The sequence below is a fragment of the Anolis sagrei genome, chromosome 5, assembly GCF_037176765.1.
Source record: "Anolis sagrei isolate rAnoSag1 chromosome 5, rAnoSag1.mat, whole genome shotgun sequence".
In the NCBI taxonomy this organism is placed as follows: domain Eukaryota; kingdom Metazoa; phylum Chordata; class Lepidosauria; order Squamata; family Dactyloidae; genus Anolis; species Anolis sagrei.
In genome coordinates this window covers 82299798-82536766 of record NC_090025.1, presented here as the reverse complement: position 1 = coordinate 82536766, position 236969 = coordinate 82299798, and the positions used below count along the sequence as shown (strand labels likewise).

The 236969-nt window shown below is 41.9% G+C and overlaps 2 protein-coding genes across 2 annotated transcripts; one reads left to right on the top strand and one right to left on the bottom strand.

Moving 5' to 3' along the window:
- Window positions 1-21467: 21467 nt before the first annotated feature.
- On the bottom strand, window positions 21468-125525 carry LAMB4 (laminin subunit beta 4). Its single transcript, XM_067468481.1, has 34 exons — window positions 125462-125525; window positions 119576-119736; window positions 110604-110727; window positions 103201-103274; window positions 99692-99880; window positions 98664-98727; window positions 96183-96397; window positions 93068-93188; window positions 92654-92842; window positions 90517-90696; window positions 87173-87282; window positions 86087-86166; window positions 85603-85753; window positions 84373-84504; window positions 81336-81521; window positions 80420-80541; window positions 77461-77581; window positions 74480-74657; window positions 71746-71889; window positions 70305-70536; window positions 69860-70017; window positions 63769-63990; window positions 56594-56814; window positions 52967-53063; window positions 51377-51752; window positions 47329-47489; window positions 44453-44658; window positions 40240-40443; window positions 37091-37235; window positions 35861-36068; window positions 33566-33704; window positions 32543-32710; window positions 30486-30639; window positions 21468-21683 (listed from the first exon to the last, which is right to left on the bottom strand). Exons 1-34 carry the CDS (start codon window positions 125523-125525, stop codon window positions 21544-21546), a joined length of 5436 nt encoding a protein of 1811 aa, XP_067324582.1. The 3' UTR covers window positions 21468-21543.
- Window positions 125526-149298: 23773 nt separating this feature from the next.
- Window positions 149299-201261, top strand: ERGIC2 (ERGIC and golgi 2). The gene is made up of 15 exons (XM_060778393.2): window positions 149299-149396; window positions 160853-160923; window positions 164043-164188; window positions 166424-166532; window positions 172355-172401; window positions 174571-174641; window positions 182850-182890; window positions 183382-183483; window positions 185693-185788; window positions 188668-188723; window positions 190328-190426; window positions 192353-192450; window positions 194142-194304; window positions 198304-198383; window positions 200749-201261. Exons 3-15 carry the CDS (start codon window positions 164083-164085, stop codon window positions 200812-200814), a joined length of 1134 nt encoding a protein of 377 aa, XP_060634376.1. The 5' UTR covers window positions 149299-149396; window positions 160853-160923; window positions 164043-164082; the 3' UTR covers window positions 200815-201261.
- The last annotated feature ends 35708 nt before the right edge of the window (window positions 201262-236969 follow it).

The window sequence follows — 236969 nt, the reverse complement described above, 5'->3', positions numbered from 1 at the left end:
CTGGAATGAGCATCCCCCTTGGCTCAGAGCCGGAGCCTCAGAAGGCACAGTGGTTCTCAACCTTCAATACAGCTTAATGGTGTAACATTGGAAAATGTTGACAATTTCCGCTACCTTGGCAGCCACCTCTCCACAAAAGTCAACATTGACACTGAAATGCAACACCGCCTGAGCTCTGCGAGTGCAGCATTTTTCCGAATGAAGCACGAGTGTTTGAGGACCAGGATATCCGTAGGAGCCCCCAGTGGTGCAGTGGGTTAAAGCACTGAGCTGCTGAACTTGTTGATCGAAAGGTCGCAGGTTCGATTCCGGGGAGCGGCGTGAGCTTCCGCTGTCAGCCCTAGCTTCTGCCAACCTAGCAGTTCGAAAACATGCAAATGTGAGTAGATCAATAGGTACCGCTCCAGCAGGAAGGTAACGGCGCTCCATGCAGTCATGCCGGCCACATGACCTTGGAGGTGTCTACGGACAACGCTGGCTCTTCGGCTTAGAAATGGAGATGAGCACCACACCCCAGAGTCAGACATGACTGGACTTAATGTCAGGGGACTACCTTTACCTTACCTACCAAGGTGCTTGTTTATAAAGCTATTGTCCTCCCAACCCTGCTAAACACCTGCAAGACGTGGACTGTCTACAGATGTCACATGCAACTCCCTGAACGATTCCATTAGCGGTGCCTCTGGAAAATCCTGCAAATCTCTTGGGAAGACAAGCGGACAAATGTCAGGGTGCTGGAAGAAGCAAAGACCACCAGCATTGAAGCGATGGTCCTCCGCCATCAGCTCCGCTGGATCGGCCATGTTGCCCAGATGCCCGAACACTGTCTCCCAAAGCAGTTGCTCTATTCCAGTGTTTTTCAGCCTTCTTAATGCCATGACCCCTTAATACAGTTCCTGATGTTGTAGTGACCCCCAACCATAAAATTATTTTTGTTAGGTTCTTGTAGGTTTTTTCGGGCTATAGGGCCATGTTCTAGAGGCATTTCTCCTGACGTTTCGCCTGCATCTATGGCAAGCATCCTCAGAGGTAGTCCTCACTCCCCCCCTCACTACCTCTGAGGATGCTTGCCATAGATGCAGGCGAAACGTCAGGAGAAATGCCTCTAGAACATGGCCCTATAGACCGAAAAAACCTACAAGAACCTAGTGATTCCAGCCATGAAAGCCTTCGACAATACATTATTTTTGTTGCTGCTGCATAACTGTAATTTGTCTACTGTTATGAACTGTCACATAAATATCTGATATGGGGGATGTATTTTCATACACTGGACCAAATCTGACACAAATACTCGATACACCCAAATTTGAATACTGATGGCTTTGCGGGGAGGATTGATTTCGTCATTTGGGCATTGTAGTTGCTGGAATTCATAGTTTACCTACAATCAAAGAGCATCTGAACTCCACCAACAATGGAATTGAACCAATCTTGGCACACATAACTCCCATGATCAACAGAAAATACCGGAAGGGTTTGGTGGGCATTGACCTAGAGTTTGGGAGTTGTAGTTCACCTACATCCACAGAGCACTGTGAACTCAAATAATGATGGATCTGGACCACATTTGGCATGAATCCTCAATATGTCCAAATGTAAACACTGGTGGTGTTTGGAGGAAATAGATCTTGACATTTGGGAACTGTAGTTCACATACAATCAAAGAGTACACTGAACCTCACCAATGATAGAATTGGGCCAGATTTCCCACATAGGACCCCCATAATCAATAGAAAATACTGTGTTTTCTGATTGTCTTTGGTGACTCCTCTGACACCCCCTCGTGACCCCTCCAGGGGTCCCGACCCCGAGGTTGAGAAACACTATTTTGAACTCAAGAATGGAAAAAGGAATGTTGGAGGACAGGAAAAGATGGGCTCAAAGCCAACCTTAAAAACTCTGGAATAGACACAGAGAACTGGGAAGCTCTGGCCTTTGAGCGCTCCAGTTGGCGGTCAGCTGTGACCAGCAGTGCTGTAGAATTTGAAGAGGTATGAATGGAGGGCAAAAGAGAGATCCGTGCCAAGAGGAAGGCGCGTCAAGCCAACCCCGACCAGGACCACCTTCCACCTGGAAACCGATGCTCCCACTGTGGGAGAACATGCAGATCAGGAATAGGGCTCCACAGCCCACCCCCAGGATACCACTCTTGCAGGACCATCATCCTCGGACTACGAGGGATTACCTAAGTAAGTAAAGGTGACCCCCAACCATAACATTATTTTCATTGCTACTTCATAATTTTAATTTTGCTACTGTTGTGAATCGTAATGTAAATATTTGATGTTGTTGTCGTTCATTCATTCAGTGACTTCCGACTCTTCGTGACCTCATGGACCAGCGCACGCCAGAGCTCCCTGTCGGCCATCACTACTTGCAGCTCCTTCAGAGTCAAGCCAGTCACTTCAAGGATGCCACCCATCCATCTTGCCCTTGGTTGGCCCCTCTTCCTTTTTCCTTCCATTTCCCCCAGCATCATTGTCTTCTCCAAGCTTTCCTGTCTCCTCACTATGTGGCCAAAATACTTTATCTTTCATCTTATTTGATATGCAGGATGTATTTTCATTCACTGGACCAAATTTGGCACAAATGCCCAATACGCCCAAATTTGATTACTGGTGGGGTGGGGAATTGATTTAGTCTTTTGGGAGTTGTAGTTGCTGGGATTTATAGTTCACCTACAATCAAAGAGCATTTTGAACGTCACCAATAATGTAATTGAACGAAACTTGGAACACAGAACCCCCATGACCAAGAGAAAATACTGGGAGGGTCTGGTGGACATTGACCTGAAGTTTTTGGAGTTGTAGTTCATCTACATCCAGAGAGTACCGTGGACTCAAACAATGATGGTTCTGGATCAAACTTGGCACAAATACTCAATATATCCAAATGTGAACACTGGTAGAGTTTGGAGAAAATAGACTTTGTCATTTCGGAGTTGTAGTGGCTGGGATTTATAGTTCACCAACAATCAAAGAGCATTCTGAACCCCACCAATGATAGAATTGGGCCAAACCTCCCACACAGAACGCCCACGACCAACAGAATATACTGTATTTTATGGTGGTCTTTGACAACCCATCTGACAACCCCTCGTGACCCCCCCAGGGGTCCCAACCCCTAGGTCGGGAAATGCTGCCTTAAGGCCATCCAGTCCACCTCCCTTCACCAGGGCAAGAAAACAGGATCAAAGCCCTCCTGACAAAGAGCCATCCAGCTATAGATATAGATAAATATATACGATTCACACACATACATGTATATGACAGATTTGAAAGGGACCCCTAAAGAAGGACAATAATATGTTCCATGTTCCAGAGTAGGCAAATCAGACAATCTCTACTTCAACACTGACAAAGAAATAACAAAAAGTGCTGTTTACCCACAAGCACAAAGGAATTACATATATTAGAAACCAACACTTTGTCATTACGTAATTTTCCAGATCACCAGACTGGGCCATAGCAACACGTGGCAGGGGACGGCTAGTATATAAATAAAAATGTAATGTTCATGTGTGGGATTAACATAACTCAAAAACCACTGGATGAATTGACACCAAATTTGGACACAATATACCTATCAGGCCAACAAGTGACCATCACTCATAAAAGCATGGAAAAACACAGCAGAAGAGACTTAAAAAACCAAAAACCAACAATTGCATTACACTGCATGCGCAAAACCACATATACACATATACACAAATATATACACATACATATACACACACAAAACACATATACATAGACCGGGCCACAGCAACACATGGCAGGGGACAGCTAGTAGAAAATAAGGGGTTTCATAGGGTGAGGTTTATAATGGCGTTAGATAGTGAGATACAGAAAGTTATGCAATTCAGTTGACGCTTACATTTTTGCAAAGTCAGTGTATTGACAACAGTAATGGGTGCTGGCTAATGCAATCATCAGTGTGTGGTTGAGTCATAAGACAGGAGTTAATTGAGTTAGTCGTGCTATGCCCAGCATGTTAGCAGAAATTTCTCCAATTGTGAATGATCACTGTGCTTAGTTTGCATATATTTAAACAAGTCGTCACAGGCTTTTGCATTTTATTGCTTAATTATTCTAACCCAACTTCTGACAAGCAATTGATCTTATGCTCCAGTGGTGGGAATTGTGGAAACAGAAATTGTGATGCCCACTGTCAACAGACCGGGACCAAACTTGATACACAGAACCCCCATGACCAACTTGTTAAAGTAAGTCATAGCAGGATCAAGTGTGTGTTAAAGAAAAACCTTATGATGTTAATTGTTATGTGCAGCTGGTAATGTAGGTCAGCTAGCATGCTTGGGCCACACTCGGTGGGGTATAACTGTATGGATTTTAGACTACAGTTTGCAGAAGCAATATGCTACTCTGAGGAGGAAAAGCAATATGCTGTAATGCTACTATGCTCTAACAGCAATGCTCTTTGCTATTTATTTATCGTGTCATCAGCAACCATTGTATTACAATTCTAACAGAGCAAAACAAACACACAGATTAAAAAGAAAAGGAAAAAAACACAGAGATTTTGCAAACTTGGTAGTTAGTTAAATGTCCTTTGACCAGTATCTGGCCACTTGGAGTGCCTCTGGGGTTGCCGCAAGAAGGTCCTCCATTGTGCATGTGGCAGGGCTCAGGGTGCATTGCAGCAGGTGGTCAGTGGTTTGTTCTTCTCCGCACTCGCATGCCGAGGATTCCACTTTGTAGCCCCATTTCTGAAGGTTGGCTCTGCATCCCGTGGTGCCAGAGCGCAGTCTGTTCAGCGCCTTCCAAGTCACCCAGTCTTCTGAATGCCCAGGGGGGAGTCTCTCATCTGGTATCACCCATGAATTGAGGTGCTGGGTTTGGGCCTGCCACTTTTGGACTCTCGCTTGCTGGGGTGTTCCAGCGAGTGTCTCTGTAGATCTAAGAAAACTATGTCTTGATTTAAGTCGTTGACATGCTGGCTGATACCCAAACAGGGGATGAGCTGGAGATGTCTCTGCCTTGGTCCTTTCACTATTGGCTGCTACTTCCCGGCGGATGTCAGGTGGTGCAATACCGGCTAAGCAGTGTAATTTCTCCAGTGGTCTGGGGCGCAGACACCCTGTGATAATGCGGCATGTCTCATTAAGAGCCACATCTACTGTTTTAGTGTGGTGAGGTGTGTTCCACACTGGGCATGCATACTCAGCAGCAGAGTAGCATAGCGCAAGGGCAGATGTCTTCACTGTGTCTGTTTATGATCCCCAGGTTGTGCCAGTCAGCTTTCGTATGATGTTGTTTCTAGCGCCCACTTTTTGTTTGATGTTCAGGCAGTGCTTCTTGTAGGTCAGAGCACGGTCCAAAGTGACTCCCAGGTATTTGGGTGTGTTGCAATGCTCCAGTGGGATTCCTTCCCAGGTAATACTCAGAGCTTGGGATGCTTGTCTGTTCTTAAGGTGAAAGGCACATGTCTGTGTTTTAGATGGATTAGGGATCAGTTGGTTTTCCCTGCAATAGGGAAATGAGAGAAGCCTCCTCGCACGATTGCAAGACATCCGGGCGTCCCCTGGGCAACATCTTCGTAGACGGCCGATTCTCTCGATCCAGAAGCAACCAGAGACGACTCTTTGCTATGGTGGAATAGCTATTTACTCAAGGCTTATGTTTTGCTCTCTCATTTGAATGAAGATGAAGAAGCCTTATTCTGTGTTACTTACAAGGACTATGCAAGTTTATTGCACTGTTTGATTTTGTATGCAACACTGCAAGTTTATGCCTTTATGCTGATAATAGTAAAGTTTTTCTTTTCCTTTTTTCCTCTTGCCTGTGTGTCTTTTCCATGGGACTTGGCTAAAACACACTCTGCGCAACACAACTGAACCTATTGGAGAGGTTTGAGGGGACTGATCCACCATGGTGGGAGTTGTAGTTCATCCTGCTGCCAGAGAGCATATTGAACCTCACCGATGATGCATCTGGAGCAAACTTGCCATACATGCCCAACATCACCAACTTTTAGTACTGATGCAGTTTGAGGGGATTAACCTGGCACGATGTGAGTTATAGTTCACCCACATTCTTAAGCATGTTCTTAATGGGACCATTCATTAAAAAATTAAAAATGACTTGTTCAATTAACCTGTGTATTGCCTTGTACCCAAGTTACACTGCATATAAACTTCAATTCCATACATAGCTGTACTAAGGAGTACCAGTACATAGAGCATTACTGTTTCCCAAACATGAATCCTCCAGTTGTTTTGGACTCCAACTCCCAGAAGCCTCCGCTGCCTTGAATAAATAGAATAATAAATAATAGAATCATAGAGTTGGAAGAGACCTGATGGGCCATCCTGTTCAAGAAGCAGGAAAATTGCATTCAAAGCACTCCAACAGATGGCCATCCAGCCTCTGTTTAAAAGCTTCCAAAGAAGGAGCCTCCACCACACTCCCGGGCAGAGAGTTCCACTGCTGAACTGCTCTCACAGTCAGGAAGTTCTTCCTAATGTTCAGATGGAATCTCATTTCTTGTAGTTTGAAGCCATTATTCTGCGTCTTAGTCTCCAGGGCAGCAGAAAACAAGCTTGCTCCCTCGTCCCTATGACTTCCTCTCACATATTTATACATGGCTTTCATGTCTCCTCTCCTCTCTCTGAGAGTGCAGCATTTTTCCGAATGAAGCAGAGAGTGTTTGAGGACCAGGACATCCGTAGGGATACCAAGGTGCTTGTTTATAAAGCTATTGTCCTCCCAACCCTGCTATATGCCTGCAGAACATGGATGTCATTGTCTACAGATGTCACATGCAACTCCTGGAACGATTCCATCAGCGCTGCCTCCGGAAAATCCTGCAAATCTCTTCAGAAGACAGGTGTACAAATGTCAGTGTGCTGGAAGAAGCAAAGACCACCAGCACTGAAGTGATGGTCCTCCGCCATCAACTCCGCTGGACTGGCCACATTGTCAGGATGCCCGATCACCGTCTCCCACTCCAAACTCAAGAACGGAAAATGGAATGTTGGTAGAAAGGAAAAGAGATTAAAAGATGGGCTCAAAGCCAACCTTAAAAACTCTGGCATAGACACCGAGAACTGGGAAGCCCTGGCCCTTGAGAGCTCCAGCTGGAGGTCAGCTGTGACCAGCAGTGCTGCAGAATTTGAAGAGGCACGAATGGAGGGCGAAAGAGGGAAACGTGCCAAGAGGAAGGTGCATCAAGCCAACCCTAACCAAGACCGCCTCCCACCTGGAAACCAATGCCCTCACTGCGGGAGAAGATGCAGATCAAGAATAGGGCTCCACAGTCACCTACGGACCCACCAGAATACTGAGACTGGAAGACTATTCTACTCGGCCAACGAGGGATTGCCTAAGTAAGTAAGTAAGTAAGTAAGTAAGTAAGTAAATCTCCTCTCAGCCTTCTCTTTTTCTGGCTAAACATGCCCAGCTCTTTAATCTGCTCCTCATAGGGTTTGTTCTCCAGACCCTTGATCATTTTAGTCGCCCTTCTCTGGACACATTCGAGCTTGTCAATATCTCTTTTCAATTGTGGTGCCCAGAATTGGACACAATATTCCAGGTGTGGTCTGACCAAGGCAGAATAGAGGGCTAGCATAACTTCCCTGGATCTAGACCAGTGATTCTCAACCTGGGGTCCCCAGATGTTTTTGGCCTACAACTCCCAGAAATCCCGGCCAATTTACCAGCTGTTAGTATTTCTGGGAATTGAAGGCCAAAAACATCTGGGGACCCCAGGTTGAGAACCACTGCTCTAGACATTATACTCCTATTAGCAGTGATTTTGGGAGCTGTAGTCCCAAACATCTGGAAGATCAGAGTTTGGGAAACACTGCCTACAGTATATTTTAATGTATATTCCCTCCTCTTTCCCATCGTTTTGGATGTTAGTGAGAAGCAGGAAACTATTGTTGCAATATATATATATTTAAAAATATCTGTTTTGCTTTCTCATCAATCAATGTGGGAACGGAGCTGCAGGATGAGAGAATGGCCATGTAGGTCTAGTAGCCACTTTTCAGCAGTTCCTCCTACTCATTGGACTTAATTACTAAACTTCCCAGGCTCCAGTAAGAGCCATATGGGTTTAATCATTAGGCCAAGAGATTTGGACATTTACAGAAGGGAAAGAAGTCCATGGGTAAATAAATGTTGGTAAGTAAAGGGTTGCGTCAGATGAAAGCCTTTCCCTCCTGCTGTGACTACTGATGCTTCCTGGGAATTAACAGGGAGAGGCAAGATTTCTAATTGGGGAAAAATATGTGTGGGTCCTCCGTTTCATGGTGTGTGAAAGAACCTTTGGATAGCTAACACCAGGTGTTCAGAAATCCTGACCCAGGAGGTCTCCAAAGCACCGGGTCATTTGAAAGGTCATGAGAAGGGCTTATGCAACAATGTCCCCCTCTCTTTCTTTTAAGCACCTTGGCTTTTTATCTATTTAAGGGGCGGGAGTTGTTCCGCCTTCCAGCTGTGGAACTGCAACTTCCAACAGCATTAGTCAGTCTACCAAAGGTTGGGAATGCTGGGACATGTTCTTCAAGAACCTCTGGGGAGGCACACAGTTGAATTTGGGGTGCATATGGAAAAGCAGTTCATAGTATGCATTCAGAGGCAGCCCTAGGTAATTTTCAACAGTAAGCAAACAGTATTTTGGCACCCACCCCACAACCAATCACTGATATACATTTTCTGTTCGTCGTGGCAGTTCTGCGTGCCATATTTGGTTCAATTCCATCATTGGTGGAGTTCAGAATGCTCTTTGATTGTAGGTGAACTATACATCCCCCAGTAACTACAATTCACACATGTCAAGGTCTATTTTCCCCCAGGAGCGCTTCAAGAGCGCCCCTGGGCAAAATCAACAATACTGCAAATGCTTACTTTGCGTAATGCGTTGAGCCATCCCTGTATGCATTCAACAATATCTTAATTTTGTAGGCTAATCCAGAATTTTTATTTTATTTTTTCATAGAATCATAGAGTTGGAAGAGACCTCATGGGCCATCCAGTCCAACCCCTTGCCAAGAAGCAGGAAAATTGCATTCAAAGCACCCCCAACAGATGGTCATCCAGCCTCTGTTTAAAAGCCTCCAAAGAAGGAGCCTCCACCACACTCCACACCCCATTAAATATATTAAATATATTTAATAGTAGGATATCAGAAATAAACTATATTGGATAGCAAGGGATGAAAGGGGAAAGGCAAGGGATATAGCATGTTTAGAATAAACTAGATTGGATACATTCTGTTGAAGAAGTTGTCATATTGCTTATTGTTAACCACTGCACACGTGCGCATTTCTGAATCGGCAAATATGCTGGTGATTAAATAGAATTAAGGGAAATACATTTCATATACAGTGGATATGCTTGATACAGGGAGGAAATATTGGAAGTATTGGTAGCCCAAAACAGGGCATATTGGCACAACCATGCAAATGGCAGAGGAGATGGGCTTGGAAAAACACAATCAGGTTTCCTTCCATGGTGAGAAGTCCACACACAAAGGAGCATTGTGAGGAGTAGCTACTTCTCCCGAGGCGGGCAGGAAAAGGCAATGGGGCCATCTTGTCCTGTCCATTGGGCTATTGTGTTCCATATGTCCAGATAATGTCCATAATATGGGTGAGGCCGGGAATGGATTGAGGAAATCCCCAAGCCAGGCTCCCTTGTATGTAGGTCGAGGCATGAGGAAGGGAAAATACATAGAAACTCTGTCACTCCTTCCCACCTGCTACTAAGGAGGCTGTTCAGGTCCTGAACTGGTGCTTGGCCGCTGTGACCGAGAAGGCCCTCTCTCTTGTCCCCACCAACCGTGCTTGTGACGGAGGTGGGACTGCGAGGAGGGCCTCCTCGAAAGACCTTAGAGTTTGTGCTGGTTCATAGAAGGAGATGCGATTGTGGAGATAGGCAGGGCCCGAATCATTCATGACCTGGACCTTGAATTTGGTTTGGCACCTTATTGGCCGCCAATGAAGCTGTTTTAATAGGGGTGTTGTATGCTACCTATAGTTTGCTCCAGTGAGGAGCCTGGCTGCCGCCCATTGTACCAGTTGAAACTTCCAGGCTGTCTTCAAGGGCAGCCCCATGTAGAGTGCATTGCAATAGTCCAGTTTGGATGTAACCAAGGCGTGGACCACCCTGGCCAAATCAGACTTCACGAGGTATGGTCGCAGCTGGCACACAAGTTTGAGTTGTGCAAAAGCCCTCCCAGCCATCGCTGGCACCTGAGCATCAAGTTGAGTCCAGGAGGACCCCCAAGCTACGGGCCTGCGCCTTCAGGGGGAGTGTAACCCCGTCGAGCACAGGTTGCCACCCAATACTCCGGTCAGCCCCGTGACTGACCAGGGGGACCTCTGTCTTGTCTGGATTAAGCTTCAACCTGTTGGCCCTCATCCAGTCCATCACAGCTGTCAGACACTGGTTCAGGGTCTGAGAGGCTTCCTTGGAGTTTGGTGGAAATGAGTAGTACAGTTGGGTGTCATCTGTGTACAGATGGCACCCAACTCCAAAACTCCAAAACTCCAGATAACCTCACCCAGTGGTGTCATGTAGATATTAAAAAGCATGGGGGATAGAATGGAACTTTCCGGGACCCCACAGGTCAAAGGCCATGGGTCCAAGCAGGCATCCCCCAGCTTCACCAACTGGGAGCAACCCTCCAGGAAGGTACATTACAGCAAGGAATGGGAAAGAGAAGCACAGAGTTCGGGGTAACCAACTTATTAAGGGTTTCCTGATTGTCTGAACATGTGCAGAGCCAAAGAGGTACACTTTAAGTGTCTGCAGCCTTTGGAACTCTCTGCTGCAGGTGGTGTAGTGGGTTAAACCCCTGTGCCGGCAGGACTGAAGACCGACAGGTCGCAGGTTCAAATCCGGGGAGAGGCGGATGAGCTCCCTCTATCAGCTCCAGCTCCTCATGCGGGGACATGAGAGAAGCCTCCCACAAGGATGATAAAAAAAAAAACATCAATTCATCCAGGTGTCCCCTGGGCAATGTCCTTGCAGACGGCCAATTCTCTCAACACCAGAAGTGACTTGCAGTTTCTCAAGTCGCTCCTGACACGACAAAAAAACAACAACAAATAATTTGTCCAGGGGGGTTTCATGCAACAGTTACATGTGGTTGTACTTGATGTACTATAAATCTCGGGGAAAGGGGTTGCTGTGTTTGACAACACCACGACTCTATGGAATTTTACTGTGGGTAGTAGTAGTAGGGGGAAGTCCCGTTTCACTTGTGTCGTAAATTCCTATGTTCTTCCATAATTTCTTCCATCTTTTTCCTTTAAAAAATCAATTGTGGAATACCGTAGAGTAGAGCATATAATCTGAACCAGACCCAGTCTTTACTATCAGAAGAGAAAAGTGGTGGTGTGGGGAATGGTATCAGACTCAGTTTCAAAATTTTCCCTTAAAGAACACTGCATTTTTGTGTCAGGGTCTTGTTTGTAACACTAAGATTCCAGAATAACTTGCAAAATAAATAGCTTTGCCACAATTCACACCCTTACAGTGTGTCACTACTGTTTTAGTAGTTACCGTTTTAGTGGGCTAGTTTCCTGACAAAAGCTTGTACGACTGTGTGTGTGTTTAGAAAACATGCACGCCTCAGGCTGGAAGTATTTCGAAATGGTAATTTGGAAGGGAGTCTTGTATACTGATGTTTGAAAAGGAAAAATGCCGTAAAACTGTAAAGCACACATATCTTGCATTCCTGTGCTGATAATGCTTTAATTAAATACAACCCAAGTGGTGTTCCGTAGCTTTTGCAACAAAAGTACATTGTCTCTCACCCTGAGGGGACGTATAATTAGAATACTTTTCAACTACATTTAATGTATGCCCATGCCTGCTGTAAATTCCCTTGTCACTCACTACAGATGAGACTACATATTACTATTGCTATCTTAACTCATAAAATCACCAGGGCTGCATTATGAATGTTTTTATCTTTCCCGGAGCAAACTTTTAGCTTACTGGCTGTTTAGGGATTTCTCAAACAACGTTTCCAACATTATGGCTGGGAGGAGGAAGGAAACGTTTCTAACTCTCTCGGTTTTACATCTGGTAGCCTGATAATCTTAGGACAAAATCTCTTTGCTGGAAAGGATCACCATCAATGGGATAACTCATTTCTTAACAAGTCTAGAGCTTTGGTAATGATTTCAAATTAAAAGCCAAGTCAGAACAAGAGCCGGGACAGCATGCCGCTTTCCCATCCTACAGGAAATTCCAACTTTTCAGTGGCATAAATTGCTTTGTGCTGAGATGAAACAGAAAGCCTACACATCCTGGGCTGATGTTAATATAATGTTCATTTCGGATATCTGTAGTTTCAGTGGCATTCCGGAAATTGTCGTTTCAAACGCAACACTGCAAGAGCTGCTTCAATGGATGCCCCCTTATCTTATTAAACTTTAAATGAGACCTATTGCAAACTGTGGCAAACCAGGCTTTTAGGCACCTTCTACACTACCTTATATTCAGAGGCAGCACTAGGTAATTTTCAAAGATAAGCAAACAGTATTTTGCCCCCCCCCCCCCAACCAATCATTGATATATATTTTCTGTTCGTTGTGGGAGTTCTGTGTGCCATATTTGGTTCAATTCCATCATTGGTGGAGTTCAGAATGCTCTTTGATTGTAGGTGAACTATACATCCCAGTAACTACACTTGCCGCACTTGCTCCCTTGACTGGCCCGCTTTGGGTCTGGAGGCGTGCCTGAAGACCCCGGCGTGTGCACCAAAAGTCACCTCTTCTCCTGACTTTCTCCTCAGCCATTGGGACCAAGAGAGAGAGTGAGAGAGAGAGAGAGAGAGAGAGAGAGAGAGACAGAGGTGGAGATGCCTACCTTTCCTGAAGGTAGGCGCAAAAACAAAGGAGGGAGCGGAGGTGGGAGATACCTCCAGCCGGAGGGGTTCTCTCTCTCTCTCTCTCTCTCTCTCTCTCTCTCTCTTTGTCCCAATGGCTGAAGAGAAATTCAGGAGAAGAGGCGACTTTTGGTGCGCACACTGGGGTCTTCAGACATGCCTCCGGACTCAAAGCGGGCCAGACGTGGCGGCTCTGCCCCTTGGCCCACCCGTGGATTGGGGAGAGGAGAGGAGGCGGGTGGAGCGCCGGGGTATCGGGAAAGGGAGCTGGTCATAGGGAAGGGATCGAACGCGGAGAACAATTGAGCTCCGGCTCTGCTCGTGCACCCGGTGGCTGGGTGGAGCACGAACGAGAGAGGCTAGGCGAGGCTCAAGGACCCGGCCCCTTTGGGAAGAGGATCGCCTGGCAGCGAGGCAAGAAAGCCGAGGCTTCCCCCCGGACTGCTAGGGCTGTTGTGAGCTGAGGGGGCGCTCCTCAAGTGGTGGTCGAGGGGCATTTACAGAGGCGCCTCTGTGCCCCTGGCAAAAAAAAGTGTTCTGCGACCGCTTACTTCGCGTAATGGACGAGCCGCCCCTGCTTATATTATTTAAGTATTATTTATTTATTATAAATATTATTTAAATAATAAATTATAAATATGTTATAATAAATTTATTTATTATAAATAAATAAATTTATTATATTAATGATATTAATTAATATTAATATTAATATTTATTAATATTATTAATTTAATTTAATATGATAATATTATATTATTATAATATTAATAATAAAATATTAAAATTTATATAATAAATTTATTATATAAATAAATTTATTATATGAATATAAATTATAATAAATTTATTTATTATAAATGTTATTTATAAATAAATAAATAAATAAACTGCCCTGAATCACCTGAGGGCTGAGAAGGGCAGGATACAAATATAGTAAATAAATAAATACATTTATGATATTTCTATCCTGCCTTTCTCAAACCTAGAATATCAAGACAGATAATCCATAATACTAGGTTGAACTGGGTTAGCTGAGTCTACCCTGCCATATAACTCAGTTCAACCAGATAATGTAGGATTTTAACAGGTGTGTGGAAGGGGCCCCATATAATCCAGTTCAAAGCAGATAATTTGGGATCAGATCCTGGGATATATCTATTTATTAGGAGTGTTTCTATCCCGTCATTCTCGCCTCCGAAGAGGGACTAAGGATGGCTACCAACAGGCACCATTCGGTGCAAACAATAAAACAAACATAATATACAATCAACCTACATTAAAAACAATTATACATTAAAACAGGTCACCGTTTCACGTCATCTTCCAAATCAATCAATTGCCGTCAGCTAAAAAGTCCATTAAAACCATCTATTCTGCGAATGCTTGATCCCATAACCAGGGTTTGAGCTTCTTCCGGAAGGTCATAAGGGAGGGGGCAGCTGATCTCATTAGGGATGGAATTCCACAGCTGAGGGGCCACCTCCGAGAAGGCCCTGTCTCTCGTTCCCACTAAACATGTCTGTGATGGCGGTGGGACCGAGAGCAGGGCCTCTCCAGATTATCTTAAGGTCCTTGTGGGTTTGTAGAGGGAGATATGTTTAGACAGGGCCACAACCGTTTATAGGTCAAGACCAGCACTTTGAAATGTGATTGGAAGCTAATAGACAGCCAGTGGAGCTGGCGTAACAAGGGGGTTGTATGCAAACCCACAAGGACCTTAAAATAATCTGGAGAGGCCCTGCTCTCGGTCCCACCGCCATCACAGACATGCTCCAGTGAGCAACCTGGCTGCCAAGTGTTGGACAAGCTGGAGCTTCCGAACAGTCTTCAGAAGCAACCCCACATAGAGTGTGTTGCAGTAATCTATGCGGGATGTAACCAGAGCGTGGACCACTGTGGCCAAGTCAGACCTCCCAAGATATGGGCGCAGCTGGCACACAAGTTTTAACTGTACGAAAGCTCCCCTGGCTACCACCACAACCTGGGGCAGTGTAGATCCAGCTTCAGACTCCCCTTTCCAGGCCCGTAGCCAGGATTTCATTTTTTTTTTGGGGGGGGGGGGCTGAATTTTTTTCAGGGGGGCTTTCGGGGGGGGGGGGGCTGAGTCTGAGTGAAAGAGGGTCTAGCCTAGCAAACCTTTTGTATCATTACCCCAATACCCCCATGCATATGGGATATATTGAGTATGGTGATCAGATCATGATATGAATAAACATAACAGCCTAAATAATGCACCAGTAAGGCCTTTTCGCGAACCACCATGAGAATTTGGGGGGGGGGGGGGTGAAGCCCCCCGAGCCGCCCCCCCCCCCCCTGGCTACATGCCTGCCCCTTTCTAATAGCCACTAACCTATGGTTTCAAATATGATAATTAACAGAATCAAAGAGAAGTGTGTGGGAAAGGGAGCAAAACAGGGAAAATTAGTGATAGAGACAGAGCAGAAACATCACTATCTGCATGCAAAAACTGGTGAATCATGGCAAAAAAATGACTTTTTGGTTTTAAGTTCCCAGCATTGGTTAATAACATATAGGAGAGTCTGTCTATCTATCTATCTATCTATCTATCTATCTATCTATCTATCTATCTTTCCGTCCGTCCGTCCGTCCGTCCGTCCATCCGTCCATCCATCCATCCACCTATCTGTCAGTGGAAGAGACAACTTGGTTTGTATGATAAAAATTCCAGGGTTAATCCCTGATATCAATAGTTAAAAGGATTAGGCAACAAGTGATTGACTTTTGCCAGAAAACAAAGAAAGCCACCACTATTCACCATGGAAAAAACTGGGTCTGATGTTCAAACAGTTAAGGGTTATTTTCTCTGTTCCTAACCCAACCAACAGCTAGGGTGCAATTCTAGGTCTGGTTTAGACACAGGAAACAAAATTAGTTTCTGATCGCATATAAAAACAAGCAAAACATGAAATTTTAGAAGGGTGGGATCTTATGAGCAAGATTCTATTGGCCAACACTACGGCATCCTGGTGGAGAAGGTGCTGCCAAGAGGGAATGGCAGCAAAAGCCATCATGATATAAAGTTGTTTTGCCAACTCCCAAAATGCTCTGCTCAGCAGCCAGCAGGCAGATTTCTTTCCTTGTGGAGAGGTTTCCTCCTCTCTCGACAATACCTTTGCCAGAAAAGGACTTTTGCCAATCGGACGCTATCTGTTGTTATCTGCGCTTGTGTTGTGTAAAGACAGTTTTTTTCACAGAACCGGATGAAGCTCTGACACTTGATAGTTTGTGCATGCTGTCGTGATGAGCATAGTGGTTTGAGTGCCGGACTACAATTCTGGAGACTTGGGTTTGAATTCCTGCTTAACCATGGGTAAATGACCTTCAACCCCAGAGGAAAGTAAAGGCAAATCTTGTCAAAAACAACACCCAAGCCTCAGGGTCACTAAAAGTTGGAAGCAACTTGAAAGCATACAACAAACTAAGTGCAACATGACTACAATCAAAGCAGGTTCAAGGTAGAAACTAGAGCATTGCTTCTAAGGGCCCTTCCAGACAGCCCCTATACCCCAGGATCCGATCCCAGGTTTTCTGCATTAAACCGGATTATATGAGTCCCCACTGCCAGATAATCTGGGATAAATAGAATACCTGGGATCAGATCCTGGGATATTACTTACTTACTTAAGCGATCCCTTGTTGGCTGAGTAGGATAGTCTTCCATGATCAGTATTCTTGTGAGTCTGTAGGTGGCTGTGGAGCCCTATTCTTGATCTGCATCTTCTCCCGCAGTGAGGACATTGGTTTCCAGGTGGAAGGTGGTCCCGGTCGGGGTTGGCTTGACACGCCTTCCTCTTGGCACGTTTCTCTCTTTCGCCCTCCATTCGTGCCTCTTCAAATTCTACAGCACTGCTGGTCACAGCTGACCTCCAGCTGGAGCACTCAAGGGCCAGGGCTTCCCAGTTCTCAGCGTCTATGCCAGAGTTTTTAAGGTTGGCTTTGAGCCCATTTTAATTTCTTTTCCTGCCCGCCAACATTACGTTTTCCGTTCTTGAGTTCGGAGTAGAGCAACTGCTTTGGGAGACGGTGGTCAGGCATCAGGACAACGTGGTGGGTTCAGCGGAGTTGATGGCGGAGGACCATCACTTCAATGCTGGTGGTCTTTGCTTCTTCCAGCACGTCAACATTTGTCCACCTGTCTTCTCAAGAGATTTGCAGGATTTTCTGGAGGCAGCAGTGATGGAATCGTTCCAGGAGTTGCATGTGACGTCTGTAGAGAGTCCATGTTTCGCAGGCATATAGCAGGGATGGGAGAACAATAGCTTTATAAACAAGCACCTTGGTATCCTTACGGATGTCCCGGTCCTCAAACACTCTCTGCTTCATTTGGAAAAATGTTGCACTCGCAGAGCTCAGGCGGTGTTGTATTTCGGTGTCAATGTTGACCTTGGTGGAGTGGTGGCTGCCACGGTAGCGGAAATGTTCAACATTTTCTAATGTTACACCATTAAGCTATATCTCTGGCATTGGAAAGGGATTAGCCGGTGACTGCTGGGATATAGGGCCTGTCTGGAAGGGCCTAAAACTGTGGGTCCCAACCTCAACCGGGGTCCCCTTAGTTCAATCTTTGTTCCTCCAGGTGTTTTGGACTTCAACTCCCAGAAATCCCAACCAGTTTACCAACTATTAGGAATTTTGGGAGCTCAGTGTTAGGGTCATGAAAAACATGGCAATAATAAAAAGATTTCTGAATACCACCCTTTTACACAAATATATTAGCAACAATGTGCAGTGTTTACAATGGACCCTGCAGAAAATGCTTCAGCTATGCTCCATAAAAAAAGAATATTAGCTTGTTTAGCAAGCACTGAAAATGCTTATTTATTTTCAGGAAATGTTTGATACCTCTTTTATATAACTATTTACAGAGTGGAAAAAGTTTAAGAAGCCCTGGACTATGAAACAAAACTTTGTCTGTACATGTGCGTGGAATACATGCCAATAGATATGCAAAGCAAAGATGGTTAGATTACATTAGGTAAAGGTAAAGGTTTTCCCCTGACATGAAGTCCAGTCGTGTCTGATTCTGGGGTGGTACTCATCTTCATTTCTAAGCTGAAGAGCTGGCGTTGTCCATAGACATCTCCAAGGTCATGTGGCCAGCATGACTGCATGGAGGGCCGTTACCTTCCCGCCGGAGCAGTACCTATTGATCTACTCACATTTGCATGTTTTCGAACTGCTAGGTTGACGGAAGCTGGGGCTGACAGTGGAAGCTCACGCCGCTCCCCGGATTCGAACCTGCAACCTTTCGGTCAACAAGCTCAGCAGCTCAGTGCTTTAACCCACTGCGCCACCGGGGGCTCCGAGATTGCATTATGTAACACAATTTGAAAAATGTTCTCTTCCAGGTTTGAAAGTGTTATTCCTGTTTAATTGCATGGCACTTACTTTGAAAGTAGTTGTTATACTCCAGAAAATTCGTTTTTGTGGCTGCCACAAACTATGTTGAATTGTTTGAGCGTCTATGAGATATTCAGTGACAAACTATAGCAAAATGTGCAGAAGGAGATGCCACAAAAACAAAGTTTTTGTGGTTTAATAAACATTTACCACGTTTTTATGATAGAACCAATTAGGAAATGAGATTTATAATCCAAAACAAAGGCAAACCAATTTTGCCAATAAAATCCCAGGATAGGATCGCCTTGGAGTGAATTTTGAAATAGCAACATGCTGCCCTCTAGTGTATGTGAAGAAATCCCAAATTGTAGTTTACAACTAATGTCATCAACTACGCCAACATAGCAGTTTGAAAACATGCAAATCTGGGTAGATCAATAGGTGCCGTTTCTGCAGGAAGGTAACAGCACTCCATGCAGTCATGCTGGCCACATGACCTTGGAGGCATCTATGGACAACGCTGGCTCTTCGGCTTAGAAATGGAGATGTCCACCGCCACCGAGAGTCGGACATGACTAGACTTAATGTCAGGGAAAACCTTTTTACCTTTACTTAGTATGTCACCATATTATTCTATTCCCTGCAAAGCATATTGAAGAGCAGCAGTGAAGTGAAACATCATGTAAGAATTAATTCCTGGAATACAGGAATGCCAACATCACTGAGCGTTGCATATGGTTCCCTTTTACCATGGAAATGGAATAAATACCAAGAAACACAGTTTATCCCAAGCTTCTGCTCCTTGCAACAACAAAAGAACCATATTTGTAAGATGAAAGTGTGCAGACTGTAAGAAACATATGTCTTTTATGAGGACAGGTAATTTGTGACTTGTTTTAAGATGGCATTATGAAAAAAGATTGAGCTATAGTTGGTATGTTTTTCTAATTGTATTTTCCCCCTTAGCCAACTCATCCGATCACCTAAATCCACTTCAAGCTTTAATTAAAAGCAGGCTGCATCTACGGTGCTCTATATCCCAGGATCTGATCCCAGATTATCTGCTTTGAACTGGATTATATGAGTCTCCACTGCCAGATAATCTGGCATAAGAAGATAATCTGAGATCAGATCCTGGGATATAGGGCAGTATAGATCCAGCCTAAATGTTTTATGCACATCAGCATAATCAAATGCTTTCATAAGCAAAAAACAAAACAAAAACAAACAAACAAACAAAAAATACACACCCCCAAGTGTAAAACACTACTTGGGTCCCCAGATGTTTTTGGCCTGCAATTCCCAGAAATCCCAGCCAGTTTACTAGCTGTTAGGATTTCTGGGAGTTGAAGGCCAAAAACATCTGGGGACCCCAAGTTGAGAACCACAGGATTAGAGAAATGGCAGGGAAATGCATTAAATTTTTTTACCACTTGCAGCTCTCTACTCCAAGATTTCAGGTGGGTGTTTATAACAACATACTTGGAACAAAAATTGAAAGATCTTTCACTCCTTCACTCAAATCCAGGTTTTCCCTTCACGCAATGAGTGAAGATGTATGCAAAATATGATACAAGATGTATACAAGATGCTATATAGTTATATATGGAGCCTATCCTGGTAGTTCAACGCTGGCATTGAGATGAGTTCTTCCATGATAGGGTTGTTGTGTGCTTTCGGGGATGTGTGGCTATGTTCCAGAAGCATTCTCTCCTGACGTTTCGCCTGGTAGCATCCTCAGAGGTTGTGAAGTCTGTTGGGAACTAGGGAAATGAGGTTTATATATCTGTGGAACATTCTGGGTGGAAGAAAGAACTCTTGTTCTGTTTGAGTTAAGTGTGAATTAATTGGTAGGTGTGAATTGATTAGCTGCTGCTGTTTATTCGTTCAGTCACTTCTGACTCTTTGTGACCCCGTGAACCATCCCACACCAGAGCTTCCTGTCGGCCGTCAGCACTGCCAGCTCCTTCAGCGTCAAGCCAGTTACTTCAAGGAGCTCCTTCAGGGTCAAGCCAGTTACTTCCATTCATCTTGCCCTTGGGCTCCGATTCCTTTTTCCTTCCATTTTCCTAAGCATCATCTTCTCTAAGCTTTCCTGTCTTCTCATGATGTGGCCAAAGTACTTCATCTTTGTCTCTAATATCCTTCCCTCCAATGAGCAGTCGGGCTTTATTTCCTGAAGTATGGACTGGTTGGATCTTCTCGCAGTCCAAGGCACTCTCAGAACTTTCCTCTAGCACCACAGTTCAAAAGCATCTATCTTCCTTCACTCAGCCTTTCCTATGGTCCAGCTCTCGCATCCGTAGTTACTACGGGGAATACCATTGTATTAACTATGCGGATCTTCGTTGCCACTGTGATGTCTCTACTCTTCACTATTTTATCAAGATTGGTCATTGGAATTGATTAGCATTAACTGCTACATTCACACAAGAGTTCTTTCTCCCACCCTGGACATTCCACAGATAGATAAACCCCAATTCCTAGTTTCCAACACACCTCACAACCTCTGAGGATGCCTGACATAGTTGTGGGTGGAGCATCAGGAGAGAATGCTTCTGGAACATGGCCATACAGCCCCGAAAACTCCCAAGAAACCTAGTGATTCCAGCTATGAAAGTCTTCAACAATATATCTTCCATGATACCTGATTGTGGCAGACTGATTTGGTGAGCATTTGGTGGGATGTGTTGAATACAGTAAAGGATAGCTCATCAAGTGCTAGAATGAGAGGCTAGATGGATCCCTAGATATGACCCAGCTAATTCCTGTGCTGCCTGGCTCCTGCTAACGTGTGTTGCAAAACGTATGCATATCTCCTTGGAAGAAAGGCAATTCTCCATCTTCTTTGCAGTAAGTATGCAACACTAGTCAGTGATATGACAATGACAAAAACTGTTAAATGCACATGGTTACAGCATAACTAGGAGCCCCCGGTGGTGCAGTGGGTTAAATCACTGAGTTGCTAAACTTGTTGACCCAAACATCGCAGGTTTGAATCCGGAAAGCAGGGTGAGCTTCTGCTGTCAGCCCCAGCTTCTGCCATCCTAGAAGTTCGAAAACATGCAAATATGAGTAGATCAATAGGTACTGCTGTGGCAGGAAGGTAACGGCACTCCATGCAGTCATGCTGACCACATAACCTTGGAGGTGTCTATGGACAACGCCGGCTCTTCAGCTTAGAAATGGAGATGAGTACCAACCCCCAGAGTCGGACACAACTGGACTTAATGTCAGGAGAAAACCTTTACTTTTACCTACAGCATAACTACAGAAGGTTCATTCTTTCTCTTCAATCATTTCAGATTCTTAACTTTTGCAAGTAGCATATTTGTTTGACTGCTCGGTGATCTCATTTTTAATGGCTATGACTTGATCTTCCAGTTGTTTCAGCTGGCTAGCCTTCATTCGTTCAATCTGGTTCAGATCGTGTATCTTCTTTTCTAAATCTGAAATAAAAAGGTTGGATGGTAAGCCTCATAAGTGAAATAAAATCCTAGGACTGACTAAGCTATAGGGAAAATTAGTCATTTTCCCACCTTCCACCATAAGAGGACTCTTCTCACCCAGTATCTGGAAAGTTATTTGTTAAAAAATTAAATAATTGAGTGAAATTACATCCTTTAAATATAACTTCTAAAAAGTTTAAACATACAATATAAGGAAAAATGTAAATCTTGGGTTGTTGTAGGTTTTTCGGGTTGTATGGTCATGTTCTAGAAGCATTCTCTCCTGACGTTTCACCTGCATCTGTGGCAAGCATCCTCAGAGGTTGTGAAGCAAGCAGTTAAAGTGTTGTCAAACTGTATTAATTCTAAAATGCAGATACATCCACTGATTACATTTTTTTTGGAGTGACTTATTATACTAGGAGGAGGAAAACAGTTTCCTCTTTTGGGAAAAACCCAATGTGTTTCTTCATGAGCTGCAATTTTTTTTCTCTTTTTCTCCACTTTATTCTTTTGCAGCATGATCTGGACAATGTCATATCTCATTAGAAGACGCACTAGAAGTGTTCCCCCCTTCAAGGTGCTGTGTGATGGCACGGCAGTGCTAGGAGATTTGAATTTCTTGCACTGCTAGTTTGTATGAATCTATTTAAGCCATGCATTTGGCAACCAGGTAGCTTCCCCAGGTTGCAGTCATAGGTCCAGTAACCTGTCAATCATCAACAGAGCCTTTAGGCCCACCTCTTTCCCCAGGATTTTGGAGGGAAAGGAGGATTTTTGTTCAGTCTCACTGTTTGAAGCCTAACAGCAGGACATGTGGGATTCTCTTTCCCACCTGCACAAAAGCTTCATTTCTCACAGCTTTGGTGGGGGGAAAAGGAAAGGTTCCACAGCTTTTGCTGGGGGTTAAAGAAATAGATCCACAACTCTGCTGGGGAGTAAAGAAATAATTGGAAAATCTGTGGTTGCCGCATATGGTGGGGGAGCTCAAAATGGGAGTGGCCGCGTCCCTGTCATATGCAGCAACTGTATGAAAGCATTAAGGGTGACACTGTACAAGTATGGTAGAAGAAAATCCATTCATCAGAATTCGTGGACTTAAAGCGGTCCTGATGGTGAGATGAAGGGGCGCCTCACCGGGAAGGTGTTAGTGAAGGGCGGAGCACGCTGTGGCCATCTGGGGGCGCCCAGGGTATGGAAAAAAGATATAGGGTGGCTCTGGGCCCAGAAAAACACAACTCTTTTACCTGTCTGGCCTGCCCTTATATCCTATTATCGTACCTCCTCCTCTGCCTCTCAGATCTCACTACTGAAGACTGAAGTGAAGTGATGCAGGTGCACATGTGCGAGATCTGAGAGGCAGAGAAGGAGGTACAGTAATAGGAAAATTACCATATTGAAATCAAATCTGATATTTTTAAAAATTTTATTTGGTGTGCGTTGGAAGAGGGGTAGTCTTATACAGCAAATTTATCTCAAACTCTATATTTTAACTGGAAAAGTTGGGGGTCGTCTTATATGTCTAATAATAATAATAAACCTTCATTTATACCCCGCTAACATCTCCCGAAGGACTCGGTGCGGCTTACAAGAGGCCGAGGCCAAATACAACAGTAAAACAACAGCATAACAAATACAACAATAAACAAACTCATAAAACAAAGCAATAAACATTAAACAATATCAATAAACGTTAAACAATAACACCACAATACAGTTAAAATCTAAGGCCGGGCCAAATGTAATGATTAAAATTTAAAAAAATGCTGGACATGATCAAGTGAAATGGATGGGTTTTTGGAGATAAGTGCGGTATGCAATTAATCTTAAATCTCTAGTAAAGTGCATTTGGGACATGATGCTTGGAGTTTCCTAATCTGGGAAGGCACACTGGAACAACCACGTCTTCAAGCTCTTCCTAAAGACTGCCAACGTTGGGGCTTGTCTGATGTCCTTGGGGAGAGAGTTCCAGAGTCGGGGGGCCACCACAGAGAAGGCCCTGTCCCTCGTCCCCACCGATCGCGCTTGTGACACAGGTGGGATCGTGAGCAGGGCCTCTCTGGTTGATCGAAGAGATCGTGTGGTTTCATATACAGAGATGTGGTCACGCAGGTAGGCGGGTCCCAACCCATTTAGGGCTTTGTAGGTAAGTACCTGCACCTTGAATTGGGACCGGAAAATGAACAGCAGCCAATGGAGCTCCTTAAACAGGAGGGTTGACCTGTAAGGAGAACCAGTTAACAACCTGGCCACTGCCCGTTGGACCTATTGGAATTTCCGGGCTGTTTTCAAGGGCAGCCCCACATAGAGCGCATTACAGTAGTCCAATCTGGAGGTGACTAAGGCATGAATCACCCTGGTCAGATCCGCCTTCACGAGGTACAGTCGCAGTGTTATATGCCAGAATATACGGTACTTATGTTTATTGTAGATTTTTGCTTATTGTATCTTGTACAAGCTCTGAAATATATGCTTGGTATTGTTCTACTTTGGACCTGTGTGTCTTGTTAGAGTAGCAGGGGCTTCAGGGTTACAAACTGGCAGCCTTCCGCAGTATTAAGCAGGTTCTGGCAAGATGAAAAAACCGGAGGCACTTATGGCTACAAAGATGTCTCCCAACATTTTAATAACACATGCCCTGATTATGTTTTTAATACTTGTCACAGCCAACCTTTGTGCTATAGTTCTGTGAAGCAATTCTTGTGGAATAAGGTTGAACATTAGAAAGTTTCTTTCTTGGTTACTCCAGAATCTTTCAGCCACCCAGGTGAACATTTTTGGAACATGGATTTGTTGTACTCTGTATTTGCCAGGTAAAGGATGTTCAGGCTGTATTGTGTGGGCAAGGATTCACAAGACACATGTTTGTATGCATTGAGGGACTATTTTTTGCCCTTCTGTGTTGCGGAATGGCTGGCGGAAGGATCCGGCCCATTCCAGTAAGTGAGGCTGTCCCATTGGTTCTAAACTGTTTTTTTCTCCCACTCCCTATATTTCCAAAGCTTTGGGCAGGACAAAGGAGAGAGATTGGGGAACAGGGAGATGAAAGAACCTTACATATAACCCCCCAAAAGTGAAGAGATGAACAATTGGGTAATCTGGCAGAATTACAGTAAACCGTAGCTCAGATTTTTCAAAGCAAACCAAGGATCTTTGGTGAAATCTTCACTTAGAAAACAAGCCCCCTGGTTAGAGAACAATTAGTTAAATCGTGGGATTTTTTTTGGTCATGTCAGGACCGACTTGAGAAACTGCAAGTTGCTTCTGGTGTGAGAGAATTGGCCGTCTGCAAGGATGTTGCCCAGGGGACACCTGGATGTTTTTGATGTTTTATCATCCTTGTGGGAGGCTTCTCTCGTGTCCCTGAATGAGGAGCTGGAGCTGATAGAGGGAGCTCATCCATGCTCTTCCCAGATTTGAACCTGCGACCTGTCGGTCTTCAGTCCTGCCGGCACAGGGGTTTAACCCACTGCGCCACCACCAGGGGCTCTGAATTGTGCGAATGAGAAGCAGTTATTGTAAAGCAGATGGAAAGAAGGGAAATAAACTAATGACAAAGGTAAGGATGGTAAGAAATGACATGATTTAAATCCAATTATTATTGAATTCTTAAAATCCAAGGGTGTTTGCTGTAGTATTGACTATATATTATAACTAGCCGTCCCCTGCCACGCTTGCTGTAGCCCAGCCTGGTTATGTGGAAAATAAAGTAATGAGAAAGTTGGTTTCTAATATAGGTAATGTCTTTCTGCTTTTGGGTAAAATAGTATTTCTTGCTGTTTCTTTGTCAGTGTTGATATGGAGATTGTCTGGTTTGCCCACTCTGGAACATAGAATTGTCCATTTTTAGGGGTCCCTTTCAGCTCTATGATACTATATCTCTCTCTGTGTGTGAATCATATCTCTCTATATATATCTATGGCTGGATGGCTCTGTGTCAGGGGGGCTTTGTTGACGTTTTCTTGCCCTGGTGAAGGGAGTTGGACTGGATGGCCTTAAGTATTTTCTGTTGGTCATGGGGGTTCTGTGTGGGAAGTTTGCCCCAATTCTGACGTTGGTGGGGTTCAGAATGCTCTTTGACTGTAGGTGAACTATAAATCCCAGTAACTACAACTCCCAAATGTCAAGGTCTACTTCCCCCAAACACCATCTGTGTTCATATTTGGGCATATTGAATATTCGTGCCAAGTATGATCCAGATCCATCATTGCTTGAGTCCACAGCACTCTCTGGATGTAGGTGAACTACAACTCCCAAACACAAGGTCAATGCCCATCAATGCCCATGTTGGTCATGGGAGTCCTGTGTGCCACGTTTGGTTCAATTCCATCGCTGGTGGAATTCAGAATGCTCTTTGATTGTAGGTGAACTATAAATTCCAGCAACTACAACTCCCAAATGACAAAATCAATTTTTGAGTGATGGTCACTCCTTGGGTTAGTAGGTGTGTTATGTCCAAATTTAGTGTCAATTCGCCCAGTGGTTTTTGAGTTATGTTAATCCCACAAACAAACATTACATTTTTATTTATATAGATGCACATCTATAGGTACAAGGAGAAGAGTTGTTCTTGCGGATTTATCTGCAAAAGTGTGAAGCTCTCCTGAATCTGCTCTCCTTTGGCCACCTTCGACAGACCCATCTTTGAAGACCTGTGAGTTGGCACAGTAATGGCTAATTTGGATCTACAGTAGAGTCTCGCTTATCCAACCTTTGCTCATCCAACATTTTGTATTATCCAACTCAGTCTGCCTTCTGCCTGGATTCACAGCTGTTTCAATACATTGTGATATTTTGGTGCTAAATTCATAAATGCAGTAATTACTACATAACGTTACTGGGTATTGAACTGCTTTTTCTGTCAATTTGTTGCAAAACATGATGTTTTACTGCTTAATTTGTAAAATCATAACGTAATTTGACCCTCAATCCCTCCTTATTATCCAACGTTTTGGCTTATCCAACGTTCTGTCGGCCTGTTTATGTTGGATAAGCGAGTCTTTACTGTATTTGAATATATTACATTTCCAGTTTTCCCTTTGTTTTGTTTCGTTCTTCCTTTTGAAATATTGCATGGATAACTCTGTTCGGTGGAAGCGTCTTGAGAGCAAATGACCCTAGAGCTGCCTTAAGAAAGATGCCTGAACTCTGCATCTGTGGAAGGGTCTTGAGGGCCTATGATCCCAGAGAGAGTGATCACTTCAGAAAGGTGTCTTAACTCTGCACCAGAGGAAGGTTCTTGAGGACAAACTGCCCCAGAGAGAGTAGTTCCTTAAGCAAGGTGCCTTAACTCTGCATCAGTGGAAAAGCCTTGAGGGCAAAAAAAGGTGCCTTAACTCTGCTCTAGTGGAAGCTCCTTGGGAGTAAATGATGCCAAAGAGATTGGTGCCTTAAGAAAGGTGCCTTAACTCAGCTTTGGTGGAAGGGTCTTGAGGGCAAATATTCCCAGAGAGAGTGGGACATTAAGAAAGGTGCTGTAACCTTGGGAAGACTGACTTAACCACAGTAGTCCACACTCTGGTTACATCCCGTATAGACTACTGCAACGCTCTCTACGTGGGGTTGCCTTTGAAGACTGCTCGGAAGCTTCAAATGGTCCAACGCTCGGCAGCCAGGATGCTAACAGGGGCGGCACTCAGGGAGCATACAACTCCTCTGTTGCGCCAGCTCCACTGGCTGCCAGTTTGCTACCGGGCACAATTCAAAGTGCTGGCTTTAGCCTATAAAGCTCTAAATGGTTCTGGCCCTACTTACCTGTCCAAATGCATCTTCTCCTATGAACCAGTTAGGACATTAAGATCATCTGGGGAGGCCCTGCTCTCAGTCCCGCCTGCATCACAGGCACGCCTGGCAGGGAGGAGAGACAGGGCCTTCTCAGTGGTGGCCCCTCAGCTGTGGAACGCCCTTCCTACAGATATAAGATCGGCCCCCTCCTTATTGGCATTTCGGAGGAAAGTGAAGACCTGGTTGTTCAAACAGGCATTCGATTAAGCAGTGTAATTGAACATAGGAATGCAGAATAACGGATGATGAGATTGGATTCTGATTCTATTGATAAGACGCGAATGATTTCTTATATTGATGTTTAATTGTTATTATGCTATCGTTTTAATTGCCCCAATTGTTTTGTAATGTTTAGCATTGAATTTTGCTGTTGTTAACCGCTTTGAGTCGCCTAAGAGCTGAGAAAAGCGGTATATAAATGAAGTAAATAAATAAATAAATAAATAAATAAATAAACTCTGCATCAGTGGAAGGGTCTCGGGGCAAACCAACATCCGAGGGAGTGGCACCTTACGAAATCCTTAAGGAATCCAAGACATTGAAATTTTAGTAGAGAAAAATACAGAAAAATACCGTTTTACTCTTTACCTATAAAATGAGAATGTTTTGTGGGAGGATTTCCTTTCCATTGTTTTAAACAGTTGCGCTCTAATAACCCGATATTTACCCTCAGCCACAGAAGTCATGTCAGTAAGTACATTCATTCCTCTTGCTCTACATAGAAATGTATTCTTCTGTTTATTCCTATGGGACTCCTTTCCTATATTTTAAACTATTATGCTCTAATAACCTGATATTTACCCTCAGCCATAGAAGTCAAGTCGGTAAGTCCATTTCATGCTCTACATAGATATGTATTCTTCTTTTTATTTCTATGGGATTCCTTTCCTATATTTTAAACTATTGTGCCCTAATAACCTGACATTTACTCTCAGCCACGGAAGTTGTGTTGGTAAGTCCATTTCATTCCTCTTGCTCTACATAGAAATGCATTCTTCTGTTTATTTCTATAGGATTTGTTTCCTATATTTTAAACTATTATGCTCTAATAACCTGATATTTACCCTCAGCCACAGAAGTCAAGTCGGTAAGTCCATTCCATTCTGCTTTCTCTACATAGGAATGTATTCTTCTGTTTAATTCTATGGGATTCCTTTCCAATATTTTAAACTATTGTGCCCTAATAACCTGACATTTACCCTCAGCCACAGAAGTCGTGTCGGTAAGTCAATATATTCTTCTGTTTATTTCTATGGGATTCCTTTCCTATATTTTAAACTATTATGATCTAATAACCTGATATTTACCCTTGGCCACAGAAGTCATGTCAGTAGGTACATTTCATTCTGCTTCCTCTACATAGAAATGTCTTATTTTGTTTATTTCTATAGGATTCCTTTCCTATATTCTAAACTATTGTGCTCTAATAACGTGATATTTACCCTTGGCCACAGAAGTCATGTCAGTAGGTACATTTTATTCCTCTACATAGAAATGTATTTTCCTATTTGTTTCTATGGGGTGCATTTCCTATGTCTCAAACAGTTGTATTCTAATAACCTGATATTTATTCTCAGCCACAGAAGTCATGTGAGTAAGTACATTTCATTCCTCTTGTTCTACATAGAAATATATTCTTCTGTTTATTTCTATGGGATTTCTTTTCTATGTTTTAAACAGCTGTGCTGTAATAACCTGATATTTGCCCTCAGCCACGGAAGTCATGCTTTGATGGAAGGGTCTTGAGGGCCTTAAACTTGCTCTAGTAGGAAGTTCTTCAAGGTAAAGGACCCCAGAGAGAGTGGTTCCTTAAGAAAGATGCCTTAACTGTGCTCTAGTGGAAAGTTCTTGAGTGCCAACGACATAAGAGAGAGTGGTGCCTTAAGAAAGGTGTCTTAACTATGTTCGGTGGAAGGGTTTTGAGAGCAAATCGCCTTAGAGAGAGAACCACCTTAAGAAAGGTTTTCTTTTCCTGGGAGAACACATTTGTGTTCTCTCAGGTTTTGCTTTTCCCCTTGTCGCATTGCCAGAAAAAAAGCAAAAGACGCTGGCGGTTGGCGCTCCTGGTTTCCAGGATGGGGTTCAAGTCCCTGCGGCGTCCTTGCTGACTTCCCAATGCGACTAGGATGTCTTTTTCCAGGGGATCCAATATCAAGGTGGTGTATGAACCTGATCCAGCATTTAGTTCGAACTGCCATATAATCCAGACTGAATGGTATTGAGCTAGATGGCCTTTGGGGGTCTCTTTGAGCCCTAGTAACGTATGGACTTTGGCACGGATTTCTGTCCTCACTTCCACCCAAAAACCTGGGCTTTCCTGGAGGACGTGGCTACATGCCATCCCAATTGTAATGCAGCCATTCTGAAGCCCCCCAAATTTTCCCCTAAAAAGTAAAAAAGTAAAAAAAATCCACACCTGGCTGCCATAACATTCCTCCTCTGGGGAGGGGGAAAATTTCTCCTCCTCCCATCCCCATCTTCTGGTGGGTCATTTCCTCACACCAGGAGGGCATGAGGAGGAATATTATGGCAGCCAGGTAAGTTTTTTTTTTTACTTTTTAGGGGAAAATTTGGGCTGAGGAGGAGGAAGTAGGTGCTCTCTCAGTTTTTCTTGCTCCTGGAGCCCAAAAAACTGATATGACTGTATGGATTGGACCCGGGGATCCACATAGGGCCACACCGAATAAAACTTGGATCTTACCATAAGATCTGGATCTTACCAGGTATTTGATTAATTCTGAACAAACCAGGGAACCTCCAGTAAAACCAAGACAGGTCCCACTTTTTTGGGCCTGTCTGGATAGGCTCTATAGAATACTGTTAAAGGGAAAACAGTGGGCAAGGGATGGGATAGGAAAGAAATAAACCTTTGTCAGAAGCAGCAGATTCCTTTTTCTCCTGCATTACAATTCCAACACACACCACCAATATCTGTCCTGAGACAGTGTAACGTTCCCACTGAAACAAATATTAATATGATACAAGGAATTATCTTATTGTTGGGGAAGAAATGTTTACCTGCTATTCTTTTAATCTTCTCTTCCGTTTCTTTAGCCAGATCCTCTGCCTCCCTTCTCAACTGGTTCATTTTCTCTAAAGTTGTCAAAGGAAGGCCTTTCGTTTTGAGTTTTTCTTGCAAATTGACATATTCTTTTTTAAGATCAGCAAAATCCTGCAACATCAAAAAAATATATGAAAATATTTCCCAATGAATTATCTCAGCATTTCTTAACCTGGGGGTCGGGAACCCTGGGGGGTCGTGAGGGAGTGTCAGAGGGGTCATCAAAGACCATCAGAAAACTCAACATTTTCTGTTGGTCATAGGGGTTCGGTGTGGGAAGTTTGGTCCAATTCTATCACTGGTGGGTTCAGAATGCTCTTTGATTGTAGGTGAACTATAAATCCCAACAACTACAACCCCTAAATGTCAATGTCTATTTTCCCCAAACTCCACCAGTTTGGTCCAGATCTATCATTGTTTGAGTCCATAGTACTCACTGGATGCAGGTGAACTATAATTCCAAAACCCAAGGTCAATGTCCACCTAACCCTTCCAGGCTTTTCTGTTGGTCATGGGAGTTCTGTGTGCCAAGTTTGGTTCAATTCCATCTTTGGTGGAGTTCAGAATGCTCTTTGATTGCTGTTGTTCATTCGTTCAGTTGTTTCTGACTCTTCGTGAGCTCATGGACCAGCCTACGCTGTTAGAGACCCTAAATTGGGTCTTCTTAGGTCCACGTCACGGGAGCACGAAAGGAAGGAGACAGTCCCAATGAAAGATAAAAAAAACCCCCAAGGTTTTATTTTTAATTTCTTCATGAAGAAGATGGACAGCCAGGCAACATACACAGATGTTACCCTTCAAGTGACTGCCGTGCCCCCTTGGCTTTTGACTACCAAATATATAACCTCAAGTAAACAAGAACATTTTTTGTCATGGAAAGTACTCCCTTTCCAGCCCCCTCTCTTGACCTTTTGATGGAAAGTATCTTCTTGTACATGCGGCCTCTGTGCTTAAAAAAAACAACCTTTGAAGTTAACCACAAGCATCCTGTGTAAGAAAGTACCTTCTTGTACTTAAAAACATTTTCTTCCATATTGCTCTTTTTAAGTCAGAGAAAGGGTATGTCTCTCTTTTGCTGTTAATTTCATTCAAAGCCCCTTCCTTAATTTCACTCAGAGACCCTTGAAGCCTCCTTCAACGCCAGAGCTCCCTCTTGGTCGTCACCTCCCCCAGGTCCTACAAGGTCAATCCAGTCACTTCAAGGATCCCATCCATCCATCTTGCTCTTGGTCGGCCCCTCTTCCTTTTTCCTTCCATTTTCTCCAGCATAATTGTCTTCTCCAAGCTTTCCTTTCTTCTCATGATGTGGCCAAAGTACTTCGTCTTTGTCTCTAATATCCTACCCTCCAATGAGCAGTCGGGCTTTATTTCCTGAAGTATTGATTGTAGGTTAACTATAACTCCCAGCAACTACAACTCCCAAATAACAAAATCAACCCCCCCCCCAACCCCACCAGTATTCAAATTCAGGCATATGGGGTATTTGTGCCAAATTTGGTCCAGTGAATGAAAATACATCCTGCATATCAGATATTTACATTACAATTCCCGACAATAGCAAAATTACAGTTATACAGTAGGAACAAAAATAATTTTAGTGCAACATGAGGAACTGTTTTAAGGGATCTTGGCATTAGGAAGGTTGAGAACCACTGAGTTATCTGATAATAGAACTTGAGTCTCTTACTTTGTTTAATTATCCTGTTTGGTCATCACATTCCTAGCAAAAAAAAATGCATTTACTAAGACCCCCGGGGTACTAGATCAAACTAATCGGATTATATAAATAGGTCTTTCACACAGCTAATTTATATTCTGGTTTGGTTTAAGTGTATCTACACAGAAATGCATTAGAAGCCCACAGAAGCATGGAATCCATGCCATCCTTTCCAACAGCAAAATAATCTTAGTCTCTGTAATAATCAATGGAAACAACTTGAAGGCACATGACAACAACACATTTCCATATTTTTAATTAGAAGTACTCGTTTTCTTCTTTTCAAAGATGTTTCACCTTATTAGTTTCTGTAGCCTGATTCATTGCTTCTGATCCTGCATTTGTTATGTTTTTCCCATTTATCTGCAGTTTAGTCTTTAAAGAGATAATTTCATCTTCTAGCTCTGATTGTTTTTCTGAAAAGTTTTGTAATTCAGCATCAGTCCTTTTTGTTTGGTTCCCAACCTGCAGAAGAAAATCACCATCAGATTTGTAAATATTACTAAAATATTGATGAAACAAAGACAGTACAGGGTAGATTCAGACTTCAGTAGGCTCTTGCCTTTCCCAGCAGGTTCAGGCAAAAGCAAATTGTTCCAGGTTCTCATTGCTTGTATGGTTTTCTGAGACAAAAAAATATGGGTCTGATGCAAAATAAGCCAATGGGATTTTGGCCTGTATCAAGAGGAGCATAGTGTCTAGATCTAGGGAAGTCATGCTACCCCTCTATTCCGCTTTGGTTAGACCACACCTGGAATATTTTGACCAATTCTGGGCACCACAATTCAAGAGAGATATTGACAGGCTGGAATGTGTCCAGAGGAGGGCGACTAAAATGATCAAGGGTCTGGAGAACAAACCCTATGAGGAGCGGCTTAAGGAGCTGGGCATGTTTAGCCTGAAGAAGAGAAGGCTGAGAGGAGATATGATAGTCATGTATAAATATGTGAGAGGAAGCCACAGGGAGGAGGGAGCAAACTTGTTTTCTGCTTCCTTGGAGACTAGGATGCAGAACAATGGCTTCAAACTACAAGAGAGGAGATTCCATCTGAACATGAGGAAGAACTTCCTGACTGTGAGAACCATTCAGCAGTGGAACTCTCTGCCCCGGAGTGTGGTGGAGGCTCCTTCTTTGGAAGCTTTTAAACAGAGGCTGGATGGCCATCTGTCGGGGGTTATTTGAATGCAATATTATTGCTTCTTGGCAGGGGGTTGGACTTCCAACTCTTTAATTCTATGATTCTATGATTCTGTGTTATTGTTTGCACAAATGCAGGCTTTCAAAATGTCTCGGATTAATTGCAAAACATGTAAAAATACCTCTGAGATGATTGCTTTAGTTTCTTCTATTTTTCCATTTAACTTTGCAAGGTCATTTTTCGTTTGCTCTTGAATATTTTCCATTTCTTCTAAGTTTCTTATCAATTCATCAGGTGTTAAAAGAGTCTTTGTTACATTCCTAAGTGTAAAAAAATTCCATATATTCAGAAACATACAAGAAACCAAAACAAGATAATTATAATGATGACTATAATGAGTTCTGTTATAGAACTCCAGTATGTTGATGACAATGTCATCTGTGCGCATTCAGAAGAAGATCTACAAGCCACTCTAAACCTTTCTCAGAAGCATATGAGAAGCTCAACCTGTCATTGAACATCGAGAAAACCAAAGTACAGTTCCAGCAGTCACCAGCCAATTTCTCTCCAATGCCAGAGAAACAGCTTAATGGTGTAACATTAGAAAATGTTAGACTACCTTGGCAGTCACCTCTCCACAAAAGTCAACATCAACACCGAAATACAACACCGTCTGAGCTCTGCTAGTGGAGCAATTTTCCAAATGAAGCAGAGAGTGTTTGAGGACCAGGACCTTCGTAGGGATACCAAGGTGCTTGTTTATAAAGCTATTGTCCTCCTAACCCTGCTATATGCCTGCGAGACATGGACTCTCTATACAGACATCACATTCAACTCCAGGAACGATTCCATCAGCGCTGCCTCCGGAAAATTCTGCAAATCTCTTGGGAAGACAGGCTGGAAGAAGCAAAGACCACCAGCATTGAAGCGATGGTCCTCTGCCATCAACTCCGCTGGACCGACCATGTTGTCCGGATGCCCGAACACCGTCTCCCAAAACAGTTTCTCTACTCCGAACCCAAGAACAGAAAACGGAATGTTGGTGGACAGAAAAAGAGATTTAAAGATGGGCTCAAAGCCAACCTTAAAAACTCTGGCATAGACACTGAAAACTGAAAAGCCCTGGCCCTTGATCGCTCCAGCTGGAGGTCAGCTGTGACCAGCAGTGCTGCAGAATTTGAAGAGGCATGAATGGAGGCTGAAAGAGAGAAACGTGCCAAGAGGAAGGCACGTCAAGCCAACCCCTACTGAGACCGCCTTCCACCTGGAAACCAATGCCCTCACTGTGGGAGAAGATGCAGGTCAAGAATAGGGCTCCACAGCCACCTACGGATCCACAAGAATACTGATCATGGAAGACTATCCTACTCGTCCAATGAGGGATCGCCTAAGTATGACTGAAAATCCACCCTTGTGACAAAGGTAGGAGAAAATATCAAGGCATGTGAGTCAGTGCGGTGTAATGGTTTGAGCATTGGTCTAGGACTCAGTTGGGCAAGTCTCAGGCCCCATCTACTCTGTTATATAAAATCCAGATTATCTGCTTTGAAATGGATTATATGGCAGTGTAGAGTAGACTCATATAATCCCTCTGAAAGCAGATAGTATGAATTGCTAATCTGAATTATATGGCTGTGTAGATCCAGCCTTAGGACCCTTCCAGATAGACCTTTCATCCACAACATGTTTCACTTTAATCAGAGGTGTCCAAAGCAAATGAACATGGAGTAAACCAGATTTTACCAGTTTAGGTAAAGGTAAAGGTTGTCTCCTAACATTAAGTCCAGTCATGTCTGACTCTGGGGTGTGGTGCTCATCTCCATTTCTAAGCCGAAGAGCCGGCATTGTCAATAGATACCTCCAAGGTCATGTGGCCGGCATGACTGCATGGAGCGCCGTTACATTCCCGACGGAGCGGTACCTATTGATCTACTCACATTTGCATGTTTTTGAAATTAAACGCCTTAACAAATCTGGGCACTACTGAAAGTCTTGGGTTTGTTGAGGTGGTGGGCCTGTGGGGACTGACTATTGGGACTGCTTCCGCAGTTTCGGGGTCAGTCCCCACAGCCATACTGCTTCTTTGGGCTCCAAAAAGTCCCCCACTTGTGCCCCAAAACTTACCTGAGAGGCCTTGCTGGCAACAAAGGTCTCTCCCTACAATCTTCTTTGCTTGAGAAAATGGCACGTCAGGAGGTGGGGGTGGAGAAGGGATTATTTTAACCCATTTCCACCCATGTTTTAGCTATGTCTGAAAGGGCCCTTAGTCTCAAGAGAAGGTAATGGCAAACTCCCTCTGAATAAATCTCACCCAGAAAACCTCATGATAGGGTCACTAAATGACTCGAAGGCACAAAAACAACAATGATCAACAATAATTTCCATTGTACTCCATAGCATAAATGAAAACATAAATTTCCATGATTTAAGGATTATTTGCATATTACAGACAGAACTGAGAAATGATGGCACTTACTCAGCTTTTTGTGCTTTTACCAGAAGATTCTCCACCTCTTCCACATGCTTATTTAACTCATCCATATATGTTGTAGAGTCATCACATTGTGTCATCAGGCTCTTGAATGTATTAAGCGTATTTGTTAACTCATGGGATGTCACTGGCAAGCTGATGCCCAGAACATAATTGGCTACCTTCTCTATGTCTTCTGGAGGGGCACTTCCCTCTTGGAAAAGTGAGGAAAAAGATGTGTGAGTTGCCCGCCATCTCTGATAACCATGCAGGGTTATTAACTTTACAGAACAACTGGATTTCTCATGAGATAGCTAATGTTATCACAGTTTTGGTTATTTTTCTCATTGCAATCCACAATTGGAGTACATATGGTTGGCAAAAATTTCTGTTTTGTATTCTGTTTACAATAAAAAATACTACAAACCCCATTTATTTATTTATTTATTTATTTATTTATTTACTTACTGTATTTGTATACCGCCTTTCTCAGCCTTGTAGGTGACTCAAGGCGGTTAACAGGGCAAAATTCAATTCTTACAATGTCATAGTAAAAGGTAAAGATTTTCCCCTGACATGAAGTCCAATCACAATGTCATAAATACAAGTAAAAACATAACATATAATAAATCAATAACTAAACAAATCAATAGAATATATATATTGTCATAGTGTCTCCTTGCTAAAAACGTTGTCCGGACTCATTGTCTAGTCGTTCCATTTTCCTGTATCCGTTACTCTGCATTTGCAAACGCTTGTTCAAAAAGCAATGTATTGACTTTTTTCCAGAATGTTAAAAGGGAGGTGGCCAATCTAATATCTATAGGAAGGGCATTCCACAGCCGAGGGGCCACCACCAAGAAGGCCCTGTCTCTCGTCTCCACCAAACATACTTGTGACGAAGGTGATAACGAGAGCAGGGCCTCCCTAGATGATCTTAAGGTCCTAGATGGTTCATAAGGGGAGATGCGTTCGGACATGTAAGTTGGGCCAGAACCATTTAGGGCTTTATAGACTAAAGCCAGCACTTTGAAATGTGCCCAGAAGCCAACTGTGTGTGTGTGTGTGTGTGTATATATATATATTGGTTTGAAATGATATATCTGCAATTTTAATATTCAAAATTGCTAAGGATTTTCCTAAATATGTATTAAAAAAGATTCCTCCAACTCGTTCTATAAACATCCACTTGTGTAAGGATGGAAGAATCAAAGAAGAGTCTTAAAGTGAATTTACCTAAAAGAAAATTCTTCAGTCTTTTAATGAGCAATTTGGTGTTTTCTCCTTCCATTTCTATTTGATTTTTACTTTCTTCCAGATCGCCGTTTAGCTGTAAGGTTTTCTTCTTGGTATCCTCAGTCATTCTTCTGATACTTTCAATCTATAGGCATAAAATGATCTGAGTTTTAATAATAATAATAATAATAATAATAATAATAATAATACTTTATTTATACTCCGCTACAATCTCCCCAAAGGGACTCGGGGCGACTTACATGAGGCCAAGCCTGTCAAATACAAATACAACAGTACATCAACAAAGCAAGCAAGCAAATAAAACAATATAAATAATATAGCTAAACATAAAATCAATAGTACACAAAAGATTTAAAACACTATGGCAGGGTCAGATGTAATAGATTAAAAGTTTAAAACCCTGGGCATGTACAGAGTAGGGTATGTCTAGGCATGGGGGTTTTAGAGAGTGATGTAGGGAGATCAATCCAAAGGATAGATAAAGTGCTTCAGAGAACATATAGAAGGAAATCGGTCAGATTGGGCATTATTTCCTTTATTCAGGGAAGGCACACTGGAACAGCCACATTTTCAAGCTCCTCCTAAAGACTGCCAAAGTGGAGGCTTGCCTGATGTCCTTGGGGAGTGAGTTCCAGAGTTGGGGGCCACCATAGAGAAGGCCCTCTCCCTCGTCCCCACCAATCACGCCTGCAAAGAGGGTGGGAGTGAGAGCAGGGCCTCTCCAGATGATCGAAGAGATTGCGTGGGTTGGTAAACAGAAATGCGGTCACGCAGGTAGACGGGTCCCAAACCATTCAGGGCTTTGTAGGTAAGAACCTGCACCTTGAATTGGGACTGGAAGATGAACGACAGCCAATGGAGCTCCTTAAACAGGGGGGTAGACCGCTCCCTGTAAGTTGCTCCAGTTAGTAACTAGTGGCGCAGTGGGTTAAACCCATGTGCTGGCAGGACTGAAGACCGACAGGTCACAGGTTCGAATCCGGGGAGAGGTGGATGAGCTCTCTCTATCAGCTCCAGCTTCTCATGTGAGGACATGAGAGAAGTCTCCCACAAGGATGATAAAAACATCCAATCATCCGGGCGTCCCCTGGGCAACGTCCTTGCAGACGGCCAATTCTCTCATACCAGAAGCGACTTGCAGTTTCTCAAGTCGCTCCTGACATGATTTAAAAAAAAAAACCCTGGCTGCCTCCCGTTGGACCAATTGAAATTTCCGAGCTGTCTTCAAGGGCAGCCCCACGCAGAGTGCATTGCAGTAATCCAATCTGGAGGTGACTAAGGCGTGGACCAACATGGCCAGATCCGACTTCACGAGGTACAGTCGCAGCTGGCGCATGAGTTTTAATTGTGCGAAGGCCCTCCCAGCCACCGCCGACGCCTGTTGATAGTAATTATTTCATCATCTCCCCATTACCACAAAACCTCTATTGATTTCCAAATTCAGGTGGAGCCTAAATTCTAGCCATAAACCAGATTTGGAAAAACAAGATGGACAAATTTAAATCTAGGGCGGATCTAGACAGCCCCTTTATTGAGGAAACTTCTGCAATAAAAAGGGGGCTGTCCAGATGACGTTCTGGACAATCCCCAATTAATTTGTCACAAACCAGGAAAACCCTGGTTTGTGGTGTATTAATTAGGGTGCTTCCAGACAGGCAGTTATCCCAGGACCATCCATGTTTTAAAAATGCGGGTGTTCCTGGGGGCCTATCCACACCAACCTCAGAAAGTCTTTCCCTAGACTTAGGAAATGATAATAAAGTACGTGGATTCATTCTTAGGCAATAGTAATAGTAGTAGTAGTAGTAGTAGTAGTAGTAATAATAATAATAATACTTTATTTATACCCCGCTACCATCTCCCCAAGGGACTTGGTGCGGCTTACATGAGGCCGAGCCCATAATACAACAATACAAACAATTAAAATCAATAAACAAAACCAGTAAAACAATAACATAAGCATTAACAGTAGGACAACACACTTTAAAATCTGTAGGTAGGCTGAAGGTAATTAAAATTTTTAAAAATAATGCTGGACATGGGCAAAAAGTGATGGGGCGTTTGTGGAAACATACAAGCAGACCTAAAACAATATAAAGTGCTTTGGAGGAGAAAGTGCTATGGGATCATTATTCTGGGAAGGCACACTTGAACAACCACATCTTCAAGCTCCTCCTAAAGACTGCCAGAGTTGGGGTAAGCCTGATGTCCTTAGGAAGTGAGTTCCAGAGTCGAGGGGCCACCACCGAAAAGGCTCTCTCTCTCGTCCCCACCAATCACACTTGCGATACAGGTGGGAGCATGAGCAGGGCCTCTCCAGATGATCGAAGAGATTGTGTGGGTTCGTATACTGAGATGCGGTCACGCAGGTAGGCGGGTCCCAAATCATTCAGGGCTTTGTAGGTGAGAACCTGCACCTTGAATTGGGTCTGAAAAATGAATGGCAGCCAGTGGAGCTCCTTAAACAGGAGGGTTGACTGCTCCCTGTAAGGAGCCCCGGTTAAAGTTTCCTAATGTCCTAAATAGAACCAGAATTCCAATCTACCTCGTATGTTTTAATATTCAAAATAATTACAAATGAACAGCTCTCGTAACTCTAAATTGAGTCTAAGGTAAGAGTTGAATTTGGTAAACCTTGATCTCGCTAGCAGTGGTTCCCAACCATTTTTTGACTAGGGACCACTTTGACCAGGGACCACTCTCCAACATTAGTTCCAAAAGAGATACAAACCAGTTTTTATTCAACTTTAGATTTGGTTTGGGATGCTGATTCAGAAAATTCCATTGGATAGACCACATCAGCTCTAGTTTCTGATACAGAACATCTGCCATGGTCAGCAACAGGGAAGGAGTAGCAGGCGTGCAAAAGGAGTGGACATAAAATAAAATAAAATACATAAAGAGGAAGGAGGCTTGCAGGCCAGATTTTCATCCTTGCAGCTCACTGGTGGTTTGTGGCCCACAGGTTAAGAACCACTGCTTACTGGGTGCTCACTACTAAGTCTCCATTTTGGCATTCCTTTTGTGAAATAGGGTTATACAGATTTATCCTGAAAATAAGATACTTCCCGGAGAGCAAGGATGTTATATATGCAACAAAACTATATTGAAGCACGCAATTACAATACCTTATTGTCAAATCCTTGCCTCTGATTGGTCAAGTTATGTAATAATATTGCTGCTTGGCTGGCTTTTCCAATGGCATTTGTTGAAAGAGGGAGGGCTCCATTACAGCCTGGACCACCACAGTGTTTTTGCCCTTGCTGATCTCGGCATAAGGCTCCCCCACAACCTTCCACAACACAGGGCAAGTTTTCTGATACGCCACATATCTGCATAAAAATTTTTATAGAGTAAAGGAATCAATCACATCAATTCACTCTCAACAAGAGATTCCCCCCAGGCACTTCCAGGCCATTGAATGCAAATCAAGGTGATCAGTTGAAACATTACCCTGGTCATTCCACAGATATATAAACCCATTTTTCCTACTTCCAACAGACCTCACTACCTCTGAGGATGCTTGCCATAGATGCAGGCGAAACGTCAGGAGAAAAATTGCCTCCAGAACATGGCCATATAGCCCGGAAAAACCTACAACAACCCAGTAAAGGAATTGTCTGTGTTGCCCCACTCATATAAACCAGGGAAGAGAAAGAATAGGACCTGGCATGGATCAAAAGTATTGAGATATAGCCGGAATTAAAAAGCAAAGTAACCTCTGAGTGGAAATAAAATGTTGCTGCCATTGCCAGCACAGGAAACTGATATTGAGTACTCTGGGGCAACATAAATGTTGTCCAGGTATTATCTTTCAAACCATGCAAACTCTGGCAAAAAAACAGCACACATCAGCAACATTTACACGGGAGGAGCTGTCGGTCTGACTCCAACTTCTAGTTGTTAGCAGGGATGTGAATTGTGTAATCCTCCAGAAGTTGTTTGGCGGACTCCCAGCATCTACTGCCATTGGTTCTACTGGTTAAGGCTGCTGAAATTGCAATTCAGCAGCATTTGGCAAACACCCGTGGTGAATGGACAATAATTTCATTTTGGTACATTCTTAATTGGAATTTGCAAAATATACAAAATTCTAACATAAAAGAAAAGGAAACTGACTGATTGCCCTTGTATAATTGCTTTCAATGGGACTTGCTTTCACGACATTGTGTACTGTCAATTTTGTTTGTGATCATGCAATCCAGGAAATTGCCATGTTGCATTGTTATCAAGAAATCATACCTCTTCACAATATGAATTATATAAAATATATGAATTATCTGTGGATATACAGACAGCACATTGGATTTTTCTCTTTGCCTGCAAAGTAACCTTTCATGAATCTCACTGAAATGTTGCATCACCACACCTTGTACTCCAAGGAACAATGCCCCAAACTGAATTAAGTGATTAACATTGTTAATCACTTAACAATGTTCACACACCCCTGACAACAGAGCAAACCAGAGGCCACAGAAGATGCCTTTTTTGTCCTCTTCCTGGGAACTTGCCTCTGGGAATTATCCATTGTATGTAACTGCACCTTTTGGGCATCGGCCAGCACCTCCTTTGTCAAGCTGGCACTGGACCATCAGGACACATTGTCAGGTATCATGTTCTGCAGTGTTGTTGGTGGTAGGCCTAGCAGTTGGTGATGGAAGGGTTAATATAAGTCTTAGTACTAAAGGGTTGAGTAATAAGTAAGAGTTCATGGGTGAAAGCAATTAAAGGTGGAGGTATGAAAGAGGTAGGTTGCAGCTGGGTGTTTCTGGATATAAGGAGCTAGCCTTGGGACTGATCTTCGGGAGAAAGTATTTGTCTTATTTTGGTGGTAGACGCTGCTGGTTTCCCCCCAGGTTTGTGCATTTTCGGTATCTTGACCTGTCTCCTGTACTCTTGGAACATTGAATCTCTGGACTGACTTTTGACTACGGTATAGACTTTTGATTCCTGGACTTTGCTCATTGAACTCTCGGTGTTTTACCGCTGGACTGGACCTTTTGACTACAGTTTTATCTTGGACCTGCAACAGTGTTTGCTGTCAGTTTTTGTTTTGTATTCTGTGGCTGAGTGCTATCTTTATGTTTTATGTTTTGGACTACAATACAATACAATACAATAAGCCTTTATTGGCATAACATGGCAGAGAGTATAAAAAATAGTACACATAATAAAAAAGGGCTTCTCGTTTGCTACACATTCAGTTTGCAGACTTCATTCAGGAATCTTGCCACTGAAAGGCAGCAGCTAAAGTCCTGGCAATTTAAAAGCAAAATCACTTTGTCAGAATCGCTGCGGTTCTTCAGTGAGTCTAAAACTTGTGTTAGCAGACTGGATCTTAGCTCCTGGTAGAGTGGACAGTGCAGGAGAATATGCGGTATGGAGTCTAGCTGTCCTGTGCTGCAGAGGCAGACCCTCTTGTCGCTCGGGAGGCCATTGAGTCTTCCTCTATGGAGCGGCGATGGCATGATGTTAAATCTAGCCAGCATGTAGGCTCTTCTGTAAGAGGGGTTGGTGAGCTCTGTGATGTAAAAGGCTGGATTTCCCTGTGTGTATGGAATTGCCAAGTTAATAGGTGAGCAGGATTTGTTTGCCAAGCTCAAATGTTTTGGACTATTAAAGCAACCAGACAGTAAGTGCTGATTTAATTAAATTGTTTGGTTCACCTCTGCCGGAATAATGGCAGAGCCCTGGCATTGTGACCCACATTAACTTTTCCTCAAACTGCATTCGAGCCAGATGCACCAAGTTTCTGAGAAGGACTCACAATAGACACAAAACTGAGACAATTTATTAAATTTCCCACTGTGCAGAAGTTATTGATACTGTGTATATGTTTAACTGTTATAATATATTTGTTTGGTAACAGTAGCTGAAGCTAGAGCTAACTGGTTGTATCCACAGTGGTGTTGCCATGGAGACCAGGCAGGAGAGAGAGAAGTGGGCAGAGCCTAGCAAGAAAATGTTATCTGCGTTTTTGAAAAGAAGCAGTTCAGTTTAGGAGTTGGGAGTTAGGAGTTCGGAGTTAGCAGTTGAGAGAGGATAGTGGAGAGTGAAGAAGCAGTGTATGTGAATAGCCAGAGGTTTCTTCAGTCTAGGAAGGCTGAAGGGGGAAACCTAGTTAGTTCCATTAGTCAGAGAGGACTAAGGGAAGCTAGTTTAGATCACTAGTTAGGATAGAACTAGAGATCTAGGATTTGATCAAGAAGGATCAAATTAGAAGGCTATTCACCTCAGGAAACATTGTTATTAAAGTGTTTCACTACAGTAAAAGACAATTGCAAGTTGTGTCATCGAGAAGAGTGAACTGTATTGCAAACCAAGTTACATTCCAAGTTCTATAAGTTATTCAAAGCAATTCCAAGTTATTTAACAGCCTGCAACCATATGCTTTGTACAAAATAAACTTATTAACTTTTGTTGAAGACCGTGTCATCTCCATTTATCTGCGTCTGGGGAGCCAGTTCTCATCGGCAATACCTCACGTTGGTGGCAGTTACCTTAATTACATCCATAACCATTCACACCTGTATAATTGGTGGCAGAATTATAGAACAGTCTATATAATTGGTGACAGTGGGTGGGTTCTTTAAAGTTAAAAACCCTATACCCTGTCTGTTGTTGGAATTGCAGCACCTTAGCAATTGGCACAATTGTACAACTGGTGCGTGCAGACTTCGCAAATTGGTGGCAGTAATTTTACACACCTTCCCAAATCTTACACCCACTTCATCTCTGGTTGGCCCAGAAGCAGACCCACACCTCCCCTAATGAGGCTGTGGATCCTAGCCAGCACCTTCCAAGACCAATGGGAAGTCAGCACGGCAATTTTAAATTTTTCTGTACTACTATAAATAACTCCCCCCTTCCCCTCCCGTTTACTACTATAAATAACTCATGTGTTCACAGTTGGGGAATGGCAGTACTTTGAGCACTCGCTCTGCTGGTATCATCTTTAGCCACTGAGAATTAAAGACTTCTGCTTTTGCCTTCTACTTATCTGTGACCTGATTTGGCATTTTGAAAGTAGCTGGGGCACTCCGGGTTTCTGAACCCACAATTTAGTGGAACTGAAATCACTTAACAGCATGAGAATGGTTACAATGAAGCATATCTGAATGGACATATATGAAAGTTTACCAGGCTTTCCAAAGGAGTCAGCATCCTATTTCTCAGGGCAATTTGAACCATGAAAAAAATAAAATGCACATACCCGTATATGAATCCTGCCGGAATTGCTACTATTGTATCACACATTACTATTCGTGAATTAGATGGTGGCAATGTTTCTTTACATTGGCCCATAAAGATATAATATATTGAACTAATTAATAATCTTACCTTCTCATTTAGATTCTCAATATCTGAAGTTGTGAACATCTTCACTTGATTCAACGCAATACTTCCTTTTGTGGCCAAATCTTCCATCATTGTAAGTATACTGCTCTGGGTTTTCGCTCCATCTGTTAAGGCAGACTTTGCTCTGTTGATTCTCTCTCCAGCAGACAACATTATTCGATAATAATTCCTTATTTTCTTGAGCAAATCTGAATTAAATAGCACAGTCATTTAAAGGAAACAGTGGGTAACATACATCAAATAAAGGAACTGTGAATGGGATAGAGATCTCTAAGTAGCACTTTCTTATGTGCGACATTTCAGGATTGCTTGAAAGTGGTCTTGAAGCTGGTTTGTCTATGCAGTACAGTTACATACCTTGGATGCTATAGTTTTATAAGATATTTTGCCTTTTCTGCCAAAGAGTTGGTAGTACCCAGCGAACTACAACTCCAATGATTCCACATCACTGAGCTATGCCAGTTAAAATGGTGTCAAACTGCACTAATTCTACAATGTAGGCACACCCTTAGTGAAGGATTACACCTCAATTTTCAGTTTGCTTCTTGTATTGAACAGCTTTTGGTTGTTTTGATATCTATATTGTAATTTCTCTATGGTCTGTAAGCTTACTGATCTGAATTGTACTGTCTTCACTGCTTTGTGAATTCCTGACGAACAAATCTTTCACTATGGGTAATGGAAGCTGTTCAATATGGCTTGGAATCAAGTTCCTAGTGGAAAGACATTCCCCATGCCGCCTTTAAAAGTTAAATAGTAAACCCCCTCTTTGAACAACAACAACAACAACAACATGATACTAGGATTTAAAGATCAAACTGCTCACGCTCCTGCCTCCCCCACAGGTGTGATTGGTGGGGACGAGGGAGAGGGCCTACTCGGTGGTGGCCCCCTGACTCTGGAACACACTTCCAAAGGATATCAGGCATGCCCCAACATTGGTAGTCTTTAAGAGGAGCCTGAAAATGTGGCTATTCCAGTGTGCCTTCCTGGAATAAAGGAACAACTCCCAGCAAAATGTCCTTACAAATGCACTTTATCCATTTGGTTGCGTTGGACTGTACCCCTCACTTTTTAAAACCCTCACTTTTTAAAAACCTTCCTACAAGATATATCCTATCTTGTCATAAAGGTAAAGGTAAAGGTCGTCCCCTGACATTAAGTCCAGTCATGTCTGACTCTGGGGTGTGGTGCTCATCTCCATTTCTAAGCCGAAGAGCCAGCGTTGTCCATAGACACCTCCAAGGTCATGTGGCCGGCATGACTGCATGGAGCGCCGTTATCTTGTCATACCCAGCGTTATTTTTTAAATTTTAAATCATTACATCTGGCTTGGCCATAAGATTTTAAATTCTCTGTGCTATTGTTTATGTGATTTATATTATTTTGTATTGCTTTGTATTGTTGTTATTGCTTTTCTGTTGTGATGTGTTGTTGGGCTAGGCCTCATGTACGCCGCTCCAAGTCCCTTGGGGAGATGGTGGCGGGGTATAAATAAAGTTATTATTATTATTATTATTATTATTATTATTATTATTAAACTGCAAAGACTCTGGCCCAAGCCAATAAAGGTGGACCCAGTGGTGATGCCTAAAGACTTTGGCCAGCACTTAAAAATAATCAGTGCTGACAAAATCACTATCAGTCAGCTGCAAAAGGCCATCGATTCGCAGATACATCACATAATCCTAGACCAGTGATGGGCAACCTTTTGAGCTTGGTGTGTCAAAATTTGCCAAAAACCTGAGCATAACTTGGGTGGGGTGTCAACTTCGAGAATCCCCCCCCCCCATAATTTTGCAATATTTATAGTTTCAATAAGAAAAATATATATTCCATGCTGAGTTATGGAGTGAACAATGCTCAAACGTGCAGATGTTAAATTTGTAGAGCCTTTTACAAGTTTAAGGATGGAATTAGATTGACTCTTATAAGGTGTACTTCTTTGTATGTGGCCGTGTGTCATCAAAAATAGCCATGCGTGTCAGTGCTGACACACGTGTCATAGGTTCACCATCACGGTCCTAGACACTTTGGAAGTGTCTGATGTGTGACCCAACACAAAAGTCAGCATAGTTATCTTGTATGCTGTGTACTAATCTTGTTGTGTATCTAATAATAATAATAATAATAATAATAATAATAATAATAATTTCATCAGCTGATGAAACCATGGATCATATCCTCAGCTGTTGCAAGAAAATCGCACAAATGGACTACAAACAAAGGCACAACTCTGTGGCCCAAATGATTCACTGGAACTTCTGTCACAAGTACCACCTACCAGCAGTAAAGAATTGGTGGGATCATAAATTTGCAAAGGTAGTGGAAAATGAACATGCAAAAATATAGTGGGACTTTCGAATCCAGACTGACAAAGTTTTGGAACATAATACACCAGACATCACGATTGTGGAAAAGAAAAAAAATGGATTATTGAGATCGCCATACCAAGTGACAGTCGCATTGAGGAAAAACAACAGGAAAAACTCAGCCATTATCAGGACCCCAAAATAGAACTGTAAAGGCTCTGGTGTAAACCAGTACAGGTGGTCCCAGTGGTCATCGGCACACTAGGTGCCATGCCAAAAGATCTCAGCTGGCATTTGGAAACCATAAACATTGACAAAATCTTGATCTGTCAACTGCAAAAGGCCACCTTACTTGGATCTGCGCGCATCATTCGAAAATACATCACACAGTCCTAGACGCTTGGGAAGTGTTCGACTTGTGATTTTGTGATACGAAATCCAGCATATAGATCTCATTTGCTATGACATACTGTGTTTTTGTGTCAGTAAAATAGTCGTAGTAGTAGTAGTAGTAGTAATGTTATGATACTTAATTCTTGGCCTTACCTTGGAGGTGCAGGTCATTCATTCTGTGATGCAAATCACTTCTCTTTTTCAATGTTTCCGACAGGTTATCAGCATCTCTCCTTATGTCTTCTATCATCCCACTTAGGTCAGGAAAGTGATCCAGAAAATCAGGTGGCAGATACATTTGTGAAACCTTTTGTCTAAAAAGAATATCAGATCAGTAGCCATCTAAGAGGTAATGTTCAGAGTAAAGACATTTTACCTAGAATTAGCATGTGAGCTATGCATTCGATCCAGATACAAATAATCTCAGCCTAAAGGAGAAACTTTTAAAAATCGAGTTGGGGATGTTGTGTAGTGTTTTTATGTATCTTAAGTTGTTTTAATGGTTCTAACTGTTGAATTTTAATTCTTCCAATGTTTGATACCATTTCCATGTTTGTGCGTGTTAGATTTTAATTCACACATTATGATGGTTTTTATTGCTAGCCACTTTGAGGATCCTTTGGCAGAGAAAAGGAGGGGTATTAATCCATAATAATAATAATAACAATAATAATAATCCTATTAGTTTGCATTAGTCATTGCACATTTATCTATTTAAAACCAGAATACTGTCTATATCTATATCTATAGGTAAAGGTAAAGATTTTCCCCCTGACATTAAGTCCAGTCGTGTCCGACTCTGGGGTGTGGTGCTCATCTCCATTTCTAAGCCGAAGAGCCGGCGTTGTCCGTAGACACCTCCAAGGTCATATGGCTGGCATGACTGCAAGGAGCGCCGTTCCTTCCCCGCTGGAGTGGTACCTATTGATCTGCTCACATTTGCATGTTTTCAAACTGCTAGGTTGGCAGAAGCTGGGGCTAACAGCGGGTGCTCACGCCACCCCCAGGATTTGAACCTGCGACCTTTTGGTCAACAAGTTCAGCAGCTCAGTGCTTTAACCCCTACGCCACCAGGGGCTCCATCTATATCTATATCATATCTGTAAGGTAAAGGTAAAGATAGTCCCCTGACATTAAGTCCAGTCATGTCTGACTCTGGGGTGTGGTGCTCATCTCCATTTCTAAGCCGAAGAGCCGGCATTGTCCGTAGACATCTCCAAGGTCATGTGGCTGGCATGACTGCAAGGAGCGCCGTTACCTCCCCGCTGGAGTGGTATCTATTGATCTACTCACATGTTTTCGAACTACTAGATTGGTAGAAGCTGGGGCTAACAGTGGGTGCTCATGCTGCTCCCAGGATTTGAACCTGCGACCTTTCGGTCAACAAGTTCAGCAGCTCAGTGCTTTAACCCACTGCGCCACCAGGGGCTCCATCTATATCTATATCATATCTGTATCTATACACATATCTATACCTATACCTATATCTCTATCTCTATCCATATCTATCTATACATATATATAATTTAAGAACTTTTTAAATAGCCACTATCAGGCAAGCTACTAGTTCTTTATGCCTGTTCTAAGACCTGACCTTGCCAAGAGCTAACAAGAGCTCACCCAAGTTTTTAATCAGTTTTAATTAGTTCTTCTTTTAACCATTACATGTAGCCCACCCATTGTTTGTGTTTACTGTAATTTTATATTGTTGTATATTCATATGTTTTATGTAATTATGATGTTGTTTATTGTTTGCGTTTTCGGTTTGCATTCAATTGTTCTTAACTGTACTTGTTGTTTGGGCTTGGCCTCATGTAAGCCGCTCCGAGTCCCCATTGGGGAGATGGTGGCGGGGTACAAATAAAGATTATTATTATTATTATTATTATTATTATTATTATTAATTTATTTGTAAATATGGACCCCAGCATTTTCCCCCACTAAGGTTGCTGTTTATGCTCAGCCTGATAGGAACCAAGCCTTTTGCAAAGCCTTTCCTTTAGGCACCTCACTTGTTTATGCTATTCCTTCATAAGTTGATTTGTGCAATAAATGAGCAACTGGGGTACAAAATAAGCAAAACACTCTGTAAAAGGCCCCTTTGCTGTTCATGCCGCTGAACAAGTGAGCCCTTTGTGCTACAGACCAGGTGAAAGTAGCTAAAGGGCATAATATTGTATTTATTAGAGCTGGGAAATAACACACTTCACATAACACCGTTAACCTCTAAGGAGTTATTCCCTCTTGGCAATGAGGTTGCAATGACATGACAACAGGTAACACGATTTTTGTCCCCGGGTTATAAATGTTATTGCTAATTGGTTCTATCATAAAGAGATGGAAAAAGTTTATTAAACTGCAAAAACTTTGTTTTTGTGGGACATTCTGCAGCACATTTTGTTATAGTTTTTCAATGAATAGTCTCAAGCAATTCAACATAGTTTGTGGCAACCACAAAAATAAAGTTTCTGGACTTTAACAACTACTTTCAAAGTAAGAGTAAGTACTGAACAATGAAAGAGGAAATAACCTGGGTCGAAGCAGACTTTGCCACTGTCTGGAACCGCCCCTAGACACTGTGATAAATCTCTCAGTTCTTGTGGGTTTTTTCGGGCTATATGGCCATGTTCTAGAGGCATTTCTCCTGACGTTTCGCCTGCATCTATGGCAAGCTTCCTCAGAGGTGAGGTCTGCTGGAGCTATGAAAAAAGGGGTTTATATATCTGTGGAATGACCAGGGTGAGACAAAAGGCTTTTGTAAGTTGGGCTAGGTGTGAATCTTTCAATTGACCACCTTGATTAGCATACAATGGGCTGACTGTGCCTGGAGCAAACTCTTCTTGAAGGGTGATTAGATGTCCCTGCCTGTTTTTCTCCCTGCTGTTTTTGCTGTTGCAATGTGGATTTCCACATGTTTGTGGACACAGCATTTTATTTGAGAACACAAAAATGCTGGACCACTCTCACAACCACCATGTCAGACTACACAGAGAAGCCATTGAAATCCACAAACATGTGGACAATTTCAACAGAAAGGAAGAAACCATGAAAATGAAGAAAATCTGGCTACCAGTATTAAAAAATTCTAAAATTGCAACAGCAAAAACAGCAGGGAGAAAAACAGGCAGGGACATCTAATCACCCTTCAAGAAGAGTTTGCTCCAGGCACAGTCAGCCCATTGTATGCTAATCAAGGTGGTCAGTTGAAAGATTCACACCCAGCCCAACTTACAAAAGCCTTTTGTCTCACCCTGGTCATTCCACAGATATATAAACCCCTTTTTTCCCAGCTCCAGCAGACCTCACCTCTGAGGAAGCTTGCCATAGATGCAGGCGAAACGTCAGGAGAAATGCCTCTAGAACATGGCCATATAGCCCGAAAAAACCCACAAGAACTGAGTGATTCTGGCCATGAAAGCCTTCGACAATACACTGTGATAAATATCTGCAACAAACTGTTTCTCAAGGTTAATAATCAATAACAAGGAGAAATTAATTTAAAAAGTAACTTCCCAAGTGTCAGGATCTTTGTTGGAGGGGTTAACTGTGAAACGTTTGGAGGTGAAACATAGGCCCCTTCTACACTGCCATATAAAATCTAGATTATCTGCTTTGAACTGGATTATATGGCAGTGTAGACTCATATAATCCAGTTCAAAGCAGATAATATGGATGATCTACTTTATAATATGGATGATCACGGGAGCCCCCGGTGGCGCAGTGGGTTAAAGCACTGAGCTGCTGAGCTTGTTGATCGAAAGGTCGCAGGTTCAATTCCGGGGAGCGGCGTGAGCTTCCGCTGTCAGCCCTAGCTTCTGCCAACCTAGTAGTTCGAAAGCATGCAAATGAGAGTAGATCAATAGGTACCATTCCGCCGGGAAGGTAACGGCGCTCCATGCAGTCATGCCGGCCACATGACCTTGGAGGTGTCTACGGACAACGCTGGCTCTTCGGCTTAGAAATGTAGATGAGCACCACACCCCAGAGTCAGACATGACTGGTCTTAATGTCAGGGGACTACCTTTACCTTTACCTACTTTGATAATCTGGATTATATGGAAATGTAGAAGGAGCCATAGACTGCAGGTAGGCTTCCAGTTGCTTAAGTCTATGACCAGACTAGTACGAGAGATAATATTTGTAACTATAATAGTCTTACATGACAACTGAGCTACATCCTGTTACAAGGAACCAATTTTACCGAATGTGTTCGTGATCCTTTTTAATGTCTGAGAGCACCTCTGATGACACGATAGGGCTTCTTAATATCCTTTCTATCTCAGAAATTGTATTTTCGTGGCCCCTGAGGTCCATATCACAGCCCGGCATTGTGTTCTTCTTGTCTCCTAGTGTTGCAGCAAATCTCATTAAGGTTTGGATTTTCTGAGATAGAGAAGTCATTACATTATCCCACTGATTGAAGCAGATGTGACAGCGGGTGCAGGATGGAAAGTCCTGGTCATAACCCCGGGCACACTGGTCGCAGAACTGCCCAGTGATCCCAACACGGCAGTAGCATGCTCCAGTGTCTTTATCACACTCGGGCTTCAGGGTTCCCTCTTTGTGACACTTGCAAGCTGGTGGGGACAAAAGCAATGGGAGATCATCTTTGTATCAAACAACAGAGGTTGATATGCTGGTCAACATGCAAGAAGCAAAGCAATTTTTGGCTCACTAAAGCAATAATTTAACTCTGTATTAAAGTAAAAGCCATATTCTATTTAAAACAATAATTTGGGGGTTTTATTATTTATTATTACTATTACGTAATAATCTATATAAATAAAAAATGTAATGTTTGTTTGTGGTATTCACATAACTCAAAAACCACTTGGGGAATTGACACCAAATTTGGACACAAGACACCTAACAACCCAATGTATGTCCGTCACTCATAAAAACACTGAAAAACACAGCAGAAGGGACTTAAAAAGCCCCCAAAAGCTAAATGACAATAGAGAAAAAAGGAAGAAAGTGGGAGGGAAGGGGAGAAAAGAAAGAAAGAAAGAAAGAGAGAGAGAGAGAGAGGGAGGGGAACAAAGAATGAAAGGGAGAAGGGAGCATGGAAGCAAAGAACGAAGGAAGGAAAGAGGTAGAGAAGGAAGAAAGGAGAGAAAGCAGAAGGAAAAGAAAAGGAGAGGAAGGAAGGAAAGAGAGAAGGAAGGAAGAACAGAAGAAAAGAAAAAAGAAAAGGAAGGAAAGAGAGAGCAAAGGAAAGAGGGAAAGAAGAGAAAGAGGGAGGGAAGAAAAGAGAAGGGAGGATGGAAGCAAAAAGTGAAGGAAGGAAGGAAAGAGGTAGAGAATGAAGAAAGGAGAGAAAGCAGAAGGAAAAGAAAAGGGGAGGAAGGAAGGAAGGAAAGAGAGAAGGAAGGAAGAACAGAAAAGAAAAGAAAAAAGAAAAGGAAGGAAAGAGAGAGCAAAGGAAAGAGGGAAAGAAGAGAAAGAGGGAGGGAAGGAGAGAAGGGAGGATGGAAGCAAAAAGCGAAGGAAGGAAGGAAAGAGGTAGAGAATGAAGAAAGAGAAAGGAGAGAAGGAAGGATGGAAGCAAAAAGCGAAGGAAGGAGGTAGAGAATGAAGAAAAGAGGGAAAATAGAAGGAAAAGGAAAAGGGGGGAAGGAAGGAAAGAGTAGAGAAGGAAGGAAAGGAGAGAAGGAAAGAAGAAAAGGGAAGAAAGGAGGGAAAGAAGGAGAGAAAGAGGGAGAGAAGGTTGGCTACAGCAATGTGTGGCGGGCACAGCTAATAATAATAATAATAATAATAATAAGATTAAAACTTGCAAAAGTCTACTTACAAATACACTGGATCTGAGGATCACCAAAAGAGTTTCCATCACATACATCACAATGTCTGCCAGTATAGCCCAGTTTACATGAACACTGACCTGTAACCTGTAAAGAGTTTACAGTTAAGAAGATGGATGAATTGTCTTTCTATCTGTTCTCCAAATACATTTTGCTTAAACTGCTGACTTATTTATTTGCAGACACTTATTTTCCCTTATTGATCTGTTATCTCAAAATCTGGAATACTTGTGTTAGTTTTTCTGCTGTCACTCACAAGTCAGTACAATTAATTATATCCTCTTTGGCTCAAAACGTAGGAATACTCCACACACAACCTCATCACATTGGTGAAGTTCCCTGTGCTGATTTGCCATCATCCGTGGCAAATCGGTGGGGCATTCCTGATGCCCATCAGTGACAATGCTTCCCTATCACACGCACTAACATCATTGTTCCTAAAGGAACATGGGAAGGCACCTGTGTTGCTGGCACAGTGGCGTAGGTGCTTGTGCCCCAGTTGAGCCACGGAGCCCTGCCAGAAGTGAACCTGTGCCATCTGATGGGCGGAGTTGAGCTCCATGGCTCAACTGGGACAAAAGCATCATAGGATGGTTAAAACTGATCCTGTGATGAAGTCATAGATTCAGCCCCTGGCCTCCACACCAGTGAGTACCAAACTATAGCTTGTTACTTCCACAAAACTGTATGATCAACACAAACACAGTCTTGTCATTTTTCATTTCATTTTGCTCCTTCTTATCTTGATACAGATTTTCTTATACACATCTGCCATCCCCTCTTGCTTTAAGAATGGGTTGGATTGAATTCTTTTAATCTATATAAATATAAATGTAATGTGTGCTGTCACGCGCTGGGCCTGTGAAAGAGTCTGTAGACAGGACGTGTTTTCTGAATGCTCAAAGGGATACCGGGGGTGCCTCGGCTGAGAGGCCTTTCGGATTTCCTCACACAAAGTTCTTTTAAAGACTTAGAAAGTTCAAAAAAGTTTTTATTGATGCTTAAATCTTCAATAAATCAAACAAATATTTCAAGGCTTTGAATCGACTGGTAGCCTGCTTAAATCTTGTCCACAAGGGACAGGCAACTTTCTTCATAAACTGTTTCTTCCTCCCACAAGGGAAATCCTTGACCCCTCCCTGGGCAATCTGATTTAAGCTCTTCTGGTGTGGGCCCCTACATCGGGTCCAAATTGCGTTATGTCTGCCATGAGTGGTCCTTACCAAACAGAGTCCTTTAGTAGATTTCCAAGAGGAAAGAAGGCTTTCAATTCCCAGCGAAGGCTGGTTGTAGAGTTGTGGAACTAAATTCCCCAACAAAGGCTATGTTGTAGTTCTCTGTAGAGCTGTGGGACTGGATCCCCCCAGCAAAGCTGTAAAAGACGAAGCTTTCTACAAGTGGAACTGATTCACGTCCTGTAGGAAAGGCTTCTCTGTGTGAACTGAACTAGAGGTCCCCTTTTCCCCTCCTTAACCCAGAAAAAGGGGCGGAACTAAAGAACATAATGATAATTGATGGGTCATTGGCCCTATTATTGCAAACCAAGGGAAGCTACCTTATTGCAAAATGCATTAATCTTTGGAATACATGCAAACACTCAATAGAAAGGAAAAGAAGTTGGAGCTCCTGGTACAGCCGTACCAGCACATAATGTTTATCGATTTCTGATATATATATTTCTTTGTTTTCTCTTCTTACAAATTCCAGAATTTTTTCCAGTCCGTTCTTTGAGGTTTTGTTGTGTTGTGTGAAATTTTTTGTGTCAGTATGTCAAAGGAAACATCAAAACGAACCGAAGACAAGGCGAGTAAGGATAAGGAAAAAAGAAAAATAATTGTGACATCCTGGTAGAACCTGGAAGCAAGTTAAATACCCCTAAGTTCTTTTCTGTTTTTTTCTTTTTCTCTTCCCCTTCTCTAAATTTACCGTATTCCTCTATTTTCCTACTTTCCTTCTCAAAGATTTATTGCTTTCACTCTTTTTATGTAAATAAGATGAAAATAATAAAAATATTATATAAAAATATAATGTTAGTTTGTGGGATTAACATAATATAGACCCACAGGGATCCTCGTCCATGTGTTAGTTTATAAGGCCACTAGCCATCCCCTGCCATGCGTTGCTGTGGCCCAGTCTGTTTATCTGGAAAATAAAGTAATGAGAAAGTGTAATTTCTAATATATGCAATTTCTTTATGCTTGTGGGTAAACAGTATTTCTTGCTGCTTCTTTGTCAGTGTTGTTGAGGAGAGTGTCTGGTTTGCCTACACTGGAACATGCAACATACAATCAGGAACAGCAAATCACCTCTCAACAAAAGATTGCTCCAGGCACTTCCAGGCTATCAAATGCTAATCAGGTGGTCAGTTGAAACATTCACACCTAGCTCCAGCAGACAAGAGGCCTTTGTCCCACCCTGGTCTTCCCACAGATATATAAACCCATTTTCCTAGTTCCAACAGACCTCACTACCTCTGAGGATGCAGGCGAAACGTCAGGAGAGAATGCCTCTAGAGCATGGCCATATAGCCTGAAAAAAACCTACAACAACCCTATAATTGTCCTTCTTCCGGGGTCCCTTTCAAATCTATGATACTATTGTGTGTCTGTGCATCATATCTATATCTGTGGCTGGATGGCTCTTTGTCAGGAGGGCTTTGATTATGTTTTCTTGCCCTGGTGAAGGGAGATGGACTGGATGACCTTAAGTATTTTCTGTTGGTCATGGGGGTTTTGTGTGGGGAGTTTGCCCCAATTCTGTCGTTGTTGGGGTTCAGAACGCTCTTTGATTGTAGGTGAACTATAAATCCCAGTAACTACAACTCCCAAATGTCAAGATCTATTTCCCCCAAACTCCACCTGTGTTCATATTTGGGCATATGGAATATTCATGCCAAGTTTGGTCCAGATCCATCATTGCTTGAGTCCACGGTAGTCTCTGGGTGTAGGTGAACTACAACTCCCAAACTCAAGGTCAGTGTCCACCAAACCCTTCCAGTATTTTCTGTTGGTCATGAGAGTTCTGTGTGCCAAGTTTGGTTCACTTCCGTTGTTGGTGGAGTTCGGAATGCTCTTTGATTGTAAGTAAACTATAAATCCCAGCAACTACAACTCCCAAATGACAAAATCATAATTTTTTGAGTGATGTCCACTCCTTGTGTTGTGAGACATTTTGTTGCCAAATTTGGTGTGATTTTGTTCATTGGTTCTTTTGTTTTTAAGGTACTCATTATGCACAGAGCATTTATATATATATAGAGGTGATTCTTCACTATTTATAGACATGTTCATTTGTGGGATTAACATAATTCAAAAACCACTGGATGAATTGACACCAAATTTGGACACAATACGCAATCAGGCCAACAAGTGACCATCACTCAAAAAAAAAAAAAACACTGAAAAACACAGCAGAAGAGACTTAAAAAGCAAAAAAAAAAACCCATTACAACGCATGCACAAAACCACATATATATACACAAACACACATATATACACATATATACACACACATAGACCGACACAAAACACATATACACAGACTGGGCCACAGCAACACGGTGACGGCTATGTATATGTATATAACGAATATACTAATAATTAATTGAATAACCTTGCCTGATCACAGAGGCTATTTTGGGAGTGCTTCAGAATGCAGCCACAGGAGTGACATCCAGTTCCCTGGGTCATGTTCCAGTATCCAGGAGCACATTGGTCACACTTGGTGCCTCTCACATGGGGCAAGCAAGAGCATGCTCCAGATAACTGGTCACACATGCAAAGGCCTTCACCGGATACACATTTTACTGGATCTATACCCAAAAGGTTACAGTCACATTCTGAAAAAGATATGAGAAACAGTTATGTAAATAACTGGTAACACAAGGTAGGAACCACATCACCTTCTAAACCAAGAATACTGAGAATTGGAGTCAATTGGAGGATTAAATATTCCTCCCCTGTACCAGCACTTTAAATTAACTTCAATATGGATATAAATTTAGTTGTGTTTTTGCCCTCAATGTGTTCTCTGCCTGTGTCTAATTGCTGTAGTGACTCAGGGTTAGAAAACCTATGGTTACAGGGCGATAATTCTACTTTAACTGACCTGGTGGTCACCATCCATGGAATGATGGGATTTGAAGTTTAGGGAAAGCTTTTTGGAATTCTCCACCAGAATGCTGTAATGACTCACCAAACTATGAACCCCAGAATTCAACAGGATGTTACTGTGTAATGACTTTATCACATGGGGTCATTGCACCCCATGTGTTGTGATGGAATCTTCGAGTAGTGATACAACTGAGAGTATTAGGAGGGGAAGAAAGACTACTCATGAGCAAGACTCCAATGAGGAGCAACAGCGAAAGCGGATCCGGGAAATACGTATGGAATCCAGTTATTTATTTGTCGTGTCAGGGCAACCAGTCAATTATATTACATTTCTAACAGACAAAGCAAGCAAACAGACAAAATACAAAATGTGTGAGTTTGGTAGTTGATTAAATGTCCTTTGACTAGTATCTGGCCACTTGGAGTGCTTCTGGTGTTGCTGCAAGAAGGTCCTCCATTGTGCATGTGGCAGAGCTCAGGTTGCATTGCAGCAGGTGGTCAGTGGTTTGCTCCTCTCCACATTCGCATGTCGAGGATTCCGCTTTGTAGCCCCATTTCTGAAGGTTGGCTCTGCATCTTGTGGTGCCAGAGCACAGTCTGTTCAGTGCCTTCCAAGTCGCCCAGTCCTCTGTGTGCCCAGGGGGGCGTCTCTCATTTGGTATCAGCCATTGGTTGAGGTTCTGGGTTTGAGCCTGCCACTTTTGGACTCTCGCTTGCTGAGGTATTCCAGCGAGTGTCTGTAGATCTTAGAAAACTAGATTTAAGTCGTTGACGTGCTGGCTGATACCCAAACAGGGGATGAGCTGGAGATGTCTCTGCCTTGGTCCTTTCACTATTGGCTGCTACTTCCCGGCGGATGTCAGGTGGTGCAATACCGGCTAAGCAGTGTAATTTCTCCAGTGGTGTAGGGTGCAGACACCCCGTGATAATGCGGCATGTCTCATTAAGAGCCACATCCACTGTTTTAGTGTGGTGAGATGTGTTCCACACTGGGCATGCATACTCAGCAGCAGAGTAGCACAGCACAAGGGCAGATGTCTTCACTGTATCTGGTTGTGATCCCCAGATTGTGCCAGTCAGCTTTCGTATGATATTGTTTCTAGCACCCACTTTTTGCTTGATGTTCAGGCAGTGCTTCTTGTAGGTAAGAGCACGGTCCAGAGTGACTCCCAGGTATTTGGGTGATATTTGGAATCCAGTGATGATGACTCATTTGTGGGCTTTGCAGGGAATAATGGGTCTGAGACTGAGGAGAGTGATATGGCAAGTTCAGAGGATGAAGAAATGGATTGGACTAAAGTACGGCAGGTTCAGGCCGTCTGTGAAGAGCCCACAAGTAGCGATACATTTGTGGGTTTCTCTGGAGGAGAGGATTGGTACACTGGGGATCCGGTTGAATCTTGGGGAGTTATGGGTTTGGATAGAAGATGGAGAGACTGGAGAGATCGGCAAGGGGCTTCAGGTGGAAGGAGAAATGGTGGGGCGTTGTCTGATTCCAGTTCAGAGGAGGAATTGGGGCAAGGGGCTTCAGCTGCTAGGGGAGTTGGCAGGGCATTGGCTAGTTCCAGCTCTGAGGAAGATTTGTAAATAAAAGTGGGGGTTGGGAAATGGGGACTCCTTGCAGTCAGCAAGGTGTTGATGGGTGTCTGTTCCTGGAAGCTGTGTTTAGGAAGACGTGTTTGGGAAGACTTCTGTGAATGTAAGTTTAAACCGGATTATTCACAGCTTTGGTGGGCTGGAACTGTGAGGGTTTTCTCTGGATTGCCCTGTGTTGATCTTTATGCATTAGATGCTGAGCTGCTGTTCTCCGTTTTGTATAAAACCTGGACTGGATTTTCGTGTATGCTGACTTCTCCCTCTACTACCTGGATTGGATTCACTACGCTTGCTTCTTTGGGACGCCGACTTCATTTTGGACTGACCTCATGGTGGATGACCTCGGTGTTTCTGACGACTCCTGTGTGCTGAGACGACCTTCGTTTGTTTTGAGTGCTTTTTCTTGCTGTTTGCATAACTTTACGTTTAAACTGGATTATATTCCGGTTTAATCTGGGTTATTTTCCAGGTCTTGTTTTTTGGCCCAATTGTGGGTAATTTTATGTTTAACACTGAAGAATAAGTGTTTTGAGCCTTTTTGAGTTATTTTTGGCTCCTTTTTGATTGTTAACTAATAAACTGTACTTTAATTAATATTGGTCTGGTGCTTTAATGGGTCTGTCTTGCAACAGATTGCTGACTGCCCCGTACCACAAAGGCCAAAACGATGGAGGAGTTGGCTGCTCAGAATGACCCGCTGAAAAATCAGGTGTTGCAGCTACAGGCTGGAGCTTTGCAGCAACCTAAAGGGCAGATTATACTCCCAGAACGTTTTGATGGCTCTCGAGTAGGGCTGGGCGGTTTTGTTTCGTAATTTCGTAATTCGTTAAAAATTCGTTTTTTTTTTTGATAACGAAGTGATATTGAACCATTCAGGAGCAAATAAAAAACGAAACCAATTTTTCCAATTCGTTTCGTAATTGTTTCGGAAATTGTTTCGTTATTGATTCATTATTATTTCCGCATGTCTGGTGCAAGTTTTAGGGTTGCTGTTTGTTTTCTCAGTGAAAAAAAATATAATTATCACACCAACAGTCAACAACAGAGGGAGAGGGAAGCTTCAGAAGTTTTTTTAGCGTATTGCACGATCGCGGCCGCCATTAACGAATCGATTCGTAGTCTATTCGTAATTGTTTCGTAATTGTTTTATGATTTCCGAAATTTCGTAAATATCGAACTTTTTAAAAGGAAAATTTCGGAATTCTTTTAATTAACGAAACACAAAACCCCCCTAAAAACGAATCGAGTTTAGAAACAAATTTTTCTGTGTTTGGACAGCCCTACTCTCGAGACCTTTTGCCTGTTTTTTTGGCTCAAGTGGAGTTATATTTTGCTCAAATATCTCCACTGGCTTTACCCAAAGACGCTAGCAAAGTTTCCTTTATGCTGAGTTTACTCTCTGGTGCTGCTGCCAAGTGGGCTGTTAGTGTCATTACAAGCAACAGTCCCATTAAGACCAATTTGAATGATTTCAAGGCTGCATTGCAAGATGCTTTTGGTGATCTACTCAGAGTGGAAAAAGCTGGGTGGGCACTGTACGTTTAAAACAGGGAAAAAGCACTCTTGTTGACTATTTAAGCGAATTTAAGTTATTAATGCATCAGTTAGACTGGGGAGACCATGCATTTATGGTAATGTTCACAGCTGGATTAAGTGACCAACTTCAAGATGAACTGGCTAGGCTTGAGCCTGCGAAGACTTGGGATGAATTGGTCACCAAGGTTCTTAGAATTAATGCGCGCTTAGAATTTAGAAAAAAGGGTCATATAAACCGTGATATGGGGTTGCTTCCAGTTACCAGCACTGGGGCGACTAAAGGGGAGGAGGAACCTATGCAATTGGGGGTGAATAGAAAACTGACTAATGCCGAGAAAGAACGAAGAAGGCAATTGAATTTGTGTTTGTACTGTGGTGGCGGGGGGCATTTTGTTCGGAATTGTACTGTGAAACCATCTAAGATGCAGGGAAAAGGTCAGCCCTAGTGTGCAGTGAGTCCAGCGCATTAGGGCCAATGATACAAATGCCCAAAAGTACGGAACATGTGTTTGTACAGATTAAACTATGTACTAAAAAACAAGAATGTATCTATACTTTGGCGTTAGTGGACTCAGGAACCACTGGCTCTTATATAGACGAGCAATTTGCGTTAGAAAACAACATTCCTGCGGTTAAAAGGAAAAATACTGTATGGGTGGAGGGAGCTGATGGAAGATTATTGGGATCTGGTCTTGTAACTTGGGAAACTACAGGAATATCTTGGGAATTACAGGGGGTTTCTGGCAAATTTACATGGGATATTACTAGGTTACCTCGGTACACTGTGATTTTGGGAATGAATTGGTTATCAAAGGTAAATCCACACATTGATTGGGTCAGTAAGACATTAAGCCTTTCCGCTCAACCTTGCCTTGCGATAAGTAATCTTAATAAGGATATGGAAGGGGTACCTGCATGTTACGAAAGTTTCTCTGATGTATTTTGCAAAAAAGTTATTTGAGTTATTTTTTGGCTCCTTTTTGATTGTTAACTAATAAACTGTACTTTAATTAATATTGGTCTGGTGCTTTAATGGGTCTGTCTGAATAAATCTCACCCAGAAAACACCATGATACGGTCACTAAATGACTCGAAGGCACACCTGAAGTATTTTATTGCTACTTTATATTGTTTGTTGTATTTTTATAGTTTGTTATTATGTTGTCGTTTATGTTTTGATTTCACTTATTGTATTGCGTTGTTGGGCTTGGCCTCATGTAAGCTGCCCGAGTCCCCATCGGGGAGATGGCGGCAGGGTACAAAGAAAGATTTATTATTATTATTATTATTATTATTATTATTATTATTTCCATTTGTCATTCGTTATTTTTATACCACAGTTAATATAGATGACAAAAACTTGGCAATTCTGTACTGTTTTTGGCAAATGTTCCTTGCAATCCCTGCTGTTTTGTGGCAAAACAACAGGGATGAGGGGCAATAATGCTTCCATCACATGGGGAAAGCATCGTCAAAGCGGCGCGGATCTGTGCTGGTTCTATTGCAGCCAGCACCAGGCAGGAAGGCTCCCATGTTGCATGGAAAGGCTCCCATGTTCACTCCAGTTGTGGGCAGGGCCTCTACCATAAGTTCAGTGATGTTGTGTGATGGGCAGTGTGCCCATCTATTGCTGGACTAGCAGGGAAGTGTCTTAGGATGCTAAAAAAGCCCAGTGTGTTGAGGTCATTGTGGAGTATAAATTGGCCCTTGCTGTTGATCTACAACCACCCTAATTTCTCAACAATGACTACATCCAACAGCAAGGGAAGAGATCACACATTCTCCCCACAACTGCAAGAAGAACAAGGTGGCGTCCCTTTTCTTGTACACCTTTCTGGATTGTAGTTTCTTGCTGTTTTCTTTACATGTCTCAGAACCCATCACTTTCAGTAGTTCATTACTATAGCCACACTTCATCAAATCTCTCTCTCTGTCTACCTAGTTCTCCATCTCTACATGATTTGATTATGTATTTATGTATTTATTTCGTGCATTTCTACCCCTCCCTTCTCAACCCCCAAGGGGGGACTCAAGGCGGCTTACAAAAGGCACAATTTGATGCCTACACAAACAATAAAATAAAACATATATAAACAGCAATTAAAAAGAATTAAAACAATCAATTATACATCACAATCAATAAAACCAATCTCATGCTCAACGCTCACCAGCTCAGAATCCGTAAATTCATTCCACATTGTCAAATCCTATCAATTCTAGTCATCATTGTCCTTTATCTATCTGCCAGGTTACCCAAAAGCCTGGTCCCATATCCATGTTTTTAGTTTCCTTCTAAAAGAGAGGAGGGATGTCGATGACCTAATTTCCCCAGGGAGTGAATTCCACAGGTGAGGGGCCACCACCGAGGAGGCCCTGCTCCTCCTCCCCATCAATCTCACTTGTGATAGAGGTGGGGCCGAGAGCAGGGCCTCCCCAGAAGATATTAAACTCTGAGGTGGGACATAGAGGGAGATGCGTTCGGACAGATACGCTGGGCCAGAGCCGTATAGAGTTTTGTAGGTCAAAACCAGCACTTTGAATTGTGCTCGGAACTGGATCGGCAGCCAGTGGAGCTGACATAACAGAGGAGTGGTATGCTCCCTGTATGACGCTCCGGTGAGTAATCTGGCTGCCGCCCGCTGGACTAATTGAAGTTTCCGAACAGTCTTCAAAGGCAACCCCATGTAGAGTGGGTTGCAGTAATCTATTCGGGATGTAACAAGAGCGTGGACCACTGTGGCCAGATCTGACTTCCCAAGGTATATACCCAGATATCTTGTCAACATTTCCGGTATAATATGTCCAGCAAGGCTGAACTTCAGATTTCTGCTTGAGTGATCTCTGTATTAATTGACACCCTCATCTAGTCAAACGGGCTAATCTTTGCTTGCCTCTTTTTCTCAGTATTTGGATTACACAATCATCGTACCATAAATGTGTAATGTGAATGTCCCCGATTCTTTACACACATTATTCTAATTCCAAACAAATAAGTTCAGGTTACACAAAAACACTAACAAGTCTGTGGCTACAATAAATTATACTGTACTAATGAGTAGAATCCATGCTAGTACCATTACTATGCAAAGTTTATTCTTCCTATTCAGTTCTATTTCCTTATGTTCAGCTTTAGGCCCATAAGCAATCACTTACTTTTACCAATGGCTGATACCAAATGAGAGACTCCCCCCTAGGCACACAGAAAACTGGGCGACTTGGAAGGTGCTGAACAGACTGCGCTCTGGTACCATGAGATGCAGAGCCAATCTCAAGAAATGGGGCTACAAAGTGGAATCCACGACATGCGAGTGTGGAGAAGAGCAAACCACAGACCACCTACTGCAATGCAACCTGAGCCCTGCCACATGCACAATGGAGGACCTTCTTGCAGCAACACCAGAGGCACTCCAAGTGGCCAGCTTTTGGTCAAAGGACATTTAATAGAATACCAAGTCTGCAAACTCTGTGTTCTGTTTGTTTGTTTGTTTTTAATGCAATACAGCTGTTTTGGTTTGCTCCTGACATGATAAATAAAAATAAATACTTACTTTTACAATTCTTGAGAAGGGCTGATCCAAAATAACCAGGTTTGCAGTACTGGCAGTTTGGTCCATGTGTGTTGTATAAACATTTTAGGCACTCTCCTGTGTCCTTGTTACAAGATAATGGATCGTCTTCATCAATGTTATTATTGCATGAACATGGGAGGCATTGGCCTGCTGCTTTTGGATTCCCATAGAAGCCGCTGAGGCAGTCATCACATTGATTACCTAACAAAGGTCACACACAGTCATAATTTTGTCATTACAGGCATGTATTACAGTTGGCTATCTGTATCCATGGGTTCTGCATTCATGGATTCAACCAGCCACAGCCTGAAAATATGGAGAACCCCCCTGCCCGCAAGAAAAGGAACCCAAGATTGTGTTACAGTAAGTTGCAAAAGGATAAACATCAAGTCTCAGTGTTAAAGAAAACCTTATACTGGGTTGTTGTAGGTTTTTCCGGGCTATATGGCCATGTTCTGGAGGCAATTTTTCTCCTGACGTTTCGCCTGCATCTATGGCAAGCATCCTCAGAGGTAGTGAGGTCTGTTGGAAGTAGGAAAAATCTACATAGGGACCACCAAACGCAGCGCCCAGACATGCATCAAGGAACATGAAAGGCACTGCAAACTACTCCAACCAGAGAAATCAGCCATAGCAGAGCACCTGATGAACCAACCTGGACACAGCATATTATTTGAGAACACAGAAGTGCTGGACCACTCTCACAACCACCATGGCAGACTACACAGAGAAGCCATTGAAATCCACAAGCATGTGGACAATTTCAACAGAAAGGAAGAAACCATGAAAATGAACAAAATCTGGCTACCAGTATTAAAAAACTCAAAAATTACAACAGCAAAACCACAGAGGGGAAACAAACAGGCACATAAAATCACTCACAACAGAAGATTCCCCCCAGGCACTTCCAAGCCATTGAATTCTAATCAAGGTGATCAGCTGAAACATTCACAGCTAGCCCCAGCAGACAAAAGTCCTTTGTCTCACCCTGGTCATTCCACAGATATATAAACCCATTTTTCCTACTTCCAACAGACCTCACTACCTCTGAGGATGCTTGCCATAGATGCAGGCGAAACGTCAGGAGAAAAAATTGCCTCCAGAACATGGCCATATAGCCCGGAAAAACCTACAACAACCCAGTGATTCCGGCCATGAAAGCCTTCGACAATAAACCTTATACTGTTAATCATTATGTGCAGCTGCTACTCTAGGTCAGCTAGTAAATTTGAGCCACACCCTGTGGGGTATAACTGTATGTGTTTTAGAATACAGTTTAGAGCTTTTACTCTGAGGAGTTTATGCTCACAGCATTTTGCTCAACCATTTGCGCTGCTCATTTGAAGGAAGATGAAGAAGCCATGCTCTTTGCATTCTGTAATTCTTACAAGGACTATGTAAGTTTGTTGCACTGTTTATTTTGTATACAACACTGCACGTTTATGTTTTGACTCTATTGACAAGAGTAAAGTTTTCTGTTCTTTTTCCTCTTGCCTTTTTGCAAAGTTATTGTGTCTTTTGCATTGGACCAGACTAAATTCTGCTTAAGTGTAACAGACTTTACTGTGTGCTAAGTACAGTACTATGTTGATGGGCAGACATTCACTATTTTTTTTTTTACAGCTTTTATATTCCGCCCTTCTCACCCTGCAGGGGACTCAGGGCGGATTACAGTGTACACATATGTGGCAAACACTCAATGCCAATTTTTGACATACAAACATATACAGACATACACAGAGGCTATTTAACTTTTTCTGGCCACCAGGGGAGCTGTCGCTTTCATCGTCCATCTGTGACACTGATGAAGCACTTCTGCATTCCCCGCATGCTTCCCCGCTGGAATGCTTTGCTGGAGTCTTCTTTATGGCCTCATAAATCAGTAAATTTAGCCTCCCCACACTTTAAGGTGGTACCTAATTTTCCTACTTGACAGATGCAACTGTCTTTCAGGTTGCAAAGGTTGACAACAGGCTACACACAACTGGTTGGAAACCCACTCCAACCCGGGCTGGCTTCGAACCTAATTTTCCTACTTGACAGATGCAACTGTCTTTCGGGCTGCAAAGGTCGACAACAGGCTACACACAATTGGTTGGAAACCCACTCCAACCCAGGCTGGCTTCGAACTCATGACCTTTTTGGTCAGAGTGATCTTAATGCAGCTGACACTCAGCCAGTTGTGCAACACTCCCGGTGGTAGCTTCCCATCATTTCACAGATCCTCCAGCTCTCTCCAACACTTAATTGTCCATTTAAATAAGGGATGCCATTTTACTATGTCACTATATACAATGGAATTTGAGCCTCTGTGGATTTTGGCATTTTTGGGGCATCCATCCTAGAACTAAACCCTCCTGGATACAGAGGGCTCACTGTATACCCGTGAGCAGTTCAGTGGTGTACAGCTCTGTTTTCCTGCTACTATTTGCAGAGAAGAAACAGATCCTCATTGGATTAAAGCCTTCAGTTCATCCATTCCAGCCTTCTTGGTCAGAACCACTCTCTGTTATATACACTTAAGGCAGGCACATTCATAGTCCGGCCTAGGGGCCAATTGCGGCCACTGTTCAAATTTCCACCAGCCCCCTCTCTCAAGGCCTTCCTCCTTCCCTTGCTTTTTCCCTCCCTCCCTCCGTTGATGTCCTCATTACTTTTCTTGACTTCCTTCCTCTATTGGTTCCTTCCTTCTTGGGGAAGTCACACAATATTGTGTGATGTCCAGTGTGGGATTCCATCCATTAGACAGGGTGAAAATGTCCTAGGACACTAAATTCCCCCTGTCTAATGAGGTCCAATAAGAAACTCAAACACTTTTGTTAATCTACATATGTTGAATGAAACATATGTAGGATTATGTTGTATTTTTCATGGATATACAACATAACAACCATCTATATAAATAAAAATGTAATATTCGTTTGTGGGATTAACATAACTCGAAAACCACTCTACGAATTGACACCAAATTTGGACACAAGACACCTATCAGGCCAACAAGTGACCATCACTCATAAAACCTCCCCCCCAAAAAAGCCAGCGGAAAGGACTCAAAAACCCCAAAAGCTAAATAACGAAAAGCTAAATGAGGATACAGAAAAAAGACAAGGAAGAGGGAGTGAAGGAAGGGGAGAAAGAAAGAAAGGAAGGAAGGAAGGACGGGAAGGGACGGGAAGGGACGGGAAGGGACGGGAAGAGAGGAAGGGACGGGAAGAGAGGAAGGGACGGGAAGAGAGGAAGGGACGGGAAGAGAGGAAGGGACGGGAAGAGAGGAAGGGACGGGAAGAGAGGAAGGGAAGGGAAGAGGGGAAAGGAAGGGAAGAGGGGAAGGGAAGGGAGGAAGGGAAGGGAAGGGAGGAGAGGAAGGGAAGGGAGGAGAGGAAGGGAAGGGAGGAGAGGAAGGGAAGAGAGGAGAGGAAGGGAAGAGAGGAGAGGAAGGGAGGAGAGGAAGGGAAGGGAGGAGAGGAAGGGAAGGGAGGAGAGGAAGGGAAGGGAGGACGGGAAGGGAAGGGAAGAGAGGAAGGGAAGAGAGGAGAGAAAGGGAAGAGAGGAAGTGAAGGGAAGAGAGGAAGTGAAGGGAAGAGAGGAAGGGAAGGGAAGGGAGGAAGGGAAGGGAAGGGAGGAAGGGAAGGGAAGGGAGGAAGGGAAGGGAGGACGGGAAGGGAAGGGAGGACGGGAAGGGAAGAGAGGAAGGGAAGGGAAGAGAGGAAGGGAAGGGAAGAGAGGAAGGGAAGGGAAGAGAGGAAGGGAAGGGAAGAGAGGAAGGGAAGGGAAGGGAGGAAGGGAAGGGAAGAGAGGAAGGGAAGAGAGGAAGGGAAGGGAGGAAGGGAAGGGAAGGGAGGAAGGGAAGGGAAGAGGGGAAGGGAAGGGAGGAAGGGAAGGGAAGAGGGGAAGGGAAGGGAAGAGAGGAAGGGAAGGGAGGAAGGGAAGGGAGGACGGGAAGGGAAGGGAAGAGAGGAAGGGAAGAGAGGAAGGGAAGGGAGGAAGGGAAGGGAAGAGGGGAAGGGAAGGGAAGAGGGGAAGGGAAGGGAAGAGAGGAAGGGAAGGGAGGAAGGGAAGGGAGGACGGGAAGGGAAGGGAAGAGAGGAAGGGAAGAGAGGAAGGGAAGGGAGGAAGGGAAGGGAAGAGGGGAAGGGAAGGGAAGAGAGGAAGGGAAGGGAGGACGGGAAGGGAGGAAGGGAAGGATACAGAAAAAAGACAAGAAAGAGGGAGTGAAGGAAGGGGAGAAAGAAAGAAAGAAAGAAAGAAAGGAAGAAAGAAAGGAAGGAAGGAAGGATGGGAAGGGACGGGAAGAGAGGAAGGGACGGGAAGAGAGGAAGGGAAGGGAAGAGAGGAAGGGAAGGGAAGGGAGGAAGGGAAGGGAAGGGAGGACGGGAAGGGAGGAAGGGAAGGGAAGAGAGGAAGGGAAGGGAAGAGAGGAAGGGAAGGGAAGAGAGGAAGGGAAGGGAAGAGAGGAAGGGAAGGGAAGAGAGGAAGGGAAGGGAAGAGAGGAGAGGAAGGGAAGAGAGGAGAGGAAGGGAAGAGAGGAAGGGAAGGGAAGAGAGGAGAGGAAGGGAAGAGAGGAGAGGAAGGGAAGAGAGGAAGGGAAGAGAGGAAGGGAAGGGAGGAAGGGAAGAGGGGAAGGGAAGGGAAGAAAGGAAGGGAAGGGAGGACGGGAAGGGAAGGGAAGAGAGGAAGGGAAGGGAAGAGAAGAGAGGAAGGGAAGAGAGGAGAGGAAGGGAAGAGAGGAAGGGAAGGGAAGAGAGGAAGGGAAGGGAAGGGAGGAAGGGAAGGGAAGAGAGGAAGGGAAGGGAAGGGAGGAAGGGAAGGGAGGACGGGAAGGGAGGACGGGAAGGGAAGAGAGGAAGGGAAGGGAAGAGAAGAGAGGAGGGGAAGGGAAGAGAGGAGAGGAAGGGAAGAGAGGAGAGGAAGGGAAGAGATGAAGGGAAGGGAGGAAGGGAAGGGAGGAAGGGAAGGGAAGAGAGGAAGGGAAGGGAGGAAGGGAAGGGAAGGGAAGGGAAGAGAGGAAGGGAAGGGAAGAGAGGAAGGGAAGGGAGGACGGGAAGGGAAGGGAAGAGAGGAAGGGAAGGGAAGAGAGGAGAGGAAGGGAAGAGAGGAGAGGAAGGGAAGAGAGGAAGGAAGCATGGAAGCAAAGAGTGAAGGAAGGAAGGAATGAGGTAGAGAAGGAAGAAAGAGAAAAGGAGGGAAGGAAAGAAGAAAAGTGAGAAAGAAGGATGGAAGGAAAAAGCGAAGGAATAAAGGAAAAAGATAGAGAAGGAAGAAAGGAGAGAAAAGAAAAAGAAAAAGGGAAGGAAGGAAAGAAAGAGGTAGAGAAGGAAGGAGAGAAGGAAAGAAGAAAAGGGAAGGAAGGAATGAAGGAAAGAGGGAGTGAAGGAAGGAGGGAAAGAAGGAGAGAAAGAGGGAGGAAAGGTTGACCACAGCAACGCATGGCAGATACAACTAGTCTAGAAGTAGAACACAAAGGCAAGCATAGGGAACTCAAAATAAAAAAGCAAGCTTATCTTGGAGGGTGAGATTGGGTGGTTCCTTTTGGTTGGCTGAGGGCATGAATGACCAATTTGCTATATGTTTACTTAGTTTTATGGGATTGTAGCCTTCAGCCCATTTGGAAACTTAATGAATTTTCCAGTGCCTCCAAACTTGGAAACTTTAATGAGTCTATCTGTTCTGCTCTGACCCGATCCATTTTTCATTGAGCCTCAATGGGAGTGTCATTCAAAGCTCTCCTCTTTCCTATTTACTACTACCGACATCACTTCTCAACTCTTATTCCTGTGTTCTCTCTATGTCAGTTTACAAATCATGAACATGGAGCACCATTCCTCACTTTCCACAGGCATTACCATAAATTGAGAGACACTTTGCCACTTTTAGGTCTTGTTGATGACCAAGAAGACTTGCAGATTGCATCATATAAAGCAAACAAAAACTAAGTTGGTGAAATATGTGAACTACATCCACCCTTAAAAATACAGATGAATAGACAGCATAAGAATGGATCAAAATCTTCTCAAAATGTTGACAATAAACTACTAAATGGAAACTTGTAAAAATGTAGAAAGTCTCCTACCTGAGTAGCCATCAAAACAGTTACAGACTAGTTGCATGGTCCAAGGATCTTGGTAACAGGAGTGTGCAAAATGCCTCCCGCTGGAAGGAGTATCTGGGCACATGCACGGGCGGCAGGGCTCCCTTTTGAGGGGGTTTCCATAGTAACCATCAATACATCTGGCAAAAGTATAGGGGAAATAGCATGCCCGCTATTAATAAAGTTTTCCCCTACTTTCCTCCACTTCCCTTTCCTTCCCTTCCCTCCTGCCTGTGGGATAAGGTCATATATGTGCAAGAATAAATTCAGCAACAAGTCCATTGCAGGGAATGAAAGGTTTTGAGGCACTTCCTAGATCGCCAGTGAAGTTTTCACATAACTTTATCCTCAGCAAAATCCCCCCCCCCCTTTTTTTTTTTGCAATGTTCCACCCCAGTATATATCCTACGGAGGTCTCTACCCATACCTTTCACAGTTGTCTCCAGTTGTAAAATCTCTGCAATCCAAGCATGCTCCAGTTTGGGAGTCACAAAGTTCTCCAAAGCCATTGCAAGGACAGGGCCGGCAATGGGGAAATCCGAAGTATCCAGCCAAGCAACGGCTGCATTGTCGGCCATCTACTTCTGGTCTGCACAAACACTGCCCTGTAACCTGGTCACACAGAGCACTGACTGATCCTTGAGGATGACAATCACATACTTGGTGGGAAAAAACAGAGATGATAGTTTAGATGACATATTATTGAGTTACCCTCAGTAACTTTGTAGCTGTCTCTTGCTCTTTTGCTTGACTGTTCAAGCCTATGTACAGTCTCATTTGCCTTTAAATCCACAACATATCATTTCCCCAAGATGCAATTTTAGGCTTATTTCCATTTTACAAATAAAGAATTAGACTGAAATATTTGCAATCATCTAGTACAGTGCTTCTCAACCTTCCTAATGCCGTGACCTCTCCAAACAGTTCCTCATGTTGTGGTGACCCCCAACCATAACATTATTTCCATAACTGTCATTTTGCTTCTGTTATGAATCTTAATGTATATATCTAGTATGCAGGATGTGTTTTCATTCACTGGGCCAAATTTGGCACAAATAACAGATACTCCCAAATTTGAATACTGCTGGGGTTGAGGGAGAGGATTGATTTTGTCATTTGCGAGTTGTAGTTGCTGGGATTTATAGCTTGCCTACATTCAAAGAGCATTCTGAACTCCACCAATGATGGAATTGAACCAGACTTGGCACAGAGAACTCCCATGACCAACAGAAAATACTGGAAGGGTCTGGTGGACGTTGACCTTGAGTTGGGAGTTGTAGTTCACCTGCACCCAGAGAACTGTGGATACAAACAATGATGGATCTAGACTAAACTGGGCATGAATACTCAATATGCCCAAATGTGAACACTGGTGAAGTTTGGGGAAAATAAACTTTGACATTTGCGAGTTGTAGTTGCTGGGATGTATAGTTCACCTTCAATCAAAGAGCATTCTGAACTCCGCCAACGATGGAATTGAACCAAACTTGGCACACAGAATACCCATGTCCAACAGAAAATACTACTTACTTACTTAGGCAATCCCTCGTTGTCCGCGTAGGATAGTCTTCCAGGATTAGTGTATTTGCAAATACACTAATCCAGGAACAGAAAATACTCTGTTTTTGATTGCCTTTGGCAACCCCTCTGACATCCCCTCGCGACCCCCCTAGGCGTCCCGACCCCCAGGTTGAGAAACACTGATCTAGTACATTCTTGTCTGATAAGAAATTTCTGTTCAAAGAAAGAAAATGGTAGGAAATATGTATTCATCATAATCATCACCACTATTATTATCACCATCATAATCTCCTAAACCTATAAAGAAAAAGAGCACCAGCTTAAAATGAGAAATAATTATTACTTACAGAGACAACCTGAAGATCCAAAACTATGGCTTCCAGCAGAGCATTTATCACAACAGCGGCCTATGACATTCGGTTTGCATTGACATTGACCTCCAAGTTTCTCACAGTTAGTGTTCACTGAACCTTGTGGATGACACCTACAGGCTTTGAAATGAAATTTAAATTCTGTAATTTCATAGAACGGTAAAAATAGATGACCCCATCACATTCTATGTATATATTGATATCAACTGTTCTCATACTCCGACCTCCTTCAGGATACAAATGACCAAAATAGATTAAAATATCACTACTTAAACCTGAACATAATTTAAAACAGCAATATAATAGGTCAAGCAAGAAAGTCAACTTTGGATCCTTGGAATTTAAGAACTACAGTGTCACATGTGGAGGAAAAAATAGCCTTGATAATAAATTAAGTTTGAGAACAATTTTGATTTGCAGGTAACAGGAGCGGCCATGGCATGCCCCAGAGTTGGCAGCTAAACAAGTTGTCAGAATTTAACACACAACTTAAGACCTATCCCTTCCAGCAGGCCTACCCAGTCAACTCTGAATCCTGAGTTTTGAATTTACATTCTATTACCACTATATGTTGCTTTTGGTGTATGCTTTTATAATGATGTGTTTTTATTGATGTATTTATTGTCTGCATTGTATGTTTTTATATGTTTAGACTCCGTTGTACTCCACCTCGACCTGTTAGAAGGCTGGTAACAAAATTATTATTATTATTATTATTATTATTATTATTATTATTATTAGAGACACCACAAGATGAGTCCACAGCAGACACTCTGCTGGCTGTTCTATTGGATCACACGTTGGACACTTCCCAAGTGTCTAGGACTGTGTGATGTATCGGCGAATAATGCATGCAGATCCTAGTAAGGTGGCCTTTTGCAGCTGGCAGATGGTAATCTTGTCAGCGCCGATTGTGTTTAAGTGCAGGCCAAGGTCTTTAGGCACTGCACCCAGTGTGCCGATCACCACTGGGACCACCTTGACTGGTTTGTGCCAGAGTCTTTAATCTTTAAATCCTCATATTGTGTCATCTTTTCCGGTTGTTTCTCTTCAATCGTGCTGTCACCTGGGATTGCAACATCGACGATCCACACTCTGTTTTTTAACACAATCGTGAGGTCAGGAGTATTGTTTATGTGTTGTTTTATTGATAATGTTGTGCATTTTATTGTCTATGTTTTTTAATTGCTTGTATTGTTGTTATTATTGCTTGTATTGTTGTGTTTGGGCTTGACCTCATGTAAGCAGCACCGAGTCCCTTGGGGAGATGGTAGCGGGGTACAAATAAAGTGCTGTTGTTATTATTATTATCATCATCATCATCATCATTATTATTGTGCTCCAAAACTCTGTCAGACTGAATTCGGAAGTCCCAGAATAGTTTGATGTGTTCATTTTCTGTAACTTTTTCTGGTTTGTGAACCCACCAGTTCTTTGTCGTAGGCAGATGGTATTTGTGGCACAAGTTCCAATGAATTACCTGAGCAATGGTGTTGTGCCTCTGCTTATAGTCTGTCTGCGCAATCTTCTTGCAGCAGTTGAGGATGTGATCTATTGTTTCATCTGCTTCCTTGCAGAGTCTACATTTGGGATCTATCATCGAGTTTTCAATTCTTGCTTTAATGGCATTGGTTTTAATGGCTTGTTCTTGGGCTGCCAGAATGAGGCCCTCCGTCTCCTTTTTCAGATTTCCATTTGTGAGCCACAGCCATGTTTTTCTTTGTCAATTTGATTCTCAGTTTTTCCCAGGAACTGTCCATGGAGAGCCTTCTTTTGCCAGTTTTTTCTTCTGCTCTGGATTGTTTTTTTTACAGTATTTACTCCTTGTCTTTTGCATTTTAAGCAGTTTACTACTATTAAGTTATTATTATGATTATTTGTATATTATTATTATTACTATTAACAGTAATAATATTTTATAAATTCATTTTCTATTTATTTTTAAAGGCAGTAGACATTTTAAAAAACCTGGTCTCTCAAAAAAAAAAAACAACTAGTGGTTTAAACTGGAGGTTTTAAAAATCACATGAAAGCCTTCAAGCATAGAAAAGAAGTGTTTTCACATTGAATGTCAGGTAAAGGTCAAAGTTTTCCTCTCACATTAAGTCCAGTCATGTCCAACTCTAGGGGTTGGTGCTCATCTCCATTTCTAAGCTGAAGAGCCAACGTTGTCCATAGACACCTCCAAGGATATGTGGCCGGCATGACTGCATGGAGTGCTGTTACCTTCCAACCAGAACGGTACCTATTGATCTACTCACATTTGCATGTTTTCGAACTGCTAGGTTGGCAGAAGCTGGGGCTAACAGCGGGAGCTCACCCCGTTCCCCTGATTCAAACCTGCAACCTTTCAGTCAGTAAGTTTAGTAGCTCAGCAGTTTAACCCACTGCGCCACCGGGACTCTTATTGAATGTCAAGTGCACTGCAATAGGAATGGGGTTGAGATAAGGACACGTTATTTAGTTATGCTAATTCAACCTTAGACGCCACAATTATTACAGTGCAAAGAGTGAAGATGTCTACTATGTGGCCCAATATTATTGGAGAAACTTTAATTGTTAGAGCCTGCAAATGCAGATAAGCGTGGTTGAGTATTTGTATAGCCCCTCATTGATTATGAAGATATTATTTGCACTTCAGTGATGCTTTGGAAAGTAAAAACACCATACTATGGCAGTAGTAAGAAAAGCAAGTGGTTCTGATACTTACGAACTGCGCCATTGTGCATACGGGCAGACAGACTTGCTATTAGCTTGGCACATGCTTCTGGTAAGATATGTGGTCCAATTTCTGAAGCTATTTCAATGCAGTGGTAATGCTGATATTCTTTTAAATCATTTTTGTCACAAAGGTTTTCCACAGAATTGATTCTGGGAATAAGTCCAAGCTTCAGAATGACAAAAGGAAAGAGACGTTTTAGCCAACTGAACACAAAAGTACACCTTAGCTAAATACTACTGAGCAGCTGGACTGGATTAGTAATGTTAGTTTATACTAGAATTATTTATTGCCTGAGCACTTGTGTGGATGTGGGCCTGTTGTGAACATTACAGTCTGTTCTGAGCAGCTTTGTAAGCACTCCTGATTTATAAAGACCTTTAGCATCGCAAAATTAACAATTCCCTTGTAAGATATGAATCACATCAAACCTGATTTTTGTGGAACTATCCAAAAGGGTCTTTAAAGGGAAAGAGGAATTATTTGTCAAGTGAAGCTGTAAAATGGAAATGTTTAGTGTACTATTTTCCAACTCAGGGCCAGGTAAGGCTGTATTGCAAGTAAGATTCATATCTTCTATATAAATAAAAATGTAATGTTCGTTTGTGGGATTAACAGAACTCAAAAACCACTGGGCGAATTGCCACCAAATTTGGACACAAGACACCTATCAGGCCAACGAGTGACCTTCACTCATAAAAACACTGAAAAACACAGCAGAAGAGACTTAAAAAGCCAAAAAAATAAGACATACATTACAACGCATGTGCAAAACCACATATATACACAAACACACATATATACAAACATATATACACAAACACACATATATACAAACATATATACACACAAAACACATATACACAGACTGGGCCACAGCAACGTGTGGCAGGGGATGGCTAGTACTTTATATTATTACAGTCCAACTGCCTGAGCTCTGCGAGTGCAGCATTTTTCCAAATGAAGCAGAAAATGTTGGAGAACTGGAACATCCGTAGGGATACCAAGATGCTTGTTTATAAAGCTATTGTCCTCCCAACCCTGCTATACGCCTGTGAGACGTGGACAGTCTACAGACGTCACATGCAACTCCTGGAACGATTCCATCAGCGCTGCCTCTGAAAAATTCTGTAAATCTCTTGGGAAGACAAGCGGACAAATGTCAGCCTGCTGGAAGAAGGAAAGACCACTAGCATTGAAGTGATGGTCCTCCGCCATCAACTCCGCTGGACCAGCCACTTTGTCCAGATGCCCAACCACCGTCTCCCAAAGCAGTTGCTCTATTCTGAACTCAAGAATGGAAAACGAAATGTTGGTGGGCAGGAAAAGAGATTTAAACATGGCCTCAAAGCCAACCTTAAAAACTCTGGCATAGACACTGAGAACTGGGAAGCCCTGGCCTTTGAGCGCTCCAGTTGGAGGTCAGCCGTAACTAGCAGTGCTGTAGAATTTGAAGAGGCATGAATGGATGGCAAAAGAGAGAAACGTGCTAAGAGGAAGGCATGTCAAGCCAACCCTGACCGGGACCGCTTTCCACCACCGATGCCCTCACTATGGGAGAAGATGCAGATCAGGAATAGGGCTCCACAGTCACCTACGAACCCACTGCCAGAACACTACACTTGGAAGACCATCATTCTCTGACTATGAGAGATCGCCTAAGTAAATCTTACCTCATCCCACAGGGAGAAGCATAGCTGCTTGGCTTCCCCCCATGCTACTCTATGGAAGACTGGAAACCTCCTGTGTTCCTGGTGTTGCCTCTTACGACAGTTTAACCTCACTTCAGGCACGGAGCCCCACCAGAAGTAGATCTATGTTGTGCAATGGAATCCGGTGGGCTCCATGCCTGAAGTGAGGTCAAACTGTCCTAGAATGGGTAACTATGCCCATGTGATGAGGTCGTAGGAATAACCCAGTATGTCTGTAAGATGGGATGAGCATTTTCTCTGGGCATGAAGATACAAAACTGTAGTAGAGAGGCACCAAACACAGTCACTCCTCAGGATGCTGTCTATTTAAGGACTAATATTCAATGTTGATGTGACCTAAAGAATCCTTGACAATATCTGGAGCGCTGGGTCCACTGTATAAGGATCAAGAAGAGGACAGATAGTGTAGTGGTTAAGGATAATGGACTAAGACAAGGAAGACCTGCCCCCACCCCTTCCTCTGAGTCCACATTAACTGCCAAACCGCCATCCTATGGAATCCCATAGTACGTGGTTTTGTGAAGTATTTAGACTTCTCACCAGAAAGATCTAGTGTTTCACCAAATTACAAACCCAGGGGTCCATAGGATGTAGTTAAAGTAGGATCTTCCATAGCTCCAACCTCTAGGATCCTAGAGTTGTTTGTCTGGGAATTACAAACACTACAACCTCCAGGTTTCCATAGAATAGGATAATGATAGTGAAAGTAAAATTATAGGATTATAATTGTGCAATGTAAGAGGATTTCTGCCTTCGAATCTCTCTACAGTCATGGGTTTCACTGTGTGGGTCAGTCAATTGCTCTTAGCACATATAGTTGTGCTAAAGTTAAAGTAGACAAAGAGTCCCTGAAGCTGCTAGTTGGAAAGTTCATTTAAAAGGAAGTAAAAAATAAAAGTAGGAAAAATATTGAGTAGCTTTTTAAAAGTTACTCTGTGAATAAAGTGCAGTCCAGAAGTGATAATAGATAGATAACTAGCCCAACAGAATTGGACTCTGACACTTACAATTAACTCATCCATAAAAACAGGTTCCAACCAACAAGAACAACAGAATCTAAAGAAAAGGACATGTCAAGGACATGAAATAAACCCTATATTGCTTAAGATGCAGTTGTTAGCCACATCACAGGTGAATTAAAACTTGATTGTTTAATTTGTCTATTCATTTCACCACTTACATGTATTATAGAAAACAATCACTTGAAAAAATGAGATGATACAGAAAAAAAATAAGCTTCTTTAGTGTGGAAGCACTTACTGAATCGACGAGTATGGATGACCGAGTCTTTGAGTCTGAAGTAAAAGACTCTGAGAAGTAGACATCTACAAAATATTCTCTTCCTGGTTCCAAGCATACTGGAGTAGTGAGCAATGCAATTCTATTCAAGAGAAAAAATAACATCATGGATTGAATGATTCACTTCTTCTTTAGGTCAGGCCCGTAGCCGGGGGGGGGGGGGGCATGAGGGGCTTACCCCCCCCCCCCAAATTCTCGGGGTGGTCCGCAAGAAGGCCTTACTGGTACATTATTTAAACTGTTATGTTTATTCATATCATGATCTGATCACCATGCTCAATATATCCCATATGCATGGGGGTATTGGGGTAACGATACAAAAGGTTTGCTAGGGTAGATCCTCAGCCCCCCCTCCCCCAAAATCAAACTCAGCACCCCCCTCCTGGCTATTGGCCTGCCTAGGGTTAAACCTATTTGTCTATGTATAGTATGCACACATTTGAAATAGTTTCCGGACTTAGACAAATCGTCTGGTGGTTGGGGACAAGCCAGGTGTAAGCTACAGGAGGACAAAATGCGGGCATTGCTCCCACATAACAATTATTCCCTTCCAATGAAATTTTCCTTCAGTCCCCAAATTTCTAGTAACTTAAAACTTCAGGATTCCACCAAACTGGCAACTAGTGTCGATTTAATCAGCTACATTTACTAAAGTCACTTTAGACTGATTTATAGCATTTCTATATTCACATATTCTTAAAATAAAATACAACACATGGTCTACTCGCCCTTATGAATTATTATATTGAATGAGATCACTCTCCTCCCTGACAACAAGAGGAACTTCTGGCTCCTTGTATTGAACAAGGAATATTTTGGGTTGTTGTAGGTTTTTCCGGGCTATATGGCCATGTTCTGGAGGCAATTTTTCTCCTGACGTTTCACCTGCATCTATGGCAAGCATCCTCAGAGGTAGTGAGGTCTGAGGATGCTTGCCATAGATGCAGGCGAAACGTCAGGAGAAAAATTGCCTCCAGAACATGGCCATATAGCCCGGAAAAACCTACAACAACTCAGTGATTCCGGCCATGAAAGCCTTTGACAATACAAGGAATATTTTATCTTTTACCCAACTTTGCTCTTTCTGCTGCCTTTCTCCTACATTCCTTTCCCAGAAATTTTCCAAAATGCTCTGGAGAGACAGGAGAGTCTGTTCCTCTTCTCCCTTCTCAAGTTGTGTGAGCATATGTTGGTGCATGAAGTCACATGTGCATAAGCATGCATATGCATACACACACAGAGAGAGAGAGCACTGCAGATCCATTTTAAAATATGCAGAAGGGTGGTAAAGTGAATGAAAAGGAAAAGTTTTCTGGAGTTGAAAGCATCAGGGTGTTTTAAAACCCATTCTGCTGGTAGGAAAAAAGCCTCGGGAGAGGAAAAGGGAAAGCGCGAAATGTCCTGCAGTTACTAATGGGTCATTTGGATCTTGGACATAAAATTGATAAACACAAGACGGAAATCATAACCTCCTGATCTATTTGGCCATTTTGGGTGAACTGTCCAGTGGTCATTTAGAAATTCAGTTTAGCAACCCAAAGGAAAGGAGCAGGAATGCAAACATTGTAAATAGAGGAGGTCTAGGAATTCTAGGCATGACCAATTTTTAGTATCTCATGCTTTGCAACGCTAGAAATTAGGGGGCTAGAAAAAAAATCATGTGAGCTCCATCTAGTATAGAGACAGATCAGATCTGTGATGGCCAAATGCTACATGGGGCTGATCTGGATTAACATGGGCCAAAGCCACCTTAACATAGTCTTGCCCCACGTCACCCAAAGTTGGGAGAATAGGTCCTACCTGCAGAAACAATGTATGTCTATATACAACTCTTTACAATTCCTCAAGAGAAATGTCATAAAGTTATAATTCCTTCAACTCTTACATAGAACATTACTCGTACAGGTCCTACCTGCCCATTATCGTGTGCTAATAGGACCCATATTGTGGCCGGAGACCGTAACAACACAGAGGGTTGGGGGAATAGTTAGGGTGGCCACCCAGAGGCATTTAACTGCATTCAGTGCTGCTGGGTAGTGGGGATTCCCTCCTGCTTCTGTGGTAGCTGAGGGAGTCTTTGTGAGGACCATACCAAGGGCCAATCCAGCCTTTGGCATGCCAAATCAACCTCGGGTTATGAGTTAGAGTAGATCTGTCTTTTAATTGAAAGGGAGTAGTTCAGTCCTCATTCCTCTGTTGCCACCATAACTACATCTTGGGATTAGTAGGTAAATGAGTAGTGAGGGTTGCTTCTCACTACTCTTCTCCCTCCACAGGCATGTAGCCGGGGGTGGGGGGGGGGTGGGTGGGTGGGCTTGAGGGGCTTCAGCACCCCCCCCCCCCAAATTCTCTGGGTGGTCCGCGAGAAGGCCTTACTGGTACATTATTTAAACTAGGTTTTTTCAGGCTATAGGACCATGTTCTAGAGGCATTTCTCCTGATGTTTCGCCTGCATCTATGGCAAGCATCCTCAGAGGTAGTGAGGTCTGTGTGGAGCCCCCTTCCTCCACACAGACACACAGAGGAAGGGGGCTCCACACAGACCTCACTACCTCTGAGGATGCTTGCCATAGATGCAGGCGAAACGTCAGGAGAAATGCCTCCAGAACATGGCCCTATAGCCCGAAAAAACCTACAAGAACCTAGTGATTCCAGCCATGAAAGCCTTCGACATTATTTAAACTGTTAGGTTTATTCATATCATGATCTGATCACCATGCTCAATATATCCCATATGCATGGGGCTACTGGGACAATGATACAAAAGGTTTGCTAGGGTAGATCCTCAGCCCCCTCCCTTTGAATCAAAATCAGCACCCTCCGAATCAAAATCCTGGCTACGGGCCTGTCCCTCCAGATAGTTATTTCCTGCTATATATTCTAATAAGTGTTTTAAATATATATACATATATATCCAAACCTTGCTGTAGATGGGAGAGCCAGTGAGTGTGGCTCTTGCAAGGTTGCCTCGTTCCTGCAGTGTTCACTTCCTACAAGAGCAGAAGACTTTACGGCAATGCTCGCTATCCAATCGTCTAGAGACTGTATGTTTGGGAAGAAGAAATACATTGGTTTTCATACCTGATATTTTCTGGATTTCTTACAGACTTATAAACCAGAACATCTTGCATTCTGTGACCAGGGAAGAAGGCAACTCAGCATGGGAAGGATGAAAGGTCTTGCTATACCATAAAACAAGCCAGTGTCAAATATTTGGAAATGCTCCCCCCACCCCTTGTCTACAACTCCCAAAATTTCTCATGTATCTTTGCCAATTATGGGAATTGTAAAGTAGTATTTTTTTTCCAGCTCTACCAGGCACTAATAAATTCCACATGCAAATCTAGCTTTATACACACAGACCTGCTTTACTCATACAAGTGCAAAACATTTCAGTAGCATGTCAAGCTTAGGCTAAAAAGTGTCCTCAATATCAAGAAATGGGAAACATGTTCCAAGTTGTGATCTTTTTGTGGAAAAAAATTGTTTGCACAAAAATAATATTTTCTACTTAAAAGTCCTTCAAAATATTTTTTCTGAACAAAAACGTTTTTGTACATTTTGTGCATGACGCCACCAATATTTTTCTGTAAATAATTTTTTGAATCCCCAAGTGCAGAATAATTTAAAATTGCATCATTAAATAGGGGGAATGCCACACAAACAAATTCATATATTTTTGAAATATATGAATGAAATAAGACAGCTATTCTAACAATTGAATGTATGTCAGATTTAGTTCGTAGTATTTTGTTTACTCGATTTTAATGAACCTCACACATTGGTTTACTTCAAGTTGAATCTGTCCTAGGAATAGTAAGAAATATATTCATTACCTCAGGTTCATAGCGAATGATGACATTAAAATCCATCAGGAAAGGGATGTTGTTGATCATAAATCTTAACCCTGCTCCACTTTGAACACGTACAAAACCTGGACCTGACCATGTGATTGGTTTTCCAGGAATTGACTCTCTAATGACAATATCAAGTGCAGAATTCCTGTTCAACACCATTGCACTCTGAAACAAGACATTTGTTTGTTAAAATACTAGATTAATTCAGAAAACAAAATAAATTCCAATGTGTTGGTACCATAACCACTTTATCTTGTTCAGAGCAGCCTCAGACCAGCCTCTCCAAGGCCAGTAACGTTCCAGATGTTTGGACTACAACTCCTGGCCATCTATCAGAGATGCTTTGATTCTGTGTTCCTAAATGGGAAGGGGATTCGACTGGATGGCCTATGTGGTTCTTCCAACGCTATGATTCCTATCTATGATAGTGATCACAACAATTGCAAGCCTTTTAATGAGATCCAATTGACTAGGGCTCTTATATTCTCTTATTTATTCTCCTTCTCTTCTATGAGAGATGAATCTTGACTTCTTGCCCATTGCCATCATTCTTTTTGAAAATGGATTTAAAAAAAATAATAACATTAACATCATCATTATTATTATAAGTGGCCCGAGATTGATAACTATCTGAGGAATTAGGCCTCCATGTCCTTGCTCATTCTCTACCACGTATCCACCCATGTAGGCATTTTATATGGTAAGGAAGAAGTGACTTTGGCCCCCTTCTACACTGCCACATAATGCAGTTTAACTGCGTTGAACTGCATTTAGCAGCAGGCTAAAAACTTTTTATTCAAGCAGGCTTTTAAAGATGGAAGTTTTTAAGATCATGGATTTAATCTGAATTGTTTTGAATACTAATGATGTTTAATACTGTTTAAATATTTGTATATTGTAATGCTTTTATTGTTAACTGCTTTGAGTCTGTTTATGGAGAGAAAAAGTGGGGTGTAAATAAAATAATAATAATAATAATAATAATAATAATTTACACTAACCATATAATCCATGGTGAATGAGGATGGTATATGAGTTTTAAAGGCCATTTTAGTATATTTGCTGTTGTTTAATTCTTTTTTTACCATACTGTTACTTTTTAATTGTTTCTCAACTTCTGCATTGCTTTCCCTTTAAACTGTTTAGTATGGATAGATGTTAGCTGCCTTGAGTCCCCATGGGGAAAAAGGTGGGATATAAATAAAGATGATAATTATGATAATACTAAATTACCTGTCCAAACGCATCTCTCCCTATAAACCATAGCAGAGATTAAGATCCTCTGGGGAGGCCCTGCTTTCCATCCCGCCATTGTCACAGGCACAATTGGTGGGGACGAGAGACAGGGCCTTCTTGGTGATTGCTACCCGGCTATGGAACTCCCTTCCTGGTGAGATAAGGTTGGCCCCCTCCTTCCTGTCCTTTAGAAGAATGGTAAATACTTGGCTGTGGGACCAAGCTTTCGGGACAGGGCAATAAAGCAGCAATAGGAAAGATTACCAGGCCAATTAGATTTGACACAGATGACTAGGATGATTTTAAATGGTGTATTTTAATATTTTGATAAATGTTTTTAATGTTTGTGTATGTATATAAGAATTTGTGTCCTGGCATTGAATGTTTGCCGTATATATGCTGTGCTCCGCCCTGAGTTCCCTTCAGGGTGAGAAGAGTGGAATATAAATGTTTTAAATAATAAATAAATAAATAAATAACTGCTTTGAGTCTGTTTATGGAGAGAAAAAGTGGGATATAAACAAATATAATAATTATAATTATAATAATAATTTATACTAACCATATAATCCATGGTGAATGAGGGTGGTATATGAGTTTTAAAGGCCATTTTAGTGTATTTGCTGTCTTTTAATTCTGTTTTTACCACACTGTTACTTTCTAATTGTTTATTAACTTTTGCATTGCTTTTTTTAAACTGTTTAGTACAGATAGATATTAGCTGCCTTGAGTCCCCATGGGGAGAAAGGTGGGATATAAATAAAGATGATGATGATATAATTCACCTTCAAACTGTATTTTATGGCAGTGTAGATAAAGCCCTCATTACTTCAGCTCTGTGATCACTTTATTTAATCTTTTTATCAACATTATTGTTCATAATTTAGGTAAGTTTTATTTATTTATTAATTAATCAATTTTATATACTGCCACTCGCCGAAGGCTCGGAGCGGTTTACAATATACATATGTGATACATAACATTTAAAATCAAAGAAAAATTTCAATCAGCAAGATTCAAATGCCAGCCTAAATAAATAAGTTTTACAAGCTCTACGAAAAGATAGTAAGTCTTGGAGAGCTCGTGTTTCCGCTGGCAAGGCATTCCACAGGTAAGGAGCCACCACCGTGAATGCTTTACACCTAGTAGACATCAGGTGAAAGTATTGTCAAAGGCTTTCATGGCCGGAATCACAGGGTTGTTGTAGGTTTTTTTGGGCTATATGGCCATGTTCTAGAGGCATTCTCTCCTGATGTTTCGCCTGTATCTATGGCAAGCATCCTCAGAGGTAGTGAGGTCTGTTGGAACTAGGAAAATGGGTTTATATATCTGTGGAATGACCAGGGTGGGACAAAGGACTTTTGTCTGCTGGAGCTAGGTGTGAATGTTTCAACTGACCACCTTGATTAGCATTTAATGGCTTGGAAGTACCTCGGGAAAACTGAAGTTTTAAAATAAAAACATTTATAGACCTGGGCTGCTGCAAAACATGGAGGACTACATTGCAGACCAATGTAAGACCATTGGTTCATCTCACATTATCTGAATGTATTTTGAGTAGCACCAGTTCTACCACCCTCCCAGTAATGCCACCCCAGAGATCCTAGGAAGTGAAGCCTGAACCTTCCACAAGCAGAACCACTCATTGTGACACCAATGATTTGGGAGACTACCTTTTGAAAGAGCCATAAACTACACTGATGTTCCACCTCTACAGTGATCCCTAGCCCATCTTGTATTCCCATTTCTGACAGGACAATTAATAGAATATTTCATTTACCTGTCCAGCTGTTGCTTTCCTTATACCTCTCTTCTTACTCCTGTTCAAGATGATGTTTCCATTTTCCATTGCGAAATCATAACCTTTTTGTCGAAAATAGACATCACACCATGGCATAGCTGTGGGTTGAATCTTATAAACAGATGCCTGAAGTAGTAACACTGTAGACTGATGTCATTATTTTGTTTGTTTGCTTGCTTTTCATTATCAGCATATACATGTTCCAACTATGCACAATTAAGCATCTACAGCTGCACAAGTAAAGGGAACTCTGCCTTCATAGTATATCACTTTGGAAAATGAATGGATCTAATCGAACTACAAAATATAATAACTACAAAGCAAATCAAACTACAAAATATGAGGGGTATTTTTTAAGTAAGGTCTGTTTTGTTGTAGACACTAGTAGTTCGCGCGCATACCGCAACGAGCGCGTGCGTCGTGTACCGCCATCCTTCGGGAACAACTGTGCTCAGTTTCGGCTCTATAGCTAACCTGTACGGTTCTGTTCTGTGCTTTAAAAATGTTTAAGACTATCAACTCACCCTCTGCATGTGAGGTTCGCTCAGTGATACGGTTTTTGTCAGCAAGGAACCTGCCTGCTGCAGAAATTCATCGACAGATTTGTGAAGTGTACGGTGATACTGTTATGAGTGAAAGCAAAGTGCGTAAGTGGGTATGACAATTCAAAGATGGCCGTGACAACGTCCATGATGAGGACCGCTCCGGTCGCCATTTTTTGATTACAGACGATTTGATTTGATCGCACACTCAAATCTTTGGGTTTTGTGGTCCTCTGTTAGGAGTTTCGGGACCCAACGAGAGCACAGTTTCCTAAACTTTAGGTGTTCAGAAACAATGTTGTAAAGCACTGATCTCGACCCGTTAGGAAATCCGTTTGAGAGACCTGTTATTGTGAAGCGCCTGTTCTCACGAATCCTTGCTTCAACTGAAGCCACCAAATCGTCTGTAATCAAAAAAGTAATCAAAGAATCGAAGCGGTCCTCATCATGGACGTTGTCACGGCCATCTTTGAATTGGAGGTGGCCAATTCTGTCACACCAGAAGTGACTTGCAGTTTCTCAAGTCACTCCTGACATGAAAAAGGGCAAGCTATCTATGTTTCTACAGGTTTCTTGCTACCTAGTCTAAATTTTATTCCCCGGCAAATTTTAATTTGCATTATTCTAGCTATTATCTAAATCTGGGCAATGACAAGAAATCAAATACCAGTGGTGAAGATCCAGGAAGTGGTGCTGAGTCTTCTGCTTCATATATGTAATAATCCAAAGGTAAGAAAAAGTGGCCAGCAGCTGGTTTGGTACACTGGCGCCCCACTATGTTGGGTAGGCACTCACATTGACCAGTAGTAGAGGCACATCTAGCAGGAATGACAGGAAGAAATACAGTTCAATGCAACTTAAAATCACAGATATAAGAACATACCATACTATTCATTGGGTGTAAGGGGTGGGGAGTCCAGTAGTATTGTAATGCAAATGCTGTCCTACAGTAGCCAAATCAGACTAGCAAGCATCCCTGTTGATTCTTAGGTCTAATACCTAAGTCAATGTTTATTTGACTTTAATGGTAAAAAAATGGGAAATGATTGCCTGCAGATTATGGGCAAATCTATGTAACATCCACTATTTTCAAGGATCATTCTTTGTGAAATATTCAGTTGAAGATTTGAAACTGATTCCCAAAGACTTACAAGTTATTGTAGGCACCACCAATGTCACAGTCACATGGAGAACATCCATATAAATTACTTCCAAGGCCCCAGTATCCTTGCTGCAGTAAAAAAATAAAAATGAAAACATCAACAAGAGAAGACAATTTCAGTTTCAGGTTAAAATTAGGATTGATTATCCTTATTTAATGTTACTTAATTTAGATTGTTGGATTCCATTCGAAATGAGATTCCCACAGGAAAAAAGTGAAAATATGGAGAAGGATAAACAAGGTATGGTGTCAAAGCCTTCTGGAAACAAATCCAAAGCAAACCATTCATTTTCTAACTGGCTCCCCTCTGCTTGCTTCAACCCATAATACAGATGCATGTAACCGCTACTTCGTGGTTCGCTTATTGTGGACTCGCTGTTTCACGTTTTTTAAAAAAGTATTAAAGTAATAAAACTAGGGGGAAACAGATACAACTCGGCGGCGGCCTCCTCTCTGCTGCCTCTGCTGCTCCCCACTCCTTCCTCGGAGAGGGCCGCGCTGAGGCCCCTCCTCCTCCTCCTCTCCTTTGGAGGCCCCTTGGGCACCACTGACTTCACCGCCAGGCTGGGTTGAGGCCTCAGCACTGAGCATGGAAGACTAAGCCTCAGCCCAGCCTGGCAGTGGCATCAACAGTGCTCAAGAGTCCTCTGAGAAGAGGAGAAATAGGATGAGGAGGAGGGGGAGCGTCGACGGGACACTTTCCGAGGAAGGAGCAGAGAGCAACAGAGGTGGCGGCAAGGAGGAGGAGACCGCCACCAGGTGGTTTTTGTCCCCCCCCCCCCGTTTTATTAGTTTAATACCTTTTTTTAAAAAAACCCGTGAAACAGCGAGTCTGCAATAAGCGAACTGCGAAGTAGCGGAGGAACACTGTACAAATATACTGCAATCATCAGACTATCCAGTTAATCCTAATGGCATAGCTGTTTGTTTTGGAGCTGCTTTGTATTTGTTCATAAAGAACTTTCCTTTGGAATCCCACGGAAGGAATTATTGAATGGTATGAAAAGAGGGGAGGGAAGGCAATGAAATACAATAAGAACTGCAAGATATATGTTTGAGAGACTCTTGTACATACAATACATTTTTCGCAATGCTGCCCAGTGGCAAACTGTTGGCACAAACACTCTCCAGTCACTGGGTTGCACACAGAGAAAGTCAAACTTCCAGAAGGGTTGCAGTTACAAGCTGAAAGAACAAGAGAAACAAAAAGTATAATGCCACCTCTGCAATGCTAGAAATCTGGGGTTTGTGGGGGGGGATTGTGGCATTTCTATGGCAGGATGGTAGAAATGCCACAATCCTCCCTCCCCATCTCCATAGCTTGATAACATGATGTAACACATTTTTTTGTTCCTGGGTTATAAATGTCATTTCCTAATTGGTTCTATCATGGAAAAAGTTCATTCAACAGTAAAAACTTTGTTTTGTGGGACATCCTGCAGCACATTTAGCTACAGTTTTTCCGTGAATATCTGATAGAGTCTCAACCAATTTAATATAGTTTGTGGCAGATACAAAACAAAGTTTCTGGAGTACAACAACTACCTTCAAAGCAAGTACCACACAGGAAATAACACTTTCTAACCAGGAACAGAAACTTTTTTTCAAATTTTGTTACATAGTGTAATTCATTCTACATCACAATCCTAATTTGATTTCTACTGAATTCTTCATTCAGAGTTCTTGGCTGCACACAATAAACTAGAGATCACCCATGTCCATTTTTGTAAAATATAGTTGGGAATACCCAATACTTTTGATTTAAATGTTTTTCTTCCCAGGCTGGTTCTCTCTCGTACAGGTTTATTCCCAACATTGGACCAATATATTTTCAGGACTCCTGTATCACTACAAGTGAATGCAAGAGGAGCAATGGTAAAATCAAGAGTGGATTTGCTCTCTCATGACAGCGGGTTCTGCCCTAGACCGAATAAGGAAACAAATTAGGTTAAACATTATGTAGAGTGCAGCTTGCTTTACTTTCCCATCTCTTTCTTCATGCAGAAAAGTGGGAGGAAAGCAAAGTCCAGAAAGAATTCCTTGCTATTTATTTTCTACCCATTAACTGAAAATTCTGTTCAGACTAATCTTTAGTGATGGAGTTTTGGGGAGATATGTATTTGTTTGTTTGTTTGTTTGTTTGTTTACCACATTTATATACCACCTTTCTCAGCCCAGAGGCAACTTAGGGCGGTTCACAATTGGCAATAATTTGATGCCTTAACAATTATAACAAATAAAACAATCATAAAATAGTGTTAAAATTTTTTGGCATAAAATATAAGATTATTTAAAAAATACAAAGCCTTAAAAACATTATTGTGAGTGTCTCCATGTCAAGTCATTATTCAAGTACATCATCAAGTCGTTCCATGATTTTGTATAGCTATGATGTATTTGAGATGGCCTGCTCAAAAAGGAAGGTTTTCACCTTTCTTCAAAAAGTCAGGAGGGAGGGGGCCGATCTTATATCCCTAAGCAGGGCGTTCCACAGTCGAGGGGCCACCGCTGAGAAGGCCCTGTATCTCGTCCCAGTCAAATGCATCTGGGAGGAAGGCGGGAGCGAGAGCAGGGCCTCCCCAGAAGATCTTAACCTAGATGGTTAATAAGTAGAGATACGTTCAGATAGGTAAGTTGGACTGAAACTGTTTAAGGCTTTATAGGCTAAAGCCAGCACTTTGAATTGTGCCCGGAAGCAAACTGCCAGCCAGTGGAGCTGGCGCAACAGAGGAGTTGTGTGCTCCCTGAGCGCCGCTCCTGTTAGCAACCTGGTTGCCACCCATTGGACCATTTGCAGCTTCTGAACAGTCTACGAAGGCAACCCCACATAGAGCGCATTGCAGTAGTCTATACGGGATGTACCCAGAGTGTGGACTACCGTGGCCAAGTCAGACTTCCCAAGGTATGGGCGCAGTTGGTGCACAAGTCTTAACTGTGCAAATGCTCCCCGGTCACCACCAAAACCTGGGGTTCCAAGCTCAGCGGTGGATCCAGGATCACACCCAAGCTAACAACTAAATTTTTCTTAGTTAAGCAAATGATGAAAAATATGAGGACAAACTTGTGATTGGGACAGGTGATATGGAATAAATTTGCTTTCCTTCATTTTATATAGTATGTGTTTTCTTTACAGTAAAAACTATGGACTTTATCACACAAGTCTGGTCCCCCACTATAGTCATGTTATCAATGATAGTGGAACCATACCACATTGAGCACCTTCGCTATCACACCTCTCTTAAGTACTACAGTTGTATATTTTGCCAATAAATGATCCCACAATAATACTTCCATACACTCTCATAACCCCTCTTTCCTGCACTACTGCACCTTATAATAATAATAATAATAATAATAATAATAATAATAATAATGTTTAGTGCAATTGCATAATTCCAGCATTTAAAAACCACAAAAGGCAAAAATAACTATTAAACAAAAGGAAAACAACCAGCTTGGGAATAGTAGGAGGTTTTTTTGGTCGTGTCAGGAGCGACTTGAGAAACTGCAAGTCACTTCTGGTGTGAGAGAATTGGCCGTCTGCAAGGACGTTGCCCAGGGGACGCCCGGATGATTTGATGTTTTATCATCCTTGTGGGAGGCTTTTCTCATGTCCCCGCATGAGGAGCTGGAGCTGATAGAGGGAGCTCATCCGCCTCTCCCCGGATTCAAACCTGCGACCTGTCGGTTTTCAGTCCTGCCGGCACAGGAGTTTAACCCACTGCGCCACCGGTGGGTTTAACCCACTGCGCCACCAGCGCCATAATAGGAGGTACTATTGTGGCTATTCGAGCAAGCGTTTACAAACACAAAGTAGCTAATATGGGAAATCGAATGACCTGACAATGGAATTGGACAATGCTTAAGAATAATGAGACGCTGATGATGTCACTTTTATTGCTTTTTTGATGTCTTATACTGCTCAATGTCTTTTGTCTATTATCTTTTATGTATACTAATTTGTTGGAAACCACCTTGAGTCGCCAATTGGCTGAGAAAGGCGGTATACAAATACAGTAAATAAATAAATAAATACAGGGAGAAGAGGGGACACCCTCCCTCTGACACTACTTTACCACCAGTAGAGGTGACCCATTGCACCAGGTAGGTTGTAAGATTGGGAACTGTTGATGAGTTTTACCCATTGATAGGTGGGAGTGGAATAATCACTTGGGGTGGAGGAAAGCAAACTGGCAGTCGGATGCACACAATGTCATCATAGGGATCATCACTAAAGGTCTAGCTGCAGTGCCGGTTTGCCTGCTTTGTCATGGCATTGAATCAATGATATGACACAGATCCAGGGCTCAGATTTAATAGACATAACCTTAAATGTTTTGAACATCAAATCATTATAATCTTTCCTCAACTGTGTCATTCTTTATTGTGTAAATGTGGACTGGGAAGAAAAGCACATACATTGACAGCCAAGAGGATCACTGCCACTCATTCCATAGTAGTTTGGCTTGCACTTGTCACAACGAACACCTTCAACGTTTTCCTTGCAACGGCACTGACCAGCAATAGTCCCAAGGACAAGGTCTGTATGATCTTCACACAGCCCATTGTACATTGTCCCTTCTGGATCGCAGTCACAGGCTATGGGAACATAGAGAGATATGGAGATCAGTATGTTTAATTTGAAACAATATATCACAAAGTAATAATAATAATAATAATAATAATAATAATATCTATATATATAAAAGTGCTCTGTTCGTTTTGAGTGACATCATAACTCAAAAACCACTGGACAAACGGCCACCAAATTTGGCCACAAGACACCTACTAACCCAAGGAGTGACTATCACTCAAAAAATTGACTTTACCATTTGGGAGTTGTAGTTGCTGGGATTTATAATTAACCTACAATCAAAGAGCATTCTGAACTCCACCAACATTGGAACTGAACCAAACGTGGCACACAGGATTCCCATGACCAACAGAAAACACTAGAAAGGTTTGGTGGGCATTGACTTTGAGTTTTGGAGTTCTAGTTCACCTACATCTAGAGAGCACTGTGAACTCAAACAATGATGGATATGGACCAAACTCTACACGAATACTCAATATGCCCAAATGTGAACACTGGTGGAGTTTGGGGAAAATAGAATCTTGACATTTCGAGTTGTACTTGCTGGGATTTATAGTTCACCTACAATCAGAGCATTCTGAACCCCACCAATGATAGAATTGGGCCAAACCTCCCACACGGAAACCCAATGAGGGCCACAGCAACACGTGGCAGGGGACAGCTAGCGTATGTGTGTATGTATGTATGTGTGTATATATATATATATATATATATATATATATATATATATATATGCTCTGTTCGTTTTGAGTGACATCATAACTCAAAATCCACTGGACAAACTGCCACCAGATTTGGCCACAAGACACCTACTAACCCAAGGAATGACCATCACTCAAAAAATTGTTTTTATCATTTGGGAGTTGTAGTTGACAGGATTTATAGTTAACCTGCAATCAAAGAGCATTCTGAACTCCACCAACGATGGAATTGAACCATACTTGACACACAGAACTACCGTGACTAACAGAAAACACTAGAAGGGTTTGATGGGCATTGACTTTGAGTTTTGGAGTTGTAGTTCATCTACATCTAGAGAGCACTGTGAACTCAAACAATGAAGGGTCTAGACCAAACTTGGCACGAATACTCCATATGCCCAAATATGAGCACAGATGGAGTTTGGGGAAAATAAACCTTGACATTTGGGAGTTCTAGTTACTGGGATTTATAGTTCGCCTACAATCAAAGAGCATTCTGAACCCCACCAATGATAGAATTGGGCCAAACTTCCCACACCAAACCCCCATGACCAACAGGAAATACTGTGTTTTCTGGTGGTCTTTGGCGACCCTTCTGACGCTCCCTCGTAACCTCCCCGAGGTTGAGAAATGTTGAGAAATGCTGCCTTAAGGCCATCCAATCCAAATCCCTTCACCAGGGCAAAAAAACATAATCAAAGTCCTCCTGACAAAGAGCCATCCAGGCATAAATATAGATAGATAGATATAATTCACACACACACACCCACACACATATATGACAGATATCGTATCATAGATTTCAAAGGAACCCTTAAAGAAGGACAATTATATGTTGCATGTTCCAGAGTAGGCAAACAGACAATCTCTACATCAACACTGAGAAAGAAACAAGAAGAAATACTGTTTACCCACAAGCATAAAGAAATTACATATATTAAAAACCAACACTTTCTCTTTACTTTATTTTCCAGATCTCCAGACTGGGCCACAGTAATGCATGGCAAGGGACAGCTAGTAAAATAATAAAACTTTATTTCTATACCACTCTATCTCCCAAAAAGGGACTCAAGGCAGTGACTTTGTCTGTGCTAAGTGCCACCTAGTTGCCATTTTTTTTATTTTCTTGGCTTGCAAATATTAAATTACTGATTGATAAAAAATAATACTACTGGGAGAAATTAAATCAATATTAGTTGAAGTCTCTCTGATAATCTGGATCTAACCTCCCCAGTTCTCCCCGCAAGGGTTTTTCACTTACGAATACAAGCCTGAGGGTCTGAAATTGCCTTCTGTGGGTCCCGATAAAAGAAAAGCTTGCACTGATCACAGTGTTGTCCCACTGTATTATGCTGGCAGTCTTCACATACGCCACCACTGACACCATTATTGGAAAGGTAGACTGCCATATCAAAGTGGCAACTTTCAGAATGGCCATTGCATTCACACTCTGAAATAGAATATAAAAAGGGTGACATGTATTCATATAAACACAAGGACTGAATATAGTTTCTGAACTCAGTAGAACCATTACTTTGCATGAGACGCAGACAGCCTTTCTATAGAAAGGAAGGTACATCCCCAAGTTTAGTCTACTTTACTTTTAGCCAATTCATTCTCACAGGTGGCTATTGACAAGTCTAAAAAAAAAATCAAATAAATCACTTCTAGGTACTTTGACAAGCATTTTCCTGTGATCCTTCCGCTGGCCTCCAGGGAGCATCATTGTAGAAATCTTTACATCTTTCACAGGTCAAACCATCAGTGTTATGCTCGCAGAGGCAGCTCCCGTGGACCTGCAATAGATCACAATGCATGTAAAACATAAAATTCTAATAAGTGCTTTGCTTTCCTTGAATGCGATACAATATCTCTCCTGCAAGTTCCACAGAAATGAAATTGTGATGCAGTAGAGTATCTATGCATGTACATGCAGAACCCACTCATTTGCTGCCCATTACATTTTTTAAAAAAATTGGTTGTAAGATATATATTGCCAGTAAGGTAACTAGGGTAGGGTAGGAAATGTTGGCATTGCACTCAGCTGTATAAAATCCACATTGTGCAGGTACAGCTCCAATTTTGTTTGCTTTGCATTGAATGTTTGTTGTAGTCCTAAGTTTCAGGGACTCTGCAGATAGGTGGTTTCTTTTGGCTGCAATCATAGGGCAAGCCACCTGTCAATTATAGTTAGGTTCCCTGGTCCCACCCCCTTTTTGGGTTTTGGAGGGAATAGGAGCCAGTTTGGGTTCAGTCCACACAGAGAAGCCTTTCACACAGGACATAAAACCAAGAGCTCCTGTAGAAAGCTTCATCTTCTACGGCTTGGCCGGGGAGATACAGCCCCACAGCCTGGCCGGTGTTATACAGCCCACAGCTTGGCCGAGGATCATACAGCCTTACAGCTCCTTTGCGGAGGGACTTCAGTCAACCATCACTGAAACCTGAACTCCTTTTCCCCTGGAGGTCTACAAAGCTCTGCTTGGTAAGGGTCACTTGCGGAAGCCAGAAGCAGTTGGTACCGGGTGTAGGGGCTCCACGCCATCAGAGGCAAAGGCAGACTGTCCAGATTAGAAGTTAAGGATTTCCCCATTAGTTACAGTTATGAAGATAGTGCCTGTTGCCTGTGGACAAGATTGAGAGAGAGCCAATAGACTGTTAAGAAAGCCTTAAAGTACCTGTTTGTTTTCATTAATAAAGAACGTTGTTGAACCTTTAAGCAATCTAAAGACTCTGTTTTAAGGAAATCTAAGGGCCTTTAATCTGAGGCAGCCCCGGTGTCCCGTTGGGCACACAAAATTTATGTCCTGTCTACAGTCTTATGCACAGGCCCATCGTGCGACAGCACACACATTGAACTAGATCCGTGGTTCTTAACCTGGGGTCCCCAGTTATTTTTGGCCTTTAACTCCCAGAAATCCTAACAGCTGGTAAACTGGCTGGGATTTCTAGGAGTTGTAGGCCAAACACATCTGGAGACTCCAGGTTGAGAACCACTGAACTAGATTATATGGTAGTGTAGACCCAGATTACCTAGTTCAAAGCAGATATTGCCTTGATATTCTGGGTTATATGTCTGTGTGGAAGGGCCCTGAGGGTTTTTTTTTTGTTTTGTTTTGTTTTGTCATGTCAGGAGTGACTCCTGGTGTGAGAGAATTGGCCATCTGCAAGGACGTTGCCCAGGGGACACCTGGATGATTTGATGTTTTGTTTTTTTTTAATCATCCTTGTGGGAGGCTTCTCTCATGTCCCCGCATGAGGAGCTGGAGCTGAAAGAGGGAGCTCATCCGCCTCTCCCCGGTTTCGAACCTGCGACCTGTCAGTCTTTAGTCCTGCCGGCACAGGGGTTTAACCCACTGCGCCACCGGGGGCTCCGGCCCTGAGCTTCAAGGGAACAAAAGGGAAGACTTTCCCTCAAGGAAAAAATACCAACCCTTGCCATCCATCTTCTGAAAAATATAACCTGTAACTCTAGAGGTTAGTCAGAAGAGATAAAGAACTATTTTTAAACAAGCAATGCATGGAAGTGGAAGAAGACAACAGAATAGGAAGGACAAGAGACCTCTTCCAGAAAATTAGAAACACTGGAGGTAAATTTCAGGCAAAAATGGGCATGGTCAAAAACAAAGATGGCAGGGACCTAACAGAAGCTGAAGAGATCAAGAAAAGGTAGCGAGACTATACAGAAGATCTGTATAGGAAGGATTATAATATCGAGGATAGTTTTTACGGTGTGGTGATTGAATTAGAACCAGACATCCTGAGGAGTGAGGTTGAATGGGCCTTAAGAAGCATTGCTAACAACAAGGCAGCAGGAGACAACAGGATCTCAGCTGAACTGTTCAAAATCTGGAAAGATGATGCTGTCAAGGTGATGCATGCCATATGCCAGAAAATATGGGAAACACAAGAATGGCCATCAGACTGGAAAAAATCAACTTATATCCCCATACCAAAAAAAAGGGAAATGCTAAAGAATGCTCAAATTTTCGTACAGTAGCCCTTATTTCTCGTGCCAGTAAGGTAATGCTTAAGATCCTGCAAGGAATACTCCAGCAATACATGGAGTGAGAGTTGCCAGATATATAAGCTGGCTTAGAAAGGCAGAGGAATGAGAGACCAAATTGCCAATATCCGCTGGATAATGGAGAAAGGCAGGGAATTTCAGAAAAACGTCTCTTTCTGTTTTATTGACTTTTCTAAAGCCTTTGACTGTGTGGATCATAATAAATTGTGTAACTCCAGTCATACACAAGTGAGAGGTTTTCAACAGGTTTTAGGGGGTAGGGTAATCAGGGTATCAAAGGACTCTACCGATGGGGTTGGGGGCTTAACAGGAAGAAGCTTAAAACAGATCAGTGTGAACTGAACATGCTTTTTGGTTATAGATAGTTGATTGATAAAAGAAAAATTGAGAAATGGGTCAAGGAGGGATGGAGTGGAGTATCCTCTGAATGTGTATGATTGCCAAACTAGGAGCAGTTCACATTGCAACATTTTTTTCACACTTCACCTGCGAAGGAATTATTTTTACATTTCTAAATTCATAGGCAGTTCCCTCATTATTCTCTTACGCACACTGTTCTTGGCAAGATAAATAATTCAAGTCCCTACACAGCATGGGCCATTTACTGAATTATACCTGCATCATTACCGTTGTGGTATTTTCCTGCCATTATCCAAATAGTTATGTGATGCGTATTTTTAGGATCATCTCTGCAATGACTCAAGACAGCTGGGCTTTCACCACAAAGAGCCTTCTTGAAGAAATGAGAAGACTTGCAACTTACCATTCCAGGTTGATGGAACATGTCACCCCGCAAGTTGGGCACAGGACCACAAGAGCTGGCATGGCCATTGCAAAAGCAACTCCCACGAACAACCATTTCATATAATGCATAGTAGTACTTCTCCAGAGGACTGTGATATTTTCGTCCAAGTAAAATATCTCCAAGTGTGTGAAGCTTGGTAAAGTTGATTCTCAGGTTTGTAAAAGTGATGAGTTCTAGGAGTAGGAGTGAGGAAATAACTGGTTAATTTGGATATGCAAAGTGGTATTTTATACCCACCCACTCTAATGGATTTCCAGCCTCTTTCCACTCCTTCCATCTAATGCAGTGTTTCTCAACTTTCCTAATGCCGTGATCCCTTAAAACAGTCCCTCATGTTGTGGTGACACCCTACCATAACATTATTTTCGTTGCCACTTCATGACTGTAATTTTGCTACGGTTATGAACAGTAATTTAAATGTATTGTCAAAGGCTTTCATGGCCGGAATCACTGGGTTGTTGTAGGTTTTTCCAGGTTCTATGGCCATGTTCTGGAGGCAATTTTTCTCCTGACGTTTCGCCTGCATCTATGGCAAGCATCCTCAGAGGTAGTGAGGTCTGTTACAAGTAGGAAAAATGGGTTTATATATCTGTGGAATGACCAGGGTGAGACAAAGGACTTTTGTCTGCTGAGGCTATCTGTGAATGTTTCAGCTGATCACCTTGATTAGCATTCAATGGCTTGGAAGTGCCTGGGGGGAATCTTTTGTTGAGTATTAAAAAACTCAAAAATTACAACAGCAAAACAACAGAGGGGAAACAAACAGGCACATAAAATCACTCTCAACAAAAGATTCCCCCGAGGCACTTCCAAGCCATTGAATGCTAATCAAGGTGATCAGCTGAAACATTCACACCTAGCCCCAGCAGAAAAAAGTCCTTTTTGTCATTTGGGAGTTTAGTTGCTGGGATTTATAGTTAACCAACAATCAAAGAACATTCTGAACTCCACCAACAGTGGGATTGAACCAAACTTGGCACACAGAACTCCCATGACCAACAGAAAATACTGGAAGGGTTTGGTGGGCGCTGGCTTTGTGTTTGGGAGCTGTAATTCAAGAGAACACTGTGGACTCAAACAATGATGGATCTGGACCAAATGTGGCACAAACACTCAGTTTGCCCAAATGTGAATACTGGTAGAGTTTGGGGAAAATAGACCTTGACATTTGCGAGTTGTAGTTGCTGGAATTTATAGTTCACCTACAATCAAAGAACACTCTGCACTCCACTGATAGAATTGGGCCAAACTTCCTACACAGAACCCCCAGGACCAACAGAAAAGGTGTTTTCTGATGGTCTTTGGTGACCTCTCTGCCACTCCCTTGCGACCCCCTAAGGCAGGGGTCCACAAACTTTGTAAACAGAGGGCCGGGTCACAGTCCCTCAAACTGTTGGAGGGCCCGATTATAATTTGAAAAATAACCATGAATTTCTATGCACGCTGCACATATCTTATTTGTAGTGTAAAAAATACTTTAAAACAATACATAATTAAAATGAGGAACAATGTTAACAAATATAAACTTATTAGTATTTTAATGCGAAATGTGGTCCTGCTTTTGGCTGATGAGATAGGATTGTTGTTGTTGTTATGTGCTTTCAAGTCATTTCAGACTTAGGTTGACCCTGAGCGAGGGCCGGGTAAATGACCTTGGAGGGCCGCATCTGGGCCCTGGGCCTTAGTTTGAGGACCCCTGTCCTAAGGGGTCCCGACCCCCAGGTTGAGAAACACTGATCTAATGGACTACAACTCCTTTTATTCCTCCTCATTGGAGATCATGACTAGAGCTGTAGGGAGTTATGATGCAGTAACATCTGGAAGGCTGCAGTATGTTTAGTCAAGATACTGGGTTTTGAATTTAGATACAATGCTTGTGGACATGATGCCTGGCTTTAAAATGTCTTTTAATCTTTTCTCAACCTCAGAGCAAGAAGTGATTCAATTTCCATTATCCCCAGTCCACATGGAAGATAATCAGAAGTGATGGAAGTTGTTCAATAACACCAAGGGATTTCAACTGGGTAAAAACTAAAGAGCGGCAGCCACTATATAAAAAAATTGTAGTTGGCCCTCTGACTCCTCTTCTTAAACCAAAGATGTAAGGGTCGAACTTGGGACCTTCTGCATGCTGTCCAGTGTATCATTGAACCAGGATCTTTTCAGCAGGCTTGCCAAGTTTGAGTGCATATCCAAGTGTGTTGAATTATTATGATCATCACAATGATCCCACTGTGATTGTATCCCACTTTTCTTCTAGTTAACTCAAATAAGCATACATGACTCTTCTCTCTGTTCACTGTAACATCATAGCTGAGAGAAAGTTACTGGCCCAAGGTCACCCAGAAAATGTCATGGTTTTGTTATGCATCACTTGGCATTCAGTAAGGGAATCAAAGAATAATTAAAGGCACTGAAAAAAATGAAAACTGTTCATACCTTGGATGTATGGAACATAAGGATTTTCTATTTCAAAGCTAGGATCCAAGGCTTTGAATATAACCTGTAAAAAACCCCAAAATGTTCACAATTTAAAGGACGCAAAGGCAAAAGCATTAACTGAAATTTATTCTAACACAATGGATGACTAAGGATGACACCATTAAGGTTGCAGTCCTAAACACACTCCCTGGGAGAAAGTTTCACTGAACTGGTTTAAGACTCTACTGTAAGGACTCAAAAAGGAAGAGGGGCCAACCAAGGGCAAGATGGATGGTATCCTTGAAGTAACTGGCTTGACTCTGAAGGAGCTGGGGGGTGGTGATGGCAGACAGGGAGCTTTGGCGTGGGCTGGTCCATGAGGTCACAAAGAGTCGGAAGCGACTAAACGAACAAACAACAAGTAAGGACTCGTCAAATGCAATAAAATCAGCATTTCTACATATTTAAGAAGCAGCTACCAAAGGAGCCCACCACATGGCACAAAGTGTTTTTCCCCTACGCTTCCTAAGTTGAATGGCAGTTGATTTCTTTATCAATTCCCCATGTAGAAACATGTAAAAATGCTCAATTTACTGTGTGATGGGAATTCCCTCTTGCCTGCTTTAAACATAATGATGGTGTCATCATGGAGGAAGGAGCCGAGACAGGAATATTGATTCCGTTTTTCAATAATTACCATTTTGGGACCAAGGAGGAAGGAATGGTAATTTATATCTCTATTTAAATGTAAAATAAATACACTTACCTTTTGAATTGAGAGCTATCTGTACTTATAAAGAGAAATTGTAATATGCAAAGAAAACGAGGGAGGAGACAGTGGGAAGAAAAGATGTCTCCTGTGTGATGAGAAGGCAAACGGATAATTGGAAAGAGGGAAACTGTGTGATGGGGGTAGGCAAATCATCCATTTAATTTCAAAATGGGGCTTTGCAAAGTTTAAGGGGAAAATGATCCAAACCCTTTACTTATCCCATGGGATGAAGTCCTAAATAGAGCCAACAAGATGACATATATAATATACATACCTCTCCTTCAGCTGAAGGCTCAATATCAGAATACCTTGAATCACAGATAACATCTCCAATTTCTCTGGTTGGCCTTGAAGGAATGCCAGGGAAAGAAGAAGCACAGTCTTGGGCAAAATATCTATATACCTTCCAGGTCTGACCATAATCTGCAGACCGTTCCACCAACATAGCAGCAGGACGGAAGGACTGTAAAAGAGACAATTTCAGATCATTTCCAATAGCCCTGGGACTGTGGCGCAGCTGGCTGAGAGTCAGCTGCATTAAGATCACTATTGACCGAAAGGTCATGAGTTCGATGCCAGCCCGGGTCGGAGTGAGCTTCCGACCAATTTGTGTAGCTTGTTGTCAACCTTTGCAGCCTGAAAGACAGTTGCATCTGTCAAGTAGGAAATTTAGGTACCACTTATGTAGGGAGGGTAATTTAACTAATTTATGAGGCCATAAAAATCTCCAGCAAGCATGCAAAGAATGAGGAAGTACTTCATCATGGTCACAAATGGATAGTGAAGCAACAGCTCCCCTGGTGGCCAGAATACCTTCATGAAAAAGCTGGATTGTTAAATAGCCTCTGAGTGTCTGTCTATATATGTTGTGTGTCTATGGCATTGAATGCTTGTCATGTATATGTACATTGTAATCTGCCCTGAGTCCCCTGCGGGATGAGAAGGGCGGAATATAAATACTGTAAATAAAATAATAAAAAAACAAACAAACAAATAAAGTCTATCATAGTTATAATGGTGAATATTTTAATATTTGTAGGACTCAGGAGAAAACCCCATACGTGTGTCATATCCCAGATTTTTATATTTCTGGCAAGCTAGTTATGAAGAAGATCTCAAATACAGGTAGAGTATCACATAGCCAAATAAGGCTCAGAAGTATTTCAAATTTCAGATTTTTAAAATACTTGCATACACCTAGTAAGACATTTTGGAGAGTGGACACAAGTCTACTCATATTGTTTTCTAAGCATCAAAAATAATATAAAAATAATTCTTGTGTAGCTCTGGATCAAAGATTTAGATATTTTTTTAATAGACTTCACAGGCAATACAGTGGCAACTGTATTTAGATACGCATGACTAGTATCCACGGACTGCATAGTATCATTTATTCTCAGGCTAGCCTGAGATTATCTGCTTTAAACTGGATTATATGAGTTTCCACTGCCAGATAACCTAGGATAATCAGATTATCTGGGATCAGGTCCTGAAATATAGGGGCAGTGTGGAAGGGGCCTCAGGATAGAGAGACCAAGTGATGTGTAATCCGAAGGTTCTCCAAAATCTCTGTAAAGTATTTTACATTTTACCCAAAGTATGTGTACCCCTCGCTCCTGAGTCTTACATTTATCCAGTCTTAAACAAGGTTGGTCCCAATTTTTAACCAATTTAAAATGCAGTTCATTCTAAACTTTGACAAAAGTTTTGTTTTAAAATGCTCATGAAATTCCTATAAATTTTCTATACAAACATATAAAAAGTTTTGCTGGTGCATTTTTCTGTAAAAGACACAGTTTATCTGCATTTGTATTGGATAACTTATTGTAAAATTCGGAGAAGAGTGAAATCTAAGCATAACTGAACTTTGACCTGGGAACTGATTTCAAAGTACTAATTTGGGTATGTTTGCATTAACTTCGGAATTGAAAGAATTTATCCCCCCTATGGACAAATTTCACAGTTAGACAAACTTAATCAGAAATTTGCTACCTTATTTCCCCAAAAAGCAAACAGGGTCTTATATGAATTTTTGCTCCAAAAGTGTGTTAGGGTTTATGCATAGCTGTCTGGAAACTATTTAAACCAACTTTTTTAGAAACTATGATCAGGGCTTATTTTTAAAGTAGGCTTATATGTTGCGCATCCTCAGAAATCCTGAAAAATAACACTAAGGCTTATTTTCAGGTACATCTTAGTTTCGAGAAAACAGGGTATAAGTGTATGAGGAATGGGAGGTAGAATATCAATGCTTGGGGATAGTTGATACAACAGACTGTAGTATGTTCCTCAGGAAACATACATCCTTTCTACGAAACCTATGAACTCCTCATAAGACATCTTAGTTGATCATAGAATCATAGAATCATAGAATCAAAGAGTTGGAAGAGACCTCATGGGCCATCCAGTCCAACCCCCTGCCAAGAAGCAGGAATATTGCATTCAAATCACCCCTGACAAATGGCCATCCAGCCTCTGCTTAAAAGCTTCCAAAGAAGGAGCCTCCACCACACTCCGGGGCAGAGAGTTCCACTGCTGAACGGCTCTCACAGTCAGGAAGTTCTTCCTAATGTTCAGATGGAATCTCCTCTCTTGTAGTTTGAAGCCATTGTTCCGCGCAGAAAACAAGCTTGCTCCCTCCTCCCTGTGGTTTCCTCTCACATATTTATACATGGCTATAATATCTCCTCTCAGCCTTCTCTTCTTCAGGCTAAACATGCCCAGTTCCCTAAGCCACTCCTCATAGGGCTTGTTCTCCAGATCCTTGATCATTTTAGTCGCCCTCCTCTGGACACATTCCAGCTTAGAGTCAATATCTCTCTTGAATTGTGGTGCCCAGAATTGGACACAATATTCCAGGTGTGGTCTAACCAAAGCAGAATAGAGGGGTAGCATTACTTCCTTAGATCTAGACACTATGCTCCTATTGATGCAGGCCAAAATCCCATTGGCTTTTTTTGCCGCCACATCACATTGTTGGCTCATGTTTAACTTGTTGTCCACGAGGACTCCAAGATCTTTTTCACATGTACTGCTCTCGAGCCAGGCATCCCCCATTCTGTATCTTTGCATTTCATTTCATTTCATGATGTTACTATGTAACAAAATTTTAAAAAAATATGTTCCTCATTTGAAAGTGTTATTTCCTGTTTTGTTTTGTTTTTTTTTTTGTTTTTTGTTGTTGTATCAGGAGCAACTTGAGAAACTGCAAGTCGCTTCTGGTGTGACAGAATTGGCCGTATGCAAGGACATTGCCCAGGGGATGCCTAGATGTTTTGATGTTTTACCATCCTTGTAGGATGCTTCTCTCATGTCCCTGCATGGAGAGCTGGAGCTGATAGGCGGAGCTCATCCGTGCTCTCTTCGGATTCGAACCTGAGACCTGTTGGTCTTCAGTTCTGCCGGCACAAGGGTTCAACCCACAGCGCTAATTTCCTGTTTAAATGAAAGTAGTTATTATACTCCAGAAACTTTGTTTTTGTGACTGCCACAAACTAAGTTGAATTGGTCAAGACTCTATGAAATATTCATAGAAAAAGCTATAGCACAATGTGCTGCAGGATGTCCTGTAAAAACAACGTTTTTGCAGTTTAATAAACTTTTCCCATGTTTTTATTTTAGGATTAAGAAATGATATTTCTATCCCAGGAACAAAAATCGTGTTACATAGTGTTATTACAGGATACTAGTTAATTAAACAAGCAATGTAAACAGTGTAAAAGTTAAAACTCAAATTGAAACCATAACACTGTAATTCCACATAAATATTATGTTTTCATGTACCTTGAAAGTCAGGATAAGATGGCTGAATTGAAATACATTTTCCAAATCCAGCCTAATGCTAACATGGTCAACACCTGAAAATGAAACAAATAAGTTTTAGCAAAATGAATTACCGTATATTCTGGTGTATAAGACTACTTTTTAACCCAAGAAAATATTCTCAAAAGTCAGGGGTCTTCTTATATGCGGGGTCATCTTATACGTGAAAGTAGTCTTATACGCTAGAGTAGTCTTATACTTGGGAGTAGTCTTATACACGGGAGTAGTCTTATGCACGGGAGTCATCTTATAGAGCGGGTGCTGAAACTTCCAATCGGATTGGAGAATCTGTGCTTGCCGCATATGGTGGGGGGAACTAAAAAATGGCAATGGCCGTGTCCCTGCCATATGTAGCGACTATATGAAAGCATTAAGGGCAACACTGCACAAGTACGGTAGAAGAAAATCCATTCATCAGGATTTGTGGACCTAATGCGGTCCCAATGGTGAGGTGAAGGGATGCCTCACCAGGAAGGTGTAAGTGAAGGCAACTGGAGCAAGGAAGGTGTAAGTGAAGGTGTAACTGGAGCAAGCGGCAGGCGTCCGGGGCACCCGGGGTATGGAAAAAAGAGATAGAGTGGCTCTGGGACCAGATAAATACACCTATTTGACCTATCTGACCTCCTCCTCTGCCTCTCAGATCTTGCTCCTGAAGACTGCAGTGAAGCGGTGCAGGTGCACATGTGAGAGATCTGAGAGGCAGAGAAGGAGGGACAGTATTAGGAAAACTACTATATTGAAATCAAATCTGATGCTTTTTTAAAAAAAATGGTGTGTGTTGGAAGAGGGGTAGTCTTATATGGCGAATATATCCCAAACTCTATATTTTAACTGGAAAAGTTGGGGGTCGTCTTATACTGCCTCTTTTATCTATCTATCTATACACATAATAAAAGTGAAAAATGTGTATGTGTGTATGTGGTGGAGGTGCTCACTTATACAGATAGTCTCCCGTCTCCACAAACAGGCTATAGTTCCAAGTGCAGAGAAGTCTTCAAAGGCACTCCCTCCACTGACACTGAAGGTTATAGCGAGCACCATGAACATGTAGCCAAATGCTGCCAATGTCTCTACAAACGCTACACCCAAGGAATGCTTTCATTCAGGGAGAATTTCATCCTAAATTTGAAGCTTTCCCTTCACCACAGGTAGGTATCCTAAGGTTCCTTGTGTGGAATTTGCATGGCCCCGCCCACTGCCTTTCCCTTAACCCTTTCCTACCCTTTCCTATGGCACACAACAAACACAGCAAACAAAGAGGAATTGAACAGACTGGAGGGATTTGGGGAACTGACTCAATAGGATGGAAGTTGTAGTTCACTCTGCATCAAGGCAGAGCTCTGTGCTGGCTTTCTCCCCCTAATAAATAGTGTTACTATTTAACTACATGATATTTCCTTTCACCCCAAAACAAACAATGCCTTTTTCAAATAACCCAGGCACCGCCGGATACCCAAGTTAGTTAATGAATAAGTTTTGTATAGGAATCTAGGTCACACATATTTCCTCCATTTATGGGAGATTAATTTTAATAAGACTAAAACTGTGCAGTACCATAAAACATGCACCACAGAAACTCTTTAGTCCCTGCAGTAAATGAACACCTACTTTCCCCCCCTTAGCATAAATCTTGCTGGTGCAAAAACACTTCTAAATTTAGAATTTTTTATTACTTTTCCTCTCATAATTGGGGTTCACATCCACAAACAGCAGATACGAGGGTTGAATGAAAAGTAATGCCTCCACTTTCGTTACTTGGGTGTGGATGGGAATATTTTAATAAATCAAACACAGAAATAATCCTTATAATATGCTCTTTAACTACCACTATTCACTTTTCCACATAATCACCAGGCAATTGGATACATTTCTGCCAATGATGAACAAGCTTTCTGAAGCCGTCACGGAAGAAGTTGACTTTTTGTTTCCGCAACCAGCATCTCACAGTTCTCTCAATGTCTTTATCAGAAGCATAAGGATGTCCCCAAAGATCTTCTTTCATTATCGGGAACAGATGGAAGTCAGACAGTGCTAAATCTGGACTGTATGGAGGATGCCGTACGATGGTGAGATCCAGTCTCTGAATTTCTACTGTGTACCCATCGTGCACAGATCTTCCAATAGCCAAGCAAAGCAAATAATGTGACCCACACGTTCTTGTGAAATGCCAATTATGCTTGAAATTTTTCTCTGAGTGATATGACAATTGTCCTGAATCAATCTGTCGACCTTTTGCTTGTGAAACTCGGTGGTTGCTGTCCCAGGACGTCCAACTCTTTGATTGTCATGCAAGTCAGAGGTTCGCACTTCAACATCTATAAACTTGGGTTGTTGTAGGTTTTTTTGGGCTATATGGCCGTGTTCTAGAGGCATTCTCTCCCGACGTTTCGCCTGCATCTATGGCAAGCATCCTCAGAGGTTGTGAGGTCTGTTGGAACTGGGAAAATTGGGTTTATATATCTGTGGAATGACCAGGGTGGGACAAAGAACTCTTGTCTGCTGGAGATAGGTGTGAATGTTTCAACTGATCACCTTGATTAGCATTTGATGGTCTGGTGGTTTTTTGATGTAGCTTGTTAGTGTCTGGGGGAATCTTTTGTTGAGAGGTGATTAGCTGTCCCTGATTGTTTCCTCTCTGTTGTTTTGCTGTTGTAATTCTAGAGTTTTTTTAATACTGGTAGCCAGATTTTGTTCATTTTCATGGTTTCCTCCTTTCTGTTGAAATTGTTCACATGCATATGGATTTCAATGGTTTCTATGTGTAGTCTGACATGGTGGTTGTTAGACCCACCAAGAAAATCCAACAAATGCTACGTTCAGCAAAGGACAAGAGGGATCCTCTCACTTCTGCAGGAGTCTACCATATTCCATGCAGCTGTGGACAAGTTTACATAGGGATCACCAAACGCAGCATTGCCTAAACACGAATCAAGGAACATGAAAGGCACTGCAGACTACTTCAATCAGAGAAGTCACACAGCATATTATCTGAGAACACAGAAATGCTGGACCACTCTCACAACCACCATGTGAGACTACACATAGAAGCCACTGAAATCCATAAGCATGTGGACAATTTCAACAGAAAGGAGGAAACCACATCAGGAGAGAATGCCTCTAGAACATGGCCATATAGTCCGAAAAAACCTACCACAACCAAGTGATTCCGGCCATGAAAGCCTTCGACAATACATCTTTAAACTTACTCACCCAACAACGCACAGTATTCATATCAACACAATCACCATAAACAGCTTGCATTCTCTGATGAATCTCCTTCGAGGTGACACCTTCTGCTGTCAAGAATTCAATGACTGCATGTTGCGTAAGTTGCATTGACCAACTGTCTGTGCAGGGTTCCATACTTTGCACTTTAACAACACAACTGTTCAATGCTAAGGCTTCCCGCCCAAATGGAACTGTAGAGAAGTGTCTACTAAACAAGCCAGTACCTGCCGCATACCAGTACTGCCATCTGTTGAGGAGTTATGAAGGTGGAGGCATTACTTTTCATTCAACCCTCGTAATTGGTTTTTAGAGGTCAAATATGTGGAGGTTTGATCTTCAGTTCTTTCAAACACATTATTTTTTCAGCCTGTCTGGTCTTCATCACAATCAAACCCAGGGCATATATATCTTCTTCCAAAGCAATTTAAGCCATAGAGAGCCATAAGTATCCTTCCTTAGTTGACTTAAGCACCCCTGGGGCTTCAGAAGAGTACAACTAAATCAAAAAGTTCAAGGCACCGCAGAAGGGTAGCCTCAAGCAGAAGGATAGCAGAATTTAAATGAATCTTTAAAGCTCGGTTCATTTTCTTTGATATAGTCCTTCCAGGAGGACTGCAGGTGTCCCATTCTTCAGAATGAATAGTTAACATATTGGGAAGAAGGTAACTATTAACTGTATCTTACCAGTGAATATTATGTGTATTTTTGGTCCTAACACCTGAGACTATCCTAGGTCAAGAAATGTTTCTTTTCATTCCCCCACTCCTTTTCTGCCGCAGGGAGAGCAGGTGGGTTCAAGTCAGAAAAAGGACAAAATAAAGGCTTAGAATCATAGAATCATAGAATCAAAGAGTTGGAAAAGACCTCATGGGCCATCCAGTCCAACCCCCTGCCAAGAAGCAGGAAAATTGCATTCAAATCACCCCTGACAGATGGCCATCCAGCCTCAATTTAAAAGCTTCCAAAGAAGGAGCCTCCACCACACTCCGGGGCAGAGAGTTCCACTACTGAACAGCTCTCACAGTCAGGAAGTTCTTCCCCATGTTCAGACGGAATCTCCTTTCTTGTAGTTTGAAGCCATTGTTTCATGCCCTAGTCTCCAGGGAAGCAGAAAACAAGCTTGCTCCCTCCTCCCTGTGGCTTCCTTTCACATATTTATACATAGCTATCATATCTCCTCTCAGCCTTCTCTTCTTCAGGCTAAACATGCCCAGCTCCTTAAGCCACTCCTCATAGGCCTTGTTCTCCAGACCCTTGATCATTTTAGTTGCCCTCCTCTGGATACATTCCAGCTTAGAGTCAATATCTCTCTTGAATTGTGGTGCCCAGAATTGGACACAATATTCCAGGTGTGGTCTAACCAAAGCAGAATAGGGGGGTAGCATTACTTCCCTAGATCTAGACACTATGCTCCTATTGATGCAGGCCAAAATCCCATTGGCTTTTTTTGCCGCCACATCACATTGTTGGCTCATGTTTAACTTGTTGTCCACGAGGACTCCAAGATCTTTTTCACACGTACTGCTCTCAAGCCAGGCATCCCCCATTCTGTATCTTTGCATTTTGTTTTTCCTGCCAAAGTGGAGTATCTTGCATTTGTCACTGTTGAACTTCATTTTGTTAGTTTTGGCCCATCTCTCTAGCCTGAATTCTGCTCCTGTTCTCTGGAGTATTGGCTATCCCTCCCAATTTGGTGTCATCTGCAAACTTGATGATCATGCCTTCTAGCCCTTCATCTAAGCCATTAATCAAGATGTTGAACAGGACCGGGCCCAGAACAGAACCCTGCGGCACTCCACTCGTCACTTCTTTCCAAGATGAAGAGGAAGCATTGGTGAGCACCCTCTGGGTTTGTCCATTTAACCAATTACTGATCCACTTCACCATAGTTTTGCCTAGCCCACATTGGACTAATTTGTTTGCCAGAAGGTCATGGGGGACCTTGTCGAAGGCCTTACTGAAATCCAGGTACGCTACATCCACGGCATTCCCCGCATCTATCCAGCTTGTAACTCTATCGAAAAAAGAGATCAGATTAGTCTGGCATGACTTGTTTTTGATAAATCCATGTTGACTATTAGCGATGACCGCATTTGTTTCTAAGTGTTTGCAGACCACTTCCTTAACAATCTTTTCCAGTATCTTGCCTGGTATCGACATGAGGCTGACCGGATGATAATTGTTTGGGTCATCCTTTTTTCCCTTCTTGAAGATTGGGACCACATTGGCCCTCCTCCTGTCTGTTGGAACTTCTCCTGTTCTCCAAGAACTCTCAAAGATGATTGCCAATGGTTCCGAAATGACTTCCGCTAGTTCCTTCAGTACTCTTGGGTGTAGTTGATCTGGCCCTGGGGACTTGAACTCATTTAGAGCAGCCAGGTATTCCTGGACGACTTGTTTCCCAATTTGGGGTTGGATGTCCTCTAATCCCTCATCCACTCCATCTTGCTGAGGTTGTAGATGACTTTCTTTTTGTGAGAAGACCGAGGCAAAGAAGGTATTTAGTAGTTCTGCCTTTTCCCTACCCCCTGTCAGCATTGCCCCATCTTCTCCTCGAAGAGGCCCTATCGCCTCCTTGTTTTTCCTTTTTCTACTGACATAAGAAAAGAAGCCCTTTTTATTGTTTTTAATGTCCCTGGAAAGCCTGAGCTCGTTTTGTGTTTTAGCCTTGCGGATCTTTTTTCTACAGGTGTTGGCTATTTGTTTGAATTCTTCTTTGGTGATTTCTCCCTTTTTCCACTTCTTGTGCATGTCTCTTTTGTGTTTTAGCACAGTTAGAAGTTCTTTGGACATCCATTCTGGTTTCTTTGCACTTGTCCTATTTTTTCTCTTTGTTGGCACAGTTTGCAATTGTGCCTTGAGTATTTCACTCTTGAGAAATTCCCATCCATCCGTAACTCCCTTGTCTTTTCGTATCTGTTTCCACGGAATGCTGCTCAGTGTTTCCTTCATTTTTCGGAAATCAGCTCTCCTAAAGTCCAAAATGCGGGTTTGACTTGCCTTAGTTTCTTGTACTCATGGCCGGGTTTGTTTTCCAGCAAATATCGGGATAGTTGAAATCGCCCATGACTACTACATCTCTTCTCTGTGCCTGTTTTGTCAACTGTTGGCAGAAGACTTCATCAAGTTCTTCCCCAGTCACTATCCTTCCTTGGCCCCAGTCAACAGGCTTGTATTGAGGAGGACATAAAATATTACTTATACATACTGTCTCTGGTATGCAACATAACTATTCTATACTAGCCGTCCCCTGCCACGCGTTGCCGTGCTGCAGTCTTTATATATGTGTTTTGTGTGTATATATATGTGTGTATATATTTGTGTGTATGTGCATATATGTGTTTGTGTTTATATATGGGGTTTTGCACATGTGTTGTAATGTATTTTTTTTTATTTTTTGGCTTTTAAAGTCTCTTCTGCTCTCTTTTTCAGCATTTTATGAGTGATGGTCACTTGTTGGCCTGATCCGTGTATTGTGTTCAAATTTGGTGTTAATTCGTCCAGTGGTTTTTGAGTTATGTTAATTCCACAAATGAACATTACATTTTTATTTATATAGATACTAGCTGTCCCCTGCCACACTTTGCTGTGGACCAGTCTGTGTATATATGCTTTGTGTGTGTGTATATTTGTGTGTGTGTGTGTGTATGGTTTTGTGCATGTGTTGTAGTGTATTTTTCTTTTTGCTTTTTAAGTCTCTTCCGATGTGTTTTTCAGTGTTTTTATGAGTAATGGTCACTTGTTGGCCTGATAGGTGTAATGTGTCCAAATTAGGTGTCAATTCATCCGGTGGTTTTTGAGTTATGCTAATCCCACAAATGAACATTATATTTTTATTTATATAGATAAGATCTCTCAGGCTTGCAGTGCTTGTTAAACAGGCTTTTCCTATTTGTTGAGTGCAGCTGAAGCATTTTCTGTAGAGTCCACTTTAAACACTGCATATTGTGTAAATGGGTGGCATTCAGAAACCTTGTACTCTTTCCAATTCTTTTGTGACTCCAACACTGAGTTAAAGGGGATCCCATTTGGGTTTGGGACCCACAGCTTAAGAAGCTTATGATTAAAATAAATTGAAACAGACCACAATCAAATCAATTTTGCCTAAGGGACTAAAGCTGGTAGAAGTCACTCACCGTTTTCAGATTGCCACCACTTTTTTCGGTCAGTCTCAAAATCTGTGATCACATTTTCAATCAAATGACTGTTGGCTTGGGAATATGGATATCTGGAATCGCAGGTGAAACATTTCTGTTCATCCTAGAAAGTTTATGCAAAATAAACGATAAGCATATATCTCATTATTGTCCATACACCAAGTTTATTTCTAAGTTCAAGTGGACTTTTTGCTGAAAATATGGAATTTGCAACACTTAACTATCTTATTTAAATGAATTGGTACAGAGCAGTAGTTCAAAGCATGAGCTGATAAGCTCTCATGGTGTCCATTTAGGCATCCTCTATGCTCCTTCCACACACTATGTATAGACATAATCATCAACAATAACACAGCACAACAAAAACATTTCTTGGTGTCTTGGTTTTTAGGCCTGTTCCTGGGGTTATTTGGGACAATGATTCAGAAAACTGCATTGGATGGACCACATCAGCTTTAAGTTCTTAGATATGGTTATCATGGTTTTCTATGGGTGAGCAGATAAGACTGATATATGACACATGTTCTGTATCTCAAAATCGAGAATGGCAAAATGGCAATTTTTGGAATCAGCAAGACAAATGTATCCAGAAACAGATCCAACATTTGAGGAACCAAAATATGTATTGGTCAATGGAATATCTTTCCAACTTACTCCTAAACGGTTCGGGTCCTGCTTATCTTTGTTACCATAGCTCCATGTATGAACCGGTGTGAGCACTAAGATGTGCCAGGGAGGCCCTTCTCTCGCTCCCACCTCCGTCGCAAGCACGGTTGGTGGGGACGAGAGAGAGAGCCTTCTTGGTGGTGGCCCTCCCAGCTCTGGAACTCTTTCCCCAGGGAGATTTATTATTTATTTATTTATTTATGCATTTACTTCACTTGGATACCGCTATTCTCAGCCCTTAGGCGACTCATAGCAGTTAACAACAATAATAGCAAAAATTCAATGCAGCATAACAAGGTATTTAAAAACAATTAACACAATAGCAGACTAAGCAATTAAACAACAATAAACATTCATTCATTGGCGTCTCATACCTAGAATCATGATCCAAACTCGTCATCCGTAGTTCCATTTCCTAAAATTCATTGCACTGCCTATTCAAACGCCTGTTCAAATAACCAGGTTTTCACTTTTCTCCGAAATACCATCAATGAGGGAGCCGATCTAATGTCCGTGGGAAGGGCATTCCACAGCCGAGGGGCCACCACCGAGAAGGCCCTGTCTCTCGTCCCCGCCAGCCATGCCTGTGTTGCAGGCGGGATCGAGAGCAGGGCCTCCCCGGAAGATCTCAAAGTCCTAGTGGGTTCGTAGGCGGAGATGCGATCGGATAGGTAACTTTAGATTAGATTAGATTAGCACTCACCTTGTCCACCGTTCAGAAAGATCTAAAAACTTGGATGTACCTTTGAATAATGGTTCAACTACTGATTAAGTCTGCCCAGTCCTCATCTTTTGCTAGGATCTCCAGAACTTACAATTTATGCTGCACTAGCTCTGTCCTATCTTATTAGTCACAAATCTGTCAATGCCCACTTTTCTTGTCCATTGGTTGTGTGTTGTTTGGTTGTGTTTTATGATGTCTTATTTATTTATTTACTATATTTGTATATCGCTTTTCTCAGCCCTTGGGTGACTCAAAGCGGTTAACAATAGCAAAATTCAATGCTCACAATAACATAAAACAGTTAAAAACAATTAAAACAGTAGCATATTAAAACAATCCATTCTACATCAATAAACATCTCGTTGGCATCTCATAATTAGAATCAGGATCCAGTTTCATCATCCAATTGTTCCATATTCCTATATTATTTACACTGCCTAGTCAAATGCTTGCTCAAACAACCAGGTCTTCACTTTCCTCTGGAAAGATAACAAGGAGGGGGGTGATCTAATATCGGTAGGAAGGGTGTTCCACAGCTGAGGGGCCACTACTGAGAAGGCCCTGTCTCTCGTCCCCGCCAGACATACTTGTGACACAGGCGGGACCGAGAGCAGGGCCTCCCCAGAGGATCTTAATTTCCTAATGGGTTCATAGGAGGGGATGCGTTCGGACAGGTAAGTTGGGCCAGAACCGTTTAGGGCTTTATAGGCTAGAGCCAGCACTTTGAATTGTGCCCAGTAGCAAACTGGCAGCTAGCGGAGCTGGCACAACAGACGGGTTGTATGCTCCCTGAGTGCCGCTCCTGTTAGTAACCTGGCTGCCAACCGTTGGACCATTTGAAGCTTTTGGACCGTCTTCGAAGGCAACCCCACGTAGAGAGCATTGCAGTAGTCTATACGGGATGTAACCAGAGCGTGGACTACCGTGGCCAAGTCAGACTTCCCAAGATACAGGTGCAGCTGGTGCACAAACTTAGATTTTATTGGTTTTATTGTTTTAATAAAGTTGATTATTATATGTTTCTTTTTTTCTAATATATATATTTATTTTTTCATATTATATACAATCTAACAGTAAATAAACATCAAAAACTTCTTTGATCATATTTCTTATCATTATTTTTAAATTTCTATTACAACTTGTGCTACATATAACATTATCACACACCTTTTATCCAGTTATACATATTGTATTTCTTTATAATTATTATTATACCATTTTCCCCCTCTTCCCCTTCCCCTTAGTTTGTGCCCCTTTCACCAGGACCAACCAACTCATGTTGTTTCGCCATTCCAAAATATCATTGTTTCTCTTGCTGGCTTATACCCCTTTCCCTCATTAAACACATACTCGATAAATTTTCCCCATATTTTCCAAAAGTCTGTTTGTTTACATATTCCCCTTTTAATTTTAATATTGCAAGTTAGCTTATCATTAATCGCTATATTCCAAATTTCCCTATACCATTCTTCTAATTGAATTTCTTTTTTTTCTTCCAATTTTTTGCTATTAACAATTTAGCTGCTGTTATCAAGTTAGAAACCAATTCTTTCTCCTCTTGTACAGGAATTATATTATCATGTATAAGTAATAAAGCTAATTTTGGTGTAATCTCAGTCTCTATTTTTATTATTGCTCTTATTTCTTTGAATATGCTTTCCCAAAATTTTTGTATAATGTAACATGACCACCACATATGAAGATACGTCCCTATTTCCTGGGGACAATGTTTCTAGTTGTGCTACTTTGCAACCTTGTTTATATTGGGCTTGGTCCCCATGTATGCCACCCCGAGTCCCTTTGGGGAGATGGAGGTGGGATATAAAAATAAAGTTATTATTACACCTATAACCAGAAATATTTTTCCAGGCTGAGACTTATATTAGAAGAAGTTATACAACCAAATAAAAAACTGTACTGTGTAAATGTTTAAAAAGCAAGCCAGATAAATAGAAAAGGTAAACAGAAAAGAAGAGCAAGCAACTAGAAGAAAGGCGAGAAGAGGAGACTGTGTGTACCAGGTTACTACGTTGAAGTACATTTTGCAAACAGAGTTCAATTACATTGGAGAACCAGTAGTCCCTTTGACTCCTGATCATATCATCTTGAAAAATTAAGCCTTTCACTGTTCCTAGTTCAAATGGAAAGAGAAAGTTAAAAGAACAACATGTTCTTGCATCCCTTTTTTCCTGCAAGAGCGAAAAGTTTAAAGTGGTGACAAATAATGAAGTGCAGGACTGAGCTAGAAAGCCACTTGCCTTAACGGCAGGAACAAAAATTGTGTTACATTGTGTAATTGCATGATTATGACCCATCATGTTTGCACAACTAGGCTTTGTGAGCATAGTAACACTTAGTGCACTGGAAACAAAAATCCATACTAAGACTACGGTATACCTAACATATGCATGATGTCTAATCCTAACCACTACCGGGATTGTGGCGCAGCTGGCTGAGTGTCAGCTGCATTAAGATCACTCTGACCAAAAAGGTCATGAGTTCGAAGCCAGCCCGGGTTGGAGTGGGTTTCCAACCAATTGTGCGTAGCCTGTTGTCGACCTTTGCAACCTGAAAGACAGTTGCATCTGTGAAGTAGGAAAATAAGGTACCACCTTAAAATGTGGGGAGGCTAAATTAACTGATTTATGAGGCCATAAAGAAGACTCCAGCAAAGCATTCCAGCAGGGAAGCATGCGGGAAATGCGGAAGTGCTTCATCAGCATCACAGATGGACGATGAAAGTGACAGCTCCCCTGGCGGCCAGAAAAAGTTAAATAGCCTCTGTGTATGTCTGTATATGTTTGTATGTCAAAAATTGGCATTGAATGTTTGCTATATATGTGTACACTGTAATCCGTCCTGAGTCCCCTGTGGGGTGAGGAGGGCGGAATATAAAAGCTGCAAATAAATAAATAAATAAATAGATATTTCACACAATTTTGTTTTCTGTGATGATTATATGACTAACAAAAGCGAGATAAGCAGCTGTGCAGGGTGGAGCCCCTTGACCTTAAGGAGCGCAGCGGCGTGTGTAACCTAGTGCCATCTCCTTCTGAGCTGAAGGTTATATTTTCAATGGCTTTTTCTGAGAAGCATGTGGAGACATGTGGAGACAAAGATTACCAGCTCACATTTATTCTTGAAATTTACAAATCCTTCCACTAAGGTTTCGTTTCCTTTTGCTTTTCTTAAAAAAAAACTAAGAAATGCCAAACAAAGATCATTTCAGTTTCCAGTACATTGATTGAGAAGCAACTTCTATGCGATGCATAGATTACTCCTAAACACTGATGAGAATGGGACTGCCTTTACTTGCAGATCATTCTATATGTGTTGGAGCCCCCGGTGGCACAGTGGGTTAAACCCCTGTGCCAGCAGGACAGGGGAGAGCGCGGATGAGCTCCCTCTGTCGGCTCCAGCTCCTCATGCGGGGACATGAGAGAAGCCTCCCACAAGGATGATAAAACATCAAAACATCTGGGCGTCCCCTGGGCAACATCAATTCTTTCACACCAGAAGTGACTTGCAGTTTCTCAAGTCGCTCCTGACATGACAAAATAAATAAATAAATAAATCTAAATGTTTCGTCAAAGGCTTTCATGGCAAGAATCACTGGGTTGCTGTGAGTTTTCTGGGCTGTGTGGCCATGTTCCAGAAGCATTCTCTCCTGACGTTTCTCCCACATCTTTGGCAAGCATCCTAAGAAGTTGTGAAGTCAGAATATTGAATATTCTGTTGAATATTGGAGAGGTTGGGGGGGATTCATTTTGTCATTTGGGAGTTGCAGTTGACAGGATTTATAGTTCACCAATAATAAAAGAGCATTCTGAACTCCACTAACAATGAAATTGAACCAAACTTGGCATACAGAACTCCCATGGCCAACAGAAAATACTGGAAGGGTTTGGTACAGGCCTGTAGTCAGGATTTCGATTCGGGGGGGGGGGGGCTGAGTTTGTTTCGGGGGGGGGGGGCTGAATCTGAGTGAAAGAGGGTCTACGCTAGCAAACCTTTTGTATCATTACCCCAATACCCCCATGCATATGGGATATATTGAGTATGGTGATCAGATCATGATATGAATAAACATAACAGTTTAAATAATGCACCAGTAAAGCCTTTTCATGAACCATCATGATAATTTCGGGGGTGTGAAGCCCCTCAAGCCCCCCCCCCCCCCCGGCTACATGCCTGGTTTGGTGGGCATTGACCTTGAGTTTTTGGAGTTGTGGTTCACCTAGATCCAGAGAGCACTGTAATAATAATAATAATCATCATCATCATCATCATCTTTATTTATACCCCGCCACCATCTCCCCAAGGGACTCGGAGCAGCTTATATGAGGCCAAGCCCAACAACACATCAAAACAACAAGCAATAATAAAACAACAAGCAATAAACAAAATAAACAATACAATTAATATAACTCACAGGTAGGCAATAACACACAAGAATTTAAAAACCTATGGCTGGGCCAGATGTAATAATTAAAAGAGTGTTCTGAACCCCACCAACAATAGAATTGGGCCAAACTTCCAACACAGAACCGCCATGACCAACAGAAAATACTATGTTTTCTGACGGTTTTGGTGACCCCTCTGATACCCCCCTCGACACCACCCCAGGGGTCCCAGCCCCCAGGTTGAGAAACGCTTTTCTGGAACATGGCCATACAGCCCGGAACACTCACAGCAACCAAGCAATTCTATATGTGCTGGTCATATGCCTCTGAGCAAGATGAGCAGGACTTTTCAATAAAACATGGAAATAAATTAATTATTTATTCATTTATTTACCGTATTTATATACTACGTTTCTCAGCCCAAAGGCAACTCAAGGCGGTTGAGATATGTTGCCTTAAATAGCACTAGTCTAGGAATATGAATATGTCCTGCCAAGTTCACAATACTCTCTGCCAGGACGGAGCCAAGACATTTTGCCGCCTCAAGCAATGGACAAGATGGTATCTCTACCCCCTGTCAAAATGCAGGTGTTTGCAATCTTATTTCAGTATTGGCAATGGAAGAAAGATGACACACCAGAGGCCTTGGGTTACTTTGAGTGGCTTAGGACAGGCTGTGTGGAATAATTCATTCTCTCCTTTTATTCAGAGAGAATAAATAAAGAATTTGGGGTCAGATGTCACTGCTGTTGTAGCTTCACTCTGTCAAATGACAGGGCCAGTCTTCCTCCCTACATATGAACAGGAGGCCAATTTAAAACAGAAGATATAAATGATGAATTGGATTGATGTTTTGAACACATGCTGCAGCATGCACATGCATTTGCTTTGGTCTCCTACTGATTTGTGGCCACCCAATGAATTTCAGAGGTGGCTACCCTATGGACTTGTGGCCAACCTATTTTTGCGAGGAAGGTGTTCTGGTACAGCTGTACCAGGAGCTCCAATTTTGTTTGCTTTGCATTGAATGTTTGTTTGTAGTCCTAAGTTTCAGGGACTCTGCAGATAGGTGGCTTCTTTTGGCTGCAGTCATAGGGCAGGCCATCTGTCCATCATCGTTAAGTTTTGGTCCTGCCCCTTGCTCAGGGCAATTGGGAAGGGAAGTGAGCCATTTTGTTAGTTAGTCTCAGCCAGGAAAGCTATGTACAGGATGTGTGTAAAATTCCCCTATACAAAAGTTTCAACCTTTAAGAACTCTAGGGAAGCATTTCCACAGCTTTAAGAATTTCCAGGAAAACAGCCCTAAAGACTAAAGAACTCCAGCTGGAGAACATCCACCCCCTTGCTGGTACGTCCACTCAGCATTTGAGAAGCAGTTCGGCCTGGTAGCGGAGCCCACATCAGTGAGGGTTGGATTTCAGTCAGCCTGGGAGAAGTTAAAAAGGGGGATATTCCTTTGAAGAAAAAATTATTCGAGTCAGTTGCCTGTCCTTCGTGGCAAGATTAGGAATTCACCAGTTCCCTAAAAGCTTGGAATCATTTGCTTAACTTTACTGAAGACAAGAGAAGTCTCTGTTTGATTGTTCATTAATAAAAGACTTTGTTGTACTTCTCAAGCCATCTGAAGACTCTTTGTGGTGGAAACCTCTGAGAACTACTCCTTGGGCCCCTGGCTCCCCGCTGGGCAAAGGTTACACATCCTGTTTTTAAAGTCAATTAATTACAGGCCCAGCGTGCGACAGAATAGAAGGAATTGACAAAACTATCTCTGAGTATTTCTTCCTGTTAACTTATGGCCACCCTATGAATTTCATAGTGTGGCCATAAGTCGACAGGAAGAAATACTCAGAGATTGTTTTGTCAGTTCCTTCCTCTGAAATATAGACCACAGCACTTCGTATTTGTTGGTGGTTTCACAGTCAAGTGGCCACGGTGGTCCATGCTCTTGTTACATCTAGGATAGAAGAAGAAGGAGAAGAAGAAGAAGGAGAAGAAGAAGAAGGAGAAGAAGGAGAACTTTATTTTTCTACCCTGCCTCCATCTCCCTGAAGGGACTCGGGGCGGCTTACATGGGGCCCAAGCCCAAGGCAGAATACAATTAAAAACAAAGCAAAAACAATTAAGACAGCATAAAACAACGTAAAACAACATAACAATAATAGCTAGCAACAACACTAACAGCAGACTAATTTTGGAGGGGGAGAGGAAGAACCACTACATGAACTAGTTAAAGGATAAGTGGTTTAGTAAGGTGGATAACAATGTATAAAGGCATAGACTACTGCAACACACTCTAGGTGGGGTTGCCTTTGAAGACTGCTCGGAAGCTTCAAATAGTCCAATGAGAGGCAGCCAGGTTAATAACTGGGGCGGCATACAGGGAGCATACAACTCCCATGTTACGTCAGCTCCACTGGCTGCCAGTTTGCTACCAGGCACAATTCAAAGTGCTGGCTTTGGCCTATAAAGCCATAAATGGTCCCGGCCCAAATTACCTGTCCGAACGCATCTCCCCCTATGAACCATCACGGAGATTAAGATCCTCCGGGGAGGCCCTGCTTTCTGTCCCACCATTGGTGGCGACGAGAGACAGGGCCTTCTCGGTGATTGCTCCCTGGCTATGGAACTCCCTTCCTGGTGAGATCAGGTTGCACCCCCCTCTCCCGTCCTTTAGAAGGACGGTAAAAACTTGGCTGTGGGACCAAGCTTTCAGGACAGGGCAATAAAGCGGCAATAGGAAAGATGACCAGGCCAATTAGATTTGACGCAGATGATTACGATGGTTTTAAATGGTGTATTTTAATATTTTGATACATTTTTTAATGTTTGTGTATTGTATGTGAATTACAATACAATACAATAAGCCTTTATTGGCATATACAGTGTATTGTATTGTATTGTATGTGAATTTGTGTCCCGGCATTGAATGCTTGCCGTGTATATGCTGTGCTCCGCCCTGAGTCCCCTTTGGGGTGAGAAGGGCAGAATATAAATGTTTCAAATAAATAAATAAATAAATAATACTAAACAGAACGGATCCTACTACGCATCCAAGATCAGATGGGACCTGGTGCCTTTAGGATATTTAGAACCTTAGATTCTATAGTACTATTTCCAATTTAAATATAAGCTGGAATTATAAATGTAAACAATGTGACCTCAAGGTAGCCGATAATGCAGTATTTCTGTGGGCCGGTGAGACCACACGTCGATGAAGCTGTTAGTTGTTCGCTACGACCCACAAGCAAGTCCCCGATAGATGGGTAACAGGATCCATTTTCACAGCTTTTCTGGCTGTACAGGAAGTCTAGCAGTAGCACTGTCCACAAAACAAAGGTGAAATGCAACTTGTTATAAGGGCAATAGGATAGCAGTCAAGAAAAACTTAAGTGACACGAGTCTGCACTTAGCCTTGTATCACTCAAAACATTTACAATTCTTGTTTATGAAAGCCACATCTAATGATTCAGAGACTTGGGTGCTTCCACATAGTTCTGAAACTTTAAAAAATCTCTTTAATGATTTTGCTAATAATAAATCAGATAGCAGACTAGTCTCCCTGGTTTTGAAACTCACAGAGGTCATGGCAGGCTGACAATATACAGGCAGTCCTCAACTTACAAACATCCAACTTACAAATGACTACACACAACTACAACACATTTTGACATTATATCCACTCAAAAACCAGCAATTCAAAAATCAGCCAAAGACTGTAGAAGACCAAAGAAAGGAAAATAGCATAACTATAGGCAATCATTTAAACGTTGACTCAACTAGGCTTTGCCTCTCCCCAAGTGCTATCCACCAGCTGCTCTATCAGCCTATTGAATGCCAAAATACTATGACATTGAGCTATGTGCTTCCTTCAGATATTTTTCTTCTTTGTTTCCTTTTTTCTTATGCATTTCAATTTTCTGATGACAGACTTCCTTGATTTTTTTTATAGATAAAGAAAATGCCTTGAAAGCAGTTCCAGCTGCAGAGTGGTATCATAAATGGTAGAACTAATTATACAACTAAATCCTGTATAGCAAGGGAGATGGTCATAAAAATTTCCATCAAGGAAGTGGGTGATGAGAAGATACTTCACCATTAATCCAACCAGTAACATCCTCTGTTCATAAATCCTCTGCCTCCAATTTAAGAAATTTGATAATTTAATTAATTTAATTTAAAGCATTTATATTCCGCCCTTCTCACCCCGAAGGGGACTCAGGGCAGAGCACAACATATAAACGGCAAACATTCAATGCCGAAACATACTAGACCATACACATACAAAAGCATTAAAATCTCTTATCTTGACGTTAAAATCCTCTAGTTAAAACTCTCAACAACCATATCGAATTTGGTTGGCATACTAAGGGTTCCTATCGCTGCCTCATTGCACAGTCCCAAAGGCTCGGTCCCACAGCCACGTTTTTATCATCCTTCTAAAGGACAAGAGGGAGGGGGCTGACCTGATCTCATTAGGAAGGGAGTTCCATAGCCGAGGGGCAATTACTGAGAAGGCCCTGTCTCTCGTCCCCGCCAAACGCGCCTGTGATGGTGGTGGGACCGAGAGCAGGGCCTCCCCAGATCTTAATCTCCAAGGTGGTTCATAGAGGGAGATGCGTTCTGACAGGTAATTTGGGTCAGGGCCATTTTGGGCTTTATAGGCCAAATCCAGCACTTTGAATCAACTCTGCTGGACCGGCTGCATTGTCCGAATGCCCAACCACCGTCTCAAAGCCAACCTTAAAATCTCTGGCATAGACACTGAGAACTGAGAAGCCCTGGCCCTTGAACGCTCCAGCTGGAGCTCAGCTGTGACCAGCAATGCTGCAGAATTTGAAGAGGCATGAATGGAGGGTGAAAGAGAGAAATGTGCCAAGAGGAAGGCGCGTCAAGCCAACCCCAACTGGGACCGCCTTCCACCTGGATACCAATGCCCTCACTGGCAACCAGTGGAGCTGATGTAACATGGGAGTTGTGTGCTACCTGTACGCCGCTCCAGTTATTATCTGGATGCCTCTCGCTGGACTATTTGAAGCTTCTGAGCATTCTTCAAAGGCAACCCCACATAGAGGGTGTTACAGTAATCTAACCTAGATGTGACGAGAACATGGACCACCGTGGCCAAGTCTGACTTCCCAAGGTACAGGTACAATTGGTGCACAAGTTTTAATTGTGCAAAAGCCCCCTTAGCCACCTCTGCAACTTGAGATTCAAGGCTCAGCAATGAGTCCAGGAGGACTCCCAAGCTGCGAACCTTTGCCTTCAAGGGGAGTGGAACCCCATACAGCACAGGCTGTAACCCTATACCCTGTTTGACCTTGCAACTGACCAGGAGGACCTCTGTCTTGTCTGGATTCAACTTCAATTTGCTCGCCCTCATCCAGACTGTCACAGCGGCCAGGCACCGGTTCAGGACTTGGACAACCTCCTTAGTATCTGGTGGGGTAGCATTACTTCCCTAGATCTAGACACTATGCTCCTATTGGCCTGCATCAATAGGAGCATAGTGTCTAGATCTAGGGAAGTAATGCTACCCCTCTATTCCACTTTGGTTAGACCACACCTGGAATACTGTGTCCAATTCTGGGCACCACAATTCAAGAGAGATATTGACAAGTTGGAATGTGTCTAGAGAAGGGCGACTAAAATGATCAAGGGTCTGGAGAACAAGCCCTATGAGGAGCGGCTTAAAAAGCTGGGCATGTTTAGCCTGAAGAAGAGAAGGCTGAGAGGAGATATGATAGCCACGTATAAATATGTGAGAGGAAGCCACAGGGAGGAGGGAGCAAGCTTGTTTTCTGCTTCCCTGGAGACTAGGAGGCGAAACAATGGCTTCAAACTACAAGAAAGGAGATTCCATCTGAACATGAGGAAGAACTTCCTGACTGTGAGAGCCATTCAGCAGTGGAACTCTCTGCCCCGGAGTGTGGTGGAGACTCCTTCTTTGGAAGCTTTTAAACAGAGGCTGGATGGCCATCTGTCAGAGGTGATTTGAATGCAATATTCCTGCTTCTTGGCAGGGGGTTGGACTGGATGGCCCATGAGGTCTCTTCCAACTCTTTGATTCTATGATTCTATGATTCTATGGTGGAAATGAGTAATAGAGTTGGACATCATCTGCGTACAGATGACATCGAACTCCAAAACTCCGGATGATCTCACCCAGCGGCTGGCACTGGAAGTTTCTCCCATATCATATCCCTCAAAGTGAATGGAAACAGATCCCAGACTATATGGGAAGAGGGATATAGAGTCTGACAGCTGGTACCATGGAGGAAATCATCACCCCTGTTTCTGTTTTATGGTTCTTGCCCCTACTGCCCTCTAGCTTGAATTTCTCTCAATGGGCACATCTACATTGTAGGTTTAATGCAGTTTGATTGCACTTTAACTGCCATAGCTCAATGCCATGGAATCCTGGGAATTGTGGTTTGGTGAGGCACCAGCATACTTTGGCAGAGAAAGCTAAAGACCTCATACAACTCCATCTCCTAAGATTCCATAGCATTGAGCCATGACAATTAAAGCAGTGTTAAAACCTGCGTTAATTCTACAGTATAGGTTCATGCTATGCAGTGGGTAGGACCATTTGGTGCTGTGCCTCAAGATCTTGAAGCAGGCTCGTGCTGTAATGCCCTGGCAATTTACTCCTGCCCTTTTGCTGGTACTCAAATAGCAATTGCAGGAACTGCTTTAGCTTCAAAGTGATGCCTAACAATGTTATGCATTTTCTTTGATAGTTTAGACTGGCTATCTTTCATCTGGTAAACTAAAAGAAGGGCGGAGAGAGAGAACAAGTTTCTCTGCCTAAATATCCATAGACAGGTATACAGACAAATCAGCATCAATCATATAGAAAACAACTCTGATGACAGTCAAGAGCTGTCCACATTTCCCCGCAGCTTTTTCACAAGCTGTTAATAACACACCTAATTATAGCAAATGAACAAAGAGATAACTTGACGTCTTTATTATAAAACCCTGTGTGGCCTTTTTTAAAATGATCAAATCCCCAGATCAGACCAAAGTGATTTAGACTAGACAGTTGCATAGCAGAACTGGATCTGGGCAATCTAATCTCATTTTAATTTTTACAATGTTTATGTGTTTTAATTATGCTGCAACCCACCTCGAGCCATGAGGAGAGGTGGGTGAGAAAGAAAATTATTATTATTATTATTATTATTATTATTATTATTATTATTATTTTACAGACACAAAAACACAACATATCACAGCAAACGAGATCTATATGCTGGATTTTGTATCACAAAATCACAAGTCGAACACTTCCCAAGCATCTAGGACTGTGTGATTTGTTATTATTATTATTATTATTATCATCATCATTAGAAACACAACAAGATGACTCCACAGCAAACAAGATCACTCTGTTGGCTGTTGTATTGGATCACATGTCGGATACTTCCCAAGTATCTAGGACTGTGTGATTTATTATTATTATTATTATTATTATTATTATTATTAGTATTATTATTATTATTATTATTATTATTAGAAACACAACAAGATGATTCCACAGCAAACAAGATCACTCTGCTGACTGTTGTATTGGGTCACACATTGGATACTTCCCAAGTGTCTAGGACTGTGTGATGTATCGGCGAATAATGCAGATCCCAGTAAGGTGGCCTTTTGCAGCTGGCAGATGGTAATCTTGTAGCACTTGTGTTTAAGTGCAGGCCAAGGATGATAAAAACATCAATTCATCCGGGCGTCCCCTGGGCAACGTCCTTGCAGACGGCCAATTCTCTCTCACACCAGAAGCGACTTGCAGTTTCTCAAGTCGCTCCTGACACGACCAAAAAAAAAGTGCAGGCCAAGGTCTTCAAGCTGTGCACCCAGTGTGCTGATCACCACTAGGACCACTTTTGCTGGTTTGTGCCAGAGTCTTTGCAGTTTGATCTTTAAATCCTCATATCGTGTCAGCTTTTCCAGTTGTTTCCCTTCAATCCTGCTGTCGCCTGGGATTGCAACATTGACAATCCACACTCTGTTTTTTTAACGTGATCGTGAGGTCAGAGGTATTGTGCTCCAAAACTCTGTCAGTCTGAATTCCGAAGTCCCAGAGTAGTTTGACGTGTTCATTTTCTGTAACTTTTTCCGGCTTGTGATCCCACCAGTTCTTTGTCACAGGCAGATGGTATTTGTGGCACAAGTTCCAATGAATCATCTGAGCAAGTGTTATGCCTCTGCTTATAGTCTGTTTGTGTGATCTTCTTGCAGCAGCTGAGAATATTATCTATTGTTTCATCTGCTTCCTTGCAGAGTCTACATTTGGGATCTGTCGTTGACTTTTCAGTTCTGGCTTTGATGGCATTGGTTCTAATGGCTTGTTCTTGGGCTGCCAGAATCAGGCCCTCTGTCTCCTTTTTCAGAGTTCAATTTGTTCCAAAGAAAAAAAAGCCATGTTTTTTCTTTGTCAATTTGGCTCTCAAAGTTTGCCAGAACCTGTCCATGGAGTGCCTTCTTTTGCCAGTTTTCTCTTCTGCTCTGGATTGTGTTTTAACGGTATTCACTCTTTGTCTTTTGCACTTTAAGCAGTTTACTAGTATTGACTTCCCTCACTGTTGGTTTTTGACTGCCTTTCACATAATCCGCCAGTGAATGTTTATCGTTTGTTTCATTTGCAATTATTATCATCATCATCCTCTAGAATTGTTACAAATAAATCTGAACCAGCCTAATTTGGTTCTATATTTGGCAGTCATATGAACCAATTGCACATTTTTCAGGCACAAGATGAGTATGATCATGACAGTCAGAGGCGGCCCTAAGTAATTTTCAACTGTAAGCAAATAGTACTTTGCCCCCCCCCCCCCCCCAATCACTGATATATTTTTTCTGTTCGTTGTAGGAGTTCTGTGTGCCATATTTGGTTCAATTCCATCATTGGTGGAGTTCAGAAGGCTCTTTGATTATAGGTGAACTATACATACCAGTAACTACAACTCACATATGTCAAGGTCTATTTTCCCCCAAGAGCGCCCCTGGGAAAAATCAACTATACTGCAAATGCTTACTTTGCGTAATAGGTTGAGCCGCCCCTGATGACAGTAGTGCTACAATTGTCACCGATGCTACCATGATTTTAAAAAGTGGTCCAAAAGTTGGAGATGAAGTATAAGCAAATGTTGCAGCGCTTGAGCAGACTGCTCAAGCTCAAGAATCCTCCACCTTGTGCAACTGTAGAGCAGAACAACCCCGCAACTTCCAACAGACCTCACTACCTCTGAGGATGCTTGCCATAGATGCAGACGAAACTTCAGGAGAAAATGCCTCTAGAATATGGCCATATAGCCCGGAAAAACCTACAACAACCCAGTGATTCCGGCCATGAAAGCCTTCGAAAACTCCACATCTGTCTGCTTGTCCACGATGCCCTGCCTCATGCACAGATGAAGGATTGTTTAAAAATACACACAATGCGATTGCTGTTGCCTGTTTTTGGTCTAGAATTATTTAGCCACTTGTGTTCCCTCTATTTTATCAGTTTTATACTTGTTTTAATTATGCAATGCTTTTGACATGAAATAAATAAAATTAGCAGATTGCCAGTCCACTATTCCTTAGATGGCGATCATTTCTATATGGACACGAGCAAAGCCTTTGCCTGAAATGACTTGAAGCATCTTTCTACCATTAAAACCAACTTTCTTTTCATTTTTAGTTGGCTTGTTGAAGCATGTTTGTGCCTGAAACACTGAGCAGGTACAGGGCCCTCGGAGGCTTCATTTGCTTAGCATTACTTGGCCCAACTTGTTATGACAGACTATAGAAGGGGATTTTTTTAAAAAAAAAGAAGTTTGTACAGGTCATGAGGGAACGTTTTGTCATCCAGCTGCAGAAACAACTGTTCATGCTTCTGAAAACAACTGCTGATGCTGCACAATTTCTATTCACTGTTCAGCATATGCTAAAAACAGGCATCTGCTCAGATGGCTCATAAGGGTTGCATATATATTTCTTTTGGTGCAAAATGGTTCTCAACTCATAGTCAACAAATTATATAATTTTATTCTAGTGTCAACAATCTTCTGTTTATTTGTTTATTGATTTTAGAAAGATCCCACCAGCCTACAAGGAGCCCCGGGTGGTGCAGTGGGTTAAACCCCTGTGCCGGCAGGACTGAAGACTGACAGGTCGCAGGGTCGAATCCGGGGAGAGGCGGATGAGCTCCCTCTATCAGCTCCAGCTCCTCATGCGGGGACATGAGAGAAACCTCCCAGAAGGATGATAAAAACATCAAATCGTCCGGGCGTCCCCTGGGCACCGTCCTTGCAGACGGCCAATTCTCTCACACCAGAAGCGACTTGCAGTTTCTCAAGTCCCTCCTGACACGACAAAATAAAATCAGCCTACAAGGCAATCGAGTCCTCTTCTGTATTTCTAGAAATAGTTCTTTTTGTGCCTGGAGATATGCCAAAAAGCCTCTGCTACATAAGAACACACCCAGTGATGCCCGAAAGTAAGTATGGAAAGATTATTTTACAAAATATGAGCATTTTTTGATTATCTTGAACTTACTGAATTGAACAAGAATGATGTGCCAAGCCCCCATATTCACAGATCTCCTAGTTTTGTCAAAGTAGTACCTGTGAGGAAGAAAAGAAAACAATTTCCAGACATCAGAAATATTTTCATGTGTATGCTGTACTCAAGACTCAAAATTACACTATGTAACAAAATTTGAAAAAAAAAATCTGTTCCTGGTTTGAAAATGTAATTTTTGCTTAATTGTGTGGTACTTGTTTTGTTAGATTCCAGAAACTTCGTTTTTGTGGCTGCCACAAACTATGTTGAATTGGTTGAGCCTCTAGGACAGTGTTTCTCAACCTGGGGGTTGGTACCATTGCGGGGGTCGTGAGGGGGTGTCAGGGGGGTCGCCAAAGGCCATCAGAAAACACAGTATTTTCTGTTGGTCATGGGGGTTCTGTGTGGGAAGTTTGGCCCAATTTTATCATTGATGGGGTTCAAAATGCTCTTTGATTGCAGGTGAACTATAAATCCCAGTAACTACATTTCCTAAATGTCAATGTATATTTTCCACAAACTCCACCAGTGTTCACATTTGGGCATATTGAGTATTTGTGCCAAGTTTGATCCAGATCCATCATTGTTTGAGTCCACAGCGCTCTAGATGTAGGTGAACTACAACTCTAAAACTCAAGGTCAATGCCCACCAAACCCTTCCAGTATTTTCTGTTGATCATGGGAGTTCTATATGCCAGATTTGGTTCAATTCTATTGTTGGTGGAGTTCAGAATGCTCTTTGATGGTAGGTGAACTATAAATCCCAGCAACTACAACTCCCAAATGACAAAATCAATCCCCCCCCAACCCCACCAGCATTCAAATTTGGGTATATTGGGTATTAGTGCCAAATGTGGTCCAGTGAATGAAAATATATCCTGCTTGTGAGATATTTCCATTACGATTCATAACAGGAGCAAAATGACAGTTCCGAAGTAGCAATGAAAATAATTTTATGGTTGGGGGTTTTATTAAGGGGTTGCGGCATTACAAAGGTTGAGAAACACTGGTCTAGGAGATATTCATTGAAAAACTATAGCATAATATGCTGCAAAGTTTTGGCAGTTTAATAAACCTTTTCCATGTTTTTATGATAGACCCAATTAGGAAATGACATTTATAATCCAGGAACAAAAATTGTGTTATATAGTGTTATACAAAATAACATAGAAAAAAGAAAAAAGTGAAACAAACATGACAATTTGTTTTCATCATTATTAATAACATTCCATGAAAAGAGTACCTGACTTTTTTTTTACAAAGTATCTAACGAAATGTCATAACAGATTTCCAGTTTGGGTAAATATACGGTCATAATGAAACTTGCAAATCACAAGTAAAATGTAAGAATCTTCCTGTTATTTGATAGTATAAGTTTCTGCTGACATTTTTTTTCCTTAGTGGTCCATATCATAACGTCCTGATGGATTTCAGAGTTCAAGAGCAAATTCTTCCCACACCTCTAAACGCTCATATGGTTAGATTATATTGCCAACTAGCTGTACCCAGCCACGCGTTGCTGTGGCCATATGTGGTTTAATGGTAATGAACGAAAAGAGAAAGAGTTGGGTTTGCGTTGCTGTTTTCTTTTATGGTCAAAGGGGGTTGGACTGGATGGCCTTTCGTTTGTGGGATAAACATAACTCAAAAACCACTGGACAAATTGACACCAAATTTGGACACAAGACATCTATTAGGCCAATGAGTGACCATCACCCATACAACCCCCCCCCCCAAAAAAAAAGCAGAAGGGACTTAAAAACCCAAAAAGCTAAATGATGATACAGAAAAAAAGGAAGGAAGAGGGAGGGAAGGGAAGGGAAGGGAAGGGAAGGGAAGGGAAGGGAAGGGAAGGGAAGGGAAGGGAAGGGAAGGAGGAGGGAAAGAGAGAAAGAAACATGGAAGCAAAGAGCGAAGGAAGGAAGGAAAGAGGTAGAAAAGGAAAAAAGGAGAGAAAGTAGAAGGAAAAGGAAAAGGGAGGGAGGAAAGAGGCAGAGAAGGAAGGAGAGAAGGAAAGAAATAAAGGGAAGGAAGGAAAGAGGTAGAGAAGGAAGAAAGAAGAGAAAGAGGAAGGGAAGAAGGAAAGAGAGAAGGAAGGGTAGAAGCAAAAAAAATGGAAGGAAGGAAAGAGGGAGCGAAGGAGGGGGGAAGAAGGAGAGAAAAAGGGAAGGAAGGTTGGCCACAACAATGTGTGGTGGGTACAGCTAGAATATAAATAAAAATGTAATGTTCGTTTGTGGGATTAACATAACCCAAAAACCACTGGGTGAATTGACACCAAATTTGGACACAATACACATATCACGCCAACAAGTGACCATCACTCATAAAAACTTGAAAAACACAGTGGAAGAGACTTAAAAAGCCAAAAAAATTATATTACAACTCATGCACAAAACCACATATATACACATATACATAAATATATACATACATACACACACAAAACACATATATGCAGAGTGGGCCACAGCAACGCATGGCAGGGGACAGCTAGTATATAAATAAAAATGTAATGTTTCTTTGTGGGATTAACATAACTCAAAAACCATTGGACAAATTGACACCAAATTTGGACACAATATATGTATTAGGCCAACAGGTGACCATCACTCATAAAACTGAAAAACACAATGGAAGAGACTAAAAAAGCCAAAAAATAAAAAATACATTACAACACATGCGCAACACCACCTATATATGCAAACACACATATATACACATACATACAAACACAAAACATATATACACACACTGGACCACAGCAACGCGTGGCAGGGGGTGGCTAATATAATAATGCAGTATTAATATAAAAATACCAATTGTATTCCCCTTAATCTTTTACAGATGAAAACAAGATAATGTGGGGCCAAACAATGTCAAAATGTGATAAAGAACACACAAGCAAGGACAGGCTGCAGCAGTTTGTGCATGAAACTTGTTGAGTTAATAGAGTGTAAATTGCTTTTTTAAAAACTTTGAAATCAAATTATAGCAATTGAACTACATTCAGGACAAAGAAGGAAAATGACAGGACAGAGGAGCAGGGACATTTTCAAAGATGCTCAAAAATTGGGAAAAATTGGGAGAATTCATTGGGACTATCTCTGTCATATTGGGAAAGTTGGAGTATATGCAAGAATATCATAATTTTTGGTCATAATTATAATTTTGCAGCATACTAAAAGAAAACGACAACGTGAACGATGCCAAAAATATGTATGCATTTCACACACATCCATATACATATTGTCCTATCTAGTTGTAGAAATATCAACATGCAAGATACATACATGTACTGTCCTATCTAGGTTGAAAAATACTTGATACATTAATGAACATGTTATCTTATCTTATGAGGAAGTTGAAGCATTGTCAAGCATGTCCTGTATGAATATGTTAAAAAAATTAATGGACATAATTAATAAGTAAAAAAAACACAAAGGAATTCCAATGCACACTGCATATATCGCGCAGAAATTACCATATGTGCGATTCACAGGGACCACAATGGGGAACAATACAATACATAAAATGAATAAAATTTTCAACCAACATAAACTTACTAATCTTTCAATGGGAAGTGTGGGCTTACTTTTGGTGGATGACATGGTCGAGTTAATTATGATTGCTGTTGTTCTGTGCCTTCAAGTTGTTTCAGACTTAGGGTGACCCTAAGTCTAAGGTTTAGAGTGAGGAGCAAGCTGGAATGTGTCCAGAGGAGGGCGACTAAAATGATAAAGGGTCTGGAAATCAAGCCCTATGAGGAGCGGCTTAAGGAGCTGGGCATGTTTAGCCTGAAGAAGAGAAGGCTGAGGGGAGATATGATAGCCATGTATAAATATGTGAGAGGAAGCCACAGGGAGGAGGGAGCAAGCTTGTTTTCTGCTTCCCTGGAGACTAGGACACGGAACAATGGCTTCAAACTACAAGAGAGGAGATTCCATCTGAACATGAGGAAGAACTTTCTGACTATGAGAGCCGTTCAGCAATGGAACTCTCTGCCCCGGTGTGTGGTGGAGGCTCTTTCTTTGGAAACTTTTAAACAGAGGCTGGATGGCCATCTGTCAGGGGTGATTTGAATGCAATATTCCTGCTTCTTGGCAGGGGGCTGGACTGGATGGCCCATGAGGTCTCTTCCAACTCTTTGATTCTATGATTCTATGAGAGGAGATTCCATCTGAACATGAGGAAGAACTTTCTGACTATGAGAGCCGTTCAGCAGTGGAACTCTCTGCCCCGGAGTGTGGTGGAGGCTTCTTCTTTGGAAGCTTTTAAACAGAGGCTGGATGGCCATCTGTCAGGGGTGATTTGAATGTAATATTCCTGCTTCTTGGCAGGGGGTTGGACTGGATGGCCCATGAGGTCTCTTCCAACTCTTCGATTTTATGATTCTATGATTCAATGACCTTGGAGGTCTGCATCTGGCCCACAGGCCTTAGTTAGGGGACCCAGACAATATCCAAGTTCAGTGGGTGAATAGTGCCACCTGAAGTCACTTGAAGGGAAGAAGGTAAACAGCTAAGTTATAACATGTAATGGACGGCTGGATAAATATATAACGGAATTCTGTGCTAGATGAAAAGTTTCAAAACATTTTGTAGATGAGTTCTTCCTGCACAGTAAAGAAAGCTTACTGCGAAACCACATATATTTAACTTCCATTTGTAACAGAGGAATTACTGTAATGAACAGATCAAATTTGGGTTGTTGTAGATTTTTTCGGGCTATATGGCCATGGTCTAGAGGCATTCTCTCCTGACGTTTCGCCTGCATCTATGGCAAGCATCCTCAGAGGTAGTGAGGAGGCTTGCTAGTGAGGAGAGAATGCCTCTAGACCATGGCCATATAGCCCGAAAAAACCTACAACAACCCAGTGATTCCGGCCATGAAAGCCTTCGACAATACAGATCAAATTTGCATAGCACAACACTATGCACAGATGTTGACAATGTTAGAAATCTACATGACACAACACTATGAAACAACTGTGGCACTGTTAGAAATCTGTTCTGTCAGCTATAACAACAACCAAGTACTGTTATCTCAGTTATCTTTAGGTTTGTGTATCGTCTAACAGTTTGTAGAGCTGCATCAACGTGCTAAAATTATTTAAGTGTTCTCTACTTGTATCGCCATAGTACAGACATCCTATATGTAACAAAGGTATTTGAAGCTTTTAAAATATCTTACCTGCTCTTCAGATCCCAAGTGGTTGTAGAAACCGAGGCAGCAAAATGAATGCAGTGGAGTACAGATGTACCTCTTAGCCAGAGCTATGAAGTAAGCATGTTTTCCCCTCAGGCATCTGGGTGTAGATGAAAACGAGAAGGAGTCTAAAACTTGCCAAAGAAGTGATTTGTTAAGTTACTCTTCCTGGATTTTTTTCCCCACTAGAAATTGTATTGTGCTCATTTGTCATTACGTACAGTATAGACAAATGTGGTATTACTTTCACTTTGATAAAATTCACTAGCATTTTAGAATGGAAATACACTGCAGTAAAAATGGGTCGGCCACCAAATATTTCAAGTCCTATCTCAAGTTCTCTATCTCCATAAAGCATAGTTGAATGTGGTCTATGTCACAGTATTAGCATTGGTTGGAATTTGTTCGGCATCTTAAATCATAATTTATTAAATCAATAATAGGACCGGTCATGAAGTAGATAATAAAGGAAGCAGTCTGTGATTACTTAGAAAGGAATACTGTGATTACTAAAAATCAGTATGGATTTCTCAAAAAGAAGCCATGCCAGACTAATCTTATCTCTCTTTTTTGATAGAGTTACAAGCTTGGTAGATACAGGGAATGCTGTGGATGTAGTATATCTTGTTTGCAGTAAGTCCCCCATGACCTTCTTGCAAACAAACCAGCCAAATGTGGGCTAGGCAATGCTATTATTAAGTGGATTTATAACTGGTTAAGCGACTGAACTCAAAGGGTGCTCACCAATAGTTCCACTTCATCTTGGAAAGAAGTAACTGGTGGAGTGCCGTAGGATTCGGTCCTGGGCCCAGTATTGTTCAGTATCTTTATTAATGACTTGGATGAAGGCTTAGAGTAAGGGTCCTCGAACTTTTTAAACAGAGAGCCAGATCACAGTCTCTCAAACTGTTGGAGGACCAGATTATAATTTGAAAAAAGCATGAATGAATTCCTATGCATACTGCATATATCTTATTTGTAGTGCAAAAAGCACATACAAACAATACAATAATTTATTTATTTATCGTGTCAGGATAACCAGCCAAATTATTTTGCATTTCTAACAGAACAAAGCAAACAAACAGACAAAATACAAAATGTGTGAGTTTGGTAGTTGATTAAATGTCCTTTGACCAGTATCTGGCCACTTGGAGTGTTTCTGGTGTTGCTGCAAGAAGGTCCTCCATTGTGCATGTGGCAGGGCTCAGGTTGCATTGCAGCAGATGGTCAGTGGTTTGCTCCTCTCCACACTCGCATGTCGAGGATTCCACTTTGTAGCCCCATTTCTGAAGGTTGGCTCCACATCTCGTGGAGCCAGAGTGCAGTCTGTTCAGCGCCTTCCAAGTCACCCAGTCCTCTGTGTGCCCAGGGGGGGTCTCTCATTTGGTATCAGCCATTGGTTGAGGTTCTGGGTTTGAGCCTGCCACTTTTGGACTCTCGCTTGCTGAGATAATTAAAATGAAGAACAATTTTAACAAATATTTATTTATTTGTTTGTTTACTTTATTTGTATACCGCTCTTCTCAGCCCTTAGGCGACTCAGAGCGGTTTACAACAATTTAGGAATACACAATACAAAATCATTAAGCATGTAAAAGCAATAGCATCACCAATCATTAAACATCAATATCAATACATCACTACATCAATATAACAAATCCATCAGGTCTCATCAATGAAATCAGAATCCAAACTCGTTATCTGATATTCCGTGTTCCGATAGTCAGTCAATCACACTGCTTTATTATTTATTAGCATTTCAGTGGGAAGTGTGGGCCTGCTTTTGGCTGATAAGATAGGATTGTTGTTGTTGTTGTGTGCTTTCAAGTCATTTCAGACTTAGGTTGACCCTAAGAGAGGGCCAAGTAAATGACCTTGGAGGGCCGTATCTGGCCCCCGGGCCTTAGTTTGAGGACCCCTGGCTTAGAGGGCATACTGATCAAGTTTGCAGATGACAACAAATTAGGAGGGATAGCTAATACTCCAGAGGACAGGATCAGAATTCAGAATGACCTTAACAGATTAGAGAGCTGGGCCAAAAATAACAAAATGCATTTCAACAAGGAGAAATGTAAGATACTACACTTAGGCAAAGAAAAAAAAAGAAATTCAAAGATACACGATGGGTGATGCCTGGCTCAACCACTATCCATGTGAAAAAGATCTTGGAGTCTTCGTGGACAACAATTTGAACATGAGCCAGCAGTATGATGCGGTAACTTAAAAAGTCAATGGGATTTTGAGCTACATCAAAAGAAGTATATTGTCTAGATCGAGATAAATCACAGTGCCTCTCTATTCTGCTTTGGTTAGACCTCACCTGGAATAACACTGCCTCCAATTCTGGGCATTAAAAGAGATATTGACAAGCTGGAAGCTGACCAGAGGAGACCAACTAAAATGATCAAAGGTCTGGAGACCAGACCCTATGAGGAGCGTCTTAAAGAACTGGGTATCTTTACCCTGTAGAAGAGAAGGTTGAGAGGAGACATAATAGTTGTGTATAAATATGTGAAAGGGTGTCACAAGGAAGAGGGAGCAGACTTGTTTTCTGCTGTCCTGAAAACTAGGACTCGGAGCAATAGGTTCAAATTACAGGTTCCACCTGAACATTAGGAAGAACTTCCTGACTGTAAGGGCTGTTCAGCAGAACTCTCTGCCTCGGAGTGTGGTGGAAGCTCCTTCCTTGGAAGCTTTTAAACAGAGGCTGGACGGCCATCTGTTGGGGGTGCTTTGATTGTGTTTTTCTTGCATGACAGATGACTAGATGGCCCATGTGGTCTCTTCCAACTCTATGATTCTATGATTACAGCAACGAATTTCTGAAATGAGAGACACAAGAGCTTGTTGAGATATCATGTCCTTTATTCTCAATATATATGGGAGTGACTTGTGCATGCTTTTTTATTGTTTTTGTATGTAGTTTCCTTGTTCCAAATCATATCCCAGTTATTGTGGACCTAGACTATCACTCTTCACTTTCAATAAATGAAAACTAAAATAAACTTACCTTACTTTGCTTCCAAATTCAGTTTTATGCAGTGGTGGCTGGTAACTTCCATGTCAGGGAGGTAATCAGTCTTGTCATTGATCAATTTATCGTAACTCTATGAATGAGACACCTTCAAGATAACTTGTCATCAATAGGCCTTCTCAGATAGTGTAAACTCAAGGCTTCTTTAGTTGAGTCTATCCACCTGTAATGTGGTCTTCCTCTTTTCCTACTCAATACTTCTCACTTTACCAAGCATGATGGTCCTTTCTAATGAGTCATGTTGTTTCTTGAAATTTCCAACACAAAATAGCCGCAGTTTAGTCACTTGGCTGATTTGTTTTAGTACCCATTTACTGGACGTTTGAGCAATCTACGACATGTTTTGAATTCTCCTCCAATACCCGATGGGTTGATTTTCTTCCTGTTAGTTTCCTTCAATAGCCAGCTTTCACAACTACATATAGAAATCATAAATACTATGACATGGACAATCCTGCCCATGATGTTCTCAAAGTTGTAGTTTGAACTAGACTTGTGCAATTTGGCCAAAAGGCATGCCGTTTCAGGGTCAATTTTTGGCTAACCCCTAATTTTGTTTACTGGGAAATTACTCGAATCAAGAGGAGTGTTGCCATTTTCACTCGGCAAAGATTTGGCTTATTGGCCTCAATGGGAAATTGTAAAGGCGCAATCCTCAGCCATTTTAAGGCCTATCTGCATAGAACATACCTCAGTTTTAGACCCCATTTACAACTGCCAAGTTTCTGAAAAATTCACCAATCTACTGATGTTTTGGAATTATTTTAAGTTTTTATCATAAACTTTTAAAAAATAAGACAAACTGCAAGAGAGGGTTATGGGAACTGTAGTCACTGGTTGTGTCCATTCTCAGCCAATCAGAGCATGGACACAACCATACTGGAATTTTTTTATTTTCTCTTATATGTAATTTTGATGATGTTGTTTGTTGTTTATGTTTTGGTTTTATTCCACTGTAATATGTTGTCCGGGCTTGGCCCCTTGTAAGCCGCTCTGAGTCCCCACTGGGGAGATGGTGGCGGGATATAAATAAAGATGATGATGATTATTATTATGATTATGATGATGATTATTATTATTACCAGGCGTTTTATCAGCTGAGAAACACACAGAGAGAAAAACTGAATTCCCATCATGCTCTGAGAGGAACTCAGAGATTTTTCAATGCCCGGCCCATGCAAGTGCTGCTGGGAAAGTGAGTTCCAAGCAAGACCCTCTCTGGAGGAGGAGCCCAGGGAACTTTTTCATTTCCGGGGAGGGAGAAAAGACTCTGCAATATCTTTTCCAGGAGCCCTGAGGCAGATCCCCGCCTCAGGTATAATTCTATTCTCTCCAGTCGCCAATAAATCTGGCTCTCTTGATACGTTTTGCCCAGCTTTTCAGTTCCCTCCTCCCCATTCTGTTTTGGGTGATTACATGAAATGGACCACTAAATATTACAAATCACTTTCAGTCAAACTTAAGTTTAGTAAAGCCTTGTTTGAACTTCAAAAGAGCTATCCAAGGTGCTGAACTCTGTGCCCAAGGTAGTTTCCGCAGCTTGGTTAGCTCTTCTATAGTTCAGAATAAAACCTGGAACACCTTCAGCACTGTTCTCATGTAGGAAAGCTCAGCCATCACTACTTTTGAAACACTGAGGCTGAAATCGGCTCCGGTACAGCGTACCTGTCCGAACGTATCTCCTTCTATGTCCCACCTCGGAGCTTAAGATGGTCTGGGGAGGCCCTGCTCTCGGCCCCGCCTTTGTCTCAAACACGCTTGGTGGGGACGAGGGACAGGGCCTTCTCGGTGGTGGCTCCCCGCCTGTGGAATTTGCTGTCTGGGGAAATTAGGTCATCGTCATCCTTCCTCATCTTTAGAAAAAAAAGGTTAAAACGTGGCTGTGGGACCAGGCCTTCGGGCAATCAGGTTAAAGGACAATTGATAATGTTTGACTATGGCATGGAAGAGGATTTGGATAAGTTAAGTGGAGTAATCATTAGTAGATGGCTATTTATTTAGGAATTTTGTATACCGGTCTTTTCTCCTCTATCGGGGGACTCGGGCCGGTTTCCAACAATAAAATCACAAAACAATAATTAAAAACATCATATAACATATTCAATTGAAACGTTATAACAGCAAAATGCAATCATATAATAACAATGGTCAGTCGTCATAGTGAATTCGTTGTCCATCATTCATCATCATCTATCTGATCACAGAAATATTGATTTACTCGTCGAAAGCTAAACCCCATAGCCAGGTTTTCACCCATTTTCTGAATGACAGAATGGAGGGGGCAGTTCTGATCTCCAGTGGTAGAGAGTTCCAGAGTCGAGGGGCCACCACCGAAAAGGCCCTGTTCCTCGTCCCCACCAGACGCGCCTGAGAGGCTGGTGGGACCGAGAGCAGGGCCCCTCCAGACGATCTTAACAACCTAGATGGTTCATAGGGGAGAATATGTTCGGACAGGTAAACTGGGCCGGAGTCGTTTAGGGCTTTATAGGTTAACACCAGCACTTTGAATTGTGCTCGGAAGCTAATTGGCAGCCAGTGGAGCTGGCGCAACAGAGGAGTAGTATGCTCCCTGTACCCTGCTCGTGTTAGCATTCTGGCTGCCGCACGTTGGACTAGTTGGAGGTTCCGGGCAGCCTTCATAGGCAACCCCACGTAGAGAGCGTTGCAGTAATCTAAACGGGATGTAACCACTGTGGCCAAGTCAGACTTCCCAAGGTACGGGCGCAACTGACGCACAAGTTTTAATTGTGCAAAAGCTCCCCTGACCACCGCTGAAACCTGGGGCTCCAGGCTAAACAGCCATCAGACGAGCAATAGCTAATCAGAGTGTAAGTATACTGTTTTAATCTTTATTTATTAATGTTCATGTTTAATTGTTATATTTGTTATTCTGTATTTTATGATGCGGCATTGAATTATAGCCAATTGTAAGCCGCCCTGAGTCCCCCCGGGGGTTGAGAAGGGCGGGGTAAAATGTTCAAAATAAATAATAAAATAAAATAAATCAACCAAGAAACAGCAGAAAACATTGCAAAGAAAGAAAAATTATTTATTAAAGATTTGGCATCATAGTTCTTTGGATAAAGAGATGCTGATGAGTCACATTAAAGTAAAAATAGCATGCTAATGCCTAAAAAGAAAGAAGGCACAAGACAGATGTCTTTTTTGGAAGATAAAGATTGACATAATTTCTCAATGTTAAATAGTCAAGTTGGCAAGAATCAAACTTCTCAACGTGTCAGTGCCAATCATTAAAAATATATGGTACATATTACTGTTGAATTACTATCTGCATTATCAGAGGGGTACAGATTTGGAAATAAGCAAATGTTTTGGTTTACTATACTACTACATAAATGTAAGCTGAAACCATATGAAAAAGACATACAATGTAATAATGAAAACCAGAGTCAGAAAACCAGCAGTATACAATGGAAGATACACTCTAATGTTAGATTACTATTTGTACCCAGAGGCGGCTCAACCCATTACGCAAAGGAAGTATTTGCAGTATAGTTGATTTTGCCCAGGGGCGCTCTTGAGGTGCTCTTGGGGGAAAATAGACCTTGACATATACGAGTTGTAGTTACTGGGATGTATAGTTCACCTACAATCAAAGAGCATTCTGAACTCCACCAATGATGGAATTGAACCAAATATGGCACACAGAACTCCCACGACGAACAGAAAATATGTATCAGTGATTGGTTGGGGGAGGGGGGGGCAAAATACTGTTTGCTTACCGTTGAAAATTACCTAGGGCCGCCTCTGTTTGTACCCAATAGTGAAAATTTTATGGATTAAAGCCTTGTCACACAAAGGTTTGCTGCATAACAGAGAGAGGCCTATGAGAGAAACTAGAAACACATTTTTAAAGGAAATGGGCCAGTTTTGGGGGTGTTCAGGAGAATGGCAGGGTTGTTCTTATCATCTTTTGTTTGCTATGAGGAACAACATTCTTAGTTTACCTTCATAAGAACTGAAGGGTAGTTTATCACTAACGGAATAATAATAATAATAATAATAATAATAATAATAATAATAATACACTTTATTTATATACCGCTTTATCTCCCCGAGTCAGGGCAGTTTCCAAGTAACATCACTGAAACATACAAAGTAAACAGCATAATATAAAATTAACTAAACAACATAAGCATAAAATTATCACAATACACATGTATATTAAAAATAATCCTGCCTAGTCAGATCAATTAAAAAGCCGGGCCAAGGCTAGTACAAACTCAAAATATGAGGGGACCGGGAATTAAGTACAATGCTATAACAGGCTAACAGCAATAGCAGGTACGTGTTGGTGGCCGCTCATTTCCAGGGCCTATTAGAGGGATGACCGGGGTAATAGGTAAGAGTGCAAGGCCATATTCAACAATGTTTGAGCTGAACTAGGTGGACTGGACTAGAACTGGTCATTCTCAAAGGCTTGTTGAAACCACCAGGGCTTCAAGCTCTTATGAAAGGAGGGGAGGGATGGGGCCTGTCTTATTTCCCTTGGAAGGGTGTTCCAGAGGCGGAGGCCACCACTGAGAAGGCCTCCTCTCTCATCCCCACCAACCTTACTTGTGACGGTGGTGGGAGAGAAAGGAGGGCCTTAGAGTTCGCACTGGTTCATATAAGGAGATGTGATCACGGAGATAGGCGGGGCCCGAACCATTTAGGGAAGTGGTTCTCAACCTGGGGTCCCCAGATGTTTTTGTCCCACAACTCCCAGAAATCCCAGCCAGTTTACCAGCTGTTAGGATTTCTGGAAGTTGAAGGCCAAAAACATCTGGGGACCTCAGATGGAGAACAACTGGTTTAGGTCTTTATAGGTCATGACCTGCACCTTGAATAAAGTACAACTCTACATTATGTTAAAAACTTGGGACCCTGAATGAAAGAATAAAACAATAGTACCTAATTGTTCAGCAAATCTCCATTCTGGTTTCTAGATCTTTGCCAATTCATGCTAGACTAAAAAGTAACATGTACAGTAAAAATAAAAATAAAATCGCATTAATGTGTAACATACATGTTTCCTGAATTTTCTAGAAGAAAAGTTGTTTCACAATATTGACAGCTGATTGGTTTCTGGTGCAATGACAAATATTTTGGGCTTTGAAAAATAAAGAACCCTTTATGGTGCATCAGTTGGTTTGCATCTCATGTTGTTAGTAGATGTATGAATGTAGGAAGAAAATAAATAATTTATCATGAGGACACACAGATAGTGTACAGATTCTGTGCAACATATTTACCTGTCTTCTAAGCATCCCACCTATAGAATAAAAACAAAAAATCAACTTCCCTGCCAAGATTTCATTTATTTAAGAAAACCGTTTATACAACAGTGCTGGCAAATATTTTAAAAGCATATTATTCAGTCAAATATAAGGCATCCTGACTGAACAAATGAAATGCTCCATAGTGCGAAACGGAGCACGAAGTCCCCTTTGAAGTTCTCCAAAAGGATTTCACACCTGTTTTACAGGAGTCTACTTGCTTGTGGAACTTCTGAACAGACAAAGATCTCAATATGATCTGCTGAAACAAGTCCTGCTCGAACAATTTGCACAGGTGGAGATCTTTAATTCTATGAGGACATTTTACACGACAATAGAAATGAAATATGGAGCTATTTCTCCTTGGATGCTAAAATGAATGCAGAACGGATGAAAACTTGATTAAGGGGATATACTTTTTGGCAGGTCCAACATCTCACTGGTTTTTAAAAAATATATCTAACTTTAGTAAGCCCCAGTTTTCTAAACTACATTATACTAAATTTCCTTTGACCAGAAGCTGGCCATTTCAAGTGCCTCTGGTGTGGCTGTAAGAAGGTCCTCCATTGTGCATGTGGCAGGGCTCAGGCTGCATTGTAGTAATAATATAATAATAATAAACCTTTATTTATACCCCGCTACCATCTCCCGAAGGACTTGGTGCGGCTTACAAGAGGCCGAGTCCAAATACATCAACGAAACAACAACAACAAAGCAAAATAAATGAACTCATAAAACAAAGCAATAAACATTAAGAAAACATCATGACGCATTACAATCTGTGGCAGGGCCAAATGTAGTAGTTAAAATTTTTAAAAAGTTCTGGGCATGACAAGGCGAGAAAGATAGGTAATTAGAGGGGGATGTGCTTTGCTCTTCTCCATGCTCGCATGTCGTGGACTTCACTATGTAGCCCAATTTCTTAAGGTTGGCTCTGCATCTCATGGTGTCAAAGTGCAGTCTGTTCAGTGCCTACCAAGTCACCCAGTCTTCTGTGTGCCCAGGAGGGAGTTTCTCATCTGGTATCAGCCACTGATTGAGATTCCAGGTTTTAACTTACCACTCACCTGCTTCATAGGAAATCTGCTACAAAACAGGAGCTTTTTTGTTGAGTTCTAGGGTCAGAGAAGCAGATGGCAAAAACAGAAGAATGGCCTGCCTCAGGGGAATGTGTTTGCTCCATCAATGTTTAACATTTACACAAATGATATGGCCAGAAGGGATTTATTTATTTCTCGTATCAGGGCAGCCAGTCAATTATATTACATTTCTAACAGAACAAAGCAAACAAACAGAGAAAATACAAAGTGTGTGAGTTTGGTAGTTGATTAAATGTCCTTTGACCAGTATCTGGCCACTTGGAGTGCCTCTGGTGTTGCTGCAAGAAGGTCCTCCATTGTGCATGTGGCTGGGCTCAGGTTGCATTGCAGCAAGTGGTCTGTGGTTTGCTCCTCTCCGCACTCGCATGTCGAGGATTCCACTTTGTAGCCCCATTTCTGAAGGTTGGCTCTGCATCTCGTGGTGCCAGAGCGCAGTCTGTTCAGCGCCTTCCAAGTCGCCCAGTCCTCTGTGTGCCCAGGGGGGTGTCAGCCATTGGTTGAGGTTCTGGGGTTCTGCCACTTTTGGACTCTCGCTTGCTGAGGCGTTCCAGCGAGTGTCTCTGTAGATCTTAGAAAACTATCTGGATTTAAGTCGTGCTGGCTGATACCCAAACAGGGGATGAGCTGGAGATGTCTCTGCCTTGGTCCTTTCACTATTGGCTGCCACTTCCATGCAAGCGAGAAGGGATAGGGAGTTTAATCTATGCTGATGATCATGCCATCACCGCTCAAGCAGAGAGCTTTGAAAGGATTGAACAGAAGCTCTCTGAAGCTTTACATGGTCTTACTGCCTATTACAGGTAAAATCAGCTGATTAAAATTCCATTTAAAACATGTGCTTTTCACCTTAGAATAGACAAGCATCTTGAGCTCTCGGGATTTCCTGGGAAGGAATCCCACTGGAGATTGCAGCACACCAAAATACCTGGGAGTTACTCTGGACCATGCTCTGACCTACAAAAAGCACTGGTTGAACATCAAACAAAAAGTGGGTACTAGAAATAATATCATACGAAAGCTGACTGGCACAACCTGGGGATCACAACCAGACAGGGACATCTGCCCTTGTGCTTTGCCACTCTGCTGCTGAATGTGCATGGCCAGTGTGGAATACATCTCACTGTGTTAAAAGAGTGGCTTTGGCTCTTAATGAGACATGCTGCATTATCTCAGGATGTCTACACCTTACTTACTTACTTAGGCGATCCCTTGTAGTCTGAGGATGATGGTCCTCCAAGTGTAGTATTTGGGCTCGGCCTCTTGTAAGCTCCACCGAGTCCTGCGGGAGATGGTAGCGGGGTATAAATAAAGGTTTATTATTATTATTATTGTTGTTGTTGTTGTTATTATTATTATTATTATTATTATTATTATTATTATTATTATTATAGTATACTGGCGGTGGGTCCATAGGTGACTGTGGAGCCCTATTCTTGCTTTTTTGGCCACAGGGTGGTGACCCCACTGGACATAGCAGTCCAGTCAAGGATAAGAGGCAGACTATGTCTAGGGCATCTTTTCTAGCCCCTTCCCCGTGTGGGTCGAGAAGAGTGAATCCTCAAAAGGGCTGCTCAGTCATGGATACACCTGCCGAACTACTCAACTACCTTGGACCTTGGGGTAGAACGACTGAGTCCGTATCCACCGCCCATGTGCCAGTCTGGTGACTAGGGGCTTCCAGATTTCACAGTCCTGCCCTCATCGCCACTCGCTGATCGCCATGGGACTTTTGTTGCCCCCCCCTCCCCCCACCACTGGAGAAATTATACTATTTAGTTGGTATTGCACGACTTGGCATCCGGTCAAAAAGTAGCAGCCTGTAATGAAAGGACCAAGGCAGTGACATCTCTGGCCCATCCTCTGTTCGGATATCAGCCAGCAAGCCAATGCCTGAAATCAAGAAATCTAGAGAAGAGCACTTGATACTTATTTATAAATTCCTAGCTGCCCCCTGCCACTCGCTGCTGTGGCCCAGTCTGGTGACCTGGAAAATAGTGTTGGTTTCTAATATATGTAATTTCTTTATGCTTGTGGGTAAACAATATTTCTTGTCAGTGTTGATGTAGAGATTGTCTGGTTTTCCTACTCTGGAACATGCAACACACCATAGTCCTTTTTTAGAGGTCCTTTGAAACCTATGATACTATATATGGCATATATGTGTGTGCGTGTGAATCATATCTATTTATCTATATCTATAGCTGGATGGCTCTTTCTCGGGAGGGCTTTGATTATGTTTTCTTGCCCCGGTGAAGGGAGTTGGACTGGATGGCCTTAAGGCAGCATTTCTCAACCTGGGGGTCGGGACCCCTGGGAGGGTCACGAGGGGGTGTCAGAAGGGTCACCAAAGTCCACCAGAAAATACAGTATTTTCTGTTGGTTATGGCGGTTCTCTATGGAAAGTTTGGCCCAATTCTCGCGTTGGTGGGGTTCAGACTGCTCTTTGATTGTGGGTGAACTATAAATCCCAGTAACTACAACTCCCAAATGTCAAGGTCTAGTTCCCCCATACTCCATCTGTGTTCATATTTCGGTATATGGAGTGTTTGTGTCAAGTTTAGTCCAGATCCATCATTATTTGAGTCCACAGTGCTTTCTGGATGAAGGTGAACTACAACTCCAAAACTCAAGGTCAATGTCCACCAAACACTTCTAGTGGTTTCTGTTAATCATGGGAGTCCTGTTTGCCAAGTTTGGTTCAATTCCATCGTCAGCATTTCTCAACCTGGGAGTCGGGACCCCTGGGAGGGACACGAGGGGGTGTCAGAAGGGTCACCAAAGTCCACCAGAAAACACAGTATTTTCTGTTGGTCATGGCGGTTCTGTATGGAAAGTTTGGCCCAATTCTCGCGTTGGTGGGATTCAGAATGCTCTTTGATTGTAGGTTAACTATAAATCCCAGCAACTACAACTCCCAAATGACAAAATCATTTTTTGAGTGATGGTCAGTCCTTGGGGTAGTAGGTGTCTTGTGGCCAAATTTGGTGGCAATTCGTCCAGTGGTTTTTGAGTTCTGTTAATCCCACAAACGAACATTACATTTTTATTTATATAGATTGTTGATCGATACAACTGATGTTAAAAGCTGCCAAAGGATAAAACACAATTGCAATACTTTCAAACCAAAGATCCAAAATTAGCCTTGCTGGGTAATCTGCACATAAAATGTTCAGTTTATTATAAATTCTCCTATAATAAGGCAAAATATTATTGTGAAAAAACAGTTACACAAGCCTCACTTCTGCGTAAATAAGAGATTCCAGGAGTGCTGTGCTTACCTACATTTGATATCCCCAGGTGGACAGTGGAGGCGTAGGCAATTTTTGCATTTGTTTTCAAAGCAGAGGTGTGAATAGCTAGAGGCACACAAATTAAACACTTCAGAGTGCAGCCAAAAATTGTGCATCATGTCAGAGCTCTAGAAAGAAAGAGTAAACCCCCTAGATTGAAAAGGGTTGCCACTCTTTAAATGAGATAAAATAGCAAAAGCAGCTGCTCTGGCAGGGCTTCTTGATGTTTGAGAAGAAAGAGTGGGGAACAAAGGGGTTCCTTGGTGTTATTGAGAAATCAGATCCCCAACAATACGAATGATATAAAATACTAGCTGTCTCCTGCCATGCGTTGCTGTGGCCCAGTCTGTTGATCTGGAAAATAAAGTAATGAGAAAATATTGGTTTCTTATATATGTAATTTCTTTATGCTTGTGGGTAAACAGTATTTCTTGCTGTTTCTTTGCAGTGTTGATGTGGAGAGTGTCTGATTTCCGTGGAACATGCAAGATATCATTGTCCTTCTTTAAGGGTCCCTTTCAAATCTATGATACTATATCTCTCTGTGTGTGAATCATATCTATCTATCTATCTATCATCTATCTATCTATCTATCTATCTATCTATCTATCATCTCTCTGGCTGGATGGCTCTTTGTCAGGAGGATTTTGATTACGTTTTCTTGCCCTGATGAAGGGAGTTGGATTGGATGGCCTTAAGTATTTTCTGATGGTCATGGGGGTTCTATGTGGGAAGTTTGCTCCAATTCTGTCGTTCGTGTGGTTCAGAATGCTCTTTGATTGTAGGTGAACTGTGAATCCCAGTGACTACAACTCCCAAATGTCAAGGTGTATTTCCCCAAACTCCATCTGTGTTCATATTTGGGCGTATTGAGTGCTTGTGCCAAGTTTGGTCCAGATCCATCATTATTTGAGTCCATAGTGCTCTCTGGATGTAGGTTAACTACAACTGCCAAACTCAAGGTCAATGCCCACCAAACCCTTCCAATATTTTCTGTTGGTTATGGGAGTTCTGTGTGCCAAGTTTGGTTCAATTCCATCGTTGGTGGAGTTCAGAATGCTCTTTGATTGTTGATGAACTATAAATCTCAGCAACTACAACTCCCAAATAACAAAATCATAATTTTTTGAGTGATGGTCACTCCTTGTGTTGTGAGACGTTTTGTTGCCAAATTTGGTGTGATTTCGTTCATTGGTTCTTTTGTTTTTAAGGTACTCATTACACACAGAGCATTTTTATATATATAGATATGGATCATTAACCGTGGATATACAGCCAGCACATTGGATTGTTCTCTTTGCCAGCAAAGTAATCTTTCATGAATCTCATTGGAATGTTGCTTCACCACACCTTGGACTCCAAGGAACAATGCCCCAAACCATCATAATTACCTAACAATGCCCACAAACTCCTAACAATGGAGCAAACCAGAGGTCACAGAAGATGCCCAATGCTCTCTTTTGTCCTCTTCCTAGGAACTTGTCAGCACCCTCCAAGACCACTGAGAGACCAGCACGACAATTTTCCATTTTTCTGTACTATAATAAATAACCCATGTGTTCACAGTCAGGGTATGCCAGTATTTTGAGCAGTAGCTCTGCTGATATCCTCTTTGGCCACTGAGAATTTAAGACTTTTGGTTTTGCCTTCACACCCGTCTGTGCTTCTTTCGACGTTCAGGCTGCTTAGCACTCTGGGCTCACGAATCCCACAAGTTAGGGGAGCTGAAATCCCACAATGGTAAATATTTAGTTGTTCATTCGTTCAGTCATTTCCAACTCTTCGTGACTTCATGGACCAGCCCATGCCAGAGCTCCCTGTCGGCCATCACCACCCCCAGCTCCTTCAAGGTCAATCCCAAGGGGTGACCACAACAGGTTCCTCGGATCAGCAGGCACTCTGGATAAAATGCTGGCAATGATGTGGTGTCATCGGGGAGCCAGCTGAGCTCCATGTTGAGGTTTTAAAGGCCATTCCTGTGGCGGAGGGGTTAGTGGAGCGAAAGCAAGATAGCCATTTGTCTTAGAATTCCCCCAGGAGAAGAATGGCACTGATTTTGAAGCGATCCATTGACTTGCAGATAAGGGGGCCCAACGGGTTTCCGTATCCGCAGTTCAGAGGAGCGCAGTTTTGGCAACCCCCGATTGCGAAAATCACATCCCAGGCAGGCCGGCTGCCATCTGCAGCCTGGGAGAGAAGTTCATATAGTAAAGAGTTTGGAGACAGTAAAAGACACAAAGTAATACTATAGAGAGGAAAAAGTTACAAGTAATTGACACTTTTATTGGGGGGATTTGTTACAATGTTAGGAGAGGGGAAGAAATCGAGGCAAATGGAAAAATTCTTGGTTGAAGCTGCTGCTTTGGCCATGCTCCCTGGAAGTTGGTCCAAGCGGGCAGTAGAGAACTGTGGAACTCCCTGCTGCAGGTCAGATCAGCTTGAAAGCAGGGAGTTCTGGGTTCGACCTCATAGTGATTAAAATTCTCTGGAAGTTTTTAAACAGAGGTTGGATGGCCACCCAGGGGTGCTTTGACTGTGTCTTCCTTCCTGACTGAAGGGGTTGGACTAGATGACCTCTGGGTGGTGTATGATCCACCCAGAGGAAAAGTGTTCCTGCCATACATCAAGGGAACCACTGATCGCATAGGGAAGCTGATGAGGAAACACAACATACAAACAATCTACAAACCCACCAAGAAAATCCAACAAATGCTACGTTCAGCAAAGGACAAGAGGGATCCTCTCACCTCTGCAGGAGTCTACCGTATACCATGCAGCTGTGGACAAGTCTACATAGGGACCACCAAACGCAGCAATGCCCAAACACGCATCAAGGAACATGAAAGGCACTGCAGACTACTTCAACCAGAGAAGTCAGCCATAGCAGAGCACCTGATGAACCAGCCTGGACACAGCATATTATTTGAGAACACAGAAATGCTGGACCACTCCAACAACCACCATGTGAGACTACACAGAGAAGCCATTGAAATCCACAAGCATGTGGACAATTTCAACAGAAAGGAGGAGACCATGAAATTGAACAAAATTTGGCTACCAGTATTAAAAAACTCTAAAATTACTACAGCAAAACAGCAGAGAGGAAACAACCAGGCACATCTGAACACCTCTCAACAGAACATTTTCCCAGGCTCAGCCAGGCCTTCAAATGCTAATGAAGGTGGTCAGCTGAAACATTCACACCTAGCTTCAGCAGAGAGCTCTTTGCCCCACCCCAGTCATTCCACAGATATATAAGCCCATTGTCCTATTTCCAACAGACCTCACTACCTCTGAGGATGCTTGCCATAGATGCAGGCGAAACATCAGGAGAAATGCCTCTAGAACAGTGGTTCTCAACCTTTCTAATGCTGGGACCCCTTAATACAGTTCCTCGTGTTGTGGTGACCCCCAACCATAATATTATTTTTGTTGCTACTTCACAACTATAATTTTGCTACTGTTATGAATCATAATATAAATATCTGATATGCAGGATGTATTTTCATTCACTGGACCAAATTTGGCACAAATACGTGATATGCCCTAATTTGAATACTGGTGGGGTTGGCAGGGGATTGATGTTGTCATTTGGGAGTTGTAGTTGCTGGGATTTATAGTTTACCTACAATCAAAGAGCATTATGAACTCCAACAATGGAATTGAACCAATCTTGCCACACAGAACTCCCGTGACCAACAGAAAATACTGGAAGGGTTTGGTGGGCATTGACATTGAGGTTTGGAGTTGTAGTTCACCTATATCCAGAGAGCACTATGGTCTCACACAATGATGGATCTGGACCAAACTTGCCACAAATACTCAACATGCCCAATGTAAATGAACACTGGTGGAGTTTGGGGAAAATAGACCTTGGCATTTGAGAGATTTAGTTGCTGGGATTTATAGTTCACCTACAATAAAAGATCATTCTGATCCCCACCAATGATAGAATTGGGCCAAACTTCCCACATGGAACCCCTATGACAAACAGAAAATACTATGTTTTTGGATGGCCTTTGGCGACCCCTCTGAAACCCCCCCCCGTGACCCCCCCAGGGGTCCCGACCCCCAGGTTGAGAAACACTGCTCTAGAACATGGCCCTATAGCCCGAAAAAACCTACAAGAACCTAGTGATTCCAGCCATGAAAGCCTTCGACAATACATTTTAAAAAGTTATAACAACGCTTTGCTATGAGCCCTCTTACGCCACCTACAGGCCGCGGAAAGAAGGGCATCTGAAAAGGGAGGGAGAGAAGGAAGAGAATTTCAGCCTGCCATAGAGTGGCGGCGCCGTCGCAGGCTAGAAGGCACTCACTTCCGCTCCCTGCTCTGTCGTCTTGTCTCAGTTCTCACACTTCCTGGCAGGGAGGCGGAGCCTGCTGCTGCAAGCCGCGTCCTGATTGGCTGGAAGGGCTGACATCGCCGTTCTGCCTCCCGCCTTCCCTGTTTGGACTCCTCCGCGGGCGCTGAGCAGGGGCCGAGAAGCGACGGCGGAGATGCGGTGGGAAAGGTGAGTTAACGCACGATCGAACCGCTTTTGTGTGTATGTGTGTGTGTGTGTGTGGGGGGGGGGGGTGATGTGTCCTTAGGTCTGCTAGTACAGCCTGATCATCTCCTTTCTCCCAAATACTCCATACCTTTGCTTGCTGGGGGTTCAGTGGACACATGCTGTATTCCATCTACCACATGATTGTCCCTAAAATGACTTTCAATCTAGTTTGTCTGAAACATCAGTGAATTTCTTGTTTCCATTTGGGTCCCATCTCCAGAATGATGTCCATATGTGCAGATACAGGTGTTCCAAAATCCGTCCCAAAATATAGAACACCTGTGGTCCAGAGCATTTCAGATAAGGGACACTTTTCCCTGCTCTTTCATGCATCTACACTGCAAAACTAATGCAGTTTGATACCAGTTGAACTGAGGCTACACAGCCCTATATCCCAGATGATCTGCTTATCCCAGATAATCTGGCAGTGGAGACTCAGGGCCCTTCCACACAGCCATATAACCCAGAATATCAAGGTGGATAATCCAAAATATGCTTTGAACTGGATTATCTGAGTCCAGACTGCCTATCTGACCGCATCTCTGCCTATGAACCCACCAGGACTTTGAGATCTTCCGGGGAGACCCTGCTCTCGATCCCGCCTGCTTCTCAAGCTCGGCTGGCGGGGACGAGAGATAGGGCCTTCTCGGTGGTGGCTCCTCGGCTGTGGAACGCCCTTCCTACGGACATTAGACTAGCACCATCTCTAATGGTATTCCGCAAAAAGGTGAAGACCTGGATGTTTGTGCAGGCGTTTGAGTAATTTAGTGCAATCTGGTAATGGAACATAGGAAAGGAACAAGGGACGACGAACCTGGACTACGCTTGGATGATGAGAAGATTGGGTACGGTTGTTTTTTGTAATAATTGTGCACTGTAATTGCTTATTGGTAATTTATGGATAATGTGTTAAGTCAATTGTTATATGTTGTATGGAACCACTGCTGTTTCTACTGTTTTTACTGTTTGTGAACCGCCGTGAGTCGCCTTCGGGCTTGAGATACAGCGGTATATAAGCAAAGTAAATAAATAAATAATAAATATAATCCAGTTCAATGTCGATTTTATACAGCTGTGTGGAAGGGGCCTCATATAATCCAGTTTAAACTGCACCAACTGCAACCGTACCTCGGGAAGGCGGATCTGGCCAAGGTGGTCCACGCCTTAGTCACCTCTGGACTGGATTACTGCAATGCACTCTACGTGGGGCTGCCCTTGAAAACGGCCCGGAAATTTCAGATGATCCAACGGGCGGCAGCCAGGTTGTTAACTGGAGCTCCTTACGGGGAGTGGTCACTTCGTTCATCCGGAGAGGCCCTGCTCGTGATTCCGCCAGCGTCGCAGGTGCGATTGGTGGGCACGTGAGACAGGGCCTTTTCTGTGGTGCCCCCCCCCCCCACTCTGGAACACCCTCCCAAAATATCTTAGACCGGCCCCTACATTGGCAGTCTTTAGAAAGAACTTGAATACCTGGCTGTTCCGATGTGCCTTTCCAATTCTGGGCACCACAATTCAAGAAAAGATATTGACAAGCTGGAATGTGTCCAGAGGAGAGCGACTAAAATGATAAAGGGTCTGGAGAACAAGCCCTATGAGGAGCGGCTTAAGGAGCTGGGCATGTTTAACCTGAAGAAGAGAAGGCTGAGAGGAGATATGATGGCCATGTATAAATATGTGAGAGGAAGCCACAGGGAGGAAGGAGGAAGCTTGTTTTCTGCTTCCCTGGAGACTAGGTCACGGAACAATGGCTTCAAACTACAAGAGAGGAGATTCCATCTGAACATTAGGAAGAACTTCCTGACTGTGAGAGCCGTTCAGCAGTGGAACTCTCTGCCCCGGAGTGTGGTGGAGGCTCCTTCTTTGGAAGCTTTTAAACAGAGGCTGGATGGCCATCTATCAGGGGTGATTTGAGTGCAATATTCCTGCTTCTTGGCAGGGGGTTGGACTGGATGGCCCATGAGGTCTCTTCCAACTCTTTGATTCTATTCTATGATTCTATAATAGGAAAACTCCAATAACAAGTCCAGAAGCACTTTATTAGAATTGAGATTGCTGCACACTGCACTTACCCTACAATCCTTTACATATCACCTCTCACATCAGCACTTTTAATCTTGTACCCATTACTCTGGCCCGGCCCAGTTTTATTGTGTCTTGATGTATTGTTTATTGCTTGTTGTTTAATTTTGCTTTAATTGTTTTTAATTTGCTTTAGGTTTTGTATTGTTATGTTGTGTTTGAGGCCTTGGCCTTTGTAAGCCGCATCGAGTGCTTCAGGAGATGCTAGCGGGGTACAAATAAAGTTAATAATAATAATAATAATAACCCTCCTGTTCAAGGAGCTCCACTGGCTGCCATTCATCTACCGGACCCAATTCAAGGTGCAAGTTCTTACCTTCAAAGCCTGAACGGTTTGGGACACGTCCTACCAGCGTGACCACATCTCTGTATACGAACCCACACGATCTCTTGGTTCATCTGGAGAGGCCCTGCTCTCGATCCCACCAGCATCGCAGGCGCGATTGGTGGGGACGATAGAGAGGGCCTTTTCGGTGGTGGCCTCTCAACTCTGGAACTCACTCACTAAGGACATCAGGCAGGCTCCAACCCTGGCAGTCTTTAGGAGGAGCTTGAAGACGTGGTTGTTCCAGTGAGCCTACCCGGAATAATGATCCCATAGCACTTTGTCCCTCCAAAGCACTTTAAATTTTTAGGTCTCCTCGTATGTCCTTCCACAAACACTACTACCACCTTTTCATCCATGCTTCAGCACTATTTCCAATTTTAATTTTACATTTGGCCTTCCCACAGTTTTAATTGTATGTTGTCTTATTGATAATGTTGTATGTTTATTGTCTATGTTCTTTATTTTAATTGCTTGTATTGTTGTGATTATTGCTTGTATTGTTGTGTTTCGGTTCGGCCTCATGTAAGCCGCACCAAGTCCCTTGGGGAGATGGTAGCGGGGTACAAATAAAGTGTTATTATTATTATTATTATTATTATTATATTAAAGTAGATAATCTGGGATTTTTATTTATCGTGTCAGGAGCGAACCAAAACAGTTGTATTGCATTAAAAACAAACAAAGCACAAAGTTTGCAGACTTGGTATTCTATTAAATGCCCTTTGACCACTTGGAGTGCCTCTGGTGTTGCTGCAAGAATGTCCTCCATTGTACATGTGGCAGGGCTCAGGTTGCATTGCAGTCGGTAGTCTGTGGTGTGCTCCTCTCCACACTCGCATGTCGTGGATTCCACTTTGTAGCCCCATTTCTTAAAGTTGGCTCTGCATCTCGTGGTGCCAGAGCGCAGTCTGTTCAGTGCCTTCCAAGTCGCCCAGTTTTCTGTGTGCCCAGGAGGGAGTCTCTCATTTAATATCAGCCATTGATTGAGGTTCTGGGTTTGAGCCTGCCACTTTTGGACTCTCGCTTGCTGGGGTGTTCCAGCAAGTGTCTCTGTAGATCTTAGAAAACTCTTTCATGATTTAAAGCATTAGCTTGTTGGCTGATACCCAAACAGAGGATGGGCCGGAGATGTCACCGCCTTGGTCCTTTCACTATTGGTTGCTACTCCCCGGCGGATATCAGGTGCTGCAGTACCGGCTAAACGGTGTAATTTCTCCAGTGGTGTAGGGCGTGGACACCCCATGCTAATGCGGCATGTCTCATTAAGAGCCACATCCACTGTTTTGTTTGATAAATTTATAAATATATATATTTAAAAACAACAACAACATACTAATGGCAAAAATTCACTGTTTGTTGTTGTCTTTTAGTGCATTATATGCCCCATGTAGATTGATATAACACACTTTTAACTACCTTGAGTCCAAAGTGCAGCTTCAAATTGCATCGTATGGCAGTGTAGATGGCCCCTCTAACGCAGGGCCTTTCCACACAGCCATATAATCCAGAATATCGAGACGGATAATCCACAATATCTGCTTTGAACTGTATTATCTGAGTCCCCTGCCATATAACCCAGTTCAATGTGGATTTTATACAGCTGTGTGGAAGGGGCCTAAGTGAATTAAAGCACATGTAAAGATCCCTGGAACACAGCATCAAAACAATTGTGTGTACACACACACATACATACACATATACAAGATAATATTGTGTATGTTCACTTGGGAACAAGTGTACTAATTTACATTGGGCCCTACTTTTGAGTAGATCTTAACAAGGACTGTAAACTTTCTCATTTATATTTTGATTCAATGACATTAATAATAATAATAATAATAATAATAATAATATATTACTAGCTGTACCCGCCACGCATTGCTGTGGCCAACCTACCCTCTTTTTCTCCTTCTTTCCCTCCCTCCCTCCCTCCCTCCCTCTTTCCTTCCTTCCTTCCTTCCTTCCTTCCTTCCCGTCTTTCCTTCTCTTCTTCCTTCCTTCTCTTTCCTTCCTTCCCCCCTTTTCTTTCTCTTCTGCTGTCTCTCTTTTCTTCCTTCTCTCTTTCCTCCTTTCCTTCCCTCCCTCTTTCTCATCTCCCCCCCTTCCTTCACTCCCTCTTTCCTTCCTTCTTTCCCTTTTTTCTTTCCTTCTCTCCTTTCTTTCTCTAACTTTGCTTCCTTCCTATTTCTTCTTTCCCTCCCACTTTCTCTTCTTTCTTCCTTCTCTACCTCTTTCCTTCCTTCTCTCTTTGCTTCCATGCTTCCTTCTCCCTTTCCTTCTTTCTTTCTTTCCCTCCCTCTTTCTTTTCTTTCTTTCTTTTTTCTCCCCTTCCCTCCCTCTTTCTTCCTTTTTTCTGTATTTTAGGGCTTTTAAAGTTCCTTCTGCTGTGTTTTTCAGTGTTTTTATGAGTGAAGGACATACATTGGGTTGTTAGGTGTATTGTGTCCAAATTTGGTGTCAATTCCCCCAGTGGTTTTTGAGTTGTGTTAATCCCACAAACAAACATTACATTTTTATTTATATAGATTAGATATTATTATTAATATTAGATTAATATTATTAATATTATTAGATATTAGAGTTATTAGATATATCCGCATAGATATAAAAGCACATTACATATTGTGTCTAGTATTCAAAATGCTTTGTATATGCTATCAGAAATGAAATATTCAGGTGGAAGTGCCACATTTGCGTGTAACAGTTATGCTTCCTGCTTTGCTGTCAAACAGGTTGCTAAAGGTAATCTGGCAACTGTTGATAGGCTGCCGGGACAGAGGTGTGTATTAGGGGGGAAAACGCAGGTAAGATTCTTGTAGAACAGGATTAACGTTTGATATCAAAGATGAAATGTTAATATCTAGAATTTGTATCCTGTCTAAGGCTAATGCGATTGTGGGCATGCAAGCTGGCATTGTGTTCCCCCCACCCTCTGTCATTTCTGTAGTTCGTGTAATTCTGTTAAGTTTCAGTACTGACTTTGTTCAGCAAAGCTTTACATAAAGCTGCTTTAAAGGAAGACAAACCTGGCTTTGGTAACTTGGAGCAGTAAGTATCTGAGGCCCCTTCTGCACTGCCATTTTATTTATTTACTAGCTGTACCCGCCATTCGTTGCTGTGGCCAACCTTCCCTCCTTCCTTCTCTTCTTTCTTTCTCTTTCCTTCCCTCCCTCTTTCATTCCTTCCCTTTCTTTCTTTCATTCTCTCCTTCCTTCCTTCTCTTCTCCCCTTCCTTCCCCACCTCTTCCTCTTTCTCTCCTTTCTTCCTTCTCTACCAATTCTTGGACTGCAACTCCCAACAATCCTCCTGATCGATCTATCTACCTACCTACTTACCTATCTCTATCTACTATATCTATCTGGAGGATTGCTGGGAGTTGCAGTCCAGGAATAGGAAATCGGAAATATGCAGAGATCTGAATGCTCTCTAAGAAATCCAAGGAAAAGAAAGCTTGCATCTTGGAAGCAGTTCATTTGGATCATCCTCCTCTCCTAAAGTGCCTGGTCTAGGGAATACTGGGAGCTGTAGTCCAGAAGAGAATGTGGATATGCTATTGTGTTTTTTGTTTGCCAGGGGGGAGTTGTTTTTGCACATGCACTGTAGTGTCTTTTTGCTTTTTGGGCTTTTTAAGTCCCTTCCACTGTGTTTTTCTGTGTTTTTATGAGTGATGGTCACTCATTTGCCTGATAGGTGTATTGTGTCCAAATTTAGTGTCAATTTGTCCAGTGGTTTTTGAGTTATGTTAATCCCACAAACAAACATTACATTTTTATTTATATAGATTTATTTATTTATCTACTGTATTTATATACAGCCTTTCTCACCCCTGGGGGGACTCAAGGTGGTTTACAACATACTAATGGCAAAAATTCAATGCCAGTATACAGTTTTGTTTTGTTTTGGTCGTGTCAGGAGTGACTTGAGAAACTGCAAGTCGCTTCTGGTGTGGGAGAATTGGCCATCTGCAAGGACGTTGCCCAGGGGATGCCCGGATGTTTTGATGTTTTATCATCCTTGTAGGAGGCTTCTCTCATGTCCCCGCACCAGGAGCTTGAGCTGATAGAGGGAGCTCATCCGTTCTCTTCCCGGATTTGAACCTGCGACCTGTCGGTCTTCAGTCCTGCCAGCACAGGGGTTTAACCCACTGCGTCACCGGGGGCATACAGTAAAAACGAAGAAATCATTATATATATATTTAAAATAATTAAAACCATTAAACATAAGACATAAACAAAATGTAACATGCAGACAAAGTTTACCTGTCCGAACGTATCTCCTGCTATGAACCATCACGCAGCTTAAGATTGTCAGGAGAGGCCCTTCTCTCGATCCCGCCACTCTCGCAAACGCGGTTGGTGGGGACGAGAGACAGCGCCTTCTTAGCAGTGGCCCCCCGTCTGTGGAACTCCCTCCCTAAGGACATCAGGTTGGCCACCTCCCTCCTGTCCTTCAGGAGACAACTGAACACCTGGCCGTGGGCCCAAGGGTTTGACTAGAGGCATTGACTAGAGAACAATGGTAGCTTGGAAAGGAAACTTGAATGTTACGACATTGGATTTATCTGGCTGGATCTTGGTTTTAGTGGCATGTTAACTGATTGTTAAATGAATTTATTGATGACTTTTATAGTGTTTTAATTGAGCCTTCTGTTTTAATCGAATGTATATGTTGATAGCATCACTGATGCTTATGTAAAGCCACCCTGAGTCCTCTTGTGGGAGAAGGGTGGGGTAGAAATGAAGGAAGGAAATAAATAAATAAATAATCATCCAAGTATACATATTATATGTTTAATTATTTTTTAATTTTAGAAACCTGACCCAAATACATCCTTATTCATAAACAGCAGGAAATATACTGGCTTTGAGCCTCCTATTTAAGAGATGCTATAAGAGTTTTGTTCACAGTAGACAAAATATCCATATTATATGGATTATATGAGTCTACAGTGCCATATAAATCAGTTCAAAGTAGATAATCTGGATTTATATGGAATTGTAGAAGGGGCCTGAATGGCCTTATTGCAGTAGCAGTATGTCATTATAGTGGCAAAACAGCCAGTATTGAAGAAGCATGTATTAAAAAGCATGCGGGAGTTGTATTTGTGTGCTCTATTGTCCCCCATCCCCACCATGTAGTAGTTGTGATGAAACTAAATGAGATGTAGATGAGCATAACTCAAAAGACAATATTTGCTTCCATATTGTAGAATTAATGCAGTTTGACTTCACTTTAATTGCCATGGCTCAGTGCTAAGGAGGAGCCCCTGGTGGCGCAGTGGGTTAAACCCCTGTGCCGTCAGGACTGAAGACCCACAGGTCGCAGGTTCGAATCCGGGGAGAGGCACATGAGCTCCCTCTATCAGCTCCAGCTCCTCATGCGGGGACATGAGAGAAGCCTCCCACAAGGATGATAAAAACATCAAATCATCCAGGCGTCCCCTGGGCAATGTCCTTGCAGATGGCCAATTCTCTCACACCAGATACGACTTGCAGTTTCTCAAGTCGCTCCTGACACGACAAAAAAAAAGTGCTAAGGAATCCTGGAAGTTGTAGTTTCGTAGTGTCTTTTGGCTTCTCTGCCAAAGTGTAGATGTACCCAGCGTGCCCCCAGAAATTCAGAACCTGATCTCATGCATTTGTGTGCATTTGGGCATCCATAGTTTTGCAAAAGAATTTAATCCTTAAAACCCCCTTGAGAGTAGTCTAGCCTGTGGGCTTATTGTACGACCAAATTAAAGGACGGAAATAAGGAGACAGCATAAACTCCTCTGGCTTCCAGCTAAAGTGATTAAATCCCAATGGAACAAGTGAGTCACAACCTATTCAAATCACATTACTTTTAGGTAGAGTCATACCTTTAACTGGATCAGAGCCTTTGTCTGTAGCTGGAAGTTGCAGCTCATCTGATGTCTCATTTCTATATTTCTGTTAAACTCATCAAAGCAGTGTCATAATATTAAAGTTTCCAGATGAGTAGGGCAGATTTAGGCCCCTTCTACACCGCTGTATAAAATCCAGATTATCCGTTTTGGATTATATGGCAGTGTAGACTCGGATAGTCCAGTTCAAATCAGATAATGTTGGTTATCTGCCTTGATATTCTGGATTACATGGCAGGGTAGAAGGGCTCATAGAGGGCTGCTACATTTCTGTCCTCTTTGCAAATCAGACTCTGCCTAATGCGTTGTTTTTGCAATTCAGGTTTTCTTTGGGTTCTGGCGACTTGGGTTCTTTTCAAAGCAAAAAGCATTTTGTTTGGGAAATCTTCCTATTCTAGGTTCATATTCCTATTTTTGGAAAGCTAATGCACCTTCTTGGCGAACAACCCTTCTCTTATAGTATATGACAGCATCTTTCTCCATACCTTAAGCCATTTTAAATCCTTGCATGTTACTGTTTATATGTAAGTTATATTAATTATTATTATGATTATTATTAACTTTATTTGTACCCCGCTACCATCTCCCCAAGGGACTCGGTGTGGCTTACATGAGGCTGAGCCCAAACACAACAACAAAAGCAATAAAACATCAATACAAGCAATTAAAAAACATAGACAATAAAATACACAACACCTCTGAGGATGCTTGCCATAGATGCAGGCAAAACGTCAGGAGAAATGCCTCTAGAACATGGCCATATAGCCCGAAAAAACCCACAAGAACCTAGTGATTACAGCCATGAAAGCCTTCGACAATACAAAATACACAACGTTATCAAAAAAGCAATTGTATTGTTTTTGCTTATTGTATTTTGTTTTATTGATGTGTAAGCCGCTCCGAGTCCCCTTGGGGAGATGGTGGTGGGGTATAAATAAATTATTATTATTATTATTATTATTATTATTATTATTAGAATGTGTGCTTGTATAGCTAGACAGTATAGAAGGGTATTGATGTCTTGTACTAGCCATAGTGTTACAATGTGTTGGTTCATGTTATAATTGCCCATTTTCAAGCAACACAGAACACAAAAAGAGACTGAGATATGTTAAAGGTTGTGTCTGATAAAGAAATGTTTTTATTGTCCTTTAAAGCATTTAATTATCCAATAATTCATCTACCCTTTAAAGGTTTCATCAGAAATACGTACTTACTTACTTAGGCGATCCCTTGTTGTCCGAGTAGGATAGTCTTCCAGGATCCGTAGGTGACTGTGGAGCCCTATTCTTAATCTGCATCTTCTCCCGCAGTGAGGGCATTGATTTTCAGGTGGAAGGCGGTCCCAGTTGGGGCTGGCTTGATGCGTCTTCCTCTTGGCACATTTCTCTCTTTCACCCTCCATTCGTGCCTCTTTAAATTCTGCAGCACTGCTGGTCACAGCTGACCTCCAGCTGGAGCACTCAAGGGCCAGGTTCAAGGCCCAATTCTCAGTGTCTATGCTAGAATTTTTAAGGTTGGCTTTGAGCCCATCTTTAAATCTCTTTTCCTGTCCTCCAACATTCCATTTTCCGTTCTTGAGTTCGGAGTAGAGCAACTGCTTTGGAAGACTGTGGTCGGGCATCCGGACAATGTGGCCGGTGCAGCGGAGTTGATGGCAGAGGACCATCGCTTCAATGCTGGTGGTCTTTGCTTCTTCCAGCATGCTGACATTTGTCCGCTTGTCTTCTCAAGAGATTTGCAGGATTTTCCAGAGGCAGCACTGATGGAATCGTTCCAGGAGTTGCATGTGATTTTTGTAGACGGTCCACATCTCGCAGGCATATAGCAGGGTTGGGAGGACGATAGCTTTACGGCCAGGGTCCATCTTATCTTAGAGACTGCCTCTCCTTCTCCCATCATAGGAGGTCGCAACGACCAGCCCAACGCGACTTACTCTATATATCGGGTCCTAGAGAAGTGCGCTTGGAAAGGACCAGACGCAGGTGGGCTTTTTCTATTTCTGCCCCTGCCTTATGGAATTCCTTGCTGCCCTACTTGAGAGCCATGCGTGAATCCGAACGGATTCTCCCCTATGAAGATCTTCCGGAGGGGCCCTGCTCTTGGTCCCACCACCCTCGCGTTTGGTGGGGACAAGAGACAGGGCCTTCTCAGTGGTGGCTCCCCAGCTTTGGAACTCCCTCCCACTAGAAATTAGATCTGCTCCCTCCCTCCTGACTTTCAGGAAACTACTAAAGACCTGGCTCTGGAATGTGGCATTTGAGGACTGAATCTATAACCTTCGTCCACAAGGAAGGAGGATGATGAACTGTGACTATGACTGTGACTGTATTGACGATTTGGCTTGGGTAATTGTAATTATGTTTTTTCTGTATTTTATTGTACTATTTTAATCTGTAATGATGTTGCACTCTGTTGTACTTGTATATTATTGTATTTGCATATATGTTGTAAACCGACCTGAGTCCCTCGTTTGAGGTGAGAAGGCTGGTATATAAAACTTCCAAATAAATAAATAAATAAATAAATTTATAAACAAGCACCTTGGTATCCCTATGGATGTCCCAGTCCTCAAACACCCTCTGCTTCATTCGGAAAAAAGCTGCACTCGCAGAGCTCAGGCAGTGTTGTATTTCAGTATCAATGTTGACTTTTGTGGAGAGGTGGCTGCCAAGGTAGTGGAAATGATCATCATTTTCTAATGTTACACCACTGAGCTGTATTTCTGGCATTGGAGAGAGATTGGCAAGTGACTGCTGAAAGAGCACTTTGGTGCACAAGTCATTCATTGACAGAATAAACTTGATTGATTCATTACTTCCACAGAACTGTCCTAAATATGACAAGTGAGTTCTTTTGCTTTCTCTCTGCTTACTCCTGAAATCTCTTCTTTTCACTTTTGCTTCCCAAGTTTCCTTTTTTGCACTTTTTGTAATTCCATTTTGTCCAACTTCAGCATTTCTAATTGTCGGATAACCATCTTTCCAGTTCTCTTTGCTATATTATTCAAGAAAGTTGCATTTCTAAATGCAAGAAGAGAGTGAAAAAGAATGTTTTTCTTCAAAGGCGTATCTGTATGCTCTTTACAGTTTCCTGAATGGGCTGTTTTTGCTCTTTTCTTGCTTCAGATGCTCTGCCCATGACCCTACTGTGCTTCTTCCTCACTACTGAATAACTGTCAGAAGAACAGAAAATCAAGGTGAGATCATTCATATTACTAAGGCATCACCTTACTTTTTTAAACTGCATAAGTAAAATTGCTTTTTGGGTGTTAATCATATCAAATTTCTAGGGAAATTTAAAGTTAAATGTTTTTATCATTGCTTTGTATCTGTAAATGAGAAAGATAATAATAATAATAATAATAATCTTTATTTGTACCCCGCTACCATCTCCCCAAGAGACTCGGTGCGGCTTACATGAGGCCAAACCCAAAGTACATCAAACAAAACATCAATAACACAACTTTAATAAAACAGTCAATTAAATACAAAACATAAAAATCACATAAACAAAAAACAACCATCAATAGTGGCATACAAACAATTTAAAAAATGGCCGGGCCAAATGTAATAGATTAAAATTGAAAATATGCTGACGTGAACAGGTAAAATATAATTGGGATAGGATTTTTAAGAGAGAAACGAGGGAACACTGTCTATCCTAAGTCAGTATTGAAGTGCATTATGAGGGCATATTGCTGAGAGTTTTCCTTATTCTGGGAAGGCACACTGGAACAACCATGTTTTCAGGCACTTCCTAAAGACTGCCAACGTTGGGGCATGTCTAATGTCCCTGGGAAGTGAGTTCCAGAGTCGAGGGGCCACCACCGAGAAGGGTTAATGTATCATTCCTGACACTCTGGATATGATGCTCCTTGAGCCCCTTCGACAGAGCTGAATAAAATCTCACATTATCTGCTTTGAACTGGAATATATAGCAGTTCAAACTGGACTTAGGACCCTTCCATAGAGCCATATAACCCAGAATATCAAGGCAGAAAATCCCACGATATCTGCTTTGAGCTGGGTTATCTGAGTCCACACTGCCATATATTCCAGTTCAAAGCAGAAAATGTGGGATTTTATTCGGTGGTGTAGAAGGACCTCAGTGCCCTTCCACACAGCCCTGTATCCCAGAATATCAAGGCAGGAAATCCCACATTATCCGAGTATGGACTCAGATAACCCAGTTCAAAGCAGATACTGTGGGATTATCTGCCTTGATATTCTGGGATATAGGGCTTTGTGGAAGGTCCATCAGATAACCCAGTTCAAAGCAGATATTGTGGGATTTTCTGCCTTGATATTCTAGGATACAGGACTGTGTGGAAGGGCCCTCAGATTACCCAGTTCAAATCAGATATTGTGGGATTTTCTGCCTTAATATATGACTCTGTGGAAGGGCCCCCAAATTGTAAAACCAATAAGAAGAAAGAGGACGAGGAGAAGAATTCCACTTTTTTTCTTAATAGAGACTAAAATCTACACAATATGCAATATAAAACCTAAAGGCTATAAACATTATTATAGAATTAAACCAAACACTATTTAAAAAGAAACAGTTAAAGCAATTAAAACCACCAAGAACCTATTAAAAATACATAAACTTCCCCGACTCAGTCTTAAAAACCTTTTTCTTTAAAATCCTGAATTGTTATAATTACTGTATATACTTGAGTATAAGCCTAGTTTTTCAGCCGATTTTATAGGCTGAAAAAGTTCCTCTTGGCTTATACTCGGGTCAACATTATTTAATATTTTACTCTGTTATTAATATGTTTATTACATGTATTATTTGACTCTATTTATTATTATTGCATTTATTATTTGACTCTATTATTATTATTACATTATTATTTTACTTTATTGTTGTTATTATTACATGTATTATTTGACTCTATTTATATTATTTTCAAACCAGAGAGATATTTTTTTTTCAAATTTTGTTACATAGTGTTATGGGCTGGACCAGTGGCAGATGGATGGAGAGTGTTTGGGTGAACTAATTGGAAAAAGGCACGCTGCACATATCTCATTTGTAATGCAAAAAAGGAAAGGGAAAGGAAGAACCATACAATATGTAAAATGAAGAACAATTTGAAACTACATAAATTTAACAGTATATCAGTGGAAGGTCCCAGGGGCCATCCAGTCCAACCCCTTCTGCCATGTCTTTCTAATAACAACAACAACAATAACTATAACCTCAGGGGCCATCCAGTTCAACCCCCTTCAGGAAAAGCACAACCAAAGCACCCCTAGCAGATGGCCATCCAGCCTTTTATTATTAATAATAAGGATAATAATGATAGCAATAGGAGCAACCCCAGGGGCCCTGAAAGGTGGGAAGGAAATAGGGTTTTGGAAGCAAGGAAGGTGAGAGGAAAAGGCTTTTGGGGGCGAGGGAGATGAGGGGAGCAGGAAAGAGGAGGGAAATCTTGAAGGGGGAAAGGAACCGCAGAGTCATTCAGTATGCTTCATGGAGCCTCAAGGGATCCCTGGAGCACACTTTGAGAACCTCTGTCCTAGTGTCTCAATCAATTCAACGTAGTTTGTGACAGGCACAAAAACAAAGCTTCTGGAATATAACAACTACTTTCAAAATAAGTACCGCACAATTAAACAGGAAACAACACTTTCAAACCAGAAACAGAACAATTTTCAAATTTTGTTACATAGTGTAATATAGCTAGAGATCAGGAATGACTGAAGACGTAATTCATCAACATCAGAAGGACCATAGTTTCCCTTCTCTAGTGTTGTAACAATAGAAAGTTAAGAAAAAAAATCCAGTATAATGGGGTGAGAGGTATTTTCAATTCAACAACTTGATTCATCTAATTTTTTTTATACTCCAGGGTGTTTTCTACAGATCACCAGTGATTTCATCAAATAAAGAGTCCTCCTGTTTCTATTCACTTTAAAGACGGAGTCCCACAGAGCCCAGCAAATGACACAGGACTATTTCTGGTGGTTGCCCGTGGGATTCCGTCTTTAAAGTGTATAAAAATGGGAGGATTGTGACGTCAGGGAGGAATTGACTCCAGTTCTCTCCCTGCGCATAGAAACAGCTAAAACCGGGTATTTTAAAGTGAGATAGAATTGTTGGATTTTAAGGCAGGATGGGAAACTATTGTTAATTTTTTCCTTTCCTTTGGAAACAGAAGGCCACTGAATGCCACACTAAGAAGATGATTCCCCCCTCCCTTGTGGGATGAGGTCCCTAGTTTCAGTTGTTGTATGCAATGAGTTCTGTTTCAGCACTCAAGAGGTTTATTTTTCCATTGTATTATGAATGGTGTTCTCTTACATTCAGACTGAATATATGAAGGAAGACATTGAGGGACCTGCTGAAGATGAGGCGACTGAATCGGAAGAAGACCTTGCATTTAATGAAAGAGCTGGATGCTTTTCCAAAAGTTCCTGAAAGCTACATAGAGACTTCAGCAAGTGGAGGAACAGGTAAGATCCTGATGGGTTATTGAGTCTGGTGAATGAGAGCAGTGATGGCTAGTTTTGGTTGGCTATGAAGCTGAAGCTAAAACAGCCACTCAATTTGTGTCAGCTGTTTGAGTAGGCCCTCTCAGTCTTTCATGTAAAGCAGCTTCAGAAGTTTCACGTGAAGCAGAAAATTATTGTATATATGCATAGAGACTGCATATGTCCACAGATATGGTGGCATTTTGCCATATTTTCTAGCCACCCCCTCTACCCTATTTTATGTGAATAAGAGACCTTTTTTTGGCAGAAATTAATTCTGGTTCACTTCCTGTTTTAGAAGATGGCTTACCATGGGTCTAAATGGGCTCAAGGGTCAAAGCCATGTTGAAAATGTTTATTTATTATTTAAAACATTTATATTCTGCCCTTCTCACCCCGAAGGGGTCTCAGGGCGGAGCACAGCATATACACGGCAAGCATTCAATGCCGGGACACAAATTCACATACACATGCATACATATAAAAAAAACCTTTATCAAAATATTAAATATTACCCACATTCCCTTGGGAGCCAACTTTTTTTTTAAAAAAAACTGGTTTTTTGGAACCAAAACTGACTCTGGGAGCCACATTTGACTTACAGACCACACTTTATTTATCCTGTTTGAGGAATTTGTAGAGTGCCATGGTATGTAGAGACTGAATCAGACTGAATAGCTGGATGTACGAGGGTTGAATAAAAAGTAATGCCTCCACCTTTGTAACTCCTCAACAGATGGCAGTACTGGTATGCGGGAAGTACTGGCTTGTTCAGTAGACTCTCCTCTACAGTTCCATTTTGGTGGGAAGCCTTTGCATTAAATGGTTGTGTTGTTAAAGTGTGAAGTATGGAACCCTGCGCAGATGGTCAATCATTGCGACTTAAGCAACGTGCAGTCATTGAATTCTTGACAGCAAAGGAGATTCATCAGAGAATACAAGCCATTTATGGTGATTGTGTTGATGTGAGTACTGTGTATCGTTGGGTGAGAAATTATAAAGATGTTGAGGTGCGAACATCTGACTTGCGTGACAAACAAAGAGTTGGACATCCTGTGACAGTAATCACCAAGTTTCATAAGCAAAAGGTTGACAGATTGATTCAGGACAATCGTCGTATCACTCAGAGAGAAATTTCAAGCATAATCTGCATTTCACAAGAATGTGTGGGTCACATTATTGCCTTTCTTGGCTATTGGAAGATCTGTGCACGATGGGTACCCAGCAGGGCCGTAGCCAGAAAAAAATTTCGGGAGGGGTTGAAATTTTTGGGGGGTGGTTTGAAAATTTCGCGGGGGGGGGGGGGGAATAAACCTGCCTCCTAGCTCACGCTGAAGCAAAGAACACAGCAGGGGGCAGAGCAGCCTTCAATAGCCTGCAACTCCGCCCCTGTCAACCACCTCCACCAAGTCTGGCCTCCTTAATGAGAGCATTCAACACACACACACCGCCAACTTGGCTACTTCACTACATCGACTATTGCTGCAAGCAATGACAGTTGAATAAATTGTCAATATTTGCTTGAGATAGTGCTTGCAGTTCTGGAGGGACTCTTAATTTTTTGCATCTCATAGACTTAGCATGGGGATTTAGTTAACCAGTTAAAATTCATGAGTAAACCAGGTTTTTTAAAAAATCTGAAACATTTCGGGGGGGGGGGGTTGAACCCCTAAAACCACCCCCTCACTACAGGCCTGGTACCCAGGATGCTGACGCCTGAAATGGAAGCGCACAGACTTGAAACTTCAGAGACTGGATCTCACCACCGTACAACATTCTCCATACAGTCTAGATTTAGCACTGTCTGACTTCCATCTGTTCCCGACAATGAAAGAAAATCTGCAGGGACATCATTTTGCTTCTGATGAAAACGTTGAGAGAACTGTGAGATGCTGGTTGCTGAAACGACGACTTCTTCCGTGACATCTTCAGAAAACTTGTTCATTGTTGGCAGAAATGTATCCAATTTTCTGGTGATTATGTGGAAAAGTGAATAGTGGTAGTTAAAGAGCACATTCTAAGGATTATTTCTGCGTTTGATTTATTAAAATATTCCCATCCAAACCCAAGTAACGAAGGTGGAGGCATTACTTTTCATTCAACCCATTAATGTGTGTTAACTGAAAATGTTCACTCAATATCTTTTCTCCCTTCATGAATACATTGAACTGACACTCTGTGTATGCTTTTTCCCCCTTTTTGTTGGGTTTTTCTCAGTTTCTTTAATAGCCTTTACCACGATGGCCCTCTTAACCATAATGGAGTTTACAGTATATCGAGATACCTGGATGAAATATGAGTATGAAGTTGATAAGGACTTTACTAGGTAATTTGTTCCACTCATTTGCTCTTTCAGATCTTGTGTTGATTGCGTGCTCTTTTATTTTCTCAGAATGCATCTTGACTGCCTTAAGGCATTAACCTACACATCTCCATTTAATCTCTGGTGCATTGTAATGCCAACGCCCATGTACTTGAGAAGCTGGAAAACAAAGTTATTATCTATCTCAGAGGCAAACAGATAGAAGGAACATGCTTGCCGTAGCTGTAGAATGCAGCAGAGAGTGGGAAAATCCCAGCATATTTATGAAGGGTCCAATCTGTTCAAAGACGGAGTAAAAATAACAGATTTGCTTGTGTGTCTTAATTGCTCTGACTATGTGGGAATCATTTCTGTATGGCTGATTGCCATTCCACTCGATCCAAATCAGCAAAATAGAATTTAATTGGTTAGGCAATCATTTTTCGGATGTTACCTATTTGCATTCTTACCTATGTTCCTTTCAACCTCCTTGGCCACAGATTGCTGGTAATTCTGTAGGAACCAATATGTATTCCAGCCATATGGAAATAATTTCACATGAGTTGTGCAACCCCAGTATCCACAATTTATCCATCTGACAAAATATGTCATTTCTCGGCATTTTCGAGCTCCTCCAATGTGATTCTATAGTATTCTCGATCCCAAATCCTTCCTTTCAATAGAGTTTGCTGTTATCTGCTGTTTCATGTATCATTGCAAATTCTGGAAATGCTTCTCGGCCTTTTGGCTAAGATAAAGTGGAAACGTATGACCCACAGATATGGGTTATCCTACACATTGCTGGCCTCTTTTAAAAAAGATTTGATTACCATTGGGGTTTTTCTGTTGCAGAAGTTTCAGCTATATTTTCTGTCTTTGTTGCTTAAGGCAGAGAATGGTATTGATTTGTTTATTTATTTATAACATTTATATGGCACCCTTCTCACCCCGAAGGGGATTCAGAGCAGCTTACAAAATATATATAAGTAAAGGTAATTACTTATATTTGAAATTAAGTCCAGGCATGTTGGACTCTAGGGTGTGGTGCTCATCTCCATTTCTAAACCAAAGAGCCGGCGTTGTCCATAGACACCTCCAAGGTCATGTGGCCAGCATGATTGCATGGAGCACTGTTACCTTTCCGCCGCAGCGGTACCTGTGATGGCAGTGTGTTCAGTGGTTCTCAACCTGGGGTCCCCAGATGTTTTTGGCCTTCAACTCCCAGAAATCCTAACAGCTAGTAAACTAGCTGGGATTTCTGGGAGTTGTAGGCCAAAACACCTGGGGACCCCAGGTTGAGAACCACTGGTTTAGGCCTTCTTCATAATTCTGATTGTCCTCTTTAAAACACAATATCTGACACATTGTTCCTTGCTTTAAAAAACGGGTATGAAATTCATGAGGTTCTTATCAGTTGGCAGGCTTCTTGAAGACACGTAGACCCAGTCTATCTCCAGACTGACCTGCTTCTACCCAGCCAGGAAAAGTCTCTTTTCAGGAAATAGCACCAATCAAACATTTTCCCCCTTTTCCCAAACCTTTTAATGTGTTACCAGTTTGAGTTTGTTTACCGAGGATTTTAGGGCCAAGCTCAGGTTAATGTTATCAACATCTAATGCTTAGTAACTCTTAAACACACATTTTAATCATGTTGGGAATCCTAGGGTATTCCTATGAGAGTAGGAGAGAACATAATCTGTGTCTTGTTCCCTTTCCTGAATCAGAGCTCTGTTTGATCACTCAAATTGGGATTTTGTTTATTTTTAAATATATATATTTATGACTTGCTGTCACCTGCCACACGTTGCTGTAGCCCAGTCTGTGTATATGTGTTTTGTGTGTATGTGTATATATTTGTGTATTTGTGTATTTATGTGGTTATGCACATACATTTTAATATAATGTATTTTTATTATTTTTTTGGCTTTTTAAGTCTCTTCTGTGTTTTTCAGTGTTTTTATGAGAGATGGTCACTTGTTGGCCTTATGGGTGTATTGTGTCTAAATTTGGTGTCAGTTCGTCCAGTCGTTTTTGAGTTCTGTTAATCCCACAAACGAACATTATATTTTTATTTATATAGACTAGCCGTCCCCTGCCATGCGTTGCTGTGGCCCAGTCTGGTGATCTGGAAAATAAAATAATGAGAAAGTGTTGGTTTCTAATATTTGTAATTTCTTTATACTTGCTAGTAAACAGTATTTCTTGCTGTTTCTTTGTCAGTGTTGATGAGGAGATTGTCTAGTTTGCCTACTCTGGAACATGGAACATATTATTGTCCTTCTTTAGGGGTCCCTTTCAAATATATGATATTATTTCTGTGTGTGTGTGAATCATATATAACTATATCTACTTATGGCTGGATGGCTCTTTGTCAGGAGGGCTTTGATTACGTTTTCTTGCCCTGGTGAAGGGAGTTGGACTGGATGGCCTTAAGTATTTTCTGTTGGTCATCAAGGTTCTGTGTGGGAAGTTTGCCCCAATTCTGTCGTTGGTGGGGTTCAGAATACTCTTTAATTGTAGGTGAACTATAAATCCCAGTAATTATAAATCCCAAATGTCAGGGTCTATTTCCCCCAAATTCCATCTGGGTTCATATTTGGGCATATGGAATATTCTTGCCAAGTTTGATCCAAATCCATCATTGTTTGAATCCACAGTGCTCTCTGGATGTAGGTGAACTACAACTCCCAAACTCAAGGTCAATGCCCACCAAACCCTTCTGGTGTTTTCTGTTGATCATGCGAGTCCTTTGTGCTAAGTTTGGCCCAATTCCATCATTGGTGAAGTTCAGAATGCTCTTTGATTGTAGGTGAACTATAAATCCCAGCAACTACAACTCTCAAATGACAAAATCCATTTTTTGAGTGATGGTTACTCCTTGGGTTAGTAGGTGTCTTGAGTCCAAATTTGGTGTCAATTCGTCCAGTGGTTTTCGAGTTTTGCTAATCCCACAAACGAACATTACATTTTTATTTATATAGATTTCACCCATGTATATGGACTTCTTTATCATGTCGTCCCCTGTTGTTTTTGTTGCTTTGTGGCACCATCAGCTTCACAGTACTCGGTTGGAAGCTGGTGCGATCTTAATGTTTTGGAAAACAACGCATGATGTGTTGTGTATTTTGGCTCTTTGCTTTGTTGTCATGGAGACAATTGAGCAAAGTGTGCATCCGGCTAAGCCATGCTGGATCAATCCCAAAGACCTTTCTAGGCCAACATCTTGCTCACAAAGAGACCAACCAGATGCTTTTGGGAGACCCGCAAATTGGACATGAATGCAATAGAAGACTCCAATATACATTCTTAAGTAATTGTTGAGAGGCAGATTGCCTTTGATAATGAAGGCAATACATCATCATCATGGCTAGAAGACACTGATAGCTTTACTCCCTGGGATAATAACAACAGATAAGTTGTGCGTTTTCAGATGTTCAGCTCCTTAGGAAGAAATCCCAGGGTAAAAAGCAATCTTACACAGTTTCTTCTCTCTATTTGTTAAAATTGCCACCGTATTGCATGAGGGTATGAAACTGTTACTATTTCCAACCCTAACTGGAGCTCTATATTCATTTAACTCTTCTTTCGGATATTTTAACAACTACTGTGATAGCTCAGGATCTGGTAGACTCAGAAATCACAAATTTTAGAAATTATTGCCAGAGTGGGTTTCAGGCAGTGACTCTTTCAATGTTTGGAAATATACGCAGAGTGGACTGAAAGTGGCGCATATGCACGAAAGTGTATGGTTCTTTAAATAGAAAGTCAAACCTGCTTCCTTGCTTTACATCCTCTTAAGGATGCGAATGCAATTAAGGATGAAGCAAATTAAGCTGTTCATGTTCAGCTAGCTTAATTAAGGCTTCTTACAAGCAGCGTTTGTTTTTTCAAGATTGACTCCAGTTGTATTAATAGCTGCCCAAGGGAAATTCTTGCCCTCTCTCTTTGCTTTTATTTAAATACAGTGTTCTGGAGAAATTGGGTATTTGTCAGGCTTTGTGTATAAAAGTATGGAGCAGAACATTACACAACTTGGAGCCCAGAATCAACAGGTTCTCCAGATAGATTTTGGAAATCTACGGAGGTTGTGGAGGAGAAAATTGGTGCTTTAGCCAATGCAAATACTCTCTATACTCTACAGTTCGCCCTCCATATTAAAATAATCTATATAAATAAATCTATATAAATAAAAATGCAGAGTCCACTGTGAACACTGCAAGTTGCTAACATTCACAAAAATATTTAGGTGGGATTCAGAAACCATTTTTTTAGAACTTAAGGGGAGCCCCTGGTGGCGCACTGAGCTGCTGAGCTTGTTGACCGAAAGGTTGCAGGTTCGAATCCCCCGAGCGGCGTGAGCTTCCGCTGTCAGCCCTAGCTTCTGCCAACCTAGCAGTTCGAAAACATGCAAATGTGAGTAGATTAATAGGTACCGCTCCGGCGGGAAGGTAACGGCACTCCATGCAGTCATGCCAGCCACATGACCTTGGAGGTGTCTATGGACAACGCCGGCTCTTTGGCTTAGAAATGGAGATGAGCACCACACCCCAGAGTCGGACACGACTGTACTTAATGTCAGGGAAAAACTTTACCTTACCTAAGGGGACCCTATTTGATATCGAGACCTACAGTTTAAGAAGTAGTGATCTAGAGGACAACATTACGCTTAGGTTACAAATAATGTGTTGCAAGAAAGCCTAAATATCTATTCTTTGGGCTAAAGTAACGTACCAGTTATTTTTAATCATTCCTAAAATATATCAGAGCTAGAATTCGTTGAAACTTATGAAGACGCAGGTTCGCAGTTTGGGTGTGATCCTGGACTCATCGCTGAGCCTGGAACCTCAGGTTTCGGCGGTGACCAGGGGAGCATTCGCACAGTTACCTTGGGAAGTCTGACTTGGCCACGGTAGTCCACGCTCTGGTTACATCCCGTTTGGACTACTGCAACGCTCTCTACGTGGGGTTGCCTTTGAAGACGGCTCAGAAGCTCCAACTAGTCCAACGCTCGGCAGCCATAATACTAACAGGAGCGGAGCGCAGGGAGCATACAACTCCTCTGCTGCACCAGCTCCACTGGCTGCCGATTTGCTACCGGGCTCAATTCAAAGTGCTGGCGCCAGCCTATAAAGCCCTAAACGGTTCTGGCCCAAGCTACCTATCCGAACGTATCTCTGCCTATCAGCCCGCCAGGACCCTAAGATCTCCTGGGGAGACCCTGCTCTCTATCCCGCCTGCTTCACAGGTGCGGCTGGCGGGGACGAGAGACAGGGCCTTTTCTGTGGTGGCCCCTCGGCTGTGGAACGCCCTTCCTATGGAGGTTAGATCAGCCCCCTCGCTAATGGTGTTTCGAAGAAGATTAAAAACTTGGATGTTTGAACGGGCATTTGGATAAACAGTGCAATGAATGTGATAATTACAGGAATGGAAATATGGACGACGAATTGGATCACGACTCTAGTTATGAGATGTATTGTGTTGTTTATTGTTGTGTCAATATTGTATACTATGCTCTTATGGTTTTAAATTGTGTATCGCTGATTGATTTTTATCCTTGTTGTAAACCGCGTTGAGTCGCCTGTTGGGCTGAGAAACTGCGGTATACAAGTAAAGTAAATAAATAAATAAATAAATAAATAAATAAATATACAAGGAAATTGCAATATATTGCAATATAGGATACATTTGAAAATTGGACTGTTTTTCTAGCTTCACCTCAAATTTTAGTGAATTTTCTTAGTATATGTTACGTACTTGTATCTCAAACATATGTTAATTTTGTGTCATGTGATACATAAGCAATTATGTTTTGCAATTGACTTATACAAATGTTTTCCTTTTTCTAGTAAATTAAGAATCAATATCGACATTACTGTTGCAATGAAATGTCAATGTAAGTATTCTCTTCCAATATAATTCTATGGTTTTGAGTTTTAGATTATTGTTTTCTCACAATAGCTTAGCAGTAATGGAACAGTATGGTATCTTATCTTCCTACTTCCAGCAAGAATTGCTCATGTATAATAATTTGTCATGAATTGTGGTGTTTTTTTTCTGGGTCTTGAGATCTTGCCAAGACAATAAACTATTTCGCTGCTGATTGGATCAATTCCGAATATTAGAATAACTATATGATTTAATGGCAGTATTTAGAAGTTGCATAAGGAAGCAAATAATTATACACTGTCTTTCCCTTAGAAAAAATATTTTTAAGCTTTGAAATGCATCATTAATACATTGGGGCATTCCAAACGTCTTAAGTGCAAAGTTATTGCTTTATTCTCAAATTATACTATGTAACACTATTTTTGTTCCTGGGTTATAAATGTCATTTCCTAATTTGTTCCGTCATAAAAACATGGAAAAGGTTTTTTTAGCTGCAAAAACTTTGGTTTTGTGGGACATCCTGGTGCACATTTTGCTATAGTTTTTCAACAGAGTTTGTGATAGGCACAAAAATGAAGTTTCTGGAGTGTAACAACTACTTTCAAATTAAGTACTACACAATTAAGCAGGAAATAGCATTTACAAACCAGGAACATATTTTTTTTCCAATTTTTGTTACATAGTGTTTTAGCTGAATTGTTCTGCTTTTTCTCTAGGGTAAATTCTTCGCCCTGTACTAAATTTATTTTTCCTAGGAAATCATAAGATATTTAATTTAATAAGTATTTTTTCTATTGTCTGTAGTTGTTTGGGGTGCATCCAAACAACTACAGTGCTGGTTTTGACCTACAAAACCCTATACGGTTCCGGCCCAGTGTATTTGTCCGAACGGATCTCCCTCTACATCCCACCCCGAAGCTTAAGATCTTCTGGGGAGGCCCTGCTCTCGATCCCACCACTCTCACAAGTGAGGTTGGCGGGGACGAGGAGCAGGGCCTTCTCGGTGGTGGCCCCCCACCTGTGGAACTCACTCCCCGGGGAGATTAGATCGGCAACCTCCCTCCTGGCATTCAGGAAAAAACTGGGTTTGGGACCAAGCCTTTGGACACGCTGGCAGTTAAATTAAGGATCTGACGACAGACAAGGACAACGGAATGGAATGGATATATGGACTCTGAACCCGAGCATGAGATTGTTTTAATATTTTATTATGCGCTGATGTTTTAATTCTAATTGTTGAACTGTTTTTTGTATTTGTATTACTGTCAATTGTTAGGCATCTAATTGTGCCTCCTCTGTAAGCCGCCCTGAGTCCCCCCCCGTCCCCCCCCCCGGGGTGAGAAGGGCGGGGTATAAGTAAATGAAATAAATAAATAAATAAATAAAATCCACATTGTAGAATTAATGCACTCTGACACCACTATAACTGCCATAGCTCAGTGCCATGGAATCCTGGGATTTGTAGTTTTACAAGGTTTTTAGCTGTCTCTGCTGATAGATGTTGGTGCTTCACTAAACTACAAATCCCAGGATTCCACAGCATTGAGCCATGGCAGCTAAAATGCATTAATTAAAATTGCATTAATCCTACAGTATAGAATATATTCATTTAGTTGGAGCTATCTGCAAAGACAGAAAGGGAAAGTTCATGATGCCAAATAATCAATGCATTTAAGAAGAATATCTTTGAGAAGAAAATAAATTTCATATAATAAAAGAAATACAACAGAGGTGCAGACTGAAAACCGTAGCTATGCTTAGATAAATAAGGAAATGAAATAGTGCATTCCTTGACTACGGGCATCCTTTTTTTGGTTGAACTAGTACACTTTGCAATTTTCTATCCTTATTTGCTAATCACAAATGCCGACAGCTGTCTGCGACAACAAGAAACATAATATGCTGTTGTTTGAGAAGGAGCGTTGACCTTTCCAAAGTGCTCATTAGAAAGAAATGTGTTGTTTATCTGGCTTCTGTGTTGATGTGCTGCAGTTGGCTGGTTTTGAAAGCTCCTGTTTCACAATAGCTTTCATGGGTGAGCTGGCACTGCAACACACTGAGATCCCATTAAAGCAAAATAAAAGATTTTCAAAAAATCATTAGGCTTCAGAAGAGCAGGTATCAGTTTTGCAGGCTTATTTCTGTACTTACCGGTTCATTTCAATTTTTGAAACAGATATTGGTGCCGATGTGCTGGATTTGGCAGAAACAATGGTTGCCTCTGCTGACGGATTATCTTATGAACCAGTACGTTTACTCCATTTCTTTCATATAAGGTGTTTAGTATTGAGTTTTTGAAAGTTCATTCCAAAATGTTCCCCTTGTTTTCTTGAATTTGTTTTGAAAACCCATGGTAATAAATTATGTGATAGACCTCACTACCTCTGAGGATGCTTGCCATAGATGCAGGCGAAACATCAGGAGAAAATGCCTCTAGAACATGGCCATATAGCCCGAAAAAACCTAGAACAACCCTATGTGATAGATTTTCACACTGGAACTGTCTGTAACTATTGGTTGTGCTAAAGCAATGGTTCCCAACCTGTGGTCCAAGGACTACCAGTGGTCCCCAAGAACTAAAATATGGTCCGTGGCCTCACCATTACTATACTGTTGCATTGAGAGCGACTGGTCTTGTGAAACCCTCTTATAGTGCCAACAGGGTTGTCGGGAGGGGAGAGGCTGACTATCCATGAAAGGCATGACAACAAGCCTTCCAACTGCTGCTTCTCCTCCTCTTCCCTCCCCCTGAGTGGATCCGTACCATGTGGCACCTGGAAGAAGGGGTGTCTTGGTGTGTTCATGGGAAGTAATGCTACCCCTCTATTCTGCTTTGGTTAGACCACACCTGGAATATTGTGTCCAATTCTGGGCACCACAATTCAAGAGAGATATTGACAAGCCAGAATGTGTCCAGAGGAGAGCGACTAAAATGATAAAGGGTCTGGAGAACAAGCCCTATGAGGAGCGGCTTAAGGAGCTGGACATGTTTAGCCTGAAGAAGAAAAGGCTGAGAGGGGATATGATAGCCATGTATAAATATGTGAGAGGAAGCCACAGGGAGGAGGGAGCAAGCTTGTTTTCTGCTTCCCTGGAGACTAGGACGCGGAACAATGGCTTCAAACTACAAGAGAGGAGATTCCATCTGAACATGAGGAAGAACTTCCTGACTGTGAGAGCCGTTCAGCAGTGGAACTCTCTGCCCCGGAGTGTGGTGGAGACTCCTTCTTTGGAAGCTTTTAAACAGAGGCTGGATGGCCATCTGTCAGGGGTGATTTGAATGCAATATTCCTGCTTCTTGGCAGGGGGTTGGACTGGATGGCCCATGAGGTCTCTTCCAACTCTTTATTTCTATGATTCTATGTTTAGGCCTGTTCCTTGGGTTATTTGGAGTACTGACTTAGAAAATTACATTGGATAGACCACATCACCTCTCGATTATTAAATATGGTTTTCTGTGGGCAAGCAGATGGCGACTACTGGATGGCATATGTTCTGTATCAGAAACTAGAGCTGATGTGGTCTATCCAATCAAATTTTCTGAAACAGTACCCCAAATAACCAAACCAAATCTAAAGTTGACCAAAAAACTGATTTGTAACCCTTTTGGTATTAATGTTGGAGAGTGGTCCCTGGTCAAGTGTGTTGCGGAGAGCATGTTTTAGCCTAGTCCCATGCAAAAGACACACAGGAAAAAAGAACAGAAAAAAACTTTACTTTCATCAGTAGAGGCATAAACTTGCAGTGTTGCATACAAAATCAAACAGTGCAATAAACTTGCATAGTCCTTGTAAATAACACAGAATAAGGCTTTGTCAGGATCCGCTGGATCTTAGAAAGGAAACTCGCACTCACAAGTAGGTACTCGGATTTGGAGTTTATTTCAGTCCATACAGAGCAAAAACAAAGCGAGAACTGAAGTTTCCCGCCCAGAGTCTCCAGATCCCCCCTCCTGGCTCTGCCCCTTCCTTCTCCCCCTTGCTTATCAAAGTTTAGACTAAGATTCCTTTTCCCACAGCTTCAAAGCAAAACCCATGCCCAGATGTCCCTGCTATAAACCCATCTATCATGACTACCCCCTCTAGTGTCAGGAGAAGGCTTCTTGGAATCTCGAGCATGAAGGCACATCCTGACAGGCTTCTTCATCTTCATTCAAATGAGAGAGCAAAACATAAACCTTGAGTAAATAGCTATTAAATTTTTTATCATTTAGTTACAGCTGCAATAATTGTTCTAGCCAAAATGTGGAAAAATAAGGAAACACCAACAGTAGAACATTGGACCCTAAAAGTAATGGATACCATGAACATGGATATGCTTACTCAAAAAATGTCAAGTAACCACCACAGAACCGACTGGAGAAAAGTCATAGAATTCATAAATGAGGAAAACACAGGAAGCTATATTATTAAAATGTTAACGAAACTCAGTGGAACTATCACTGCAGAATCCAACGACAAAAGTAAACAAGATTAAGGAAAATGTAAAGAATCTGCAACCTGGGGAGACCTGGAAGTTTTCTTCAACAGCCCTTCCCCCGCCCATGCCCCTCTTTTTTTTTTTTTTTTTTTGAATGGCTCTTCTATTCCTTTTATTTCCCACTTTTCTTCCACACACATTGTTCCCACCCTTTTTATGTAAATAAAAAAAAACTTTCATCACTACCTCTTCCTTTCAATGGTTGCTCCTTCCTTTAGGGAGCCCACCCTTATTCTCAATAAAAACACTTTAAAAAAAGTAAATAGCTATTCTACCATAGCAAAAAGCATCGCTTTTAGAGCATTACAGCATATTGCTTCTCTTCCTCAGAATAGGACATTGCTTCTCTAAACTGTATTCCAAAATCCATACAGTTATACCCCACCGGGTGTGACCCAAACATGCTAGTTGACCTACATTACCAGCTGCACGTAATAATTAACATCATTTTCTTTAACACACACTTGATCCTGCTACGACTTACTTTAACAAAGTGGTCCCTGGTCAAAAAAAGGTTGGGAATCCCCATCCCCTCCTACCCACCCCTCGTGTCCCTTCCCAGACCATTCCTTCACTCCTCCCGCTCTTCTATTTTTTCCCCTCTCTATTCTATTTGTATTCTGTCTTCATTCACCCATTCCCCCTTAACCTTCCCAATAATTCTGCACTACTTTCCCATAATATTTTTATGTATTCTTACTATGAAAACTTAATAAAATGATTATAAAACAAAGGTTGGGAACCACTGTGCTAAAGAATATCGATCCATCCATGCCCATTGTGCATTATAGTGAGAAACATGAGCGGAGGGTGGATCTTTCTCACAAAGGATTTTGTAGAGTAGGCCAAAGTTTCCCAAACATTGCATGTTGGCCACACACTTTTTAGACATGCATTATTTCGCAACACAGCTAGAACATGGCCATATAGCCCGAAAAAACCTACAACAACCCAGTGATTCCGACCATGAAAGCCTTCGACAATAGAGCAATTTGGATCACCGCCTTGTCGGGGCGCTGGAGCTTGAGCACCTCAATGATGTCATGAGCGAAACCGTGAAGGGCCACCCGAGGCGGGACGGTCGTGGCAGAGAGGTCAGACCAAGCGTGATCCCTGGGGAAGGCAACGGCAAACCACCCCAGTATCCTTGCCAAGAAAACTAAATGGACCAGTACAACCAGAGATATGTCGGTATGCCATTGGAAGATGGGACTCCCAGGTCGGAAGATGGCCAAAATGCTACTGGGGAGGAGCAGAGGATAAGTTCAACTAGCCCCAGATGTGATGACGCAGCTAGCTCAAAGCCGAAAGGAAGGCTAGCGGCCGACGGTACTGGAGGCGAACGACGAATCCGATGCTCTAAAGATCAACACACCATAGGAACCTGGAATGTAAGATCTATGAGCCAGGGCAAATTGGATGTTGTTATTGGTGAGATGTCAAGACTAAAGATAGACATTCTGGGGGTCAGCGAACTGAAATGGACTGGAATGGGCCACTTCACATCAGATGACCACCAGATCTACTACTGCGGACAAGAGGAACATCGAAGAAATGGAGTAGCCTTCATAATTAATAAGAAACTCGCTAAAGCGGTGCTTGGATACAACCCAAAAAATGACAGAATGATCTCAATTCGAGTGCAAGGAAAGCCTTTCAACATCACAGTGATCCAAATATACGCCCCAACCACAGCTGCTGAAGAAGCAGAAGTAGATCAGTTCTATGAGGATCTGCAGGAACTACTGGATAATACACCAAAAAGAGACATGATTTTCATTACAGGAGACTGGAATGCCAAGGTGGGAAGTCAAATGACAACTGGGATCACAGGCAAGCATGGTCTGGGAGAACAAAATGAAGCGGGACGCATGCTGATAGAATTCTGCCAGGAAAACTCGCTGTGTATAACGAATACTCTCTTCCAACAACCTAAAAGACGGCTTTATACATGGACCTCACCAGATGGTCAACACCGAAATCAGATTGACTACATCCTTTGCAGCCAAAGGTGGCGGACATCCATCCAGTCGGTGAAAACAAGACCTGGGGCTGACTGTAGCTCAGATCACGAACTTCTTATTGCCCAATTTAGAATAAAACTAAAGAGATCAGGGAAAATACACAGACCAGTTAGATATGATCTCACTAACATTCCTAGCGAATATACAGTGGAAGTGAAGAACAGATTTGAAGGACTAGATTTAGTAAACAGAGTCCCAGAAGAACTATGGACAGAAGTCTGCGACATTGTTCAGGAGGCGGCAACAAAGTACGTTCCAAAGAAAAAGAAAACCAAGAAGGCAAAATGGTTGTCTGCTGAGACACTGGAAGTAGCCCAAGAAAGGAGGAAAGCAAAAGGAAACAGGGATAAGGGGAGATATGCCCAGTTAAATGCGCAATTCCAGAGGTTAGCCAGAAGAGATAAGGAACTATTTTTAAATAAGCAATGCATGGAAGTGGAAGAAGACAACAGAATAGGAAGGACAAGAGACCTCTTCCAGAAAATTAGAAACATTGGAGGTAAATTTCAGGCAAAAATTGGTATGATAAGAAACAAAGATGGCAGAGACCTAACAGAAGCTGAAGAGATCAAGAGAAGGTGGCGAGACTATACAGAAGATCTGTATAGGAAGGATAACAATATCGAGGATAGCTTTGACGGTGTGGTGAATGAATTAGAACCAGACATCCTGAGGAGTGAGGTTGAATGGGCCTTAAGAAGCATTGCTAACAACAAGGCAGCAGGAGATGATGGGATCCCAGCCGAACTGTTTAAAATCTTAAAAGATGATGCTGTCAAGGTGATGCATGCCATTTGCCAGCAAATATGGAAAACACAAGAATGGCCATCAGACTGGAAAAAATCAACTTATATCCCCATACCAAAAAAGGGAAATGCGAAAGACTGCTCAAACTTCCGTACAGTGGCCCTTATTTCTCATGCCAGTAAGGTAATGCTCAAGATCCTGCAAGGAAGACTCCAGCAATACATGGAGCGAGAGTTGCCAGATGTTCAAGCTGGGTTTAGAAAAGGCAGAGGAACGAGAGACCAGATTGCCAATATCCGCTGGATAATGGAGAAAGGCAGGGAGTTTCAGAAAAACATCTACTTCTGCTTCATTGACTATTCTAAAGCCTTTGACTGTGTGGATCATAATAAATTGTGGCAAGTTCTTGGTGGGATGGGCATCCCAAGCCACCTTGTCTCTCTCCTGAGGAATCTGTACAAGGACCAAGTAGCAACAGTCAGAACTGACCACGGAACAACAGACTGGTTCAAGATTGGGAAAGGCGTACGGCAAGGCTGCATCCTCTCACCCAACCTTTTTAACTTGTATGCAGAACACATCATGCGATGTGCGGGGCTGGATGAATGCAAAGCTGGGGTGAAAATTGCTGGAAGAAACATTAACAACCTCAGATATGCAGATGACACCACTCTGATGGCCGAAAGCGAGGAGGAGCTGAGGAGCCTTCTAATCAAGGTTAAAGAAGAAAGCGCAAAAGCCGGGTTGCAGCTAAACGTCAAAAAAACCAAGATTATGGCAACAAGAATGATTGACAACTGGAAAATAGAGGGAGAAACCGTGGAGGCCGTGACAGGGTTTGTATTTCTAGGCGCAAAGATTACTGCAGATGCAGACTGTGGCCAGGAAATCAGAAGACGCTTACTTCTTGGGAGGAGAGCAATGTCCAGTCTCGATAAAATAGTGAAGAGTAGAGACATCAGACTGGCAACAAAGATCCGCCTAGTCAAAGCCATGGTATTCCCTGTAGTAACCTACGGATGTGAGAGCTGGACCTTAGGGAAGGCTGAGCGAAGGAAGATCGATGCTTTTGAGCTGTGGTGTTGGAGGAAAGTGCTGAGAGTCCCATGGACTGCGAGAAGATCCAACCAGTCCATCCTCCAAGAAATAAAGCCCGACTGCTCACTGGAGGGAAAGATACTAGAGACAAAGTTGAAGTACTTTGGCCACATCATGAGGAGACAGGAAAGCCTAGAGAAGACAATTATGTTGGGGAAAGTGGAAGGCAAAAGGAAGAGGGGCCGACCAAGGGCAAGATGGATGGATGGCATCCTTGAAGTGACTGGACTGACCTTGAGGGAGCTGGGGGTGGTAACGGCCGACAGGGAGCTCTGGCGTAGGCTGGTCCATGAGGTCACGAAGAGTCGGAGACGACTGAACGAATGAACAACAACAGCAAACCAAAGGTTTAATCAACCCATTATAACAAATACAGAAATTGTGATAATGAAATGTTTGGGGACACAACATATAGTATCTCAAGAAAACCTTTCATTTATATATGATTTCTTGCTTATTTCGCATAGAATCAGAGGTTTCTCACTTCCACTATCATTATGTGTCTGGTTTTTCCACACACTACTGTTTCATTTTGTTATTTGTCTAGTAGATGTTAATTGTCTGACAGACCTCTCTTTTTCTCCCAAGAAGCAAACAGTTTGAAACTCCTGCTGCTTTCATTTTTTGCAAATATGTAATAGCCAGCAATATCAAGACTCAAACTCAAGTGGAATAAGTGAGGATTTAAATAACTTTGTCCTCAAGAGTTTTTAAAATAGCTACAACTATTTTATCAAAAATATCTTGATTCATTGACAGAAGTGAGCTGTCTTGGACTACAGACATTTATATGTCAATTTAAATTGCTTTAAATTGGCTGTCCTCCTTTCTTCACAACCGTGAACAGCAAGTGGAGAGGGGAGGTCTGGTCTCTGAGAGGTCCCCTCTACTTTGTGGGGTTCCTCAGGGGGGCATTCTCTCCCCTCTGTTGTTTAACATCTCAGCTGTTTTGAGGTTTTGGGCTTGAGTGTTACCAGTACGCTGATGACACTCAACTTGTGTTGAAGATGGCAGGCCGACCGGACTCTGTACCCGATAATTTTCATCAGTGCCTCGAGGTTGTTACTGGATGGCTGCATGCCAGCAGGTTGAGGGTGAATACAGCAAAGACCGAGATCCTATGGCTGGGTCGACCAGGTAGTGGGGATATCCAGCTGCCTACCCTGGATGGCGAGGCACTATGCCCGTCATCATTGGTAAAGAGTCTGGGAGTCCTTTTGGACCCTCTGCTGACAATGGAGGCTCAGGTCTTCGCCGTTAGCAGAACCACCTTTTTTCATCTGCGGCAGGCTAGACGGCTGGCCCCCTATCTGTCCAGGGACAATCTAGATACGGTGATCCAGGCCACAGTAATCTCAAGACTGGACTACTGTAACGCCCTCTACATTGGCCTTCCTCTGTCGGTGATCCGGAAGCTCAGGTTGGTACAAAATGCAGCTGCTCAGTTTCTTGCGAGAGCTCCAATGAGATGCCACATAATACCAATTTTACTGTAGCTGCATTGGTTACCAATTGAGCACCGGATCACTTTCAAAGTGATGGTACTTACCTTTAAGGCCTTATATGGTCTGGGGCCGATGTACCTGAGGGACCGCCTCACCCCCTACCAACCCCAGAGATCCCTTCGTTCTGAGGACCAAGATTTATTGGAAGTTCCCAGTTTTAAGACCTTGTGTCTAACAGCAACCAGACGCAGAGCCTTTATAGCAGTGGCACCATCACTCTGGAATACTCTGCCACCTGAAGTCTGTGCCTTTCGGGACTTATCAGCGTTCCGCAGGGCATGTACGACATATTGTTTTGACAGGCTTTTGATCTTTGATATTGCTGTTTTTTAAAAATTTGTTTTAGATTTTAGTCTGTTCTTGTAAGCCGCTCCGAGCCCTAGGGGAGTGGCAGCATATAAGTTTGAATAATAAATAAATAAATACATACATTTTTGTCTTGTACACCATAATATTTTTTGATCTTATAGTAAACTCTGAACAAAATTGATGCTATGTGCACAAGGATAGTTGGGACCGATTGCGTGTAGAAGAAACTATGTCTTGAGAAAATTTGAAAGTATTTTGTCTTTGGGATTTATGATCTTCTTTGTTTGTTTCAGGTAATATTTGAACTAAGTCCTCTGCAAAGAGAATGGCAAAGGTAATACTCCAAATGCCATAGTTGTTGGGTGCTGTTTTTGAGTTTAAATTATTGTTTTATATGTTTTTGGTTTTATTCTGTATAGGGTGTTAATTTTATGCAATATTTTAAGCACATTGTGCCATATGTAAGCCACCCTAAGTCCGAGCATTGCATAGCATTGAGCCATTGCAAATTAGAAGTCATGTCCCTCAAAGTAGCTTCAAAGTAGTTTCCCCTTTTGCTTTGGCTCAGCACTAAGATTACCATATTGTACACCCTAATTTTGAAAAGTTAATTTATTAAAAAAGAAGGTGAACATTAGATTTGAGTAAATACGGTAATTGTTTTTTGAACTATCTTTGAAAAACTTTGAAACTCCATTTCATCAATCCTTTTTGGTGATGAGGGAGGATGTGAGAAGTGGCCAGATTTACAGATTTATGGTGTGTACGTTGTGCGGCTGTAAGAGGCACTGAACTATTTTTTTTAATCATATCTCCAATTTGTAGGATGCTTCAGATCATTCAGAGCAGGTTGCAAGAAGAACACTCCCTTCAAGACATACTATTCAAAACTGCTTTTAAAAGTGCTTCCACGGCACTGCCACCAAGGTGAGAAGACGTGTTCTATATAAGCACTGTCCTAGCAGAAAAATATTTATCTCTGATGTTCTGCTATGATGTCTGATGATGTGATATCATCCTGAGAATGCTTGTTTTTGAGTTCAGTGCTTTGTTGTGCCTTATAGCTATTTCTGATTTGTTGCAAACCTATCACAAGGTTTTCTTGACAAGATTTGTCCAGAGCAGGGTTGGCTTTGCTTTCTTTTGTGGCTGAAAGAGTGTAACTTGCCCAAGATGATGCCCAGTAGGTTTCCATGAACAACTGGTGATTCGAACCCTTGTCTCCAGAGTCCAATGCTCAAACCACTACACCATACTGACTTTTAGATCAGTGCTATTGTAATCAAATGTCTGTTTACTTCAGGCCTGAGATTTAGGCTTTACTATAGTGTAAATTCTTGGGATAAGAGCAATGACCAATCTTGATAAAATAGTGAAGAGTAGAGACATCACACTGGCAATGAAGATCCGCAATTGTAATCTCTGTAGTGACCTATGGATGTGAGAGCTGGACCATAGGGAAGGCTGAGCGAAGGATGATAGATGCTTTTGAACTGTGGTGTTGGAGGAAACTTCTGAGAGTGCCTTGGACCGCCAGAAGATCCAACCAGTCCATACTCCAGGGAATAAAGCCTGACTGCTTATTGGAGGGAAGGGTATTAGAGGCAAAGATGAAGTACTTTGGCCTCATCATGAGAAGACGGGAAAGCTTAGAGAAGACAATGATGTTGGGGAAAATGGAAGGGAAAAGGAAGAGGGGTCCACCAAGGGCAAGATGGATGGATGGTATCCTTGAAGTGACTAGCTTGACTCTGAAGGAGCTGGGGGTGGTGACGGCCGACAGGGAGCTCTGGTGTGGGCTGGTCCATGAGGCCACGACGAGTCAGAAGCGACTGAACGAATAAACAACAACAAACAGTGTAAATTGGAATTGCGTGCTGGTGAACATCAAGGAAAGCTTCGCAAGGACATCTCCCCCCCCCCCCAAAAAAAAATGTTTCACTGTGTTCATGCTCTATGTACATTCAGACAGATGGCTATGAGAATTTGTGAATACCAGACTCTTCCTTTTGTGCAACAGAGGACTTAAACATGGTTAACATACCTAGTAGTTCAAAAACATGCAAATGTGAGTAGATCAATAGGTACCCCTCCGGTGGGAAGGTAACGTCGCTCCATGCAGTCGTGCCGGCCACATGACCTTGGAGGTGTCTATGGACAACGCCGGCTCTTCGGCTTAGAAATGGAGATGAGCACCACACCCCAGAGTCAGACATGACTGGACTTAATGTCAGGAGACAACCTTTGCCTTTACCTTAAGGTTAACATAGGCTCTTTCTATCCCTCATCTTCTATGCTCCATTGGCTTACAAATAAGACCCATTGTCATTGTTTGGACTTAATTATGCTTTTGCAGAAAAAAGAGGGATATTTGCCTGTTATATATCCTAGGTTAGAAAGCTTTGCCTGTTGTCCAGTTGTTCTTTGGTTAAGGTCCTTTAATTATGTCATTCTAAACTTTATTTGAAACACTTTAAAAAAAATCAGTAATTTATATTATTAGATGTGATTGCTTATGGTATGTGGCATTCCGATAGCTGCATCCCTATATCAGGAGAAAGATGGGATAAAAATTAACTAACTTACAGCATAAATTGCTATTTCATTAAATTAAATTAAATTTCAATAGGGTTCCGACTTTTCCCCATTGTAGTGTGTTTTACAAACTGTCAGGGTATACATGAGTCAATATGATTAAGGCACTTGCAAGCAAGTTGGTGCCTTAATTATGTTTATCTATCTATCTATATAGTGGTTCTTGGTCTTTATAGATTAGAATATATATTAAATGAATTCAGAGCTAGGAAGTGCTTTATACGCAGACATCTTTTCATCCTTGAGCTGGATGCACCACACATATTCTTAGACGTGATTTGGTCCTTTTATGGTCGTTTCCCCAAATGGATCAGATTGGTGGCATAATATTTTTTTTCTTCCTGAGGTTAAGCAAACAATTTATTTTATTCCCGTCCTCAGCTTAGGGCCATAAAATTCCTCTCTTGTGCCGAAAAACTAAATGTTTACCTTTTGCCAGTGTTTGTTCAGTGAGGCATATGGCTCTGGGTGACATAGTAAGTTGTTGATGTGTGAAGGATTTTTTTTCAATCTCTGTCTCCTGTTTCCTTTCTTCCAACAGGGAGGACAATACGTTGCAGCCTCCAGATGCTTGCAGAATCCATGGGCATCTGTATGTTAATAAAGTAGCAGGAAACTTTCACATAACTGTGGGCAAGTATGTTCATTTCATTTATTGAAACCACTATCAGTCAATCTAACCTTCCCTTCCTCACAGTTTTGGGTTTCCCATTCTTGAGGATCAAAGGACAATCTTACGTCTATTTACTTAGAAGTTACTCCAATGTGTTCAATGGAAATTATCACTTAGTAAGTACATTTGGGACATCTGCCCAAATTTCCTCAGATAAGTTTCAGTTATATGTTGATGTCAGGTCTTGAAAAGAAAGTGATGCACCTTAACTGGGATCAGCATCAACGAATGTACATGTATCTGTGTAGATGGACAGATCTGCATTTGCACACATTCAATGTCTGCAAATACAGATCTATGTTTAATTGTGGCAACATACCTTCTATGTTGCAATGGCAGTCTTGTGTTTTCTACTAACGATACAGAGATCGGTTTTATTCTGTAGGTATTGTATGAAGTTGAACATCCTGCTAGTACACCTTTATTTGGGGGGAAAACAAAATATAAATAATATATTAATATTTAATAAAAAATAACATATTTATTATATTATAGAATAATTATAAATAATGATATAATAATAATAATAATAATAATAATAATATTTATTCATCAACTATTTCCCCCATTATTTCTTTTTGTGTCTTCTGTTCTTTATATTCTTAAAATACTTCTAGCTTGGCCTATATCTGAAAATCCCAGAGGAGGGATACAATCAGTAAAATACGTGATGGATTTTTTATATTGATGTTTAATGTTTGTTGTTTAATTAATTGTTTACTATTGCTTTAAATGTCCAATGATTTTGTACTATGTATATTGAAACTGTGTTGTTAACCGCTCTGAGTCGCCTAAGGGCCGAGAAGAGCGGTATACAAATAAAGTAAATAAAATAAATAAATAAATAAATAAAATAATACTATGCAACACATTTTTGCTCCTGGGTTATAAATGTCATTTCCTAATTAGTTCAGTCATAAAAACATGGGAAAGGTTTATTAAAATGCAAAAACTTTGTTTTTGCAGGACATCCTGCAGCACATTTGGCTATAGTTTTTCAATGGTTTCATAGAGTCTCAACCAATTCAACATTGGTTGTGGCAGCCACAAAAATTGAAGTTTCTGGAGTATAACAGTTACTTTCAAAGTATTTATTTATTTACGACATTTATATGCCACCCTTCTCACCCCGAAGGGGACTCAGAACGGCTTACAAGTTATATATAAATACAATATGTAAGTACCACATAATTAAACAGCAAATAATAACACTTTCAAAACAGGAAAAGGAATTTTCAAATGTTATTATATAGTGTAATTTGAATATTCTGCCTTTTGAAATACTATACCTGTTTATCCCAAACTATTTTTTTCAGATTTGCTTTCCTTTGGTTTACTTTTGTCAGTTTCCTTACAGTTTATTTCATAAATACTTACTGGTTTTTTAAATATTTACCATACCTTAAGATTAAAAAAGTTGTTTCTTCCTAAGCAAACCTCTTTTATCCAGCTTCCTAACTTTCTTTTGTCTTGTGATCAAGCAATAAATGTTTTTATGCCTGCTTTACATTTTGATCATGTGTCAGACCTCTTCTCTGCACCACTGTCATTGCTTTCTGATGCTGTTAATTCTTCACATCTTGTTATTTAAACTGGTTCTTCATTGTTGCATTCTTTGTTTTACCGCTGTCAAATAAGAATATCCAAAATACAGTCTTATTTCCTTATACACTTGAATTTTTTCCCATTTGAGTTTTTTTACTAGAATATGGTTCTGTGCATTCTGCAGGGGAATGTGAAAAGTTTGTTTATATAGTGCTCTGTATAAAAAGGCAAAGCTCGATTATCAAAGATTCAGTTTTATGAAGCCATTTTTACTTCAGCAACCCCCCCCCCCCCTCCTCTGGCAAACTAAAAATATTTGAACAGTATTAGCATTGCCAGGAAGATTAAAGAGGGCTGGGGAACCAGACTTTCATTGACAGATTGCAACAATTTCGCAGTAAACAATGAAACAAAAGATTGGCTGTAGCCTAACCAACTGTAACTCTGCCTGCCTACAACAGGCAAGTTAAACAGCAGCAGTCCTTTACTGAGCGTATATGCACAGCAAAATCAAAAGAAAGGAAAAATGCAGATATTTCAGTCCCACCAGCTTTCTTCAACATTTTCAAGAAGTTGCTGCAAAAATGCAAATATAAGTGGGTGAGAAAAATACGTTTTGGAAATACTGTATTTCTTCAGTTCTAAGATGCACTTTTTCCTATGTAAACATCTCTAAAAAATGGGATGTGCCTTAGAATCGCAAGTGTATCTTATGTATTTTTGTTGGTGGTGAAATTCGGGTGCGTGTTACTATCAAAGGCGTCTTACAATTGAAGAAATGCAGTGATTTCTAGAATGCTCAAAATGATTTGTTTACTCATTCAAGACTTGATTTGGCTGTTTCATAGAATCATAGAGTTGGAAGAGACCTCATAGGCCATCCAGTCCAACCCCATTCTGCCAAGAAGCAGGAAAATTGCATTCAAAGCACCCCCGACAGATGGCCATCCAGCCTTTGTTTAAAAGCTTCCAAAGAAGGAGCTTTACCACACTCCGGGGCAGAGAGTTCCACTGCTGAACAGCTCTCATTTCATGTGAAACTAAAAACCTGGCTGAAGCATGCCATATTTCCTTTTTTTCTGTGATATGGAATTTTTTCCCTTTTTTCTCATGTTCTGCCTCTCGTACCAAATTCTCTAGTGCCCAGGAAGCATTTACTTCACTAGCAGAGATATACCTTTACTACGTGTTTTATTGAACCTGGAGATTTACTCTTTTAGCTGTTTATTTAAACTATTTCTTCATTGTTGCATTCTTTGATTTTGAAACTTTATTTTCTTCCCCTTTTCCTCCTTCAGGGCAATTCCTCATCCAAGAGGCCATGCACACTTGGCAGCTCTTGTGAGCCATGAATGTAAGCCATCTCTTGTCATTTATCTTATAGTTATTCTTAACTTATATTTGTTGCAGATCTATATGTCTAAAAATGAACATAGACTATTGTGGAAATGTACTGTTTGAAATACAATATGTTAATACTACATGCCTTTGAGCAGGGGTCCTCAAACTAAGGCCCGGGGGCCAGATACGGCCCTCCATGGTCATTTACCCGGCCCTCGCTCAGGGTCAATCTAAGACTGAAATGACTTGAAAGCACACAACAACAATCCCATCTCATCAACCAAAAGCAGGCCCACACTTCCCATTGAAATACTAATAAGTTTATATTTGTTAAAATCGTTCTTCATTTTAATTATTGTACTGTTTTAAAGTGTTTTGCACTACAAATAAGATATGTGCAGTGTGCATAAGAATTCATTCTTTTTTTTTCCAAATAATAATCTGTCCATCCAACAGTTTGAGGGACTGTGACCTGGCCCTCTGTTTAAAAAGTTTTTGGACCCCTGCCCTTGAGCATTGGACCAGTCTGGATATATAAGTGAAACTAGATTTTGCGGAGCAAGAGTATATAGGATATTGACTATGTTCCACTTTTGGTCTTTTTCCCCTTTCATAGGCCTTTATTCCCCTTCCCATGACTTTCATGTCTCTTCTTAGCCTTTCTCCTCCAAACTAATGTAGCTCCCTGTGTCATCTATATAAATAAAAATGTAATGTTTGTTTGTGGGATTAACAGAACTCAAAAACCACTGGGGGAATTGACACCAAATTTGGACACAATACACCTAACAACCCAATGTATGTCCTTCACTCATAAAAACACTGAAAAACACAGCAGAAGGGACCTAAAATGCCCCCAAAAAGTTAAATGACGAAAAGGTAAACAACAATACAGAAAAAAGGGAAGAAAGAGGGAGGGAAGGGGAGAAAAATAAGAAAGAAAGAAAAAGAAAAGAGGGAGGGAAAGAAAGAAAGAAGGAAAGGGAGAAAGAAGTATGGAAGCAAAGAGAGAAGGAAAGAGGCAGAGAAGGAAGAAAGGAGAGAAAGAGGGAGGGAAAGAAAAAGGGGGAAGGAAGGAAAGTTAGAGAAGGAAGGAAGGAGATAAGGAAAGAAAAAAGGGAAAGAAGGAAGGAAAGAGTGATCGAAGGAAGGGGGGAAGATGTAGAGAAAGAGGGAGGGAAGGAAAGAAGGAAAGAGACAAGGAAGAAAAGAGAGACAGCAGAAGAGAAAGAAAAGGGGGGAAAGGAAGGAAAGAGATAGAGAAGGAAGGAAGAAGAGAAGGAAAGAGGGAGTGAAGGAAGGAGAGAAAGAGGGAAGGTTGGCCACAGCAAAGCGTGGCGGGTACAGCTAGTTCCTCATAAAAATGTGATTCCAACTCAAGACAAACATAATTGATTTTTTAAACCTGTGGTTTGTCAGATAATATTATATTTACAACAAAAAGAAAACCATTATCCTAAAATGTGCTTGTTGTAATAATAGAAGCTTTCCTTCATTGAAAACCTGATTGGCATGAAAGAGTGAAACTGAAATAGAACTGGAGGTATTTTGTTCAATTCTGTTCAACTTAAGCCAGCTTGTAAATTTTGTATCTTTGGTTATTTTTGTTTCTTCCAGCATACAATTTCTCCCACAGAATAGATCATTTGTCTTTTGGTGAACTCATACCGGGGATTATTAATCCTTTAGATGGTACTGAAAAGATTGCGTCAGACCGTAAGTGTTGTACTCCTTACATGAAACTACTGCAGATGTTTTGTTGAATTCGTTGTTTTTAATTGACTTTTGCATTATGGTGAACTATTATTGAATGTAAGGGCTCTGTATATTCTGTCAATTAGCTTTGACTGTATATATATATCAATTCAAATTTCTAAATCGCACCCTCTGTCCAAAGATATCGGGGCTCCATATAGTAGTTTCAGTTCACATCATTAACAGTAATTATATTAAATAACTTACCAATGAGACCAGCTAAAATAGTGTAAAGTGATGCCAATGATAGCCACGCTTTAACTTGTCATCAAAACGGTATTAGCATTGGCACCAGTCAGGCCTCTACGGAGAGAGTATTACATAACTGGAAACCCATAGCAAAGAAAACTCTTTCAGTCCCCTTCTACACTGACATATAATCCATATTATATTGTCTGCTTTGATAATCTGGATTATGTGGCAGTGTAGAAGGGGCCTCAGTTGTCCCCCAGTGGGACACGTATACTCTGAATATACAGATCTCCCTTCCTGTTTGTGGTTTTGTGGTTGGGATGTTCAATGTGGTTGTATTGCCCTTTTAATTGGTAGTGATTGATTGCTGTGTTTTATTGATTATTTTGTTTTTGAAGATTTTTATTGTATTTTCATTTAATTTTCACAAGTAATGTTTTATGTCATTTGGGGCCGTTATTTATTTTGGTAACTTTCTAATGTATTTATGTATTGTATTGTACTATTATGTGCTGCTTTGTAAGTCACCCCAAGTTCCTTTTGGGAGATGGTGGCAGGATATAAATAAAGTAGTAGTTGTATTATTATTATTATTATTATTATTATTATTATTATCATCTTCTTCCTCTTCTTCTTCCTCTTCTTCTTCTTCTTCTTCTTCTTCTTCTTCTTCTTCTTCTTCTTCTTCTTCTGCAAATTTGATTATTCATGAATTTTATTTTTTAATGTTTAATAAATTGATTTTATTTTTAGAATGTTCTGTTTAGGAAGCTCTTGGTCCTCTAGTGTGATTTTATTGCCAACTTCCTCCAGTCATGCTGGAGGACCTAGAGATTTCTAGAGAGTACATCTCTGTAGGAATCTGCATGTCCTCCAGTGTGATTCTATGGTCAGCTTCCAGCAGAAGCTGAACATAGAGTCATGTTGGAAGACTTAGAAATTCCTAGAGAGGTGTTCACTCATGTTTAAAAAATAAAAAATTTCATTACTAGCAGTTTTCTACTTTTCTGAGAGTCTTGTGTCCCTAACTCAAGTGGATGTTGAGGACCAATTGTATCGTACATACCTTAAATTGTAGCACCATTAGTTAGAGTAGGGTTGAGTGCTTTGTGCTATTCATACATCTCTTTATTTGTTTACATCCCATTTTTCTCCCATCCCTTTATTTGTTTACATTCCATCTTTTCTCTAAGACTGGGACTCAAATAGATTGAACTATATTTCACCCACAATTGCCTTCCCTCCCCCAAATAATCGCACATAAATTGCAACCCTGAAAACAAATATTGGCTTGTAATTTGAGATATCTTGGGGCAGTGCACCCTGTGGTGGATCCTGGCCTGGAAAATTGGGTTCTGGTTCCTCCAAAATTGCCTAACTCTGCCTTACAATGTTTGAACGGGATTTGGGAGATCCAGGTTAGGGTCTTCTTTTAACTATGAAATGCACTAGTCGGTCCTTCTTTCCCACGCTAGTCTATTTCATGGGCTTGATGTGAGAATAACATGGGGAGGAGAAGAGTACCTCCTTGAGCTCAGTAAAAGAAAGATGGGATAAATGAATAGGTCCAGGTTTTCCCTCTTATAGTATAGTGTATTGCCTATTTTTCATTTGCAGTATCGACACCTTTCTGCAGACATTTGACCACAATTCAATATAGTGACCTCATTTTTATTTGCATTCTTTTTCTATCAGACAACCTGATGTTCCAGTACTTTATTACAGTCGTGCCAACAAAGCTTCATACGCACAAAATTTCAGCAGAAACTCATCAGTTCTCAGTGACAGAAAGGGTAAGTGTTTATTTTTTTTTCCAAATATTTTTTATTTTATTTAAAGCAATAAGAAAGAAGGAAAATAATATTTTGACATTCCAAGTAAAGTGGGAGAGCAATATTGTGTAGCAAAAGTAGGAAAGATAGGGGAAGAGAAAAAGAAAAAGAACTAAAAGAAAAGTTGTTGAAAAGTATCTAAAATATTTTTAAAAGAATAAACAATCACCATACAGCAACCTCCAAAAAGAGGGGGAAAAAAGAAAAAGAAAAAATTAAAAAAATTAAAAATTGTTACTTCTGTCTAATTCTTTGCGTTTATAAAATTGTTCAGTCAGTAATTTTCTGTATCAATAAATGGCTTTAACATTGACCACCCTTGTGTTCTTTCTTATAATGATTCTTTTAATTGTTCTTTCTTTTTCTCCTTACTTCATATTCCTCCACCTGTGACCAATTTGTTTGTTTAATCGGACTATCCAATTTTTTTTACTAAAAAAGTTAGTTTGTCCATATCTTATCTCTCTTAAGTGTTTATTAAAGAACAGTTGAAGCTGTTAAACTTCTAGCAATGGAAAAAAAAACCCTTGGAATGCATCTACGCTGTCGAAAAACAGTATCCCATATTAACGCACACAGCATACAAAAAGTATTCTAAACAAAGCTCTAAAGATACATGATTGAAGTTTCTAAAATGGTATATACAGTACATAATGTTAATTATGTGTTCGTTTCAGTCCACGGTACTCATCCACCCCAGAGTTTGAGATCATCTGGGGAGGCCCTGCTCTCGACCCCACCGCTATCACAAGTGAGGTTGGTGGGGACGAGGAGCAGGGCCTTCTCAGTGGTGGCCCCATATCTGTGGAACTCACTCCCGGGGGAAATTAGGTCATCAACATCCCTCCTCTCCTTCAGGAGGAAATTAAAAACGTGGTTGTGGGACCAGGCCTTCGGGCAATCTGATAACTAGATAAGGACAATCAGACGACTAGGACTGACAGGACTGACAAAGTGGAATTGGAATTTGGACTATGAGATGGCGAACGCTGAACGTTAATTAAGTGAAATTGGTTTTATTGGTATTATTGGTTTTATTGGTTTTATTGTTGCAATGCAGAAACTGATTGTTAATTGTTTAATTGCTGCTATATTGTTTTTATTCTACTGTTATGTTGATGCCGGCATCGAATTGTGCCTTTGTAAGCCGCCCTGAGTCCCCTTCAGGGTGAGAAGGGCGGGGTAGAAGTAACCGAAATAAAATAAGTTTGATTGCCTTGGTTGAATGCTATAGAGTTCTGTGGGCTGTAGTTCGACAAGGCCTTGATCCTTCTCTGCCAAAGGATGCTGATGCTTCACCAAACTACAAATCCCAGGATCCCATAGCATTGAGCCATGGCCATTAAATTAGAGCCAACATCCATCAAATAGAAGCGCCGGGTACTCCTGAAACAGCTTCCCCTTTTGTTTTGACTCAGCACAAGGATTACCGTATTACATGAATCTAATGTGCACCCTAATTTTGGCAATGCAGTTTAGCCTAAAAAGGTCAACATAAAATTCGAGTAAATAAAATATATTTGTCCTGATTCTAGCTGTGTTAATAAGGGACTGCAACTTTCTATTTGTGTCTGGCACAAGTAAATCTCATTTGCCTTTCTATTTAACTTAATAACAAAAATTGTATGACTTATTTTGCTTGTGTTCTCTAGGAAAGAGTGATCAACCATGCAGCTGGGAGTCATGGGGTGTCTGGCATTTTCATGAAATATGACATTAGTTCACTTATGGTGACCGTGACAGAAGAGCACATGCCTTTCTGGCAGTTTTTAGTGAGACTTTGTGGCATCATTGGAGGAATATTTTCTACTACAGGTACAATATTAGATAATATTAAGTTACCAAATCCATACCCTGTATCATCAGGAAGATATATACAGAACAAACTAAGAATGTGTAACTTGGTGTGCGTGTTCCTGTATGATGGTATTACAGATGATAAGATATTTAATATACTAGAACAGGGGTCCTCAAACTTTTTAAACAGAGGGCCAGGTCAGAGTCCTTCAAACTGTTGGAGGGCTGGATTAGCCAGTCAGCTTTCATATGATATTATTTCGTATGATATTATTTCTAGCGCCCACTTTTTGCTTGATATTCAGGCAGTGCTTATTGTAGGTCAGGGCACGGTCCAGAATAACCCCCAGGTATTTGGGTGCGTTGCAATGCTCCAGTGGGATTCCTTCCCAGGTAATCCTCAGAGCTCGGGATGCTTGTCTGTGCTTAAGGTGAAAAGCACATGTCTGTGTTTTAGATGGATTAGGGATCAGCTGGTTTTCCCTGTAATAGGGAGTAAGAGCACCTAGAGCTTTGTTCAACCATCTCATAGCTCCCTGCTTGAGCAGTCATGGCACGATCATCAGCATAGATGAAGCTCTCTGTCCCCTCTGGCAGTGGCTGGTCATTTGTGTAAATGTTGAACATGGAAGTAACAAGCACGCTCCCCTGAGGCAGGCTGTTCTTCTGTTTCTGCCGTCTGGTTATCTGGCCCTGGAACTCAACAAAAAAGCTCCTGTTTTGTAGCAGGTTTCTTATGAGGCGGGTGAGGTGGTAGTTTTTTGTGATATTATACATTTTTCTCAGGAGGAGGCGGTGGTTTACAGTATCATAAGCCGCTGACAGGTCTGTAAAGACAGCTCCTGTGATCTGCCACCTTTCAAAGCCATTTTCTATGTGCTGAGTCAGGTTCAGCACTTGCGATGTGCAGCTTTTGCCTTTCCTGAAGCCAGTTGGTTGTGGAATCAGATATGGGTCTATTTTTTCCATAATTCTATGCAAAATAAGTCTCTCCAGAACTTTGTAAAGGTGGCACAACAGGGAAACTGGTCTATAGCTTTTTGGATCATTACAGTCTTTGCCTGGTTTCAAGATGGCAATGACTCTTGCTTTCCTCCAGATTTTGGGGATCTGACAGGATGCAGTGCAGTTGTTCATCAGTTCCAGCAGCCAGCACCTTGCTTTTGGACCAAAATTCTTGATTTGTTCCATCCGTAGATCATCTAGGCCAGCTTCTTTGCCATTTTTACATTTATTGAGAGCCATGTCCAATTCAGTAGATGTAAAGGGTTCATGAAGGTTGTAGTTCTCAATATCTGGTTGTCTGGCTATTGGTTTCTTTCCTACTTTGGTGACAAGGTTGGGTTTCCCATTCTTCAAGAGTTGGTGTGCTATCTGATCTGCCTTTATGTTGGCATGGGTATTAGTTTGTCAGGGGTCATTGCTTTTGGCTGATGAGATAAGATTGTTGTTGTTGTTGTTGTATGCTTTCAAGTCATTTCAGACTTAGGTTGACCCTGACCCTGAGTGAGAGGCAGGTAAATGACTTTGAAGGGATGTATCTGGGCCCCGGGCCTTAGTTTGAGGACCCCTGTACTAGAATATCACTATGGCATACATTCCTTTCTATAATATGAGAATGCATAGGAATCTTGTAGCACTTTAGAGACTAACTGAGAAAGCGAAGTTGGTAGCATAAGGTTTTGTAGACGTACGTTTGCCTTCTCAGATGTAGAATCTCACTGTACCATACATTCCTTACCGTTGGTGTCAACTCATCCAACCCAACAGTTATATATTTTAGGTCCTCCTTTCTTTATCAGTCTGAGCCAGGGAGCGTGCAAATAGAAATTGAATCCTTCCACTGTTATGTCTTTTGGAGCGTGTCTCTGGCATCTGTGGCTTGGAGATAACAAAGTTGATCTGGAGTTGCTCATCTTTATCTTATATTACTCGTATCTCTCTTTTTTCCTCTCTTTTCCCTTTTGGCTAAAACTTAAATTTTAAGGTAATAGCAACAGAAAACTCTGTTATACTGTTCTGTGAACCACTTGACTAATTAATGATACGATGTATAAAAATGGAATTTATAACCAACAAGCACAATTAGTGATTCTGTTCATTTGCCAGTTGGGAATATCATAGTTTCCAATCTTGCTATTTCACAGTGTCCTGACTTCGGATTTACAGAAGAGAGGCCACATATTTAAAAACACCTGTAAACCCTATTTCTCAGCAAATTGTATATGCTTAAAATAAATATATCAAGGACTTGATCCCTGTTCTTCTTGTCTTCTGTTTACTATTCTTCATGACCTAAACAAGAATAATTTTTTCCAAATAAGTCATTTTTGCTTTTTCTTTTTGCGGCTGTATTTTTGCTCTTGATGGGTTTTTTTTTAAAAGAAATTTTATTTATTTATTTATTGTTTCTAGTATTTCTACCCCGTCCTTCTCAACCCCGGAAGGGGGACTCAGGACGGCTTACACTCGGCAACAATTTGATGTCATACATACAAGCAAACAACAATAAAATAACAGTTTTAAAAAATAGATAAATCGTTAAATTAAAAGCATTTTGTCAGTTGCTTCAGTGTTTCAAATCAATAGTACTGTCACTTTGTTCCAAGAATATAGTGATACTTTCTCTAACAGGCAAGAATTATAGAGCTTTCTAACAATTGTTTCACACACCATACATTTAGGTATTCATTAAAACTATTTTGTTTTCTACTAGAAATGTAGAGCCTGATGTGATCTTATATAGAATTGATGCTTGTCTTTGTAAATAGGGATATCATAAAAGCTATACTTTTCAGAGATCTGGGATTTGATTTAGTTTCCTGTTGAGTGTTATTGTGTCTTGAAGTGAACGCCAACTTAAGGCATCTCTATCATAGCATTTTCTTGGTAAAATTTGTTCAGAACTGGGTGCTACTGCCTTCCTATGGAGCTGAGAGAGTGTGACTTGGCCAGGATTATTATTATTATTATTATTATTATTATTATTATTATTATTATTTGAAACACAACAAGATGAGTTCACAGCAGACACTCTGTTGGCTGTTGTATTGGATCACATGTCGGACACTTCCCAAGTGTCTAGGACTGTCTGATGTATCGGAGAATAACACGTGCAGATTATTGTGTTTAAGTGCAGGCCAAGGTCTTTAGGCACTGCACTCAGTGTGCCGACCACCACTGGGACCACCTTGACTGGCTTGTGCCAGAGTCTTTGCAGTTCGATCTTTATTATTATTATTATTATTATTATTATTATTATTATTATTGAATCAAAAGAAGAGTAGTACACAGCAAACAAGATCACTCTGCTGATTGTTGTATTGGATCACATGCCGGACACTTTCCAAATGTCTAGGACTATGTGATGTATCGGCGAATAATGCGTGCTGATCCCAGTAGCCTTTTGCAGCTGACAGATGGTGATTTTGTCAGTGTTGATTGCGTTTAAGTGCAGGCCAAGGTCTTTATTATTATTATTATTATTATTATTATTATTATTATTATTTACCACCTCTATTCATTCCTCGAGGTGGGTTACAGAATAATTAAAACAGATAAACATTGTAAAAATACCACAAATAGACATATTAAAATGTATTTCTATACAAAATACATATTAAAATATGCAAATGAGAGATTAAACAAAGGACACAACTTAAACATTCATGTTTAGTTTTCTGGTAGAGCATGGATTCTAACTATTCTCTTAGGGCCCTTCCAAACTGGCCCTATATCTCAGGATCTGATTCCAGGTTTTCTGTTTTAAACTGGATAATATCAGTCTGCACTGCCGTATAATCTGGGATAAACAGAAAACCTGGGATCTGATCCTGGAATAAAGGGCCTGTCTGAAAGGGTCCTTAGATTCCTAGTTCAGTATACTACTTTGGTTCTTGCTCCACAATTTCTTTTACACTCAGGCTTTCTGCCACTTAATGAATAAAACCATTTTCTCTTTGTGATTATCAAAAATAAAGCACATTTCTTAGCATCCCAAATGTTTTCATGTTTCAGGCATTTTACATGGCATTGGAAGATTCATAGTGGAAATTATCTGCTGTCGTTTCAAATTAGGATCATACAAATCAACATCTGTAAGTATCTTCAGAAGAATGTGTGTAGACACACAATGGGTATGGCTTGGCTATCATGAAATAAGTTTCTAGAAGTAATTCTTTGGGTCGAGAATAATAGTCCTTATACGACTACAGCTGAGCCTCCAGTGGCACAGAGGGTTAAACCGCTGAGCTGCTGAACTTGCTGACCAAAAAGTTGACTGTTCAAATCCGGGGAGCGGGGTGACTCCCGCTATTAGCCCCAGCTTCTGACAACCTAGCAGTTTGAAAACATGCAAATGTGAGTAAATCAATAGGTAAGGTAATGGTGCTCCATGCAGTCATGCCGGCCACATGACCTTGGTGTTGTCTACAGACAACACTGGCTCTTTCACATAGACATGGAGATGAGCACCACCCCCCAGATTCGGACACAACTAGACTTAATGTCAGAGGAAAACCTTTACCTTTACCTACTACCACTACAGCTCCAGTGTAAAGCCTTTTCAGTGAAGTAACAATGCAGAGCTTTATAAACTACTATGAACTCAGGCTGATTATAGCTTCCACCCAAGAAAATCTGAGCTTTGTGGCTCAAATTGAATGTTATTCAGGTTCTTATTGGAAAAGCCAATTGAACTGTCATTTGGGGATCATGACTTGGTGTACTATTATGTCTGACAGGTCAACTTGTAAAGTAATCGGGAATTTGTTTGCCAGACCACGGAGGAAAATTGGGGAGAGAAATCAGGGATAGTTGGAGAGAGGTGTCACAAAGGAGCCTGTAGAACAGTGATTCTCAACCTGAGGTCCCCAGATGTTTTTGGCCTTCAGAAATCCTAACAGCTGGTAAACTGGCTGGGATTTCTGGGAGTTGTAGGCCAAAACACCTGGGGAGCCAACAGGTTGAGAATCACTGCTGTAGAACAACTCTTAGTTAGAGGCAGGAGCTATGGCCGCATCCACACTGTAGAACGAATGCAATTTGACACCACTTTAACTCATGGCTCAATGCCATGGAATGATGGGAGATGTAGTTTTACAAGGTTTTTAGAGTGTGATGGGGCCTCACCTAATTCCAAATCTAGCATTAGACCATGACAGTTAAATTTGTGTCCAGTTGCTTTCATTCTAGAGTACAGATGTATTCTTAGTAGATCATTAATGGTCCAAACTGTTCATATAGTGGTTCCCAACCTTTGGTCCTCTGGGTGTTTTGGACTTCAACTCCCAGAAATCCCAGCCATCTTACCAGCTGTTAGGAGTTGTTGGAGCTGAAGTCCAAAACACCTGGAGGACCAAAGGGTTGGGAACCACTGATATCATCCAAGCAGTCCTATTCTACTGTGTCTTCTGCTGAAAAAATCATCAGGAAGTGAATTTCAGGGTCTGAGCTTTTCCAACCTCTCTTAGATGACTGCATTAAGAGATCCATAACCACACAACCCATGTCCATGGTTTCAGTGACCTACACCCAGGAAAAATTATCTAGGCATTTTCTAGGTCCTCCAGGCAATTCAGTGGTATGTTGTTGTTCATTCGTTCAGTCGTTTCCGACTCTTTGTGACCTCATGGACCAGCCCACGCCAGAGCTCCCTGTCAGTCGTCACCACCCCCAGCTCCTTCAAAGTCAATCCAGTCACTTCAAGGATGCTATACTTCCCCCAGAATATGGCATAGAATTCCATTGAAAGTTCTAGCAAATTACTAGAGTGAATATTTCTAGGAATCCCTAGGTCCTCCAACAGAACTCCGGTATGCTGAGATCAGAAATCAAGTAATTAAATGCTGTTCATTTGTATTTGCTGTTTTCTGTAATCAAAGTCCTGGTGGGAGCTTATCCCTTGTGGATATAGGGGTCCGGCTATGTTTTCAAGCTTTCTAGAAGTTTGAGAATAAATCGGGCACAGAAATTGGCTACAATGGGGAGGGCTATCTAAAAGGTTAACAGAATGGAAGAGTATGGACACCTCAGAAATCTCATCACCTCTCAACAAAAGTTGGCTCCAGGCACTGTCAGGCCATTATATGCTAATCAAGGTGATCAGTTGAAACATTCACACCTAGCTCCAGCAGACAAGAGTCCTTTGTCTCACCCTGGTCATTCCACAGATATATAAACCCTTTTCCCTAGTTCCAACACACCTCACTACCTCCATGGTCTAGAATGCCTCTAGACCATGGCCATATAGCCCGAAAAAACCTACAACAACCCAATAAACATAATCATCATAATTGTGGTGGTTATGAAGAGAAGTGTGGTGTACTTTAATGTGTTAGAATCATCCCCCCCCCCCAAAAAAAAAAAAAAACTTAGCAAGATGTATTCAGAGGAAAAGATTTGTCTGGCAGTAAGAATATGGAAATGGAAAAAGTGACTTTTTTATTCTTTTTTTTTTTACAGGTCACACTTCCAGATGGCCACCTAAACAACCACGTACCTCTAATGACAGATGATGCTATGCATTAGCACCTTCTTTGGACACTGTTATCCCTTCTGCCTAATGCAGAAGATGCTTTTTTTAAAATAACAAAACATTGTGCAATATGTTAAGACAGTGCTGATGGGCAGCAAAAACAAAAATCAAGTCTTTTAAAAAAACACACACACACAAACCGTATCCGTGTGGCTTGTCTGTCCTTTTCAGAAAGAAGACAAGGAATCCAATGAGATCAGTCTCTCTTCTCGAATGAACAGATTCAGTGTTGGGATGTGACTGCAATTCACTGGACCGTTTGTTACAGAAAAGGAAGGTGGCCGCTGAAATAGCCGCACTTGGCGCTCTGGGTTCCAAGTGTCACAAATACTCCCCAGTGCTCATGTGCAAAGGAGCAAACCTGGAGGGATGTGTACTTTCGACATGCATTGTACCAGGAAAAATTAGCAGGACAAGTCTAAAACTACATTTTGTTGTCACATTATTATTATTATTATTATTATTATTATTATTATTATTTAAGTGGGATGCATGTAGAAGCTCAGGAAATGGAATATAATTCACAAGAGAGAGAAAACTATACTACACTATTGAGGGTACAATCTGGATGCAGAGATATGCACAAAGTAGTTGTTTGTTAAGCAAACATGGGAAATACGTGTAGCACATACAAAGAGAGTGGAATGGGGTGGGAATCATCTTCTTTGATATTTTCACAAATTGACAACGGGAGGGATGGGGGTCATATTCTTTCCTGGTTGTTTTTGCCCTCTTGATTTACACCCATCCTGAGCGGGGTTTCGCCAAAAATATTTCTATTTCTGCCAGCTTCTTTTGTTTTTCAGAGTGGGAGATAACATCTAGACCAGGGGGTCCTCAAACTAAGGCCCGGGGGCTGGATCCGGCCCTCCAAGGTCATTTACCCGGCCCTCGCTCAGGGTCAATCTAAATCTGAAACTACTTGAAAACACACAACAACAATAACAATCCTGTCTCATCATCCGAAAGTAGTCCACACTTCCCATTGAAATACTAATCATGTTATATTTGTTAAAATTGTTCTTCATTTTAATTATTTAAGTGGATTTTGCACTACAAATAAGATATGTGCAATGTGCATAGGAATTCATTCATGTTTTTATCAAATTATAATCTGGCCCTCCAACAGTTTGAGAGACTGTGACCTGGCCCTCTGTTTAAAAACTCTGAGGACCCCTGATCAAGACACTTCTAAGTGTCTAGATCAGTGTTTCTCAACCTCGGGGTCGGGACCCCTGCGGGGGTCATGAGGGGGTGTCAGGGGGGTCGCCAAAGGCCATCAGAAAACACAGTATTTTCTGTTGGTCATGGGGGTTCTGTGTGGGAAGTTTGGCCCAATTTTATTGTTGGTGGGGTTCAGAATGCTCTTTGATTGTAGGTGAACTATAAATCCCAGTAACTACATTTCCTAAATGTCAATGTCTATTTTCCCCAAACTCCACCAGTGTTCACATTTGGGCATATTGAGTATTTGTGCCAAGTTTGGTCCAGATCCATCATTGTTTGAGTCCACAGCGCTCTAGATGTAGGTGAACTACAACTCTAAAACTCAAGGTCAATGCCCACCAAACCTTTCCAGTATTTTCTGTTGGTCATGGGAGTTCTATGTGCCAGATTTGGTTCAATTCTATCGTTGGTGGGGTTCAGAATGCTCTTTGATTGTACGTGAACTATAAATCCCAGCAACTACAACTCCCAAATGACAAAATAACCCCAACCCCACCAGTATTCAAATTTGGGCATATTGGGTATTAGTGCCAAATGTGGTCCAGTGAATGAAAATATATTCTGCTTGTGAGATATTTCCATTATGATTCATAACAGGAGCAAAATGACAGTTCCGAAGTAGCAATGAAAATAATTTTATGGTTGGGGGTCACCATAACATGAGGAACTGTATTAAGGGGTCGCGGCATTACAAAGGTTGAGAAACACTGGTCTAGATGTTATCTGAGTCCCTCTACAGAGGTAGAGAAGATTGGGATACAAAAGTCTTAAATTAATAATAAATAAATAAGTTTTTAATGTATATGTGGGGAGGGGGAGCAGTATTAGAAGCGAAATTGTCTAAGGCCCCTTCTACACTTCCCCTTTATCCCAGGATCTGATCCCAGATTATCTAGCAGTGGAGACTCATACAATCCAATTTAAATCAGATAATCTAGGATCACCCAAATACCTGGGAGTCACTCTGGACCGTTCTCTGACCTATAAGAAGCACTGCCTGAACATCAAACAAAAAGTGGGTGCTAGAAACAATATCATACGAAAGCTGACTGGCACAACCTGGGGATCACAACCAGATAGAGTGAAGACCTCTGCCCTTGCGCTATGCTACTCTGCTGCTGAGCACACATGCCCAGTGTGGAACACATCTCACCACACTAAAACAGTGGATGTGGCTCTTAATGAGACATGCCGCATTATCACGGGGTGTCTGCGCCCTACACCACTGGAGAAATTACACTGCTTAGCCGGTATTGCATCACCTGACATCCGCTGGGAAGTTGCAGCCAATAGTGAAAGGACCAAGGCAGAGACATCTCCAGCTCATCCCTTTGGGTATCAGCCAGCACGTCAACGACTTAAATCAAGAAATAGTTTTCTTAGATCTACAGAGACACTTGCTGGAACACCTCAGCAAGCAAGAGTCCAAAAGTGGCAGGCTCAAACCCAGAACCTCAATCAGTGGGTTACACCAGATGAGCGACTCCCTCCTGGGCACACAGAAGACTGGGCGACTTGGAAGGCACTGAACAGACTGCGCTCTGGAACCATGAGATGCAGAGCCAATATTAGAAATGGGGCTAGAAAGTTGAATCCACGACATGCGAGTGTAGAGAAGAGCAAACCACTGACCACCTGCTGCAATGCACCCTGAGCCCTGCCACATGCACGATGGAGGACCTTCTTGCGGCAACACCAGAGCCACTCCAAGTGGCCAAATACTGGTCAAAGGACATTTAATCAGCTACCAAGTTTGCAAAATTTGTGGGTTTTTTTAATCTGTGTGTTTGTTTGGTTCTGTTAGAAATGTAATACAATGGTCTGTTTGCGGATGACACGATAAATAAAATAAAATAAAAATAAATCTAGGATCAGATGCTGGGATATATGGCAGTGTAGAAGGAGCCTAAGACTGGCCCAAGAAAATACCAGGGTTTTTCCTATCCTCAGGCTCCTGAAGCCATTGAACAAGCAGCTGTTGACAATAATTCAGATTTAAGAAATATTGCAGTGGTCACAGTTTTATTTTATTTATCGTGTCAGAAGCAAATTGAGAATACAGTTATAATGTACAGAAAAAACCACCAACAGTTAAAAAGTTAAAAATTTGGCATTATACTAAATTTCCTTTGACTAGAAGCTGGCCACTTTGAGTCTCGCTGGTGTTGCTGTAAGAAGGCCCTCCATTGTGCATGTGGCAGGGCTCAGAGTACATTGATATTCAGACAGTGATATTCAGGGTAACTCCCAGGTATTTTGTTGTGTTGCAATGCTCCAGTGGAATTCCTTCCCAGGTAATTCTCAGAGCTTGAAATACTTGTCTGTTCTTAAGATGAAAAGCACATGTTTGTGTTTTAGATTGATTAGGAATCAGTTGGTTTTCTCTGTAATAGGCAGTAGGACCACCAAAAGCTTCAGAGAGCTTCTGTTCAACTATTTCAAACTCACTGCTTGAGTGGTGATGGCATAATCGTCAGCATAGATGAAACTCTGTGCCTTCTGGCAGTGGCTGATCATTTGTGTAAATGTTAAACATTGATGGAGCAAGCACCCTCCTTTGAGGCAGGCTGTTCTGTTTTCTGTGACTTTTCTGTCACAGCAATATATCTCAAATTTCAGTGTGCCATTTGATTGTGTAAAAGCATCTCACTTTGGTTGTTATGCTGAACCCCCAGTGCATAGACATGTAATAGATGTGTACAAAGATTTTAAATTACATTACGGTATTTTGCATATTGGGGGGTGCTTTTGTAAACAACCCGAAGCCATAAGGACAAAGCCAAAATAGATGGAGCTCAAAGAAAAATAACTGTGATAATTGGACACGTGGGAATCAGTGGGTTTAACAATACGTGTCTACACAAAAGTGGGTTCTACTGTATCCAGTGGGGCTTCTTCACAGGTAAGTCTGTATGGGATTGGAGCCTACGTGGGCCTGTATCTGTTGGTATAATAGTAATAAAACTTTATTTATACCCTGCTCCATCTCCCGCAGGGGGACTCGGTGTGGCTTACATGAGGCCATGCCCATCAGTACAATGTCAGAGTACTGAAGCTTTGCCAGCGGAAGGATTGCTAGATCAGCAGACACTGTGTTCAGAAATCAGGACTCTGCAAGCTTTCAGTTACAACAGAAAACTAAGTTTTACTAAGTACATCTATACACGTCTATTCACAGCAAGCAACAGACAGGAACTAATAGGCACAAACAGCAGTCTCTGAACATCTGCTTATCTGACTTATGGCTGAGACCAGATCCTCCCTCTTCTTCCCAGCCAGAGAACACGTTATCTCATTTCTGTCAAGGTTACATTTTCTCTGCCTCAGCACAGTATTTCTAATACACAATTGAACAGAATAGAATCCATCTTGAAATATATCTTAATCCATCTTGAATTACATAGAAACACATTGAAAAACACACATGCATAACCAAATAATCCTGACATACAATACACACAACATAACACAAAAGCATAACAAAACCAGAAAATAAAATACATAAAATGGAAAAACAATATAATAAATGACACAACAATATAAAATCAACAATTAAAACACAAAAGATTTTCACTGGGCAGGGCCAAATTCAAAGATAAAATTATAAAACGCTGGGAGATAGGACAATGTAAATTATCGGGGAGGAGGATCCGAGGATAAGGAAGGATTTAATTGCACAAAACATAAAATAAAGTGCTTCTGAGGTCAATTGGTGCAAAGTTGGTCAGGGAGTATCTTACATTCATTCATTGAAGGCACTTTGGAATAACAAGGTTTTCATGAAGCCATGTGTCCAAAGATATGTATCTAGTTAACACGATTTTTGTTCCTGGGTTATGAAAGTCATTTCCTAATTGGTTTTGTCATAAAACATGGGGAAAGTTTATTAAACTGCAAAAACTTTGCTTTTGCGGGACATCCTGCAGCATATTTTGCGATAGTTTTTCAATGAATATCTCATCGAGTCGTAACCAATTCATCAGAGTTTGTGACAGCCACAAAAACAAAGTTTCTGGAGTATAACAACTACTTTCAAAGTAAGTTCCGCACAACTGAACAGAAAATCGCACTTTCTAACCAGGGACAGAAACTTTTTTCACATCTTGTTACATTGTTGTTCATTCGTTCAGTCGTCTCCGACTCTTCGTGACCTCATGGACCAGCCCACGCCAGAGCTCCCTGTCGGCCGTCACCACCCCCAGCTCCTTCAAGGTCAGTCCAGTCACTTCAAGGATGCCATCCATCCATCTTGCCCTTGGTCGGCCCCTCTTCCTTTTCCCTTCCACTTTCCCCAGCATAATTGTCTTCTCTAGGCTTTGCTGTCGCCTCATGATGTGGCCAAAGTACTTCAACTTTGTCTCTAGTATCCTTCCCTCCAATGAGCAGTCGGGCTTTATTTCCTGGAGGATGGACTGGTTGGATCTTCTCGCAGTCCAAGGCACTCTCAGAACTTTCCTCCAACACCACAACTCAAAAGCATCGATCTTCCTTTGCTCAGCCTTCCCTAAGGTCCAGCTCTCACATCCGTAGGTTACTACAGGGAATACCATGGCTTTGACTAGGCGGATCTTTGTTGCCAGTCTGATGTCTCTACTCTTTACTATTTTATCGAGACTGGACATTGCTCTCCTCCCAAGAAGTAAGTGTCTTCTGATTTCCTGGCTACAGTCTGCGTCTGCAGTAATCTTTGCGCCTAGAAATACAAAGTCTGTCACGGCCTCCACATTTTCTCCCTCTATTTCCCAGTTGTCAATCATTCTTGTTGCCATAATCTTGGTTTTTTTGATGTTTAGCTGCAACCCAGCTTTTGCGCTTTCTTCTTTCACCTTGATTAGAAGACTCCTCGGCTCCTCCTCACTTTCAGCCATCAGAGTGGTGTCATCTGCATATCTGAGGTTGTTAATGTTTCTTCCAGCAATTTTCACCCCAGCTTTGCATTCATCAAGCCCCGCACATCGCATGATGTGTTCTGCATACAAGTTAAAGAGGTTGGGTGAGAGGATGCAGCCTTGCCGTACGCCTTTCCCAATCTTGAACCAGTCTGTTGTTCCGTAGTCAGTTCTGACTGTTGCTACTTGGTCCTTGTACAGATTCCTCAGGAGAGAGACAAGGTGGCTTGGTATGCCCATCCCACCAAGAACTTCTTTTTACATAGTGTAATTTATTATACATCACAAGCCTACTTTGATTTCTAATGAATGTCTTCATTCAGAGTTCTTAGCTGCACACAATAAACTAGAGGTATTCTATGTCAATTTTTGTAAAATATAGTTGGGAAAACCCATCAGCACTAAAAAGTATACTAGACTCATGATATTAGTCATATGCCCGAGTGTTCTCTGAATCCTGGAAAGGATGCTGGTAACCGTGGAAAGCTTCTTTTCATAGCACTTCATAATGTTGACAAGTCAAGATGAGGGGTTTAGGGCTATTGATCAGGAGCTTGGTGCTGATTCTCAACCCATATGGCAATTGGCTTTCAAATATTTCACTTGCTGAGAAGAACTGTGCCTTTCAGAATTCATCTGTGAAAGAGGTCCAATTGTATCCTGCTTACCAAAGGAAATGCTTTCACTTACAGTGTTCCCTCACATATCGCGGGTGTTATGTTCCAGTACCACCCGCGATAAGTGAAAATCCGCCAAGTAGGGACGCACCCTCCCTCTCTGCTCTCTCTCACTCACTCACTCAATCCCTTAGCCTTCTCTTTCCTCTCGTTTCCCCCCCTCCCTTTCTCCCTCCTCCCTCCCCTTGCACACCACACTTCCTGCTGACTCTTTCTCCTCTTCTCCCTCCTCCTTCCTCACTCGTGCACCACTTCTTCGCCTTCCTCTTCTCCTCCCCCCCCCCCACCCCCGAGAGGATGATTTTAACCAATGTGTGAAGTAACGGGTGAGACTCAGGACTGAGAGGGTGCATGGAAGGGCTAACAGAGAAGGAAGGAAGGGAAGGAAGTAAGCCCTCCTTGCAGTTCCCTTCACTGAGTGATGAGAGAGAGAGAGCGAAGGAAAGGCCCTTCAAGGCTGGAGGGAGAGAGGAAGGACTGGGGTAAAACCCTGCGAAACAGCGAGTCGGTGAAAAGCGAACCGCAAAATAGCGAGGGAACACTTTATTCTCTTAGATGTGCAGCAGTTGAGTTCACATCTGTAGTTACTAGGGCTGGGCGGTTTCGTTTCGTAATTTTGTAATTCGTTAAAAATTCGTTATTTTTTTTTTATAACGAAGCGATATTGAACCATTCAGGAGCAACTAAAAAAGAAATGAATTTTTCCAATTCATTTCATAATTGTTTCGTTATTGATTCGTTATTGATTAGTTATTGATTAGTAAATGTTTCGTTATTATTTCCGCATGTCTGGTGTAAGTTTTAGGGTTGCTGTTTGTTTTCTCAGTGAAAAAAAATATAATTATCACACCAACAGTCAACAACAGAGGGAGAGGGAAGCTTTGAAGTTTTTTTAGTGTATTGTGTGATCGCGGCCGCCATTAACGAATCGATTCGTAATCGATTCGTAATTGTTTCATAATTGTTTTATGATTTCCGAAATTTCGTAAATATCGAACTTTTTTTAAGGAAAATTTCGGAATTCTTTTAAATAACGAAACGCAAAAAACCCCTAAAAACGAATCGAGTTTAGAAACAAATTTTTTCATGTTTGGACAGCCCTAGTAGTTACACATGGATTTTAAGGCATGGTGTTACATCTGTTACATGGAAATGCCATGGTCACGTCTGTCCTACAGGCTAATTATTGGGATGAATAAATGAGGTTTTGTTATGGTTGCCACAAGTCAAATTTTAATAATTTTGATCATTAATTTATTAATGCAAGGAAGACTCCAGCAATACATGGAGAGAGTTGCCCGATGTATAAGCTGGGTTTAGAAAATGCAGAGGAATGAGAGACCAAATTGCCAATATCCACTGGATAATGGAGAAAGGCAGGGACTTTCAGAAAAAACATCTATTTCTGTTTTGACTACTAGCCGTCCCCTGCCACGCGTTGCTGTCGCCCACATGGGGATTCTGTGTGGGAGGTTTGGCCCAATTCTATCATCAGTGGGATTCAGAATGCTCTGTGATTGTAGGTGAACTATAAATCCCAGCAACTATAACTCCCAAATGTCAAGATTCTATTTTCCCCAAACTCCACCAGTGTTCACACTTGGGCATATTGAGTATTCGTGTAGAGTTTGGTCCAGATCCATCATTGTTTGAGTCCACATTGATCTCTGGATGTAGGTGAACTACAACTCCAAAACCAAAGGACACTGCCCACCAAACCCCTCCAGTATTTTCTGTTGGTCATGGGCGTCCTGTGTGCCAAGTTTGGTTCAATTCCATTGTTAGTGGGTTTCTGAAAGCTCTTTGATCGTAGGTGAATTATAAATCCCAGGAACTACAACTCCCAAATGACAGAATCAATTTTTTTTTTTTAGTGAAGGACATACATTGGGTTGTTAGGTGTCTTGAGTCCAAATTTGGGGTCAATTCGTCCAGTAATTTTTGAGTTTTGTTAATCCCACAAACAAACATTACATTTTTATTTATATAGATTCTAAAGCCTTTGACTGTGTAGATCATAATAAATTGTTGCAAGTACTTGGTGGTATGGGCATACCAAATCACCTCGGCTCTCTCCTGAGGAATCTGTATAAGGACCAAGTGGCAACAGTAAGAACTGACCATGGAACAACAGACTGGTTCAGGATTGGGAAAGGCGTACGGCAGGGTTGTATACTCTCACCCAACTTATTCAACTTGTATGCAGAACACATCATGCGATGTGCGGGGCTTGACTAATGCAAGGCTGGGGTTAAAATTGCTGGAAGAAACATTAAAAACCTTAGATATGCAGATGACACCACTTTGATGGCTGAAAGTGAGGAGATGAGGAGCCTTCTAATCAAGGTGAAAGAAGAAAACGCAAAAGCTGGGTTGCAGTTAAACATAAAAAAAAACCAAGATTAGGGCAACCAGACTGATTGATAACTGACAAATAGAAAACATGGAGGCCGTGACAGACTTTGTATTTCTAGGTGCAAAGATTTCTGCAGATGCAAATGCAGCCAGGAAATCGGAAGACGCTTACTTGGGACGAGAGGAATGACCAATCTCAACAAAATAGTGAAGAGTAGAGACATTTTATTTATTTATTTATTTATTTTATTTACATTATTCATATACTGCTTTTCTCACCCATAGAGGGACTCAAAGCGGTTTACACATAGATAATGGCAAAAATTCAATGCCTTACAACTACAATAGTAAAACCACACTTTAAACATAAATCATATTAAAAACGGTACAGCATCAAGTATCAAAACAGTTATTAAAACCATAAAACAATCTCATCAGACATCACACTGGCAACGAAGATCCACATAGTAAAAGCAATGGTATTCCCTGTAGTAACCTACGGATATGAGAGCTGGACCATAGGGAAGGCTGAGCGAAGGAAGATAGATGCTTTTGAACTCTGGTGTTCTGAGAGTGCCTTGGACAGCAAAAAGATCCAACCAGTCCATACTTCAGGAAATAAAGCCCGACTGCTCATTGGAGGGAAGGATATTAGAGGCAAAGATGAAGTATTTTGGCCACATAATGAGAAGACAGGAAAGCTTAGAGATGACAATGATGCTGGGGAAAATGGAAGGAAAAGGAAGAGGGGTCAACCAAGGGCAAGATGGATGGATGGTATCCTTGAAGTGACTGGCTTGACCTTGAAGAAGCTGGGGGTGGTGACGGCCGACAGGGAGCTCTGGCATGGGGTGGTCCATGAGGTCGCAAAGAGTCAGAAGTGACTGAACGAATGAACAACAATTTATTAAAAGCAAGAATATGGGACCTTTGCCATAAAGATTACTGCAATGTGCTCTACGTGGGGCTGCCCTTGAAGACGGCTCGGAAACTTCAATTGGTCCAGCGGGCAGCAGCCAGGATGCTAACTGGGGCTCATTATCAAGAGAGGTCTACCCCTCTGTTTAAGGAGCTCCACTGGCTGCCATTTATTTTCCGAGCCCAATTCAAGGTGCAGGTGCTCACCTACAAAGCCCTGAACGGTTTGGGACCACCCTGCCTGCGTGACCGCATCTCCATCTACGAACCCACACGCTCACTCCGATCATCTGGGGAGGCCCTGCTCGTGATCCCACCCACGTCGCAAGCGCGCTTGGTGGGGACACGGGACAGGGCCTTCTCTGTGGCGGCCCCCCAACTTTGGAATGCCCTTCCAAAAGATCTCCGACAGGCCCCTACTTTAGCAGTTTTCAGAAGGAACCTAAAAACTTGGCTGTTCCGATGTGCCTTCTCAGATTAGGAATCCCCCATCCCAAGTCCAAGAAGCACTTTAGCACAACCAATGTTACTGCACACCGCACCTTTAATCCTATGTTCCTCCTGCCATTTCAGCACTTTAACCCCTGTACCCCATGGCGCCGGCCGAACCAGTTTTTAATAGTGTCTTGATGTAGTTATTGTTGTTATTTTGCTTAATTGTTTGATTTGCTTTGTTTATTCTTGTGTTATGTTTTATTGTATTGTGTTTTGAGGCTTCGGCCTGTGTAAGCCGCATCGAGTCCTGCGGGAGATGCTAGCGGGGTACAAATAAAGATAATAATAATAATAATAATAATAATAATAATAATAATAATAATAAGATGCTACCAGAAATGTCCCTTTAGTGATGGAGCTCTTTATCAAAATACTTGGATTAGGGCTATATGCAGAATCCTACCTTGAGCTGCACTTCTGATCAGAGATGTGCAATGTGATGTTGTTGATCCATATGAAGAATGCTACAAAATTTGGGACAGGGGAAGTGTTACCATCTCAATATGCAGAAAATAGTTTGTGAAAGGCTAAATAGGTGTCTATGGCTAAACAGAGGCATGGTGCAAGTGTAGCAAGAAGTGTTCACTTATGAAAAGGGCCAATGCTTTGTCTGTTTTTCAGTCATGTTGAAACATTCTCAGGAAGGTTAGATCCATTACTTTAGAGTGCACATTACTGACAATCAAGGGCCACCTCAGCAAATCTGTCATTGATCAGGCTTGTGTCATGGAAATCCTTTCTGTTTTTGACCTCTCCTGTTTTGGAAAGATATTTTTAAAGGCACACACATATGGACCCACTGTGTACGATGCCCCCTTTCAAGGGTATTGTAACCATGGTCACAATACTCATGAAACAGCATCACGATAGATACATGCAGCAGACACCTCTGAAAGTCACAATTGCTGTTTTTGTGTGCGATACCGTAAAAGCAAATTCTACTTCGTTTTTCAGTATGCACATTCTCTGTATATTACAAAGGAAGAAAGCCCACTAGAACAAAAATACTGGTTGTGTGCTGATTTTACTTGATTTTTCCAGTAATTTGACTGAACCAGGTCTTCCAGTCTCTCTGTTTTCTTTTCCTCTTTTCTGGAGGTTTTCTTGGTCTTCTGCATTCAGCAGCAGGCCCGTAGCCAGGATTTCGTTTCAGGGGGGGGGGGGGCTGAATTATTTTCCGGGGGGGTTCGGGGGGGGGCTGAGTTTCGGGGGGGGGCTGAGTCTGAATGAAAGAGGGTCTAGCCTAGCAAAGCTTTTGTATCATTACCCCTATACCCCCATGCATATGGGATATATTGAGTATGGTGATCAGATCATGATATGAATAAACATAACAGTTTAAATAATGCCCCAATAAGGCCTTTTCGCAAACCACCATGAAAATTTTTGGGGGGGGGCTGAAGCCCCCCGAGCCCCCCCCCCCCTGGCTACATGCCTGTTCAGCAGTGAAGAGCTAGCCATTAGATCAGTGTTTCTCAACCTTCCTAATGCCGCAACCCCTTAATACAGTTACTCATGTTGTGGTGACCCCCAACCATAAATAACATCATTTTTGTTGCTACTTCATAACTGTAATTTTGCTAAGGTTATGAATTGTAATATAAATACCTGATAATGCAGGATGTATTTTCATTCACTGGACCAAGTTTGGCACAAATACTTGATATGCCCAAATGTGAATACTGGTGGGGTTGGGGGGGGGGTGTGTGTGGATATTTATTTATTTACCTTACTTATATACCGCTGTTCTCAGCCCGAAGGCGACTCACAGCAGTTCACAACAAATACGAACAGCAAAAATTCAGTGCTACAGTATAAAAACAGTTAACAACCTAACACATTACACAATTAATAAACAGTTATTACAATACCCATTCACTGTCGTCTCATCATCAAAAACATGTTCCAGATTTGTCATCCATTGTTCCATTCCAGTGTTCATTAACCAATCATTGCACTACTTATTCGAACGCCTGCTCAAACAGCCAGGTCTTCACTTTTTTGCGGAATACCATTAGAGATGGTGCTAGTCTAATGTCCGTAGGAAGGGCGTTCCACAGCCGAGGAGCCACCACTGAGAAGGCCCTATCTCTCGTCCCCGCCAGCCATGCTTGAGAAGCAGGCGGGATCGAGAGCAGGGTCTCCCCGGAACATCTCAAAGTCCTGGTGGATTCATAGGCAGAGATGCGGTCGGATAGGTAGCTTGGGCCCGAACCGTTTAGGGCTTTAAAGGCCAACGCCAGCACTTTGAATTGAGCCCAGTAGCAGATTGGTAGCCAGTGGAGTTGGCGCAGCAGGGGGGTTGTATGCTCCCTGCGCTCCGCTCCTGTTAAAATCATGGCTGCCGCACGTTGGACTAGTTGATGCTTCCGAGCTGTCTTCAAAGGCAACCCCACGTAGAGAGCATTGCAGTAGTCTAAACGGGATGTAACCAGAGCGTGGATTACCGTGGCCAAGTCAGACTTCCCAAGGTACAGGCGCAGCTGTCATTTGGGAGTTGTAGTTGATGGGATTTACAGTTCAACTACAATCAAAGAGCATTCTGAACCTCCAAGGAGGAGTGGGGTGCCTTTGATCCTCCCATTTCCCAGAAGATCCAGTATGAGCAGTAGTGAGAGGTGGGTTCAAATAATCTGACATCCAAGTGGTGATGGCAGCAAAGAGCTTCTTATTGAAGAAATATTTATTTGCTTGATTCCAGTGGTGACTGGAAGCATAAAGAAGAACAAAACAGTATTGTTTGCAAACAGTATTTATTTGGCTGTTTCATTTACGGACAACGTAGATTTTGGTTATAGACCATGTACTGTTTTAATTATTACTTTAATCAGCAGAGGTGATCCATGGAAATCTCAAAACTGCACTTTAAAGACTTTCAGAGGAAGAAGGGAAAATCTCATTTAAAATGTACAACATCAACGACTTGTACAATCCTGACAGGCGCAAGAGGTTGTGTGCTTGTATGTATATACTTCCATTTTTCCATTAGGGCAGATAACAGGAATGTTTTTGGTTATATAAGCCTTTGGCTGGCAGCAAGAACATCTGTTCAGCAATTGGCGGTCAATGTCACCAAATCTGGAATGCAAAACAAAATTAACAAAATTGCAGCAAATGAAAAATAGAGGGACTTTTAAGATTAAACAGAATCCAATGTTGAAGATGCTGAAACTAAGGATGCTAGATCATGGACAGCGCTTGGGCATATTCAAACTTGGCAAGTGGACAATGTGAAAACCACAGATGTCAGGCAATGTGAAACGCCCACGCCACTCAGGCTGCAATGGTTGAGAGGTGGCAGAGGCAGTGCCCCCCTTCCCAGCTATTCCATTTGAGCCACCAGCAGATCCCCATTAGAAGAAAGAGAAGGACATGCTGCTCAACCTGTCCCAGGCACCCTAAGCTTATTGCCTGCCTCAGAGATAGTCAAACACTGTCTTGTGCCGAAGCAAGATCATAGAATCATAGAATCAAAGAGTTGGAAGAGACCTCATGGGCCACCCAGTCCAACCCACTGCCAAGAAGCAGGAATATTGCATTCAAATCACCCCTGACAGATGGCCATCCAGCCTCTGTTTAAAAGCTTCCAAAGAAGGAGCCTCCACCACACTCCAGGGTAGAGAGTTCCACTGGTGAATGGCTCTCACAGTCAGGAAGTTCTTCCTCGTGTTCAGATGGAATCTCCTTTCCTGTAGTTTGAATCCATTGTTCTGCGTCCTAGTCTCCAAGGAAGCAGAAAACAAGCTTGCTCCCTCCTCCCTGTGGCTTCCTCTCACATATTTATACATGGCTATCGTATCTCCTCTCAGCCTTCTCTTCTTCAGGCTAAACATGCCCAGCTCCTTAAGCCACTCCTCATAGGGCTTGTTCTCCAGACCCTTGATCATTTTAGTCGCTCTCCTCTGGACACATTCCAGCTTGTCAATATCTCTCTTGAATTGTGGTGCCCAGAATGGGACACAATATTCCAGGTGTGGTCTAACCAGAGCAGAATAGAGGGGTAGCGTTACTTCCCTAGATCTAGACACTACGCTCCTATTGATGCAGGCCAAAATCCTATTGGCTTTTTTTCGCCGCCACATCACATTGTTGGCTCATGTTTAACTTGTTGTCCACGAGGACTCAAAGATCTTTTTCACACGTACTGCTCTCGACACAAGAGACAGAGATTCAGGTTGAACCCATTTCTTTCCATGGGATCATACTCTTCTGCATCAAACCCCATATGACACAAGAGAAACCATTTCTTTCCATGGGATCCTATTGTTCTGCATCAAACCCACAGAATACAAGGGACTGTTGACAGATGGGCAATGAAACATGACAGGAAACTTTGATGGTTCCTATTCCACCTGTTCTTCAGTTGTAAACACGGGAGTAAAGTGCAATAACAGGTAGGAGCATTGAACACGATTGCTGGCCTAAAGTGTCCTACAAGGGGGAAATTTCTCAATGTGTTGAGGTCAATTGCTGGAGTTCCCTCCTTTCAGATATTTCTACCTCGTTTCAACCATGGAGGGCTATGCCTGACGGCCAGAAGTAATTTAACTCATGTGATGATCTCTGTGCCTCTCCATGATTGTAAAGAGGCTGAAATGTCCTACAAGGGGGAAATTTCTCAATGTGCTGAGTTCGATTGCTGGAGTTCCCTCCTTTCAGGACACTTCTGCCTCTATTCAACCACAAAGGGCTATACCTGATGACCAGAAGTAGTTTAACTCATGTGATGAGCCCAGTACCTTTCCATGATTGAAAAAAGGCTGAAGTGTCCTACGAGGGGGAAATTTCTCAATGTGCTGAGGGCAAATGCTGGAGTTCCCTCCTTTCAGGACACTTCTGCCTCTTTTCAAACACGGAGGACTATGCCTGGTGGCCAGAAGTAATTTAACTCATGTGATGAGCTCAGTTCCTCTCCATGGAGGCTGAAGTGTCCTACGAGGGGGAAATTTCTCAATATGCTGAGGTCAAATGCTGGAGTTCCCTCTTTTCAGGACACTTCTGCCTCTTTTCAACCACAGAGGGCTATGCATGACTGTCAGAAGTAGTTTAACTCATGTGATGAGCTCAATGCCTCTCCATGATTGAAAAGAGGCTGAAGTGTCCTACGAAGGGGAAATTTCTCAATGTGCTGAGGTCAAATGCTGGAGTTCCCTCCTTTCAGGACACTTCTGCCTCTTTTCAGCCACAGAGGGCTATGCATGACTGTCAGAAGTAGTTTAACTCATGTGTTGATCTCTGTGCCTCTCCATGCGTGAAAAGAGGCTGAAGTGTCCCATGAGGGGGAAATTTCTCAATGTGCTGAGGTCAAATGCTGGAGTTCCCTCCTTTCAGGACACTTCTGCCTCTTTTCAACCACAGAGGGCTATGCCTGACAACCAGAAGTAGTTTAACTCATGTGATGATCTCTGTGCCTCTCCATGCTTGAAAAGAGGCTGAAGTATCCTACAAGGGAGAAATTTCTCAATGTGTTGAGGTCAATTGCTGGAGTTCCCTCCTTTCAGGACACTTCTGCCTCTTTTAAACCAGGGAGGGCTATGCCTGACGGCCAGAAGTAATTTAACTCATGTGATGAGTTCAATGCCTCTCCATGATTGAAAAGAGGCTGAAGTGTCCTACGAGGGGGAAATTTCTCAATGTGATAAGATGGCTGCTTACAAGCAGTGACCCTGAATTGAATTAACATACCTTGTTCAGTGTATGTTAAATGGGAACCATAATGAAGACAGACTTCAATTACAAGCCTTTCTCATTGTGTTCTGGTACGGCCATACCAGGAGCTCCAGCTTATCTTGCTATTTGTTGAGTGTTGCATGTTTTTTAAAGTTCTATGCATTTGCAGTTAGATGGCTTTCCTTACTTTGCAGTTATTGGGTCAATGACCTGTCAATTATCATTAGTTCCCTAGTTCCTCCCCCTTTTGAGGTCTTGGAGGGAATAAGAGCCATTTTAGGTCAGTCCTCAGAGAGAAGTCTTTCTTACAGGACTTAAACCAGGACCTCCTGTAAAAGTCTTCATCATTTACAGCTTGGCCGGGGAGAAATAGCCCTGTAGCTTAGCCAGGGATATACAGTCTCAGCACAGCTTTTGCTGGGGACTTTACAGTTTGCTGAGGAACTTACAGCCTCTCAGCTCTCTTGCTAGGGATCCGGTCCCACAGCGCTTCAGCCAGCCATCACTGGGAAGTAAACATCTTCCTCCTCCTGGAAGTTCTGCAAAGGTCTCTGTTCGGTAAGGGCCCTTCGCGGCAACCATAAAGCAGATTGGACCGGGTGTAGGGGCCCCACGCCAACAGAAGAGAAGACAGATTGCCCAGGGTAGAGGTCAGGGATTTTCCCAACAGTGAGGGAACAGTTGCCTGCCCTTGGGGGCAAGATTGAGAAAGCCAACAGTTTATTAAGAAAACAGTTTATTAAGAAAACTTTGAATCCAATCGTTGCAGCCTTGTTATTTGTTCAGTAATAAAGATTTTGTTGCATCTTTAAAGACTTTGAAGCCCATCTTTTCAGGAAAATCCCAAAAAACCTCTCTCTGAGGCAACCCCAGCTCACAGAAATTAAGTCCTGTTTATAGTCTTTTATAAGAGCCCAGCGCGTGACAGCACACACTGTGTGCAAATGAGAGGCCAGGAAATCTCGTTCGCATGCTACCAAAACCTGCATAAGATCACTCTGTATGATATTGAGCCAAAAAATTCCAACAATCTACCAGCAACTTTTTAAAAGAGAGGCATGTTAAGTTCCATTTTAGTACTAAGCCATCCCAGTAATTTGTAATACTATTTGGGAAGTAATGTCTTGCCATTGCTGGTTGCAGTGTCGAAATAAGAACTCAGCTACACGTGGGTAAGTTCTCCTATGTGTGACAGCCAAGGCTCTGCATTGGGAGAAATGCTTTACTACAGTATTCTCATGTGCACCCACCTTTTAAACCTTCTTTAAATCTCTCCAATCCCAGCTGCTTCTGGTTGGTGAAGGAAGAGAGAAGCAGCAGATAAGCATCCAACTATTAACCTACAGCTGGATGCTTAGCAACAGGTATTTGCAGCCATGTATAAATATGTGAGAGGAAGTCATAGGGAGGAGGGAGCAAGCTTGTTTTCTGCTGTCCTGGAGACTAGGACGCAGAACAATGGCTTCAAACTACAAGAAGGGAGATTCCATCTGAACATTAGGAAGAACTTCCTGACTGTGATAGCTGTTCAGCAGTGGAACTCTCTGCCCCGGAGTGTGGTGGAGGATCCTTCTTTGGAAGCTCTTAAACAGAGGCTGGATGGTCATCTATCGGGAGTGCTTTGAATGCAATTTTCCTGCTTCTCGGAAGGGGGTTGGACTGGATGGTAGGGCTGGGCGGTTTCGTTCGTTAATTTCGTAATTCATTATTGATTCGTATTTAAATTAGCTTACGATCCAATATTGAGCCATGCAGGAGCAACTAAAAATCAAAACGAATTTTTCAATTTATTTCGTAATTGGTTCGTAATCGTTTCAAAATCGTTTCGAAATCGTTTCGAAATTGTTTCGTTATTATTTCCGTATGTCTGGTGCAAGTTTTATAGTTGTTGTTTGTTTTATCAGTGATAAAAAAATAAATTATCCCACCAACAGTCAACAACAGAGGGAGAGGGAAGCTTCAGAAGTTCCCCCTCTCCCATTTGGAGGTTTTTTTTAGCGTATTGCGCAATTGCGTCCGCCATTAACGAATCAATTCGAAATTTACAAAATTTCGTAAATAACGAAATTTTTTAAAGAAAAATTCGGAATTCTTTTAAAAAACGAAACGCAATTGACCCGCTAAAAATGAAACGAGTTTAGAAACAAATTTTTCCGTTGTTACCCAGGCCTACTGGATGGCCCATGAGGTCTCTTCCAACTCTATGATTCTACCTGCCAATTATATCATTGTAGCTAATTGAGTTCTGAATATTCTCGCAAGGACCATGCAGAAGAAATGGCCTTCTTCTCAATGCAAAGCTGCCTTTGTTTTGCTGGCTGCTTATGGGCAGTCACACTGTGTCTAAAGAATCGGAGCTGTGCTTGGAATTCCACCAAATACTCTTGCGCAGCAGGAAATGACAACAATGCCCAGGAGGTACACAACTTCCCTGTGCAACTTAATTTAACATGTGCACACCAGCAGAACCAAGCATTATGTTGGCAACTGGATTCTAGCCGCCATTTAATCCTGTTTTTTTCCTTCTGAGCTCTGTCATAACTTGAAGTCGGTTAGACAAATTGAAGCAAAACTCCCATCCTCCACAAATCATCTCTAAATCAACTTACATGAGTGATCCTGGACAATCGCCAGAACACATTGCCATCATGACAGAAGTCGAACAACCATTGGCTGTAATTGTCATTGGCTTATGAGTGGGTCGACATTCATTCACACCTAAACAGGAACAACAAAAGAAGCAGTGAATCATATGAATGAGCATTGAGAAAAACTTGGTTACTAGGTGCAGGTAATGACCTATAAAGCCCTAAATGGGGCCCTGTCTATCTTCGCAATCGCATCTAGGTCTATGAACAAGCACGAACTCTAAGATTCTCCAGGGAGGCCCTCCTCTTGCTCCCACCTCCATCACAACCACGGTTGGTGGCAATGAGACAGAAGGCCTTCTCAATGGTGCCCCCACCCGCCTTTGGAATGCCCTTCCAATTTATTTATTTCATGTACTTCTACCCTGCCCTTCTCAACCCCCGAGGGGGGACTCAGGGCGGCTTACAAAAGGCACAATTTGATGCCTACACAATAATACAGATAACATATAAGACAGTAATTAAACCTGTTATAACAGTTAAAAACAATCATTATATATCACAGTCAAGAAACCAATCTCATATTCAGCGTTCGCTAACTCAGAGTCCATAACTTCATTCCACATTGTCTACTCTTATTGGTCGTCGTAGTCCTTTGTTTATCTGCCAGATTGTCCAAACGCCTGGTCCCAAATCTATGTTTTTAATTTCCTTCTAAAAGAAAGGAGGGATGTCGCTGATCTAATTTCCCCGGGGAGCAAATTCCATAGGTGAGGGGCCACCACCGAGAAGGCCCTGCTCCTCGTCCCCGCCAATCTCACTTGTGATAGAGGTGGAGACGAGAGCAGGGCCTCCCCGGAAGATCTTAAACTCTGAGGTGGGACGTAGAGGGAGATCCGTTTGGACAGATACGCTGGGCCGGAACCATATAGGGTTTTGTAGGTCAAAACCAGCACTTTGAATTGTGCTCGGAATTGGATTGGCAGCCAGTGGAGCTGACATAGCAGAGGGATGGTATGTTCCCTGTATGACGCTCCGGTGATTACTCTGGCTGCCTCCCGCTGGACTAATTGAAGTTTCCGAACAGTCTTCAAAGGCAACCCCACGTAGAGTGCATTGTAGTAATCTAATCGGGATGTAACAAGAGCATGGACCACTGTGGCCAGATCTGACTTCCCAAGGTACGGGCGCAGCTGGCGCACAAGTTTTAATTGTGCAAAAGCTCTCCCAGCCACCGCCGAGACCTGGGATTCCAACCTCAGTGATGAGTCCAGGATCACTCCCAAGCTGCGAACCTGCGTCTTCAGGGGGAGTGTAACCCCGTCTAACACAGGCTGTAACCCTATGCCCTGTTCGGCCTTACGACTGACCAGTAGGACCTCTATCTTGTCTGGATTCAGTTTCAATTTGTTAGCTCTCATCCAGTCCGATACAGCAGCCAAGCACCGATTCAAGGTCTGGACAGCCTCCTTGGTGGCAGGTGAGAAGGGAAATAAGACAGGTCCCATCCCGCTCCTCTATTCGTAAGAGTTTGAAGACTTTATGGTTTCAACAAATCTTCGAGAGTGACCAATGCTAGCTCAGCCCAGACACGATCTAGCCCTCTATATATTGCCCTGGTCATTCTCCTAACAGGCCCCTGAAAATAGCCCGTCCTCGCTTGTGTCATTTACCTATTACAGTACTGTACCCAAATGCCGGTCCCATCTTATTTCAATTAATATCAGTCTTGATATAGAATTTTAAATTGTCCTGACCAATTCCTTTTCAATGCCCTAACAAATAGACATGAAGAGCAGGCAGAATTTTTCCTTTTAGTATTTATCTGTTGTTGGATAATTCCATGCTTATATTGCGTATAGTGTTATTTTTTGTTCAAGTTGTGACTTTGTATGTTTTGATGTTGTTGCTTGGAAACCGCCCTGAGTCCCCCCCGGGGAGATAGAGCGGTATATAAATAAATACATAAATAATAATAATAATAATTATTATTATTATTATTTGAAACACAACAAGATGAGTCCACAGCAGACACTCTGCTGGCTGTTGTATTGGATCACACGTAGGACGCTTCCCAAGTGACTAGGACTGTGTGATGTATCGGCAAATAATGCGTGCAGATCCCAGTAAGGTGGCCTTCTGCAGCTGGTAGATGGTAATTTTGTCAACGCTGATTATGTTTAAGGGCAGGCCAAGGCCTTTAGGCTGATCACCACTGGGACCACATCATCATCATCATCATCATCATCATCATCATTATTATTATTATTACTATTCTAGGTGCTTACCTACAAAGCCCTAAATGGTTTGGGACCCGTCTACCTGCGTGACCGCATCTCTGTTTACGAACCCACACGATCTCTTCGATCATCTGGAGAGGCCTTGCTCACGATCCCACCTGCATCGCAATCGCGATTGGTGGGGACGAAGGACAGGGCCTTCTCGGTGGTGGCCCCTCGACTCTGGAACTCTCTCCCTAAGGATATCAGGCATGCCCCAATGCTGGCAGTTTTTAGGAGGAGCTTGAAAACCTGGTTGTTCCAGTGTGCCTTCCAAGCAATATGTCCCCAAATGCACTTTATTAGAAATCCAGGATGTCTGCACGCCCCATTCCCCTCCAAATACCTATCCTTTTCACCTGGTATATTTTTAAAAAATTAATTATTACATTTGGCCCTGCCACAGGTTTTAACGTGCCGTGGTGTTTTGTTAATGTTTATTGCTTTGTTTTATTGCTTTGTTTTTTTTAGTTCATTTATTGTTGTATTGTTGTTATTGTTGTTTTATTTATGTATTTGGGCTCGGCCTCTTGTAAACCACACCGAGTCCTTCGGGAGATGGTAGTGGGGTATAAATAAAGGTTTATTATTTATTATTGTTTATTACTATTCTATCGTTGTCCTACATACTTTTTTACAAAGAAGTTTTTATACACCTCTCTGTGATTTTAGAGATTGCCCAGCAAGGCAGACAAGCAAAAACCACTTGGAAAAACAATAAAATAAATTGGATAAAATATGAAGCTACAATGAGAAAATAATCACTTTTGTTGGCATAATTCAAGTCATTTCTGACCTACAGAAGTCCAAAGGTGAACCTGTTGGCGGGTTTTCCTGGCAAGATTTGTTCAGAAATTGTTTGCCATTGCCTTCCTCTGAGGCTGAGAGAGTATGACTTGCCTAAGGTCACTGAGTGGATTTCACAACCGAGTGGGGTTTCGGACACTGACTCTAAAATCCTAGTCCAAAGTTCAAACCACTCCATCACGCATTCATGAACTTTATAGGAACTTTTATAAACTCTTGCCAAACTTTATGAACATTTATGGACTTTGGGGAGGGGGGGGGGCTAACGTGACTTTCCTTTAGACCCTGCATGATTCCCCCCCCCCCTCTTCCTATGAATTCTTTGTATGTTCCCCTTCCCCATACCATCATATGTGAGTATGTCTATATTTTGAAAAACGAAGGAAAATCCACCTTCTTCATGAATCCAGCACCTCATGGCTCCAGGAAGCATTTCCCAATTTCTTGAGCCAGTAAATCCCTAGACCAGTGATGGGCAACCCTTTGAGCTTGGTGTGTCAAATTTTGCCAAAAACCCGAGCATAACTTGGGTGGGGTGTCAACTTCGAGAAAAAAACCCATAATTTTGCAAAATTTATAGTTTAAATAAGAAAAATGTATATTCCATGCTGAGTTATGGAGTGAACAATGCTCAAATGTGCAGATGTTAAATTTGTAGAGCCTTTTATAAATTTAAGGATGGAATTAGATTGGCTCTTATAAGGTGTACTTCTCTGTATGCGGCTGCATGTGGCCGCGTGTCATCAAAAATAGCCATGCGTGTCAGTGCTGACACGCATGTCATAGGTTCACCATCACAGTCCTAGACAAAGGACTCAACCAGAAACTCATTGCATGAACAATAAATAAATGGTTCTTATCTGACCAGATCTCAGAGGGCAAAAAGCCAGGCCATCTGGAAAGATAAGACCTATGGACTTATGAATCACCTAACACAAAGGGCGATTCTCTATCTGCGAGGACCAGGGATTTTGCCACACTTCATTCATTGTGTCATATCCTGCTGCTCAAAACCAACTTCAGGTTCCTCCATGAACCCCATACCACAGCACTATGAAACAAAGGATCTAGCTCCTTGGGGGCTAGACAGAGATGATGATTCAAAAGATTAAAGCAATAACTCAGATTCTGGCTTGAGAGCTAAACTATACCTGAATCGTTAGCCAAACATTGGTCACCTTAATCCTGACAACTAAACATTTCTTCATTGTTTTCCTTGTTGCCCGCCTCCCTTCCACCTCATTGGCTGAGAGACCAAAGCAGGGCTCACGCCACCATTGGCTCTCCTGTGGGCTTGCTGATGTCACAGCCAATCATAACAAAGCCAACTTGGGGGGGGGGGGGAGAAGGGTGGGCATGGGAACTTTTGAATCTGGAGGCTATAAATATTGTATCTTTTTGCTCAGTGGGCATGTCGATTTTGTTGGCAGATTACTGCAATCGTCATCCTTTCCAGCTGGAATGAAATAAAAACCTTGGTGGCTATCTCTTCAACTTGGTGAGATTTATTCTGTAATGTTGGCTTCTCTTTCTCTCCAGGCAACCCACAATGGCTTGGGCCTATCCACAGCCATTCTAAATTGCTTGACAACAGGATGTCATTTGGATATTTAAAAGAGCCACAGCAATCTCCTAAAACATTTGCCCCTTCTGGGAGACCCTTCATCTGACATCTGCATGGGGAGGAGTATATATCGACCTTCTCAGGTTTTCTAGACCAGTGGTCCTCAACCTGTGGGTCCCCAGATGTTTTGGCCTTCAACTCCCAGAAATCCTAACAGCTGGTAAACTCGATGGGATTTCTGGGAGCTGTACGCCAAAACACCTGGGGACCCACAGGTTGAGAACCACTGGTCTAGACAGTCTTGTCCTTCTCTGTCAAATTAAGGTCAAATCTTCAGCTTCATACCTTTTTTTTTAAATAGATTGTCACTTAGCCTAGCCTAGTTAACAATAAACAGGCATATACAATATAATCATGGTCTTGCTTGAATTTTATCGGTAGTCCCTATTAACGTATACCTCTTGAATCAACTAGATTTAAAGGAATCACCATTCAGCAATTGGACTTCTTCTTATGGGCATACCAAAAGGATTTAGGCATCACCCAATTACAGCCTATATACAAGAAATTCTACATTATTGTTTTCTATAGAAAATGGAAAACGTATACATACAGTTATAGCAGCACTTGTTTTCTTTATACAGCCTGTCTGCCTGTTTGGGGGATTAAAAACCACAACATTAGATTATGTCTATTAGATTTGCACACATTGATTACACCAGGACTTCTTTTCTTTTCTTTTTTTACACCAGGACTTCTTAAATCTTTTTCCTCCTGAGAATGTTTTACATGACACCGGGTATATAGATACATTAAAAAAAAATGAACCGCAAACATTTATTGGTAATTGAAGAGAAATATTGACAAGCTGGAATGTATCCAGAGGAGGGTGACTAAAATGATCAAGGGTCTGGAGAACAAGCCCTATGAGGAGCGGCTTAAAGACCTGGGCATTTTTAGCCTGAGGAAGAGAAGGCTGAGAGGAGACATGGTAACCATGTATAAATATGTGAGAGAAAGTCATAGGGAGGAGGGAGCGAACTTGTTTTCTGCTGCCCTGGAGACTAGGACGTGGAACAATGGCTTCAAACTACAAGAGAGGAGATTCCCTCTGAACATTAGGAAGAACTTCCTGACTGTGAGAGCCGTTCAGCAGTAGAACTCTCTGCCCGAGAGTGTGGTGGAGGCTCCTTCTTTTAGGGTTTTAAACAGAGGTTGGATGGCCATCTGTCAGGGGTGCTTTGAATGAGATTTTTCTGCTTCTTGGCAGGGGGTTGGACTGGCTGGCCCATGAGGTCTCTTGCAACTCTATGATTCTATGATTCTAATAAAACGGAATTTGCAAGTCTTCTTAATTTTCCATTTTATGAAGTCTAGCTGAAGCATTTTCTGCAGAGTCCATTGTAAACATTGCAGTTGTTGCTAACAGATTTGTGTAAATGTCTAGAAACCTTTTCTTGTTGCTAAGGTTTTCATGACCTAACACAGGTCGCTTCTACACTGCCATATAATCTAGATCCGTGGTTCTCAACCTGGGGTCCCCAGATGTTTTTGGCCTACAACTCCCAGAAATCCCAGCCAGTTTACTAGCTGTTAGGATTTCTGGGAGTTGAAGGCCAAAAACATCCGGGGACCCCAGGTTGAGAACCACGGATCTAGATTATCAAAGGAGAGAATCCACTTTGTCTTGTTTTGAACTGGATCCATTAAAAATGGTTCAAACGCCATTACAAAACTGGTGCTGCATTTCTAAAGTATACTTAATGAAATTTTCATTACTATAAAGAAAGTAACAAAATTTCGTTACTATTTAGTTATAGTAATTGTGCATAATTAAATGACTATAATTGGGGAAACTTCAGGAATTCCTATCTCCCTCATGGGGTGAAACTTGCTACAGTGGTAGAACACATTTACCACTGTTAGCCCACCAAATTTCAGAATGTTTCACTTACCCATGGATTTTTGGCAAATTTTCACATTTTTTATTAAAAAACCATTTTAAATAATAAAGAAAATCTGTTCTTACTTTGAAAGTGTTATTTCCTCTTTCATTGTGTAGTCTTTACTTTGAAAGTAGTTGTTCTACTCTAGAAACTTTGTTTTTGTGGCAGAAACTTCATTAAATTGGTCCAACAAAGCAAAACATGCCATAGGGCAATGTCCCTTGCACGAAGTTTTTGTAGTGTAATAAACTTTTGCCATGTTTTTATGACAGAACCAATTAGGAACTGACATTTATAACCCAGGAACAAAAATCATAGTGCCGACACCATCAGGGATCATCTAGACTGCAGAAAGCCACCATCCAAAGTCTTCTGACATCCAATTAATATGCTTCCCCTATTGAGTTGAAGGGGTCCCCAAGGGCCAACCATTTAGGTCATTTTTTCCTGCCCAGCACAGAGTTTGGCTTTGTTGGAGTTCAACCTGTGATTGTGTTTTAGGATCAGGGTGCTTTGGATGTGGGAAGTGATGCCAATAAATTTCAAGATGGCAATGGTTTGATCAATGATACTGATGCAAAGAAGGACCAGGAGACCCCTGTGCAAAGTGTAGTTTCTCATGAGAATGTCCCTGAAGGATGTGGGTATGATGGTGTACTCCCTGAATTGTTACCAGAGAGTTCCCAGGATTTGGGGCTTGAAAACAACTGGGCACCTGGCCCAGCTGTAAAACTTAATGAGCAAATATATAGGAGGCAGGAGATTAGTCAAAACAGGCAGACCGAACAGTGGCTTCGGTGGTTTGCCAGAATCCAACAGAAAAAGATAAGGGAATCTCAATTAAAGCAAAGCCAATTTCTGAATGCTTGGGATGGCTTAATGAGGGGATAAAAATTCCAAGTATGGGAAATATAGTCAGATGAAGTATCGTTTGGAATCAAGGGAATTTCTCGTTCTTGTTCATGGAAGCATTGCTGGGAAGATTCTTGTTTAAATATTTCTTGTTTCATGATTTGGATTCTTGGATTGTATGAATGCCTGCTCATGCCTTGGATTAATGTTTCCTGGTTTGCTGAATTATTTATTTATTTATTTATTTATTTATTTTATTTACATCGCTTATATCCTGCCCATATCAGTCCGCAGGCGACTCAGGGCAGTTATATTAGAGAAGTCTACATTTGTGGACTTTGTTTTTATGGACTTTGCTGAACTTTACCCTGGACTATTTTTGCTCCTGCTTATCTTCTTATCTACCGTATATACTCGAGTATAAGCCGACCCGAATATAAGCCGAGGCACCTAATTTTACCACAAAAAACTGGGAAAATGTATTGACTTGAGTATAAACCAAGGGTGGGAAATGCAGCAGCTACTAGTAAATTTCAAAATAAAAATAGATACCAATAAAATTATATTAATTTAGGCATTAGTAGGTTAAATGCTTTTGAATATTTACATAAAACTGTAATTCAAGATAAGACTGTCCAACTCTGATTAAACCATTATTCTAACCTTCTTCAATACGTGTTCTCCAATAAAAATAGAGTAAAATAATAATAATAGAGTAAAATAATAAATGTAATAATAACAATAATAAAATAATAAATGTAATAATAATAATAATAATAACAAAAAAAGTAAAATAATAAATAACATTGACTTGAGTATAAGCCAGGGGAGACTTTTTCAGCCTAAAAAAAGGACTGAAAAACTAGGCTTATACTCGAGTATATACAGTAATTGGATTTACCTATTTCTTTAAAGTGCTTTTTACTTGTTGCTTTTTAACTATCTTCAATAAAAGGATTGTTTTCCAAATCAACAGTGTGGTGTTTACAGTCAGAAGGCTTTTCCTGTCCTGGAGTGCAACAGGCTTCCTTATTAGAGAGAGATGTATCAATCAGTCCTCCTCTTTGCAGATTGTGGCTGCTATTAGGGAGGGATAGACCTCTCTCTCAGCTATCCTGATTAGTGCTTTCTGATGCTGATGCACTCTGGGAAATGTAGTTTAGGGCAGGGCCTTTTGAATTCTGTGGCATAGGTCTCCTCCCTCCTCAAACTACATTTCCCAGAGTTCTGTCCTCTTCCCAAAATGTATTCTACATTAATTTCACAGACGAATGGCAAAACATTAAGGCAACCTTTGGCTTTGCTTCCTTGCTTTGCATTGTATATGGAACTGACTTTGGGAGCCTTCCAAGAGTAACAAAACTAAAATGAAAAAGTATGGCTTAAGTTTCAATTCTAAAATATTTGGGTCACGCAAACACTTCGAATATGGCTTCCGACTTACAAAACTTTCTTCTAAATCGCTGGCTCGATTGTCCACCTACCTTTCAGTATCAGAAAAGATGATGTTCTATCATCTTTGAAGGATTTCTTCCCTTGCAAGTTACCCTTTTGGTAAAGTTTGCCTGGCCTCACTCTGTTCACATATCATGCGTATGTTTAAATAACACACCTTTTTACACCATTTCTGCCCAATGCATTCTTCAACTTCTGTTGTAAAGCCTTCTCTGGTACAGGTGTACTTGAGACATGGATTGCCCGGATCCTTAAACTTTGCTCCAATCTAGTAAATCAAAACAAAGAGTCATTACTATTGATTTACTACAGAGAAGAATTGTACATATACTTTCAAAGTTCCCAATACAGTACTTTACTAACTTGGAAGTGTCCAGTTCTACTGCTTTTGCTGCCTCCCCACCCCAAAAGGAGCCCCCGGTGGCACAGTGGGTTAAACCCCTGTGCCGGCAGGACTGAAGACCAACAGGTCGCAGGTTCGAATCCAGGGAGAGCGCGGATGAGCTCCCTCTGTCAGCTCCAGCTCCTCATGCGGGGATATGAGAGAAGCCTCCCACAAGGATGATAAAACAACAAAACATCTGGGCGTCCCCTGGGCAACGTCCTTGCAGACGGCCAATTCTCTCACATGAGAAGCAACTTGTAGTTTCTCAAGTCGCTCCTGACACACACACACACACACACACACACACAAGCCCCAAAATAATGATTTTTTTCCTCGTAATTCGGGCCCCTTCTACACTGCCATTCAAAATCCAGATTATCTGATTTGAACTGGATTATATGTCAATGTAAACTCTGACCCCTTCTACTCTGCCATATAATCCAGATTATCAAAGCAAATAATCCACATTATCTGCTTCGAATGGGATTATATGAGTCTACACTGCCACATAATCCAGTTAAAGCATATAATCTGGATTTTAGATGGCAGTGTAGAAGGGGCCTCATATAATCCAGTTCAAAGCCTCAGCCTTCAGCAATTAATGACAATAAAACCATTATCTCATCTTAAAGTCATACTATGTTTACAAAGAATGGCATTTAAAATGAAATGTAATATACTTAAACATCTCATCACATCAGATCAGGCAAGTAGCCGGGGGGGGGGGGGCTTGAGGGGCTTCACACCCCCCCCCCGAAATTCTCATGGTGGTTTGCGAAAAGGCCTTACTGGTGCATTATTTAAACTGTTGTGTTTATTCACATCATGATCTGATCACCATACTCAATATATCCCATATGCATGGGGGCATTGGGGTAACGATACAAAAGCTTTGCTAGGGTAGACCCTCTTTCACTCAGACTCAGCCGCCCCCGAAACTCAGCCCCCCCCGAAACCCCCCCTGAAAAAAACTCAGCCCTCCTCCCCCCCCCACCCGAATCGAAATCCTGGCTACGGGCCTGCATCAGATACAACTCTCTTGAAATGAGTACACAAGCTCACCTTGAAATATTGATTTTTAAACCGACATGATGTTGGCTCTGAAAGAATAAAACACAGCATTGATTTCTAGCACAGAGATTCAACTATTATACACATGGGGACTGAGGCTGGATCTACATTGTCAGATAATCCACATTTGAACTGGATTATATGAGTCTACACTGCTATATAATCCAATTGAAAGCAGATAATCTGAATTTTAAATGGCAGTGTAGAAGGAGGCTCAATCTACAACAGCAGGGCTTGTTTTGTGGTGGCCTCAGAATGGTACATTATCTTGCTTCCTTTCCAAAGCAATTATAATATTTCTGTTGTATTCGAGAAAAAACATTGGGGTTTTTTTAATGGTGGCAGATTTGGAAATGAATATATTTTAACAGTTACATTCTGTAAATTATCTTGGATATCCCCCCCCAAACAACAACAACAACAACAACAACAAAAGGAATTAAGGAAAAAGCATGCTCTCCTATTTTTTTGTTCATCAAATCTTCCTATAAAAATCAAACTTCCCCAGGTTAGCATTCCCACAAAAATAATTCCCTAGCTTTCCCACTATAACCCAACAATTAAGCAGAGCTTGGCAACATTGTTTTTGCCCTAATATTCCCCAAATTCCCTGGGCAATTTGGGAGATGATATCCACTTTGAGTATCCTTTGTGGAGCAAAAGGCATAAACATAATAAAAATAATAAATAATATTTTTAAAAAGCAACTTTGCCAATCTCTGAGATTTCATTAAAGGCAAATTGAAATGCTGCTGGAAATAACTTACCTGGTATGTCTGGACATTCTGTATGAAGAGAGAAAATCAATATAAATTATGTTATTACTATAACATAATTTTAAATATATAAATAGTAAAAAATAAGGAAGATTTGCTGTATGTCAATAACACTATGTAACAAAATTTGAAAAAGTTTCTGTTCCTAGTTTGAAAGGGTTATTTCCTGTTTAATTGTGTGGTACTTACTTTGAAAGTAGTTGTCACACTCGAGAAACTGTCAGGTTTTTACAATGTATTGTAATGTAATATAGCTGAGTCATGCACTGCTAATAGGCTTCTATTGGAGATGCTGAGTCATGCATTAACTGTATATAGGAAAGCATTTGGGGAATGTGTTCTGGCCTAGTCCAGGTGATTGTGAATGATGTAATCCTGGGTATGAGCTAAGTTAATGGGTTGGGAACCAATCAGAGATTGATATGTGTAATTGTATAGAATTGTATATAAGGAAGTCATGTACAGTGTATATTTCTCCTTGTGCTGTTATGTTGTTGGTCGAAGGCTATATGTAATTAAAAGAACCTGTCTGCTAAGACAAGATATAACTGTATGCTGTGGTAAGTTTGTAAGGAAGAAGCTACTGGAAAGCGCTGAAGTTGTGCAACTGATCTGCTGCTGAACTGTGAAATTAATCTCAACAGAAACTTTGTTTTTGCGGCTGCAACAAACTACACTATATGGAATTGTTTGTGAGTCTATGAGAGATTAAGTGAAAAAACGATAACAAAATGTGCTGTGGGATGTCCCACAAAAACAAAGGGGTTGTTTTTCAGATTAATGAACTTTTTCTTGTTTTTAATGATATAACCAACTAGGAAATGACATTTATAACCCAGGAACAAAAATCGTGTTATGTAGCGTAATGGTAGGTATTAGGGCTGGGCAATTCGTTTCGTTAATTCGTAATTCGTTAAAAAATTCGTTAATTTTTGAATTACAAAACGATTACAAAACTTATTTTTAAACCTGGAAGTGTTTTTAAATATCGAAACGGCAGGCACCAAAAAATTTTGTATTTCCGTCCATTTCGGAAATACGTAAGATGGCCGCCTGGTTTGCTGGGAGCTCTCCTCTCTCGGCGCCGGCTGAGCAAGCGAGCGAGAGGGCGAGCGAGAGGGCGAGCGGCGAGCGAGAGGGCGAGCGGCGAGCGAGAGGGCGAGTGAGAGGGCGAGCGGCGAGCGAGAGGGCGAGGGGCGAGCGAGAGGGCGAGTGAGAGGGCGAGCGAGAGGGCGAGCGAGAGGGCGAGCGAGAGGGCGAGAGGGAGGTCTCCTTCTCTTTCTTTCCTTTTCTCTTCTTTCTCTCTCTCTCACCTTTCGCAGGGGGGTTCTGAGCTCTCTTCCAAAGAAGGCTCACTTGCTTCCTCTTCTCTCTCTCTCTCTCTCTCTCAATTCGAGGCAGGAAACCCCTCCATCCTGCAGCCATCTACACTGCAGCCTGGATGAGGTTTGGCACCACATTGGCTCAATGCTGTAGCATCCTGGGAGTTGTAGTTTGGCAGCCTGGGAAAAAGAGCCCCTCCTGGAAGGAACCCATCCTAGCGAGAGGGCGAGAGGGCGAGCGAGAGGGCGAGCGGCGAGCGAGCGGCGAGCGAGAGGGCCCGCCAGAGTGAGTGCCTGCCTTCCCTCCTTAATAATAATTTCTCCTCCCTATTCTACTAAATTAATAATTAAATTTAAAAAATATTTAAAAAATATTGAAAAAAAAAGGGCGCCATCTTTACAAAATGTTTTGTAAATATTTACGAAATTTCGTAAATACCAAACTTTTTTTTTGGAAAATTTTGTAATTATTTTAAATATCGAAACAAAAAAACACCCCAATTACAAATCGATTTTAAAAACAAATTTTTGCGTTGTTACCCAGGCCTAGTAGGTATACTCTCTGGATACAATTAACAGAGACAGCTTTGCAAATCTGGAAGATCAGTAAGCAAAGGAATCTTGTAGCACCTTTGAGAATGAGAGCATAAGCTTTTGTAGAGCTGAAATACGTGTCTGTCAACATCAGCTTATGTACGAGGGTTGAATGAAAAGTAATGCCTCCACCTTCGTTATTTGGGTTTGGATGAGAATATTTTAATAAATCAAACGCAGAAATAATCATTAGAATGTGCTCTTTAACTACCACTATTCACTTTTAGACATAATCACAAGACAATTGGATACATTTCACCCAAGAATGAATAAGTTTTCTGAAGCTGTCACAGAAGAAGTCTGTGCACTTTCATTTCAGGCATCAGCATTCTTGGTACCCATTGTGCACAGATCTTCCGATAGCCAAGCAAAGCAATAATGTGACCCACACATTCTTGTGAAATGCTGACTATGCTTGAAATTTCTCTCTGAATGATACGACAATAGTTAACTTGCATAAAGTCGCATTGACCGACCATCTGCACAGGGTTCCATACTTCGCACTTTAACAATACAACCGTTCAATGCTAAGGCTTCCCACCAAAATGGAGCTGTAGAGGAGCGTCTACTGAACAAGTCAGTACCTGCTGCATAACAGTACTGCCATCTGTTGAGGAGTTACGAAGGTGGAGGCATTACTTTTCATTCAACCCTCGTATCTAAGGGTGTGCAAAATGGCAGAAATCTGGTCTGTTTTCATTATGTTTTTGTTTTGAATTTTGGGTGTCTCCCTTTCCCAGGTTTTGTTTTAGGGGAAATTTTTCCTGAAATGGAACTCCAGATCCCGAATTACGAATCCAAATCTTTGAACGGGGGGGGGGGGGGGGGGGGCACCCAAAATTCGAAACAAAAACAAAATGGATTTCTGCCATTTTGTACACTCCTACTATTAATGTTTTTTTCTGCCTGAGTGGTGACTTTGGATAGAGAAAGCCTCCTCAGTATTATCCATAGACAGATAGTAACCTTCAAATTACATTATTGTAACTTTCTGTAACTCTAGTTAAACTGTTTCAAGTAGGTTGCTCATGTGAAGCATATTTCATGCTTCAAAAATTCCCATTGAGGTCATTCAGTAGTACCCAACAGAACTGATTGATATTTCACCTGTTGCATATCCCAATCTTGCACTCGTGTTTTCGAGTGTAGTATCTGTGATGGTTCTAGCAGGGACTTTAGTTGAGGCCTTGTTATATTCCGTTGTGACCCTCTTGACATCAGTTGAGCTTCTGACTGCTATATCTTCAGTTGGTTTTCTGGTTGCATCTGTACTCCGCTGGAGAAGACTGCTGGTCATACTTCTGCTGGTTTTGGGAGGAACAAAAGTGGGGGGTTCAACACCTCCATCTGTTCCTGTAATGACACTCTCCTTGCCTTCAGTTGAACTTCTGACTGCTGTATGTTCGGCTGATTTTCTTGTTACATCTGTACTCTGTTGAACAAGTCTGCTGGTCATACCTCTGCTTGTTTTGGAAGTGACAAAAGTGGAGGGCTCAACACCTACAAGCATTCCTGTAGTGAAACTCTTGCTGCCTTCAGTTGAGCTTCTGCCTTCTGTATGTTCTGTTATTTTTCTGGTTACATCTGGACTCTGTTGGCCAAGACTGCTGATTATACTTCTGCTAGTTTGGGGAGGGACAAAAGTGGAGGGTTCAACACCTCCATCCATTCCTGTAGTGACACTTTTGCTGCCTTCAGTTGAGCTTCTAACTGCTGTATGTTCAGCTGGTTTTCTAGTTACCTCTGTACTCTGTTGGACAAGTCTGCTGGTCACACCTCTACTGGTTTTGGAAGTGACAAAAGTGGAGGGCTCAACACCTACAAGCGTTCCTGTAGTGAAACTTTTGCTGCCTTCAGTTGAGCTTCTAACTGCTGTATGTTCAGCTGGTTTTCTAGTTACCTCTGTACTATGTTGGACAAGTCTGCTGGTCATACTTCTGCTGGTTTTGGGAGGGACAACATCTCCAACCGTTCCTGAAGTGACACTCTCTCTGCCTTCAGTAGAGCTTCTGACTGCTGTATGTTCAGCTGGTTTTCTGGTTACCTCTGTATTCTGTTGGACATGACTGCTGGTCATACTTCTGCTGGTTCTGGGAGGGACAAAAGTAGAGGGCTCAACACCTCCATCCATTCCTGTAGTGACACTTTCCCTGCCTTCAGTAGAGCTTCTGACTGCTGTATGTTCAGTTGGTTTTCTGGTTACATCTGTACTCTGTTGGACATGACTGCTGGTCATACTACTGCTGGTTTTGGGAGGGACAACATCTCCAACCGTTCCTGAAGTGACACTCTCCTTGCCTTCAGTTGAACTTCTGACTGCTGTATGTTCAGTTGGTTTTCTGGTTACATGTGTACTCTGTTGGACATGACTGCTGGTCATACTTCTGCTGGTTCTGGGAGGGACAAAAGTAGAGGGTTCAACACCTCCATCCATTCCTCTAGTGACACTTTCCCTGCCTTCAGTAGAGCTTCTGACTGCTGTATGTTCAGTTGGTTTTCTGGTTACATCTGTACTCTGTTGGACATGACTGCTGGTCATACTTCTGCTGGTTTTGGGAGGGACAACATCTCCAACCGTTCCTGAAGTGACACTCTCTCTGCCTTCAGTAGAGCTTCTGACTGCTGTATGTTCAGCTGGTTTTCTGGTTACCTCTGTATTCTGTTGGACATGACTGCTGGTCATACTTCTGCTGGTTCTGGGAGGGACAAAAGTAGAGGGTTCAACACCTCCATCCATTCCTGTAGTGACACTTTCCCTGCCTTCAGTAGAGCTTCTGACTGCTGTATGTTCAGTTGGTTTTCTGGTTACATGTGTACTCTGTTGGACATGACTGCTGGTCATACTTCTGCTGGTTCTGGGAGGGACAAAAGTAGAGGGTTCAACACCTCCATCCATTCCTCTAGTGACACTTTCCCTGCCTTCAGTAGAGCTTCTGACTGCTGTATGTTCAGTTGGTTTTCTGGTTACATCTGTACTCTGTTGGACATGACTGCTGGTCATACTTCTGCTGGTTTTGGGAGGGACAACATCTCCAACCGTTCCTGAAGTGACACTCTCCTTGCCTTCAGTTGAACTTCTGACTGCTGTATGTTCAGTTGGTTTTCTGGTTACATGTGTACTCTGTTGGACATGACTGCTGGTCATACTTCTGCTGGTTCTGGGAGGGACAAAAGTAGAGGGTTCAACACCTCCATCCATTCCTGATGTGACACTTTCCCTGCCTTCAGTAGAGCTTCTGACTACTGTATGTTCAGTTGGTTTTCTGGTTACATCTGTACTCTGTTGGACATGACTGCTGGTCATACTTCTGATGGTTTTAGGATGGACAAAAGTGGAGGGTTCAACATCTCCAACTGTTCCTCTAGTGACACTCTTGCTGCCTTCAGTTGAACTTCTGACTGCTGTATGTTCAGTTGGTTTTCTGGTTACACCTGTACTCTGTTGGACATGACTGCTGGTCATACTTCTGCTGGTTTTAGGATGGACAAAAGTGGAGGGTTCAATATCTCCAACTGTTCCTGCAGTGACACTCTTGCTGCCTTCAGTTGAACTTCTGACTGCTGTATGTTCAGTTGGTTGTCTAGTTATATCTGTATTTTGTTGGACACGAGTGCTGGTCATACTTCTGCTGGTTTTGGGAGGGACAAAAGTAGAGGGTTCAACACCTCGCTCCATTCCTGTAGTGACACTTTCCCTGCCTTCAGTAGAGCTTCTGACTACTGTATGTTCAGTTGGTTTTCTGGTTACATCTGTACTCTGTTGGACATGACTGCTGGTCATACTTCTGCTGGTTTTAGGATGGACAAAAGTGGAGGGTTCAACATCTCCAACTGTTCCTCTAGTGACACTCTTGCTGCTTTCAGTTGAACTTCTGACTGCTGTATGTTCAGTTGGTTGTCTAGTTATATCTGTACTTCGTTGGACACGACTGCTGGTCATACTTCTGCTGGTTTTGGGAGGGACAAAAGTAGAGGGTACAACACCTCCCTCCATTCCTGCAGTGACACTCTCCCTGCCTTCAGTAGAGCTTCTAACTGCTGTATGTTCAGTTGGTTTTTTGGTTACATCTGTACTCCATTGAACAAGTTTGTCGGTCCCACTTCTGCTAGTTTGGGAAGGGACAAAAGTGGAGGGTTCAGCACGTCCAACTGTTCCTGTAGTGACACTTTCCCTGCCTTCAGTTGAGATTCTTAATGGTACATGTTCGGTAGGTCTTCTAGTGACATCTGTATTCCAATGCACAGCACTGCTGGTAATATGGATCTCAGTACTAGGAG

Coding starts and splice junctions, on each gene's coding strand:
- ERGIC2 (XM_060778393.2), top strand. CDS start 164,083: ATGAGGCGACTGAATCGGAAGAAGACCTTGCATTTAATGAAAGAGCTG. Junction 164,189..166,423: donor TTCAGCAAGTGGAGGAACAG/GTAAGATCCTGA, acceptor GGTTTTTCTCAG/TTTCTTTAATAGCCTTTACC. Junction 172,402..174,570: donor TGTTGCAATGAAATGTCAAT/GTAAGTATTCTC, acceptor TTTTTGAAACAG/ATATTGGTGCCGATGTGCTG.
- LAMB4 (XM_067468481.1), bottom strand. CDS start 125,525: ATGGTAGCATCGGTGACAATTGTAGCACTACTGTCATCAGGGGCGGCT. Junction 92,843..93,067: donor ACAGGAAAATGCTTGTCAAA/GTACCTAGAAGT, acceptor ATTCTATTTCAG/AGTGTGAATGCAATGGCCAT. Junction 77,582..80,419: donor GCTCTCCCATCTACAGCAAG/GTTTGGATATAT, acceptor TCTCTTGAATAG/AATTGCATTGCTCACTACTC.